The sequence below is a fragment of the Mastacembelus armatus genome, chromosome 5, assembly GCF_900324485.2.
Source record: "Mastacembelus armatus chromosome 5, fMasArm1.2, whole genome shotgun sequence".
Taxonomy (NCBI): Eukaryota; Metazoa; Chordata; class Actinopteri; order Synbranchiformes; family Mastacembelidae; genus Mastacembelus; species Mastacembelus armatus.
In genome coordinates, this window is record NC_046637.1 from 5633108 (window position 1) to 5869718 (window position 236611).

Consider the following 236611-nt stretch of genomic DNA (forward strand, 5'->3'; position numbering starts at 1 on the left):
CATACATTTTGTAAAACCAGTACTAATATATGCTTAGGAAATTATCATCTAATTTTAAAAAAAGCCATATTCCAAATACATAAACTTTAAACACAATTTTAAGAATTTTGCATTCATTTTCATTTTGTAAATAAATCACTTGATACCAAAGCTGAGTTATTCATGTTGTTCCATCTTATCTGTTTTCTTCTCCGTCCATCTAGACTGCCATCCAACACAGAACAACAGATGGAGGTGCACAACAGGATATCAACACTAAGAGGATTCCTCTTTCTCTGCCTGTCCCTCTGGGCTCTTTTTGAGGAGACAGACTCTTTCATCATGACCCAGCTCGACTGACTTTCTGGAACTGGTGTAGAATTGTTGGTTAAGCCCATTGAAACCTGGCTCTACGCATGTTCTGCTGTTTGGCAAACAGAGATCCCTGATCAAGTCTGCTGTGAGTAACGTTAAAATGAGGCTGGATTAGAAAGTCCTCGAAATGTCTTGAATCTCTGAACTCTGACCTTTCACTCAGGTATGTGCCAACTCTCTGTATGTGAATGGCCTGGTGTCAAATATACCTGTCTAGTATATTAGTTACTAATATACGAGATGACAGTAGTGTAGTGTAAGGGCTTCCATTTTTATGCCAAAAGGGTCCTCAGTTCTTGGAAATATGAGTTTGCACAAAAAGCAAAAACAGGTTGAGAGCAGCACCTTAATTCCTTCTGTAAACTGTACACTGTATTGAGCCAACACTTTTCAGAGAACTGCCTTGTTCCTCAGGGCAGACAAATGATGCTGACATGGAATCAAGGTGCCGTGTTTAATGTGTTTAACTGTAACTACTATTGGAAGCTTTGACTGGATTTGTGGTGGTAGTCTGTTAATCTCTTATGGCGATTTCTACCCTGGCACGATTCTGAAAAATATATTTTAATGTTTTTTAAGCTATTGTAGAATTTTACTGACATGTATATTTAATGAAGAGATATCCATCATAACCAGCTGTTGCTAGTTTTGAATTCCTGTGTTCACTTTATAAATCATACAGTTTGAGTAGTGTGGTAATTCAGATTATTACAGGAGTTACAGTGATTTCCTATTTAGTTCTGGAATTTTAAGAGAATTTGTTTTGATTTAATGGTGCCGCAGCATTAGTTTGTTTACTGTTAGTGTTTCTCCAATCATATTGTGTGAGGGATTTTAAAAGATATAAAGGTATTTCACATGAGCACAGAGACCCAATAAAAATCCTGCAGACGTGTAATAACTTCCAGCAGATTAGACATATGTGCTTTCACTGTTGGAAAGCACAAAAATGGTTAATTTAACTTGGTTGCCGCTCTGAGGGATAATACCTCTTTATTGTATTTCCTTTGTATTTAACCTCAACCTTGAACGGAAGAATGGAGAGAAACTGGGAATCTCCAGGGGGATCCAGTTATATTTTCTCTGGTGTTTGCTGAAATATAACGACTTTGCAACAAGATCTCTTTCTGCTTCCTGGATGTTTTTTCAGATTTTATCTCAGTAGGCTTAAGAAAAGACATTTATTTATCTTAAGGATGTTTGATCTGACCTCTATATTTTTTATCCTGTGACCATCTCACAGTTTAACCTAGTTTAACCTAATGAGTAATATAATAGGCTAAGAAGTACCTCGCTCAGTGCTTAAGGCAAGTCATCTCTTTTACGAAAAAGCCACTATACAGTCTACCCCACAGTTAATACAATGGGCAGTTGTCTTTTGAGATTTGCCTAGCAGAACTTAAAATCCAGAGGTGAACATTTGTGCAGCAGATCACAAATCATGTTCAATTCAGCCGTGACGTTTTTGCATAAACAAATATGGTAACTTTCCATGTCCAGTAGCTTGTGGCTAGAATTTTTCTCTGCAGGTTAGCGAAAATGTGTCACCACTACCCAGAGTCTGTCTGGAAGCTTAAGAATCCCCAGGTGACCTTCAGCTGAGATGAATTGACAAGATAAGAAAAGAATGCTATATTAGGGTAAATGCTAGTATAGTATAGCTTTTAACATAGAGCAAAAAGATAAAGGTAACATATGAAATAAATAGTAGCTGGAAAATATAATATAAGAAATTGAACATTTGTATGATTTAACACATCATTATATAGATATGTTCATTTACTGAGTGTATGTATAGCCTGTAAGGTTGTGTTTGATAGGGTTGGGTTTTTGTCCTGAGTACTGGCGTACATTTACACACATGCATGTGTCAGTATTCATGTAAGAGTCCAAGTGCCACTGCATGTGAACGTCTGTGTGTGGAGAGGAAACAGAGGGAACTTAAAACTGCAGAGCAGAGTGAGGAAATAGAGCAGAAGAATATGGGCCTGACATAAAGAAATCCTGGATAATTCTGCCTAAAGATATGTGAGGACTGAAAAGAGCAGAGCTTCAAGAGGTCGTTCCCATGGCAACCTCTGCCCAGGGAGATCGCTGACCCTCCCGCCCTGCAATACAAGCAAAGCACAGATTGTAGGTCACATATGGCACCAGAGATCCAATCAGGTCTAATCTGGCTTGACTTGTGGGTCATAAATTATACTCAAAATCTGGTTTACACTGTAGCTTATCTCATCAGTAGACTCAACTGTATGATAACTGACCTATTAAATGTAATTGTCAACAAAAGTATCTATAGTTCAGGACCAACTGATACTTTAAAAAAATGGAAAGGTTCAAATGAACCATATATATGGTCAAATTGTAACATTTCCCTTATCATAACTGTTTATTACACAATATATGTACAGAAATATACAGTGTGTGTTATATAATATAGTTTGTGCTGTATTTTACAGTACAATATATGTATAAATGTACCATTAACAATTTTACCCTAAATCTTTGAGTTTTTCAATAAATAAATGTGTGAAATCTTGAACTATAGCATGAAAATGGTTTTCATTTTCATTTGAGTTTTGATTTTCTCTTATTTTTGTTTTTAACACATTTGCTACTAATTTGCAACTGACTTTACTTCCTCACTGTTTGGAAACCTGCTACCTGGACTCATCATCATATTAAGAATCATCCAGTCATTTTTTCCATAATCTATTTTTGTTATTCTGACATTCTAAAAACCCAATATGTAGAAACGTAGTGACCAAATAAAGACAAGGACATGATTACATCACACATTAAGGTTTATAGATGCCCAAATTTCATATGTTTATTATTAAGATCTCTTATAAATTGCTAGTTAATGAAAAATAAATGTAATGAAAAGGGAAATGTCACTGCTGAAAATCTTAAAAATTCACTGCACACAGATGTGACTTAATACACAGCCATGAGTGAGAGAAGCACTGGGGGAAGCACTCTATTCAGGATGTCAGATTCAGAAGCCGGCAGTCATGCAGCAGAAACACAGATATGATTTGAATGATTTATATGCCATGTTTCTGGAGTATTGCAATAGTGCGGCTAGCCAACCTCTGAGGGGTCTTATACTTATATGTGCCTTTTATAAAGCGCTCCCTTTTTGAGATTCAGAGAGCTGTTAAATCCTATTTTAGGTCAAGTGAGCTTCATGGTCCAGATCATCTAAATTCTTAACCCTTACCTATGCATTAATAAAATCCTCATTTATGCATGGGACATCATTAATTTTTTGCACAAGGTTTTTTCGCTAACATGCGATTCCCATAAACACTCAGCTTTGTATGCACTATAAAATGCAGCACACTGATAAAAAACAAACAGAATCTAATCTGGATGTAATAAACACAATGCTGGAGGAAATGGAAGTCTCTGGAAAAGCTTCACTGTGGAATATAAATATTTAATGGGTTGTGAATTTAAAGTAACAGTGAGTGAATTTAAAGTAACACAGTATTAGTTGTAAAAGACAGGAGTGACTTTGCTGTCTAACATTTGCATGCATGTTTTAAAATAGTAGAAAGAAATATACAGTAAATATTTACTGCTGTTTGTCAGAATGTGAAGAAAAACAAGTTCAACCTCAATGTAGAAAACAGTTCCTGATCTCTGACTGTCCCTACTTGCTCCATCACTACCCCACCATTAGTGATTTCATGAGTGAACTAGTAATAATCACGGGTGGCTGCATTCTCACCTTTTTGCTGAGCTCTATAAGTGAAGGTGCAGCTTCACTGGTGAGGCCTTCGGTGACCATAAGGGTATTCTTGATGTCTGAATCTTTACTGTGCTTCACATTGCTTTATTAGCTTCTTATAGGAAGCATATAGGAATTACTACACTTATTTAAAATGCTAATATGACTTATTATTGCAGTACAAAATTATTGTTCTGATGTTTGTTGGATCTCCTAGAAACATACTGGAAGGGAATAAGCAATTCAATTTTGAGACCACAGATGGAAATATAATATGACACATCTTGAAATATTTGAGGAAACACACAGATGATAAAATTATTCAAATGTCTGCAGTTTGGAATAAATTATAACTTCACTTGCATATTGTTAACCGAAAATATATTGCATTTTGTCTCAGTGATATAATTAATCAGTTTTGCTATTTTTGGGTTCAATTCAACATAAAGTTGACAAAATGTGCACTCCATTGATAGAAATGAACTCATCTGTACCCAAAGTGGTCACTGGACCAAAACTATACACAGCAGTAGTCTTAATGCTAGGTCTCCTTAAACTCATCCTCAGTCTTTCATTTATTTAAGCTACTATTCTAACCACATCTGCATACATATGAATAACTCATGCCCAGTTAACAAAACAACTGGATAGTGTTTTTTTTTCCTTTAAAGTCTTGTAATGTTCTTTTATACAGTAGACATTTTAATTTGTCCAATATCCTTAAATATTTGATTGAATGACTTGTAAATATTAAAAACAGATGCATTTAAACATTTAAAAATTTCCAAATCAAATCATAACCGGTCATCATCCTCAAGATTTTGGTATTTGATCACCTGTAGTGTGAAAACTATTGAATCATTTTCAAAGCAGAAAATGTAAAATGTAAAATATATGTAAAAAACTTTCTGCAGAGCTTACTATAAATGCTATGACATGTAAATTAGACTATGAATTGTTTAGTTTCAAAATGAATTCTACTTTAAATGAAAGTCAAATATCTTAAAAAATGATGTGGCAGAACTTTTTGACCACTAGCCATCAGGTTAAGTCAGAACAAATCAGTCTAGACAGTCTCACATCAGCCCTCTGAACTTTGCAGCTGTATCTTTAAAATGTCTTCAGGGTTCACCAAGCTTGATGGAACTTTCTGGTACAGTCAAATGCACACACAGCATCAGTGATCAGGCCTTCTCTTGTTACTGAATCATGCAATGTTCAACCTCTCAGACTGCTTGTTTTAGGAAAGGAGCCTCTGAAGAGAAGTACACCATGAACGAGGAAGAAAAGGTGACAAGAGCAGAACTCTGACACTAATTCAATCTGAAATGGCCTGTAATGTCCTCTTTCTAAATTGGAAAAATTGACCTTGCTCAAAGAGGTGACACAGGCCTGCACTCCGAGACGTTTCAGGGGCTAAGTGGAGGTTTCGGCGCAAGCTGCAGCAGAGCCTGGAGGCCAAGCAAATATTTCATGAGTAATTTAATATCTGGAACATGAGAGCGCGCTGTGCTCAGGATGCTGGCCCGGATATAGACAGTGATCTGGAAAGAAGAAGGGAGAGGAAGGCAAAAGGGTAGACCAATGAGTATTTAATGCTCTACATCAACTTTCCACCGAGGCTGCTCAAGGGAAAATGTACTACCACCACTTTTGGTAGCTATCCTTCACCTGGGCACTTCAAGGAGCCCCTTTCTGAATGGGACATTCTACAGTTTGTTTGTATATGAAGAAAGAAGAAGTTTTAAAGAACTACTGTGGATCTCAGAATTAACAGCAGTGAAAACAAAATTCTTATTCTTATTAAAGAAATACCAGAATAGTACAGAGACATTTAAAGGATTCATAAAATGATTTGAACATTTTCCACACCCAAAATATATTTATTACAACAACAAAAAGCACCAAGGACACTGAAACAAGTCAAAAAAGTTTTCATTATGAAAAAAAAAATTCTTGTCTATGAATCATACTTCGCCTTCAACGCGTGGATGTATGTGCCGGGTGAGCAACTTTATTGCATTCACTGGGCGCCAGATTTTATGAACTGGATCCAGTATCCAGTTCATAAAATACCACACATCCATGTTTCCAGCAGGCATCAGTGCTAGCTAGTTGTGCACTGCAGCTGAGTGGGGTATAGCACTTTTTTTTTTTATTTAGCTTTTGATAAATGCTGTTTTTCACTGAAAACCATGGTGAACAAAAACATGTCTTGAAGCAGGTTTTAGAGGAGGTTTTTCAGAGCAAAACCTACAGATCAAGTGCCAGAGGCAGTGATGCAGGGAGGAGTGACTCAATAGACCTTTAGACAGTTTGATTTGTCATCGCAGGAAAAGCACAGGTGCTGCTAATAACTTTAATGATGCAGTCGCTCTGTTCCATTTCTGGAGCTGGATAATCTAAATGGAATGCAGCCCTGCTTGCACGTAGCTACTCATGTTTATAATACATTTAGACACTTTTAAAGCTGTGTTTTGGTTTTTGTTGGATCTCTGTTGAAAAGAAGCATCAAGTACTAATTATGCTACAGTACCAGCTTTATCACGTAATTGTTGTCTAACAAACTCTAGTGTATTTTTGTAGCATTAGCAGTGGTAGTAAAACTGACTGTAACATCATAACAGAGCCTGTCTTAGTTAGCTGTTAACAGAGTGCAGCCAGAAGATCAACTGCTCAGTGACCTTGGTGGCAAAAAAGTAAGTCAGGCAAATGTAAAATAACAAAAGCTCCAAAAGAGATTGACTGACTCCTATAAAGGTTAAAAAAAAAAACTAAACTAAACCATATGCAAAGCACAAAGCTCCTACTTCTTAACTTCTCCTCCTAAATAAATAAATTTCCCTCATGAGGGAGAAATAAACCATAAAGTAGCTGGGAAGTAGATAAAAGAAAAACTATGTGGCTGTGTCTAATCTCACCTCACACACATTCAGTATATCCTTTTTCTTCTTAAGTTGTTCTGGGGTCTATTGTAGCTATACTGAATATTTAAGCTTCACTAGGCAATACCATCATGAAAAAAAATACCCCACTAAACGCTGGTTTTAACAAGATTAACTTCAGGTACTAGATGCAAAGAGTTGTTTACAGTTTATGGACATCAGAGTAAATGATTTCCGCACAATAAAGTGTAAATAGTTTTCATTCTTGTAACAGCATTAAATGAGTAACAGCATTAAATGTTCAAAGGTTTTTGGAAACTGTAAAGGCTCCTATGCTTCTCACAGAGTTTAGTTTTTATCAAATAGGAGTTAGGGGTCTTGGTAAGTCTATACATAAACATCGTACTTGATCGATAGATTAGCCGTCTGGATCTGATGTAGTTGGGTGCTGTTTTAAAGAGAAACACACTGATGGGAGGATTTACTAACAGCATAAACACAAAAAAAGTTTAGGAGGTTCACACCACAGTGATGACAGTCAAAACCTGGAGCAGGTTGTGTTGCTGATAGCAGACACACAGAGTCAAACTCATGTATTATTAAGAGTAACAGAAATCCCAGGATACTCTGGGGAACAGCTTGGTGTCTTGTTGAGAATATAAACAAGTGTAACTGGACAGACTGGTTGATTTGCTGTGGGTAACACAGCATCAACATGTCGTAAGGATAGCAATCTCTTTGTTCTGTTGTCTGTGAAGATTCTCAGTCGTCCAGGGGAAGTTACCTAAAGGTTGAGTCATGCAATGATCTTTGTTCTGTTGTTTTGACATTTTGTCCTATATCATGATTTTTTTAAAAATCAGTTTTCTCTATTGTTTTTATGTGTACTCTTACACTACTGTACTGTGTTTACACACTATTAGAGTATGTTATGGAAAGACAGTTTGCGTGTAAAGCTAATATTTTTCTGCCATGTATCACTAATACAACACAAAACCAATGACTATGCCCTTTAATTGGCACATGATGTAAACTTAACTGGCCATTCCTTAAACATAGCAGAGTAAATACCCAATAATTTATTATTTATTATCTCCCTATGTGTTATACTAAGAGCAGTAAATAGTACAGTTTCTTAGTAATTTGGAGGGTGGTGTCTTTTCAAAACCAAAATGAAAGGAATAGTCAACTGTAAACATTAGCATGGTTCAGAATTATTAATCCTCAAATCCTAATTAAGTACAATGATCGAGAATAAAAACATTAAGGCATTTTAAGTGTAATGTCAAAGTATGGTTTTTCAATTGTCATTCAAATTAGATTTAGGAAATTTTAAGGAAATTAAAAATTTGAATAGAGTACACTAATACCAGAATTAACTAACTCTACTGTGCAGTGCTGCTATTTATCAGTAACCTGTGAGAATGCTAACTCTATCACTTGCACATTTAAGAGCCTTTTACAGGCTGGTTGATTTTAAAAGCTGAAAAAAGTGTTTTACTGTTCACAAAGTTTTAAAATTAAGTTCAGAGTTTGGCTTCACAAACAGCTGTATGTCCATTTATTATCACTACTGTTTTTTCAAGAGACTGAGCAAGAAGTGGGATACACCATAGACATATCACCAGTCTATCATATAGAGAGAAGACACCCAGTCAAACTCAGACTAGTCACCGACCCAGAACTCTAGCTGTGAGGCAACAGCTGACCACTGCTCCACCATGCTGCTGCATCCATCCAAATTCTATACCGATCAAGGAGGAGCTATAGAAAACGCCAGCCCCCTCTGGTCCTTATATAATAATAATTATATAATCAGGTTTCCAAAAAATGTGCGATTACTAAGGAATAAATTTTGTTGCCATTGTTTTACAACAGTAGCTGTAAAATGTTATTATATGAATGGTTAATTAAGCACTTATTACTGGTTTGCTTGCTCACTGAGAGTTTTATGTGTACATCTTCACAGACTGTTGAACAAGCCCTGTGCCTCTCTCTTCAGTCAGTGACTCTCTATGAATGACGTGTTTTTCTTCCTCGGGAGGATACTGTGAAGCTGCTAACATTAAAATCGATCGCTGTCAACACGCTGCCATTCCTGATACCACAAAAGACACTGACAACTGTGGCTGGTGCAAAGACCTGCAGACGAGGACACATGTCTCTGGTGTGCTGAGGAGACGGGAGGTGAAGATCGTGTAAAAGAATCTGCGAGTCTTCATGTGTTTACTGTCATTTTTCAGTCTCACATGTTTCCTGATGCGATTTTATGGAATCACTTGGTTTACAGGTTCATTTTCAAGACTGGGTAGATATAATTACAGCTACAGTATATTTCTGTGTAACTTTGCCTTATAAAGCTTGTGTCAAAGTAGAAGGTTTACCATCTTTAAAACTGCAGTCTGATTAAAAGGTGCTACAACCGTATAAGCAATTATCTTATATTTACAATTTAAATTAGGCATTTTCATACAGAGTAAAAAAAATCAGGGATGAACTTGGGGCTTTTATCTTTTCTTTTCTTTTCATTTCTTTTTCTTTCCTACACTAATCTGCACACAATTCATTAGATTTTTTGCAAATGATTGAGCATAGACTTTGGTTTTGGCTTTTTATTTGTGTTAACAAAACTTCAGGTGTACTTTAAATTTAATAAAGTGATAACATCTTTATAAACCATCTGTAATATAGTGTTATGTGAGGGGGAAATAATGTTGAGATGAAGAATTTCAATGAAGATGTGAAGAGATGTGTTGACAGCCAACAGTGGGTGTTAGCTCATTATTCCCCAGTGTCGAGCCTCACCATAAGCTATGGCTGGCTGGATCAGAAGTGTCACACAGGGGTCATGAAGAGTTTGCTCCTCCATACGCTCTGGTGTTAACTGAACCATGGAAGCATCAATGTTCCCACCCCTTGAAGCATTGTTTCTCACTAAATCTGTGTCAAACTACATGAACCTGATAAATTTAATCTGCAGTGCAAAATCATATGAGCCATCAGTTGTTCGCCTGTGCTGGTAGAGGTTGATCAATGGGCCACCCACAGATTCTGTGTAAACTGTGTAAATGACAATCAACAGAGTCCAGTTCAAGTTTAATATTTGGTTGAACCACGAGACAATGCTACACGAGAGGTGGCTAGTAACTGGAACTTCTTTTTTTAAGGGTGCAGCACACAAGGTGGGTTTACACTTCAGTACCTAAATAGTGTGAAGTCACCAAAATATTTTTCTCAGGAGATTTTCAGGATTAAACCTGAACTAAACCAAATGATTACTGGTTATGAAGGAACTCAGTGGGAAGCCCAGGATACACAGTTTCTGTGTCTTATTACACACAAACTATTAGTAACCTATGTCAAAATTTGTTGTGTGGAGTCTTGTTGGATTCTCTCTGACTCCCAGTGGTCAGTAATGTATTGCTGTAGGTTTCATCTATTAATGTTTTGCCTCAATGAACATTTCCATATTTAAGGAAGGAATATTCAATGCATGTGTGAAACAAATACAATACAAATGGCTGAACACGCATGAAGCATGAAGGAGCACTGGCAACAGATGGAATTTTCCCCTAGATGCAGTGACATCCTATTAAATACACATCAACCCTGCAATTAGTTGTACACATACACACACACGCAAACACCCTCACTCACTCTGACGCATTCTCGATCTGTTTATCGTTTGCAAGTGGCACTGAGGGCTATTTGCTGACCTACATAGATGGCTGCGTTTGGGTAGCTCCTAGTGGGAACACTGCGTCCTGATGCCCTTCTTTCAGCGGGAGTGAAAATAGGTCGTAGGTCAGGACAAAAAATAAAAAACAATGAAAGAGGACTCACACAATCAGCAACAGGCTCTGTGGAGAAGAACAAAAAGCCTGGGCTGTTTTTTATGCCACGTTCGCAGCAGCCAGAACCTTGAGATGCATACACAGGAGATGAGTGATGGGTGAGAGGGCAGTAAAGAGTGGGACACTGGCTCAGTCACAGGGGCTTTAAGACTGTAAGAGATGTTCATTAGTATGTAATTCAAAGGCCTGACACTGAGTGGTGTATAAAGGTAATGTAATGGACCAGTGTTCCCCATTATGCAGTACTGCTGCAGCGAGATAAAACATTATTACAAGATGGCACAGATATGGTCAGGGCCACCTTTCATATACGAGTCAAGTCAAGGATGGTTGAGCACAAGACTAACAATGTGCACAAGATTCACACTACATACTGATCAGGTTTTATGCTCACATTTGAAAAGGGACATAATTAAATGCACTCTAAGACGACAGTATGCATATTAAATGTACATATCTGATTTATCACTGTCCACAGTGTAGTACACCAAAGGAATTGCTTCTTACAGCTACACATTGCTATGCGACTGAGTTGGAAGAACTGTAGACTTCAGCTTCTCAATTGTAATTCTGTGTAGGAGAAATTGTGAATTTCTGACAGCTATGATATATCCCACTAGGTGAAAATAATTTCAGAACTAGCAAAATGGCTACATCTAAAATCCTGCATTCACATTAATACATAAAATTAATCACATTTAGCAAGAACTACATTTTGATTGCTTGGCTCATGTTAACCTTCTGCTTCACATATGCAGCACAGCAAAAGTGTTGTGGTAGTAGTCTAGGCTGGGATAATACATTTCTGCCAAAATTGCATGAATACAGCATTGGACATCTCTCATAAACTAAAATATAATTTTGCTTTTCCTTTGATTTAATTAACTGGGAAGATTATTTTAGACCCCCAGTTTTATTGACATGTATAGACATATGTAATGTTTTTCTGTTTGCTGTTATATTCATTAGGAAAACAAAAGAAATCTGTAGAACATTCTTTGGCACAGGCTAAGGCTGCGACCAGAGTAAATCAAAACCATAAGAGGCAAAGATAACTTAAGAGCTTAAAGCGATTCTCAGAGAGGAGGAGAGACAGTGATCGAGCAGCAGGTGCTTTGTTCCTGGACATCTAACCATTTAGTGCAGACACAATGAATAGCTCTACTCATCTGTTTGAGCAGTGTGCACATCGAATCCATAGGCAAAAAAAAAAAAAAACTTTTGATATTCCATATTTATAAAAAGGCCAATCAGCATAGAATTGAAGTATCTTGGAAAACCCCAAAGCTCTGTGTGAAGGAAGGAGGCTCAAATATCATGAAATATATCAGCTATTGGTGATTTTTAATCAGTAACCCATCATAAACACTGATTAAGAGGTGTGTTGTGAAATATAGTAATACTCCTGGATTTTTTCCTCAGTAGATTAATAGTATACAGCTGTTGGTTTCATATGTCTCCTGGATTCAGTCCTTTTTGGGGGTTTGGTTGCATTTCATTTGTTCTGTCTTTTTTTTTTTTCTTTTACAGAGATAAAATAAAGACACTAATTTACAAGTTTAATGTAGTCACCCCTCTGGTCCCTAAACTTGTTTTTGAGAACTCATGGAAAATATTATACCAAAAGAGACAGTAAATAAGGAGTGAGGTAACACAGAGCTGCATTGCATTTTTCTCTATTGAGGCTGCTGCTGTTTGGAAAATTGGTTATCTCTGGTTCCTCTGTAGTGAATTTCTCTCTGTCTGATTGCTGATCATTTTTCCAAAAATCTTGTTTAGAAAGAAATGCTTTGCTTTTTTTTAAAACAAAATTTTCAAATGCTTTCGGGACGACCTCAACAACAGCCCTGAAACTCACTCTAATTGTTATATCACATCTGACCTTCATTGTGCTGAGTGCATATTTATATGCTTATATGCTGTAGATTATGGGGGTTTACAAAAGTAAAGAAGCAAAACATTGAGGATCAGTGTGATACTGCGAGTGTCACGTGTCAGTACATTTGCTGGAATGCTGTTCTCACCATTGCACCCATGTTTTGCAGTCACATGAGTGTTCTGGCAATTGGTACCAGTTAATTTTCCATTTTTTCATCTTAAAAATGCCGAGGTCAAATGCTGGCAGGCAGCACAACAGTTATTTGCCATCCACAGAAGATCTCAAACCAAGGCGCTGTACCCCAACTTTCCCTCGGGGACAGGACTTGATTGTAATATTGTATCAAGGACGGAAAGTCCTGTGGGTTTGGTATTGGTGGCAAGTGTTGGCAAGACTGCACACAAATATAAAAAAAGAAATGAAGAAGTGTGGGAAGCCAAGATGCAACACAAGCCACCAATACTATTTACTTAAACAGCATTTTCCTCGCTGCTGAAAAACAGATTATGCACCAAACACTGAGAAATGATCAGCATCCTTAGGGTAGGTTTTTTTTTGTCACACAATACTGTATCTTGTTTTCTCTCTATACCAAAAGCATGCTGATGTAAGCCAGTCTCCAGTTGGTAAGCATTCAGTCAGTCTGAGCTCACACTTCACCTGAGGGCTGCTGCACACTGCTGGCTTTGAGAGGACCACTGAATCAGAGACTTAGAAGGGTAATAACCTGAGTGGAGTGCCTATGCCATCTAGTGGAAAAAACTTTTCAACAGTTCAGGATTTCATTGATAAACTGCTTTTAGAAATAATTAAGGATGAATGTATAATTTTACACCAGTGGTCGACTCAGCAATAGAAGCTTGTACAAAACTGTCAGGCATTTTCTTTCCACTGTGGACATTTAGACTCCCTGTGGGAGGAAAGGCACAGGTGTTACTTATAACATTAATGATGACTCCCATCTATTGAAGTGTCCCGGCAGGCCAGCTTGCAGAACAACAGGACCACAGCAGCTAGGCAGTCTTCACCATTTGATTATTTACACCTGTTCTTTCCCTGAGGTGACATGAAAAATGTCTGTTGAAAGAGTATTTGTAGATTTTACATCAACAATGTTTAGTGAAATGTGCCATGAGAGTTTCTGCAGCTCCTCTCTCTGTACAGTACTGCACATTCTTCTCTTATGGGGCTTTCAAATGAGAACTAAAAGGGCAGAAACAAGGTGAGGTGGTCATTCAGCTCTTTGACATTAAGAAATGAATATTTCAGGCATTCACTATTTAAATTAGATTAGATTCAATATAAAGATGTTTTTAATTGAGTCTTAGAAATCACATTTTGACTTTACCAGTTCAAGGTGAGAATGAAAATTTTACTTTATTCAGTTCATGTATGATGCATGAATCTGTTCATTGAGTTCACAGAGATGAGACATTGACAGCCAAGCACAAAGAGAAGCCAAATCATTCAGTTTGTGCAAAGCATCAGCAGTTTTAAAGAGATTAATCTTCACTAGTTCTGACATTAACTTTGAAGTTCATCAAAGTAACTGCTGGGCCTGGCTCATTAAACCTTCATCACTTCAAATTTCTTTAATTTCTTTTCAAACCTTTCAGGACAGAGAATTAATATCAGACCATCCTGTCATCCCCATCCTGTTTAAAGTAAAAAACACTGTATTACTGAAGCTGGTCTACCCCAGAGGGTGGACATTTTATTACCATCACACATTAGGATTTCAGATTTTAGGACACAGAAAAAATTGTAGTATGTATATTGTCCACTAGAGACCAGTACAACCTGTTCAACACAGTTTATCAACCCAGATGCGGTGAGCAAAGCTGTCTCTTAAGTGTTAACTGGATAAAAGAGAGAGAAAAGATGAGATACCAAAATAATTACTACGTACCCCATCCTAAAGCACCTAAAGATAATGTTTTGGGATATTCAAAGTGAGGAAGCTAGGTTAGTACTGTCAAATTATTGCAGAAAAGTTATTTAAAATAAAATGCTGAAATTTAACAGCCATACCTGGAATTGGCAGAACTGGGCCAACGAGGGCATTTTGAGATTGGATAAAAGGTTATTAGTATCTGTCTGGTCATAGATTTGACAAAATGGTGGATAAACTGCTACTGTGCAGTCAGTGCTATGTAGGGATTGCTGCAGAATATAGTACATGTTTCATGTCACGTATAGATTTTGTAATTGTGAAGAGTGTCTATGATCCCTATAATATAGGCTGTGTATTATCTCTGCAGTGTAGAGGAGCTTGCAATGAAGATGAAAGAGAAGATGAAGTAATGTGAGCATTTTTGTGACACTTTTGAAAAGGTAAATAAACATAAATAATATCATCGATGTTGCAAAGATAGGAATCTACATACATGTAAATAGCATTTTATCAGCCTTATAGTGATTCCTGCTTTGTGCCCTTTAATTCAGCAGTGCACACGGTATATTTGTGCATTGTGTAAATTGAAATAATTAAAATGCACTCTACCAAAAACATTCTGCATCTACTCTTTAGAACAAGTATTAGTGTAAAGTGAGGACTGTGTGACACACTAACATTTACAACAGCCTCTCATATCACCAGTGAGCTTGTGTGTAATCAAAGCAGCAGTGAGTGCAGCAGCTTGCAAAAAGACCACTAAACAGAGCTGCCTCTTATTCATTCCCTTGCCATTTCTGCTGTAAGTGCCCTGAGCCTGTTTCATTAATATTATTAATGTAGTTGTGTTGGGCTCCATCATGCTTGTAGGCTTGAAGAGACTAACCATACAGCAGCGCTTTAGCATGTTAACAATCTGCTTTTTGCATTACTGTTGTCATGGACAACAGGACAGTCTTATCTGTGTTCATCACTTCATATTAAAATGCATTTGATGTTCAAGTAGATGTTTTCCATGTTCCTATTCAACATTGGGAACACTGCAGATAATCAGGACAGACGTCTTCTATAAATCCAAAACAGAGTGGGAGTCAGGTTAAAGAGGTCTAGACCTTGGGGTCTCAGCTTCAGCCAGATTGTTTTGTGTACTCCAGGAACAGAACTATATGAGACCACTTCTTAAATGTATTTGTCAGAAAGGTAGTAGTAAAGATACTACAATAACAAAGAGCTCTCAGTGTGTACTTGTTGAACTAGTGTGATCAGTCTGCAAAGCAGTATTAACGTGACTGAGCCACAAAAGGTTTTGTAGGCATGTGAGGTATTTTTAGACATTCCTCTTAAATTAGAGGATCTACTTTTATATAAAACCTACAGTCTCATGACCCATAACCTCATTAATGGACTGTGTAATCTTGCCCTGTCATTAAAGACTATTTTCAGCTCAGCGAGTAACACCAGTTGGCTTTATGGTTTGTTTACTGGACTCATCCTCCAAAAACCACATACCATGCAAATGCAGTTAAAAAAACCACAAATGCACACAAAACACACACGGCACATACCGAAATTAAGGGCACACATTTTTGTGCCGTGGCAGATGTGGTCACTGGCTGTGGGTAATCCGACATGCTGGGTTTGATACAAGCAGGATTTAGCCATAACCATGATACTAACATCTGTCAGAATCCCGCACTGAGCTCCCAAACCCAGATGGAACAAAAGTGGAATATTTTTGTCTTATCATTTCAGGTTTTGAAAAGGGAAACAACAGTTAATTGATTCAGAACCTGAGGTAAGTGTGCAAGAATCAGTGTAGGATATTTTATGACCTAGAAAGAAAGAAGTGCTTATTTCATATACAGCTTATGTAACTGTACCAGCCTGTACTCTAGATGCTTTGTGAATGCTGTATATCAATTTACTGTTGTGTATTTATTATAAGCTTAGAGACATGGGAAGTTCTATTCTGTAAAGGCCAATGGCATCTTTAAAAGTTAAATTGATATAAACTGACTGACTGAATACAGCTGATCAACAAATATGTATTTATACTACAAGAATTTACACAGAAAGTGCATTCAACTTAATTTTTTTATTATTATTTTAAATTACAAAGCTTATTTGAAGTAACATGCTTTGTTGCAATCTCATATCTGCAGGACAGAATCATAATCTCAATCATTAAAGAATCATAATTTGACTGCCTGCACACAATTTTATACATTTCATACACATATTGTCAAAACATATCAAGCTGCTCTGTGAATAATTTAAATATCACAAAGGAAATGACATTATGATTTTAGATTGATCAAATCAAATTTTGATGATGTTTGGAAAAAAGTGGGTCACCAGAGCAGAAGGCAGCAGAAAAAGCAAATCAAGAACTGGGCAAATGAAGAACACAAAAGCAGGAGTCATTTTATTTATTTATTGTTAAGTCAACATTTGGCACTCAGAATATATGATTTGCTATAATGATCAGTAAGTTGTATTAATCATAGAAACAATGCAATCAGCTCGTTAAATTCATTCATCACTGATCTGGTGATTCTTACTGCAATTTCCATCTAATATCAACACTTTAATTTGCCCAATACTTTGGTTTATGACCAAATATTTGCTCATTAAGTTCAACTGTATATTTCAGTATTATTTAACAATTGTAGCATTTGAGCAAGCTAGCTCAAATAAATTGTGCAGAGGGCTCTACTCATCAGCATGTTAGCATTATCATATTATTCAGCTCAAAGCACAGCCCTCACAGGGCTGGCCTCCAAACAGAGACTGACATAACATAAAAAGTTATTGCCCATTTGAAAAGACCATTTTCAAGACCATCATTTTCTACAGCCAACTAAATACAAAGGCTGACATAATGCAGCCTGGTCAATCTAGTCAGCACATTTAGAAGCTGCTCTGCAAGCAGCAATTGATTTCAGCTCATTACTCCCTTAAAACTGAACAAGGACTGAAATGCCCATGATGTAGAAACGCCATGTCAGGTTTTAGTTTAGTGCTGAATATCAGATGGAATTTTGATTAGTTTAAAGGCCATGAAATGTAAGGCGCATTACAGCCTTTTTTCTTTAATGTCTTTGCAAAAGGATTAAAAAAGGATTAAACATGCATAAACCACTTCTTCTCGTAGTTACTGTGTTTTTGTAGAAATCATTTCAGCAAGAACATCCAGTGAATAAACATTGTGCAATTCAAGTTATGCAGCAGGTGCACCTGCCTCGCACAGTGGGTCACCAGCAAACGGTGCCTGTGAAGCAAATAACTTTGCTTTATGTTTAGTCACATGATTTAATGTGTAGTCTTTGTCATCAATAGGTCATCATGATTTGAGGTTATTGTCATCTGAACATGCTGAACAAAGGCAGGTAGTGTTTGACTGAAAAAAAATCAAATGCCTATTAAATTATATTCAATCATGAACTAGTTTACTCTTAAATTCAATCAATTTGACAATAGACTCCAACTTCTCAGTCCAGCTTCATAAGCCCTCCCTATTAACACTCTTTGTACTTCTGCTTTGGCCCTTTCTTTAACATTAAGTGTTTGACTCAACATTTTAGTTTGACCATTCTGTACACGCATAAACACTTTCACCTTTAGCACCTTTGGCACTCACTCTTCATTTCAACCATATCTGACCTTTGGGCAAAGTGTGAGGGATGACACCTCGTCTGTTATATACTTTGCATTAGTGTCTGAGTTATCTGACACTTACAATAATTATGAACACATATTAAATGTAATATTAGTTTATAGTTTTCATAAACCCTTACCAAATTGTCCAAGTTTTATTTCCTTGCAAGGAAAGGAACAACACAGAACACATAAGCACGTAGTTGCATCTCCAGCTGCACAGCTCCTACTGGGCTGAGGCCCCTACTTGTACACAAATGCAAATAACTTCTCACACCCAGTCTCCCATAGTTTTTCAATTATAAAAGTAAGAACACACATTGAGCTAATGGCTAATTAAACTAATGTCAGTCTTGGTTTTAATATATGTCAGTTGTTTTATACCAGATTGAATATAGATTAAAATATCACTAAGATAAGTCTTGTGCCTCTCAAAGTCTGTAGCCTGCATCTCTATCAGCTGACTGCTGGTTTTGAATAAGGCTCTGTTTTTTTTTTTCCTTATCATTTGCACCATTTGCACTATGTTGCTGTCTCTAATGCTGCATCCTGACCTTCTCCCTCTCCTCGTTCTTTCAGTCAAGCCCTTAAATTATAAAAAGCCTACTTATTAATGTGTTAGTAAGTAGAATCTAAAACCAAATGGTTAAAAAAAAGATAAATGAGGTTTACAACTGTATCATCATTCATCTCTGTGCCCTTTTGGACACAATCAGCAGCTGTACATCATCCCATCTCACATTATCTTTACAAACTGCACATAACAGAGCTCAGTATCCTGACAACCACTACCATGTTTAATTTTAGCTGTCAACCACCACCCTAAATCTACCCTGTGCAACAGCTCAGTGTTGCACAGGGTAGATGTTTTTCAGTGTGTTTTGTCGCCTAAAATAAATCAAAGCAATGCAAGCTGCTCCACCAATACCAAAAATCTGCCACAAAAAGATATTGGCTGCTGCTGCTGCTGCTGCTGCTGCTGCTGCTGCTGCTGCTCTCGCCTCCTCCTCCTCCTCTATTTCAATACCTGGGGCTCTTATGTATGGAGGGCAGCGTCACAGAAAGCATGGTTAACATGATTAGAAACCTGAAATCTTCTTTGCTTAAAAACAGAAAAGACAGATAATGTTCATAAACAATAACTGCATGTTTGTGTTTTTTGTATAACAGCTGATGCAGTAAAGCCATGGGCAAGACAGAGAGTAAAGTCCTTAGAGAGACCTCAGTGGACGGGGTTCAAGCACAGGTAGCAACTGCACACACGTTTATCCTCCTGTCTGCACACACAGTACATTCAGACAGTTTTCAGACCCCCTTCACTTTTTTCAATTTTCTTATGTTGCAGCCTGATACTGCTACCCCATAATGACAAAGTCAAAACTGAATTTTAGAAATGTTTATGTTAAAAGCTGAAATATCACATCTGCATAAGCATTCAGACCCTTTGCAACATGTGAAAATTAGGTCAGGTGCCTCCCATTTCTACTGACTGTTGCTGAGATGTTTCTACACCCTGGAGTCCACCTGTTATAAGTTAAATTGATTGGATATGATTTGGAAAGACACACACCTCTCTATAGAAAGCCTCGTAGCTGGGAATGGGTATCAGAGCAAAACCCAAGCCATGAGGTCAAAGAACCTGCTTGCAGAGCTCAGAGACAGGATTGTTGATAGGGACAACTCTGTGAATGTCCTACAGTGGCCCAGCCAGAGCCCTGACTTGAATCTCTAGAGAGACCTGAAAACGGCAGTCCACTGACAGTTCCCATCCAACCTGACTGAGCTTGAGAGGATTTGCAAAGAAGAATAGCAATCCAGATGTGAAAGTTTGTTGTTTGTTGTGTCATACCCAAAAAGAATTGAGGCTGTAATTGCTGCAAAAGATGCTTCAACTAAGTGCTGAGTAAAGGGTCTGAATACTTATGGAAATGTCATATTTCAGTTTTTTCTTTCTAATAAATTTACAGACATTCCTAAAATTCTGTTCTTAGTTTGTCAGTATGTGGCACTGAGTGTAGATTGATGAGAAAAAAAAAAGAATTTAAAACAAGCATAGTATCAGACTGCAACATAACAAAATTGAAAACAGTGAAGGGGTCTGAATACTTTCTGAATGTACTGTACCAACTCAAAGACACTCTGACACACAATAACATGCTGGAGCTGAGTTGACAAATACACCAAGATGTCTGTTAAACTAAAAATGTTTTGAAGTTATGTCTCCATGTGTTTGTGTGCTCCTGGAATATCTAACACTGTGAGGACCAAAACCTGAACTGGATCCAGATGCTGGTCCCACTGTGAAAAATCATTAGAGTTCAGGGTACCAGCTTAGTTTAGTTTAGTGGGTGTGTGTCCTGGTTCTGGTGAAATAGGCCAGTTGCTGTGCTCTCCAGCTATCACAGGTTATGCAACCAGCTTTCACACTTCATTTTCCCACTTTCATCATACATTCAGTAATAAAAAAAAAATCACAAAATAATCTGTGCTGAGCTTTGGACAAACCATTAATATCTTGTGTTTAAGCTGACTGAAAGACACTGGATGTACCCAATAACGGATAAATTCTGTTTATTACTGAGATTTCTTTTATTTATATAAGCTGCCAGTGAAATCAAATATTTTATGAGGTGAAACCTAATTTCATTGAGATACTGATAGATATTGTGAACTTTTTTTTTTAAATCAGTTGAGAAGCATTTATGATAAAATAACCAGGTTTGCATCAGCCCTGTTTTCAGAGTCCTGAAATACATTTTTTTTAATCTTATGTACATAAGATTAAAAAAAAAAAGTCATCTTCAGCACTTTGAAATTAAACACCTGTAACACAAGCACTTTATCACATTGATTTGAAAATCCTGTAAATCCAGTGGTACTTTCTTGCTTGTGGATTCAGCACATTCAGAAGCTTTTTTACTTTCTATGTTCATTTTAAATCTGAACTAGTTTTGAGACCAATCATGGACCAGTATGCATTATGATGGGGCTTACTCTGAGTGTGGGAAGACAGACACTTTGCAACAAGCTGTTAAACTCTTGTAATAAACAGCATTTACTTATTCATGGATTCCAGGTTTCTAAGTAAGGTTAAAGGTGCAGATATATATTTTAGGTTTTAGGTTTAAGTACATAATTAACAGTTTTTGATGTCAGACAAAAATGATTATTCCAAAAAGGACATTTTTTTAGATCTTAAAACATGTTTGGAGAGGATCTCAGATAATTGCCTGCAATAGTCGTACAAATTTATTTTTCAACTCTAAAATGCCACTTTAATCACAATTTAAAGGTTTATTGTATTATATTTAGAGCATATGTGCATATAGTATGTATATATATGTTGTCATTAGTGTGTAATCACAAGAAATACCAACTGTTGCATTTTCTTGATCTTAGAATGAGCCTTTCACATAAACATAGGGAGAAGGTCTTCTTTCACCAACATATTTCAATGGAGACCCAGAACAGACAAACCAAACACTGGCTCTAGACAGTGAATGGTGTTTTGTTTTAAAGGTGATGACCTTTAAAACACCCTCCCTCATACCCGGACACAGGGTGCTCAGACGGTTGTATTCTGCAATCCCGCCACTAGATGCTACTAAATCTTTCATTTGTTTTTTTTTAGGGATCCCTATCAGAGACAGGTTTGATGATGTGATGTGTTTATGTTAAACAACCAAATAATAGACTGATATGTCATTATTTGAAAAATTGGCTGCCAGTGATTAGAGTGAATGAGCTGGAGTACAATATTATATTTGATCATTATTTCAAATCCCTACAGCAATCCCAGTTTGTCTGCCATTCCTTCATCCAGTTCATCCAAATGTGCTGCGTCCAAATGACAGTGTTTTTCCGCTCATGCTCTGGCCAAAAGGCACACCGTATCACCCTGGCTGAGTGGGTGCCATCTTTGTCAACTCAGTGTTGGGTTCCACAAGCTGAAGCTGACCTGAAGTGATTTGATTCATGGGGATTAGGGATTAAGATTTCCCTGGCCTCTTTGGTGGAGTAAATCTGGGGATTATGATGTCAACGGCCCGTAGCTGCCAGAGAGGAAATTGAATTGTGAGGGACGGGAGAGCGATGCCCCAGGATTACAGCCAGTGAGTGAGAAATCAGAGATGGGAGTCTGTGCCTGTGCTTTTCTCCTGCTTAGGGAAACCCTCACGGGACACCATTTACTGCCTTTGAGGTGTAGGAATCGCTTACAAAATAAACCTAACTCTGAGTTTAGGATGTTGATTGAGTGATAAGAGGATTTCTGTCTCACTGGTAATCCATCCTGTGAAGGATCAGGTGGTGAGTACTGTTAAGTACAGCCACTATATAGTCATTTGTATAATGAACAAGTCTGATATAATTTCTTACAACTGAAATCAACAGTTCAACAGGTGGCATGGAGGAGAATGTCTGGTCAGATGCTGTAAATGTGAGAAACTTTCAGAAGTCTATAACCTTTGGATTGTAGACACTAGTTCAAATCATCTATACTGTGTTTTTCTCTTTTGTATGTGTATTTAAGACAACTCCTGCTGTGGCTGCTCCCGCTGCCACTGTCAAATTTGAAGGACCCACAAAAACCAACAGGATGAAGGTGAAATGGAGCCAGCTGGGTTTGGTGTTCTTCCTCGCTCTATCACTGGTGATGACAGGATGCTTCTTCTGGCAATATCAGCTGCCAAAGGCTCTTCCAGGTCAGGCCAGCACTGTTACTACTACACTGTAACTACACTACATAAGTTTATTTTTCCTCTGGAATATTGTTACTGACTGTTGAATAATATTTTAAAGCGAAACAACCTTTATCATATAGTATCTTGACACTACTATTTGAGATTAGTCAAGGGCTGAGGTATAACTAATAGTCAGTCTTTAGGTGTCTAAATGTATCAAAACTATTTAAGTAGGACATGCAGCATTTGTTATGAATTCTGGGTAAAATAAGACCTTTTTCTTCAAACTAAAAAACACGGTTGAGTAAACAACTGCATCAAATCTCTCAGCTCTGTTCACTCCAGCAGGAAACTTACACCTCGATAGACAAATGTAAAAACACAGCAAAAAACACTTTACCTTTTTACTGTTCACTCCTTCAAATCATCAGCAAATCCCAAGTTATGAGCCATGTTTTCCCTCCTTTTTAGTCAGCTGCTGCTACCAGTTGTGAAGCCTAGGCCTTAGCTTCTTGGGTGGGGGTGGGGTTAAGGCTTAAAGTGAGCCACACTTCATTTTTTTGTAAAACTGTCTAACTTGCATTTGACATACAGATCTTGCAATTAAAACACAAACACTCTCTTATGAGATAAAACAATATCTTGCTAAATATCAGCCCACAGTTGCTGTGCTTGATGGCAGTGTGTATGATTGGCAGTGTTATAATGAGTCAAAGATTTCAAAAGGCAGTGTTAATTAAAAGCAACTGGAACTTTATTTTCTTACACAATACAAGCTGTACTTAAAAATCAAAGAATACAGACAAGATTGACTGGATGTCGAATTAATGAAATATGCAAAATGGCTTCCATTGTGGTGCCTTCAGTCCTGGAAGCTTAGTGTTGATGTCACACCCCATAATATGCCAGAATATGTCCAATTGTACCAGTAGAGCTTTAGATATAAGTTGGCATTGGACATAAGTTTGGTTTCAAAATGTGTAACATCTCGTCAGATTCTTTATACACAGCACAGAAAGATGATTTATTCTGCTCTGGTTTGTAATATCTGGATGGTTCTGTGTTACTAAAGGAACACCAGATGATCTTTGGTGCCTTTTTATATTCCACAGTGAAGTGAATTTTTCATCTGTTGTAGTTCTTAAGAATGAAAAGGCAAATAATGGCCTGAAGCTGCAATGAAATAACTCTGTTCATCCAGAGTTCACAGTGGGACCTGGCTGTGGGACCTGGCTGTATTTCATTTGATCTGCAACTTGTATATCATGTATGTTGTCAAATTAGATCCCATAAGATCAGGATCAGGGTTCATTGGGAAGCAGAGAGAACTAATGAAGCCCCAGGCTAGTCAATTATAACACAGTGCCAGCCTTTGTGCCATCAATACATAATTCTATTAAATATCAAGTGGGACTTACAACAGCCTGCCCTCCTCTGCTTCCTCTCTTTTTCGGTTTTCTATCCACTGTCCAGATGAAGGAATTACTCACAATGTCAAATCAGAGATGATGTGCCCCCGCTTCCCAGAGCCTCTCCCACTGGAGCATCCTATCCCCAGTCTGAAAGATGCTCTGGAAAAGGTGAGAGGAGTCATTCACTTGCAAACTGATTTAGATCAGCAGTCAGATTTCCATCATGCCCAATCAAGTCTGAGAAAATTTACAGGCTGACCGTGGTAATCCTTCACACCAAATGCCATTGCTTCTGTTGACAGAAGGAGATTAAAGATATGATGGCTAGAAAACTGAGTGTCTGCCTGAGGAAAAGGTTCAGTTTCTGTATGCAGGAAGCAGCAGTGTTCCCATTGATGAACTACTTAACAGACATAGGAGAGAGTATATAGAGCAGGGGGTGTAATTAGTAATGAAGACATGCTGTTAATCGCATTTAATTAAAAAACCATCACATTCATTATGTCAAGCAGGAGTTCCAGTTAGCTTTCAGTCTGTAGTTACTGAGAAAAGCACCTGAACACTTAAAGCTGTACTGCAAATGCATTGGCAGCTGTTTTAGAGTTAGTCTTCAGATGAAAACATCATCTTAGTCACATTTTAGTCATTTTCATCCTTTTGTTTCCTTTTGTTTGATTTTCTGTCATGCGATATATAGGGTTTTGCCCGTTAGCATCTAGTCATTGTGATTGAGAAAAAAGGTTAATGAACATTTTTTGTCATTGTCTTTGTTAACAAATTTAACACTATTCTAGTGAAATGCTGTCTTGTTTGTCTTGACTCTTGTATCTTTGGCAAAGAGGGAAAACTAATTAATGCTCCAGGGTTTCATATAACAGCTAACAAGGGATTCCAAAATAAAAGCACACAAAACAAAAGAAAATAAAAATCCTTTGGGGGAATCCCATTTGAGCTCTGATGTGATTTGACAACTTAATACCTGAAGGTTTAAAGCGGAGAGCATGAGTGTTGGTATTGATTGTGTTACTTCATGCAGTACATACTGTGTCTCTACTGTTTCATCCTTTATTTCTCCCTGGATGCTGTTGCACAGTAAAGTCCTCGTTTCATGTTGTGTTTCTTCCAGGTGGATGTTTTACTCCGACAGAGCATCAACGCCATCAGCCTTCCCGCCCTGTCAGCCATTGTGATTTTAAATGACACTGTTCTGTGGACTGGCAACTTTGGAAAGAGAAATGGCAGTGACCCTCTCTCGGGACCACCGAACGAGTACACAATCTACAGGTGGATACTGCACTTGGGTAAAATGGTGACTTGCAAGACCCTTGTCAAAAAGTGACAAACAAAACAGATAAAATATATTAGAACTACAAAGTACAACAAATGGCTAATAATAATAAAAACTTTGCTCAGAGCAGGATTTAAATCTTTTTAAATCTTCTGTGCTGTTGGTAACGGTGCTAATCACCATGCCACCCTCCCATCTAAGATGGGTCCTGATGACATAAGTAAAGCTTAGTTTCTCAGTCTTGAGAAGGGTAATCCAGAGCTAGAGAGCCATTATACAACCATGGTTATAGACTGAGTACTGCTCCTCAGCCTATTTGGTTTATGTGTAAAATTGGTGGAATGTATCTTTAAAATAACTTTCACAGAGCAATACTTAGTTTAGCAGTCCCACAAAAATAAATTACATATTTTCTAAATGTGCTCAATTGTCCTCTGTGTTGAACAGTTTGTTGTAAACTACTATTTGACCAGAACACACATCTACACACACACACACATCCAAACAGAACTTTATATCATGACAAACACTCCTAAAACTGTGTGTTTTTTAGCACATTCAATTCTTGTAAGATGTGGCATTTAAAAGTTGGGACATGAAGATTATATCGAGTTCTTTCAGGTGCACTGTATGTATTCTGACACATTCACAGGCTGCTCCTGAAAGGGCCCACGTTCCACTTAAGTCTTTTTTCCACAATAAAACATTTTTGCTGCAGTTCACAATTTTCAATGCAGGCAGTCACAGTTGACATTTTGCTTCTGAGCTTTCAAAATGGACACCCATCTTTGAAATCTGTGAGGATTCAATTACCAAATAAAAAAATGCGATTGAGTGTGTGATTGAAAAACATTGTGGCCTATTACCACAAACTTTACACTGTTTTTCAGCCATGATTTTGCCAGTGGAGCATACAAACGGTTTAAAATGTAATTAGCATGGTGTTTTCTTGTCAGACTATATCCATCCATGTGTTTCATATATGGTCTGTTTGACACATACAGAGGGGTTTTTTAAATAATTCCCTACTGTATGAATATTGTTTTGAAAGTGTTGTGGGACAGTGGTTATTCACAGATAGTTTCAAGGAGTAGGAATGAACTGTTATTTACAGTAGGTCAACAACTTTGTAGTAGATATTTCCATTATTAGGTACCAAAACAAAAAATGTTGCATATAAAAGAGCAGTATATTCAAATACATTGAAAGTGGATTCTGCATATAATCAGTAACCTCTACAATACACTCTACAGTCATGCTCCTTTTTAATTAATTCATTTGAAAATAAGTTCATAGAAAGTTACAAGTCAAGCTGAGAAAACACACAATCTTTGTAAAATCTTGGCAAAGCATTTAGCTTGGACACGCCCAGGCTAGTCACTGTTTCCAGTCTTTATGTTGAGCTAAGAGAAGTGACTGTAGCGCCTTATTTACCTGGAATGACTACATGATATTTATGATAGTGGTGTCAACTTTCTCATGACTCACAGCAGTAAAACAAATGAGCATATATGACTAAAATGTGAAACTAATTCTTAAAATGTCTTAAAAACATATACAGTAAATCCCATATCAGTATGAGACTAATTTATCCAGGCAGAAGGAGATGTGTCAATATGGAAATGATGGAAATAAAAAAATATATAGACGAAGCGATGAGGGGCAGTCAAGAGGGCTCAGAGTTTGCAGTAAACAAACACTGTGCATCAATGTGCCAACGGTCAAGAAGTATTTTCAGATTAAGAAAACATTTGCATTGCTCTGCCCTTTGTCTTTCAGAATTGCAAGCCTATCCAAAATCTTCCCAACGCTGATGCTGTACAGACTCTGGGAGGATGGTAAAATTAGCTCCCTAGATGACCCTCTGGAGAAATATGTGGAGAACTTTACCATCAAAAATCCTTTGGGGAAAACAAGAGACTCGGAGCTGAAATATGTGACAGACGGCCTGATATTTCTGGACAGTGGAGAGGTTCAGATCCGTTCTTCCTCAGTCACCCTGCGCAGGATGGCCAGCCAGCTCTCAGGTACAGCACATACAATAGATAGAAGAGATTAAAATAAATGAGCTTAAAATTAAACTGAACACCTGAGGTTTATATGAGCGTTTTTTTATGTCATCATATAATTGCTATGAAAGTGCATTTATTTTTTATTAATTCATTTGTGCTTTGAAATCATAAGGGTAAGTGGATCTTGCTGAAATGCCTAAGCTGATGACTGACGATCATAAGGTTTCAGTCAGGAAAGAGTTGGAAGGTGTGGATTTGTTGGAAGGAGGGGAACAGACGGGAAATAAGAGTGTGTCTGACAGTGCTTTGTTAAATGCTTCATGAGTTGATGCAATATATTGCTGTTTCTGTGACTCAGAAAGGCTATATTATTAAATTAATTACAAAGCATGTGGTGGATGATGTAAGTGAGGAGTTTCTCCCACATTTACCTTATCAGAAACCCACTTACTGTGATGTTACAAGGCTTTGAGATCTAACTATACACAGTATCTCTTAATCTACAGTACAGTTCCATCCATCCATCCATTATCTTTACCCGCTTAATCCTTGACCAGGGTCACGGGGATCTGCTGGAGCCTACAGTACAAAACTAGACCCAAATGAACAGACCTATTGAAACTTAAATGGTGGAATAAAAACAAACATGACAAATTTTGACATACTTGGTGAATGTAAACATGCTGGGTCCAATTTACTGTCATGAGGCTTTCATTTTATTTGATCATTTTCAACAAATGATCCAACAATGACTCAATGAACATAAAATGAATAATCATTTTGATAAGCAGTTTGAGTTGTTTTTTAAGGAGCAGTGTCAAATGTGTTTTTTAAACCTTCTCAAATGTCAGAGTTTGCTGCTTTTCGCCATTTTAGACATTTGGTCTCACAGAAAAGCTGTGAAAATACATCTGGCAGAAGAGCAGTCAAATCTAAAAATTACAGCAATAGTTTATTTGATTTTCCTTGTTAACCAGAAGTAACAACGTTTGAAGAACTGAAGGTTCCAAAAAATGAAAAAAAAATGTTGTAGTTTGAATATGCAGTAAAGATACAGCAGTGATAGTATCAGCAGTAATAGCAGGATGTGAGCTGTTTAGAATGATATTAACAGGTAACAATTACTGATGTTCTGGATGTTTTCAGCACTTACATCCACAGGTACCCACACAGCACAACAGCTGCTGTCATGCATAAACATTTGCAATCTGCGACACAGCACTCTGTGCAATGAATTAGAATAAAAGATTAGAGAAACCACTGAGAGAAGAAAAATCATAACACTAAAGATCCTTCTCTGTCTCTGTTTATCACCGATGTATCAGGGCTGAACATAATAATCACTTTGGGAGTAGTGTAGATGTATTGTGTATCAATAAAGCAACATAAAAAACAGAAATAAAAAGTGAAGATATATTTTTGGAGGAGGATAGAGAAAGAATAAAAAAGAAAAGTCTAATACAATGTTTATATTTACAATTTTTACTGTGTGCTGGATCAGGCCTCCCCAGGAGACTCCGGGCCACAAATCTGCTTTGGAAAGGAAAAACTCAATCTGCAATCAATCTGCTACAAGATGATGTCCTTGTGGCAGACCCAGGGACCAAGTAAGATTTGTTTTGCTGCTTTGATTTCTTTTGTCAGTATGCACATTCTTATTGTGCCAACTGGAACAGTAAAGTACAGGAAAATGCATTTTCTCTCACTTTATTGTGCAAGATTAAATACAACAAAGTTTACAGTTGGAAGCTGTCTATTCAAATATATTTGAAATCATAGATTTGAAGGAAATTGTATGCAGTATATCAATATGCATATTCTTATTATGAAACTGAAAAAGTAGATTATACACATACCAAATACAACTAGCTTTATAGCTGGAAACTGTCTATTCAAACATATTTTAGGTAACATCTGAAATTTACCTGTTTGACTTTGACAAAACCTGACTGGATCTGAAGAATTTCAATTTTATTTCTGATCGCTGAAGTCCATGATGAGAAGTGCATTAATACCTAGAGTACAGAACACCAGGTGAGATTGACATAAAACATGCTGTACTTCCCGCAAAGTGTCTCAAAAGTTTAAAGATTAGTTCAGTTTTACCTGAGGAAGCTGTATAATTAAATGTCAGGTCTAATTGACACGACTCCGACTGCACACTCTGGATCTGTGTGTACCAATTACACTAAGTAAAGAAGCATGCTCGAATAAAAGTTTAAGCTCGGATATCAAATCTTATTTGTTATTACACAAGCAGGCAATTGCCTTTTGCCAGTTAAATTGTTCTGGAAATCTGTCTTTGCATTTTCCTGCTGAGAGTTAATTGATCCTCTGTCTGTGCAGTAAATATACAGCTAGTTTAGACTGTGGGGAGCTCAGGTAACCAAAGTTGAGAAAATCATCACCTTTAGAAATCAAACTTGTGAGAAATAACAAGTTGTGCTTTGTTCTAAACTAAAGTGACTGTGTGGTTGTCAGATATCCTCACTCAGACCAATACTGCAAGTCAAAAGTAAATGCTAACATTTCTTTTTAATAATGTGTGTGGTCACCTAAACATCAGTGAACGTTTGAGGTGGGTTTTTTTGTTATTTTTGGACCCAGCAGCTAGTCCACGTTTGTTCATCCTGCTACCTGTTTTTCTGCTAAGATAAACTAACTAGATGACGTCTGTAGCTTCATATTCATCACAGATACAGTAAAAGTCTGAAGCTACATATCCTCATCACGGCATCAATCCTCTCATCTGTTGGCAGTAAAATGTCAGACTGGTAAAAGAGGTTATGATTTTCAACTAGGAAAATACTTTCTGCATAACCCACTTTGCTTTTAAGATGGTCATCAAACTGAATGTTTAATTTGCTTCTATCCAGATGTCACTACAGTAACCTCGCCTTCTCTTTACTTGCCCATGTGATGGCCGAGCGAGTGGCAGGCGTTGACTACCAGAGGTGGATCACAGACAACATCCTGGATCGGCTAGGGATGGAAGACACTGGCTTCGACGTCACCCCAGGGCTGCAGAGTCAGATGGCTGTAGGGGTGTACTCCAATGGAAAACCAGCCCCGCTCTATGATCTGGGCTGGTACCGGCCTTCGGGACAGATGTTCTCCACAGCAGCAGACTTGGCTAAGCTTGCCATGATGCTGCTGGGAGCTTATCACCGGAAGCTGCTGGAGCCAGACTCATTAAAGATTATGCTGACCCCACTCTTTAGATGCAATAAGGACTACTTTGCCAACCGTACTGGGACGCCATGGGAGGTGAATGACCTCATGGGCTATGAGATAGTGCGTAAAGATGGCGATCTGGATGGCTACTCAGCCACCTTCTCCCTGGTACCTAGACTTAAGCTCGGCCTGGTGGTGCTCATGGCTGGCAGCCGGTCTCAGAACCAGGATGTGGTCACCAAGTCCTATAACCACATCATCCCAGCCATAGAAAAGGCCTTCAGGGAGGCAAAGAAGGTTCTCTTTGCTCCCCCCAACCCAGATCCTTACATAGGCTTTTTCACTTACAGCAACATCACCTTCTATGAGATCAAAGTTGGGTCAGATGGAGTTCTGATCATGCAGCAGTTTGGGCCTCAGATAGAAGATCTGATCCCACAGAAGTACAGAACAATAAAGCTCAACTACCTGGTCGACCGGGTGTTTAGAGTAGTGTTTGAAAAAGAATACCCTTGTGTCTTACGAGTTGGCACAGCCACAGTGTCCCTGGAAGCCCAAGATGGTCAATTATTTAACTTCTACATGTTTAACAAGCAGGGCTTGTCCCCTGGTTTTGATGCACCTGGACTGAATACATATAATGTGGTCAGAATAGCCCGCAGGCCATCTTTCTCAAGCTGAATATGAGCAATGCTCTGGCCTGAAGACAAATGTGTCTTCTTGGGAGCTATGAGAGACTATAAACAAAAGGAAGCTTTAAATGCTGAGAAACTAAATGGAAAAGTTGGAAGTTTTGTTGGAGGTCACAGATTGATGGGACAGTGTTACATTCACCCAGCTATATAATTTCTTGTACAAAAAATGTTTTTTTTTTTCTGATGTATATAATGTATTCCACATTCTGGTCCTCCTAATTGAATATTCACATTGTAGTGATCCTTGTATTTTTCCTGCCTTTATTCTAACCACTCTAATGCAGTATTGGTCTGGTCTCGTCTGTCCTTGCCTTTTTATGAGCTACAAGAGCAGAACTTTGGCTCACAATAACCTCATTTTCAGTTCTTAACTCATACATATTTATCTTCCATTCAAAGAAAAAAAATATTTAATTAATTTGACTTAATGTATATTGGTCCCCCTGGAAGAGTTGCAGGAAGTGTCCAGGGAAAAGGAAATCTACTGCGCCCATGACCCAGCCCTGGATAAGATGACGGGGTTGGATGGATGGATGGATGGATGGATGAATATCCTTTAGTTTTATTTAAATAACGCCTTTACAGTAATGGCAACAATCATATGACTATGATGCAAAATATTTTGATAATGAATAAGAGATGATTAAGGACAGAGAGGCTTTTCATTGCCTATGTGGGTGCTGTGTTATCCCTAAAAATGGATTCCAGTTCATCTCAACCTCCAACACCCCTATTAATAATACACTACCCTGGCTGCTGCAGGAAGTGAGCTACAAAAATAACCCTCAAAAGGCAAAGGAGGATGTTTTAGCTTTTATACTAGATTGACTGTCTGGGAATCTGATGGAAATGTAATAAATTGAAGATGTTGCTTTAGAATTGATAAATGTGAATGCAATGCTGCCTTAAAAAATAAATCCACTGTATCCATTTTATCCAGTTTAAAAAACAACAAAAAAGAAAACAAAAGAAGATATTGGAACTGGCAACTATACAAACGAATGTCAGAACCCACAGATTAAAGCTCATTCTGATGAATGGTAGGAACAAAAATGTACCAATATACAAATTATACTATGTGGTAATTCACTGCTATTGTTGAGGCATGTCATTTTTTGGGTATGATGTCACGTGAGGATTATGCAGCCTTCAGAAAATCAACAGTCTCACAATGCAATCATGTTGATGACTGAAACTCTTCAGCATTAGGCCACAATCATATTTCAGTCATCAAAGTAATGCATCATCAGACGTAGCCAAGCATTAACATGGGTCAAAAAATAAGAGCTACAGTATATTTGGACACCTTCGTACATATTTATTTGTGGCTTTTAAATTAGGTACTGCACAACTGCCATAATCACTTTTTAACTTTGCAATTACAGTAAACAAGAGCTCACCAACCAATCAAGTCAGGTACATGATGACTGGCCATGCAAAAAGACACAAAACAAGATTAGGTAAGGTTCACAGTAAAAGATTACATTCTTTGTTGACAAGTTCCACTGAAACACAACAAAATAATTTATTTGGTTTTTGTGAACCAGAAGCACAAAAACAAAACATGAAAAATCGTGTACAACATCAGATCTGATTTGATTGTTCCACTGGATTCACCCTATAGACCCATACAGCAGGTACAGTATAAGACATTAGGTGGAATACATAGGCACTGTTGACCAATATTATCCACTGTAATAAACAGACTAAATCAAAGTGCACATACAACCTCTTTAGTGACATGTACTGTAATTTTTAAGAAACAGGGAATATGCTTATTACTTTCTTGGGAGGAGTTAAATGAGACATATTAAACCACTCATATGCCTTTACAGCTAACATGAAGCTACATACAGTCAATACGAGCTTGCAGGTAGCTTAGCATAAAGACTGGAAGTAGGGGAAACACCTGTCGTAATACAGTAATTTGACAATGAGTGTTGCGATGGTGTAATGCTGCCTTCTAGTGTATGTTTGTAGTATATGTGTTGTTCCGAATAATGACGCATGAAACTTCAATAACACTTAGCCTGGCTCAGTCCAAAGGTTTAAAAAAATCCACCTAACAGCACCTTTAAAGTTCACTTAAAAACTACTTCTATCTCATTTCTTTAACCTGTACAAAAGTCTGAAGAGTAAAAACATCAGATTGTTTGTTTCTGGCAGCTTATGTACTTATTTTGCCCCAAAAATCTCCCTGGGGGCTTTATAGGGTTCACCCTAAAGGATTTAGTTGTTCTGTCGGAGCCAGGCTAGGTTTTCATTGTAATTCCCATCCTTATAGCAATATAAGCTTCTAGCTGCAGCATCATTCTCAGAAGGTTGCATTCTGCAATCTCACCACTAGATGCCATTAAATCTTTAAAATTTTACACATTGCACCTTTAATGTAATATCTAGCTAAAGGAATTCACTCACTAAGACATTTTACCTGGTTTGTTCAATCCATATAAACCAAAGTGTGAAAATGCCAGATTGCTGGAATTCAGATTATGTTTTGACATAGTCAAGCTAAATGTTTCCCCTGTTCCCAGTGTTTAAGCCAAGCCAACCTGCTCCTGGTAATAGCTGCATTTTTACCTCACAGACAAAGAGTGGTACTGATTTTCTATCTCTTGACAAGAAAGCTAATAAGTATATGTTCCAAAATGTAAAACTGCTCCTTCAGGTTGTCCTGCTGCTTTTTAGAACATTCACATCAAATCTCAGAACACAGACGTCTTACAGGTTGTTTTTTTACACGCACAAGTGAGGATTGCAGTTTCTGCACTCAGTGTCATGTTACGAGACAACAAAGTGATGAAAACACTGGAGTCCTTACCCTCGGCCTGAGCTCTGGAACGTGAGACAGAGGGATCCTCCAGTAAAACGTTAGGGATTGGCGGTGAGTCTCTGACAGAGCTGTTGTCCTCCACCTGTGAGCACATGAGTTCTCGGAAACACTCCCTAAACCGCGTGGAGAGCAGGCTGTAGATGATAGGGTTGACTGCAGAGCTGAGGTAGAAGAGAACACCCGACAGGATGTGGACATATTGATAAATGCTGTGCATTAAATCGGTCCACTGGCTGATAGAACTCCACAGGAGCCGCTCGATGTGGAAGGGCGCCCAGCAGAATCCAAACACTGCCACCACGATCGCTAGAGGGTCAGGCCAGAGAGACAGAAAGGCTTTAAAAAGTTTTTTATTACTTTTATGTATTTGTGATGATATTTTAACTTTTACTAGGAAGATCAAATGCAACAGAGACAGGAAAAAAGTGCATTTACTCACATAAATTAAATATCATTTTGAGTTTAGTCTTTTTTTTTTACTATATTAGTTTTTGTCTTGTGGACCCTTATAAAAAGCAATGTCTTTCTGGGACTCCTTCCAGCCATAAGTTGCTTACAGTTCCACCAATGGAGGTTTTTAAATCTAATTTTAATAATAGTGATAATGTTATAAGCTATAAGAGGTTAAATTAGCTTCTTCATAATCAAGTAAAATGAAAAACAATGTACACAGAGCAGTATGCTGTAGAAGAGCTTTTATTCTGTAGATTTTCCTTACCAAGCCTTTAAAATCTCACAACTCAGCAGATTTATCTTGTCACAGAGGGTTTTGCCCCCCCCCCCCAGGTTGGAAACCACTAAAATAAAGTACCTCACTGTATATAAAGCAGTACTCAGTCAGATAGTACAGTAATGATGTCTTCAAAAGAATCCTAGAAAATGGAAATTCAGTGTGCCATTACAGCCACAACCACCCACTCACAGCCAGTAAACCCATAATACATTTCCCCAAATGTCAGATTTCCAATTTGCTATGAATTTCATATATAAAATATATAAAATATGTGGATGGTTGGATCAAGCACACATGCTTAAGCATGATAAAATGTAGATGACCTGTTTTTACCTAAAACAGAAAGCTGGATACAAAGTGCCTAAAAACTTCAGGACTTTATGGTGATTTCACTCCTGTCTGTTGTAAAATGTCAACACGCAGCAGAAGAGGATGCTCCACAGCATGTGCTGATGGACCACTCTTACATTCCTCTCTAAATAATTCACGTATAATGAGTTGCACATCCAGACTGTTTATAATGGTAGACAAACGGCCAGCTACCTAACTAATTTGGTTGGACAGACAATATATTTTTAAAGTTGTAAAGTTGCATTTGACAGTTTCTCTCTTTTCCCAGCAACAGAGATAGTGAGCTTTGTCTCTTTAACCCCTAGGTTAAAGATACTTAAGGAAAAAATCAGCCTATTCCACACAGTTTGACAGAATTACATTTCTATGTATCATTGTATCTTTCCCAGAGTGTTACAGGGTCTGTGTTTCTTTTGACTGCACCTTCAGAGACTTAACACCCAACTCTTTGTATTTCACTACCTTTCAGCTCATTGACAGGTTTTAGAGCCCACCCACTGCTCTGCTTCACTTTAAAAACCATCTGCTGAATCTGCCGATTTAGAAAATAGACTTCCAGGGCCAATCGGCTATTTTCTTTGATGTGGTGATAGATATCACTTTAGAATACACCACCACATACCTAAACTTACAAAAAGTCTTGGTAGGTTATACTTTATACTGAACTGTACTACTAACTTTGTACAAGAAATCTCATCAAGCTCTACAGCTTAGAGGACGCTCTTCAGAATACAAATAATCTTTACAACGAATTGAAAACCTCATTATTTGCTCTGTGTTTTCTTTGTGGGAACGACTTGGTGTTGTAAACACTGATTAGAAATTATGCCAGCTTGTCAGAGCAATAATAGTTTCTGAAGAAAAAAAAACTCACAGAGCATCTTGATGACCTGTCTCCGGCGCCCGTTCTCCATGCTGATCTTCCTTTGAGTGTTGCTGCTGCAGTTCTTCCCCAGGGATCCACTGGGGTGTCGCTTTTCTCTGCCCAAATGAAGGCCCATCACCAGGTACAGCACGCTAATCACCATCATGGGTACAAAATAGAAGCACACAGTGGTGATCTGCATGACCATGTTGTAGATCCACAGGGGCTGCAGCACAGTGCATATGGCTGATTCTTCCATTCTCTCTGGCAGGTAGAAGATGCCGTGCAGTGACGTGTTAGGGATGGCACAGATCATCGACACCACCCACACGATGCTGATGACCCGCTTGGCGTGCTGGTTAGTTGACAGGTATCGTGTTTTGAGCGGATGCACCACAGCTATGTACCTCTCCACACTCAGAGCTGTAACATTGAGGATAGAGGCAAAGCAGACTGTCTCAAAGAGGAAGGTCTTGAAGTAGCAGCCACCCTCACCAAAGGGGAATGGGTAGTTCTGCCACAGGTCGTAAATCTCCAAAGGCATCCCGAACAAAAGCACAAGGAGATCTGACACAGCCAGGCTCACCAGGTAAAGGTTGGTAGGGTTATGCATCTTCTTGTGCTTTGCTATAACGACACATGTAAGCAGATTTCCAGATAAGCCAGTGACAAAGATGAGAAGGTAAACACTGGTCACAGGGAGGAAGAAGGGAGACCGTTTTGGGCCCAGGACCTCAAAGAGGTTGACTTCAGTGAACTGGTCATTGGTGTTATTTCCAGTGGCATTCACAGGTATGCTTGCATTGAGGAGCAGTTTGGATATGTTTGAGGAGCCCTGCAGAGAGAGCTCCATTTCAGAGAGGAGAGCCGGTGGAACAACTGGAGATGTCAGCACATGTTGTGCTGATTTCAGGAGTCATTCAGTACTTGGCAGCTGCTGTAAAGAGTAAAACAGAATAATACAACAAAATACAACAGTTGGTAGTGATTACACACTAATGACAACATATTTATGAATACTATTTTCCATGTCTGCTAGTAGGTCACTCTGAACATTACACATTGACTGTAATTGCACTGACATTGTATAATGGCAGGCTGACACTACAGTGCAGTCTAAGTTTAACAAAAAATAAAGATTACTATCATTAATAATTAACCTTATAGTTTGTATCATCTATTGATTAACAGTCTTTCCATAAAATATATAAAAAATGTCACAGAACCCAAAGTGGCATCTTCAAATTCCTTGTTATATCCAAACATCCATCCTAACGCCCAGGTGTTCAGTCTAAAATCACAAACTTCACTTAGAAAACCAGCAAAATTTGGAGGGGTGCTTCAGAATTAGAGGTTATTTGAAATTTTTGTTTGAAAAATGACTCAACAATGCCTTGATTATTAAAGTTATTGTTTAAAGTCCATGTCCATCTGACAATATTTTAATCCTGCAATCATCTCAGCTCCATACAGCTTGTTAGCACCTGGATGACATGTGGAATTTAACAGCCTAAAGGTCTAAACCAGCAACAGATGCTTCATTTTTCAGGTGGATAAGCACCATTAGGCAGCATGGGCCAAACACATGCAGAGCCAAAAGCTTATTAACCTGATAATGTCAGGACCACCTGATGAAGAAATTCATGGTACAGAAAAATCAAAACACGTTTTGAAAGTGTACATTTTATGATTATTCATTAAAAAAAATACTCACTTTCACTTTCACTGGACACTTCACAAAAGGCAGAGGCCATTTTCTGTGACCTTATACAAACCTCACAGCAGGAAAGAAGACTCCAGCTCCACAGACCGCAGCAACAAAGAAATAAAAACCTGATTTTCACCAAATTATTTTGACATCAGAATGTCTCTGTCTCGTGATGTGAAAATAAATGGATGATATGGGAACAATTCAGTGAGAAGTCATTCACACTCTGGCCACACTAATATTGTTCAGATCAGTTCAATCAGCTGGTGACTGTGGCGGGTAATTGGCACGACTCACACCGCACTGATAAACGCTAATGACTTATTCTGGAAGGTTAATTGCCAGATCTCCAGCACCATCCTGCAAGGTTATGTCACTAACACGGCATCAGCTGCGTTGTAGAAAAGGTTCTATATAGTCATGACCTACTTTGAGAGTTAATGGCAATTTAACTGGTAGCTTTAGAAATAATATTTAAATATCATCTCTTTATGTTGAGGCATTGATTAAATGTGAACTGTGCATGTTGAAACACTAAAGCATCTGGCAACGAGCAAATAAAAAGGTAAACACAACGACACTGTGCAGATTATTTCAATTTACTAACACATTAGCAGCACAGAAGTTTTGGTTCAAATGTTTATAGTAGAAATAAATTCTCACCTCGACGCTGCTGGTCCGCAGGCTGCTGCTTCTGACGCGCTCTGTCTGCGCTCTGTCTGCGCTCATGGCTGGAAATGAGGAAAGAGACAAATTAGACGAAGCGAGTGAAAAAAGTTGGTGGACGTGTTTCTGGACGGCGCAGAGACACCGGAGGATGTAACAGCGCTGCAGGCACCGAAATGAGAGTGGTGAGATGTAAAGAAGAGAGGAAAGAGAGGCAGAGAGGGGAAGAGAGAGAGAGAGAGATGTGAGATCATGAGTTCATGCATTGGCCTCATTTATTTATTAAAGCTATACAGGTAAAGGAACACGACAGTGGGGTTTTTATAAAAGTCTCTGTAAAAAAAAAAATCATTAAAAACTACAAATAATCTGCTGTTTGTGTTTGAGGCTACACAAATAAAACTGAGTGGACTTCATGTTCATGCACAGACGAGCCAGCTGCTGCTGTGATGAACTGCTGGGCCACTAAACCCTGCTCTTGCCTCTCCCTTTGAACACTGTGTACAGCTTTATGTGCTCTAACGCTGTGCCACCTGTCCCCCACGTTTGATGCGTGGCATTTTAATCAGACGCTCATTCACTGAGGACTATGTAAGTAATCATCATAAAACTGACACAATGCAGGTTCTGAAAAAAAAATATTGACCCTTAGTGCATAAAGAGACCGTTTGTTAAAGTGCTTCTAATTTAAAGTGCCTGCAGCCTTGTTTTATATGTAGCTCATGGAAGGACTATTATACCTTTTGTCTTCAATCCCATCAGCAATATAGAAAACAAACCTGATTCAGTATACACAGGGCCAAATGACTATGCTGATTTTATAGACAGACTTGTTGTATTGTAAACATTTCCATTCAATTCTAAAACAAGCCCGATAACAGGCACTAAGTCTGGAGCTTCCCTGGAGTTTCAGTGTGTCAGGTTGTTGATAACTTTATAATCCAGCCAAATGCCTGCTGTTATAGCGACATTATATATGCCCTGCAATGTGTCAGATCAGGCCATGACTAAATAACTGAAGGATTTAGACCAAATCTGGAAACCCCAGAATGTTTCATGAAGGCTGCTCAAAAGACCTTTGTTGAAAATGCTTCACTGGAGGCTGAGCTTTTTGTTCTCTGGTAGAGTTTATTGGAACTGAAGCTGGATGCAGATGGCTAAAAGCATCAAAAGCAGAACATTTGGTTACTGTTGGTAATATCAAGCATGTTTCGCAGCACAGAACCACAAAGCAAATGAACACTGCATGCCTTAGAGCATCTAGAAAACAGGATTCTGCTGCAATTAAACCAAACAAATCAGTATAATTAAAGCTGTTATCGGCAATGCTTGATGAATGATAAATACAGTTTCACGCACAAATAAAGATTTCTTCCTTGTATAATGTTGAGTCTAAAGGAGTCTACTGTCACGTCAGCAGGATCAATAGATCGAAAAACAGGCCTGTTAAGAACATAGAACCTCAAAGAGAACATATAAAGGATCCACTAACAACTCTCTGATCTGACTAATTTTAGCTTATAGCTCAGATTTGAAAAGAATGCTGGATTACCTAAATGAAACAACAATTTAGTCAAATAGCTATTATTAGCTATTATTATGTCAAATAATAAAGTTAGTATTGTTTACAAATTTCTGGGTGTGAGTTTTCTTATACTTTATAGAGACACATCTATGAATCTATCTATACAATAGGCTATTGATTAAGAAAATGTAGTTTGATTCATATAATAACAATAACCTAAAAGTTGTATTTGTTAGATAATATGTGATATGGAAAATTACCAGTTGGTTTTGAATGCATCAAATTCAAAATGACTAACTCACACCTACTGTAATAAAAAGTACATCTGAGAGCAAAAAGCTTAGTTTTAATCTGGAAAACAACCAGCACATCTTTTATTTTATTTATTATTTATTTTGACATGTGTGTGACTTCAACATGTCTGTGTTAAACTTAAATAAAAAGATTCAAATACGTCCTTGTTGAACAAGAAATTTCAACTGTGAATTATAACTGCAGCAAAATAACTGAGAGTCACTCCTTAGTTTTGAACCATAACATCCGAAAAGCAACATCTCCTGTCACTCCCACGCAGTATTCAGAGTATTAATGAAAGGAGGAGTAATTAAGCTTTTATGTGTATAAAAAGCTGTGGGAGTGACAACAATTACAAATGCTTTTTTGTTTTCGTCAGAAAACTACAACTAAGATTAAGATCAGAAAAGACAAATGTGGACAACAGTTTTTTTATTATAGTTTGTGGAAATAATACATGTGATACCAAACCAAAGTCCAACATCAGTAGGATACAAGTACATTTCAGTTAGTTCTTTGGAGAAATTCAAGCCATGGCATGCTGGTACTCTCCTGCAGTACTGAACATGTTCCACCCAAACCTTCTGCACACAGGAGGCTGCTGTGATAGTTCCTGCCAAGCAGTGATGTTTGACTACCTGCTTTTTGAAAAACCATGAGAGGTTCAATTTGCAGTTTTATTTTCAGTTTGCTAACAGCAAAAACAAACAGTGCAGTTTGCTGTAACACCTATCATTTGTTTCATTTTGTTTAATGTAAAGATGCAGTTTTATGACACCTCACCTGTGTGCACAACATAAATATGAAATCAGTGACAAACCACTACAGCCCACAGTCGTCTACTGAACATTCTGCTGGTATTTTATTGGAACTGAGCCCTCAGATGTTACAGTCTTGGATCGTTTGTGCTTTTTTTTAAAACTAAAGGCTACAGGCACATGCACTATCAATTCTGAAGCACCCATTCATGCATAATGCATGAAGCACCATGTACCATTCTGTTCTCAGTTTGGAATAAAATTTGACCACCATCACTCCTAAACCAAAGTGGACAGCTAATCTGCTCTATTAACATTTGTCATCCATTGTAAACAGACTAACTGCTGCATTTCTGTGCGTATAATTATTCAGGCTGCGTCATTAAACTCTGAAGAGCAAATGACCTATTTACTACAAATCCATTCTCTCCTCAAAGACTGCTGCTTTTTAAGTGATATGCAGAAAGTTGTGATGCTTATTAGAATTCAGGGCTAGTGTGGCTTTCCCCATTCTGTGTGTTGAATACATATCACCTTTATCTTTGAGTCTGTTTTCTCAAAGTACACTCCATAAAATCACGTGTCTATGCCTTTTTTAGTTAAATACCACTTAAAGTTGTTGTTGCTAATTGACATTAGTTATTATTAGAAACCTCCCTCAAATATTTATTTGGTGTTAATAAAATTAGTAATAATAATAAAAATAAAATTAATAAAATAATAAATAAATGACGAGTTTTGGAAACTTACATAGCGTGGAAATTTCTGCAACCTGAATTTCTGCCATTTGTTGTGTAAACCCATATAATCCCAACTGTAAATAAATTTGGGACTTGGAAGGAAAACACCAAAATATATTTAGCATATTTGGCAGAGATGCTTTTCTCCACATACAAACGGCCTGCTCAGAATTTCTGATGAAGTTGACACTAAATAAATGAATAGCAATAAATAAATGACCCAAATTATTAGCTGCCTTTATACGCAATGCATACTGCAGGGATTCACTTTGTGTGCTGAAATAAAGCATTTCAAAACACTGTCTAGAGCAGACTCCTATTTTCAATTTAATTAGTACACAAGAGCCTGGCGAACAATATTTTCCTTTCCTTTAACATACAAGAGGAAGGCTAAATGCAAGTTAGTGTAGAATACAGGGGCTTTGTATACTGCAACAAGCAAAAAATTACAATGGGAATGGTGTCTCTTTATCCTAATGCTATGGACTACAGGAAGCTGCAGAGAGAGAAGTAACATGAGTGTTTGAGCAGGTGTGTGCTGTATAATGAGGCCAGTGGAACAAGCTGAGAATACCAACAATTCAAAGTGTGCAGCAGCCCTTTGGCCACAGAGACAGCTTGATTATATCTTTTAAACTGTAGCACAATATCAAGTGACGTAACCTTAAGAGGCCTTAAACTGGCAATAAAAAAAAAATTACAAATCACTCTTTCTTTCTGCTGTTTGGTGCTTAGCAGGTAAGGCCCAATGAGTTTTAGAGATTTCACACTGAAAACATCTGCCTGCTAAAGCTAAAGCAGCATTACAAGAACAAATCCTGCAGAGGTAAGGGATGTAAGACCAAAACAATAGGCTGGATTAAGATATAAAGCCTCATATACCAACTGCAGAATTGGATGATAATTCTTTGTGGGTTCATGACTTTGAGCCAGATCTTTCACAGGAGTCATGTTTCATCTCTAATACAAACTACAAATCTGTTGTCACATTCAATTTCCTGTTGTTTTCATATTATTTCCTGTTTAGAAACTTATATATATATATTGTCACACTTCCCATCTAGCCCCTGTTTCTTTCCAGCTTCAGCTCTGATTGTGCTATTTAATTTCACCTGTGTTCAATTACTTGCATCCATGACCCTGCCTATGCCTTTTGTTTCAGCTGCCTGGTTCTGGTATCTGGCCCATACTCACCTGTTCTCCATCTGTAATCATTCAGTTTGTATTTAGACCAGCTTCATCCATTGTCAGGTTTGTTGTTAAACTTGTTAGTTGCTTGTGTTCTTGGTTTCTGTGTTCCTTGTTACTGGTGTTTACATGTTTTGGTAACAAATCCTCAAGCATGTTTCACTCCTGATCCTGTCTGGTTCCTGCATCTGAGTCCATCACCTGCTCTGTTACAGTTGTTGATCAGGTCCATTTTAAGTTGTGTCCTTCTTTACTACTTCACAGTTCTGTGAATGTGTTTCATGTTCCTGCTTAGCAAACCTGTTGCCACTGAATATTTCTGCTCTAAGAAAAATGCGTATTATAATGAAATTATGAGGCCAAAAGTGACCAGGCAGCTAGTGTTTGCCACAGGGCTCCCAGCCATACACCTGAGCATTGCCATAGACTGAGATGATTGGTACCCGCGTCTTAGCCAAACTTGTTGTGGAAATTTTGAGAAGCTTCAATATTCTGTGGAGAATCTCAAATGAACTGAGACTTAAATGTGCACGAAGCAGTTTGCCAGAGTGACAGAGAAACAAAGGGCACAATGAGTTTTATACGGTATTATCAGAATGGCTACAGAAACGATCTCCAATAGTTCTATGTCAGGTGTTTAAATCACAAGAGCAAATGATGATAACATATATTTGTGTCAAGCTCAACTCAAAATACAAAAATAAGAACAGACAAAAAAAAGGAAAACTGCAGCTAAACTGTACATGAATGATCCTCAGTATTCTAAACTCAAACTAACGTCAATGTTCTACACTGTCATGGCAAACCATGAATCACTGCTATTGTGTTTAGCTGAACAATAGTGCTCTAAAAATATCAATATAAAATAATTAACAAATGGACACAGCATTTAGTTTCTATTACTTACTGAATGGATCAGTGTCTTCAGTGTCGTGAAAAAAATATGGAGATAAAAATGTTCTAGACCATTGTTCTTCAATATTTCATGTTTCCATTGTGTCAGAGTTCCAGCTGTCATACACAGTGGCAGCAGTCCAGGCAGCAGGTCCTGTTCCATCTATAAAAATACAGTTGTCGCTCTTGAAACCTGAGGCTACCAACAGAGGGCACAGTAAGTTCAGGTTGTGATGCTGATACGTCTCCCTGCACAACACGTTATGTGTATGCACACATGATGTCTCTGCTGTGTGATATTTATTTCAATACAGTCACTCTGGTAGTTGCAGTTTCCAGCAGTTGATTAGAATACAGATTTGTGTCTAACACAGTTGACATAATGATGGGATTATTAACTTTGCAGGTGGTTGGTCTGGATCAGTAACATTTTGGTTTGGTGGTAGTGAGAAATGAAAATTTAAGACATTACAGCTCATTATGTTCTTTTAAGTTGCAATTCATCATTTGGTAAATTTATCAGTAACTCATTTAATAACATTATGTTCATTTTGCAGACACTTGGCCAAAGCACCTTGCATTTCTCTGAACGCACTGGGTGGAGGCTTCAAGGCATGGACAGGAGCAGTTTAACCGCGATTAATGGCTGACCTACTACAAACTGAGGTACAGCCAGGGCTCTTAAAGTAAATCTAAAATCATATTATTTCACACACTGATTCGTCTACTCACCCTCAGTTTATTTAATGCACCTGTTGTAGGCTGAGGTTTTTGTGGAGCTTAATCAAGTTGATATTCTCAATAATTTAACATGCTGGCAGAAGTGGCTACAGTATACATCATATTGTTATTGTTTTGTTTTACAACTTGTTTGGGTCCCTCACATAAATCAGTGATGGAGCAATTAGATCAACTTTGTACTCACTGATAATTAGAAGCAATAAATTCCTGAAGATAACTGAATGACCATCTGCTCCTCCGTTGTGCGAGTGGTTTCTGTGCTCGGCTGACTTCACACCCCATCAGAGAAACATTTGAATACAGTATTTAAAAAATCACATAAATGAATGAATGGCTATGACTAGTAGCTTATGTTTTTTATTTTACAAAAACTGTAAAATGACAGCATGTTTAAGGTGTGAAGGGCTTCTGTATTGTGAAAAATTGACTGAGGACGCAGAAGTGCACAACCTGTACTTGATTATCATATTATCTTATATCAGATCCAAATTGCTCCGGCATGTAGGTCAGTCTCCACTAATATATAAACAAACAAAAACACACTACAGTCTGGGATCGGTCACACCATGATGCACGTGTAGCTGCAGTCGAGCTGGATGCTTAATCAAAGCAGCTAGATTACTCATGTCACTTGATCAGATAAACATGGCTTGGATTGTTTTGTGATAGGCAAGTAGTGGTACGGCTCTTTATTTATATTCCCATAACAGATAACATCAACACCCACATAAAATGGATGTTGTAAGATTTGTCATGCTCATTATCCTTATTAGCTTGTTAATAGTATTTTCAACAGCTGGCCTGGTGAAAAAAGTAATGTGATTCTGTCTACTGTGCTTGAAATAGACTTCAGCAATCTGAATCTTTTGGCTAAACATCCCTTAAGCCACCTTAGATCCCTGTCACCCTTGGGATTTATCCCTGTGGGAGTCATCAATCCAAATCATTTTTATTTCAACTTTAAGGCAGCAAACAATCTTAGTTATAGTATTATATCACATTCAGTATTACATTACACTGACTTTTAGAATTAATGGGTGTCACAGATCAGCAACACTGATTTATTATAAATCTTTAAAATGAACATCTATGATGATGCTTTCAAAAAAAAAAGTACAATATGCAGACCTCAGCCTCTTTCTGCCGTACTGTTTCTAGTTTGTAAAGAGATATCAGGAGACAACAAAATGATGGGAACAGTGACAGATACAGCACTAACCAGAATGACGTTCATCCTGCAGGTGGAATAAACAATGCTAATTTATAGCTGAGGATTGAACTAGCCAGGCATAAATCTGACACTCTCAGTAAATCTCCGCAACTTCCGTCTGCAGTAACTGGGCATTGTGTCAATTTACAGCTTTGTAGTAAAGCTGCCACGTCTGACCCAAGTCTAATAAAAGGTGTAAGCAAAAGCACTCCAAGCATAAGACTTAGGATTAGCAATGAGATTCTCTATAACACAATCAATTTTTTATAATGTGATCTTACAGTACTGCTGTGTGTTGTGAGCAGTATCCATGAATGTTTTTTTTTTCTTTTTTGAACAGCGTCTATAGACTAATAAATGTTACATTTTTTTGTATAACAAATTCTTTGTTTTATAAATAAAAAAACTTATAACCCTTTATCCCAAAGTTTACACTATATATTCATTAAGCTTTATGTGCAAGTCATATTCCTTGTAATGTTGTTGCACATGGAGTTGACCAAGAACAGAATACAATAAACATAAGAATCAGATTTATTTTACATTGGACACACAAGGAATATAATTACGATACAGTGGTTCTCAAAGTGCTTGTCTCAACAAGTCACACAATATATACATAAGTGATTGAATAAAAAATAAATACAAGTAGAAATGGAATAAAGTTAATAGTTAGTTAATAGTAGAAGAGCTTCCAGGTGATTAGTGTGTGTGTGTGTGTGTGTGTGTGTGTGTGTGTGTGTGTGTGTGTGTGTGTGTGTGTGTATGTGTGTGTGTGTGTGTGTCTTTAACATTATAAAATGTTCTACCCATTTAGGCTTAGTGGGGCTTTTAAGACTAATCATAAAAATAGTTTATATTCCATTGGTATTTTTATGTCCAGTTCTTTTGTTAAAGCAAAACATAAACTATGTTTCATTTGTTTTTACAAGTGTTTTGGCATTTTGGGGTATAATTGTTGTTTGCGAACTGTTCATTATGTCTTTATTGGCTGTGCTGTGACATTTGACAGGGGTGATTTGTCTAGTTTACAGCTTCAGTTGTGGCTGTTAAGAGTCTGCTTTACAAACTGAAAAGTGCAGATAAGAAGAGGTCACTTATGCCAAAACCATGACACCTGGTTAATTTCATGTATGTCAGTTTTATGTGCCTGGCATTCAGTGAATTTATACATCAAGCCCACAGTTTCAAAAATCATATAATAACTCCTAGCTGTATCTCATAAAAGTCAGTTTCCCCAGACAATATGTTTTTTTTTTTTGGTTGTTTTTTGTTTTTGTTTTCTTTTTTATATGTTTGATCTTTCTTTCTTGTCAGATGGGACGTTTAACACCACTCTCACATCTGTATGATAAATACAGTGAAAATGTAGTCAGCAGCAGGTTAGCTTACCTTAGGGGGAAATGGCTAACTTGGTGAAAACTCTGATTAGCAACAGTTTTAAACTTTGCTTGAGCTTTGTTTAATCATTTAAAATTGTAAACATTATGAAAAACATTTTTGCACTTCCACATTTCTAGACTTTATGCTAAGCCGTCTGCAAATTGGTTGAAAATCTTAACTTCATGTTTACCTGACAGAAATTATGTAACAGCAAAAAGTGTTTGCCAAAATGTTGAACGAGTCCAACAACTATCACTCAACTTTAATAGCAGTTTGCGAATGTGCACTCTTCACTGGATAATAACGTGGTTTGAATGTGTGACACAAGACAGAAAACCCTGAATTACCTGGGGAAATATCACACGGAGAATTATAAAACAGCTGTTCACTTTTCCTCGGCTCGATATGGAGGTTTAGCAGTTTTGTTTCTTTCCAGCCACAGGTCTTTTTGAAAAGACTCATGCTATTGTACGGTATACCCCCTGCCCAACACTGAACAGCACACTCAACTTAATGGAGCACAAAGGAGCCAAAAACAGTTGTTTTACTTGTTTTGCTGCCCTCAGTTAGCTCTAATTAGTTCATGCAAGTTTAGGGAATTTAGAAAAGCTTGTACTCAAAAGGTCAGAAGATACACATAGTGCACATAGTGAGAAAAGCAGTAGTGTAAGATGTCTATGGTAAGAGTGTGTGCAGTAAATACTAATTTACCATACACACTCGTTAATGATGTAGCCCACCTCCCTCCAGCTTAACTATAAATATCTGAATAATTGCCTTCTCTCATGACTTGGAGACAGTTCATTTCTGGGCTCAGTAGAGAAGTAGCTCCACAGTAAATTTTGACGAGCATAGACATATTGTGACACTTGATATCGATACCTCGGCTGAATTATGAAACCGATTAGCTTTAAATTTTTGATCTCCCAGACATAAGCAGAAATAAGACCAGTCCACCATTTAGCTGAGGTGAGCAGAGGATATCAATACAAGGAAATGAGCCAAATCACTGTCATCTTCAGCCCAACTCCTTCTCACACAAAGTGATGAGTTTGGAATATTTTAACAAAGTTAATCACCTTAGCCTATTTTTCCCCTCTCTGCTGTATGTCAAAGTCTACCACTCACACAGGCAATGTTCCTGCTATTGTGGCAGCCTGATTTCATAACACCGGATATGGACAACTTTTGCCTATCTGAAGTGAACATTATTGATTAAGAACACAATCTCAGCCTCATATACTACTCCCACCTGTCGGCATGTATACAGTGCAAGTAATGATGACTAATACAGGCCTTAAATGATAACACTGCCTTTTTTTAATCATTTCTATAACTGCTTATTCTGTACAGGGTCACCGGGACTAGGTGCCTTATCCCATCATCGTGAATGGACAAGTTGCCAGGTTGTCACAATGTGACTCATAGAGACAGGCAACCACTGACACACCTAACACGCTTGAGCCAGATAACACCCACATGGCTAGACTTGCATCAGGCCGCAAGGAGGGAAAATGAGATTTGGGCCCCATTTAATCCACCTCTGTATATGTCAGTTTGTGCTTACTTTAATAAATACTGAATCAATAAGAAGCTGAAACCTGTTTTGTTTTTGTTTTTTTTTACTTTGGGACCCTCTATATAGGGGTCTGGGCTTTTTTTTTGTTTCTGGAAACTTACAGAAATGGCCCAACCTAGACTCCCCCAGTCTAATATCTGAAAGCTGTGGAGGGGATGGGCTGGATGAGCTTTTTAATTTTGCATATTGCTTTTTAAATGCTCTATACTGAAAAGCTGTAAGGAAAAATTAACAGAATCCACTGAGAAGACCTACAAGAAATGTTATCAAGTGCTGTCATCTAAAAGTATTTTTTTATAAAAAAGCACCATGAACTAGCATGAATGATGTCAAAAAGCAGTGCAGTGCACAACAGTAACATAAACACATCCCATAAAATTTGACACCTACTGTCTTGAGGACTGGAAGCAACTGTAAAACTGTGAAAACAGTATTGGATAAAACACCAAAACCAAAATTTAGGATTATCAACATAAAAATTTGATGCCATAAACAAGAGTTAGACCAAAGGTGTTTAATCACCTTAGCCTATTTTTGCTAGCTTAGGTTTTATTAACAAGAAAACATGTCTCACAAAACAGAGATAGGCTGTCAAAGAAACAAGTAAGGAAGAAAGAATCATCTGTAAATGATTGCCCCATAGGAAGTAGGGCACTTCCTTCTGTTTCTAGAAAAGATATACATACAATAGACAACAGTGAAAGGAAAAATAGTGAAGTTTGTCACAGTTACGTAAAATATATCACAAACAGATAAACTGATGGTGAGCCTCATTAGTATTAACCCCATTTGTCTCAACATACAGACTTCTCAGCACGAACTTTAGTGTAGAAACACAAACGTTAAAACTGTTTTCTGTCTGTCCAGGATGGAAACATTTGTGCCTGGGACAAAACAGAGGTTTAAATCCAGTATTTGCACAGGCTACCCAGCTTTTCAGTTAGAGCTCAACCAACGTCACCCCACTGTTTTTTTTTTTTTTTTCTCAGCTGTACAGTATGAGCTAGAGTTTCACCCCAGCAGAGAAAAATCATCTTTTAGATCTCAAAATATCTTTTAAAATGCTAATAACTACTGGATGGTGTTTATTTAAACGCAAATCATATTAATTAGAGTAAATTCATTGCTAGCTTAGGTTTTATTAGTGGAGCAGCTGATCATTAAAAACAGATGTTTATAATAGGTGCTTTATTCTTTGACTAAAATTAGCTCATGAATCACAACTTCAGACACTGCTAATTAAATAGCCAGAGAGAATCTGAGTTGGCCATTTCAACTGTGCCACCCGGCCTCTGTTAGGTAGAAAGATAGATCCTTCATGGTGTGCATAAAGAATTGTGTTTTAATGAGCTCATTAAAAACTCCACATTTGCGTCACTGGTCTGCCACACCCTTGCACTGCTTTGTGTCTGGGTGCACGGCTGGTGTGACAAGCGAAATCAATTGATTATTTCACAGCCTGCTGTTGTTGAAGTGTAGCGGTGGTCAGATAGCTGTTCTAATACAGGACAATGTCAATGAATGTCAATGTCTGCTAACAGGGCAGCTCTTCTGCCTGAAGGGAAATGCATCTATAGAGATTCATGTTTGCAGCAAGTGAGTGAACAAACTCCTATTATCACCCAACACACACCCACTTCCTGAAAGCTTTTACAACTGTTGTCCTAGTTGGCCTTAAAACAATTTAGGAACTACACCCTTGTCTTATACCTGTTACCAAAAATTAATTCAGATTTGGATGAGCTCAAGACTTAAGTGAAGCAAAGTAATAATATTATATATGGTAGAATTAATGGTTTGTTTTATCTTGTTAGGGTTAGTTGGGTATGTTTTCTTCATAAGATAAGAATTATGCATTTAATTATATATATATATATATATATATATATATATGTGTGTGTGTGTGTGTGTGTGTGTGTGTGTGTGTGTGTGTGTGTGTATAAAAGGACATCTGCTAAATATAATTTGATCAAGGTCTTTTGGGCACAATGTACAAACATAAATATATATAAAGCAAAGTTCAGTCATTTGCATAGGTGTGAGTAACAGCACATCAGTTGAGTTCATGGTAACTGTTTAACCCACCAAAGGGGCGATCAATTCTGCAAGACACGGCAGCTAAATGCGTCACTGATCCATAAAAAATAATCGCCTTGTGATGAGGTCAAAGTAAGATTTATGTATTCTTCTTTATAACTCTGTAAAAAACCCAGTATTACTCATTAACCTGTGAGAAAAACTTTGCTCTTATTTGTAGCAGCTCTGGTCATGTGACCACTGCAGTGCAGGGCCGAAATGTTTAAAAGGAGGTTAGTGAACGGAAGGAAAGTAGACACTGAGCTGAGCACCTGCTAAGCACATCCACAGAAAGAGGTAAAAACACTGCAAGACAACCTGCTGTCAACTCTCACCATGAAGGCCACGCTGGCTGCCATCACTCTCCTAGTCCTTGCCCTGGGTTTGATTTCTGACGCTGTTCAAGTCAAAGTAAGTGGATCACTATGAATTTTTGTGTGACTGAAAGCTTCTTGATGACACTGGCAGTTTCTAGAAGGAGGAGTGACTATATTTATTCATACATGGTGTATTTCATGCAGAAATGGTGCAGATACAGACCTGTATTCTGTCATCTTGTGGATTACAAACTATTGCCTTATATCTTAGTATTGTCTGTTGCCTTATATCTTACTATTGTCTATTGCCTTATATCTTACTATTGTCACATTATTTGAACTAATGGAGCAAACTGGACCTTTAGTTGAATTGCGGTTCTATAATCCCAACCAATGTCTCTTCTTTCAGGAGAATGGATTGTTTTTCTCCCTGGAAGCTGTGAAGAGGCTTCAGGAGCTGACAGAGAGCGGCAGTGCAAGAGGACAACCAAGCCCACGACTCGCCGCGAGCACTGTGCCCCTCTGTGCCGACCCCATGCTCCCACAAGAGTTCGTGCCTCTCTGTAAGAAGAGAGGAGCAGCTGCGTCTCTGACTAGACTAGGTGGGACCATTATAAACTAATCAACCCATCTGTGATGGATTTTCAAGTGAACTTGTCAGGTCATGAATGTTAAAGTTGAGATGGTTCAACAGTGTGTCTAATCTGTCTTTTTGGTTTTTGTCTTTATTTCAGCTGCGGTTCCCATCGATGTCTGTGAGATCTGTGCCTTTGCTGCCTGCACTGGCTGCTAAACAAACCCAGCAACCCACAAACATTTTTCCCTGCTTAAAACATGATTCTTTTTTTTTCTCCATCTCAGAAATCTTTCAGGCAATTTCTAAAGACATTTTTCCTGAATGAAGAGATTCTGACTGTCCCACTGGGCACTTTATACAATTCAATACAACACAAGTCGCTATTAAACAATACGGCCCCAAAAATAAAATAGCAAACTGAGTTATGTTTTCATAAACTGTTACTGTAATACATTTTACCACTTCATTTTTCTTTTGACAGTTCTTTGTCATATGTTTTATTTTGGAAATTTCATTGTTACATTTCTATCTTACTAAGCTTTGTATACATATTTAAAAGAAATGCTTTTTCATTTTTCTTTTTTATTTACATTGTTTTGAATAAAAAGCCTTCACTGATAGATCATGTGTACATTGTGCTCTTTCCAACAGATGCAAAAACTATTACTCCTATATTCCTTACAAGCTGCAGATTATTCTAAATTGTTGAAAGGTGTTTTTTTAAAATAAACAGCACTGAATCTTTCTTTAAATGTAATGGTCATGTGTTTTAAAAAAATTAAAGCAGCATCTGTTCAGTTTTGGCCCCCCCAAGGGCAGAAAAAGCACAAAACAAACAAAAAATAAATACATATAGAAATCACCATAAGAATTCATGTGTATTTATGTCTGTGCTACCTGTCAGTATATAACACCCTTTTAACTCTGTTTTGGGCTTCTCTATTGAATGTGTCTCTTCAGCAACTATACGTTCGTTTTTCTTCATGAGTTTGTCTCTTAGATGCTGTTTATCAGAGCTTGGATGGCCACAGGGCTGGACAAGAATAGTAGATACAGATGCATGAACTTAAAAGAGTCAGATCTATGTTATGTAATGGACACTACTGAAAATCAATAGAAGTTTTTGACAGTATTTATTGATTTTCCAAATGCTACTTGTCAGGTAGTTTTTCATTAACAGCTGTTCTGTGTGTGCATGTGAGTGAGTGTGTGTGTGTGTGTGTGTGTGTGTGTGTGTGTGTGCGTGCGTGCGTGCGTGCGTGCGTGTGTGTGAGGGTGCGTGTGTGTGTGTGTGTGTGTGTGTGTGTGTGTGTGTGTGTGTGTGTGTGTGTGTGTTTTGTATATTCTTCTCAGTATGTAGTACATAGTCTTGCAAGGTCCATACACAAAATAGATTTTAATTTTGTTTATTGTGTGGTCTGTCCTGCTCTAAATACCTGACATACTAACTTGATTTACTAATTTCAATCAGCAGACTAGGGGCCAGAGTACTTGAATGAGTACTTGAATGAGTTACAGGTCACAAATATGTGCACTTTTTTTGGGGATCATATTTACAACAACCTAAAAAAGATGATCTGCAATGTTGAGCAGTAAGGCAGTAAATATCTGTAATTAAGATATCATGACTGGCATGTCATATCATGTATGGACATTAACTAAATAGAAAATTGCAAAATAAACTGTACTGTTGTATATAGTTCAAAAATCATGAATTTTGCACTGCTAATTAGTTGTCTGTTAGTTATTTACACTCTGCTGCAGATGCTATTGGCTAAATGTTAACACAGCTTCCTTTCCTTCCTTCCTTCCTTCTTTACGGCCTCAAAAATATGTTCATGTGCAAAATAGTGAATAATTCATGTAATGCAACTTTTCTGACTCAGCTAAACCACCTCATTATACAAATATATACTGTCAGAAAGTGGCACAGCATACCAGCTCCAATATCTGCAATGTATTTAATGTCTTTATTTCTGAAGGTTCATCATTTTTGTAATGAGCATGTGTATTTCAGTTCGTTATTATTCAGAATTCTTCCATCGTGTAAAAGGGGTTGCAACAATTAAATTCTCGCATTCCAAATTTACTTGGGGTTTATTACAAGCCACATGTATTCTTGATGTATTGGGCATTGGCTGCTCCCTTGTCTGTCAATTACATGATGTCATGCTGAACCTGTACTGATCTCATTCTCTTTTTTAACATCCCTCATGTTAAGTTTTTTTTTTTTTTCTATTTTTCAGTATTTCTGAGAGACCTAGAACAGCCATTCCTTTCAGGCCATGGGTCTTCTTCATAATGATTTTCAGTCATTTACACTGTATACGCTTCTTTTGTATATTATGTAATCTATGTTGCTTATTTTCACAATATTAAGAAAAACACACACACACACTCATAATTTATATCAGCCAACTAGGTAGTGGAGTGTATCAGCCAACAGTCCAATAAATGATGCAGTTAGAGGTTCCTATTTATATTTGGCAGGTCTACTAGTAAATGTTACTTTGGTTTATTACTTTTACACTGTCCATTGCTGCAGTAAGGAATCTAAAGTTTAACTCAGCAGGAGCAAAACTGTCCAAGTTGGTTGTTTATGTGTCTGGTGTCACGTCTGAAAAACATTTTTGATTTCATAGAGTCAGGCTACAGATCATTGTTGATGAAGCACCTGAACAGCCTGGTTCATAATGACCATACAGATTTCACCCTAATATATATTATAACGTCAGACCATAGACAACCTACATGTGCAGTTTGGAAACTTTTTTGCTTTTATGTTTTGGAGTAAAGGGAGTGACGTGTTTCAGGTTTCTGAGAAACTTACTTTTCTCTATTTTATGAGTGCTTTTCTGAATGTGTGAAAAAGTTGCTATATACATCTGGAAAACGTCATTTGCAAACAAACAGCTTTTCAAACAGGTGACCTGCATGGATCAGCTCTGTAGGTGTGTGTTTGCTTCCTTGTTAGCCAGTTCTGTGATATATATCTGTGGAAGAGAGACAAGGGATGAGATTTATTAGGCAACACTGAAGCATCAGGTGCGTTAGTATAAAGCCCAAAGTCAATAATGAAATATCGTGCTGACGGAGGCTAGAGGTTATAAACAAATCCACAGGACAGTGGTTATAAATTAAAAAAGCGGAACCCAAGCACTTACAGTATTCCAGCCTTTGTTTATCTTTGAATAGTCAGTGTCTCCCTCACAGTTACTTTCCTCAACCTGACTGCTATTCATTGTTTGTTAATAAATAACTCACACATTCATATATATATACCTTATAAGAAGTGACAGTGCAGACATACTGAGTCCACAGAAGAAAGCCTCCTCTAAACTGAAGCTTGCATCTTCTGAAAATGAGACAGCTGAGTGTTGTCCTTGTTTTGGTGCTATGTGTGTGTAGGGGAACTCTAGGTGTGCAGGTTCAGGTGAGTATCACTTGTTTTTGGAAGTGTTTTTGAAATTGATCTTGTCATCCAATTTGTTCTGTTTCTTTCACGTCACTGCCTTTTTTCCCCTAAATGCATTGTAGCAATAGTCGTAATTGACACCAAGGGCTTGTTTTGCTTTGGAGAACTTAGATATTTTTAGACCTGTCAAAGATAAAGCTTTCCTCCTCTTGTGGAGTCAGACATGCATTTAAGTAACACTAGTTACTCGGTTTAGCCATTATTACCAGTTAGTTTAGTTATCATCGTTGTTATTATTTATCCTGCAAAGCCCCAAAATGAAGTGGCCATTCATTCCTCTCTTTCAATTCAAGTTCAATGCTACAACTAATGCAGCTTTATTTCACCTGCACTTATGTTCACCTGAACATTTAACTTGTGCCAGATTTTCTCCAGGTCAAAGTTCTTCCCATTCCTTTTCCTTTAGGTTGGAGACAGGAGCTTCCCATTGGAGGCAGTGAAACAGCTGAAGGTGCTGATGGATTTAGACAACAAAGTTAGTCCTCACCTCACACAGACAAGTATCGTAGCTGTGTGCACCCACCCTCTCCTGCCTCAGGTTTTCCGTCCAGTGTGCCAAGAGAGAGGAGCAGGGATTGTTTTCTTCAGACTTGGTAAGACTACACCAAGGAGAAATAAACCAATAGCAAATATGGAAATGTGATTGGACATCAAATTTATTTTGGCACAGACATATTATGGTATTAGATTACAATGTGTTTCTCTCTGGTTGGCTTCTAATGTGTTCTCTGATCTACATATAAATGTGAAAATATATCTCTAAATAGCACACTACAGAAAGTATTGAATGTATTAGAAATCATGCTACTGAGCTAAACCAACAAAACTGCAGAACTGAAGCAAGATGTAAAAAAGAGAAACAGGGCAGGTTTTATGATTTATTATAGCATCAAAGACAAATATTCAACAATCAACATTGAAGGACAAGTATGCCAATATCCTATATCCTGGTTTGTTATTGTCAATAAATGCCTCTCGATACTTTTTTTCTTATATCTATGGCACCTTGGCCAAAACCTACACAAACCTTCAGCTACTAAACTACCTGTTAGTAGGATCATTATAAACGTTCTTCTCAGGTTCATGCAGGAAACAATCACACAGGCTCTTAGAGATGTTGTTTAATCTACAGTTTTATCACTTAGGCACATGCTCTCTCATGAGATTTGTGACTGCTGCACCATAATGTGGCTCTGAAACAACAATGCCAGACAATAGGCCTATTAAAAGCTGTGCAAATAGTCCTTGGGGACCTTTAAAGCTCATTTGACACAGACAGCATCCTTGTTGCTGTATTAAGACAGATTTGGATGCTCTCACCAGTATTAGTAGCATTTCAGACAACTGAAAAAAAACCTTTGTGTGGTACAAAAATATATTTTATGTTTAATTTTCTCCTGCTCATTTCAGTGTATATCACCACACCTTTGGATCCTTGTGAAATATGTGCCAATCCCTCCTGCTTTGGGTGTCTGAACTGAGGCTGCCATCTGCCAGACACACAAACACATTGAGAGCCTCTGGGGCCTTCGTCCTCGATAGTTCTTCCATGTTTCTACGTATAAGGCATCCCTAGACATCGGATAAACACATCTTGTCTGAGCAACTAAGCCCAACAGCTCTAACAGCTTAGTGATCAACATACTGGGTTTTAAATGTTACATAAAAACCACTGCGTTTTTCACTGTTTTATGTTTTGGTAGGTAGGTTCACAAACAGCTGTTTTGTTTGAATATATCTTTATTGTCTGATTAATATTGAACTTCTAATGAAATGAGTGTGATTCTTTATAATAAAAATATGTATTCTTTGCAATCCTGAAAGTCGTTTTTTGTAGTTTAAAATAACAACACACAAAAGGGGAGTATGTTGTGTCAAAGCTACTGAATGCAATAATAATGTCACATGGCTCCCATATGGAGAGAAATCATTTTACCTGGAAGCCCAGCCAACTAAGAGCTGCTAATTTATCTCAGAGTGTTTAGGAATGTAGAATATGCCTAGAGACATTAGACCCAGATGACATCATCCTGCATGAGAAGTGACTCATTTTTAAGTCTTATCCTGTTTTTGATCATATTTAGGATATGCTGTTTATATGATGCCAGGTTGATTGGTGATTCTAAATTGCCCATAGGAGTGAGTGTGAGTGTGTTTGTATGTGGCCCTGTGATGGACTGGCGACCCGTGCAGTGTGTGAGCTGGGACAGGCTCCAGCAGATCCACGAGACCCTAATTAGGAATAAGCGGCTATAGATACTGGATGGATGAGTATAGATAATAGATTGAAGTCTCAGGGAGTGAGACAGAGTGAGCCCCCATCGCCATGTTTGGATCCTCTGACTCCTCCCTTGACGTCATTTTGCGAACGTATGTCGCCCTCTGGCGGTTAACGAGTGACGTAACGATCCTATTTCAAAGTTCGAGTACGTTATTTCCCGCCGATAAATTAACAAATAATAAATATAAAATAAATATAAAAATAAAAATCTATTACTGTAGCTAATGTTTGTTTTTTTTTTTCCTTCGCTGGAACACCACCTGAATCTTCTCCTCCCAATCAACTTCCCACGTCTTCTACCTGCGCTGTTGATACCTGCGCAGGTTGCCAGGTTGAGCTTACAAATACGTTGAAGTTTCACTGACGTTTCGATTAAGTGAGTAAGATGCGTTTCATAAAAAAATCTTGCAACTGGACAGCCTCGATGTGATTACTCATATTACAAAGTTTGGCCCTTACAAATCACAGGATTGAAATACGGGAATTTTGACATGTAAAATGTAAAATTTAAAGAGAAACATGATGTTAGTATGGTGACCTTCAGCTGTGTATTTGTCTTTATAGGGAAAACAAGCGTTGACAACAACCATCATGTGAGTGACCCTAACGTCAGGTAAGGTGATGCAGATGTAGCAGAGTGCTGCAGATGCAGTATTGTCCTCAATAATAAGTCATAGTATTTGTTTTAAGACATGTAATGTTATTCAATGAGGTATTTGCAGTTCGTCTATTTCCTACTGTTGAATCCGCTTTTCCCATTTAATTTGACTTAGTTGGCAACTCAAAGGCTCATGGTTGGTGATATTGGGAATTAAATTATATATTATGGTAAATAACAGTTACAGCTCAACTTCCACAGGGACCTGTTAGTTTGAAGTGTGGCTCGTTGGTCTAGGGGTATGATTCTCGCTTAGGGTGCGAAAGGTTCCGCGTTCAAATCCCGGACGAGCCCAGACTTCTTTTTATTTTATTTTTATTTATTACATTTTCTCCAAAACAAAAAGATTCTCTTTAAGTTTAATAGCGGGCAAATATTTCTGAACTTCTCACTTATTTCTTTCTTTCTCTTATGTTTTACATTGTGGATTAGTACTGAAAATGTCAAATTAGACTTTTAGTAACCAAAAAAATGTAAACAAGGCAATTCATGTCTGATTATACTAAGCAACCACCTTTTGTTTTCAGAACAACAACACTCTTGGCATTTTCACCCATCTTCGTGAGTTAGTCACCCAGAATCCCTTTCTAACAGTCTGGGGCGTTCCCACATGTTGCTGCTGGCTGCTTTCCTTCACTCTGCGGTCCAGCTTATCCCAAACCAGATGGGTTGAAGTTGTGTGATTGTAATCAGTGTCACCAGCAAGGCACCCTCACACTTTCATGTCTTCCTGCATGCTTCATCGTGGGAAATACCCATGTAGATACCATCCGTTTACATTCTCTGCATCTCAGCAGCTGAACAGTTTCTTCAGGCAGTTTTCTGATTTCACTGGTCTAGTGCTATTCCTTGTGTTTCTGAACCAATGAACTAGGTAACACTAATGAGCTAGAAAACAGTTTGGTCAAGGTATACACACTTTATATAAACTGTTCAGAGTTCCTCAGAGAGAGCAACTAAATGAAAAGTGCAAGAATTTTGCAACATTTAATGCTTAGATTATTTGCTGAGAAGTTTTGGTATAGCTACATTATTATAGGAGCCAGTCAATTAGTGTCTCGCTCTTTTTTTGCTCTTTTCACTGTCCAGTGTGATCATTCCTATCAATTTCCACCAGAGGGCACAGTTCACTAAACTATTTTACTACATACTGCAAACTTCACATTTTGGCATCACATGAATATACTCTTCTATCTTATCTTATATACTCATATATATATATATACATATATATATATATATTCTTCTTGTCTCTCATCCATTATCTATACTCACTTATTCCTAATTAGGGTCACAGGGTCCTGCTTGAGCCTATCCTAGCTCTCTTTGGGTAAAAGGCAGGGGTACACCCTGAACAGGTCACCAGTCTATCGCAATCTCTTCATTCCTTTTTTGTCATTTTATTTTTTTACCTCAAAAGAGGAAACAAGTGCTGAATTGTTTGCTGCCACTAGAATAATGAATTTATATAACTGAGGCACAAGAGTTGTCCTTTTATAGAGTTAGTGAAAAATCATGTGCTGAGATTTCCTGGAAAGGTTAAACTCCTTCACTGGAAGAAAAGTGTTTGTTTTTATTGGCAAACACATCTGATAAGGAATTCCTGCTTCAGCCTAATGTGCATGTCCAGACATTGCATAAACTGATCATAAAATGTGTTTTGATCTTCATCTAAGTCACAACAATAGAAAAATACAGCCTGCTTGAACTAATACTGCACAAACATTATAGGTTTTCATGTTTTTATCAAACACAACATGTAAACATTCACAGTGCAGTGTGGAAATATGTGAACCCTAGGCTAATGAAACATGAAAACATATAATGTTTGTGCAGTATTAGTTTAAGCAGACTGTATTTTTCTATTGTTGTGACTTAGATGAAGATCAGAACACATTTTATGATCAATTTATGCAGAAATCCAAGTAATCCCAAAGGGTTCACATACTTTTTCTTGCAACTGTAGCATATCTGGAGTGGGTGTGTCTGTTTTTTCACTCCCAATAATTACATAAACGACTGTATACTGTTGTTTGATGATCTTCTCTATGTGCTCGCTAGCAAGGCTTTTGGTATGGTCTTTTTAGCTTGCTTTTCTAAAATCCATGCCTGTCGTGTCCATTATAGACTATTTCTATACATTTTCTAATGGATAAAATAAATGTTTTATTTTTCACCTAGTTTAATTTGAATCTACTCCAAGTGGGGATTACAAATATTAAATTTTGTACATTGTACATATTAAGATTTAAATATGTACAACTTGATTGGTGACTCTAAATTGCCCATAGGAGTGAGTGTGAGTGTGTGTGGTTGTTTGTCTTTGTGTGTCTCTATGTGGCCCTGTGATGGACTGGTGACCTGTCCAGGGTGTACCCCTGCCTTTCACCCAAAGAGAGCTGGGATCGGCTCCAGCAGATCCCTCGGACCCTGGTTAAGGAATAAACGGGTATAGAAAATGGATGAATGAATTAATACGTGCAACTTTGGTGCCAGAACTTAGTCATGACTTAAGTGTTTGAAAAAAAAATAAAACAGAAAAATATAAATTTAAAGAAACTTTTTATAATCTTTGGGCAGGTGTTATAAGTTGCTTGTTAATAATAGGTTTTCTTGTTGATGTCACCATTCCTCTGTTAGCCTGGCAAAAACATGACAAGTAGAGAAAGCACACTGGCTGTTTGTGTAAATGTTAATGATCTTATCATCGAGTTTGCAAGTTTGCATTTGGTATAAAAACATCAGTCAGGTCAGATTGTGCAGATGTAGATGTTTCATTCAGCTGCAACTGTCATGTGGTCTGGACAAGGAATTATTACACTTCTACTGATTGAAATGATGGTCTAATTCCCGCTATAGATTCAGGCCTCAGTGGGTACTAATGTTGATATAGCTCGTACAAGCTTTTAGATGCTACTGCATTCCTTCTATCAGCCTCTTTGTACTGAGATTCAGCATGAAAAACATAGTCTTTCACTTCGGTCAGAGAGCAGGTTTTGTACCTGATGAGCTGCTTCTTGACATATGTGAAGTAAGGAGGGAACACGCCAGAGAGAAAAGCATTTTTCAGCTGCTGAGCATAGGGGCCATATTCGGCCAATATAAAATTTACCGAAAATTGTATGTTGGCTTTCAATGATGGATCTAGTCATGTGAAGGGAGCAATACATATGTACTGATTAATCTGCAAGGTTTGTTTGGGAGTATATGGATCCTAACAATCACTTTAGTACATATGAAAGAATTCACTGTTACAGCAGAATTTCAAGCAGCCATTCATATGCTGCCATCTTGAGTAGGAGCTACCGCTATAACTCAGAGTAACTGGACCTTCTGTTAATTGTAATGTAACAAGGTAAAGGCCCCAAATAATGTGTTTTAATTGGGGACATTATCAACAATAGTAGCCTGTGGGAAAAGGGGTTAGGGTTCACCAATCAGGTTAATTGGATATTAACTGTACATGGCAAGAAAATCTGTGATCATCAGATGAATACGACAGTTTTGGGACATAAGCTAGAGAACGATGCACAGCTGGAGCTGCTTCATCTAAATACTGACATGTGATTTACTTGTGGAAAACAGAAGAAATGAGGGAGCACTGGATGTTTGGCTTTCTAGCCCTGCAGGTCTCTCTGGAATTGCTGTCTTTTATCAGTTCATATAACAGATCAGTGCTGAGTTATGATAAAAAAACTTAATTCTGTAACTTCATTGTAGCTTTGGTTAAAGCCAGATCCTAAGGTCCCATCTCACAAACGCACATTAAAGGCTATGCGTAAGATTAAAAAGATGTTTTTTGTTTTTTTTTGTTTTGCTGTAGTTGATCCACTCCAGAAACCCTTTAAATGACTGTTCCATTAAAGCAACATGAGACCAAACTGTCATTTCATTTATACTGGATAAAATCACAGTCACACCCTATATGATATTCAAGTTTTTTTTTTAATTCTAAAAGAACTGGAGCAGAAATGTGGGTGTTTAGCTAGAAGGCACTGACTTAAACACTACCTGTCCTGTCTTGTACTGTAGTATAGGTGTACTGGAAAAATCACATCAGTCCACCTTTTTAATTTAGGCTGTACTTTTATATTTTTAATATCTAGCATTTCCAGCAAACCTGGGGTGTGTGTGTTGCTGGTAAATGTGTTGTTTGAGTTTCCTTAGGGTGCTGTTTTGCACTCCGCCTCGGGATATTGTTTGTTTTTTGCTGTTGGTGTTTGGTTCTGTTGTGCTGTTGTATGGAGCAGAACTGTAATAATCTGTTGAGTGCTGAGTGAGTTGAATGAATTTAGTGGAACTTAGGAATTTAGTTCCCCAGTGAACTCTTCTTGAGGACATCCTTCCCCCTATATCTATGATAATAAATGCCCCCTGACCTCAGGTAAAGACCCTTTGTATAAAAATCTAATGAGACTCTTAAGTCTCATTAGATTTCTTTCTGTCCAGGGTAATCTATTGCAGTCACTGCTTTATGGCTTAAAAAGCTCATTAAAGGTTAATGTAGCGTCCTCTCGCTGGCTGGGTGTTTCAAAGTAATGGGAGGAGGATGCCACTACATTCACTATGTGGATCAGTTTAGACATGCAGCTGTGGAGGAGACTCATACCACTGGATGGGAGGGGAGAAGAAGGACAAAAATGGGAGGACAGAGAGCCAGGAGACTGACTACCAAAAAATTCAGCTCTCCTTCATTTCAACGCTCCATTCTCAGGAAACTGTAAGACAAAAAGCAGAAGTAGAGACAACACATAAAACCTGAATAATTCAGTTATAATGATCACGATCTTAAATTGGCTTTTAATAGTGTCAGTCTGTAGAAATGGTGTTATTCTAAGAATCACAGTGTTCAAGCGTAATTGCAAAACTGCTCATAAAGAAAACCTGTTTCATTATGAAGACTAATCAAAACCTTTAATGGTCAGCATTTTCATATGAAAATATTTAAATATCAGAAGAATAGAGGCAGGAGGAAATGACCTACTGTGGTTCTAAGCTTTGATATGGATGGACTTCATTAAGACTAGCGGTGCTGTTATTGGTTTGGTAGTCACACACATCTCATTTATATGTGTAAACTGCTCTTTGGGGAAAGTGTGGATGTTACAGATCTAAAAACGTGTTTCATATTGGCTTCAAGGAAACTGCCCTGTCAAACTGTTAGGTGAACCAGGCATGGTAGGAAGGGCTTGGCTCAGGCTGTCAGCAGGAAACAATTAGCTTTGAAAGACGATATTGACAAGAAGTGGAAACAAAAACTTTGAGAAACCCTTAATCTTAGCAAACACAGTTTCTGTAAAGGAGTTTGAAAACTCAGAGGAAGCCTCACCTTCTTATCCATGTCAGACGGCTCCAAAGCAGTTAAGACACTCCTTAGCCGAGAGGTGGTGGGTGTGGAAGATATTCACCCTGAGATTCTGAAAAGTAAACTGGAGATTGACAGCTGGATTGGTGCAGTGTTAGTAGGTTTGTGAATGTTATACAAGACTGTTGTAGCTTACCTGTGGTCATAAGCTTTGGTTAATGGCTGATTGAATGAGACCATAAATAGAAGTGGCTGCAGGGTAGCTCAGAGTACATTTGCTGTTCCTTTGGGTTAAAAGAATCTGTTTGAGGTTGTCTGTGTATCTGAGCAGGATCCCTCCTGAGTGCTTTCCATTAGAGGTTTTGTGGGTTTGTTCAACCCCAGGCCAGACCCCACTGTAGAGATTATATATCTCATCTGGCCTCAGAACACCTCAGGACCCCCCAGGAGGAGCTGGGAAAGGAATATCTAGACTTGGTTAGACTGCTGCAGCTGCAACATGACTCAGGGGCAGCATAGATAGTGAAGATTTACTATATTCTAATTAAAATGCCAGAGTTATCCTCTCTCTGTCTGTTTTTCTGTCTCTTAGTCACTCTCCCTTCTGTGCAGTCTCATCTGCCTGTCTGTGTCACTCCAGGATGTTGTGGTTGTCTAAACAACACTGCTGTAACTAAAATCTCCCTAAGAAAATAGTATTGTGTAAAAAAAAAAAAGCATGTAAGTTTATGTTTTAGCTGTAGTCATTTTTAATGTATTTTCTTTCTTGCACTGATCTTGATAAGGTTATATACTCTTGTATTATCAGATTTTTTGCATCCAATGTTTAGAGCAAACAAAAAATTCAAACATCAGTAGGAACAGGTATCTGGCTTGTGCTTGGAAACAGCTTTGGCTAAGACACATTTTCTCAGTTTTGGGTTTTTGTATGTAGGACCAAATTGTATCACTTTTTTCATTTTTACTGGAATTCCCAGAGAAACTTCCCAAAAAAAAATAACAGCTGCTACACTGAAACCGAGCCTGCAAGTTTTCAAAGTTCAATAATAAAGTGACAGGATGCTGGAGACACCATTAGGTTTTCACCCACTGGCACTATACAAAATAGCAATTTGTGTCGTACTGCTTTACAAATTGAACCAAATGTCACGACCTATCCAGAAACTCCATCTGGCAAACTGTGGTCTATATAATAAACATCTGAAAGAGTTGACTACACAAGGAGATCAAAATCCAGCACACTTGTATCTGAAATCTAAAGCTGTTGTTGTGGGTCACACAAAATGTAAAAACTCTTTATTCATGGTGTTTATGTACATGCAGGAGTCTGTCCCAGAGCTGAAACCATTTTCAGACAGCCTTCGATCTGTGATGGCACATATCGAAGTCTCTTTGAAACTGCTCTGTTGTCAGTGAATGGGCGGCTGACTTTGGGCATCCTGTCACAGTACGATAAGAGACAGAAGTGCTATCTTGTCATTGGCAAACAGCTGGTGAACACAGCTGGTAAAATGTGTTTGGCTGACACACAGACAACACAAAGGAGGAATCACAGGCACAAGTCACTCTTAACATTTAAAGAGAAAATCCACTGCATAATTTCTCACTTGGATGGTTTCTTCATTTATTCATTTCCCAGCATGCCAACAAGCCAAAAAATTCTGGCTTTTTTCACAAAGTAGTGTAGGAACAAAACCACCAACCTAAAACACAAATTAGCTTCTCAAATTTGTATTGTATTGATGTCACTGCTTTGAAAACGGTCCAGACTGTGTTTTTATTGTGCGATGAGGTATTTGTGGAAAATGTAGCAGTCTATATGTAAAACTAAAGGCTTTCATTCACTTCTAATTAGTATGTAAATTTTCTGGGCACATCCCTAACTTTATTGCAGATTTTTTCTTCCATAAAATGGACCACCACCATGGCTGGTCTCACTTTCAAGTTCATTCATTTCCTGCAGCCTTCAGTCCCTTCTCAATTTAGGGCTATTTTAGGTCATTATATTCATGACTGTGAGGCTGTGCGCTGGAGCACTGGAGAAACTAAATGGAAATATGTGCAGAAGTCAGGGCCCAGACCTCATTCTTTCTGCCCTCATTAGCTGCAAAGGGATTAGCCCTCATGCTGGGTGCCCTCAGAGGGTGATGGGAGCTGTGGGGGTGGGGTACAGAAAGGCGAATAGGACATGTCCACCTCATCCCAGATGGAAATGGTAAGAGATTATGAACATGATTGAACATGAGGGAATGACAAAAGTGCTCAGCATAGTCTGATTGGCAAACGTAGTTAACAGGAATCTTGGCAAAAATCCTTATAAATACCAAACATTTCACCAATACAAGATGTATTTGTTAAATAACAATTGTTCTTGAATTTTATTACTAAGTATTTTGCATTGTTGAGGATCATTATTGGTTTTATTAAATGCATTCAGCTGAACTAGATCACCCAGGGGAAGGGGGTCATTGACTCCATTTTTGTTCTGCTTTGAAAAGGGGAGAATTAGCATCTTCTTGCAGCCTCACTGCTCCTTTTATGCAGCAGCTCCATAGCTGTCAGCCTTGCCTTGCTTTCTTAGTTTGATCTGTGTGAGGCTCTGAATCCCAACACACTTCACACTCCAATGCTTTTTTTTCCAATCATGCTCACAGCAATTCAAAGGAGTGGAGATCATGACACAGATTGAAGAGAATGTCTCTGATACAGAGACGGAAAGATTGATTGATATAAAACATCATCGCTCAGTGTAAAAGTGGCCAAATTAGAGGGGAACGAGAGAGCTAGAGAACGGAGGGGGTGAAATAGAAAGCATTGAGCTGTCACAGCATGCTGCTGGGAGAGAGTGAAGTCATGTGTGTTATGAGCATCTTGAAGTCAGTGGTGTCAGGGCAAGTGACGCTTTGATGAACCAGAACAGAACTTTTCAGGGTCAATCCCGATCAATATGTACAGCAGAAGAGTTTTCCATTAGACCTGCAGTGAAGGTTCCAACAGAATGAGGAATGAGAGACCAGGGAGAACTTGTACAAAGAGAAATATATGTATATCATATATGCAAGCATATTTTACATCTTGACTAAAAAGGTTAGCAAGAACATAAACACATTTCTTGGATTTAAAGAAAAACACAGCTGTAGCAGCTTTAACGTTGGAAAAATTCAACCATTGATGATTTCATATTAATCTTCATCACTGAAATGCCCCTTGATGATTTCATCATCTTCCTCCAGCCTTTCAAACTCAATTTAAAATGCTCCCAGTAGCATCTCCAGCCACAGCCAGCACAATGGTGACTTTTACTTTCATATACTGTCAATGACCTTGGTTGACTCGTCTTCTGTCCAATCACAAGTGAGTATTTTTGTTTTTCGAACTATTTTTAGGTTTTGTGTTTTGTTTTGTGGAATGTGGTTGTGACGTTCCTTTTGCCTTTCATTAAATGTTTATGGCTATTGTGACATGTATTTGTGCTTTGTGAAATGTAAACCACTGTAAGCAATCATGTGTATACTGACTGGATTAAAAGCAAGATCCCATATGTGCAGATGATTGACAAAGAAGATTACAATGTATGCGTATACACACCGAGACCACTTTAGAGTACCATACACACAAGACCCTGCCAAGGCCTTTTCTTGGGTCCATCACCATTCCTTTAGAAAATAAAAGGTTTTATTATCTTGGAAATCTAGCACTTACTGTGACTCGTACAAATATAATTGAGAGCAAGTGGAAGTTGGGGGTTGAAAGCCCACTTTTCATGCAATACAGTCAGATACCCATGGCTATCTGTGCCTAAATATAGAATGCAAATGATTAAACAGGATTTCAGGACAGTGATCTGTAGCTACAGTGTGCAGAGGCATTGAAGAAATCTCCTCATCAGCAAAGCAAGTTTACATAAAATCTTGAAATTGTCTCTGAGGCCCTCGCTAGACTGCAAACAGCCAATCTGTTATCGAGATCGTACTAGTGATAGCATGGGGATTTCATTTCATACACGTTTAACCCAAACCTTCTCTTTTCATGCCTCAGACAGTTTTCCCAGTGACCCCATGATGCCCAGACTGAGTGGCTTCAGTCCTTTCACATTCCACTCAGGCTGCAACAGAGCAGATGGAAAAGTACTGCATAGGACATATTCTATATGACAACATAAAAAACAAGTTTGATCCCTGTTTTTCTGGGCAGACATATTTGATGATATTATGTGACTTTTTACACAGAGAAGAACCTTTTAGTTGTAGTCTCAGCAGCAGCTGAATTTGCATGTGATAAAAATGGAATGACTTTTCAGCTTTTAGCCTTTAATTGGTTTCATATTTCAAAAAACATTTTCTTTTGTTTATTTTCCTCTGTGGATACTGAATACATTAGCATATATGACTTTATGATTGTTCTTACAGAAATGTTAACACACTTTATGATAATAATGATGAAGAAAATGTATTTGGCAATTCAAAATACAATCTGAAGTTTAAATCATTAATTTTGACAAACACAAATTTTGTTATTTGACACAAAAATGATAGGGTGGTCTTTTATTCTGTGCTTTCTGCAAGTATGCACAAGGTTTATGAAAATAAATCCACAATGTATTTTATTCATTTGTCAATTATACATTCAGCTGGTTTATCAGTTGTACTTTCAGATGTGTTATGCTGAGAGATCTTTAAAAGCTTATGAGGTAGGTTTTGTTAGCTACATGTTTAAAATATAAAGCCAATCTATCATTTCCTAACAAGTATTTAATAAAAATTTGACAAAATAGACAAATCACAACTGAGATCTCTGATTTTGTGATGATCTGTGCAAAACCATTTTTCTTTCAGTTTATCAGGGGTTACTGATTATTGATTATGTTTTACCTGAATAGACTAAAACTAGACTTTTGTCCATCATCATGACAATATAGTGCCATAACATGATTAAAACAATGTACAGTAAAAAAAGAAAAACTAAAAATATGAAAGAAACTGAAATCTTAAAATGTATGACAGGATACATTAAGATGGGGACTGCAGGAAAAGGTCAGCACAGAAGTTTTGTTACTGTGAGAAGGGCTACAATGCCAGAGACAACGGGATGCAAACCAACAGTCCCACTGTTTGTCGTACAGTGTTTCCTGTTCTGGCCAATACAGGCTGCATATGCCATAACATGGGGGATGTAGTTCTGCTCGTGGACCCCATGTAGCAGATGGGCCAGGGGACCTTTGGCAAACACAGCCACATCCTCTCCTCCATGTGTCTCCATGCTCAGAGGGACAGCTGACTGGGCCTGGTAGTTGTTTTCCTCTAAAACACAGAAACATTATTATATAAAATTCCTGAGAAATAAATTCAATTCAATTCAGTTTTATTTGTATAGCGCCAAATCACAATACAAATCATCTCAAGGCAAAAAACCCAACAAATCCCTTATGAGCAAGCACTTGGCGACAGTGGAGAGGAAAAACTCCCTTTAACGGAAGAAAAAACCTCCAGCAGAACCGGGCTCAGTTTGGGCGGCCATCTGCCTCGACTGGTTGGGGTGAGTGGATAGAGCAGAAAGAAAAGAACAGCAACAATAAAGAACAAATAGACACTGGAGGTTGGTGCGACCAGTAACTGCCCATCAACAATATACAGCTCCAGGACCAGGGACACCTGCAGAAGGTACAGAGAGAGAACAGAGAGAGAGAGGGAGAGAGAGCACAAACTAGGGGAGAGAAAGAGAGCACAAGTGACATTCAATGGTGGAATATACATGTGAAGGGGGAGGAGAGGAAGAGACGGGAAGGGAAGGGAGGGGAGGGGTAGAGGAGCTCAGTGTACCGATGGTCCTCGGGCAGTCTAGGCCTATAGCAGCATAACTAAGGGATGGTTCAGGGTTACCTGAAGCCAGCCCTAACTATACGCTTTGTCGAAGAGGAAGGTTTTAGGTCTAGCCTTAAAAGTACAGAGAGTGTCTGCCTCCTGAACCCAGACTGGGAGCTGGTTCCACAGGAGAGGAGCTTGATAGCTAAAGGCTCTGCCTCCCATTCTACTTTTGGAAACTCTGGGAACCACAAGTAGACCTGCACTCTGAGAGCGAAGTGGTCTATTGGGATAATATGATACTATGAGGTCTTTAAGGTATGAAGGAGCTTGATCATGAAGGGATTTGTTTGTAAGAAGAAGGATTTTAAATTCTATTGTGTATTTTACAGGGAGCCAATGAAGAGAAGCTAATATAGGAGAAATATGATCTCTCTTGTTAGTTCCTGTCAGGACTCTGGCTGCAGCATTCTGGATTAACTGGAGGCTTTTTGGAGATACTGGGACATCCAGATAGTAATGAGGTACAGTAATCTAGCCTTGAGGTAACAAATGCATGGACTAGTTTTTCTGAGTCATTTTGGGACAGAATGTCCAAGACTTTAAAGGATCTGTATGGAGTCTGTGACCTCCAGTAGTGCTATAGAGCTGATTGCTATAGAGCTGTTTTCTATGAAGGACTCCCATTTTGTTTATCTGATAAAACAGCACTAACCTGATGGTTAAATAATTCTACTTACGGTAGTTAATAGTGGAGACATTCTCCCTCGCACCATTGACAAGTTTGTAACCTGGTCCGTTCCCATATAAGATGGAAGTGAAGGGCTTCTGATCAACATCACTCAGCATGGGGGCCAGACCTGTAGGTGGAGTGTCATTATCACACCAGAGTTTCAGTTACAGCAATAAAAGTCATCTGGTACAACAAAGATAAAGCATACAGTACTAAATGTGCACCATAATCAGTACATACCAAAAATTGTGTTTCCTCTTGTTGTGTAGCCTCCAAAGCTGAACACATGCGAATGGTCAGCAGTAACTACAGTTAGTGTATCAAAGACACTGGTCAAGAGATCTGCCCGACCGATTGCCCGATCCATTTCCACAGCCTCATGCAGAGCCTGCTTGGCTTTACCCTCATGGTGTCCATGGTCAATGCGTCCACCTTAAAGAAGGGAAATATTTCCAGTTGTATGATGTGTCATTTCGGTTGATGCTGTTTGGTGCAATAACAACTCAAATGGATGTAAATGATGGGTTTTATAGTTTTTCTTCAAAGGAAGTAATAGTGTGGCATTGACACAAATGCAAAACAGCAAAATAAAAAAATAGCTCAACAAACATGTCAGATACTGGCTCAAAATATGCCCAACTCTTACAGTCATGTCTCCTGAATAGTTCGTCTGTGCCTTCACATCAAGATTTACTAGCGTAGATGACACTGTCTCCACGGTTCAACATGGGCTCACTATTCTTCAGACAAAGAATTTGTTTAAGACAAAAGTCATGTAAGGAGACAACATAAATCTAGCAAACTAGTGCTAATAATGAACTGTAATGAACTAACTCAGTAGACCTGACAGATCTTTATAAAATCAAACCCAAAACAAAAGATGATTTACCACAAACTACAAACTAACCTTCTACAAGTAGGTAAAATCCACTGGGGTTTTTCCTCAGGATCTTGATGGCCACCTCCACCATCTCTGTCAGGGAAGGATCAGTCTCGCTGTTCCTCTCCAAGTCATACGGCAGATCACTAGGTTCAAAGAGACCTGGTGTAACAGAAGACTCAGTTCAAGGACAAAAGATATTACACCCAGAAAAGAATCCTACAGCAAATGCGTACACATACGATTCCTCATTTGCACTTCAATGAGATGTTCATAATGACACCAAGACGGAAACTCACCCAATAAGTAATCCACGTTGTTAGGGTTCAGGGATAAGAGCTGCTTCTTGTTCCAGACATAATGGCCTCTCTGTACAGTTAAAAAGAGACGTAAATGTACAGCACCTTGTGACTGGTAAGACTGCAGTCACTTTGGGCTACTAAATATGTACATTTTGGAAATTGGGAAGAAAAAAGAGAAAGGAGCAAGTAAAAGCAGAGAGAGGGAAGAAGAGGAGGAATTTACTTTATCTTTCATTCTGTCAATCCACTCCTGCACAAGGTTTCTACTGTCTTTCCGTGTGCCGCTGTGCTTTGCCACGTCGGGGTACTCCACATCTGTTTTGTTTTTGGGGAACATAAACTTCCGTCCTCCGCCCATAATCACCTCAAAAGCCACAGCACAGCAAACAACATTTCAGTATCACTCACGACCATTTTACAACCAAAAGAAAGAGCAACAATCAAAGTTAAAAAGTACAGCAGTTGTTCAACAAGGCATGTATTGTGTATCTCAAACATGTGAAAGTCATCTGAAACTCTAGTGTTGCAAACAATTATTTCCAAGAGCAATTCATCTACCAAATATTCTACCAATTCGACAGTTTGTTTTGTTTGACAAACTCTCAACAAGGCTAAGAGCCAGCAGCCATGCTAGTGGCTCTGTGAGACTCCACTTACATTAGGCATGGTGATGCTTTGAACCAAATGCTAACACCAACATGTTATGTTTTGATAACAATATTTAAGTACAACTAAAGAATGGATTGGGACTGTTGTTCATTTTGTAGGAACAACTTAAGGCTTTGACCTGATGATGTCACTGGAGGAAGGTCAGAGAATGATCAGGTTTTAATTTTCCTGCAAAATGAATGACCAAATTTGACGACAGTCTTTCCACCCACATCTATGTTGGGAATGTTTTCGAAGAGCTGTCTTGCGATATCCTTGCAGCCGCCCTGCAGCGCCTCATCTGGCATCTCGTTATCAGAGTACCAGTCTCTGTCCACACAGTGGGCGTAAGCAGCACTGGGAGTGGCATGGTTGACACGTGTCGTAGTAACGATTCCCACTGACTTTCCTAAAATGAACACACACACACAGAGAACAGCTGAGATTAGGGCTGAGTAATTTTCTGCTTAATGGAGAAGCTCACACTTCCCTGGACAATGATTCATGCTGAGGTGCGGTGGGAGGGAAACACAGAGGGACTGTTGTATTAAGATGATGATATATTAGCTTTGCCTGAAACTGGGATGCATTGTTGCGTGAAATGAGGTGGGTGGGTTATGAGAAGAGGAGATTGCAGCAATTACACAATGATACCAATAACTCATTTAATGGACTTACAGACATGGGAAGGTTGAGAAAATCAGAACTTAACTTGTATAAGACTTGTAAATTATGTGAAAAACATTATAGGGTCCTAGAGCTCTGAGGAAAGACCAAATTGCACATTGCCACAGCAAAATGTGCAATTTCAGCAAAAAAAAACAAACAAACAAAAAAAAACACACATTCAGAAAGACAGATGTTATTCACTGGGACACTCAGCAAAGGTGATAGAAGGCTTCATTGCCTGTATGAGATGTTTGTGTGTGGCCCTGTGTTGCATTGTTCTGTTGATACAGCACTGAATCTGATTATTTCAGTTTAAGACAATGCATAACAGCTGGAGCAACTGTTTTTTATATGTACTAACACTACAAACCACTTTAAATCAGTTGATACAAGTACACAGACAAAAAAAAAGCCACAAACCCGATGAGACTTCATAGCAAAGATGATCAGACAGATCATTCTGACAAATAAGTCATTAACAATATATAACAATATATAATACATCAAAAATAACCTCTTGAGTCAAGCAAATGTCACTTACTGTCATGGTTCCCCTATGGGACTTCCTGCCGGGGGGACCCTTACACTGAAAAGACTTCCTCTTTCCCCTGCACTGGTCCCCGGCAGCTTCACACAAATTAACTGAATTAGTTTCACCTGTTGCCAATTACTTTTGGTTTTTTCCCTATAAGTACTTCCCTGCTTCCTTTGTGTTGGTGGAAGCATTATTGTAAATGTATTGTATATTGCCTAGTTTGTATGCTACTGTTTCATTCGGCATATTTCTGTTTCCCGTTACATTCATTATATTTTTTCACTATATTTTTGTGTTTTTGCTTGCCCTGGTGATCCCAGGGGGAACAAAGCTCTTTTTGGTTCTGCATTTGGCTCCTATTTCCTCTTCTTCTCTCCAGCACCACCTCCAACACATAACACTTACAAACCGCTCTAAGACTAACTTTGGTTCAAAGGATGAACAGCTGAAAAAGGAGAATGAGCAGAGTAAAAAGAAACTGCATAACTTTTAAGGAAACTTCAAAGTCAAAGGCTTTGATCAAGTCTCCCGATGAGTGTTTCCACTTCACATTAACACACCATTAACTATAGACACAATTAGTTTCCTCATACCTGAAACACACAAAGAAAAAAATGTCTGTGAAAATGTCCTGTATTATGTTTATTATTTTGTTATTTAATGTTACTCTACCTGCATCCTTAGCCCATTTGAGGATGGAGGTGACCTCATTGCCCTCTGTAGTGTTACACTTGGATCGGACAGCAGCCGCACTCACACCCACCGTGCCCTCGTTGGCCTTGACCCCGCAGAGGTAAGCTGTGGCTGTGCCAGCACTGTCTGGGACCTGTGCGTTAGTGTTGTATGTCTGCAGAGACACAGGCCATTGACCATTTGTTTATTATGTTGGTATGCTTGTCTGATATTTTGACATAACATAACTGGTACTAATGTTTTATTCGCTTTCAACAAATTCCTTGAAATAAGCGAAACCAAAAATGCCTCTCTCTCTCTCGCTGTACTCTGACTTCCCTTCCCTTTCTGTGGTGCACTGCCCTGAGAGCACTGCAGATGAACTGGTAATGAAAATGACCATTACATCACTACTTATAGGCGGACAGTTGTATTCTTAATAATTATCAGCAAATTGCATTTATGTCAGTTCAGCTCACCAAGCAAGCAATTCTCCTGACTTGTTGACTGATGTTTAGATGTTAAAAGATAATTCATATCATTTTATTAGCTTTTCTGTAAAATGTCTTGAAAACCTTTATGCATTTATGCATCAGCAGCAGGATATGTGCAGTGCATTTGTAGTCTCTAGTTTTCTTTTTGTTTTTTATTTCACGTATGGTTTGAACATCGGATACCTTCATGGGAGAAAAATGTATGTATATGTCAGTATAGTTGGGACAGTCTGGGACAGTCAGAATCACCACATTTATAGGAAATGTTCCAGGTTGAAATATGTCCAAACTTTCCTTTGACTGAGGCTGTTTTAATCTTTAAACATGTTGCTTTAGTACAAGCTATTTAATATAGACTTCAAGTTTATACAATTAGATAATTTATATAGTATCTGACTCTTATACTTCAAGCAAATCTCCAAATCTTGGCTTTGGGAGTTTCTTGGGACTAAGAAAAATGCAGAATATTGCTACCCTTACCTTTTAGCTGATAGTTTTAGTTGCTAATATTTTTACTATCTCAGAAATAAAAAAAAATAAACTCTTCTGTTCTGGTGATCTTTTATCTTTTTATCAAGTAAAATCAATACATTGTCTCATATCGTATGCCATTATAACATTTCAAACCTTGGCCAAAGATACAAAAGGGAACTTGTCCATCTCTAGCTGCGTCTCTTCTCCACTCTCTCCCTTCATCTGACCCTTCAGTATTCGAGCAGCTGTCACTGTTGGAACGCCCATCCCTAAACACCAGAAACAGGTCAAAGGTTAGGATTGTATTCTCCTTCCCTACCACAGGAAAGGATGAGACCATACCTAAGAAAAATACATTTATTTCATTGTCTGCTGTGAAACAAATGAAAGACTTTTGCTTTCTTTGGTGTTGTATGACTCCTCTGAAAACATTTTCTTAGACACAAACTGTTTCAAAAACACACACCAGAGGGAAAACTTGAGAAAAACAACAATAGATGTTACAAAAATATAAGCATGGGTCACAGGAAGAAAGAATCTGTAATTGTAACTGAATGTGTAACCTGACTCTTTGTTGATTGGTTTTCTAAAGTCAAGTGCCTGAAATTAAACATAATCATGAGATAATATGAGAAACAATTCAATAAGCTTGGACGTGTGATTGTGATTTAAATCTCAGACTTTTATTGTGCACAGGCAGATCAAGGTGGTGCAGATGCCCAAGCATGTTCTATAAAATCAGAGTCAAACAGGTATGCAGAGATTATTGTGCAGCTGAGAGCTATTTTTCAAAGAACACTGATTTTCCCAGTGTAGAGTTGATAACATTTGTCAAACATTTTCCAGTTAGACAATCATTCGCAGTTGTGTCAACTTTAAGTCATAAGATGCTGCCTTTTAGTGCAGTGTGCAAGAATGTTATGTTGTGCCTATAGTCCAAACAGAGGGGTCAGAGGCTTGATGGAGGATTAACATTACTGTCCAACCAGTGAGTGACCCAACACAAACAGAGGCTCAGTGATCCGGAGCCAGCACAGTTGTTTTGTTTGCTGCTATTCTTTTACCTTGCATATTATAGATAAGCTGAAAGAACTTTAATTTCAGTTTCAGGGTCGTGTGGAATTTCATAATTTCTAGCCATAAATTAAGATGTAAAATGAATAACTTTGTGGCTTACCATCTCCAAGGAAGAGGATGAGATTATTTGCTTTGTTCATATTGAGTTTTTGCAGCATCAGAGCGTTATTCAATGTCTGCTGAGCCCATGCATTCCAAAACTTTGGATCCTTCTCTTGTTCTGCATGGAAATAAAATAAGTCTTCTGAGATTTGGACAATTACAAGAAGTAACAACGACAGGTAGTGTAGTGAGTTAGGATCACAGGCATACCTCACACTGACATAGTGAACTAATTACTGTACTGGAGAAATAATATGCCATAACATGCAGATTAATTCATAATAAAAACAGGCCTACTCATTAGTTGCAACCCTAACTACAACCATGCTGTATTCAGATCAGATTGAGTTAAAAGAGAAAAAACCCTTCACAAAAACATGTCTGCCTTCTAAACAATGGCCATTTTAAATAAATATATTCAACATAAATATATTCCAGTTAGCTGTTCCTGTAGTGTCCCCACAGGGAGTGTGGCTGCGAAAATATCTCCTGTTTTTTTTAAAAAAGTCTTTTTGATAAGGTAAACTTCCTTTGAAGGGTTCCAAATATTCTCCTACAACCTTGAAAACCTCCAGTGTGTGCATCTCCTGTTATGTCCTGTTGCGTCAGGACAGTTGTTTCTTGGTGGTGACTGACTAATAACACTGTAACTTACCAGGGAATTGTGGTTTCCCCAAAGTCCCCAACATCAAACAAGAGCAAAGAATGAGCAGGGCTGTCATCTTCATGTTGTCGTCTCTGTGTGACTGACTCATTACTCTGGACAGCCACAACATGCCTTTTTGAGAAGCAGGGGATGACTGCAGTTGCCTCACAGCTAGGAGAGAAAAAAGAAAAAGACTAGTAGTTAATTCTGTGTCGTCTTGTGACACACTGACTCTGACATATGGTTAAATATTTATTTATTCTGTGATTATTTGACTAAGGTGCACCTGTTACAGGCAAATAATAGAATTCTTGCTCATGCTGTAGTTCTGCAAATATCCAGTTTCTGGAGGGTGACGAATACAGCCACAGACTTGTGTCATGAAATAGGTTATACTACATGCTCCCTTCTCTCACACAGGTGACATAAGGATGTGTGGGGTGGCAAAAAGCTAAAGGAGACTACAATCAGCAGTCTGTTTTCATATCATCAAAACAATGTAGAGAAAAGAAATTTCTTCTCATTCTTGGGCTCATTTGTTAAAAGTAAATCTTTCAGCCGCCATCAGGCTTTGCAGCAGAAACAAAAGCAAAGCTTGGTAAAGTTAGGCTTAAGGCCCCACTGTGAATGCAAGTAGTCACAACAGGGGCCCTTATGGACCCTGGCCAGCTGGGCTTTCGTCTGTAATTATCCACACCCTCCTCTTTTTTTTTTTTTTTGCCTGTGCTTATAGTCAAGGTCATTTTAATAGGATTGTGCTCCATAGCACTGAGAGGTTTAAAGACCGTAACAAATCCGATTACTGCCAAATGATTGACTGGACACATCCACTGCTGAGGGAAAAAAAACTCAAGATGCTGATACTTTAATCAGAAAAGCAAAACTTTAGCAATTCTGAGAAGAGGTGTCTTCTTCTGTTGAGTATGGGCATGAGTTTCATGCAGAAAACTATAATATCATAAAACCCAACTTCAGCTACAATACAATACATGCACCAAACCTTTAACCTGCACATTTCCAAACTGATAATGCTAAAATTCCAACCAGCTTACAAAGATCTCCAGAAAACTCCAGCACCAACCAGGCCCATGGGGCCTCAGACCCTGCCAGGTCCACCCAGCGGTAGGGAACCAGTCAGTCTGCAGGTAAAAAAGCAGAGCAGTGCCACCACAGCCACCAGCAGGAGCCAAGACAGTGCAGTAGTCAGTATCACATGGAATCCCTCTTCACCCATGGTGTCACCAAACATGAAGCTACTCCAGTCTATCTGAAACCCAGCTGCACCAAATGGAGTAAATTTTCCCAGCACCAAATTGTGTCTTTCCTCAGCTCTGTTCTCAGCTTCTGTTGAAGCCCTGAAGCAAGTTACACAGGTTCTTAATTCTGCCACGCCAGCCTGGAGCAGCTCCAACCATGGATTAACTTATTAATTATGCTCAGAGATAGTGGTTGTAAAAGACAGAGTCAGATCTCCAACAGTTTTTATTATTTATCAACGTTTGACATTACTTCACTTACAGAATAACAAAAAAAGATTTGTGTGGTTTTCAGACATGATCCTGCCTTTGTCTGTTGCCTCTTACTGGCAAAGACACTAACTGCAGTTTGTAAACAAGCAACTTGAATTGTTTCTCACGCCAGGATGCCTGGGAAAGTGACATTGAATTTCACAGTCACGGGTGACAACTTACTTATGTTTTCACCATCCAAGATAGAATCAAATGTTACACTGTTCACAATATGAACGGGGAGAAAAGTGATTTTTATTGCAGCCTGATATATTAAAGGGGGTACAGAATAGGAGTGTGTGCAGGGAAACCCTTAAACTCACTGCAAGCACTGCTGCGCAAAGACTATTAAATGAATTCAGACTATACAACTAAAAGACCTTTGGCACCAGCGCATAGACCTAGTCTAAAACGAGACCAGAACAAAGCTGGTCTCGGTGCAACAGATGATCAAAAAAAACCTCATGTTTTTCTGAATCCAGAGTGGATCACAGCGATGTTCAGAGCGGGTGAAGAGGAAAGCTGCACAAATTAGTCCGAGTAAACAACCTTTCCATCCAGAATAGAGCACGTTCTCACCAAAACAACCAACAACCTATTATCCGTTTAAAACAAGCTAAAAAAAAAAAGTTGATTGTAGTTTTACTTACTGCAAGCTGCGGAGCAGGAGTCTTCACCCAATTGTGTGCGCTGTTCATTCAGTCCTTGAATGCGCGTCCTTGACGTTGCTTTCACGGGTGTTTTTCTTTTTTCTTTTTTTCTTTTAGTAAGGCCACAGTTGCTCGACTCTGGCTCCCTGGGTCTGAGAATAGCGGTCTGTATCCCACGAGGTAAAAAAACAAAAACCCTTCGAAATAAGGATGCCATGCTGCTGGACCGAGAGCTCCCTCTGTCGGACTACCTCTGCATTGCTTCAAGGACAGAGTACCATAGTTATTCAGATGGCATTGTACAATAAAATACCATCATGCAAAAACACTGCACTGCAGGGATAAGTCCTACGTACGGAACTAAAACATAAGAATCTATATATTCCAATTTATTTTTTTTATATCAGACTGTTTACATTTCTGAAGTTGCTGACCACCCTGTTATATCTTCCTAATACATCCCCTCCCTGTATGGCACCCATTTCAACAGTGGTGAGATATTACTGACTATTGTTGCTGTTGCAATATGTAATCTCACTATGTTTTTCTTTATAAGATCCTTGAAACTTACACTGCTGCAGTAAATCTAATCTGCAAAGGATTTTAAAAGTATCCTTGCTGTTTACACTGACCTCCTCTAGATGTCGCTATAAGACCTGATTCTGCCCCTCATAGTTGTGAACGATGGAAGCTGAACAGGTCTGGTGACATTTTCTCACTCGTTACCGAACAGGCCTGCTTACAGTATGAAGTTAACTGTAAATATTTGTTATTTGAAAGCCTCAGACTTCAGTTACTAGTCACAAAACGACCAGAAGGAGACACAAAATGACCACAAAAGGATAATGAGGCAAAAAGACACAAGTGGGGACTGGGTGGACACTATTGGTGCCCGGGGACCCATTGTCTCATAATCCATCTACAACTATTGCCTTATTTTCTTTATTTATTTGAATTATAAATGTTACTTAATTGATTTTCATGATAGGGCCTGTTTCGTCTTCATTAGTACTTTATTCTGACATTCAGCATGATTGATTTTTATGCTGCCTGTAGACACTGGGGGTTGACTTTACTTTGTAGGAGTTATAAAGCTTCCAGTTGCTGATAATACTATGAGATGTGGACCGTGTTAAAGTCTGTACACATAAACATTTAATAAATGATGAAAGTAACTGTGCCTATAGTTTTTAGCCATAAATTCATGAATCAGTGGGTAAATGTTAGAAATCTAAATGGTTGACGAGCGTTAGCAGCCACCTTAAATGTAGGCTAGTTAATGTTAGATACAATTAACACTTAAAATTATTTGGAAAAAAAGAAGTCATACAATGGAAATACTCAGGTGTCAGTACCCTAAAGTGGTAACAACCTATTAATCACCTGTGTAACTTTAAAACTGGCCACCAAATGTGCTGTAAATAGGACTGGGTGTGCTGTTAGGTTGTCAAAAGGCTGAAGAGGCTGTTTATTTATTTATTTATTTATTTAGAAATGTTTACTTGGTAGCCTGTGAGATGTTTTCCGGGGTAGCGACGCAGCAGAGATCGTTTCAGTGGGAGGTGAACTATCTTGACAGCGGTGACTCTTTGGTTGTTTTAGCTGAGGCTCACTCTCTGCCCCGCACAGAAAGCTCCCCGCAGTCACGCACTGACCATCTGACAGCAGGGTAAGAACATGTCTTCTGTTTGTAAACAGTGCTCTTTTATGACGGATTCGCTAAACCATTCAATGCTATAATTCGTGTAAATGCTCATTTTGAAGGCTGACACAATCACAACTGGGATCATTACTCTTACAGGCGTGTGTGCTGTTGTTGACATGGAAGTAAATGTTTTCCTAGCGAAGTTTTGCGTGATTATAATGATTTTATAAAGCTTGCATGAAGGCGAGTGACCTTATCGTCTATTAAATCAATGCAGTATCCAGATTGACGCTTGAGGTTTTGTCGCCTTATAAAACTTAATTAAATCTAGTTTTATTTTTTAATTTTGTAAAGTCTTTATTCTATTTGTGAAAACTCACAAGGTGATTTTATTGTTGTTGTTTTTTTCCCTAGACCAAAACAGATCAGATGCAAAGCCACTGCCAAATCTGGTCTAGAGCATCAAGCAGAGTATAAAGACTCTTTATCAGTTTAATAATACTCAAAAATGTTTTTCCCCTCACTGTCTAGACCTCCTTAAGGTTCAACAAACCTGAAACTCGCTTTGAGAATCCAGTCCAGGTTTGACAAGTCTGTATAGCCTACCATGGTTATGAAGCTAGTCCTGATTGGCACAAAATAGTAAAATTGACCATTTTGAGTATTCACATGTAGATTCAACTTTCAAAAATCTGAAACTGAGTATTAAAAAGTCTTTTTACACTTCTTGAAAATCTTGACCAGGCTTGAGTGTAATGGTTTGGGATCTGGCCGTGCTCTGATCTGTTCTCTGTGTGGAAACTGACAGAAATTGCCCTGTATCGCTATTACAATGAAAAGAACTAATATCTAATATCCATTTAGAGAAGTAATAGGTGAAGGAAACAGGGAAAATGTGGCTCTGCACTGTAACTTAACTGTCTCTTAACCCTCCCCTGACCTGATGAATCTGTAGCTGTGAATCAGATGCCAATGCCAGTGTCCTTCACAAACATCCCTTCTAAGTCAGCAGGGATTTTTACAGCGATGAGGTTTCCCCTGCAGAGCTTCACATTAACTCAGAGTACTTTCAGTGAGTCATATCAAAAACCCTGTTCCACCTCACAGATTAACATTTCAGAATTTTTTATGACCTGCATTTTAGCCTCTATGCTATATAAATCCACCAACGTTACTGACAAAATATGGATTGCATTGACTTTTAATCACTTTCAAACTAGATATGCCGTTAAAATGCCCCAAACTGGTGCCACTAATACAAGCCACTGTTAAAGTGGTTTGCAGGCACAGAGCACACAGATCCCTAATTGTACAAGCTGATATTTGAGCGACTGATTGGTTTATTAGCATTACACAGCGAAGGGTTGGGATCCAGGGAGCTTGGTTTACTCTGCAGTTATTCATTACCTAGGCATGATCACAAGTGTGCTGCAGGCTGCCGTAACAACAGCAGGAATCTGTCCTTTATTCCTCACTTCTTTAAATGATATATAAATATGTAATGTAAATATACACCCTTGTCATGTGCTGTGCTGAATAAACATACAACTGACCTGCAGTAGATATACTCCAAGACTGTGGCACAAGACCTGACTGGGTGATATTTGATCATTCACAGAATGACATAGAGTCTGAAGAATTTCAGAACTGTACCCTGCATATTATTAACCACATGAGAGAAAATGGAAGCTCTCTGTGTATTTGTTTTCAAAGCAAGACTGTACATGCATGACTTAAAATATGCCAGAAGTGTTATGATTATGGAAAAACTCTCTTGGGTTACTTTAACATCCTACGCCAGAGCAGGGAAAAGCTAGTTGCCTGGGAAAGAAGCTTTCTTTTAGTTACCACTTCATTATCAGGGTGTTTTTTCCAAAGGAAACATCTTTGCACTTTGAAAAGAAAGAAAATTCCAGTGGTTTCTTGACGTCAGAGGTCAGGGGCTTAAGCCTGAGACAACTTTGTCTTTATCTGTGGCCTTCAGGCAGAAACACAAGGGACTGAACACAGGAGATAAAGTGTAAGAGCTGCTGTGGCTGTTGTCTGGCTATTGTCTGCATTTGTGGATATCTGCAGGTTGAGTCATCATCTGAATCTGTTGGCGTCATTTGACATGTGAACATACAGTCAACTTACACACATAGGTACATACCTATGGCACAGGCTCAAGACCTCATGTGCAGGTGAAGGGTAACAATACTTGGCAGCTTGTGTCACTCCCGTAAACACCCTTATACATAATGGAGTTGCTGTGTGTGCAACTGCATTGCTTTCAGAGATAACGTTGAATCAGATGAAACACTTCGTTCTGTTATCGTTTCATCTTAAGTAGGGTGTTCATGTTTATATTGCGCATCATGGTATTTCTGTAATGTTTTCCCAACCTCCTGTTCTCAATGGAGAAGTGATAGATTTAAGCCATGAAGTGGAAATATGTTTTGCTGTAGTTGCAGTCTGTGGGTCATCTCTGTGACGTTACAAGCACACCATTGGCCAAATAGTCTTCAATAGTCAAATAGTCATGAGGCTTACATTGTAACTGTGTTTTTTTTTGGTGTTGTCTCCAGTGATCTTTTGTGGTTTGAAAACCACATCCTCGACTTGGTTTCTGATTTCCTCACCAAAGTGGTTTACTGAGTAGCCTTCCGTAAAAGCAGTGTGTTCATGCCTGTAAATCACCTCTTCCTCTTTCTGCTAATGTCTGGCTCAGCATCATGTTTTACAGCGTTTCTCTTCTTTTTCTTCTTTAAACTTTTGTCCTGTTCTTGTTGTCATGTTGTCAAACACTGTGTGCTACAGTACGTGCAGCACCCAATCTCAGACACAAACATACTTAGTTATTCTTGGAGGAATGACTCTGTGCTACAAATAATCATCTGGTTCGAAGGATCAGTGACAAATTACAGAACTATGTTAGTGGTTTACAGCCTCACTCAAAGAACATGGCCTTATGTCATTTCCAAGAATCATGGGATACTGACCCTTCAACTTTTCTATAGGGGGACGTCTTCAAGTCTTCTGGGACACAACAGGAGATTTACTACAGATGTCAAGAACTTTACCATAAGACCTTCATCATTCCATATTTTCTAATGGCTCCCAATTGTCGCTTAGCTTAGACTTTGATTAAGTTATAACATCAACTGGAACTCCTCATTAGGTGATACTTTTCATTGGTGCTATTTGACAACGGTTTCACTCTCCCGTCATTGCAGCAGGTTAGACATTTATATTTTGTTCCAGTATACAAAATTATACAGATCAGGAAACATTGGTGGAAACTGTGACGCCTTGCTTCACAGGCATATTTCCTAAGAAATGGCTGATATTAGGCAGTAAATATCATTAACCAGAAAGGGAAGGCAGTGTTGACACTGAGCACTCATTCGACCCAGGCGAGGTCAATGTGTGTGGCAACATGTTCAAGCACATCTGTGCAGACCCAAGTGCCAGGAACGTGTTCAGAAACAGTGAATATGTGATGAGGAATGTGGCACATGTTTTGTTCCAGTGAATAAAACTATTGGTTGCTCGGCATTGTGAGCCAAAGAAGACATGGGATAAACTCAGAGCTTTTTGTTTTACATGTTGTTTTACATATAACACTTTTGTGAGGTAACATTCAGTTTGTGTAATTCAGGCTGCACCTCTTGCCTTGTTAAATGGAACATCTGTAATCCTTTCATGAAATGTAGATCAATGTTAATGGAATAAATGCAGTGTGTGTGTATATGTGTGTGTGTGTGTCTAGAGAGAGAGGGAAAAGTCAAACATCAGTGTACCCATTAGGCCTTGTGCTTCTGGCTATAGGTCATTTGAAACCATTCCCTCCCTGTCTGTCTGTCTGCAGCTCTCATCACATTAGTCCTTGTTTTGTCCCAACAGTCCTTTTATAAGCTGCTAATGTGACCTGGCTGATTGTGTGCCCAGTTTAACTGAGTTTAAAAACACACAGCTCAGGAAAGGTTTGGACATTTGTATGATATTATTTGGTGTAATTGTTGGAGGATTAAGTGAAGGTTAAGAACAGTTCCCTTGTTACTGGGGCTGATAATTGGTGATTTGGCTGATAGAAAACAAGATTTAACAGGAATCTGTGCGCTTGGGTGCCTCTGATTTTTTTGGCATATTTGTGGTTAGAACAAGACTTTTTCCCCTGCGGCAAAAAAACAAGTGAGAAATACAAAATGTGATCTGTGACTGGACTGCCTTCTGGCTATGACTGGAATCCGTCTCATTAAGTAAACATTTATATTTGGACAGTTGTTTCTGTTTATTGGTTTGTTTTGAGTGGATATTAACATGGGAAGATGACATGCCAGAGCACAGTATGCTCAGAAAGAGAGAGAGAATGAGATAGCCCTGAGAGAACAGTCAGTCTTCATGTGGTGGATAAGGTAAAAATAAATGTATGCCTGCATTGTTTTGTGTTGTGTTGAGCAACTAGTCTGCTGTGAATTGTCAGGGTGGCAGACAGCTGAGGTTAATCATTGCCCCCCTGTCACTGCTGGCACTGTAGTGTAAGAATCAGACAGCAAGCTTATGCAATGCCTCATTTTCAGTTACTGGGCCATTGGTAAAACTGCCTCGTGGAGTTTTCTTGTAAACAAAGATATAGTTACAATAAAATCTGTAGAGTGAATCTAGGTCTGCAACAGTTATTTTTTACTTGTCGATGAATTTGCCAGGTATTTTCTCAATTAAATGGTTCTTTGTTTAGTCTATAAACATGTCAAAGCCAAGTACTTAAAAGCAACTATTCAAATGTCCTTCCACATCTTAAAATTGTTGGTTTTTCTATCAGCCCCGAACTCACAGATATTTTATGAAGTATCACACGTGACAAAGAAAAGCAACAAATTCTCACATTTGAGAAACTGATGCAGAAAATATTGGAGACTGCACTGTGTACCTTTACCTGGTTTGAAATGGGGATTTGCTATAATCCAAAACAATAAATAATAATTAATGAACATTTCTGAAACTTTCAGTAACATAAGAAAACATTGGCTCAATGTACTATAGAAGAGAACTATTTAGCTAGCTAGCTAGCTTCTTGTATTTTCGTGGAATAAGAAAATGCCACAGTTGGTATTTTCCAGCGATTACACACTAATGAGAACATATTTATGAAGACTATATTCCACTTATGCTAATAAATCACTCTAAATATTACACATTGAACCTTTAACATTAAACTTGTGGTTTCAGTAATAATTTTTTTCAAATGTGCTTTGACCAAATTTGGCAATACAGTCAAGTACATGATCAGCCCTGCGTTCTTAATTTGGCTACTGCAAAGTGGAAGTTATATTACTGTATTTTGAAGAGCACTAATGTAAATTGTGCTTTTTTTTTCTACTTAAACATACAGTTTTTTAATTACGCAAAATTTAACTACCTTTCAGCACATTTGCTTTTTTTATTTAATGAGGCAATAACTATTTAAATTACAGTTTGTACCATGTGCTTGTGGCTGTGCAGGTAAAGGGTTAAATAGGAGAAGAACTATCAGATAACGGTTACCATGGGCAGCAGCTACAAGCATGTAATGGGAGGAGATGTTTTTTCTGGACTCCTCCCTTCAAGTGTATCGTGTCCTATGGGTGTGAACTACAACTGTAAGGTTCCCTCCCCAAATCTAAGTGAAATTACATTAGGAAATGTGCTCTCACATACAATCACTTCCACATACTCAGTCTCAGTCATGTTAGTCGGTCTAGTCACTGCTTCTTCCTGTTTTTCAGTAGTTCCGTCTTATGTGGTGTTTGCATAGACTAGGCTGAGAAGGAAGTCCAGAAAAAAAGTTGTCCCGGGAAGAGCCACAGAATTGTTCCATCCACAGACGATCCACAGAGATTTTTCAAGGACTTTCGTGAGGAGGTTTTTGTTGGTGTTGTGTTTGGCCTGGGGGTATCTGCCAGGCACTGTGGGGGCTGTGAGAAATGTTATTGGGGTTAAAGGGAGCAGAAAAGTGCTTTTAAAAGCGGAGCACCAACACAGTCTTTGAAATTCAATGCAGTATGAGTGGAAGAGCTCCAACCAGACAAACCAGATTCATACTAGTGGATTTTAGAGGGAAACCCTGCCCTGAAGCCTCAGAGCCTGCTGAAGAATAGACGTCACGCTCAGATATTCTCGCACATACCATTGGGAGACAAGAGGGGCAAGAAGGAGCATGGAAGCACTGAGAGAGTCTTTTCTGCATTTAACTTTTCAGATGCCATCGTATAAAAGAGCAACACTGTATGAGGAATATCTGGTGGACTCAGTCAGTGATGATGTCTACCCATCGTCACCCATGCAGGTAAAGATGCAAACACCCTGTCCTAAAAATAAACAAACAGGTTACTGTCTGTACTGCATTATTATATAGTACACAGGAAAAATGTATTGACCTTTGGATGCTGCTGTCATGTAAGAATCTTACTGTTTCTGTGTTTACCTGCTTTAAACACCAACAGGTGTCAATTCTGTGTTTTCATGGGTGGTGTTTTGACATGTTTTAACTAGGATCCTGAGTCCAGTAACACTCAAGAGGAAGATGTTCAAGTAAAATGTGTAAAAGTAAAAATGTGTTTCCCCAATTTGACAAAGATTTCTTTTGAAAAAAATGGGCTGCTGTCATAACCTACTTGATTAAAGTTTGTCCATAACTTGTAAAGGTCGGGCTGTGATGTTCTGACCCACTTCTGTCTATGCAACATAATTTAGAGGCAGGCATCTATACAATGTTTCAGCAGCCAAAAGTCTCAACAGATGTTTCCAGCTGCACTGAGATTCACCCTGCAGAAAGAAGCTTAGTGATTGTTTTATACAGTATTAATAAACCGTATTTACAGCAAAACAGGGTAAACAGCTAGATATAAAAATCAAGGTATGGGGGGACTACAAGCGTTGTTTGATGTAAGCAAATTATTTCATACTTTTCTATTTTCTATACACTTTTCTATTCATATAATTAACTTTTATTGTTTTGTCGCCCATATAGTATATCTATCTGTGTCTTTCTCTGCACAATCCCAGAAACTATAAGTCCAGTTCTTATTTCAGCAGATCTGTAGCCAATGTACTTTATTACTCATTACTCTTGGCTACTTAACTAAATGCTACATTCCTAACTGTTGGTCTTACTGTAAGACCTTAATAATCTTAACAAGTTCAGTGTTATTTATTCCCAGTTTGGATCAAGAGCGTTTCAACAACAAGGGCCTGGCAAGAAATGACATTTATATGGCATCATAAGAAGATAGTTCAGTCACAGTCACAGACATGCTAATTACATAGGGTAAATCTTCTTTATGTGAATATCATATTAAATGTTTTCTGATAAGCCGGAGACTGGACTTTTTTCTAAAATGGATAAAAAGCACTTTGGCCTGGATTGCTTTGTTGAATCACATCTTGTGTGTATATAGACAATATCGGAAGCTCTTGGTTCACTACAAGAAATATGATCTGAGAGTTTTTATTCATTCTTTAGATACTTTATTTGTCCAGAAATATACCTGAGCCCAGAGTGCTTAAATTCAAGACAATTTTACTGTGGTTTTGAGGGCTCCAGAGACTGAAATAAACTACAGCACAGACTTGGCAATAGGGTTCTCTCAATTATATTCCAGGTCCAAACCAACCAAATGTGCAGAGCCCTTCAGATTAAGAATCCACTGTGGCTTTGGCATTTCATTTAGTCACATTTAGTCTGACTGTTGAACTCTCATCTAAGCTAATAGCAATAAATCGGGTTCTTATTATATATACTTCAAGGGTAATTGACTTCCACAGGATATAGGTGAGGTCCAAGAGCTAGCATTTATTTACAGCGGGGACACTCAAAGACTTGCTAGAGTGCCAAATGTGCCTTTTAAATGTTTTGTGAATGGCTCTTGGAATCATTTCTGCAGGAAATAATTTCCTTGGCTGTCTTAACTAAAGCAACATGAGGTAGAAAAAGTGCAGGAGCAGGGTGTTCTGCTCTAAAATCCACTGCACTGTACTGATTTTCCTCCAACTCATAAATTCTTGTATGTTGATCATAGAAATTTTGCACCATACAATATAATATGTGGTTATTTCTGTTTTGTTTCTTTTCCTTGGCTGCCTCTTTTGTTGACTTCCTTATCATTTAAATCATCAGATATGGTTCAACATGATTATTGTGTGTTTTGTGTGTCCTAACATGGAGAAGCATGAAAATATCCTTTATTAGGAAACAATGGAAGAATGCTTAACCTTTTCTGGGCAGAACAGTTGAATAGGCCACGATAGAGAAGCCATTGTGTTTTGAAAACAAGTCTGTCATCAAATCCCTGAGAAACGGTAGTATTTTATATATATATATATATATATATATATATATATATATATATATATATATATATATCCAAGCTATATAAGGTCAACACAATAACCTTAGTAAGTGTAAGTGCATTCAGGAGCAATTTGAAATAATTCTACATCTATTATTTTTCTATCAGAAAGCATTACATTTGACATATTTGGCTGATTAAATTAAAAGCCTAAAGGTTTTTTTCTGTGTTGGTACTTGCAGGTGACTCTTCTGCATGGCCGTGGGGCCACATGTTGGCCAGACAGGACGCAAAGAGAGTGGAGGCTTTTGTGTTTAGTGTGTGTCGTGTCTGTGGGGCTCTTGATATCTCTCATCACAGCTGGGGCCCTCTACAAACAGGGTGAGTTTGGTTCTCTTTAAACTGAATGCCACAGTGACATACATTGAAAAGAAACACCTGAGCTTGTTTTGCATCAAAACAACATTTCCAAAAAGACAAATAATCTAAAATGAAAGCACATACGTAAATTAGAAAGGCTTAGAGGGTGCTCTGGTTTCCTCTGACATGCAGATTGGTGGAAGGCTGATAGAAGACTCGAAATTGTATTGTATAAATGTGAGTGTTTGTCTCTGTGTGTCAGCCCTGTAATAGACTGATGTATCCACGGGTGGACCCAGCCTCAAGCCCAGTGTCAGCTGGGATTGACTCTAGCCACCCATGACCTGAATCGACTAAGCGGTATAGAGAATGGATGGATAGATTGAAGAGTGGTTTTAATCTCACCTAACACTTGGTGAATCAACCAAGGTTTTAAGATATTGCAGAAGAGGTGTACAGTTGTGTTCACATAGAAAATAACATTTTAAAATATCAGAAAAGATTTTTTTAAGGGTGTCACAGGAATCAATTCTCAAAACAAATTGTTGTTTCCTGGACTGTGTAATCAGTTTTTTTTGACTAGTACTATTCTGATCATCAAAGCTGGTTGTGCCTGAAAGGGAAATGATAAAATGTTGTGAGGCTCTCTATGAGGAACTACAGTGGTTTAACATATGCTGGGAAACAGGTCAAAGATATCACCCTTTATCACAATTTAGTAAAATTCATTCATGACTAAACTGTAGTTTAGTGGAAAGACACGTCTAGAAATGATCTGTAAGTCTGAGAGGCTGTAACTCTGGCTGTGGTAAGAAATGTTTTCTTTAAATTTTCAAGACAGAATGTGCCTATGCTGTGTCCTGTCTTACCCATTTCCTTTCAAACTATAAAAGAGAACAGTGGCATGTAAAACTCTATATGTGTGTTATATTTTTAAAACAAAGCCACACCTTCATCTGAGCTCCATAAAAGCAACTTTAAATTTCTCCCTTGAGCTTGTTCTTGATGGTAAAAAAAGGTTTTCAGGTTTACCATCACATCCAGGCAGTATATCCTCTATGTTAGTTTCCTCAAATGTACCATGGGAAACTTAAAGCCACATCCTCCCATTCAGAACCACATCTCAGATCTCACTTTGAAATAATAAAAGGAACACGGATAAATCCTCCTTGGGGTAGTAACTTCATCACTGCTCGTAACTGTGTCTCCATCTCTGTCTCATACCCTTATATGGACACATGGTGAAACTCTTTACAGTTGGACTGGTATTAGAGGTGAGTTGTCTCCTGGAATTTTACTCTGTGCCCTACAAGCACTTAGCACTTCTCTCAACACTGAAATTTGTCTAAACCTCTTCTTGTTAAACAGCTGCCACTCAACTCACTTCCTCTTAAAATTATTCTGGAGAACACAACACACAGGCTATCCATTTATGTGGAAAACAGTATTTTTGGAAGTCACATTTAGGTGCTAACACAAGCCAGGGAGCAATGACATTTATCTACTAGTCGGTGAAGTACCCTTTGAAAACAAGTAATTGATCTAAACTCTAGTCCTGAAACATGACGAATATAACCAGACTCCTCCACCATCATCTGTTAATCTTTTGTCTACTTATTATTAAACAGTTGGCAATAGTTAACATGTGGCATTTCCTTGTGCAGTCATCAACCTTCACTTTTCAGCAAATTGTGCACAAAAGTTTTTTCCATGAAGAAATATTCCCTCCAGGTTGTGTACCTTGGCAGTTACTACTTATAATTTAATAGTTTCCAGATGATCTGAAAATCCTCATGCACACTCGGATGTCCATCCATCCATCCACTATCTATACCCGCTTATTCCTATTTGAGGTTACTGTGGTCTGCCTATCCCAGCTCTCTTTGGGTGAAAGGCAGGGCTACACCCTGGACAGGTCATTAGTCCATCGCAGGTACTTGGATGTCTTTCCATGAAATATTTTCAGATTATCCATTAGGTGTTTTCAAAAATGTTTCCCAAAGTAGAGGGCTGATAAAGCCAAGGGTCTGAACATCTATAAATGTAATGCATTTTCTAAATCTTTCAGCTCACCCTGGTTTGTGCCTATCAGAACCATGTATTACTGTGGCTAGTGCAGTCATGGGTGCCCTGGATCGATCTGTGGACCCCTGCCAGGACTTTTACAACTTTGCCTGTGGGGGCTGGTTGAAAAACAACCCCCTTCCTGAAGGCAAGTCCCGCTGGGGACCTTTCAGCAACCTCTGGGAGCACAACATGCTTGTAATGAAGCATATATTAGGTAAGAGTCTTTGTTTGACCTCTGCCTTTAGCCTAGGAAGTGATATGGTTTGTTGTTTTCCAGAGGTAGGGAAGTCTGCTTGTTTTTCATTCACTTTTATTCTGTTTATCTTTTGTCTTTGTTTGGGCAGAAAATACAACAATGAAAGGTCTGAGTAAGGCTGAGGGAAAAGCCCAGCGATATTATCAGGCCTGTATGAATGAGGCCAAGATTGAGGAATTAGGAGCTAAGCCGCTACAGGAGCTAATCAGTCAGGTATGCTTATTTCCTGAAGCAGTCAAACATCAAACAGATTCATCTTCTTAGTTCTTCATTCCTGTTAGAAGAACTCATTTCCTTGTAGCCAGCTGTTTTTTAGTGTCTCCTTAAACCCTTAGATAGGCGGATGGGCCTTGACCGGACCCTGGGACAAGGACAACTTTCAGGAAGTTTTGCGTACAGCGTCAGCCAACTATCGCACCTCACCTTTCTTTACTGTGTTTGTCAGCACTGACTCCAAAAACTCCAACAGTAACATCATCCAGGTGAGAGAGTCAGATGTTTTCATATGATCTCCTTTAACAGGCTTGAGTTATTTGAACAGTTTTCTAGAATCAGATTAAATCTGAACCTCAGAAAGTGACTTATTTGTTCACCTCCAAACAGACTTACATACTCATTTGAATTCTTACACCTAATTCCTTTGTAAGCAACTGCTATAGTTAGTGATAGCTGTAGTTAAGGGGACAGATTTGATCTTTTCTGGTATTCTGAAAGCAATCTACTCATCATCCCAGTGATCTTACTGACAGTTTGATATGAGAGTTCATTCCTTTGTAGACCTTAACAAAAAGTGAAAATCTGATCTTTGGCATGCCTCTGATTTTAGTCTACATGGAGGCAACATAGGAATGAAAACAAAAGACTGAGTGTTGAAATGGAGGTTGGGAAATCATAGGATGTTTCTCTTGACTCAAGGTGGATCAGTCCAGCCTGGGATTACCTTCACGAGATTACTACCTCAACAAAACAGCAAATGAAAAGGTACTGGGGGTATATGATTTACATTATACTGGTTTTACACAGGTTAAACTGGAAACGTGCACAAGTTGGACAGTAAAAGTCATGATGTTGAAGTTTGATTAGTGAATCCAGATACCAACCAAAACTCTATTCAGTTACAATCTACCCATAGTCTCATTGTTTGCTTGCAAATAATGAAATATTAAAAGAGAGATAGTTTTACTACACAGAAAAAAGTATTGCTTTCCTAACTGAATTTCATTACACACCCCTTGTCTTACCACCCTCCATCTCTTTCTCCTGACTCTGCTGCCTACTTGTACTTTGCAGTATCTGACTGCATACCTCAACTTCTTGATGGAGTTAGGGGTTCTCTTGGGAGGGTCCGAGGAGACATCTCGGAGGTTGATGCAAGAGATTGTGGACTTTGAAACCACCCTGGCTAACATCACTATCCCTCAGGAAGAGAGAAGGGATGAAGAAGTCATCTACCATAAGATGGAGGCCAAGGACCTGACAGTGAGTGTCTTCTTATTTGATACGATCAGCTAAAGAAAATAACACAGATAAAAAGCAGTGTCTGAAGAAGTAATGACTTAAATAAACGTATAAACACCACACTGTAATAAGTACAAGGACTAAGTAAAAGTCTGCATTGAAAATTTTCTTTAAGTAAAAGCAAAAAAAATATTAGCAGCCGTAATTAAATGTAATCAATAACATGTCTCATTAATGTATTTTGTATTACTGGATATTATTAACTGATGTATAATAGTGTTAATCAGATTTATGCTGCAGCTGGTAAAGGTGGAGCTATTGTTAACTAACATATACTGTAATTTGAGTAACTTGTGAATTTCCTACTTAGGATCACAACAGTTTTATGTTGTTTTACTGTATTTTGTTTTATATATCTGACTCCAACTGTTAAATAAAATAAATATAGTGGAGTAAAAGTCTGATATTTTTTTCCTTAAATGTATTGAAGTCAGCGTATTAAATAGCAGAAAACTGAAATTGTACTGAAGTAAATAAACTTAGTTACTTTCCACCATTAGTAATATGTACTTCAGAAAACACAATATTGAATGAGGTGAAAAAGTCCAAATATGCAAAAATGACAGGATTTGTGAACATACATGTACAATTTCAAGATGTTGTGCTGCAGTGAAACATGTTTTCCTTGAGGCTCAACGTGTCTCTGTGTTTGCCCTTGCAGGCTCTTGCTCCTGCAGTGGACTGGATGCCATACCTCACAGAAGTGTTTGCTCCTGTGACACTCAATGAATCAGAGCCAGTGGTTGTGTATGCCAAAGAATACCTCCAGAAAGTTTCTGACCTAATCATTAAAACAAATAAAAGGTTAGATAGAACACACACACACACTCAAATACAAATGTTTCTATGTTTGTATTCTTGTAATGAAATGTACAAAAAAGACATTTCACAGTTTAATGGCAAGAGCGTATCACAGTATTGGAGATCAGCATAACAATGAATTCTTATTTTCTTTCCAGTCTACTCAACAACTACATGATAATGAAGGTGGTGAGGAAGATGGTTTCTGTTTTGGACCAGAGGTTTCAGGATGCTGAGCAGCACTTCCTTGAAGTCATGTATGGAACCAAAAAGGTAAGAGATGAAGATTTAGGCCTTCAAAAATCACTTTAATTATACCAACATGACGCAGATAGATTCAAACACAGATGTGGGATTAAGCAGATAAAAATGGACCATGATTGACCTGCTGGCAGATTCTCTTCCAGATACTGTATTTTTAGTGTAAGTTGTGAACCGAATCCAAGTATCCAAGTAAGTTGCCGTGATTTTTGACTTAAACAAAGTTGTTATATGTTTATTGTTTCATTGCTGCTGTATCTGTATGCCCCTGTGTGAAAAATAGTTAAATCACTAACTGAACTAAAACTGAAATAATTGAAATGAAATAAACTCTGTTTTTCCTTTTAAAATTTCTCTCATTAACTTGTTTTTCATGTAAATGTGTCAGATGGCATTAATGGTTCACCCAAGTTACAAGAAGCATTCACTCACTTAATTCTGCTGTTATCTTGCCCTGCACATTGTTTAGAGATTGGCCTTTGATATAATTTTGGCCATAACCCCAGTACAATAGAGGTGAATATAATATAATTTGTGTTGGTCAAAACAATAAAAAATGACATTTAAAAAAACTCAATATCAGCTTGTTTTTCCAGGAACAGTGACCTGGTTACTCAAGATAATCCTCCTACCTTCCTGTGAACAGTTTTTATTGGAACTAGTCCTAATAGACTAGGGTATTGTCATTGGACATATACACTGCTGTTGAATATCTTAAATGTGGTTTTCCAGTGCTGTGAATGGAATTTTGTTTGTGATAAACAAAATTCCAGTCATCCTCATAGTACTGGGCTAGAGAGGGATATCTTAAATCCAGAGTTAATCAAACCAAACAGCCTGTGTTGTTAGATAATAATACAGTACGGATAAATGACAAAACATATTTCTTTGTGAACTGGGTGAAACAAGCCTTTAACTAGACACACAGATGAAGGCGCTCAGACATGAAATTCTGTTGTTTTCATGTGTGCATTGAATTGTGCAGCACATTGTACTTCCTTCTCAGAAATTAACTTTAACTGTAAAGGTTCCAGTGATCCCATTGGTCTTAAGACTTGAAGCTTTAAGGCTTGAAGCAGTGTCAAAGAATAGTTCAGTACTCAGATGAACAGGAGGAGCTGGCTGTTGCTAATTTTCCCACTAAAATCTCTTTGTCTGCTTTGTTGCTGTTGTGGTGATCAGCTTTCTTGGATAGCTCTGGTTTTGGTTGTAAATTGAGAGTTGTTGCCGTTGTGTCTACAGAGAAGCAACACTCGCTTCTTCAGAGCGAACACTGTCCTTGTGCTCACAGAGATAACAGCTAAGCTTTGCCTCACAAACACTCAGAATTTCCAGATCATTTTCTGTATGTGTGAATTCTACTGTATTTAGGTCTATTAGAACGTTTTTTTTAACAGTGGTAGTTAGAGTTTATGTTTTGTATATGAACATGAATATATGCATGTAGGTTGATGCTTTCACACGTGTTTATAGTCCCTGGGTTGGGTGTGTATCTGTTTCACTATCACCACAGTTCTCTCCACCTACACATACCTATGGCTAAATGCAATACATTCTCTCACATTCATCAGGGTTACTCATGTCGATTCTGAGAAGTATATGAGGTGACTAATTAAAGCAGACAAAATATGCTGAACAAAATGTGACACACTGGCAATCATATTCAATACAGACTAATGATGTTTAATAGTGTAAGAGAATGGGAGGATGCATTGTTTTTCTTCAACATGTCTTGATGTGTTCATTTTTGGTACTGCAGAGCTGCACTCCTCGCTGGAAGCTGTGTGTCAGTGACACTGACAGTGCCCTGGGGTTTGCACTTGGAGCCATGTTTGTCAAATCAACCTTTTCCGAGGACAGCAAGGCCATTGTAAGTGCTTCAGAATCCATCCCTCACTTTAGCTGTTCCTGCTGTGTGAAATGATGTGCTTAAATTATGTTTCCTTTGCATCTTCTGTGCTTCAGGCTGAAGATATGGTCGCCGAAATTAAATGGGCGTTTAAGGACAATCTGAAGTATGTGAGCTGGATGGACTCGGAAACAAAAAGAGCAGCAGAAGAGAAGGTGGGTGAGAGATGGTGTTGTTAATAATAATGGGTTTTTTTAGGAAGTTTTCCTTCATCTTTAGGGACACATTAAGATTTGGAATGAGTTCTATTGAACTGTTTTTGTGCTGAAGTGGTTGAGATACAGTATACAGCACTGCCACCTGGTGTGAAAATGTGTGTTTTACAATTTTTTAAATCTCATTTTTCACAGGCAGATGCAATATACAACATGGTTGGGTATCCAGAGTTCATCATGAACGCTACAAAGCTTGACAAAGTGTTTAATGATGTAGGTAAATGTGGAACTATGTCATATGTCTTAACCAACCCGCGACTTTTGTTTATCACATAAAATCTCATTTTGCCTCACTGAAATGCTACACTTAATTTTTCTTATCTCTTATAGTTTGAGGTGGTGTCAGAACTCTACTTTCAAAATGTCATGCAGTACTACAGCTTTTCAGCCAGAGTAACAGCGGATCAGCTGAGGAAAACTCCCAATAGAAACCAGTGAGTTGCTCCCTTCTACCCCTCGTCCCCACCGCTCCTGTTGCCAGAGAGGAGGTTGCACACTCTGATGGGAACACATTCCCATTATACTGACTCAGCGGAATACTGCTGCCATCCACAAATGTTCCCAGGCAACCAACTTCTCTCCGCTGAACTGATCCTTGTCTCTAATTAGGTGGCGGGGGAGGGGACAGATCAGGGTTCCCATGCCTTACAAACAGATCTGTAGTGAGCCTGGCAGAGAAGACCAGGCAGAATCAATATTCTGAATTTGCTGTGACCTTGATGTCAGCCTCATGTGGTTGGTCTGTGTTGCTTGTTTTTTGCAGGTGGAGCATGACCCCTCCAACTGTGAATGCATATTACAACCCAACCAAAAATGAGATGGTTCTGCCTGCAGGAATCCTTCAGGCTCCATTCTATAGCCGTTCCTGGCCGAAGTAGGTCTCCTCCATTACACTTCATGTTTACTAAATCATGTTGAATGGTTTTCACTATTATATAATCACGTTAGGTTCCCAGTTTTGCCCATCTGAACATTTAAATAGATATTACTTGCCCTAATCAATTGTTCTGTTCATATTTGTCATTAAAACATCTGTTCATAATATGCTTGTCCTTGTTCTGTGCAAACATGCATTCTAAAGTTTATCAGAAGTGGATATTAAATTTCAGCAATCTGACATAGACACATACAAGTCATTAATTTTGTTAATATGTGCCCACAAACACCGTCCAGTGAAACCAAGGGAATGCATCAAAAAAAAAAAAACACTGGTAAATAGACTAACTTTGGGAAATACCAATCTTATATGACTTAGGCAGACTGCTGAAGAGTCACATTAATTTCAAATAAACTTTTAAATATATTATGGCTCAAAACAAGGTTTTTTTTTACTGCTTGTATTAGAAGTACAGTACTGTGCAAAGGTTTTAGGCACTTTAGATGTTTTAGATTCTTACCACATAACACCATCAGGTGTCTGATTGATCCCAGGTTTATTGTTCAACTAAGTGTGCAGGCAATCTGGGATGACATGAAGACAACAATGGGACAGCCTGAATATACAGAAACACTGCAGCAGCTTCTTCTATAGAAAATGTAATTTAGCAGCTGGTATCAATTGTCTCATATCACTCTAGGCTATATGCAAGGAAGGGTTTTTCCCAACTATTGCTTTAACCAAATTGCAGTCTATACACACAAATGGCTAAAAGTTATCTGTGATGGAAGGGTGTGCCATGTGAACATTTTCAAATGTCCTTTTTCAATGTTCTCCAGAGCTCTTAACTTTGGTGGAATTGGAGTAGTCATGGGACATGAACTGACTCATGCTTTTGATGACCAAGGTTTGTAAAAAGTTTTCTTTATAAACAATTTACATTTCAGGGCATGACAATTAATATGACCCTTCTAATACTATTTCTACCTTCAATAATGTTTAATAAAAAATGTAAACGTAACAGAAATATTTAACATTTTTATTCAAAGGGAGAGAATATGACAAGGATGGAAACCTGCGTTCCTGGTGGAAGAACTCTTCTGTGGAGGCCTTCAAGGAGCAAACTCAGTGCATGGTGGAGCAGTATGGAAATTACAGCATCAACCAGGAGCCTCTGAATGGAAGACAGACTCTGGGAGAGAACATTGCTGACAATGGTGGACTTAAGGCTGCTTACAAGGTTTGTATTTGAGGAGTATCTTTAAACATGAGAGATATACATTTTTCTGTCTTTTATGTAGACAAACAGTTAAATCCTGGTGCAAGAGAGAATCCAGATCATTGTGGAAAGTTCAGATATCACACAAATCTCAGATTAATCCCCTGCATTAGTTTATTTGTCAGGACTGTTTTGGGTGATGTCCATTAATCTGTATTGGAAAAAGAAGGTTGTCTGATATACAGTGAAGCCTGGAAATGCAACAGGTGGTTATGGGTGCCCTTGTCAGCCTCTGGTTAGTTCTTCACATGCACACATTCTTTCCATGTATTGAAAGGTCATAGGCTATGAACCAGATGAATGAATCATATGGAAGCAAACCACCTTGTGCCCTTCATATGATGTTTAGAAAAAATGAGGACCTAAAGTAAATCTTGTCTTTATTGCTATATACTTTTTCATACAGTGGAAAACTGTGAATGCATAGGTGTAACATGATCATTTGTTGCTTTGAAGGCTTATGTAAACTGGATCAAAAAGAATGGCGAGGAGGACACACTGCCTGCCCTGGGAATGACGAACCATCAGCTGTTTTATGTAGGATTTGCCCAGGTTTGTATCAGTCAGCATGTACTTTGACCTCATCATACTGCTATTAGACCTTCCTCCAAGTATGTTTTGAGACAACAACAACAACAATAATAATAATATGCATTTCTTCCCAGAAATTTGACTACCTTTACTACTGACTTTAAAAATTAAAATAACATTTACTCTTTCTCCCTTCCTGAAAAATTTAGAATACACAAAAATTTAAATATCGTTCACTTCCAGTTTAAATGCTAAATAAAACTTAACTGAAAAGTCCATTCTCAGTGTTCTCATTACACCTGGCAGTTGTGTAAGTATCATATTGGACTGTGTCTGGAATGGCTCTAAACTAGTCATAATGTTACAAAATCTTGCTTATATATACACATCTTAAACTTGGATTTAAGGGGGACACAAACTTTCCTCCATCCTTCAGTGTCAAACTCTGCACATATATTATTCTGCACATTGAAGCTCAAACATCAGTCAAGAAAAAATAATTCCTTATTTTGTGTCTCTTTGTCCTTTATAATTTTTAGGTATGGTGCTCTGTCAGGACACCTGAGAGTTCACATGAGGGTGTAATCACAGATCCTCACAGTCCATCAAGATTTAGAGTCATCGGCACAATCTCCAATTCACGAGAATTTTCGAAGCACTTTGGCTGCAAAGCAGATTCTCCCATGAACCCTGAACATAAGTGTGAGCTGTGGTGATGCCTCATTTGTCAATGCTGTTATCAGCAAGGAGTAATATGGATTTTGGGGGAAATAGCTTGAGATACTGACAAAGATTCTCTGGCTGGGAAATGCCACTGAAACTCCTGGTGCATAGCCACTTAATACTTAACAGCTTTCCCTGAACTTTGGATTTAGATGTAGCTATAAATTTGTCTTTTGAACACTGGAAACCCAACAAATGGGTACAAAAAAAAAAAGAAAAATATGAGGGAGCAACTCTAAAACATGTCACATAAAATTATAAAAAATGATGTTTCTTGTAACTTTTCATATTTCCCATGGTTGGATCTGGTTTATTTTTATAGTATTTTTTATATGACAGTGAACCAGGGACCTGCAATATTTTGAAACTAAGTGAAAATCTGGTTCACATATGGACCTTTTTAAAGCCATGAATTGTTATAAATATGTTTAATATTCCAGCAAATGTTTGTCTTTGAACCATTGAAATTCTTTGTACAATGTCACTTTTGTTTGAAAAGTGATGTGATATTTGTGTGATTTTGGACGTGGTGGCACATTGTTGGCTTTTTATTTCTATAATAGAACACAATATAAATCAGAACCCGACTGAATGTATTGAGAAATTCAGAATAATAAACTAATACATCATGTAATTTATCATTCAAATACTGGTCGTGTAGGTTATGCAATGGTGTGCCATACCTCATTTTAGCAAGAGTTTGTCACAAAGTTATTTTGTATAGTAAATCCAGTCTTAAAACATCTTTGTCTCACGTCTGCAGTTTATTCAATTGTTTGAAATCTGACTTTCTAATACACACAAACAGCTTTCTATTAGTCTGAGCAGTGTTGATTAGGTTAATATAGTAACTAGTATCTCAGATTACAACATATAACCAATTACAGTAAATGTAATGAGAAAAGTCTTGCTAAATGGCAGCTGCAACGACGCCAGATTACTGGTAGATGGCGTAGGCGACACGCATGTCCATATTCTGCAGCTGGTGCAGAGTTCAATCTATGAACCATTGTATGTAAAAACAGATGAATAGATAATGTAGACCTTTTGGTCACGCATGCACCCAAATTATTAGAAAAATGTTAATGTTAAATGTTAAACTAACTTAAAAAATATATATATATTATATATATATATATATAGTTAGTCATTGTCAGTGAACTTTGAACTTAACTAAGTTTAAGGGTTGAAAACAGTAGAATTTTTAAAAGTCAGTGTCAGTAATGAGTATAAAAGATGATATTATGAACGGGAACCACCTTTTGCATATATTTGGTTGTGTGTAAATTGATTAACCGAGCGATTCCGTAAGTGGCCGAGAATTGCCGAATCATCTGTCCTACCCGGACTGCTGGAAGCGGCCGCAACGCCATGTTGGCGAAGTCTCTCATCTCTGTGAGAAAAAAATGATAGAAAACATACTTGTCGAGAAGAAATGGTAGATCGGTGAGGGAACCTGAAGATTGTGGTGATTATTTCTTTTGAAAGAAACGAACCGAGCCGGATCCGCTTTGGTTCCGGACGGACGAGGGAGGCTAAACCTCCCACCGTCCCCATGAATAGCACCGCTGATCCGAACAGCGACTTTCCATGAAAAAAAGACGTTTGTGTTGCTGTTCGAGCTTCGGTGTCCCAGTTCGTTAAAGGGATTTGGGGCCTGCTTCAAGAATCCACTCCGCTTGCTCTATGTATGCAAGCTAGGCGTTGTTTGTATCAGTATTTATTAAGGTATTGTTTTTTTTTCATTTGTCGATTTTTTTGCGATGAGTTTGCCACCGAAAGTGGTCCCCAAACCCGCCGCTGTCGCAGTTAGCGGACCTGGAAGTGGCCCCTCTCCGTCGAGCCAGCTGCGGGCTCCCCTGACCTCCGGGTCTCTGCCGCCGGGAGCCTCAACAGCTCCACAGCCCGGCGCCGTACCACCACCTCAGTATCCTTTGACTCGGAACATGGAAATGGCTTGTGATTTTGTGCATTTCACTAACCCGTCATGACAGTAAGGCACACGGTTGTTTTTATTAGCCGCGGATATAGAGGTTGGATGCGGGGATGATGGTTTCGGTTGGAGGGAGCTGGGAGGGGAGGGGACAATTAGCTAGCTAATGCTAACGTTAGCTTACCCAGCCGGTTGTCATATCCAACGGAAATGTCAGTTAGGTTTTTTAAGCTAACACTATATTACCACCTTCAGTTACTTTTCTGGGCAAATACAGCCGACACATCGATAAAGGATGTTAAATATTAGTGCAAAGCAAGCTGACATGATTTGGTACAGGAAAGCTCCATGACCGGGAAGCTATCAGGCTTTTCACGCCGGTTACCGGCTTTGTTCAGTTACCGTTGCTGGCTAACAAGGCGCATTAGCTTGGTTGCCGTACCCGCCAGCTAAAGTAAAGGTGGGCCCTGTGGCGAGCAAGTGCACAAGTCGGCGATTGCATCGTCGCAGAGCAATAAATAAAGCTTCGTCCATTTCAGGGTGATGACATGCGATGACTTCATGTTAGCTTATACAGGGCCCTGCTTGTGGCTGTTGCACCTCCCATTAGCTTATGAAGCGGGGCTGCTGTGCACCTTGACAGGCCTGTTAGTACCCGGACCACTGGGCTCTCTAAATAACAGGCTTTGGGAAATTAGCAGTGGAAAGTAGCTGCAATGTTAAGACTAGTTAAACCTCCGTAAACTCATAGACTGTGTCAGGAATATAGCTAACTACTGCCATAACTCCCAGAAATGTGTCTCCAAATGTTTAACATGCGGTGTAGGGTGCTGTCATCATTTCTTGTCATGGCTTCATGTTGTCACTGCCTACAAAATATTAATTTATCAGTGAGTTTACACAGAGCCAGGCCAGTATTACCATACCCTACTTTTGGTAGGGTGAAATCACTGTGGTTATGCCACCTCCTGTTTTATTTACAGCATGGTGGCAGTAGTGTGAGAGAGATCAGATTATGTTGTCTTCTGACGATCAGTGGCAGAGATGTGTCTTTTGTGATCTGACTGCTTTTGTTGTGGCTTAGCTTAGGGGTGTGATGTCTCAACCTGATTTCCTGCCACCCTCGATCACAGCCGCCCCACGGTTCTGACATCTGTGAAGGGCAGTAAGTACTGTAGCTGGTTTTGGCAGGTGGCAGTATGAAACCCGCTCATGCTTACTGTATGGTTTTTTTTTTTTTTCAGTTGTCTGTGAGTTAGATGAGGAAATCAAGAACAACCCAGAAAATAATGGCCTCTTTGCTGTGATATGTACAGTTTAGTTCTGCTCAGGCTTTTTAAGACGAATGCTTAATTTGCTTAACCTGCTTTTTAGTTGCACGACAGGAAGTGTCTTCCTTTCCCTTTCAAATCGCTCACTAAATATCTTGTTTAAGCTACTGGTAATCATTTCATAGCTATGTCCCTGTTCGGTTTACAGAAACAAACCTGAAGACAGCCATCAGATTGTCATATAGCTTAATAGCTGGTTAATTCAAAAGAGACATTCTTGTTTCTGTGGCTTTTTAAATATATTGACGAGGTTAGAATTAGTCCAGTTGCTTATCTGTAATTTGACAGAATTTAGGATTTGGAGATAATTTCATGAACGGCTTTTTAATTAAACTCATTACAGGGTCCAGTTACAACATCCAAATATCTGCAAGGTTTACATGACATTATATTACCACAGGTATAACCATTGGAGTTGGGGAGTGGTGTGCCATGACAGTGTATTAGGTACACCTACAGTGCTATAAAAAAAATAAAGGAAGTGGGCAAATACTTTTTCACAGCACTGCATGTAGGATCATACTTTTATAAAATTAATCACATTAGGTATTGCTTCAGTTCTCAGGTCAAGTTGTAGGCTGTGGTGTGGTTGGATTGTATTGGATTATATTGATTTTGGAGTTCTTTCACTGTAATACAAGTATGATTTATTCTTACATTACATAACCATCTGTGCAGTAGGTGGGGAGTTATCAGCAGGAATAAACTGTACCAACATAAAATAAGTGAAATTATAAGAAAATTAAAGTAGTATGCTTTGTTCTGGGACCTGGACCCCATATAAAATACACAGCACTGCACACACGCTGCTTGTCATGTCTTTATGAAAACTGACCCTCTGAGTGTTGCCACTTGTCTGATCTTTCACTCTTCCCAGACCTTGTTGGTCAGGAGTCTGGGACCATACTTGGTTATGTGTGGCCTTGGCTGCTGTTGTATGGGAATTCCCACTAGGAAGGTTGTAGAGTCCTAACATGCACAGGGTTCCGAAGCAGGAGCACTGGTCTGTATGTGTGCAGCAGTACATGTGGAAGGGGGGCAAATTGTTTCTGTTACTGGTTGCCAGAGAAACACCCAGCGCATGTGTCTGCTCCTGCCCCTGCCAGACAATGGCACTGCTGCTTAGCATTCAGAGTGAGAGGCCAAGGTGGCGCTTCCCACCATCTGCCAACAAAGGCCCAGGTCACCCAGCCTGCCTTAGCCCTCCCTTATTTCCTTCTATTCCCCACTGCTCAACTAACCCCAGCTCAGAAAACTGAAGCAGTCTCCCTATTTTCCCCTGGTCCTGTCCCAGGGAACCCCATCATCTTTCATGGTACAATATTTTCGTCACTCTTTGTAGAGGCTTCCTCCATGTTCTCTCTCATAACTTTACAAGCTTTTTGTCATGAAGTGTGTTTCTGTTTGGCAGCATTTGTCCAGTAAGGAGCAGCGAACTTGAATGTGAACAAGCCAAACACACAGTCATTGTCATTGTTACTTATGAGGTGCAGCAACTTAATATATGTACAGCACAGTAGTCCTGAATGTCGGGGAAGGTGTGTGCAGCCGGCATGAGCAGATATTATCAGAGCATATTCACTATGGGATATTATAAATAAACTGCTGAGTTCTTATGAGCCAGCATGCAAGACTGTTCTTTCCAGAGAGGGAGTGGCCTGTTAAAGAAGACATTCTGCCTAGTGTCTGCTTTGAGTGTTTTTTTTTTTTTTCTCAAGTTACATTTACATATTGTTGTGGCTATATTTTTCTCAATCCACAATAAACACATCTAATTATTCTGACCAAAAACCTTTTAAATATAACCAGCAATTGGCAACAAATATGGCCTTTTCTGATGCTGGTCACATTGCTTTCAACTGTTCTTAAACTGTTTGGTATTTAAAGTGAACGCTGTGCTTTGAGATTTAACCCACCCACACAATGATGTTAGAGGATTTTTGGTGGAGTTGTGAATGTTCATATTCACTTGTCATCAAATTGTGCTACAGCTTTTTCCAATAATATGTGGGGATTTGTGACAGCTGTAAGTAAATATGTAATGCTGTGCTTTACAAATGTACAAATGCAGTATTGCATGCACAGTGAGAATATACTCACAGGGTACATTTGTGAACAGTTCAAATATGCAAGTAAGTGCAGTAGCTCTGGAAATTTGTTACTGTTAACAGCTAGCTAGTCAAGTCTTTTTTTTTTTTTCCTTTTCTTTTTTTTTTTATTTTTTTTTTTATAAAGCTAGCTAATCATGTCTAACAGGCTCTAATCACCGCCCCTGTTCCAGTTGGTTATCTGCTGTTAGATATTTTAGACTTTCTTTATGGAAAACACAATCTGAAAAATTAATGTTTCATGGTGAATAACTGGGTACTAGTAGCACTGTTGGCTTCTGTGCTCTATAAATGTGTTTTGTCAGCTGAGGCAGTTTTCATTGTTCAGGTCAGTAGTACTGCTGGCTAAGTTCAGTGGTGCTGCTGTTTTAAACATAAACCACTAACCAGGTGATAATGTATTTCTGGCTGCTGTTTCTGACTTCTGGTCTGTGTTCCAGCTTTCTCTGCTGCGGTTTCCATGAATGTAATTTGGCTCATATAAAAAGGAGACTCAGCATACCTATGCAGGTTAAAAAGTTCTATTTGTTTTGACTCTCTGTAAATTGTGGCTAATTGGCTCAGGTATTTGTTGTCATCATCAATATCTCATCACTGAAATCCATAAGTGATCATTTAAAGGCTGGAATTACCCAGTAAGCAGTGGGAAGAGTGTGCTGTGGTTATATTATTACATTTTTTCTGCATTCACCTTCTTCAGAGTGCAGACTAACTGGCTTCAACTTAATTTAATGCCTAAAGCAAGCAATTCACCAACCAACCACCTATTGTACATACAGTAGTGAAAGAGCAGCCTCAGCAACAGCAGGCAGCTTTGTGAGCTCTGGTTTTATTTATCAGTGTGTGTGTGAGTGGCCAGTGGGCCAGCAGGGAGAAGGAGGGTTTTTGTCTGCACCATCTGGGCTATTTCCCCTCACTTTGTGTCATCACACTCCACTCTACTGAGATTCCCAGGTAGCCTGCGTCATTCATGACACATGACATGTTTCTTTAGGTTTCTGTAGTTTGAAATTGTCATAGTTCACACAAGACTTTTTTATGTGCCATAAAAGCTTTGTACGTAATTATACTGCAGTGCAAACATTACTATTTGATTTAAAGGAAATTTGTCTACTAAGCAACAAGGTAAGCAAAACAAAGCTCACCTCTTACTTAGACCCTGTCTTGCATTTCTTTTCTGGGATATTTCTAATCTTGTAGCAGATTACAGTTTATTGAGCTGTGTCAGCTTCCTGACTGCACCCTTGCTGTTTGTAATGTTGTATCTCCTGCTGTCCCTTTCTCTCCCTCTCTCACACTCAGCGATTAAGTGGCTTTACAGTAAGCTAATGAAGAAACAGGCACTGCAGCAGCTTTTTCCCTCCTAGATGAGGCTTACAGGTGTATGAGGTGAAATTAGGGTCATAATTTCTGACAAAGAAAAAATGAATTGAAGGTTTGAATGTACAGTGTTCATTTTTTTGTTAACGTGGTTCAAAACTTTAATGGCACAGATTTCTAACACTGAAAAGAATAAAGCAAGAATGTCACACATTCAAATCATATTTTTTAAATATTTAAAAGTTTTCAAACCATATTTTAAATGAATACTTCTTTTTAAGTTTCAGATCATTTTTTTCTGTAAAGACAGGGTCAGAAAGAGCAGATCTGAAAAAAGTGTTGAATGTCTGAAAAAATGTAGTTGAATCTTTGAAAGGACAGCTGAATCTCAAGTTTCAAAACTTTGAGACAGATTTGTAACACTCAAAGTGATGAAGTGATTTTACAGATATTCAAATCTCATTTTTGAATGTTTGATACATATTTTCAGTTTTGAAAAACATTCGAATCATAGTTTCAGTGTTGGAAATTGATACCCTAATTTCATCTCATATCACTGTGGCATCAGTGGACAAAGAGTGGCTGAAGTTACTTTATGGTTTCCTCAGGGAAGAAGGGTTAGCAGGGCACATTTTAGGCTAGGGTCCAGGTTGGCCTAAACCTTTATCTTAAGTATAAGCTATAACACAGTCTGTGCTCCTTTATGAGCTAGAAACCCCTTTTTGAAATGTGACTTGTAGTTTTTTAAAGTGTGTCCATGTGAGAACAAAGGTGCAGTTGTCATAAGAAATCTGTGGTTGCTATCTTTGCATTTTCAGGGAAACTACAAGTCAGGTCTCTGAACTTTGAGTTCTATGGGACAGGGGTGTCCAATCCTGGTCCTCGAGGGCCACTGTCCTGCTTGTTTTTGAACTATACCTTCTCTACTCACTGCTCTTTACCTGGATAAGGTGTGTTCAGTCCATTAGAATCTGGAAGACACCATCTCAGATGAGGGTGGAAGTGGAAGCGGAAGCATTTCCTCTGAGGGTTACCCACTGGAGTAATTTTGTCCAGTTGTTGTGGTCAATTTCAGGCACACACTCACACACTTTCTAAAGCACAAAGTCTTAACGTTGTATATAACCTCTTTCCAAGCTGAAAATTAATGGAGATCAAACTAATCACTAATGTCTAATTAGTATGGTCAGCCACTTTCATGGTTGTGCCTGATACATGCAGTAGAGCTTGACTGCAAAGTGTCTACATCCATCTGGTAACCTTGCCACCCAGATGGAAGACATGATAGAACATTATGTTTTCTCAGCGTGATCACCTGCATATGACTGGTGGAAAATGTTTAGCTGAGGTCAAATTGAAAACTTTAAAAATTGAGAAATTTTTAAAACAGAAATTAATGCCATGTATTCTATCAGTGTTTCATGTCTATTTATGCTAGCTAATGGTTGTGGACATGCAAAATGCTTTTAATTTGAAAACTGTATTACAAAAATGGCTGAAATAATATACCAGAATAAGGGGAAAAATGAATCCATTCTGAGTTTAATTAAGATAGATTTGTGGATCTTATCTCATTTCTGCATATACTTTTCTTGCCCTTGGGTTTGTTGACAACAACTCCTGACCTGAACGATTTGCAAATAATTATGTTTTTTTCACCTTTTTTATGCTTTGTGTCTTGGAAGTATCACATTCTGACTTTCTGTAGAAAGTCAGAGTGGGTAAAGTGGGTAATCTGTGACTTTATGCAGGTTTTTCTAATATTCTTTATGATGTAAGGAATGGCTTCTGTTATATTCTCCAAGCATGACAAAACTAAAGTAAAAATTGTAAATATTGTATTACCCATAGCTTTATTGTGCTTCTGCTTACTTAGAATGTCATGTGAGTTTGAGGAGACTGGGCCTCTAATTACTCTCAATTTCTGTTTGCATATCGCGTGTGTGTGTGGTGGGGGGGGGTGTTGTTTTTCCAGATTCCCTGACAAGGAAGCAGATAATGCGCCCTGCTGTGCTGCTTCTTCTTGAATAGCAGTCCTCTTTTTAAATGATTGGTTTCTCTCTTTATCTCTCTCTTTCCCTTTTGTGTTGTTGGTTAAGAGCAGAGATGTTGGCGGAGGTCCAGGAGAGATGACTGTCCCTGCAGGCAAGAGTAGAGTTAAGGAAGACAGCTTAGGAGAGAGGGAGGTGTGATTGGGTGAAAGGAAGAGAGCCAGACGTTTGGTTTCCCTTTAACCATGTGATCTGCAGTGTGCGCGTCTGCCTGTCACAGACAACTGCCTGAGCAGTTTACTAACCACAGGGCTTCCCTCTCCCATGTGGCTATTGCACATTCCCTCCTTTGTCTCCTCTAGCATCTGAATGATCTCTCCCAAGTACATCTCATTATTACGTTTCTGAAAGGCTTAAAGAAAAGTTATCCTCTGTTCTGGTTTCTATTCAGATGATTCCCTAAGCCTTGATAATGCCTGGTGTGCCATATGATTTTACAAGTATAGTAACGGGAAGCTTTTTTTCCCCACTTAGAATTTATTTATTTATTAGAACCTTAGCAGAATAGAAATTGAATGAAATTAAGTTGCTGTTCCCATTTAGGACCGAACAGTTGTCTAATCCTCTGCACTGTTGTCAAGCTGAAGTGGTCCGTAAATCCAGTTCAGATTTTCCGTTTAACTCTTGCAAAATGGTGAAGGTACATAGTGTACTCTGTGATGGGGTATTTGGGCAGGGTGTGGGGGATCCTTAAAATAAAACCAGCTAAGTTGTAGTGGAGAGGAAAACCCATTGGATCTGAATCAGCTTAAATGTTTTGCATAAAAATGTAAAACAGTAGAATAAAATAATTTTAATATTTATGTCTAAATAGAAAACTGTCAGATGTGAATATCCTCAGTGTCATTACTATCAGTAGTGTTTTGACTCATAAATACTTGAAATATGTTGGGAATCTTACTTGTTGAGCCATCCAAGTGTAATCTAGCATAAAACCTGTTTTAGGTCTTCAGTGGCCTTTAGAGTTTTCCTTTAACACACCTTTTCCAGAATCCCACGGGTTCAGGCATCACTGGACGACCGAATCTTCCCCACACAGCCTGGAGTCGCTGCAGTCTACAGCGTGAGTCTTTGCACACAGCCAAATTCATGAACACATTCACCTCCTTATCCACCTGTATGGATGCTGCAATGCATACACATTCCGTGTGTTGTACGCTTAATAACTTACATCTGTAGTATGGACTCTAAAGTTGCATTCACCAATGATTGTAACAAAAACAGGCTCAATTACCAAATTATATCTTGATCCAGCTGTATAGTCAGTTTGGATGCAGTTATTTATTTTGGTGCCATTGAACACGAGTGCACTGAGAGATTTATCCTACCCTCACAGTCCATTATAATCATACTTTGATGGTTTCTCTAAAAACACACAAGCTGATTCTTACACTACCTCAGACATTGATTTTTTTTTTAAGGTGGAGAATCCAGCTGAATGTCATGCCAGATTCCTTTTAAAAACACGGTAACCTTTAGGTGGGATTTATTGCATTCATTTTAGCAAGTGTGCCTAATCACAGAGTGTATATTCAGTTCACATGTATCATAGTGGTGTGGTACCGTGCAAAATTACTGTGCTTGTAAAACTGCGTACCCCTATGGAAAAAAATTTCAGATTTTTTCAATAATGCATCAGTGTAACTGATACAGTGTGTGATTTCCTGATACTGAACAAATAGAAAGACAGATGTTAATAGTATTTGTCAGCATTGTAAACATGCATTTGTGTTTTTTTGTTTTTGTTTTTTTTTTTTTTATAATTATCAAAGGTGGTTTACTTTTTAAGACAGTGCTTTGATCTGGCTGCAGGAGGTCTGCTGTGGAAATTTGTCACCTCAGGGGACTTCTAGCATTCACCAACCCCTTCAGTACTTTAGCATTTCCCATATCAAATAATTTTCCTAATAATAGTCACATAATTCTTGTTTTTTCTCTTAACCTTCCCCAGGCATCATCATGCGAGTTAAGACTTCAGGTAGACAATTAGATATAGTCACAGCGAGAAGAAGAAGAAAAAAAAAAAAAAGATCCTAATGTAATTTTCAATGGTATCCTTGGCCGAACCGAATAGCCGTTTATTGTCAGATCCTCAGTGACCAGCTGCACCTAGTGTATCTCCCTAAAGACAAAACAAACCTCACATTGCATCCTTCCTTTCTCTGAGGATGTTGGACGGTCACTTTTTTTAACTCTTCATTATGCTGTACAACCATCCCCCAATAAGCAGTGTTGTTTACAAACCCTCAGTGCACTGCAGCAATGTTCTGGGCTTTTCCTCTAATAAGTACATTTGCATTTACCTGGAAACTGAGGGACTACTAGCCTTTGCAGACTTTACGATATAATCCTCAGATTGAAGGCACTGTCATTTTGCCTGTAAGTGTTTACTATAAAAGTTAGAAGATAAGAATATTGATTTCCTATTTCACTTCACTAGTTTTACACAAAATTTGCTGAACTAATTTGAACATTGTGGTGGCTTTTCTAAGTGTAGCTGTACACTATCAAATTGCCACTTTGATAGTTTGACACCACAAAGATGTTTCCAGTGATGACATTTCTGAAATGTGGGAGGTAACAGTACGTAGCTGCACAATGCACAAGGGAAGTCGCTGTTTGCTTAAACACAGGCTATTCAGCTCTGAGCTTATTTATCCACTGTAACCCAACAGTACTGGAAATATCAGAGGGTTTTATGAGATTTTCTAACTCTGAAAGTTCCCTTCAGGGGGTGAGGCTGCAACAATGACGACACTGGTAGAAATAAACCCTTCCATGGAATGAAACGGTTGTTCTTTACTGTGGATGCTGGGTTTACTTTTATTTTTTCCCTATCCCCTCCTCTATATAGCCAGTTGTGCCCCCTCCCCCATCCAGTCACTCTGTACGTCCTCAGAATCAGTCACTCGCCCGAAGCAGAGCAGGCTCCTCCCCTGGCTACAGCAGCTAGATTAGTTGGTTTATCCTGGGTCATCTGAGGGAAATGGGCCACACAGAAAAGATGGAGGAATGTATAAGGGATTGGTACTATAGAAGCTGTGTACCATGTATTGCATGTGGTAGTTGGTAGAGTTAAATATAAATTTGGAGATCTTAGTCTTAAATGCTAGTGGTGGTAGCTGCCTTAAGGAGCTTTGTAAGATGTAATGGCCCTGGAGAGAAGAGTTGGATTGCTAAGCTTTCCAGGCTGTCTCAGTGACTGCCTCCTGCTTTCTTCCTGCAGTATCATGACTTATTCCCTGGTGTGCCAGGCCTACTGCAACAACAAGCAGTACCTGCAGTGGTGCCAGGACACAGCTGCCGCAGCCAAGGCCCATCCTGCCACCTCACAGACAAAGAGCTGAGTCAAATCTCATCTTTGCCCAGTATTGCTCTCCCGGCTAGTCCCTACCCTGAACCCTCCTTTGGTGCTATTGACGAGGATCGTTTAGAATGACCCAGTTGTATCTAATGTGCAATATACACTCTATTACAGATGAGTGGACTGTAATATGATTACTTGACCCAGTTTTGCCATATGAGGCCCAGACATCCTTGCACAGCATAGTTTGGCAACACCAGCTGTAGGCTGCAGGATCCATCTGCAGCAGGCTCCAACGCTCGTGCACAGATCAGGTCTCTACCTCTGTACACACACAGTGGGTAATCCTGGAGCTTGAGTGCATAATTTACATTCCTCAACAGGAGCAAGGACTAATGACCTGTGGAATCTCACTGCTGGTGTTTCATCTATACATTTAGTGTGCCTGTGTGTACATCAGTCTGACATAATATCTAATTTTGTGTATCTGTCTAACCTTGCTGTTTGCGTGATGCACTGTAGGTACCCAGGCATGCTGGCCCTCCTTACACTGCTCATGACATCACAAAGGGACACCCTAACTTGGCGGGAACCCCGCCCAGTCATGCCCACTCCCCAGCGCTCTCTCAGGTATCAGTACCCACAGCTTCCCCATATCGCTACCCTAAGGGCTGGGAGGCAGGCGGAGGGGTGAGTTTGTCACTGTGTCCGCCGTCATCCTCTCTGCGTATTCATGTTTGGTCTGCCCATTTGTTTGCTGACTTTTTATGATCTCTTATTACTTATTACTTACTACTAAAATTTCTAAACATAATTAGATTGACAGCATTTAATATAAGGATATTTTAGTTGACATGTAAGTGAATAGGTTTTATTTTTGTAGAATTTATCACATGTATGATTCAACACAATTTTTTAAAATTATACAAATTTATTCTAGAAAAATATGTCTTAAACAAATGTAAGTAAAAATTTGTGTAGAATTGGTAGAATATTGTTTTTTTGCATACACCACCTACCCATAACCTGCTATTTGTCTTTTCTTATTTCAGCTTTTTGCATGTTTTATTGTTCTGTGTGTTTTGCTCTGTTGTAATATATTTCCCAATACAGCAGTTTCCATTTCCAATTTATGCAGGATTGTATTGTTTAATGACATTCACAGGGTCAGGGACAGCTTATAAGGAAACATGCATCTACTTCACTGTAAAGACTCAAGCATGAATGTGCTTAAATGGAAACAAACAATGTAGTTTGGTTAGGTTTCCAGTCTAGTGCAGAGCTAGTGCATATATGGTCAAACACATACACATTTATGTAAGCTGTATGTCTTGATGATAAGGAAAGGGTGGTCACCTGTAATCAACCTACATGAACAATACAGTATTGACTGTTTTAAGTTTTGACTTTTAATCAATCACAATTATAAAATGACAGATAATGTGAGAGGTACTTTTTTTTTTATCCATATGTATTTTTGAAGTTAATGACTATCCTTTAATTCTATGCACAAGCCAACTCACAGAATGTTGTCTGGTTTATTTGCTGCTTTGCACAGCTGGGCAGTATCATTGTGTGGTTCTCAAGGAAGGGTAGAGAGATATTATGTCAGTGGGATTGGTAAAACAATCTAGCTGACAGTCATGTGTGTGATGTCATGTGCCTTAGCCATTTCATCATGAGCTCATGACATATGACCATTTGCTCAATTGAAATTCAGATGGATTTTGTCATATGGATTTTGGCTATACATGGTAGAGCATTATGGGGATATTCACTCACACGTCACTCTTCTTTGTTTAAGGCAACATTACATCCTCTGGTTGCACTTTTTATTGGCAAAACCCCCCAAATAAATAAATAAATAGCCCTTGCATAACCGTCTATCCATCATCTGTAACCGCTTATTCCTATTTAGTGTCACGGGATCTGCTGGAGCCTATAACAGCTTTTTTGGGGCAAAAGGCAGGGGTACACCCTAGATAGGTCAACCCACTTGTATAATCATAAAAATAGTCAATGATGCTGCTGTGATGCAAGCTGCTGATCTCTGACCACTGTTTTGCTTTTGTTTATAAGCATGTGACTCAGTCTCTCTGGAAGTATGTGTGCTTGTGAGGAATCTAGTTGTTCCTCTTTATGGTTATAACCTAATGACCCACTGCCTCACCCCAAAACAGATCCAGTCTCTCGCCAGCCTTCTATAAATAGTCTTGTCAGGGAGCACAAACTTAAATTATCACATCTATACCAGCAGCATCTAGAAGAAGAGTACGCAGATCTACTTAAACCCACCTGTCTAGCTCCACTGCACATGAGATGAAGAATAAAAGAACACAAGATTTACAGTCCTTGAGAGTACCAATTACTCTGCAGTACATAAACCCCAATCGAAAACAGTTTATTCTAGATACATCCAAAGTAATTTATATTATGATGTTTGAAGTGCTGTTAATATTACATTTGGTCTGGGAAATGTCTTAATGAAATGAAAAATGAGTGATGCCTGTATATAACAAGCCTTCTTGCTTGTCTCTCTTCCTCTGCTCATCTTTTTTTTTTTTCTTTTTTTTTCTTTTTTTTTTTTTAAACAGTCTCCATACAACCCTGGGCAAAATGCTGGCTCTGCCCCTTTAGTGTATTCTCCCCAGACACAGCCAATGAATGCACAGCCACAGAGTCGCCCGGTAAGTGTCTTAGTGTTTTAGCACACCTGCCTCAGAGAACCCAAACAGGTTGTATTTTACTGTGACTTGGATTGAACATTCCAGTTTTTGAGAGTGATGAGGGATGTGGCGTTTAGAAGTGACTCAGAACTGCTGAAGTGGAGTCAATGAGGCGCTTTAACATGGGCTGTATTTTTTTTTTAATGAATTCTCCTTCATTGTTTATTTAACTTCTGACTAACTGGGTAATTATATGCCCTGACCCTGTTAGTTGTGAGCAATCAATTTGGCCTTAAAATTGGCCTGTAGTATAAAAGGAAAGGGAAGTGCACCAGTGTGGTAGTTCAGATTCAGCAAATGATGACTGACTGGACTGTTATTACATGGTTTAAAATATTTTTAATGGCATTATCGTTTGTTCAGTGTAGCCCATGGAAAGCCATTAGAACATAGATAACACCTTTTTAGAAACATTTCCCACCATGATGTGCATAATAAGAAATGTTAAAAGATTATATTGACAACATTCTCTGTGTACAGCTAGTTAACATTTATTAATCTAGCCTGGCTCCTGCCTGACCTCTATCTGGAGAGCCAGACTTTGGTTAAATCATGTGCACATACAGTGAATGCTGTTTTAACCTATGTGTTTACAATAGCGTGTCACATAGGACATTATAAATAATTTTAATTCACCCACAGTATGCTTATTGTGTTCTTGGCATAAAATGCATAGTATTTTCTATATTTGACAATTTGAGCATTTATTTGCATGTTCACTCTTTGATCTGGGTCTGTGTGCTGCATCACATGCCATGTGTCCTTAAACCTTTGTTGCTGGTTTTGTACTGTACTGTATTTTCCAGCATCTGCCTCCATCACTCATCTTATCTCTGTGTCTCTCTTATGCTCTTTCTTCTTCCCACTTTGCCATCACTGCTTCAATCTTCTTGCTGGACCTCTTCTCCCTCCCCCACCAGTTTGCTACGGGCCCTCGACCAACCCACCATCAGGTAATTTACCCCTGCTGAATGCCCCTGCTGCTCCCTCTCTCACGTCATCATCATCAAAGCAGTTTGCTGGTACCTGCTGGCAAGTGGCTGTTTGTCGGGCATCTGCTGTTCCTTAAAGTCACAGATTTGAAAGTATCATGGATACAGAGGTTTTAATTTTCATGGGATTTGAGTGTGTTTCTATCCAGCCCAGTTTCTGACTATTCATGTCTATTTTTATGGGAAGTTGATCTTAGTTAATTCTAAAAATTCAATTAGTATCTACAAGTCTTTGTCAGTTTTAAATATAATGCAGCTTGTGAGTGTCCTGAGCCTGGGCTTTGAGTGATACAAGTATCTGCTTTTACACAAGATGTGTCCTGATGATTGTGATTCTCCCTGTCTTGATTAAAGATTACACACTTTTATGAGTAATTATTGGGTATTTCGTATGATAAAGCCTTGTCCTTGATTGGATTTAACTCTGTGCTGCTTCATGCCATCTCAGGTTTTTACTGCCTGGCACAAGCTGACCAAAGTAGTACATTCTGTGCTTGAGTCAGTCTGTATTTGCAAACAAAACACTGCAAAACACTGTGTCTGTTTATTATACTTTATGTTTTGAATATAAATGATGGACATGTCTGAATGCACCAGACTGGTGAGCCCATGGTAATTGGATTATTTTGGCAGTCTTTGGGCTCTCTCGTATCTGCATCTAGCCACAACTAAACTAACTCAATCAACTAAATGGCTGTCAGTAAAGCCTGACTAGTGGCAGTGGTGCAGGACACATCGAAGGTGCAGTTAAATATTGAGGCTCAGTTCTTGCTCTCCCCACCTCAAAAGTAAAGGGAATTTTCTCCACACCCCAGAGTAGAGAAGGGGCAATATATACATACAGCACTGGTCGTCCAGGATATTTTGCTGTATTGGTTTCTGGCTGAAAACAGAAATGTGAACATTATTAATTTGATTGTTTAGTTAAGTCTGTCAGACTTTACAGTCAACACCTTCATGAGACCATAGTTTCATTTGTTTCCAGGAATTAAGTTGGAACCAGTTCTTGCATACACTGTAATCAAGTAAAGAGTTGGGAACAGTTATTTGGATCTGCCCCAGTATTTGTCTTGTCATGACTAACATTTGTACAAATTCCACTCAGGCTCCTTTTAGACAGCTGACACTTTATACACCTATGTCATTAGATGAAGCGCATGTTCATATGTCCATATTTGGTAGTGCAGTATTTATAATCTTGTTTGTGCATTACCGTGTGGATGCAAAGTTATAAACCCCTTTTCGACGTGCACTGCTTTTGATTAATATGACACCATCCTAACGCGTTTGTTTCACATCTGAATGAGCACCCTGATCTCTTTTCTGTAAGGGTCGCAACAGGAATCCTATGTTCGACCTGGTAACAATTGCATATCGTTTTCCAACACATCACACGTCACATTGCTTACAGTTGTGTTAATGGATGGGCATGTGAAAAATTACAATGCACTGATGTAGAAAGTTGTGATGTATAGTGGGCCTACCAATCCCAACAGTCTAGGAAGTGATGCTTTAAAAGCTGTGATATTACTCAGAAGCTGGAAAGTGTCTCCTGGAACATAATCATGTTCTTCTGCCATGTTGTAGTAGGAAAACTCTGTAGCAAACGTACTGTGGCTCTCTTGGTCACAGTTGTGGGTATGTCTGAATGAGATGAGGACCATTAATGTAAATGTGTCTGAATTATACAAAGCCATTGCTTAACAGACTGATGAAGCCAGCACTGTTAAGTATCCCATGTCTGAAAAGGGCTTTTGACGTGTCAGCATGGTGACATTCAGTCCATGTGACTGCTTATCTTCTTTGTGTTTCTTGGTCCATGATGCAGTGATTCATGCGCCTCCCCACATCACTGAGATTGATATGTTGTTCACACCCTGTGTGGCTCGTGTAACTGGTTGTCTAACATCCTCACCTTCTGGATGCTTCTGTGTGTCGGGTGTGTTTTCTGGCACTGATGTGTGTACACACACACAGAAGTGCGTGCTCTGGCTGTCACAAACTGGCGCTGGGATGTCTTGTGCCACTGCGGAAGTGGAGTCAGAAAGCAGATGAAGCCGAACAGTGGCCTTTTGTACCAATGGAGAAAACAGCCATTGTCTCCCTGAAACACAGTAAATGGGCAGTAAACGGTGCATAGAGGTCAGACAATTTATTAATTTGGCCAAATATAAGTCTGTCTTCAAACAAAAATCATTTTTTGATTTTATTCCTACACTTATCATAACTGACCTCTTTTGGATTTCAGACAAAGCTTTTGTGTGTCACAGGCAGTAGAAATTACACTTACTACCAAAAAGACAAACTGTTATCTACAGAGAGCCCTTCAGATTTCTTTAGTTTTGTGAATGTTCCCCATGAGTGTGTCCTCTTTGTTAGCCTTAAACACTAATAATGGTAAAGTAAGACCTTAGTATATATTTTATTATTAGCATTTTCATCTTAACGTGTACTATACAGGGTCATGGATCACAGGGGTTATTGACTCAGTTTGGCAGCAGCGTCGCTCTGAGTTCACTGTATTTAATTTCACTTCCATACAGTAAAACTTCAATACACAAATGGAGTCAAAGGTTTCACTTAACCCTGTGGTTTTCCATAAACACCATGCTCTATTCAACATACCAGGCTACCAGGGCAGTGAAATGATGACTACCTTCATTAGATAGAAAGGTATCTGTAACTCTCCCTGTCTTGTTGCCCTTACGTCATGTCTCCTAAGTCTGCATCACAGATGACAGCCAGGTCCCAATGCGGCTGTGAAACGCCAGGTTGGCAAAGCAAGAGGTAGACTGGTATAGAGGCCCAGACTGCACAGTTTGAGAAAGGAGACACCCGTTCAAGTAAAATGTGTATTTAGATGAGAAAGGCCTATCTATTCATGTTACATCAGGGTGGCACATGACCACTTGTCAAATGCTAACATTTTCACTGTAACTTTTAATTTTAATTTTTTTTTTTCCCCACCCACTCAACAACCAACTAACCTCATTCTGGGGTGATTTTTTTTCTTTAATTTATTTTTTATGGTATGAGTTATTTTTGCTGATCAAAGTGGCTTAGGACCAGTCACTGTGTCAGGTAGATGGAAATAATTGGGTAGATTCCTGCCTTTGATGTGTATGTGGGTGAATGATTGCTTGTTGTATTGAGGCTTCAGTCTCACCAGTGCAGACTCCAATTGGCTTTTCTCTTTTTCCTGCTTTCAATACTCAAGGGAGGATTCAGGCCCATTCAGGTAACATTTACATATATATCCAAAGTCTGAAGACCTGCATGGCATGGTGAGGATCATGCTTAAATGATCCTATCCCACCTAACCTTTAACCCCGTACACCCCCATCATCTTCACTACAGTGTATGTTCAATAGAGGGATCCTTTAATCTTCATTTTATGCCTATGTCCCATCTTTTATCTTGTAGATGATCATTACAGGAATTTTAAGTTCATAATTTTGCAGTTTTTGCTCCATTCATTAATCATCTTCAGTGACCTTGCACAACTGAATAAACAGCATGCAGAATGAAAGAGATACTATATTATTCCCTAAGACAAGTGTTTTTAGTTCTTTATGTTTGTGTGTGTATGCTACCTGTTGGAAAAATGTATTGTTTGCTTTTTTTTTTTTTTTTTTTTTTAATAGATGCCTAACGGACTTATGTATGGTTTCGGTGTTGTACTGAGTACTTTTATTGTTTCGGTGATTGTTTGTTAGCAAGTACGTTTTTTGATGACAGTGTTGAAAAGTTGTTTTGCCTGTTGACTTTTATTTTTTGCCATGCCAGCATTTTATAATGAGGCTGTCTTTGGTAAGCTGGTGATCGTCATTTCCCGGGTTTCCAAAGGGCTGTTTACAAAAAAGCCATTGAATCTGATTTATTATGTTAACGGTGATTTCCCACCTGGGTATTTTTAGATGCTTTAGAGCATTGTTTATTCTGCTCTCCTTCACTGGAGCACACTGTGACTGTGGTTGGGTTTTCCCAGCTTGAGCCCTAGTTGTTAGGATGTTGGTCGCAGCTGTAGGTAGTGGTCTTTCTTTAGGCCCAGCATGCATTACATTTTTGGTGCTGTCCAAATACAAAGCCTGTCATATATTATACTTTGAACTGTTCTATATAGAAGTTGTTGTAGCTGCAGTTACTACAATGTGTTTTGTACATTTTCTGTGGTTTGTGATGAGCAAAAAAGACCATAATGCTGCCTAATGAACAGCCATATTATGTGCCACACATTCAGTACAGCTGCAAGGTTGACCGAACAGCTCAGGCACAAAAAAGAGGTATTTGAATCCATTTAGCAGTCCAAGACTTTTTTTTGGAGCCTGGTGCAGCTTAGTTACAGTTAAGACAGACTGATCAAAATAAAAAATAAAGAGCTAATATAAAAACAAGGACTAATGAAATTTGCACTTTGGCTTTCAAGGCCTTCAACAGGAAATGGTAATTGGGCCTGTCTTTGCCAATAAGTTCTGGTCTGCTCTGCTTTGAAAAGCAATCCAAAGTCCTTTGTTGCTTATTCCACCAGATGTATCCCTGTATCTTTTCAGTATGTGTCCTTTCAGGGATTGTCCATCTCTATAAATGCTTAAATATCAAATATTGAATCACAGAAGATCAAAAGACATTTTAAAAAACCTTAAAATGTGTGTGTATACTGGTGGTATCAAACTTTAGTTATTTCATTCCAAGTTTTTCTTTTTTTTTTTTTTTTTTTTCCATCTTGGCAGCAAGTGGGTCAGGTTTCATTAGGATATGGAGGTAATGAGTCTGGTTAGAAGATGTGCCATGGCATTATCTTACTACATTTTCCCTACAAAATGATTTACATAATCATGCTTTTAAGGCTTCTGTTTAGTTGATTAGATGATTGTTGGATGAAATATTTAGAACCACAGTGTCTGAAAAGGGAGGGGAGCTCCCTGTTTTGTACTTGCCATTCATCTGATTCACAATATTGCTATCCAGTTACAATATTACATCTAGTTTTGGAGCAATAATAAATGAAGACTGGGTTGTTTGTTGCAGTATAAAAGTGTGCAAGTCTGTCTGAAAATTATTTTGCAGTTCATCTTCAGGATTTTTTGAAATGTGATGCTCTGAATGGTCTACAGCAGTGATGGGAATTCAGAGAAAGTTGTTGTGCTGGGCCTTTTTTCTGGTTGCTGATAGAAACCAGGTCTGTCTCTCTGTGAGAAGTGGTATTGCTTGCAACTTAGATAAAGAATGGCAGCATGCTAAAATGAGACTGCTACCTCTGGAATAGTACTTAATGTTTTCTTCTTTCTCACTCTTTTTCTCATGTGTTTCTCTCACATGTTGCTTTCAGTTTTTCCAGAGGACTCAGATGCAGACTGCTAGGCCTACCATCCCGACAAACACGCCCTCCATACGGCCTGGCTCACAGACTCCCACAGCGACTGTCTACCCCACTAATCAACCAATCATGATGACTATGGCACCCATGCCTTTCCCCTCCCCACAGGCTGCACAGTACTACATCCCACAGGTACAACACACATCGAACTGGGTCTTAAAATTACACTTAACTGTGTTCGCTCTTGTTCACTCTCTTCAAGCCATAACTAAGTGTACAAAGTTTTTTTTAAGAGCAAAATTTATTGTTTTAGATTAATTTAAATTTTGAATTTAACCTTGCTGCAGTAGAGATCCATCCATCCATTATCTATACCCGCTTATTCCTTAACCAGGGTCACAGGGATCTGCTGGAGCCTTTCCCAGCTCTCTTTTGGGTGAAAGGCAGGGGTACACCCTGGACAGGTCACCAGTCCATCACAGGGCCACATAGAGACAAACAACCTCACACACTCACACTCACTCCTATGGGCAATTTAGAGTCACCAATCAACCTGACATACATGTTTTTGGACTGTGGGAGGAAACTGGAGTACTTGGAGAAAACCCACACAAGCACAGGGAGAACATGCAAACTCCACACAGAAAGGCCAGGTTGCGAACCCGGGACCTTCTTGCTGTGAGAACTTAGTCACCGTGCTGCCCCTCCAGTAGAGATATTAAGCAAAAAATATTTGTTTAACATTTTCTGCTGTAGAGCATCTGCAGTTATTTTGCTGTTGTGCTGAATGACTCCAGAGAAAAGACACCTGATGGTGATTATATTTAAGTGAATTTTAGAAACACAGTTTATTATACTGCTCCAGGCAAAATTTCATCTGGTGCTTATCTAAATTCACAACAAACAATAATTAAAATCCCTCACAAAAAATTGTGGTGTTTAAGAAAAGAACCTCAATGATTGTAAGGTTTGCGGGTTTTAATACGAAATTCTTCATTATCTATCTTGTCCTCCCTGTTAATGTGTCTCTCACTGTCCTCCTTGCTCACAGTATCGGCACAGTACGCCCTACGTGGGACCTCCTCAGCAGTATTCTGTACAGCCACCAGGGTCTGGCACCTTCTATCCTGGTCCAGGGCCAGGGGAGTACCCTGCCCCATATCGTGAGTTATTAATTCAAGACAGATAACACACAGTACTATTTCCACACCCATATCACATTTCAAGTCTGAATTCTCAATACAGTAGCACAAATTCACACTAACATATCAGCTTTGTGTGCCCCCAGAGCACAAGCCATTCAGGGTGTTTTCTAAAATGTCTTTTCTTCTGTTTTGTTTTTTCTTTTTTTGTGAACTCATTCAGATCCCCTCAGGTATCACCCACCTGTCTCACCCTCTGTCCCTGCTCCCGTTCCCACAGCTGGTCCCCCCTACTATCCAGGACAAACTGTGTACCCCCCGTCACCCCCTATCATAGTGCCTACACCACAGCAACCTCCACCAGCTAAGCGTGAGAAGAAAACAGTGAGTATCTTAGTAGTTCTTTGTCCTGTTTTTTTGTAGAGGCATAAAAGACTATATAGTACAGGGATTTTTGATTGTGGGTGGGACACAAAACTTCCAGTAAAAGTGCTTTTGAAATTTTGAATGGCTGGCCTTAATGAAAGCTTGCAATAAACAATTTCACCTGAAAACAAAGTCACTGACCTGTTTTGGAGCTTTGACTCTTACAAGATCTCATCAGGTTCACATCAGTTCTACACTGTGTGTAATGCATGTGATCATTTTTGATCAACAAGGAACATTTGAGCAATTAAAAATAACTTTTCATTTGTACAAGTCCTGTCAGTGTATGTGCAAGTATTCTGCTGTTGGTGTGATCTCTGGGGATGTTCTTGATATTTAAGAAATGCATTAAGAGTCAGATACCTATGTTCCTTTCCTTTGGTAAAATATTAAAGACTGGCTGATTATATTTTAGATTAAATTGAATTTCGCTCCTTTTCTCTAATAAATATAATCATTGCAGTTCAACATTCATGAAAAAGGTGGCAGATATGTGGGCAAAGAGGCTGTGTATACAGTGTACATTTTGTTAACCTTTACACTGACCCTTCTTTTGACAGATGCAATGTGTTCACTTTGCTTGAGATAAAACAGCACTTCTTTTATTTGTGTATGGCAGTCACTTTAAGATGCTCCCCTCTATCATATGAGATTGTTTTATTCCTGTTATTCACTGGATCAGTTTGTAGCAGTCTTCTCAGATTAATGCTCAAAAACATGTATATAATTTGGCTCAGGTAGGGTTGCATTAAGACTCAGGTGCTTTAGTGAGTTCTGTTTTTTGTGCCATTGTTCTCCCAGATCCGTATCCGTGACCCCAATCAGGGTGGCAGGGACATCACAGAGGAGATCATGGCAGGGGGTTCAGGGAGCCGGAATTCAACGCCTCCTGTCGGCCCTCCATCCTCTACCCCCACCCCACCACAGGTAAGGCTCCATCACACTCACCCACCTAAGCTACAGTAGTTACTGTTGAGGTAGTGTAGCGTGAAGAGAAACTGACTCGACTGGAGCTTTAGCTGAGGAGAGTAGAGATGTCTCATGTTGCTTGGTAGCAGTGTGAGCTCTCCGCTTGAATCCTTTGTAGTCTCCACCATGTGTGTGACAGACACAGACAGGACATGGCCTCTGTGTCTTTGGTAATTTATTCGCCCATCTTACCCTCTCATAAGAAATTCATGGTGACTTTCAGTGTGGAATGTTACATCCTTGTTTTTTATTGCACAGGACACAATTACATCATCTAATTAGTACTTTTGTTAGGAGTCTTATAAATGTTGTTGTCCATTTTTATCCTTTGGGACAAACTTCCTACCTACTGAATAGTAATAAAAGAAAGTCATTCCATCCACATCATCATATACCACATATGTTTCACAATGCAGGTGGGGCCATGACTTGACATATGACACTTTCTAAATTCATTATAATAAGTTCACTGTATTCTCCTGAGCAGCTCTTTTAATCTTACACCTGCTTCTTTCCTATCACTTTCTCTTCACTCACTATTTTTTACAGTAGACTGCATTATGTGCTGTCTGTATACTCCTGCTCCTTCTACAGAATCCACTCAAATACGCTGACTCTCTGTTCTTATAAAAATTTCACCTGTTCTATTTACAAGCGCAATGCCTACAAATAAATCTGGAAAGCTGGTGGTTCTATGTCCTGGACCTTTGTACCTAAAAGACAGCAGGTATAAAATAAAATGGGTCCTGTTTAGATTGATAGATTGGAAACCAGCAGTACTCAGCATCTTGCAATTGAAGCTCAAACCACCTTATAATGCCATTGACACAATTTGGGGGAAAAAATTAAATAACATAAGGAAAATTCTGGATTCTGAAGAGGGCTGTTGTGACTTCTTCCTCCCTTTGTCCTTTTGTGGATGTTAACAGTGTCTTTCCTCTCTTTTTCTGTCTTTTTGTACCCCTTTTGATTTCATTTCTTTTGTATATGCCTCATTCTCTGTCCTTTACTCTGCATTGCTCTGAGTCATTCCCCTCCTCCTGCCATTTCTCCTGCATTGATAATCATTTTCCATCATGTTCCTCCTGTTGTCCATTGCCATTCTCTTAATCTCACCATGCCCCATTGGGCTCCTTATTTCTGCTTAATCCTGCATTTGGGCTTGTTTGTTTATGTTTGTATGCATGTTTGCCTACATCTCTGTGCCTGTCTTTCTGGTTTTCTGTGTTGCTAGTTTTTATGGCCGCACCCTCATTATCCTCACATTTTCTACCTCAAACCACAGCAGCAGCTGAACAGCAGCCAGACTCCAGAGCAGCAGCAACAGGCGCAGCCGCAGCCGCAGCCGCAGCCGCAGCCGCAGCCGCAGCAGCCTCAGCCTCCTCAGCCTCCTCAGCCTCCTCAGCCTCCTCAGCCTCCTCAGCCTCCTCAGCCTCCTCAGCCTCCTCAGCAGCCTCAGCCTCCTCAGCCTCCTCAGCCTCCTCAGCCTCCTCAGCCACAGCAGGCCCATCCTGGAGGCTACACATTGGAGCCTCCTCAGCCACAGCAGCCATTGACAGCAGGGGCTTCAGACACCAAACCAGGGCAAGGTCTGCCCCAAAACCCTTTTCATTCTTTGAAAATACATGTACAGCTCCTATCAAGGAGTCTGTACACTGTAACAATCAAACAAGTTTTCAGTTTTTTTTAACTTTTCAACAACATTTGCCAATACTGTGGCTTCCCCTCTTATTTTAGGTAATGGCATCTTTGGTTTTATTATACCCCATCATAGAGAAGCATCTGCAGAAACACTCTATCAAGCCATTCTGCACTCAAACACTGATTTCCAAATACATTTTATGTATTGTGTTTCTTTTTCCCAGAACACACAAAATGCTTTCACTTTCATTTTGCTTGAATATCATAATGTAGTGTCATCAGGGCGTCTTCTGTTTCCTGTTCTTAGGAGGAATATTTTACCATCATTTCTTAGAATAGGTTTTGGAAACTATTTTCTCCCTTTTGTCCCACTTTATGTGTATGCTTCAGACTGCAATTTGAGAATTGAAATTGTGAGAAGTTTATTCTCACAGTTTCAATTCAAGATAATTGCAATATGTGAACTTAATAGTTTGACTTTTTTCACAGATTTAATTTTAAATAATTGTGTAGTCTTAATCACCAGCAAAAGCTTTAATAGCTTTATTATATGCTGAGAAACATCAAGACGTTTTTCCATTCAGGTATATTTTTACATTTTCGATTTAATGAAATGTACAGTGTATGATAGCCATGTGTTTTCTGTGCTGGTCCTCCTTACAGATGATACGCCAAAACTGGAGCCAGTTGTCCAGAAGTCTTCCTCACCTGGGCTCGTGCAGCCTGAAGCCCCTGTGGAGAGACTGGAGGCCAGCACTCCTGTGACTGAGCCCTCTTCTACTGCTGAACCAGAGCCTCCCTTCCCGGCCTCTCTGACTGCTCCTGTCACTGTCTCACTTACAGTGGCCAACACTAGTGAACGCCCCTCCTCCAGGGAGTCCACTGCTTCAGCGTCTTCTCCCTCTTCCTCGGTTGGGGAGCAGAAACCTTCTTTAGCGCCACCTCAGCTACCCAACACAGACGAGCCTCTTTCAGATGCCCCACGAACTATGACTGCATCCCCCGCCCAGGCTCCCAAGACTTTGAATGGCCTTGCAGACTCTGGGACTGAGTTAGACACTGCAGCTCCTGAGCCTTCTCTTATGCCCTCTGCTGCACTCCAGACCCAGCCTCTTTCATACAGAGAGGCCTCCTCTGAACCTTTGCCCTCTGACATGAGACCAGAGGTACCCATTGCTGCTGCGCTCACCCCTATGGCACCTGTGGCTGTGGTGCCAGTCACCCTGACCTCAAGCCCAGCCCCAGCTACGCCAGTTATGCTCCCCCCTGGCCTTCCGCCTCTAGTGCAGGCCACAACAGAGGCCGATGAGCTAAGCAAATCCTTAGACACTAAAGACCTCGTCTCCAGAGTAGGAACAGAAGCACATGATGGTGTTATTGACAGCAAAACAGAGTCCCAGCAACAAGCACTCATCAGAAAGAGTCCCACTACAGGTAGTCAAAGTGTTGTATTTCAGTAGCTGTAAAATTTGTTTCTGTAACTGAGTTTCATCATTACATAAATTATCCTGTCACTTCTGAAGTTCTAAAGACAGAATGAACTCCATGTGTACAGAAATTATGAGAAACATTTTAAAATTATTTTTGTGTTTGCTCTTGCCAGAAACATAGGTTATGTTATTATAATGAAATAATGGTTAACTAGTAGGGTACTTTGCGTAAAATTTGTGTTGTAAAGTGCTCCACAAAGTTAGTGACTGAATGTAACTGGGACAATATCAAGAAGTGTGTTAGCTCAGTGTCCTACAGAAAAACAACACCTAACAAAGAGGCAGAACTGAATTTATCAGTCTGTATGTTTCTGTCTGTAGAACTGCACCCATTACTGTAAGTAAGAGGATGCATCAGTAGTGATCTAAAGAATATTTAAACTTTATTAAGCTAGTTCTTCATCTCCATGTAGTGGTGGAATCAGCACACTTCAAAATCAGCTGAAGTTGTGATCTCTCATCAAGACAAATGTCACCTACTGTAGTTTAAAAAACTAATTGTTTACTATTTTAATCATGTATTTGCCTTGCATAAATTGTTGCAAGATCAAATAGGAAAATAACTACCTGCAACTATTATTTGTTAGATCTAGATTTAATAGCTTTACTTATCAAAACAAAATTGATTATTGTCCTCATTGATTTCAAGTGTCACTTCTATAACCGCTGTGGTGTGGCTGTTTGCTGACCAGCTGTGGCTAGAAGCGTGTTTCTGAATATTTGTGCTTCCCTGCAGTAAATCAGACAGCTTCTGCTATACCAAAGACCTGGATCAAACCAAATGAAGGGATCTCTGCTGGAGATGTACCTCAAAAGGAGGACGAGGTAAGAAAAGAGGCCCATACTTATCATAATGCAGGACAAGGAGAGGGAAAGAAAACCACACACTGAACCTATAAATGTGATATTTTTATACTCTGCATTGATCACTTCACCTCCAAAATGTCACGATAGAAGTAGCCTACAGTCCTTTAACAAACAGATATGAAAATTTCTTCTAAAATCTTTGAGATTGAGATTTTGTCCAATTTTTCAGATTGCCGGTATTTAATTTTGTAACAAAACTTTTTCATATCACTACAGAGTATCAAGGTAGTGGGATAGAGAGACTAAGAGGGAGAGAGAAGAGGAAACAAACATTATGGGCAATAGTTTCCACATGTGTGGTGGGGGAAGTGGACATAAATGACGTAGTGGTTTAGTTGCCGTACGAGAACCACAGCAAAGAGTTATCCATCATCTTCATGGTTCACCCTGCCCTCAGTATGTAAAGTCAGCTCTGTCCAACTCTTGTTTCCTCTCCTTTATTGTTTTGTTCTGGGTTTGTAGCTGTGGAAGAATTTTCACACCACCCAAATCCTGGTGTTACAGATTATTAAATGGCTTTGTCTTTGCTGCATTGAAACAAAGACTATGAGCCTATATGGTGTTTAAAGAGCTACACAACAGCTGTATAGCTGATAGGACTTTATTATCCTGCTAAATGATAATAAAACAGTGCATGATGCAAACTGAGTCTTACCTCCTCACAGGACGAGCTAAGGCCAGTAGATCAGCCGGTGGGAGAGCAGGCCCTGCAGTCTGCCCCTCTGAGCAGTAGCCCTGTGTCCCTACCATCAGTCTTCACCTCCTCCATCGAACCAGTTCCTGCCAGCAGCCCTGAGGCTGACCAAAAACCTACTACCCCTGAGGAGAACGGTGAGGCAGAGTTGGAGCCTTTGCGGAATGGGGCAGGGCACACCTCAGAGACGGAGAGCAGCGACAGTGGAGCGACTCCTGGAGACAAGGACAACTCAACAGGGGCTTCACAGGACATAGAAGGTACGACATACTTTGTTCTTGGACCAGAACAGTAGGCAAAACGAATGTATGCCCACAGAGGTTTCTTTGTCTTGATATCCACATTTTGAGTGTACCTGTTTCTGCCTTTTACAGCTGCCAGTGTTTGAAGTGGCTGGCTTCACGTCAGTTAATCTTATTTTATATGAATTTACTCTTTTTTTCCCTCTCTTTTTCCCTTATAATCCCTGGCCTAGACTTGGCTGAGCCAGGTGGCAAACGTCAGTATGATAGGGACTTCCTGTTGGGCTTCCAGTTCATGCCTGCCTGCATACAGAAGCCTGAGGGGCTCCCACCAATCAGTGATGTGGTGCTTGACAAAGTAAGTCGCAGATAGTCCTGCAAGCCTTTTAGACAAAAGGGTTTTACTGGGATAAAGCCTCTAAAAGCCAAATATTGATAAGTTGATGGTTAGAGACCTCATCTATACAGTCAGCTTTCTTAGGAGATAAGCAACTACGTCAGGAGTATTTTTATCTGACCATCTGTTCAAAAACCAAATGATATACTCTATCTGCTATCATAGAAGAGCTAAAGAAAAGAGCAACTCCTCATATTTGAGTCAGTAGAACTACTTATCTTTTAGTAGATTAGTTGAGCCATATTGATAAGTTTCTTATGTGCTGGTTATTAAGAAAAAAAAAAGCCAATATCTGATTACAGCCTCTCAGGTGTTTTATATTATTGTAAATTCCTTTTTATTATTTTTTTATTCTGTTTGTTATTGTTTTTATGAGGTTTTAATGAAGTAATTGTGCTCTTAAAATCATAAATACCAGTAACATTACTCAGTAAAAAAAAAAATTATCAGCTGCAGTCCTACTTTTGAAATAAGCTTCTGTGAAACAGGGTTTTTCATGAGTGTCTTATAGGAACAGGCTGTGTTTGCTTCACTTTCTTAGATTGTGTGCACTGGTTCAAAAATACACCACAGAGAGTTTGGTTCATTCTTCCACACATATGTATGGGTGGAGCATATGCCCCACTGAAATGCTGTTTTGATTAAAATCACATAGCTATTATGTCACATTTGGCACTGTTAAGCGTACTTGCCCCTCCCCCACATCCCCAAAAAGAACAACCAGACCGGCAATCGGCTGATTGGTACAGTCCTGAAGTTTCATATTCACAGAGGGGAAAGTGAAATCTCACTGGAAAAGAGTTGAGAGGAAGTCAAGGACAGCTGAAAGACAAAGAGCTGGATTTGTTCATTTTCCTCCCCCACAACTATCTTGCTCTCCCCTTCCTCTGCTTCACATCTGGTTCTGACTGAACCTGACATGTATTATTTATTCCTGGTACACTAAAATCACATAAAACCAAAAGCTGGTAAGGTGGTATATTTGTCATTTACAGTGGGTCACTTTTAAGGCACTGCTGTGTTAGAAATTTTCACACACTCACTCTCAGCAAGACTGACCCCTTTTGCCCTGTTGCTGAGCAGGAGATCACTGCGCCCCCTGCTGTTCAGCTCCTTTCGAGTGCGTGTTTGTGTCTGATGATGTACATTGTTGTGCATTTTATGTATCATACAGATGAACCAAAACAAGCTCCCGTCTCGAATGGTGGATACCAGGGTGATTTCCAGAGGACCTGATTTCACACCTGCCTTTGCAGATTTTGGCAGGCAGATGACCGGAGGACGAGGCGCTGCAGTGAGTCACACACACACACACACACACACTCTCTCAGTCGCTCCAAACCTGCCACAATCATTCATAAAATTACACAGACAGTTTTCCCTACCCTCAGCTGTCTAGCAAAATAGTTGTAGATACTATACAACTATACAACTAGATACTGTACTACTATTACTACAACTACAGTTGTAGTAATAGTAGTAGGTGACCAACATGTTAGTACAATCCAACTTTTACTCTTTTCCTTAATGATTTCTAATTCTATTAAAGATCAGTCATCTGATGCCATTAGAGAAACTTGATTTCAGCTGAAATGTGTTGGAACATATCAGAGTGATGGGGGACTTCTAGACAACCTATTAGATCAGTGAAGTTTCTCTAAGTTCTATGTGCCTTCAGGGCATTCAGCTCAGTCATAATAATCAGTCTCATGGATGATTAACACATTTTGGAATTTGAATTCTTCATTAGAATAATGAAACTAAAAATCAGGTAAAATGGTTAGCCTTTAAAATTTTGTTATATCCAATTTTAAAACACCAATGCAATGTAATGAAGGCAATTGCAATATTTTGTTGACAGAGAATGACCTCAGCTTATATATCTTCAAAAACAACAAATAAAACTTTTCAGTATACTATGACTGTGCTTTTATACATAAAAGTATCAGCAATACAAACAATGCTGTTCAGCTGTAACAATCATAAGGCACAAACCATAAATTCTACATTGGTGAGACTATAACAGAGAGACAAGTGTGCATATTAGAGAAAAAATGGAGAGAAGCAGCGATGCAGGAAGGAAATGTGTGTCAGTCAGCAGTCAAAAGTTGAGCCTCTAAAATCTTTTTACACTAACTCAGTTTAACACTGAGATCCTGAGGTTGATGTGTGTGACATTTAGCAGAGAAAAGAGGGAATGTTTACAAGATCTGTCCAACTTTACAGTGAGCAATGAGTCAGTCAAAGACTAGAATAAAAGATTAAATATATGCTTTTATTCAACATCATGCAGCAGACGTACCTGATGTTGCCAAGATATCACTCTTACTGCATAATTGCTTTTAAAAGTGACCTGATCTGCTTTGTCTTTTCATTTACACCCAGTAGCATTGAGCACATCTTTTGACATGCTGTTTTCTTCATTACATATGAAGCTTATGAACATTGGGACACGGCGACCTCCACCCAGGAAGATCATCATGAACGTGTCAGTGAATGATGACATTCAGCTGAAAAAGTCAGAGAATGCCTGGAAACCTGGAATGAAGAGGGAGGACCTTTCAGAGGACCCAGAGATGCAAAAGACACAGGTACACACATACAGACAGAGATATAGAGAAGTGGATAGACACACCAAAAAAACATTGGTTTTGGTTGAAAATTTCAAAATAAGAGCAATGACTACATTGCTTGGTTTTATTTTTTTTATTTATATTGAAAATATAAATAATGTTTTATTTTTATTTTGGAACACTAACCTTGTCCAAACAGAACTAGTTTTTGATAGACAACCTGTGATTCACTGCCTATGTGACCCTTTCCTCAGGAGCTCTTCAGGAAGGTCCGCAGCATCCTGAACAAGCTGACACCTCAGAAGTTCAACCAACTGATGAAGCAGGTGACAGACCTGACCATTGACACAGAGGAGAGGCTCAAAGGTGTCATTGACCTGGTCTTTGAGAAGGCCATTGACGAGCCCAGCTTCTCTGTGGCTTATGGACACATGTGCCGCTGCCTCGCTACGGTAAGCAGAATAGATCAGGATGGATAAAGGGTGACAATGAAGTAGGACCTGTGTTTGTAAAGTTAAGGGTATAAATCAATCAATTAATCTGGACAGTCATGTTGAAGTCTGATTGTTGCTCCTACCTGAAATATGGACAATTTACCATGCAAAAAAAGATGATTTGGGATTTTTTATACAATAGTTCATCCAGCCATTATCTGTATCACTTATCCTGTAGTTGTTTTGAATTCTGACGTGATAAAATCCTGTTCAGCACAGTGTTATATATTGTGGACATTTTCATTTTTACTACTACTACTAACTTCAGCAGTAAAAGAGTAAGCAAAAGCAGTTGTCATTGTGTTTGGAATCAGACTTGTAAAACCTGAATATGAATCCAAAATACTCCTTTCAAGGAGGTCACACTTTATTACATATGTATATTCTCAATTAGTTACTGTTAAAAAAAAAAAAAAAAAATTTCTTCATAGTGTTGTGCACAGAAAATCCTTGCAGTGTAATCTGCAGAAAACTAAACATTGTTTTTAAACTTCTGTCTGCTGTGTCTTTTGTTGAATGTACAGCTCAAAGTGCCCATGACAGACAAACCCAACAGCACAGTGAACTTTCGTAAGCTGTTGCTAAACCGCTGCCAGAAGGAGTTTGAGAAAGACAAGGTCGATGATGTGGTGTTTGAGAGGAAGCAGAAAGAGCTGGACTCTGCTGCAACGGTATGTGTGACACCAAATTTGACATGGTACCTAAACATTTTTAGTATGGAAGAGAATTAAACTCCTAGGTCTGTCACAACTGTGACGGAGGTTTTGTGAGTAATGTCCAGGATTAGTATTTGTCTATATATCTTTCCCTTGGTCCCATCAGGCCACAGAGCGTGAGCGTCTTCAGGAAGAGCTGGAGGAAGCCAAGGACAACGCCCGGCGGCGGTCCATCGGCAACATCAAGTTTATCGGTGAGCTCTTTAAGCTCAAGATGTTAACAGAGGCCATCATGCATGACTGTGTGGTCAAGCTGCTGAAGAACCATGACGAGGAGTCTTTGGAGTGTCTGTGCAGACTGCTCACCACCATTGGCAAGGACCTCGACTTTGAGAAGGCCAAGGTGAGCTGAAGAAGACAGTTGATATATTAAATTAGCAGGAGTAGGTGACTACCCAGATTTCTTCTCTATGGTTCTGCTTAAAGAAATAATTCAGGATTTTACTATTGTGTATGCTTGTTTACTTTCTTGCAGAAGGTGAGCCATTTTCTAGTCTTAATGCTAAAACAAGCTAATTGATCCCTAACCCTTTAAGCTTCATTTTTACTATACATACCTCATCTATGTCATAGCAAGAAAACTATTCTTTTAATTTTGCAGAAAGGAGTGTTATTGTGGAAAGCGTTGCACAGTTAAAGAATAATGTGACCAGAATGGGCAACACTGGTTTTCATTCACAAATAGCTTAGTGGCTAAGACAGCCTCCTAAACAAGATGTCTGCATGTGCAGCATCCCATGTATGTAAATAATTTTGCATGTTTTTTTAATACATGTGCTCCAGACAAAAAAGGCACAGCATGTTTTCACAGGCCATTGATGAGAAATAAGGTGTGGTTGGTGATTTAGCAGATTTGTTTTCCATTTGAAAATGAAATATTTATAATAATCATTAATAATTCAAAGTAATACTTGGCAAGGATGCTGCTGGTCTTCACAGGGCTGTTCATATCACATTTACAGACTCACTGGAACTGGGCTGAGACCCTGGACAAGCACGATGTTTTGTCAAAGCAAGTTTTTATCACACTGAGATGTTAAAGTGTAGATGTTCACATGTTCTTAGGGATAAGGCCATAACTTTGTCAACAGCCCTTTGACAAAAGTGCAGTATGTCAGTATTCTTCTGAATGTCATCCCACCAAGATAAACTATTATGGACTGGTCTGCAGCAGCACAGTTTTCTAAGTGATAAAAGAGAAGGGTCTTGTGGGATTTGATCCCACGCCAGCTGGGCTACATTCAGTTCTAGAGGTAGAGCAGAAACTTTTTATGTAGGTTATGAGGAAACAGGGATATCCCCACAGTGTCCCCTACTCTGTGCTTTGTTCTGTCTGACTGGCATTCCTTTAGAAATGAGTGACTCCCAGCTGGACACAGCTAGAGTCCAACGATGCTAGGAGACACGAAACTGACCGGAGGGCCTTTCTGCTTTCTCCCTCTCTCTCTCTCTCTGCTGTGTTTGATTACATCATCTACCAGTCACCCTGCAGGGAAACTGCAATGCACGCAACTTACTGACTTAATTCTCCTTTTTCTCTTTCTACTGAAGGATATTTATACTATCAAAAAAGTGCGGCTGTTGTACTGTAGATCTGACAGAATGTGATCATAGATCATCTGTCCTGTCCTTCAGATGAGCTTCATTCTGTTTCATGTGGTAATTTCCTGAACATGGCCATTTTAATATCAGGCCATTTAAGTGAACTGTGTCAGTTCTTTTTGTGTTATCACAGTTTTTGTTCTGCTTCATCACAAAATGTTCCCAATTTTATCTCGGACCGTTCCTCCTCTAAACTGAAGAGTCGGTTGATTGAATCAAATAATGTGGAACTCCTGAAACCTGGTGTCTGGTGGATTGAATAGAGATATACGAGAATATAACCTTGTCTCAAATTAACCTCCTCCCTCTCTCTCTCGCTTACCAGCCTCGGATGGATCAGTATTTCAATCAGATGGAAAAAATCGTCAAGGAGAGGAAGACGTCATCTCGGATACGGTTTATGTTACAGGACGTTATAGACCTAAGATTGGTAAGTGCCTGGGTGTAATATTTGTTTTGTCTGCGCAGCTGTAGAAAAGCCAAACTCCACATTGTTCAGGCTAACTCTGGTTCACAATGTATTTTCCCACAGAGGTTTATTTCATTGATCTCTTGACCTCCTGAAACGTGATACTAGGTATTCAGGTCCTGTTCTATTAAAAGGGTGTCCACTTGAATTTTAGCACCTATGTGGAAAGGGTGATTGGAGAAACCACTGTGTGCACAAGGGCAAATCTAAACCTGGAGCACATACAGTACTCTGTGTATATGTTTAATGATATACTGCTTATATATATAAGGTGATGAGAAGGCATAACCTTTTCATGCTATTACAGTTAAATATTGGTAAACACATGCCCTCATGCTACATTGAACATTAGTATACTCTATAAATTGTCATGTTGTTTTTAAAGTACTGAATGAACACAGTGGGAGAAAAAAAGAGATCCACGTTTTTTTTTTTTTAAAAACAGCCAGCATGTTCAGCATTGAGGAATGGCACAAATATCAATAAGTGAGGCAATTTGAAATTGACAACTCACTCACTTAAATTGAGTGTGTTATCATTTGATTTAGTTTAGATAAAGAGCAAAGAAATCAGGTGGAATCTGACACCCTTGATAGATTTGGGTTTCCAGTCATTGTGGTTCTCATTTTTCTTCCAGCACAACTGGGTGTCCAGGAGAGCAGACCAGGGCCCGAAAACCATTGAGCAGATTCACAAGGAGGCAAAGATTGAAGAGCAGGAAGAGCAGAGAAAAGTGCACCAGCAACTGCTCTCCAAGGACAGCAAGAGACGGCCAGGTCAGGCCTGCAGTCGAAATCCTCTTTAAAGCTTAGAGTCACATCGGCACAGCTACAGTGACTCAGGAAGCTGCAAGCATACGGCAGACTTCCTGTCTCTATAGACTGTGAAGGCACTATTGTGCCCAGCAGCAGACAGGAAGCCCCCTACCCCTCCCATCTGTTAGCTGATTTATATTATTTCTCCATGTATAGCACTGTGCTACATAAACTGTCAACATGTCACACTGTTTGGACATTTTCACAGTTGTATGACTCCACTGAATTTCCATTGTACTGTTTAAACTTTGCATGTGTCTGCGTCTCTGTAGATCAGAGAGATCAGCGTGCGCAGAGAGATGAGACCTGGAACACTGTGCCCATGACAAAGAACAGCAGGACCATTGACCCCGCCAAGATCCCAAAAATCTCTAAGGTGTGTCATGCTGGCTTGCTTTTTTTTTTTTCTTCAGACAACCAATATGCATCACTCAGATCTATAGAACCAAAACCGTACTATGTGCTGAATATACACTGTACAGTGGAGTTGAGCTGAGTATACCAGTGCAGGTCAAACTAAATAAATTAATTAAATATTCATAAACCAGCTAAATAGTCATATTATTTTTTGAATTAACACATAAAATCAGCACAAGTTGAATTCAGTGTTCATCATCATTTGAGAAGTTGCACTACAGAGGATTTTCTCTGCCTGAGTCAGGGTTGAATGTGCAGGCTGTTTTGACACTTGGCCTGGGTAGAACAATGTAATTTAGATAAATTGGCGAGGTTGGTCTTCATGTTGTGACAAGTTTGTCTTCTGTTCATTATGTGTTTTTACATGTTTGTCACAAGCTCACTCACTGGGGAAACTCACTCACCACAGAAAACTGCTTACACAGCAACAGGATGATTCCTGTCACTGGGCTGGTTACACAAACTGCCCCTTCTCTGATCTCATTTACATTATTGTGGCATTACAGGTTTAGTAGCACATAGTCTCCCTGCTGTATCCATGAGGCACTGCAGTGTAAAAGATTGCAAGCTTCTTTTTTTTTTTACTCAGAGCTCCCCCTGCTGGATGCACTCATGCCAGTATTAGTTGAACAGAACTAGACTTTTAACATGTTTTGTATAAAAACTTTATATATGTGTAGGGCAGTAGAAAGTTACCGCCAGTAGAGGGTGCTACCACGCCTTTGTTTTGGGTCAGTTAGACGTATTGTCCATCCTGGGATGCCGTAGCTCCGGACTGACTCTCGTTCTGAGCGCCATTTTGGTCTCAGAACAGTTTTTGTTGCTCTTTTGGAAGGTAAGAGCTCTCGTGGTGCTACACATTACTACACATTGCGAATTGTGTGCTAAAAAAAACCCGTTAAAATGTGAAAGAGTTTGAGTGTTCAGTGAAGTGTTTGAATGATGTTTGATAAATTTCTTAGGCTTTAGGCTACACCAGGTACTGTTTTATACCGAGTTGTGATTTGTTCTGTTAGTCATTTAGCTGTGCAGTTTATGCTCTTATAAATATTTTGGTCTCAGAACAGTTTTTGTTGCTCTTTTGGAAGGTAATGCACAGCGGCGGTTGTAGGCATCGAGAGTGTGTGTGTGTGTGTGTGTGTGTGTGTGTGTGTGTGTGTGTGTATGTGTGTGTGTGTGTGTGAACCACCTGGAGACGGAATAAAAAGTCCGCCTTGTTTCATCTGCAACCGGTCAATTCCTGAACCAACCAATGTGTCTGGTGCTTTCGCTCTCTGCACCACACCCCCATGTATTATAACATCAAAACACCACGCAGAGCATCGGGACGTCCAGAGAGGTGTCAGCACCTTAGGGTTACTTATGTATAAAATGTAACCCTAATGCTACAAAATCCTACAAAAACAAAACTAGGTTCCAATAGTAAGAAAACAAAATTAAGCTAATCTTGGCAAAGTAAATTCCAGAACTTAGACCACCTGAAACAAACGAAATAGGGTAGGTCTGGACTACAGGCTCTATCCCACACTGTGGCTAACAGCTCAGCTACCAGTGTCACTCATTCCGGTCAATCAATAAACTGGTTTCTGGATGACAATGACCAAATGGGCCCTGTGTTTTATTGTTTAACATGCAGCTGATTATTATTACCAATAATCAAATGTATATTACCTCCAATAATTTACCTTTTCCTGGTGCTGTCAGATTATTGTTAAGCAGAAATCGTTCTTAAATGATTCTCTCTTTGCAGCCTCAAATGGATGAGAAGATCCAGTTAGGCCCACGGGCTCAAGTCACTTGGGTGAAGGGCAGCAGTGGAGGAGCCAAGGCCAGTGACTCAGGTGAGGTGACAGTGAACTGAGTTGGGGTATTTTTCATCAATGACTTGTAATTTAACACGTGAACATCATTAAAATAATAGGATGGCAAGAAATGACAATACTAAACAATACATCGTCTGTGACCGGTCTAAACAACATGTTGACAACACAGTTCAGAGGACAGTATGCAGCAAAAATAATCTAGTTCATAAAATGTTGTCTTGAATATATCTGAAGACAAAAGGCTTGTGGTTGGTCCAAAGAGCCACACTAAGATGTGCCTGGAAACAAACCCACCTAAGGAAGGGGCAGGATATGAAGAAACTGGCTCAATTGTCTGCTAAGCATACCAAGACCTTCATTTTGTGACTTTTTAGTGACTCAGGCGAATCAGCCCTTGGACCACTGAATGACTGGACCTTGATTTTAATGATCCATGATCATTTCCCTGCATTTGTGGGTCATTTTTGTCATTTCTTTTCTTAGAACATTTTCTCTCCCCAACAGAACTATCACGGACAGCTGGCCTCAACCGTTATTCTGCACTGCAGTCCACTCCTTCACCCCAGCCCTCTACCACACCTCCACAGAGTCAGGATTTTGAATCCAGGAGAACTCTTGGAAGGTACTACATTGTGTTTTAGAGCTCCTGTTAGATTGCTGTCTTTCTCCCTTTGTGCTTCTGATAGTTCAGTTCTCAGATTAAGTTATCTTTTCCCCCTTGGAGCAGTCGTAGCAGTACAGGCAGAGAGCGCAGTGAGAAGCCACTAATCTCTGCTCCTCCATCATCTCGGCCTGGACCATTCATCAGGGGAAGCAGCTCAAAGGAGCTTCTGGAGAGTCAATCTCCTGAGGAGCCGAGAAGAGATCGGGAGCGAGAGGGAGCTGAGGCCCGGAGATCGAGTGTCACAGATGACAAAACAGAGTCGGAGCGCAGCAGAATCAGGGAGCCTGGTGAGCCACACACATGGAAATAATACAGAAACATACACAGTCCTTACTGGAACCACACTGATATTTGGTGTCTATCGTTTTATCAAGCTTTGTTTTTGGTATCAGATATTTTAAAAAGAGAGGAAGACAATTCACATTTCATCTAATTTATGGTTTCTAATGTTACTTTCTTATTTGATCGTAATTAATCATCATGGTTAGTTTGGTATTTCTGTGAGCATGCAGACATCTGAATGTGGCTGTGTGTGTGTGTGTGTGGATTTTTAAAAAAAAATTTTTTTTTTGGACAGTGAAACCTGAGCCCTTAGTCCAGATCCCGGACAGACCTGCCTTGTCTGAGGAGGAGTTGGAGAGGAAGGCCAAGGCCATCATCGATGAGTTCCTGCACATAAACGATTATAAGGTACTAAGATACTAATCAACTAAATCAGCAGTAGATACAAGGCTTTTTGTTTAGTGATTGTAGCTGCAAGTGCTGGCTTGGTTTTTATATTGTTTGAGTCATGTATTTTCTTTCAATAAGGGATTTCTTAGATCAAAATCATAGCTTTTATCTTCCCACTTTTCACTGGGCCTGCAGCTGTAACTGACTTCAACACGTCTTTGTCGTTTCAAGGTCACTCAGTCATGATAATGTTTCTTTGATTTCTGCAGGAGGCTGTCCAGTGTGTGGATGAGCTCGATCAGGGCTCTCAGCTCCACATCTTCGTGCGTGTTGGGGTGGAGTCGACCCTGGAACGCAGTCAAATAACACGGGACCACATGGGCCAGCTCTTCTTCCAGCTGGTGCAGCAGGCAGTTTTACCCAAACACCAGTTCTACAAAGGGTCAGTTAAGCTGTTTTCTCTGCTGGTACCTGCATTACAAACAATCAAGGAGTTTCTGTTCACAAGAATTTGTCAGCTTTGACAGTGACATTTGAAAATTTTAGGTGACACTGGGAATCCACTTTTCTGCGTGGTGATTTTCCAAAAAGAATACATTAATACTGTAATTTGACCATGAAGGCTTTTTCATTAGATTTTATTTTTAAATCTTATTGTTGAAAAGAATCAGAGTTGGTCCCTTTGGCAGTGCAGGTTTTAAAAGAAAACCTAGTTCAATTTTGGCCTTCTTTGTTTCCTGGGAATTAAAAACTGTCAGTATAAAAACAATACTTTGTTCAAAAATTAGATGCCTGCCTGTGTTTTTGAGCAGCTCTCTTTGTGTCTTTGTGTTTTCTCAGGTTTGCAGACACGTTGGAGCAAGCAGATGACATGGCCATCGATATTCCCCATATTTGGCTGTACCTGGCTGAGCTGCTCAGCCCCGTGCTGAAGGAAGGGGGCTTCTCTATGAGAGAGCTCTATAGGTACAGAGGACACACCTGTACCATCTACATTCACTGTCACTTTGTTTGCCGTTTATTTCCCATGTTCGTTGCAGAATACTATGCACATTTTCGTGGCTAATTAATCTCAGAACACATTTACAGGAATTATAACCAGATCTGAAGTATTTAGAGTAATTTGTATTCTCCTTACTGTGCCTCACTTTTATGCTTTAAAAAAAAAAACAAACAATGTCATTTAATTGTTCTTTGTTTTTTGATTATAGTGAATTAAGCAAACCTTTGCTTCCTGTGGGAAGAGCTGGGATCTTAATTTCTGAAATATTGCACATACTATGCAAACAAATGGTAAGCATTGTGTTCTTGTCTTCTTCAAATACATTTGTTACTTTTGTGTAGTGACAGAAAAAATTAATGGATGATCAGTTCTTTCATTTATATTGTATACTAATAAAAGTCTAAACGTCTAAATTTGACAAAAGTAAGAAGAGAGGTGTCATGTTGTCTGGTCTGGTGTTCACAGAGCCATAGGACTGTAGGTTCCTTGTGGAGGGAATCTGGCCTCAACTGGTCTGACTTTCTACCAGAGGGAGAAGATGTCCAGGCTTTCATCTCACAACAGGTTGGTGATGAATCCGTCCATTCAATACAGGATCAACACTGAAGTAAATCTCACTGAACTGTGTCAATGCTTGTTTTTTACCTAATGTGCTGAAAATCAGCACTTCCTAACCTCCTTTCATTGTTCATTTCTTTTTTTTTTCATTTCATCCCTCATTTGACACTTCCTCACCTTATCAATGTCTTCTTGTTTTGACACAGAAACTCCAGTTTGTTCAGTTGGACGGCTCCAGCCCAGAGGCAGCTCTGTCTAAAAGGATCTTGTCTCCTGAGGAGATGAGCCGACAGCTGGAGAAACTCCTCCTGGAGGACATGGCCAGTGACGAGCAGATCTTTGACTGGGTAGAGGTAAGATGAGTGACAAACACTGGCACACATTTCTCAAAGACAAACCTTCTCACATAGTGTGCTCCTTCAGAGGGTCGCTATTATCATCTATAGATCTTTGGCGCAGCTCACATTCATATGCTACATGTCAGCAGAAATATTAAAGTCATAATGTGACAAAGTAACGGCTTACTTAAATAAGCAGTGGTTTGATGCAATTATCTGAGGTCCTTTCAGATGAGCAGTAATATAGTTGCAAATGTATGTTTGATTCTTAGCTGGTAAACCTGAGCAGATGAAGAATGTGATTAAGTCTAATTTTAAATGTTCTATTAGTCTGACAGTGTGTGTGTGTGTGTATCTTATTACTGTATTCACTAAGTCACACTGACCCACATTCTACATCTTACAGTAAACATTGTTTATTGTCCCAGACGCCCTCTGTTCTTGCTGCTGCTATGTTTCCACTGGGAAAAATGGAGGTGGTGTTTAGAGTTCAAAGACAAAGACAAAACTTTGCATGTGCTGTCAGTGCACGGTGCATAAAGTGTCAGTGGACCATGGCTGTATCTGGGTTGTCCAGAGCACAGTGACATGCTCTCTTGTAATAAACCTGCAGTCCAGCGGTCTTTTTGAGTTTGACCTGCTGTTATACCAAATGACTGAAGTGACTCTACCCAGACACAAACCCGACAGGTCATCCTGGTAAAGCAGGGCTGGCAGTTGTAGTCTAGCTCCACCTGTCCACGCGTTAAAGTGTCCTTCAGCCAGACACTGAACTCAGGATCACTGACGATGGTCAGACCAGCACCACGCCAGGCAGCTCACTACCATCACTGTGTGTGATTGACATAATAAAGCACTTTGGATTTATTACTGTACAACTGCAATGGCTATCAAACATGTCCGGTGGTGACTCTCAAACAATGTGCCATATTGGCTGATAGTACCAGAACAAGTAGATGGGTAAGTAGTGCTGAGAATCTTTGGCAAACTCCTGATTAGATTTAATTCTTTGTGTCACAGTTCAGTTCACCATCAATTCTTGATTCAAGACTATTCCTGAGGAAAAAGCAGAGTGCTTGGCTGTTACTGGCTGCTGGTTCTGCAGCCTCTCTGCTGCAGCATTAGTACCAGACATAGCCAGTGGTATTAAAACACTGCTGTACCACAGATCTGTAGGTTTTTTTCTCCCACAGAAGTGACTGATGTTCTGTGAAGTGCTGCAGTGTGTGTTTCTGAGCTGCTCTCTGCTGTATCATGCCATCATAGTTGAGTTCTGACATTAGTACAAAAATCAGTTTTCAGCATTATGAATCAATTCAGAATCATAGTTACGAATTGCAGTTCTAAAGTGAATTGATTATCTTTTTTTCCACCCACTGTTAAATGATAGGGTGAATAACAGGAAAATAAAAGCCTTATCTCAAAAGTTGTACACGGTGCAACAATTTTTGGGAACAGCTGTTCTATTGCATGCACAGCTGTCTGAGCATTGGGTCTGTTTTTGCAGCTCCACAGTTCAGCACAATCGTGCCTCAATGTTTCACTCTCACTCATAAACCCCGACATAAACATGCTGCGTTTTCCAGGACTTTGTAATATGTTGTGCTGGTTTATTCTTATTCAGTGTTGCCTGCTCTTCACTAGCACTGCTACTAAGATGAGCCATGTCAAAGTGTGTGTTTTGTCTTCTGCTCCATTTCCAAGGCAAACCTAGATGAATCTCAGATGAGCTCGTCTCCCTTCCTGAGGGCTTTGATGACAGCTGTGTGTAAGGCAGCAGTGAAAGGTAAGCACTCGACCACCTGGAGGAGACTCTGTTCCGCTAAGATCACACCGCTGATTGCAATATTTACACCCTGCCAAACCCAGAGCCGAGTGCCTCAGCATGCCCTCACTCTCCCTCCTGCTTCACTGCACAGATGATAACACCAACTGTCGAGTGGACACGGCCATCATCCAGAGGAGATTGCCTGTATTACTCAAGTACCTTAACTCAGACACTGAGCGACAGCTGCAAGCACTTTATGCACTTCAGGCGCTGATCGTCGCCCTGGATCAGCCTCCAAGTAAGTTCTATGTCGAGGTTTACACCTCATGAAACTAGAGATTTCTTTTTCTTTACATTTTCCTGTTCGGGGTAATGATAAAGACACAGAAGTGGGTGATTGTCTTGATAAGTCAGCAATTTTTCAGGCTCAGTAAACCGGGCATAACAAACTGTTCAAGTCCAAATTGCAGTCTTGATGTGTCCCTGCTCTCTCTCTCTGTCTTCAGACCTTCTCCGGATGTTCTTTGACTGTCTGTATGATGAGGACGTAATCTCCGAGGACGCTTTCTACAAGTGGGAGACGAGCAAAGACCCTGCAGAGCAGCAGGGCAAAGGTGTGGCCCTCAAGTCTGTTACAGCCTTCTTCACTTGGCTGCGGGAGGCGGAGGAGGAGTCGGAAGATAATTGACGAGGGAGACACCCGGGGACATGGCGTGATGGACCTGCATCCTTACAGCAGAACAAACCACACATTCAAAATGAGTGTGTGGGCAGGACGATACGTTTACGGCTGGAATTTTCTTCTGCGGTACGGTTGTGAAACATGCCACCATTTTGAGTTTGGATTCCAACGGCGGAAGCACTAAATACCTGTATTATACATAGAAAATATTTTTGTTTTAAATTTTAACTTACTTTTCTTTTGTTACTTTTTAAGAAGAGACTTAAAAGATACATAGGTTCTGGACTCTTTAATTTATTATTTTTTTAAGGACTGCAAATATGAAAGTTATTTAACATTTGCAGATGCTCACAACGGCAGAACAGAAATAACAATTATAATTAATTATAATAACAAAATAATAATTGTGAAATAAATAGCCTCCCTGGATTCCATACTGTTTGGTTTAAAACAGGGTAAAACAAAATTATTTTGGAATGAAGCAGAGATGCAAAGGAGAGGGTGCACAGGAGCTGTTAATGTTGCTTGTGTAGAATGTCTGAGGTCAAAGATTAGCTCTTCAGCTGTGGCTCACTCTTCCTTGAGATGTACATAGACCTCATGAGAGGCAGTGATATGCATTCTAAAAGCGATGCAAGTCAGTCCACAGAACTGTCAAACAAACGCAGGCGATGGATACGTTCACATGAAATGGGCGAAAATGCAACTCTAAAAAAAAAAAAAAAAAACAAACGGCCAGGGTCACTGAACATCAAATGCTTGTAATACTTCAGACCTATAGAACAGGTTAAATGCTTGTAAATACATTAAAGACAAAAAAGGTATTTAAAAAACACTGATGCTTACGATTTGATCTTTTAATGGGTGGTGTTGCGATGGTTGTGTATGTGTGTGTGTGTGTGCGCATGCAGAGATGCATGCACACACATGATGCACATGCTTCTGTAATGAACTGAGGAAGTATTTCAGTTCTCCTGTTTTTGGACAACACCTTGGCGTCCTCGAGGATCCGTTCCAGCCTGACCAGGACAGGAGATGGACCTGAGGGACCAATTTGGGTACTGCTCATCTGGTCTGCTCAGTCACTGAAGCATCAGTGGTCTGCTCATCATGAAGCATATACTTGGCTGTCTATGTCTGGACTGGTATACTTTCATATGTCTGTGTGGTTGCATGCTGATCAGATCACCCTACAAAGCATTTGCAGCACCTACTGTGCTGTAGCAGTTAATTGGCAGAAAATGTATTTATAAATATTTTAATAATTTGATAGATAGTATTTTTCCTAAGAACAACAATAATAGGTTCCAGCTTTTTAATTGTGAGGCTTTTGCTGTTTTTCTGGTCAGTATCATTGCATGTTTTGACTTTCAGAACAGAAAAGTTGTTTTCCTCGCCGTATTAATCACAAGAAAATGATTTGATGAATATTAGACAACCACAGCTGCCTCTGTAGCGTCACTTTGTTCCACCAGCTTTCACTTCTCAATTTCATTTTCTGTGAAGGATTTCATTCATCAGTTCTGACCTTTTCTGTATGTTTTAAGCTGATTAGTTTGAATAAGCAGGTCTACTCCATCTATTTTTTTTTTTTTTAGTTAATTTCAAAACCTGTTAGAAATTTACACCCCTGAAATGGAACAGTGTGTGTGTGTGATGGCTCCAAGACCTTCTTTGTTGAGTGCATTAGTTGTAAAAGTGTTGGATGAATGCAACTCACAATTATTTTTCATTTTCAGCAGGTCTCAATTTTTTGTTGGATGTGTCTGAGGTCTATGGCTTTAACTTAGCGCCTCTCTGTTGTATTTTTACATTCAGCAACTACTGATCTCCAATGAGGCTTAGCCAGAGACTCCTAGCCCTCGTCAGATGTGCAGTAATAATTGGTGTGTAACAGGCTTCGATGATGATGTTTTCATAATACACTGACCAGTAGGACAGTAGACACGTGTAACACAGAAAAGTAGTTTATTATCTGTGGTTGAGCTGGTCTCTGCTGCACCACACAGGTAACGCCGCTGATGTTTGTTTTGCTGCTAATGAAAATGAACAGAGACGATAAAGTGGTTTGTGGTCGCGGCGGCCATGACACTGGGAATCCTTCGACGTGCATTGTGACGCTGCGACGTGACGGACGGTGCTAATGGGCGGGGCTGGAAATCAGAAATCTAAATAAAGGATCGTGCAGAAATTTACTCCAAACTATCTCACTTTTTCCTCTACAACTGGAAGGTAAGTTTCATTCGCGGCGGGATATGTTTTTAGCTAAAGGTTTAGTTGCACGGATGCGTTGCTGGAAAAAAATGTGCTACAAGCAGCTGAAATGAATTTTATCTGCCTTGCACGACGCCATCATTGTATAAACGAACGGACAAAATGGCGAAATTGCAGGAAATCGCAAGGGGTCGCGTGAAGGCTTGTGTGGACATGATCGATATTATTTGGCAAAGGTGGGCGGATAAGCCACATCAGGGCCGCCTCGAAGGTGATCTGCGTTTTTGCAAAATCCAAGCGCACCTTTTCTGCTCGAGGGCGATGGGCCTCAATGAATGAAGTGTCACCGTTTTTCACAAGGCACGGGACGGGCCTCGGACCCGTGAGGTCCTAGTGTGCTATCCTGGCGTTCTCATGCGTGCTATTTTCTCCACCCAGGTCAATCTGTGTGATGCCGATACGCCGAGCAGCAGCAGCAGCAGCGGCGGCAGCAGCAGCAGCGACTCCCAGCCAGGACAAGGCCCCCTCCGCTGCAGCAGAGAAAGGTGAGGCCGGGGTCGGCACCATCGCCACTGACACAGACTTCATTGTGGACTCAGTATCAGTCACAACCCCCACAGACAAACACTGCAGTCCTGCACCCAGCCCGGACACTTGGGTGCCCCCCCGTGGGTCCCTTGTCAGAGTCGGTGTATTATTGTAGGTGCTCACACACTGACGTTCAGTTCTGACGTCATCCCAATGAGGAAAAGCAAAATAATAATCAAACCTAAAACACAGTGATGTCAAATAAAGTCCCAGCCTACAGGTCTAAATACAGCAGGTGAAAAAGTGCAACAATAAGGAAACACGGCCTCAGCACCATTAACCCCTGCACTCTGAAGAAAGTCCAAGTGTCTTTGGCCTGTGGGCAGCCTGCTGGTTTTTACATGCGTGACTGGTTCGAGATGTCTGTTAGACACTGTAGCTTAGTGTTTCCTAAACTGAGTCCTGACCCAAAATGGGTATGAACCCTCCATTACCTGACGTGCATCTCTACAGTGAGTAGTATTTGGTTATGCAGGTCAGAATGCCTGCACAGTGGCTCCGTCCTGTTGAATCAGATTGTGTCTGGAGCAGAAAACTAATCAGCTGCTGTTCTGTCCAGCAGACTTTCTAATGATAGCAGCAGAGCACAGCGTATTTTCTTTGTCTTCGCTTTGAACTATAAATCAAAGTAAAAGTGACAAAATGGTTCCAGAAAGAAGAAATAAGAAGAAGAAATAATCAGCAGTCTGCAACGCGTGTGTGTTTTGACCCTTTTTAAAAACGAGCACCACTCGTTCTTTCTACATTAATGCTAATGGTTTGCTTCTCAGAGCCTGAGGCCTCTTCAGAGGAGTCGCCCTCTGCTGATGAAGAGCAGGCCGCATCTTCAGCTGCTCCAACCGAGGCCGCGACCGATAAGGAGCCCAGAGAGAATGGAGAGAAGGGCGAAGACTCGGCCGCTGCGGAGAAGGAGGGCGAGGGGGCAGAGAAGAAAGAGTGAGTGTTACCAGAGACCTAGTGTGTAACCCTGAACACTGCGATATTTCACTTTGATAGCACTTTTATCTGTTTATATGATCCTTACCTCTGCTGGATGACAGCAGGCTGCACCTCTTACGGCTGCAGTGTTGCATTTCCAAAAGCTGTGACTCGTCACCCTTTACGTAGTCGTCAGACAGTTGTACCAGTCCCTTTGTCCGCAGTCTTGGAGGAGTGCACGAGGAGAGGACACTGGCATCCTGAGTCTGTCAATTTGTCGCTATCTCGGTCTCTATTTGCAAATCCAAAGAAAGAGCTGCATCAGCTACTGTGCTACATACACCTCAGAGTTAACGTCCAAATAAAATTTAGCGTTTTCCCACAAAAAATACAACAGCTCTCTCCTGAATTCTAAAATTCCCCTTTACTTTAGCTGTAGGTGATTCGATTATTTGGGCCGTTCACAAACCGCAGGGCCTTGTTGTCATATAAACGTAAAGAGCATCGTTTAGAGCAGTATGTATGGGAACCCAGGGAGTATTAGGAAACACATTAAAAAAAAAAAAAAAAAGCTTTCTGTTGAAGGACATCACGTTTAGCTCAACAGCTCGTCATTTTGTTAATTTCTCCTCCTTTTCTTCTCCCAGACCTTGACAAAGCAAACGTTCACCTTTATGTACACAGTTCACTAACACAGCAAATTACTGTGGTGGTCATAAACACACATGTTCTCAAACTTCATTTTGTGTTTCCCGTCGGTGACAAATGGACAAAGTGACAAATGCAAGGACTGCGCGGCTGGACAGTGCGCAACACACTGCTATGTTCTCCTACTAAGGTGAGGATGTGATAAAGATAAGGGTGGTAACGATCACAGTGAAATATCGCTTGTAAAGACATGAGCCACTTCACTGAACATTTGTCTTGCTCCTTTTGGCAACAGGTTGAAAGATGGCTACAAGTATGAGAAATCCAAAGTGAAGAAGGTGAAAAGGACGATTCCTGCGTGGGCTAGTGTCACTTCCAGCAAAAAGCTTCCCGTTACCAACTTTGCAGGCACTCAGAACAAAGTGGATAATATCCTCATTGAAGCTATTACGGTGTGTACAAACTTTACAACTTCACCTCTCAGCACAGCCGCTTGTACTTGTTTAGTTTTTCCTTAAGGGAACCTCTGTGAATTCTTGTCTGTTTTCAATGCAGTCCTGTAACGACAAGTCTGGGGTATCGTACCAGTCTGTCATGAAATATATTGTGAAGAAATACCCAGGGATGGAGCTCGACAAGAAGAAGTTTCTTATCAAGAAAGCAATGAAAAAACATCTGGAGAAGGGCACCATCAAACAGGTGAAGAACATTCATTTTTACTGAAATAAAGCATCGTCTCTGATCTGGTAGGAGCAGATTACGTTGTCAACATAAATGCTGTTAAATGTGAATGCTTTGTTTCATGGAACATTTCTAACAATTTAATTCCACTGGTATTAATTAAAATATGGACGGGCTGTTTTTGCTTTCTGCCTGGCACAGCTCAAGGGTAAAGGTCTTTCAGGAACCTTCACCATTGGGAAGCTGTCGCCCTCCACTAAGGTACGGTACATCAGGGGTAGGAAGTGATGCACAATAGTTAAATACAGTTTCATACTGTGTGTGCCAGCTTTGATGTGCTTCATTCTGTTTAAGGACGAGGCCAGTCACTTTCTTTTGTTTTCCACTCGTAGTGAATACAGAAAAAATATCACGCACACGTACCGCTGACTCTCTGTTACTGCAGAGCCTGGAGGAAAACTGATGGCCATTTTTAGCCTCTTTGGAAAATAAGATCAACAGTATTAAGATGTATAAGACATATATTAAGATGGGCCTCACATTCTTAGTGAGGAAGAAATGTGGCAGCCAGTGTAGCAGTGTGGCTACCTGGTTGGTTTTAGAAAATCACTGGCCTTACCCTTTAAAGAAAATTTGTCAACAATCTCCTGCTCACATTTTCCCCTCTGAGGCTGGGATGTGTGGTTGTAATCGTCATGTCTGTAAATGGATGGTGTTTTAGAAATCAGCTCAGAAGCAGGAGTCTCTGGGAGATGCTCTTCCTCTCATCATCACTCGGCTCTGTGAGCCCAAAGAGGCCTCCTACAATCTGATCAAGAAATACCTTGAGCAGCACTTCCCCAGCCTCAACATCGAGAACAGGTACAGAGCATTGTGTCAAATGTTTCCAAAAATACAGCCCTTTTATCAAAACTGGAATTGATCAAGTCAAATAGATCATTTTAAGTTTTTCCGATTAATATGTCCAGGCATCAGTGTAGAACTGACAAAATTTGAAAGTTCAAAAATGTTTTAGGGTCAGATTTCTACTGTAGAAGATTAATTTTAAAGATGACACAGCTCGGTTTTAGCAGAGGCTTAGTAATTTGGAAAAATGGGTGTGCAGAGTTGAGTTACTGTGTGGTTATTCAATAGACCCACGATAAACTGACTGCTCTTTGTCCTCAGGCCTGAGGTCCTAAAGACAGCTTTGGTGAAGGCAGTAGAGAAAGGACATCTGGAGCAAATCACTGGGAAAGGAGCCAGAGGGACTTTCCAGGTAAAACTCCTAGTTAGACCATTTTCTAAATGTTTGTTCCAGTATAATGGCTAAAAATGACTGAAAGCACGCAGACTGAAAGAAGAGCATTTGATCATTTGAAGGCATCCTCCCTGCACTGATGAAACCAGAGGGAAATATGTTTTTAGGTGCTAGAAAAACTGATGCTCAGTCTCTTTCTTATACTGGTGGCATAGATGTAGTGCAGCTAGAAGATACAGATTAGGTATCTGAATTAAGACTATGACTAACAGTCATTTTTAGTATTAATTTATCTGTTATTTATTTGCTCAATCAATCCATTAGTCATTTGGTAAATAAGATGCCTGTGCCAGTTGCCGATGTTTTCCCATTGCTCAGTAATCCAGTAATCAACTAGTTACTGCAGCTCTAGTCTCAAAGTAAAGCAGAGCAAACCACGTGCCCTAAAAATGCTTGTATTCCACTGTCACAGCTGAAGCGTACTGGGAACCAGGTCCTGCTGAAGGGCGGCACCTTAGAGGACGCCATCACAGCTGCCATCACAGCCATGAACGAACCTAAAACCTGCAGCACCACAACTCTACGCAAATTCCTAGTAGATGCCAACAAGGACATGAAAGAGCACCAGTTAGGTGAGACTTCCTCTCTCGTGCTAAGTCTCAGCTGGAGTTTTGCCGACTGTTTTACAAATTAGGCGACACAGAGGAACAAGTGTTTTCAGACGTAGAGTTCATAGCTAGTAAAGCACTTTCTTGTCATTGGCTGCATGAAACCAAAACACTGTCTGGTGCGCTGTGGGAATTATTTGGCATCCAAATGGTATTATTAAAATCTCTCCTCTTCTTTAGTGGCAAATCTGAGGAGGACCCTGACAAAGTGTAAAGTACTCGGATGGATGGAGCAGATCACAGGTCATGGTTTCACTGGGACCTACCAGCTCTCGTTCCCGTTCTACCCAAGGTACTGCAACTACATTAGGAAAACATGCTTTTGTCATTTATTTATTCAGTGCTAAGAAAACTCCTTTTTTTTCACATTTTTGCCTCAATGTTTCAAAAATCTCACTAGTTCTGTTTCCGGTGCTTCAGTGTCAAATAAGGCACTGTGGTGGTAAGTGACACATGCTGAAGCACACACAAACTATTTGGACCATTCTCCTAATTAGGAAAACATTATCTACTAATTGGGAGACTTTTAAGTGTATAATAATGTCTGCCTACATGCAACAAAATCTGCCAGTAATGGAAACAACATCAGCAAATAATCAAACACCTGTTGGAACAGGTAAAACACAAGCTTCAGAAATGTGACATCTTTGCTGCTTTACACACAGTTAGCTGATGATCAGCCAGTAGCCTGAGTTGTAGACAGTTATGTGTTTAAAAAAAAAAAAAAAAAACCCTCACATTTAGTCAAATCTGGCCCCTGTTTTGAGATATTTGACCTGAAAGTTGTGTGATAGAACAGAGGACCTAGCAGAGATGGTTATACAGCTTGTACACTTACCTTTAAGTGTGTTGTCAGACCTGTTCTTTTTTCTTTTCAGTCCTACCATCCTGTACCCAGACAAGTTCAAGGAGCTTCAAAAGAAAAACGGTGCACCTCCACTTAAGCGGAGGCGGACGGTTGAATCTTCTGATGAGGAAGAGGAAGAATCAGAAGAAGAGGAAGAGTCTGAGGATGAAGCTCCCCCCCGTAAGAGGTGGGTGTAAACATTCTTGCATTAGTCAGTACTTCTTTGGTAGTGTGTGTAGTTTTCCAGGAGGGGAAAAAACAACTTTCAGCAGAACCAAAGGGTGGGATTTCTTTGGTTGTCTAATACTAAAATCAAGCTTTTTTTCCCAGGTTCACCTCCACAATTTTAAAGTTACGAGATTAAATAGAATTTTACAAGAAACAGTATTTTCTTATTTTACTTTATATTGGCAAATTTGAGGGGTTAAGAAGTAAAGCCTCTTTGGAGAAGAAGGGAAATAACCATTTCTTAAAGAAGTGGTGTGGGTGTTAACTGTTTTTTTTTTTTGTTTGTTTTTTTTCATCTGTGTTGTATTTCAGTAGCCTTGCACTTCCATATTGTATAATGCATGTATATAATTACACTCCTAGTTGAGTCATTTCTGCCTATTCATCACTTGTAGGAAATCTCAGAAGAGGCCTCCACCGAAGGCTCGCCATCCCCCACCAACCAAGAAATCCCAGAGTGCTAGTCAGTCAAAAGCCAAAAGCAAGGGACGACCCCTCATAAAGAAGTCTCCAGCCAAGAAAGCTGTGTCTTCAGCCAAGAAGTTGGGAAGGAAACAGTCAGCTTCTAAGAAGGAAACCTCCACGCCACCTAAAGCCACGCCTGTCAAGAGAGGAGCCCCTGCAAAAAAGCCCAAAACACCAGCTGTTAAAAAGCTGACCAAAAGGGGATCCAAACGACCGGTGTCCAGAGAGTCATCCGCTGAGGAGGCTGCAGTCTCAAAGGAGACGACAAAGAGCGGGTCCAAGCGATCTAAGCCTGAAGAGTCGTCTCCTGAGGAGCCTGGGGTTAAAAAGTTGGTGACCAAAAGTGGGTCCAGGCGATCTGAGCCTGAAGAGTTGTCCCTCAAGGAGCCCATAGTCAAAAGAGCAGTGAAGAGCAGCAAGCAGTCCACTCGTAAATCAAAGAGAGGGAAGTAGTGAGCCCAGGATCACCTTCCATGAACTGGGCTGCTCTGAATACTCAGCAGTTTGCCGCTTTGTTTCAGTGCTCTCTCTCTCTCTTTATCATTTTTTCCCTTTTTAATGGGGCAGTAGTTTTTTTTTTTAATTTTTATTATTTGTATTGTAGTATAACAACAGTATCCTACCAGTTAAGTTCACTGTACATTGAGAATTTCTGAATTTCCTTTTTAACCACCATATGTAGAAAAGCTTCACTCTGCTCTTAAAACAGACGTGTGACCAGCTGCCAGCGTGGGACAACATAGCAAGATCCACTGTAACTAGAGCCATGTAGTGACTTCTGTTTTTCTAACTCTTCCTCATCCACTCTGTAGGCTGTTGGCAGCACACGATCCTAAAATCGAAGTGAAACATCAGTGTTGTTGGAGGTTTGAAAAGAGAGGCTGGTTTAAGTTTTAAAAAGCTTTACTGTTGCCAATTATAAAACACAGGTTTTAAGGCTGTTGTCCAATATCTTGGGATAAAATTACTATATTCTGGTCAAGCACTGGCTCAGAACCTCTACTGGTCATTTAGCCTTTTTTCTTTAATTTATTATTTAGGACAAACTGAAAATCCCCCTAGAAAAGATGAGGCCTGCACGGCACCATGTTGATGATTTCTTGAAGACAGAACCGTATTGATTTCAGAACAAGCCACACTGGGAGGGAAACACTTGTTGGTATATGTACACATGGCACATACATAAATTGATTTTATTGCTTCACAGCTGTGATTCAGTCCCAAACTCTTAATGTGTGTTGTGAATAAGGAAAAGGGGGATAATAGCTCATACATACCCTGCATGCATGTATTCCTTGTGTTGTTAAGCTTTTTTCCAAGTCATTAATAAAATGGCTATATTTGTAAATTTGCTGTTTTATAATTACACGCTGCAGTTGTTTAGAAATTAGATGTACAGGGGGAAAGTGAAATATTTTAAACGTGATTCCTCAGGGTGCTGGGACTAGCAGGTGTCTGTTTCTAAATAACCGATGAAGCAACAATAACAGTTTGTATCAGCACATGTACAGAATGTTTTTAGTGTTTTAAAATGGATGAGCTGACAATAGTCCTGGAGCCTTGTGGAAGTAGATTTTAAAGACTTGTAGACCTCCACTGGGCGTGTGACGTCACCGGGGTCAATTGCGCAATAACCAGAAACATGGAGCTGGAAAAACGTCCGGATAGACAGCAGCTGGGGGAGGGGGAGGTGAGTCAACGCGTTTCATGTGTCGGTGAGGAGAACTCTTTAAATACACACTTTCTTCCTCTTCCTCTCCGGGCTCCTTTCCCATCAGCAGCACACCTGGACCACGGAGCGTCGGCAGCAGGTAAAGACCAGGAGCCGCTCGGCGTCAACGTGGAAAGGAGCCAGACTGGGCGGACAAGTTGGCGGTTGCGGTGGAGACTCAGAGTGAAAAGTAAGTTTCTGTGACATCCAGACGTGAGCGGGACCTTCAGTCTGGTCCCAGGTGGAGCTAGAGACCTGTCCACGCTTGGCGGAAACGGTTCGGCAGTTTTGTCATTTCGTATTTGTCCCGGTCTTTGGAGCAGGGTCAGGCCCGACCAGCTAAACACACGGCAACACTTTCCCGTGTATCAGCAACGACCTGGACAGGAAAACATATATGACCTGCATGTAACGTTACACTGTCAGTAAAGGCCTTTACCAACCACAGCGCGAAACACTGATTTAGTTCTGGGTCTGGGTGGTTTTAATCCCCGGTGGCGCTGCTGGTGTGTATGAAGTTTGGAGTGAACTGGTTTGTCTGTCTGTCCTGACAGGTCTTAATGTCTCTTGCTGTCTGCTTTTACAGAGAGAAACAGGCAGCATGGGTGAAGCAGCAGTCAGAGCAGATGATACAGTGACGCGATCAGCAGAGGTAACTCCAAATGTTTTCTCTTTGCATTTGAGCTTCATGTTTGCTCATGACTTCTGTCTTCATTGTAAAGTACGTGGGCTCATTTCCTGTGGACGACTGCTGTTTGGATGAGCAGATGGAGCAGCTGCACACTCAAATGAAACTCATTAAAGTAAGTTCTAGAAAAGAGCAGTATCTGGAAAAGCAACAAGTACCTCTTTAATGAAAGATGCAGAACCCACTATGTTCTTATCGTTTTCAATCAGACATGCAGGAAGAGACGGCCTGTGTCCTTGAAGTTCTCCATCAAAGGGGTGAAAATGTATGATGAGGATGAAACGGTGAGGATGCTGATTGGTCAGTGCCCATCCAGACAACCTGGTCTGGAGGCATTAAACATTAAAGTTGAAGATGGCAGTGCAATTACACAGCATCTGGTTCTCACCCTCCTCGTCCTCAGACCCTCCTGATGGCCCACGCCCTGCGCAGAGTGTCCCTGTCCACCGCTAGGCCTGTCGATGCCCAGTTTGCCTTCGTCTCCCACAACCCAGGCAGCACAGACACCCAACTGTACTGTCATGTCTTCCAAGCTAGACATGCCAGAGCGGTAAGGAAACAGGTCTACTCACCTTTACAGAGAGCATTACAATTACCATAAGATTACTTGGATAAATTACATCTGTGGTTTTGAACACACAGACCTTTGTTATCACATGTGTACATGTGACAGAGCATTTGTCTTATGTATTTTAAAGCGACCAGGGAGGTGGTGTATGAGAAGTACATCATATTTACATGTGCTTGAGCTTCTCTATGCAGATAATTCTCAGAGACAATGAGACTTGTGCACAGGGCTTTCACAGACTGATGTAGCACCACAGCTGGGACAGTGCAGCTAAAATTAGGTTAATATTGCACATAACCATTTACCTTGATTTAAAAAAAAAAAAAAAAAAAAAATGTAGTGCATAATTTTACTTTTTAATCAACCCTCCATTCTTCTAGTAATTGAGTGTAACTTTTAGATTTTTGTGTTCAATTTTTCTTCTGTAGGCACAGTTCCTGAACCTGCTGCTGTGCCGCTGTTTCCAGCTGTCTTACTTAGAGAAGCACCCAGAGGAGGCCCAGGAAAAATCTGCTGGCTCAGCTCCTCATCGTAGCCCGTCTCTGCTCAATCATGGCTTCCCTCTCAGTGTCAGTGCCCTGGTGTCCTTCAGGAGAGCCCCTTTTCAAGGGTTGTTACAAGGCCTAAAGGTTTGGACCTTAACATCTGTCTGTTAATTCCTATAAGTTATCATGTGTCCTCCTTGAACTGTAGTGTTTCCCTTTTTAGTTTGTAAGACAAGATGAAACGAGAGACAAAAATAATTGTAGTATTTTAGTATCAGTTGTTAAAGTATTTTAACAACTGATTAATGGTTTGATTTGACATCTTTTTTACATTCTTGGCTTTTAAAACCTTGATTCTCATAATAAAGAGGTTTTAAATGTAAACTGTCCTTACCCAAGGGTCCACTGGGTTAAATGGCTTAACAAATCAGGACATCAGCTGCTGAACGATGCAAATAAAAGAAAATGTCAGAAGACAAATAGATTCCACATATGATTCTAAGATTCCACATGTTTTCACTCATCTACAGAAAAATCAGACGTTTTCCCACAACCCACACAACAGCCATGATGACGTTTTACCAACCTCCTCCCCGTCACTGGTGCGCAAGAAAGTCATCCGCACCAAAGCACTGCGCTCTGGGGCTTACCGCTCTTTCACTTTCACGCCGCTCAAACAGCGCAGCGTTCAAGAGCGGCTGACTGCATCACAAGGTGGGCCGAGTGTTCAGAGAGCGATTTCAAGATTCAAAGAATTGATTAGGTAAAGCAAACACTCTGTGTTAGGTGATGGGCAGCCACTCACAGTGTGTTGGTGTCAGAGGTAACAGCCTTGTCTCACGTGGGTCACACTATACATATATTTTGTAAGTTTCTCGCTGTTGAGTTTGCCTCACTAATGGTGAAGATTTACCTTTAGCTTTAACATGTTCAAACACAAGCTTTGGTTTTAAGAGTTGTTTAATCAATTCTTCCTTTATCTCAGTCCTGCTATGTTGACACCAAATATTCCTTTCACCAAGACCAGATTACATTGCATTCTTTTCCCACACAAACACAGCAGTGTCTCCACTTCTGGAGCTCTTGCAATCCGAATTCACAATTTATCCTCTTGTATGCAAAACAGAAAAGGAGCAAGACAAAAAGCTAGTGAGGAGATCCAGTGCTTCAAGCCTGGCGGAAACAGAAGAAGCACTGGCTCAAGCAGTGTGGTGGTGGGCTGGCATCGCAACGTGAGTGTCTCATGCATTTGGCATATCTCACTGAAAATAGATCCCTTCTAGAGCCTTTTTTTCTTGAATATGTCTGTGTTTTGTTTTTTTTTTGTAAGACAAATCTTCTGTATTTCAGTGACAGCAGCTATTCCCTGCTCGCAGATGATGTTCTTGGCTCATACCTACTGTGTCCCCATCCTAAAAAACCGAAATGTGGCTCTCTCATCATTCGATGCCCATGTGGCCTGATCACCCACCTCATAGAAAACACTCGTAAAGGGAAATTCCTGCTAGAGGTAACTTGTTTTGTCAGGACAGGTTGAAACATATCCATTCTTATTAGCAAACATCAAGTCTGCCAAGCTAATATTTGCTTAGATTTGCAGTGGAAACAAAAATACAAGCTGTCGACAGAACTGCAGAGGAAGCAATAAAATCCGAAATGTTTTGACTTTGGACTCAAAACATTGTTTACAATGATATTGTTTTTAATATTAAATCATGGTATCAACATAGGACTGAAGGGGTTTGTATGAAGGTACCCAGAGTTCATTTTATATATCATGTATGTATTTCAGAAGTTTCCATGCTTGAAAACTTCTTCCCCTAGTTATATAATTTATCAAGCTTATATCACGTGACGCTATAAAACTAATGCAGTTTTGGTAGATCGTTAGATACATGCTGCAATTTTCTGTAATTCAGTGGTAAATTTAGTTGTTGTTAGAGCTGGCCTTTTAAAATACACATTAGTAGATGTCAACAAAGTTTTGCTCGAAAGCAGCCCAGTATGGTGTTTGTGGATCTGTCCATGTTGTAAAGGAAAATTAATATTCAATTCATCGCTATGGATTTTTATGCCAAGATACTGAAAGTACTTTGATTTGATGTGTAAAATTTCTATATGGTGACTAAGACAACTGTAATTCTAAAAGTACAGTAAAACAAACTGTAAAAGGTTTTGTTGTTTCCATTCAATATTACCTGTAATTCAAGTTAACCCTAGTCGTGACGTTTAACGTTTTCTCTTCCTTTGGTTTTTCTTTGTGGTAGAAATGCAAGGCTGAGTTCAGTTCCATCACAGAACTGATTGAATATTACACAGAGACGCAGGATGAGCTGCCATGTCTGCTGAGCTGTGCTCGGGTAAATCACTGTTATGAGTGGGAGGAAAATACCAGCAAACAGACTGAAAAGCTGTGCAAGAGACTGGCTGAAGCCAAAATTAAAAGTACCACTAAAAAGGAATGGGTTTAAACTTCGGACACTAACCTCCAAGGATCCAAATAAAGTGACACTTTTTCTTTCTTTTGCACATAGACTATTACTTTACAATCGCACGTGGTGTTGTAGGGAATCTTCACAATTGGTAACACAATGCACATATGAACAACATTGGCACTTAATGTATATAGTATGTATGTATATAGTATACAAGCCATTTCCTCAAATAGTGTTTTGTGTTTGCTGTTTTTTGTTTTTCAATCTCAATTTTAAAAAATATTTTTATATGTGCCTGTAAGGCCTCAGACGAGTTTTAGTGATTTTAGGATGTGATACTAAACATCCCAGAGTTCTGGAGTGGAGTAATCCCTCAGATTGCTGTGTTTGATGGTGAAGCTGTGATTGTTTTTTTGTTTTTTGTTTTTGTTTTTTTTTTTCTCCTTGCATTGTAAAAGTGTTACACATATATTTGTTCAAATTTTATTGCTCCATTGAATTTTAATCTAGCTTACACGATATATTGTGTGTATGTTTAGATACTAGACCTGCGGACATTTAAGCAGGAAAGATGTGTCAATGGTATAACGAATGAAATGTGATTATGACATAATTTTATTTCTAAGGCTTATTACCTCAGGGTGTTAGTGCCACTATATTAGGTTATAATTATTTTGGTTATGTTTAGTTTTATTGAAGCAATTTTAAATAACTTAGGTGTTGATTGAACTGTATAAACAGATCATTTTTTTAAAAATGTCATATGTAATTCGTTTGAACTGTGTTACATTTAGATGTTTTGGTTATTTTAGCCGACCATCACTGATTATAATCACCATACACTCAGCTGATTATTTTTATAATCAAGATTAATCAATCAATTAAAAGATTAAGATATTTCATATATTTTTTAAAATAGCATTTAACGTTAGCCAACTAAAATCCTAGGCAAGATTTGGATAAAATGACTCATGTCAGGTTTGGGACTCATGGATGGAGGATACACACTTTATTAAGAAGGAACTGTACTTTAGTTCTTGCTTAAAAAAAAAACTTAAAAACCTAACATGTGGTAATATGTAAAGTTAGAGCGAAGTACTTTTATATTATTACGTTTAGTTTTTATTTTTATCCTCATTCCCTCCTCACCTAAATGTCCGCCGTCCTGGGACCGTTGGACCTGTTAGATCTCTAAACTTGTGAGTAGGCAGAGGAAACTGGTTGGTGTTAGGGTTATGTTCGGCGTCATAAGACACGACTGGTTATGGACAAAGTTATGTTTAGATTAGGCTCAGGAGGAAACTTGTCTTCTGAGGAAACTCGTGTCTTCCGGGGTAACGGTCTTCCCTTCACCCAGAGTTTACTCCTGAGTTTTGGAATCTAACGCTTACCGTTTCAACCTTAACGGCCGTTTACTGTTGCTAGGCAACTTGAAAATAGCACTGACAGAGCAGCAGAATAACGTGGGACTTGTAGACTTTTTGATAAGGACAGACAATATCTGGAAATATTTCTCCCTCCTTTGCTTATTTATTTTATTTTATTTTTTATTCCTTTTTTTCCCCTCATGTTTTCTTGTCAGCAGCTTTCGCCAGTGGACTTTAAACGGGATATGAGGTTTTAGTACGAAGAGCTTGTCGTCTCAAGTGCGGATCCTGCTCCGGCTCAGTATTTAGTGTATGTCGACATGTATTTAAAGCAAAAGTGAACATTTTCCTCGCGTGTATGTGTTATCCACTGCACAGGCTAACTTACTTGTTGAAGAGTGAATGGTGAGATATGGGGTCAGAGTGTGTGAAGGTGGTGGTCAGGTGCAGGCCCCTGAATGACAGGGAGAAGGCTCTCGGTTCTAAAATGGTGCTGTCCATGGACCTGCACCTCTGCCAGTGCTTCATAGAGAAGCCCGGGGTAGCTGATGAGCCGCCCAAACAGTTCACCTTTGATGGGACATATTTCATTGAGCAAAGCACTGAGGACATGTACAATGAAATTGCCTATCCTCTCGTTGAGGTAAGCAACTGGACAGTTATGCTACACTTGTTTTTTTTTTTTTTTTTTTTTGTTTTTTTTTTTTGCTTTAGGCCTGGACACTTAGGCTTTAGTTTAGTAGTACACTGGTTACTGAACACCCTGTTCCACATCAGCAGCCTGTATCTTATTGCTAATGACTGCAGACTTCATTATTTACTTAAGAGTGTGCTGCCAGTCACTTACTTGCAGGTTTAGCAGGGTTCTTTAAAGAAGCATCAAGCAAAACGTCACAATCACATTTTTCATTTTGACAGGGCGTCACCGAGGGTTACAATGGAACCATTTTTGCCTATGGACAGACTGGAAGTGGCAAGTCTTTCACAATGCAGGGGGTTTCTGAGCCTGCAACCCAGAGAGGAGTCATCCCACGGGCCTTTGAGCACGTCTTTGAGAGTATCCAGGTAAGTTGTGCAATTGTTAATTGCGCCACACATTCCAGTATGTATCTATAACAGTGTAACTCTAACACCATTGGTTGTTTCAGTCTGATGGTTCAAACCTCTGTCCAGGCTTGTTTAAGCCTTCTGGGAGTTATTTTGTGTATGTTTATGTTCAAACTAGTGTGCTGAAAACACTAAATTCCTGGTGAGAGCCTCGTACTTAGAGATTTACAATGAGGAAATCAGAGACCTTTTGGGAAATGACACCAAACAGAGATTGGAAGTAAGTCTCTTGACGCACTGTTGTTTTAATAAATACATCAGGCTACACTGTGTAACATTAGAAGTCAAAAGAATTATTGTTCTTTGCTGAATAATTATGAAACCTGTTTCTCAGACTATTCTCCCACAGTAAACGGTGCATAGGTTTGTGCACAGTACTGTACACATTGCCATGGTAACTTAAAAGCACAATAGTCACATGATTGCTTGAAGGTCAAAGTGTTTGAACAAGGTGACTGATTTTGACTGTGTTTTTGTGTGGCTGATGAATGCAAAGCTGAAAGAGCACCCAGAGCGTGGGGTGTATGTGCGGGATCTTTCCATGCACACTGTGCACACTGTGGGAGAGTGTGAGAGAATCATAGAGCAGGGCTGGAGGAACCGGGCAGTGGGCTATACCTTGATGAACAAAGACTCCTCCCGCTCACATTCCATCTTCACCATCCACTTGGAGATATGCAATACTGGTAAATGCACACACACAATTATACAAAAGCTAAATTATGTCTCCATTATGTTTAATCTTTGAGAAAAACATTTATTTTTAATAAATCTGTGATTGTGGAGGCATTCTCCGCCTTCTGACCAAGTGTGTTTCAAAAGGACTGCTAAACAATATAAGTCAGCTCAGTTTATTTCTAGAGCACATGTAATAAAAACAAATATTAACCTAAGGGCTTTACAGAAAGGTGATAATCTAAACCCAGAAACAAACACAACCATAAAAACACAGTATGTATATTCCATAGAAAACTAATGAATATCAAGGAACTAAAAATAAATAATAGACCCTGAAATGCATGGTATAAGCGTTTGTTTTGCAGTGTTTTTTTTTTTTTTTTTTGCCTAATAAAACATACAGTTACTTTGTCTTTCTATGATCTTAGATGCAGGTGGCCAGGTCCATCTACGAGCAGGTAAACTCAACCTTGTTGACCTGGCAGGAAGCGAACGTCAATCTAAAACTGGTGCAAGTGGCGAGCGACTGCGCGAGGCAACCAAAATCAACCTCTCCCTCTCAGCCCTGGGAAACGTCATTTCTGCCCTGGTGGATGGACGCTCCAAATACATCCCCTACCGAGACTCCAAACTGACCAGGCTGCTGCAGGACTCTTTAGGAGGAAGCACACGCACCTTGATGATCGCTTGTCTCTCCCCTGCAGACAATAACTATGAGGAAAGTTTGAGCACGCTACGCTATGCAAACCGTGCAAAAAGCATCCAGAACAGACCTCGTATCAATGAGGACCCTAAGGATGCTCTGCTTCGAGAGTATCAAGAAGAAATCAAGAAGCTGCGAGCCCTGATCTCAGGCCAGCTGGGTACTCCTAACATTTCAAGTAAAGGACACATCTTGTGACTAGATATTTGATATTAGGGAAACAATATAGTTATGTTCAAATATTGCCAAAAGACTTTACTGTAAATATTGAAAGATGTGACATTTGCATGTGTATGGACTCTTACTTGGTTTTTTAAAAAAAGTCCTGTATTTTGTCCTTTTTTTTTTTTTTTTTTTTTTTTTTTTTTTAATCATGCAGCTCTGTTAGCTGGTCAGTTGTCTGAGGCATCCTGCAGTGTTCCTTCAAGGTCACGGTCCAGCACCACAGAAGCAGAGAAGGAGAAGATTAAAGAGGCAGCTTTAGGCCTTTCCCACACCAATATATCACTTCAGATGTCTACATGCCTTGTGTAAGGATCATGCAATTTATTGGTGTGTATTTTGCTCTCTCCACAGGAGTATGAGGAAAAGTTGGCAAACTTGCAGGCTGAGTACAATGCAGAGCAGGAATCCAAAGCAAAGCTGCAGGAGGACATAGCTGCCCTGCGTTCCTCCTATGAATTCAAGTTGGCTAATCTGGAAAAGGCTCATGCCAGCAGGGGGAGCTCTGTCTCAACGAATGGTAAAGCAATCAGCTCCCAGCAAAAATAAAAATCAAAACATGCAACTTGTTTATAAATTGATTTAAATCCTTATTGTCTCAATAGCACCAGGGAATCACCATACCTGACAAAGCCTGAAGTTTTCGTTACTTTTCCATGCCCAGTTTTCTGACACTGCTTTACAATTTGTTTCCCCAGTATCAGTTTGTTCCAGCTCAGTGACACAGGCCTCTGAAGAACAGCACTGTTTCAGTGCTGACCCAGTGCACCATGGCGCAACTGGGGAAACTTTGTCAACCAAGGTACTTTCCACCATTACCACTAAATCCAAAATGTTGCACTTCCAAAATGAGGGATTTAAACCTACAGAGAAGTTACATGAAATGATTGCTAACATGAAAATAAAACTAATGAAATATCAGCTTATTGTTTGTTTTTCCTCACACTGATGAGCCAGCCTGCAGTAGCTCATACAGCAGATGGTGTCCAAAACTGTGCAAACAGAGATAGGCTCATAGATTCATCTGACGCCGCCACAGCAGGGCCTCTGGACCAGAAACATGTACTGGAAAGGTTTGTGGGCTTCTATGGTAAAACTGTACACACATGGTCCTTACCATCAGCACCTACTTCACAGAAAATGTCTTAATCTCATCTTTTTCACATGTACAGTGTGCGGAACATAATATGCTGGTATCTGACATGTTAGTATTTCTAATGATGAGCATGTATGCACATACATACAGTTTGTTACACTTTGTTGTGATTATTCTTAACTTCCCATCTGCCCAATGCATCATTTTTATTCATCTATGATGTCCACAGGCTGCAACAGTTAGAACAGGAAGTGGTAGGAGGAGAGCAGGCCAGAAACAAAGAGTTGCAGCAAAGACACAGGCAGAGGAAGAACCTAGCTGACCAGAGAAAAGTCCAGCTAATCCGGGCTCTGTCAGATAACAGTGAAGAGACTGAGAATGTGCTGTTGGATGTCTACAATTCCATCCAGGAGGAGGTCCATGCCAAAAGCCAAATGCTGGTTAAGGTTCAGGGCAAGGTGGGTCACAGGAGCTCCTGAATATTTCTTGCAGTGTTCCAAAATTGATCTGTTCATTGACACAGTAATACAATGTTTATGTTGGGTCCTTTGTAAGCTAATAGTTGCTATAATTGTTCCACTGTAAATCCACTTTTTTCCAATAGGGATTTTGCCGTGCCTTGTGGTCAGTGCAGTGATAACTGCAACTTTCTGCAGTTGATGGAAGCTTTTTTTTTTTTTTTTTTTTTTTTTTTTTTTTTTTTTTTTATAATTCACCTAGGCTCATGTGCAGAGTAGAAAATCAGTACTAGCTGGTCTAAAATTGTCACAGTGGTGAATATTTACTCAATTATTAAATTTGAGAGTAAAAACAATTTTAACATTCAACTCTGTTCTTAGTGTGCAGAATTAAAGATCACAGAAATTAGAGTGGGTTTAAGAGGTTTGCGCTGATAATGGATAAAGTTTCAAATCAAAAATTTAATTCTTTAATCTATCAGAGCTGAATTATTAGTGCTGCCATTCAGTCATAAAATTACATAAATGATTTGGGTACAGCTCAAAGCGGCCAAACTGGAGATTCGTGACCTACAGGCAGAGTTTGAGGTGGAGAGGAACGACTACCTGGCAACAATCCGGCGGCTGGAAAAGGAGGGCCAGCTACTGCACAGTCTGCTGGAGCGTATGGTGCCTCTGGTACGTCGCGACTGCAACTACAGCAATCTAGACCGCCTGAAGAAAGAAGCTGTCTGGGATGAGGACAGTGCCACCTGGAGGCTGCCAGATGTGATGGTGCAGAAAACAACACTGCCTTCAGGTGCAATTTGTGAGGAGGGCACAAAGATAATAGTCAAAAAAAGTTTTAAAGTTCTTAGTAAAGATACAGCTGTGAGACTGAATTATGTGTGTTTGCAGATTTGTTTCCTTACATATTATCTTGCTTTGTTTCTCTGTCAGCAATGCCTCCAAAACCTTCAGCGCAGAGAGGCTCATCTGCTGATAGTGGAGAGCCATTTGTGGTGCGTTATGTTTCATGCATTTTTGTTTTACTCAAACACTAAAAGACCACCTCACAGTCTTACCCTGTGTGTTTTAGCAGGTGGAAGAGGACAGGTATAAGGAAATGCTGGACCGTAGTGACAGTGAGAACATTGTCAACAACTACTTCAAACCAAAGAGAGCCAGCCAGCTGCTGGGAGTTAATGCTACCAAGGCTTATTGTAAGACCTGCAGACATTTCCATTGACAACTACATCAGCATTCCAGGATGATACAACAAAAATAAGATATAAAAAAAATTTATATCACTTCTTTCTCATTGTGGTAAAAATGACAACCTGTGTAAGGTTGTTATTTTGTCATGCTTCTATCGCTTTTTTTGTTCTTTAGATTGTAAAGTCAGTTCTGTGAGAGGGAGCGAATTAATGAAACCAGTCATAAAAAGGCTAACAAGGTTTCAAAAGTAATCATCTTTAAACCAGAGAACGTTGAGAAAAACCTAAAACTGTTTAAAAAAGACACTTAGGCACAAAATAATAATAGTTTAAATTTTTAAAAAAACAATGCAGCTGTAAATTTGAAATATCTTTTTTCCTATGTTGTTCTTGCACATCTGATGAAACTCTTTTCCTATAGCCATCCACTCTGCTCCCCTGGTTAATGGGGTGACCAGTCTAACTGTAAGCAGTTCCACCATGAACCCACCTGTTGGATCAGACTCCATCCTGCCACGCCCTTTCCGCCTGGAGTCGTTGAGTGTTCCTGTGTCTAATGGTAAGGTGAAGCGCAAAAAAAGTAAATCTCACATCCATAATGAGGGGATATGAAAGGACTGCAATCCCACTCTGCATACTGAAACACATTTCAAACAAAATGCTACCTACAGTATGACACTACCCTTGAATTTTTGTACCATACTTAAAAAACAAACAAACAAAAAAAAAAAATTATGCACGTTGATACTCAAAAGCCATCTACTGTAACTTCACCGATGCTGTTGCTGGTTGTAAGCCACAATTGAAACTGTTCTTTATCTAACATTTACATATCTGCTGCTGCTGCTGAACAGACAAAATAAATGATTTTTTTCCACTTCATGACTAAATTCATTTACTTTAAGAAAAACCACTTATACTTGGCCTGTATAAAGTTACAAACTGTTAGAAGAAAATATCTCTTCCAAAGGCATGTTACACCAGTTTACAATGTAAAATCCAATGAATGACTTCTCTCTCACACAAGGTGGGTCAGTGCCATTGTCATGGATGCAGTGTCAACAGTAGACAGTTATCTCATGTTACATGTGACTTTTGCAGTCACCATTGCTAAGCCAAGCAAAATACAGACTGTGTATTAGGAAAATAGATTGCTATGGTAGTTTGAAAATGTGTCAAGAGATTGATTTTAGGTCGGTTACTGAAAATATTCACATAATGGAGCCTATATCTCTAGTATAACAGTTACATCAAATGCACTAAATCCTGTCTTTTAGTTTTCAGCACAGCAACATCTCAAACACTGTAATTGCTTTCATATCTCTAGGGATAAACTCAATCCTTTCTGCAGCTCCCTTTTCTGTATGAGTATCATATTTCTAATTTTCACTAAAGCCTGATTTCTTTCTTAGTTGACCAATAGACTGTCGATTTCAAAATTTGACACCCTTTATTTGCTGATCTGCAGACATTCTACACACAGGTACTGGCCCATTAGTTTAGCCCTTTGCTTTACTCGGAGATAACAATACAGAAGGCAGCTCCAGTTGTCGCTTAAAATAATCAACCAGAGACTAATTCAATTCAGGTTTCAAGACTGTTATATAACAAACCACTAGCCATTCAGATAAGGCTGTAGGAGGAATTAGACGTCTTGCATGTAAGAGAAAGAGAAAAGAAAGCAGTAGTCTGCTGAATTCACAGGGCGGTTGAGCCAAAGATAATTGGATAATGGAGGAGCAGCTGAGCAGGCTTTGTCACCACCCGAGTGGCTTGTAAGATGAGTAGTATGGCTGTTAGTCCTTCTGTAAGTGGAGTATTGGATGGAACAGAGAGTCATTGTGCAGGTTTACAGATGAAGCTTTGACAGAATTAAAAAAAAATTTCCTCATCAGCACAGTCTGACAAGATAAACATAAATCAGTCTACACCAGCCAGTAACAGTTTTAGGAAATAATCTGCATAATTAAAAAATGGTGGCTGTTTTTCTTACTTGCACAAAACTAAATAGACTTGATACCTTTCGTGAAGATAAAGATTTCAACACAGAGTATATTGTATGCAGTATACACTTTTATTTTCATTTAAATTTGTAAAATTGATAGTCAAAACAATCATGTAGGTAGAGACTCATTCTGTGTGAACATTCTAGATGAACACAGACATTTTTGACACCATCTAAGCCACCAGCACAAAATCGTAGTAGAAACAAATCAATGAGCTGCTGAAAAATCCACCTACAGGCACATCTGTGAAATAGGAAACAATAGGTGTTGAATTATATTGTTGAATTATTGCAAATAATAATATAGCTGCATTTTAAACATTCAGCAACCCAATTTGACATCTAGTTTGGAGATGTAGGTGTGAAGAAACAGTTTTTTTTACTGCTTACTTTTTCTATATGCATAGGCTAATTTGTTGTCCTGTTGTGCCTAACTTAAGAGATTTTAATTATATGTCATTACACTACATACCATTTGATTAAATGTAAAGCCTCAAGGGTTTAAAATGTTTTTGGAGCATTTTCAGATAATCTTGAGCCTTCAGAAGAAAAAAGATGCTGGAAGTCTGTAAGGCTATAAATTATTCCTCTTCTTCATCCTCCTTTCCTTTAGTTTGCCAGGGTGCCATCACAGCTTAACTCTAAGCTGTGATGGTACTCCAGAACTCTGCCACACTGCATTTAGGCAGGCAGACCTATGCTGTTTACCTGTTTTAATTTTTGAGCAGTCCCAGCTTTCTGAGTGCTTCTTTTCGATCTGCTCCCATGCCAGGCACCACCATCGCGGTATATCCAATTATGTTAGACGGGCTACAGGATATAGACTGAGGTGTAGTGCAGGTTTTCACTTGTTCGACTGCTTTTATGCATCGTGGTTCAGGAAAATTGCCGGCAATTCTGTGGTTGTCCAGGGTAGAAGAGCGTTGCAGACCTGCTGCTGTCAGTCCTTTGGTTTGAGCAGGATGTGATACAGATGCTGGCTGCTGGTTATGTTTGGAGTAGTGGTGGAAACTAACACTTCTCGTTGGATTACCATTAGATAGACCTCTGTTAGGTGTTGGGTCTAAGGAAGAGTGAGATTTAGGGAGGGACAACTGGTTTATCATTTCATTTTCAGGTTCTTGGTCCTTCAAGAGGCCAAGCTTCTGCAAAGCTTCCAGTCTCACCACTTTGGGATCTGTTGCATGTTTGACACTGTATGATGAGTCTGATGTTATCGGTGTTTCATTATGTGTTTTCATACATATGTTGGCAGGAATGTTTTGGGGTTTAGGTGCCACAACTGGAGGACCTGTCTTAGACCTGGAAGCCTCCGAGTGTGATCTGTTAGATCTTGGCAGATGGCTGAGGTTTGGGCCTTCCATTATGGCAGGAAAGTGCTTGTCCAAGTTTATCGTATGATCAACTGTGGGACACAAAGGAGTCTTCTTGGTGGAAGCACTCCTCCTCAGATGAACAAGTCCATCATAGGACAGAGGTCCTCTAGGTAAAGGAAATTCAGCTGCCCTAACTGAGTAACCTCTGGGTTTGATACAAGAACTTTTCACTACATTAACCTCTAAAGGTTCTAGGGGTGCAACAGGATTCTTGCTGTGTTTTTGATCAAGTTTGTTGTCTGAAGGAATGGACTGAATTTTAGAGCAGGGGTTACTCTCTCGAGGAATTCCTGGCTCCTTGCTACTGGATACACAACATGGAGGACTGCTTGCCACAACTAGAGGTGTGGGGACCAAGTAGCTCTGCAGTGGTTTGGTGTCACCATTTTTCTTAATGGGTTCTTTGAGGGCAGGTTTCTGTGAAACTGACAAAATAGGCACATGTTCATCACTAAGAGTACAATGTATCACTCATTCATGGTCTGTTGTACAGCTAATTCTACATCCATTCCCAGATATCAACATACCATTGAACGTGCTTTTGCTCATGGAGGCTGACAGGTTAGCCAGCTTGGTAGCGAGGTTGCCAGGGCTAGGTAGTTGATCAGCTTCATCATTGGACAGTCCACTGTCGTCCTCAGTATCCAAAGACTCAATAGTCTCCTCCAAAAACATAAGACAGGCCTTCTCTTCAGCAGACAGATGTTCCAGACTATCATCACTCTGTAATAGACAAGAAAGGCTTCTCGGTTTCAGTTCTTCCCAGAAGTGACAAATTCTAACATGAAATCTTTATTGAGAAAGATTTATGCCCATGAAACCTTTGATTTTAAATAAATGCAAGGTTTGAAACCAGAATTACCCTTTAGCATTTATATTTCAACTTATATTTTCAACTTTTACCTGCAGTTTTGGATAATGAGTTGACGTAGAGCACATTCTCAAATCAGTGAGGGCAAGGTCAGTCACTTACAAAGCCAGAATTGGTGCTGATAACGCTGTCACAGCTGCCAGCACTATCCATGCCAGTCATTGTCTCCAATCCAATGCCACCTGGCCAGGTATCACTTCTGGGCACCACAGTGCTCTATTTATACATTGTTAGTGGTGCAGATTGTTGTTTCATTCTGTGAAAAGGAAATATATAATTTACAGTTAGACTTTATAATTACTGTTTAAATTATTACTCTACAAGTTTAGCAGAGCAAAAAGTTTCCATTTGATCAACCATAAAAGTTGCTAATCTCCTCGCTTATACTTTAAATCTTTATGGACCATTTTTCACAAGTTTTTAAATGGGCCACTCTTTTACACAGCGACTGGTTTGTACTCATTGTTGTATACTGCAGAATATATAGTCCCTAATTTCTGCGTTGGTAGTTATCTTACCAGTACTGTCCTATAGGTGTCTCCGAGTCCCTCATAATATTTTTGCATATTCTCCCTAAACATTTTTATTCAACCCCCCCAATACACTTTACATGGTATTAGCAGTTTTACCCACCTAGCCTTTCCATGTAAGTGTAATTTAACTTTTGAGAATAAATTAAAGACCACTTAATGTCAACTAAAAAGGAAAAATCTTAAGTCTTAAGACTGCAAGTTCATATTCATACTTTACAAGCAAAAGCTATTACCAGTGGCTGCCTTAAAGAGTATGGTTAATGGAAAACAGTAATGTAAAGTATTGGTTGTTAACTGCCTAAAACCACTGCAATGATCCTTAAAATGGATCATGGACATTGGTGATTTACTAGGCTTTTTTTCTAGATTTCTAAGTTGCCTAGTCTCTCACACAGAGCTGTGAGAGAGACAGGTAACAGGTATCCATATCTTAGTTTGTTCCTGACAGATATCAGACTAGTCCTCTTACTGCAAGTGACTCAGATTACAGCACACATGCCACTCATAATCTTCGTCAACCGGATCATTTTCTCAGGGAGTGGAGGGTTGCAGCAGTGACCTCCACAAAGCTGTATCATATCCAGTTTGGACATATTGTGCTACTGCAACATTCTGGTATTAAGATATCTTAAATTTGGTGATTTGATTTCATCCTGACAATGATAAAATGTATGTTCCATTCTGGCACTATGAGGGACTTTGGATAACAGCTTCTTCCTAATGATGCAATTACTGTATAGGAAATTAGTTTAACCGATCACTCAGACCAAACACGTTTTGCAAAATAAATACATGATATCTTCACTGTTGTTGTAGAAGGAGAGCGATGAGATTAGTATAAAAGAATCCCTGTCTGAGCCTGGTGAAAAGAAATTTACTTTTGGAGACATTTCAGCAGCTGAGAGGGAAGGGCTGTAGATAGGCCAAGACGGGCACAAAAGCACTCCTGTACACTGTTCATGGTGTGCCATGTCAGCCCAGCCCTGTAAAATCTTTAAGCCCCCATCAGTAGGCTAATAAGTACATTTGTCTTTGTTGATTGCAGGTCAGGATACTAATCTAAACAGAGAAAACTTTAAGATAACATTTAGTGTGTTTTAACATGGCACAATCTGATCATATGCATATATAAGTGCAGTTATAGGAGCCTGGAGATAGTTAAAACACTGGAAAATTTTTACACTTAAAATTGTTGGACCTGTTGTGATCACATAGTTTTTTTTATGAGAGAATTTAAGTAGCTGTGTTAATTGTATAGCCCGATTTGGGTTTTCTCCCTGGTCAAACTAACTCAAAGTAATAACACTGCAGTTAGTCATTAACCCTTACAGGCCATTTCCAATGAAGGACTTAAACACAGGAAAATATATTGTAATGTTATCTTCGTATTGGTCAACACAGTAGCGTCTGCCACAAAATCAGGACAAGCTTCACTCATAAAACCAAGTGGTGCAAAGACTGAAGCAGTAAATTTAACTGCCATGTCAAAATACGTCTGACCCAGTAATACAGCTGCCATTCTGATCTGATTGTAGCTATAAACGGGCAACGGGTCAGTTTTTTATTATTGAAGAGGATTATGCAACTAGGTGGCATTATCAGTTAATTTTCCCCAGTTTATTTTAGCTCTGTCACTCTGGCTTTCAGATTTATGGCCTTTATTTTCCTGGCGGTCCAAGAACAGTTACAGACCTTTTGGGGAAAACAAACAAAAAACAACTTTTCCCCAAAATACAGTCGCTACAAAATACAAAGATGTATTGATCACAATTCGGTATAAGAATTATGTAACTGCAAAGAGGAGACCTATTCAAATGAAATTTTGTCAATAGAAAAAAAATGTAGATTAACTAAAGAAGGAAAACATGATTTAGAATTATCTCTAATATACAGCAGTGCTCCGGCTAAATTTGACGGTTTGTAAGTGACCACAACGTCAGTTTTTCGGTGTAAATAGAAAATGAGCCGATATACCTGTTTGAATGTCTGCAATAGTCCGTGATCTTCTTCCGCCTCTTGTGTAAATTAATACGCCGTGCGTGAGTGGCTCTGACTTTACCTGCACTAAGGACTTCGTGTCCCAAGCTTTTAGCCAATCAGAGAGCCGCATTCTCCTTAAGACGCGTCGTCATAGTAACCTACCTACAGTTGCCGTAATCTGCTAATCTCTGCTCCAAAGTGTCTGCTCAGTGTAGGCCGTAGACCAACGTTACGTGCTCAGGGTCGTTACTAGAAACTGGTAAATTGTGTGAAGGCAAACGGGAACGAATGAATTATTTCTCTCCAGGAGACAGTTACGTATTTTCCTTAAATAAACGTTACCCTAAATTAATTACCATGGCAACATGTGGCTGGTTGAGCCTTGTTTAGAAAACTGCACGTGGTTGACGGCGCATTTTAAAGTAGGTTCATAATTCTGTAAATCTGGCGATTTGGAAAATCCAGCACTGGGAGGTATCCACTTTGACTGATTTACAATGTTGAAGCCTCAGTTTAAAATAAATATTGTACTCATATGTAATATTGTAATATTGCACAAAACGAGGACTTTGCAATTTGTCTCTGTCACCTTGTATTGAAACAGCCCGCGGTGAAGACAGTTTGACGTTCGTTCCAACCTCTCCATAGGAAGCAGCTCCTGTAACTTCAGATTTTACCCTGTCGGAGGATCTTGAGATAGGACAGTTTATTTTGTCAGTCGGGAGCCGTTTTAGGGACCGTCAATCAATAATTGACAGAGAAGGGGAAAAAAAATTCTCCATTCATGTGTTCATGTTGTAAGAAAAATTATTAAAAGTTCCGGTGCTCCGCAGTCATTGAAATTATTAATAAGGCATAAATAGTTTTAAATTTTGAATTTTATTCCATAGTTTCTAGGTCATGTAATATTGTTTTAATTTAATAATTGTTATTGTTCAATAGCTTCCAGGTCATGTGACCTGATGACTCAAAATTATGCAGAATTTATAGGCCTGGTGTGGCAAGGTGTGGCAACACGAGAAACTCCTCATACAATTCAAATATATAACTTCATTAACTTTATATGATTGTTTTTTGTCAATTTTGAAGATTTTTGCTTAATAGCTTCCAAGAAAAAAAAAATCTTCACATTAGCATATTGTGTTATTCCTAAGAAGACACGTTTTAATGTTTAAGATGTTAAGTTCACGATCTTACCAGTTATTTCGCTTCCAGGTCTGTAGGGCTTTGAGTGTACACTGTATTCGTGCTGAGATAGACGGATTGGTCGATACAGACGGCTAGCTACACGGATAGACAGACAAATAGACATATCATTAGCTCTTAAATGTCTTTACACTAGTATGTGCCCACACTTATGTTTTTTAATGTTTTAAAAGTGTGGCACTTTTAAATTTAGAATAGCTGACAACACTGAAGTCCCAGCCAATTCTGTCCCAGATTCTCAGCCGTTGTCCCCATTTACGACAAAGCTTATCTGTGTGCTCCGACAGGGGAGTGGTTAGGATGCGTAGCCCATGTGCAAGTGCACAAATCCTGTCGGCTTCGGTTCGACTCTGCATCGGAACAACCCGTTGTAGTATCCTCACAGTGAGACTGTCAGAGACATAACACTCACATAGTTATTAATACAGGTGTTAGAGAAACAAGCTGTGGGTCTTTTGGTAAAAACGTTTAACAAAACCTTGTGTATATCTGTTGAACAGATATATATATATATGTATGTATACACACAGATATATATACAATCCTTTCAGGACAACAGTCCTTTCTGACATTAACTCTCGGGGAGTCGTGGTAACCTGTTGGGAGGCAGAGTCGAACCTCTGCCAGCAGAATTTGTACTCTTGCACGTGGGCTGGGCAGCCTACCCACTCCCCTATCGCAGCACGCACATAATATTTGACGTTAATGGGGACAACGGTTGAGAATCTTGGATAGAATTTGCTGGGACTTAATTTTTGTCCGCTATTCTAAATTTAAGAGTGCCACACTTTTTAAAACAAACTACTGTGGGCACAAACTAGTGTAAAGATATCTAAAAGCTAACTCTTACCTGAAAGCCCTGTTTAGTAGCAGCAATAGGTGTTACAGTCACACAGTGCATGAACAAATCTTACATCCTATTAAAAGTAGATGTTCCTTAAACTAACAGGTGGTGTAATCCCTCTACAAAAGAACAGGGTCTTTGTTTTCTCAATTAAGGTTGGCAACATATGTTGTCATGTGTGATATGGGCACAGTCAATGTCAAAATAAAGTTCAACAGAAAAGTAACAGTCAATATAGACAAAAAATTAGTAAACTGGGGGAAAAAAATTAAATAGCTGATATAAAAACAACTTACACAGAGCGTTGTGGACTATAACCTTTAATTGTGACACAACACTGAAAAAAATCAAGTAAATCCAGTTATCCTGTAGTGCTTTGTGTGCAACATTCATCGTTGTTGTCCTTGAAGAGTCACAAGAACCTGGTTAATATAAAACAAAGCCATTTCATAGTTTAACTCTTATGCAAGCTGATTAATCCACAATTACTATTAAAATATTTTAAGTACCTAATGTAACAAATGGAAGGAAAAGTAGTACTTCACATTCAAACCAAAAAAATTGACATTTCTTCTTTGCCCTTTGTACAGTCCCAAACACACCTTGAAGTCCGAACCAAGAAAAATTCTCAAAAAGTCGCATTTAAGTTCTCCACAATACTTTTGGCAACAGTTCAGTACCAATATTGTCATCACAGATATGAGGAAAAGAATGAACTCTTTTGTATAGTAAACTGGTCTTCAAATCAAAAACTAATCCCAGAATCGAACCCCTCCAATTATTCATTGACCTGAAATAGGTGAATGCTTGATCCATCTAGGCAGTAAGTATCAAACATAAGAGCAACAGTTATGCCTGTGTTTAGCTGAAAATGTGAGAACATACTCCAGTTGTGCAAAATAATACAGTGGAACAGAGTGTCAGTGTTTGGACAAACACTACATAGTAAACTAAACTGGGCCTTAACTCAGTTCTCAGCACCCTGTCTACAGTTGCTCTTGGACTGCAAAGGTATGACGAAAATTTTTAATTGGACATGACACATAGTTAAATAGTTAATGTTGATTAGCAAAGCACATAATGCATGGACTGCAGCAGAACAGTAAGTGTGTTAAGGCTATGTTCACAGTACATGCTTTGGTGGCTCAATTTGGTTATATTCCCTCCAATTAACTCGTGATCTGTCATGGCTCACATTTCAGTTAAATTTATGCACGTGTGGCAGTCTAACACATTATCGGTGCAGTATGCATGTCAGTCACAAACATGAACATGAACACAAACACTTGCACTGAAAAAAAAAAAAAAAGTAATTGTGCATTAGATTTTGTAATGTGACCATAGTCCTAGTGAACATAATGTCTTCAACAGTGTCTTACAACACTCATAAATTTCTAGTCAATATGCACTCACCAAGGTTAAGTGTTCTGTAATACATGCTTTAAACACCTTGTAATCCTTTGTTTTTTTTTTTAAATATGCAGCAATACAAAAACAAATCAAAAAGATTAGTTCACACAGCATGATGATGTGGAAATTGCCCACCAAATTAAAATTCACACTCCAGAGAACCTGTCATACTAATGCAGAAAAACAAAATGCTATAGATCTTGTGAAATGTGTTTTCAGCATAATTTTTTGTCAAATTTTAAACAGAATTAGGATAATTTTGGACCATGATTTGCAGTATGATATTGAATTTCAAAATGTGTAACCACAGCAACTATTGCTGCTACTGCATTAGGCAGTGAGAATAGCATTCTCACTGGCTACTGCTCACTAAATTTGATGTGACAAATACTACAGTTTTGGATAGATGGATCCATCTTAGCATTAACACATCCCAACTATGCTGAACAACAGACATCTGAACTGAAATTCTCAGTTTTAACTGTTGGAAGAGTGTCTGACAAATAACAGTCCACAACAGCAATAAAAAAAACAAAAAAAAAAACAAAAACATGCTACATAACCAACAGAATGAATAACAGTCAGACTTAGTGTGCTGTGTTTAAGACAACAGTGAACAGGATAACATTGGAGTGCTAATAAGTCTTGGTAGTTGTTTTAAACTATTTGCAGAACCAGGTAACCAGCCCAATATTTGCTCTGATTCTATACAACCCAACCATTAAGACAGATTTAAAACATGCTCCAAGAATCATCTGCACCTTTTACTTGACCTAGTTAAACAGATCTGAAATCATCCCAGCAGACTACTAACATATGGTTTACTGGCATCAGCACACTGCAGTAGCATTTCTGACTTTGTGAACTGACAGCAGATAAAAGTAATACTGAGCAGGTTGAACTGTGTCTGCACAGTCTCCATAGATGTTGCTGGACAATGTGAGGTAGAGGTACACACAAGCAGACAGGCAAACCGACAAAGTTGCCAGACATGGGGCACAGGGTTGGTGGTGTTTGTATTTGTGTGGAGAAGACAAATCATTGTTCACACTTCGCCAAAATTGGTGTGGCCTGTCTCCTTGGCATGCTCACGAGCTTCCTTTTGTCCCACCAGGCCCGTCTGGCACACCATGCAGCGCAGTGCAAACCGGTTAACGTCTGTGAACTGCCGCTTGCGGCGAGCCTCGTCTGCCAACTCCAGGGCCTGGGCCAGTATTATGTCGTCTGTGGTGGAGAAGATAGTCTGGGGTGGGGCGTCAGAGCCGGGGGTCTCTCTCTGTAGTGGGTCATAGTGGATACCGTCATAGATGAGCAGCACCCGTTTGTGGTAGCCTGCATCCTCCCCAAATCGATCCACTCGGACTGTCTGAGTGTCCACCACACAGATCTCACACTGGTAAAACTTGGACAGGATGGACACCTCAATGGCACCACCCCAGGTGTCGTCACGTTTTATCCAGGAGCAGTACTCTTCGTTAGTCTTTCCCAGGACCGCTTCAGAATAAGCCGCAGGGTCACTTGACACAATTTGGGCAATGAGGCCTCGCATCTCAGGGACACAAGCAGGGTCATATACACCACCTTCCACCACATAATACACACTGGTGAAGAGGCAAGAGTTGTCAGCTGGCACCACTCGACGTGCCAACACAGGTGAGGCTTCTAGACATGGTGTTTTTATCACAGTGGGATGATCCTGAGGCTTTGGCTTGTTTTTTTCTTCCTCAACAATGAGTGTGTCTCCTGTATAAGATGACACCATCAAGCCTCATCACATTAGCAAATGCACTACATGGAAAAACATCTACATCGTCAAAATAATTTATTCAGACGTGCAAATCAAATAAGTCACTGCCCACAGTTGTTGTTAAAACCATTTTTTTGTAAAACCTACTTCAACATCAATTCAATCATTATACTTATGTCTGTGTGTGAATTTGGACAGCATACCTGATTTGATGGGGTAGTCCTTGAGATGAGCATCTCCATTTCGAAGATCAAGGCTAGAGGGTGGGTAGCCAACCATAATTTTTTGCACATCACAGGGGATGCCAGTTAGTTCCTCAACCTTATTCTTCAGTTCGTGGACACAGGACTGATGAGTCAAACCTTGCATTATGTGGCTCCCATTTTTGGTCTTACAGCGAAGCCGCAACATCCTGCCTGCAAAAACATGCAACAACAAATCTTAATAATACAGTATTACAAATCTTGTAATACTGTAAGTATTTGGTCTAAACTTTACTGATCCACCAGGGCATTGAGGGCAAGACACGGTAGTAGCTAGCCAGGGGACACTTCTTCTACCTTTTAAATTTATAAACAATATTCCAATCAATTTTTAACCAGGTCCGTTTTGTTAAATCCTGAATGAAACAGTATATCAAATTCATACCTAGTCACAATCCTGTTTTTGCTGCTATCATTCTCATGTTTTATGGCTTGTCATTTATTTTAGTAACCTACAGTCTAAAATACTACATTAAGTCCGCAATGCTAAAGTTTAAACTGTAGAAACTGATAGTGTAGCAGGACTAGAAGCCATAACGTATCTTTGTACATGAAGATACACAAGAACAAGAAGTAACGTTACAAACCTAACTCCATAACCACACAGCTAGAAGATGTCAGATTGAGCTGGCCCTTAGCTGTAACTCAGCTAATCGCTGAGGGGGTTTAACGATGATTGAGAAAACTAGCGTGTACTTCATAATACTCTTTGTTCAAGCTGAGTTACATGACTTCATTCAGCTCGGATTTAACGTTAGCTAGGAGTTAGCTGGGATCTTTTGCTGCTGCTTCGTCATGTAACGCTAGTGATGAGCTATATTAGCCTGCATCGGCTAGCAGCAGCTAAGTTAAAACTGCTTTCTAACTGTCACCTGCCCTGACAATCAAAGTGCTGATGAACAGCGTGGACAGAGCAAAACACCTGATGGCGACTAAGCTGTTTGTTTTCCGTCCTTTGTTCTGGCAGGGAACGTTGACGAGTCGACTCAACAGCAAATCAAACAGATCGCACGTTAAGACAGGAAAACTACAGCATCGTGTGACGCCAGTAGTGAGTTTACTCGACCAACAGTCGAAACGTTAGAAACATTTATGTGGAGAAGTTGCGAGAAGAACACACTCGTCCATCCTGGGACAGAAATTAACGGGAGTTAACGGTAGCTAGTTACAATCGGCTAATGTTAGCATGATAACTCGTCTATTAACTTGACGCTAACTCGATCGCTTTTCTAAGGCGTCCCGCTAAAACACGGCACATACTGTTTACTGACAAATCAATGAACGGCAGGATACGCGGACTGACATAAAAAAAACAAACACAACTATTATATTTCTTACCTGCCGTCGACTGCTGCCTGCCTCGAACAATACAGCGAGAGACTGATGTGTAGAACGTCCTGTTACGCCATGATGTCATCACGCCGACAGTCTAATGCCGTATATTCCCTAAAAGACAACCCCGTGCTGGAGCTAGAATAAGAACGAGATGGGCAATGACTGACGGCGACATATCGATGCGTGGCTACAAGATACTGTGAGCTCATTCTTGTCACAGGATGTTTGTTTTTTTGCCAACACTTATTTTTATTCATTGTGTTTTTCGACTTTTTGTCCTTTGTTATGAAAATTTTAGATAATTACAGTAAAATTAGACCAAACCATGTGAGAGGTTTAGAGAGGACGCCACTGGAACCAGCTCAGGCGACTATAGGCACCATTTTATGTTACTGGTCACATGCCAACATGACTGGAACCCTCTGATGCGATGTTTAGCAATGCATTGTGTTTTATTGTCAAGAAATAGCGAGCATACTTTCAACATGCTGTTATGTTGTGTTGCACAAAATCCCTTTCTAGAATACAGAGATACACAGAACAATAGATTAACTGAACATTTATGATTTAGTTTTTACCGTGACAGATAATAGCAGCTCAGTGCATTTGTTTTGCAAATGGATTGTGACATTTACTGCTGATATGCAGCATCTCCAGCAATCTAGTGCATTTTTAACACATAAAACACACAATGCTTCCAAAACAGAAGGAAGAAACCCAATCCACCATTTGAATTTTCTTGAAACACACTAAATACATTCTTTCAAATCTACACCAAATGTATATGATGTAACAGCTTAATGTCTTAGGGATGTTTGATAACAATCACAAACACAGATTGATCATAAATGGTAAAAGAGTGGTTTTTGTAATACAAAAATATTTGTGCAGCATATATTTTATAACATTGTATATGCAATACTAAAAACTGATTTTCATAATAATGCATAACCCTGTTCTCGTTACATTCAGTGACATACAGAGGAGCTAATCCTGTCAATGTATTTAGAGCACTGTAAGGCATTGTATTATTTACATTGGGGATTAATTGACCTGTAATACAGAATGCTCTGTTGGTTCCTTGACCTCTTTTGCAGCACATGCTGAATTGTTTGATGTTAATGATAAGGGTTCAATTTCAAAGCCTCGGCATGCAGAGTAAAGACAAAGAGGCTGACAGATAAAATGACTTTACACCTGGGTGACCTCCTTTCCAAAAGAAACTGTTCTTTAAACCTATCCAGACCATTATTTCCAAAAATGTAGTTTTAAAATAACAATAATAATAAAAACCAATTAATTCCATCTTTTGATATGAACCTAGAACTTCTTCCCAGATTGTGCTTTGAAGAAAAACTCTCGTCTTCACTCAGAAGCGGACACTGCCAATATTTTCTTCGGGACTGTCAAAGTCGATTCCTTCGCACAGGGACTCCTTCAAGAAAAAGACTCTGTCACCAACATTCAAAAAGTAATGCCCTATAGCAGCAAATTCTAATAATAGCTCTTTGGATGATCTAGACTTCATAAATTCCTACTTGAAGAAGTAGGTCATTCCAGTATGTAGATTGTGGTAAAATGGCCATTGCATTTTGACCCTGTGTCTCCAAATCATAATCTAATACCCTTAGAGTTACATCATTTAAAGTATGTATAGTATATACACTAGCCACATTATTTTCCTGTGTTAAAATATACCTAGGTGTATAACAAAATACTACATAAAAGTTTTATTGAAGTAACTTTCCAATGCTACAGCTGATTAATCCATTTTTGACAGTGTTCTTGATAAAGGCTACTGCAACAAAGTCAATAGCAGCTTTAACTCTGCAATGTTGATGAGAGGTTAGAGAAATCAAAATTCTAACCGTAAAAATACACCACTGTGACAACACATATATTCATGTGTTACAATGAAATGAACTGAATTATGGAGGAGAAAATGAGGGTTTGGCTACAGATAGCAAGTCTTCAAAAATACTCACAGACAGCTGCTTCCTATCTGGGGCTGTAAGACAGTTGGAGAAAGTGGAGAAAGAGAGACATAGAGATATGGAGAAGGACTGCAGCACTACACACAAAGCAAGGCCAACAAGTACACAACATGGACAAATATGAGTATGCATTTAAAAATTTGAACACTTTGAAATGGTTAATAATACTTTTCACAACCTTTACTATGACTGTTACTGTATTATGTTATTCTGAGACAAATTTTCTAATCTTATTAAATTAAATGTTATGTGCATATTATGATGTGTGCTACAAAACAGACATCTTTGATGCCTGTGTGGGTAACTCATAAAGATCTTTCCTCAACAAAGGGTAGACATGCTGTTCTGCATATTCAAGCTTGAGACAGCTCAGTGGTAAAGCAGAGGTCATGCAAGACAAATATCTGACAGCCACAATATTAGAAGAAGAGCACAACCTGTTGAAGATGTAAAACATGCCCTGAGAGAGACAGATAGAAAGATGGGTTCCATGTACGACAGCTTCAACACAGACACTAAATAATCAAAAGGATCCAAAACTGAGGTGAGGGAATGCCAAACACAGGGTTACAACTGGGGTGGGAGGTGACTGATTACAGCTGACGGTGACTGATTTATAGGGGGGAGCCTGTAACTATGGCACTAACTTGGCTTTGCCGTCCCTCTGGCATCAGAGCAGATGGAGTGGGGGCGAGCGGTAGCCAAGGCTGGTTGCCCGCACTGTAGAGCCTGGGGCGCTTGACCTGGTCATGACTGGACAAGGGAGTGTAACTATTCCGCCGATGTATGAGAGCAGAGTCCTTCGGGATTTTATCCTGGTAGGAGATCAAACACCGCAGGTGTTAAGGGAGGAGATCTGGGGAACACACAACACCAGGGGATACCTAACCAGTCTCAGCCAAGCAAAGTAGCTGTCCTCTCCACATGGATCCACAGGTAAGACAACTGAAGCCAGTTTATGTGACAGAAAAATTCATCCATGTTAATCCACGACAGGGCAAAAAAAACAGCCATGAAGAGTAACAGTACAACTCCGACGACACAGACTCACACCTTCTTCCATTAGGGGAATTAATCTTCTAAAATAAAAATTCAAAGTAGGATCAAAAGCTCAAACACAGCCGATTTTATACTTAATCCCTGAGCATAAAATAATAATGCAACCAGAGAGCAATGCAAGCAAGGTAGCACGATCAGCCATTGCTTCAACCATGGTGACATATTACCAAATGAACAGGGGATTTACCATTCTTTAGCTCACAGTTCAAGCCAAGCTGATTCATTTAGGTTAAAGATAAAAGGGGCATGATAAAATAGAGCTATAAGGGGGATCAGGCAAGCCAGGCCTCACATGGAGAGGATGAAGTGTGACTACATCACAACTGCACTGAACTAGCACACACACAAGAAAACAAGCTACTCAGAGTCTTGCACTGACATTTGCTGATTCATTCTGAGTAAACAATACATAGGCATTTTGCACATACCATCACATTTGTGGCTTTAATTAAACAATGCTGAAATGCACATTTATGATTCAGTGTGTCTTTTTCAGCTTCAATCAGAGCGACTTACAAGAGGCCGGTCTCGATGTGTGTTTACTGCCTCCACGTGAAGATAAAACATGTCCACCTTGCATCCTAGAAGAGAGAATATGGAATTTATATTAATGAAAATATGAGTAACAATTTGTCAACCGCATCTAAGATAAGGACCTACCATATGCAACAGGGCTGAGCTTGAGCACTGTGTGAAGTGGACATTTCATATATGGTAGATCTTCTGTGGGAAGAAGAAAGAGCCACAAAGCGTATGTGAACACTTGCATCTGTGAGCATGCACTAGTCACAACCTTGTGCTCTGTGTGTCCTGAAATGCAGATCTCATGTTTTTCTACCTGCGCCTTTGTCCAGGAAGTAAGCTAGTAGACATCGCATCACCGCCTGGTGGCAGATGACCAACACATTGCCCTGTCTCTCTAATTCCATAATAACAGGCTCCAAACGCTGCACAAGATCCTGGTAGGACTATTGAGTCAGGAAAGATAAGTTTAGTCTAAATGTAGACAAAGAGATGAACAACTAATAGGAACAGGTAAGAACAGCAAGGTAAGTTAGAGTTTCTGTTGGAAACTGAAAGTTGATAGAACAAAACTGATCCATTATTTTAGCCTGATTAGTCCCCTGATTAAGACAGAAGTGTGCCATATTACTTCTCCTCCTGGGTATCGATAGTGGTACTTGTCTTGGTCTCTCAAAGCAAACTCTTCTGGGAATGTCTTCTGAATCATCTCATAGGTCATCTCCTCACATACACCCTGGGAACATAAAACATGTTCTCATGTCAAAGGCTCAGCTAAGGTGAATAGAAGACCTTCCACTGCAAATAAGACACAAAATGCTTTCATCCCAAACATGAAGGCGGTATTTGCATATCGCCTACATAGAGACTATATAAAGACACAGATTAGAAGTATCCTATGAAGATTGCTGATAGTAAGTACCCAGTCAGTTTCACAGCTTACCATGTGTTTAAGCTTATGTTCTGTGTTAGTTTATGTTCAACTAAATAACAGCTTTTCATTTAATCTCCTTGTTCTACCAAAACATGACTGAAGATTTTTTTTCTATTTGTGGTAAAAGTGTGTTTTGTGGTTTTGCAGTTCCTTTAGTTTGACACATTTCCTACTTGAGTTCTATCAGAAGGCCTTTCCTTTTAATCTATATAAATTCTCCCCTTCTACACTAGACTGTCACAAAACCATAATGATTCTAATAACTCTGAAACATAGGAGGTTAAATGACAGCGTACTGACAGCATCAATCTCATTGAGAATCTTCCACTGTTCATAAGGCACCCTCAGCTCCTCCGCTGTCTGGATGGTCCGTCTCAGTTGGCTTGTCCACACCTTTAAATCTGACAGTTTGTGCTCCTCAATGAAATCTCGCAGCGCATGGGCGAACTGGGGTGTGAGAAAGAGATTTCCAATAAGCTATCAATTTTAAAATATTATTATATATGGTATTTCAGCAGATTCATGTTCAGTGCATAGACAGGAAAATGGGAAATATAGCTAATATTGTGAAGATCAGCTCCCAGGTATTCATAATATTGAAGGGAAGTACTTCTTATCCAATGGATTTATCTCCCTGAGAGAGGACTGTCATTGGGTTTTGAGAAGACACAGGCTTTGCAGTTCATAAAGTGAGGATTATAAAAGAGAATCTCAGCAACGTACCTGTTTCCCACGAGGAGAAAGTTCTGAGTCACCTCCAATGCGGCCTTCAAGGTTGTGGTTGCTTTCTCCATGCCGACACAGGTAGATGGAGTGAGAGTGGACGCGGATGTTCATGAGGTAGTAAACAATCTTACTCTGGATGTAGTCTTGCACCCGGTTCACAAGAAAACGCTGGCCCACGTTCATCACCTTGATGAAAGACAGGTCCCTGCAGATGCCAATAAATCATATAGTTGAAACAAATGTTTAATGTCTCCATCTAGTGTGTATTTTTTGAACTGCATGGTGCAGTAACCCAAAATTACATAATTTAAAGGTTTCACAAAAATGATCCAGTAGTACTTTAAATATGCATTTTCAAAATGGTAATGACCTTTTCACATGAAGAAAAGCAGTAAGATTTGATCAGTTCTTACTTGTCATAATCATCAGGATCCAGGGGCTGGTAAGTAACCTTGTAGCACTCAATACGTTTGAGAAAATCATCCATTACTCTCTCTCTGTGTCTTTCAGGATAGTCTGGACTGGACACTTTCACTTCCTGTTACAGGTTTACACAACATTGTGACAATGTGAGAAACCAGAGCAGTTCTTACATAACAGTATGTAGAGTGAATATTAATAGATCTCAGGTTTGACCTAGATGAAAAGTTACAGTCAAACCTTGAAATCCTGTAGGTGACATAATTTCATACCAGAATATTGGCAGCAATGACCTCTGGGTCGTCACACACTGACTCCACAAAGAACACCTGTTGGAAAGCGGTTAGCTCAGAGGTCAGCATAGGCAACATCATTGCGACATCACTCTGTCATTCAGTTATCAGGTCAGAAATGAAAGTTCTCTTGTAAACTATCAAAAGTAAGGTTATATTAGTATTTCTTACAAAAACACATTGTGTGCATAGTTGCCACCAAGCAAAACATGTTTTTGTTTGTTTGTCGTTTTTGTCGCTACAGTCGTGTTTGGTATGAGCAGTAGATTATGGGGCCATAGCTGACTATATGACTTTTTCTCATTGTGCTCCTGTTATACTACCATTTAGCAGATCACAGATACACAAGATCTCTAAACTATTTGACTCAACATAATCTTGAAGGACAATTTAAAGTGCTGTTTTTGTAACTAACTAGCTCATTCAGTCAGGACTAGGCTCCAAGTGTTTAGGGTACTTCTCCTTGCACAGTGTGCGTTTAAAAATCAAAATCTAATCTCCTCCACAGATCAAAATGGAACCGGTAAAATAACTCCATAATGTTGGCACACTTACCTTGAATGCATTCTCTTTCACAAAGGCCTGAATAAGGTCTCGCCGTTCTCTTGTTGTGTTTGTCGCATCAAAAACCTGATAAAGTAACAGAAAGGAAAAGAAAGCATTTCTATCTCTATGTAGATATTCTTTGGTAAATGTTTTTAGGGCAGTTGAGGATTAAGACTGTCCTAATGGCAGATGTGCTTCTATTCTGTTGTGTATTTTAAGACTTTTGGATATGAGTCAACAGTGAGACACAGATGGACAGAAAGGCAGAGGGAACGCACCGCAATCTGACCCCCCTCCTCCGTCAGGTACGCCTTCACATCCTGCAGAGCTACCAGAGCACACTGCCTGCAGGACATAACATGGTAAGAACCTGAGTATGAAACTGTCACTCATTGAAAATGACTTGTCCATGGCTCAAATAAACACAATATAATGTATTACATAGTACGTTAACTAATGTGCTGCAGAGGTGCAGCAAAAAAAAAAAAAAAAAAGCCAAACATTCAGAATTATTTACAGCAGCTGTCTGACACTGGCTTGTGTCAGTGTCAGAGTGACAGCAGCAGCAGCAGCTCGTTGAATATCTAGGTCAGGCTTCAGCACTGGGATGCTGTCACATATGCATGATAGCCAGGCACCACAAATCCCATTTCAATTACTAGAACTGGGTAAAACCAGGAGGGAAAGGGACTTTTTTTATACTTCATTCATTTATTGACTACATCAGCAGTGACTTGCAGTTTCTCTGAATATGAAGAAATAAACAGAAGGATCTGGTGGTCATACCTGTAGTTATTGGTGTGTGCACTGTGTATGTACATGTGAGCACTGTACTGACTCCAGCTGAATATTCACTGTTGGCCTAAAAAACAGCTTAGTCACTGATGCAGCAGTGGAGGCTGCAGAACACCAAACACACTCAGACACAGACAGCAGAAGCTACAGCTACAGATGACGTGAAAATCCTGTTTATTGACTGAGCGACATCACACACAGTGAGCATGTTTATAAGCTGGAACTTACTTCCTTATTTTCATGGCTTCCTCATTGTCATGACGAAAGAAATCATACGACTTATAAGCTCTGACAGCCTCTCTGCGGTACACGCCCAAGTTAAACACTGCAAAATAAAGAAACTACATTAGCACTCTGACACTGCTGTGCTTTGTCTGAAGTCACCTCTGGCGTAGGTTTCTAAGGAAACATGCCTGTTACCACTGAACTGATTATACTGTTAGTCTAATCTGGCATAAAGTGACATACATTTAAATGTTCATGTGAGAGAGTCATACTGAACAATCATCAGAACATCAAGACCTATGGTGGAGAGAATTTTAAAGTAAAAAAATAAATAATTTAAGTTATCTGAGTAGCTGTAATACTATAGTTTCATGACACTCGACCTTGGGCTGGTGTGTGTGCGTGTGTGTGTGTGTGTGTGTATATATATTTACCAGAGTCAAATTCCTTGTGTGTCCAAAATGTTTGCCAATAAATCAGATTCAGATTTTATTGGCAGATCAATAAGGCTGTCTGAATGTTCACATGATGAACTATATTACACCACAGAATACAGCAGTTTTGGGGAAAAAAAAAAAGATGGAAAGATAATGAAGAGGAAAAACAGGTTTGTAATACATTTAGAAGTCGTGTCCTACCTTTAGTCGGGACTCCTATCCAGTTGAGGTAGCGTGTGAGTTTCTTTGACATGTAGGTCTTTCCTCTTGCAGGCAGACCGATCATTACAATGACTGTTGGAGAATTTGTCATATAGGAAGCCCATGCTGCACAGGACACAGATGCACTTTTAGAGACAAGTTCTGCACCATTTTATATAAAGAAAATGTGAAGGTCTAATGTTTTCACCTGTACTAAGAGATAACAAAAAAAAAATGCTGTAACAGAGATGTATTTCAATTCAATAAGTTCATGAAGAATTAAGATCAAATATATCTCTTACAGATAAATATGATCTGTAGACTGGATTAAAGCAGCAACATAAAAAATAAATAGAAGAAGAAACATCCTGAGACATGTCACACTGTATTATTATTATTTTTTAATCTCAGTGGTGATCATTTCTATTCTGAAGACTGTGTTTTCTTGGTTGATGACTAAGTGAAGCAGCTGTAGTGTCACAGAGGTGATTTAGAAAAAAATCAGTGAATGTAGTACAGAGTGAACCAAACAGACGTTTTGGATTTCAGGTGCTCCTGCAGGCTCCGCCATGCATGAGAAATCTAATTGTGGGAAACTCGAACTTTACTTACAGCATTTCTTCTCGTTCATCCTCACGTCCGTTTTCTTGGCTTCTGCTGAGTTCGCAGATCCATTGTCTCTCTGAGCGCTGGACATGTTCAGGTCTTGTTTGAGCCCAGTTTGAGATCAGCTCCGTGTCACAGGTGCATCGTCCAGGTTTGTCTGCAACACAGGGATCGCGCATACATGGAATATGCCTTACCTCCGTGACAAAACGGACTCGAGCACAAAAATCTATTGCTTTTCTAACAACGTGTTATGGATATGACTGAGCGTAACCCTGGCAACGTCGAGCGCACAGCCAGACCCAGAGGAGAAAAGACTCCGCCACATCATCTCTTGAAAGAGAAACTCAAACATATTTCAAGTGATCACGCCGAGCCGTGATTTCCTGCTTAGCCGGGGTGACTGAGTTCAGGCACCACCATTAAAACACACCTCAAGCGATATAAACACATCATATAAGACATTTAAATTACCTCGTCGATAAGCAAATATGATGAGTCCTGGCGGCCAGAAGCGTCTCTGCAGATGCCGTTTTACACCGTCGGTAAAGGAATCCGGATCTGTCGGACCGACAGTTTGCGTCTATCGCTGCGACCGAAGGAGCCAGTCTGGTCGGCCTGTCCTTGGTTCTAAGGTGCCTCCTCGCCCTGTTGGTGCCCTTCCAAGCTGGAGGTGTGCCTGTATGTCGTTTCCCCCTACCGTAACACTAATAATAGCTCAACAGCAGCATGCGTCAATGCACAGCCCAGTATTGAATCAGTAATTCAAAAGCCCTGGGAAGAAAACCACGAGGACTATAAGGTGCGAACAGCGCGAGGACAAGACGATGGCGCACAAGCTGCAAAAACGATGGCAACATTCACAGATGACAAACATTTTATTCACCTATAGCAAACATGAAGCATAACCTTACCCTTTTTACACAGTTCATTTATGTTTATTTATTATTTATTCAGCAATGATCTCAATACAAAAGGCAGACAGGGGTCATGATTTAAGAGGTACCATTACAAGTTTAACCACTGAAACACAACCCAAATAAATAACACCCACATATTATTACATTGTTTCCTCAAATGGTACAAAAGCTACGATCAAAGCTGAGTCCTATTAAAACTGATTTAATACAGCGGGCTGGCCAGTTTTGATTTTTGGCTTTTGAGAGCATGTTTCCTGTTTAACTGTATTAATATACTGAGGAGAAACATCAGTGAATAAGATCATGTACATAATTATCTGCATTTAAATTTCACTTTGTGTCCACACATCTGTACAGGACACATTTGGAAATCTGGATGCCACAGATGCCTGACATTACCTCAGACCTGAAATTATCGCTATATTTAACCATGTATTGAGGAACATTCAAGGGTCACAAGTTAGGCACTGGGTTAGTGGCGTGGCTCATGGAAAGTGTGGGTTGCCACATGAGCTGTGTAGCCAGTAATTATGTGTGAGCAACTGTCAGAGCATCTCAGGATTGTGAATGACCCAGAAGTTTGAGCTGGAAGGCACAGATGATCAACATACTGTCAGTAGGTTTGCACATTTTTTTTGCAGCAGAGTTTGTGGTCTACAGTGTCTGACTCTTAGTGGTTTGCTGTTTTCACATTAAGGCTTGATCTTCCACAGCTGGAAATTAAACAGAAGAGAAAAAACAAATTAGAGAAATGAACATCACTCCTAATTCATAGACATTTTACAGAACAACACAAACACATATTCACACACTGGAATACAACATTGCCCACAGTGGAGCATATCTGGAATGTTTCTGGGATTATGCTTATTGACTTTCATGAGTGAGTTCACATTTTCACGCACTTTAGACAGAAAAGGACAAGCTGTTATCCCCCTGACTCCAGTCTTTATACTTAGATAGCAGGCTCTTTACTTCAGCTCAGAGACGCAAGTGATGAAGATCTTTTATCCAAGTGTGCAAGAAAGTGAACAAACATGTTTTCAAAAAGTCAAATCTTTAAGAGTTTCCTGTGTTTATTGGCTTGGCTGTGTAGAGTACAATGTAATTTAAGGTGCTGGCTGCAAATCACTTTAAAGCAGTTTTGAGTTCATTTTCCTCACTCAGCAGTCACATCTTCAACTTCTCAATATGCATGCCAGCTTCTCTGCCAGATGGCTACGACTTAAGCAAGACGTTTCTAAGATATTCCACTATGCTAATAAAAAACCCAACACAGTGTGATATGCAACTATCCACCCATTGATTATCTATACCCGCTTATTCCTAATTAGGCTCACAGGGATCTGCTGGAGCCTATCCCAGCTCCCTTTGGGTGAAAGGCAGGGGTACACCCTGGACAGGTCACCAGTCCATCACAGAGCATATACCACTATAAATTAACAAATTCAAAATTTGCATTGAAGGGCCTCTCATATAATTTATTATACAGTAGCATTCCCATAAAGGTAAGATTAAGAGTTAGTGAGACTAACTCTGATGTTGAAGCCGAGAAGGTCGCTGACCACAGCAGACACAGCGGACAGGATGACCACTCTGGTGATGTTATAGATCAGAGGGTTTACGGTCAGACCCAGCAGTCTGAATGGAGTATCCAGCTCCTGGTGGAGGTGAGAGAGTATAACTTTATTTGAAGTTGACAACCTAGACACTTATACAAAGAAAGGATCAAGGCCAGAATTCATTAAGGATGTAGAACCACTGGCATTTTAGCTCAGTTGTGGAGAAATCTCCAAAAGCAATTAGACAGTGGCAACAACAACTATATGGTCTGGTATATACTTAGAAGAAACATCTGGAAAGGCAGATAGAACAGCTAAGGTCATGCTTACCTTCATCAGTTTGGTGGCTAGTTTCAAGACATTGTTGACTATAGTGAGTTCTTCTTTCTTATTGGGCTTTTTCTTCATCTTGAGATACAAATTGATCTACAACCAAGAACAGTTGTAAACTGTACAGTACAGTATACTGTACATAGTATAATAAAGACTTGACAATTTTATTTTAATGCACATTCAACTTAACAGAATGAACCAGCTAGTGGTGTTACACACAGGGAACAACACACTGCGAAATAACTTGCAACCCCAGAGGTTTTGCAGTTACTGGTCCATACCTGCTCAGTGAGCAGCACTGAGGAGTTGCTGTATTTGCAGTTGGTCTCTGAACCCAGTGTTGCCAGCCGTAACAGAAAGAAGATGAGGGAAGAGCACCACACTACTAACTCCCAGTTTGTCAGAGACTCTAGGAGTGTCTTATGGCTGTGCAGGAGCTGAGGATGAGCAAAAGCAACAGTGTTTATATTAGTCATCCGAAGCACACTGACGTAGTGAAATTTTCTTGGCATTATACAACATTTAAAATACTTTTAATCTACAAGTTATGGCTGAACATCAGTCAGGTAATATTATTACACCGCCTGATCCAACTATTCCTGCCCTACTCACTGTTGATGGCCTGAATCAGGTGGGTTCAGCAGAAGCTGGAAGGGCAGGGCCAATTAGATGTTTGCATATTTTTGTCTCCCTGTTATTTCAACTCTATGTACAATTTAAAACTATGAGCATAATAATAATAATAATTATTATTATTATTAAATAAATGTGCTCTTAACAGGTCGGGTTTGTTCTTGCGAATGCAACTGACCTGGGCACAAATGATGAATGAAATGGAAAGTGCTAAAAGGAAGATGGTGGAGACAATCACATCAACAGAGCGCTGTGGACCTCGTCTCTGCAATGAACAGGCAAATTATTGACAGTATTTCAAACAACCATGGCAAACTGGCAAAACACCATACACTAACAAAGAAACAGGAAACTGTAAAAACAGGAGAATACAAACCCTGAGAAAAGAACGTAGTGACAACCACATCTTTATGTTCTGAACTTTCTTTAGCCTGAAATGGGGGATCTCAGATTTCTTGGCCTTGCGTGCTGAAGTGAGGTGGCTGAAGTACTTAGCAAATAACAGTCTCTGTTGGGGAAAATTGACATACAAAACACTTAAACAAATCTGGTTGTCTGTACATACCACCAAGTGCCACTAGGTGGAGGACAACATGAGGGAATAAAAATATTTGTTGTGAATAGTTGTGAATACTCTGGATTAATTTAAATAAAATACATTTAAACACCGAACTCCCTTTATTTACATGATTTTAGAGGGATTACATATCTTGAACATGATGCAATATATTATTTTCATATCAAAGAGTTTTTTGGGGTTTTTTTTAGAATAGGGCAAATATTTGTATATGAATTGAAAGTTAGGAAAACGATTTAGGTACACAGTGACCATGTCGATAGGACATTCTCATTTATAATATTGTGAAAACAATATCTATAGGTAATGCAAAGCAAATTATATGCATGTATTAATAGCTTTTATTACTCCTGTTTCTTTCATTTATCTGGGATAAGCATGTCCATGTCTGTGGGCTACTGCTTTTATTACATTTGCTAAATTGAACCATGGAAATTCATGCAAAATAGATGGAAATCTACACAATGGATATTCCTGGACACTGTAACAAAAGCTTAATGTAACAGTATGCATCATGTCTATTTGTTCAGAGTTATGATGGAGTGTATTTTTAACACAAAACATCAGTCAAGTTCAAAGGGTTAAAAGTGAAGCTGTAGAGAAGCATAATAATGAGAAGTAAAAACTAGGAAAAAGAGCAGGAGAATGCCTCAAACCATATAATGTGACCACTCACCTGTTTGTACGTTCTCTCCGCCACACACATCATGAAAAAGAACAGTCCAGTGAGGCAGACTCTTTGCACTGTTGTGATTACGTAAAAGGTGTAGGCCAAGACATCAGGCGGCCCAAGTGCTATTTCGACCAGCTCTGTCAGGGACAGGGAGCTAAGGCTCGACACATCCAGACGCTGAGCCAAGCGGAAGGCAAAGGGAAGCAGCGCTAATGTGGCAGTCATAAGGCCACTAAGCATGAGGTAACCAATACCCTGCTCCACCAGCTTCACCTGTTAACATGAGTCAAAAAACAAGAGTGAGACATGTTACATTCATGTTGATGAAACTCGGCAACTCAGTTTTCTTGAATCTACTCAGTCAGACAACATCCATTTGTATCATGTTGCATTCATTTAATGTATAATTGTACAATTTGTGATTATGTAGTCTGACTCCTAAATGTTTCACAAATTGAGGATATCACATCTTTGTATCTGCGTTATAATGTAGAGTGGGACTTGAACTTCCAAACAGCTTTTGCTCAAGAGAATTTAAACCAACAAGAGAAGTAAAATAAGTACCCTTGTGAGGATGATCCCACTGATCTCCAATACTGACATGTCTGCTTTCTTACACTCGCCCTGCTCCCATATTATGGCACTGACACGGTCATTGGATGGGTGACATGCCTGAAGCCAAGACAGCTGGCTCTAAATTGAAATTGATTGAAATTGATTAGTAACTTAACAGAAAACTATTTTGGCACCTAGCTTGAAAACAGAGTATCACTTACTCCATAGATTCCCTGCTGTATGGTCTCGTCATCACTGCTTGGAGTAGTGGTTTGTGGCAGCGTCATGCCACCACTGTACCTCCCATTCCCCTCACTGTCACTGCTGCCTGAGGAACCAGAGTCAGGCCCCTGGAGAAGCTCCTCCCACATGGTGTCGTCAGTGTCAGAAGGTGGATGAGAGCCCAGTTTCAGCTTGATGTGCTTCAGCTTGATCGAAGCTCCACTTGCTTCCTGCTCTCAAATCAAACAGTATATAAAGAGGTGTCTGACTTGAACTTTACTCGGTCTTAGATGTTTGGCCTATATTTGAAATAAACAGGTTCTAATTATATATGGAAATGCAGATTTATGACTGCACTAGATTCTAGTTTCATTAGCACACTGTAAAACAAGAATGTTTACCTCAGGTCTTAGTGCAGGTTTAGGGTTACACTTCAGATTCCTCTTCCTAACAGACGACACTGGTGCAAATGTTGGACATGTTGTAGTAGGGCGCCTCTCTTGATGAGGTGATGGGTGAATCATTTCCACTTGTACCCTCTCCTCTTCATCACTGGAGAGCTCATCAGATTCCCCAAACCCTGACTTTATCTTGTTCTGCAAAAGAACAGGTAGACTTTCCAAAGGCCAAATGGCATTTTATAGTGTTTATGAAAAAAAGCATATTTTCCAATAAAATGTGTACTGTTGAGAAAGTGAATCCTTCATCCACCACAGATCAATAACATGAGTTTACTAACTAAATATTTTATTGAGATGAGTGACTGTACCCTCCTCTCCTCGTTTCTGTATAATCCCTGGCTTTCTTCAAACTGCCCAGGCCCTTGCTGCTCTGTGTGCCTACTGTCATTCTTTTCTTCTGATTTTTTCAACACTTTGCCCTTCCTTGGCCTGAAAGAAACAGAATAAAGATAATAGCTAAAGACAAGAGAAGGCAGATACAGAGGAACTGTCTAAAACCGCAGGAAGAGCATCTGGATCCACCTGTGTACATGTTTAAGTTTAGGCATGCACCAAAAGCTGGGAGTGTGCTAGTATGAAAAAATAAGTGTGCAGTGCCTAACAATGCGAATACAACCTCCTTCTGCGCACAGGGCTGCTGGCAGCTGGACTGCCTGAGGGCCACCGGCTGGACTCAGTTGACACAATCTGGCAGTGCACAGTACCCAGCAGCAGCATCAGACACATGGGCCCAAACACCTCGCTGGCACTCGCCCTAGGGACCTCTGAATACAGCACCACTGCTGCCACTGAGAAGAGCAAAACATTTGGCAACAGCAAACAAAACAGTCTCTTAGGGGAGAAATTATAACTGAAATTATGCTTACTAATGAAGTCTTTCTGTGTCACTCAGGTGTGATGCGTAATACATTTATTGTTGCAAATAATCAAGTGTAAAAATTGGCAAGTAGAAAAACTGAATTAATTAAAATTCAGGTAAAACTGTAAAACAATGAATTGGTAATAGTACATTTTAATGCCTGACCACCGAACATATCAGGAAGCTTGTACTGTATTTACTTCCTTAAATAACTGAATCAGTCATTGGGAAAAGACAAAATATAAAATTAAGAAAATAAAAAAAACAACACATATCCAAAATGGCACGAACAACACTTTAAAGTTGGAGATTCTTTCTCTGAGTTAGTGTTTTCCAAGCAACATTTTTATAAGTTCTTCAGTCAGAATCGAGTTCTGACTTTACATTGATTTAACCAGATTTAATTAGATTAAAAATGGTGAGCTCACCTTGCATGAAGTAGAGCACAAGGATACATGAGGAGATGGACTTTGAGGTCACCTGGGTCCACCAGTGGAAGAAGAAAGGGAACAGCAGCACTCTGACCAGACCTTTTCGAGTCAGAGCTGTCCATGGACTCTCTGGTTTAGCTTTGCTGAATGTGGATCCTGGGAGTACAAATGAGCCCCGCTCATCTTCACAAAAACTATTTCAAATATGGCCATAAATTTGATATCTCTGATTTCACAGCACTAAACATCATAGAACATACAACTACCACTGTCTCATATCAACATCCTAAAAATCTCACAAAAATAGGTGAATAACTTCTCTTCATTCATACTAACCTCTTACTAAGTCAACATCGATGAGGTCTGGTTTGATGTGACCTGTCTTCTTTGGTTTGCTGTCCAAATCCTGGATGAAAGGCAAACAGCACATTAATTTCACGGTAAGTGACAAACTAAATATACAAACAGAAATTTGTAGGTGTCTTACATTTAGATCTGCCGTCTCCAAAGATTTCTCCCAGACTTGTTGATCATAGGCTCCAATCTGTAGCAACAACAGAGCTTTTACAAGAATATTCCTTCAAATTAATCACTGACAGGGAACCTACGTATTTGCTGCTCTTACAAAACAATCAAACTGAGTTTCCATATTTACTGAAGGACCACATGTTTTGCCCACTTAAAGTGTAATAAAGGTTTTACAAGCATGTGTGGGCTCATGCTTATGGTAAATTAAAACAGTCACAGGCTGAATGTGTTTTTACATCTTTCTGCAGAGACAAAGGGAACAGAGGTTCAAAGTTGATCATTGTCTTAAAAAATAAATTTCTTCAAAGAAACTGGTTAATTAAAATTAACGTGAAACAGTGGAATGTAAAGGCAGCAAATGAAGAGCCACACATGAATTGGTACACTTTAAACAACTTTTAGAGGGAAAAAAGGAGCCTTAGAAGAATAATATTAGAAGCACAAAACTCTTAAAATGAACTGAAGTATTACGGTGATGCACAATTTTGCATCCCCTTTTGCCCTGACAGTCAGTTAATAACAGACAGACTTTGGTGTAGATGTCTCAGCCTCACATTTACCAAGAGTGGTCACCCTGATGAATTAAAAGCTAAAAAGACGAGCAAATGTCACGCTGGAAGAGGCTTTTTTTGATCTGGCAATCCAAAAGTTCTCTCTAATGGCTTGTAACTGATCTTTAAAGCAGCTAAAAAGCCATCTATCAACAGTGACTTCTCAGCAATATTCGGGAAATATCATGCCTATATTTTGTTTAGAAACTGGTTTAATATACAGCGCTATATATATACATATATATATATATTTAATGTAGGTTTAAAAACATGGTATAATGGTGGCCTTACCTTCTCTTGATACCAGGCTATTCTGGCCATTGTCAAGTTGGAACCAGTGAACCCGAGTCAGGTCATTTCTCAGAGAAGAATCCAGGTTTGTTCATTAAACAAAAAAGGGGAACAACCACACTGAATCTGGCATAAAAGCAAAACCAATAGAGAACAACAGTCAACAAAGGGAGCTTCATGTAAAGGGAAAATTAGCTTCTCACAGCGCAGGTTAGTTTGGTTATGAAACACCTGTTAAACTAACATTAGCCAAATGTAAGTAACTGTTTGCTAACAGTAGCCACCCACCAGTAACTATCCAAAGTAACTCACCTGAATCAAAACCCCAAGGCAGACTTAACCTAACTTGGAAGAGTAGTTATCATCACAAACTGGTCTTTAAACCCTTTTTTGTTCGCAGCGGTCACGGGATTTGCAGCGTGTCGTTGTCAAACGGGGCTAGCATGAACTAATAGCTGTACCTGGGCTGCGGCTCGTCGACGTCCATACACGAATAGTTCGTAAATACCGCATTTCTAAATTATGCCCTTGGCACACATCCAGCCACCCAGCGATACTTTTATTCCAGATATTCACTACTTCTCGCACTTCACTTCTGTGTAACGTTTGCCTCGTTTTCCTGCTTTTCTTTTCCGGGGTTTGTTTTGTTTGTGCTGGGATTGTTAGTCCCTGCGTTTCATCTTGCAGGCGAAATTTGCTTGTCTTTAAACCTGAGTCCAAAATCTGTCCACTCAGATAAAACCAACGGTAAACTGCTAGCAATGTCTGAAACCTTGAATAAACAAGTGTGATTTAGAAAACATTTTACCGATAAAGCTTCGGGTCATATTTCCAGAGGTTAAATGCTGCCTAAAAGGCCAAAATCCGGGCAAAAATTAACAAAGAGAATGCAAAAAGAGTGCGAGTATTTAACAACAATAAAAAATCGTTTTGATATATAAAAAGTAAAAACAAAAAAGTCTGTTATTCATTATTTCAATATGTTTCTGAAACTAATCAGTTTAAATTAAGGGAATACAAGAACTTTACTTGTTACATTTATATGATACTGCATAATATAAACACAGGACATTACAACTCATGCATTGAAACAACAGATGGAGTCTATAACCAGCATTTGAAATCCCAGAGATAATCAGTCTATAACAAAAGAAAAACAAACAAACAAACAAAAACAGACCACAACTGAAGCTGAAACCAGAGTATGTTTGTTTAAAAAATACTTTGACAAAAAAATAATGCAGGTAAGTTTGTTAATTGTTTTTCTGTTACTGTGCTAATCCTGATAATGCAGATTAAGTATTGTTTTGGGGGGCATTCAAAATGATCTCAAGTCACACTGCAGGAGCAGATACCTATAGTATGTACAATTTGGGTGAATGTAAATTGGAGAAAAACCTGAAAGGACAAGACACTACATTACAGGTACTACTTTCTAAAGGGCCCCGTGTTTGGCTAAATGACAGTCATCTTTGCACAAATGCTTATAATGATAAGGTCTGGGAGTACTACTCTGCTGTCTAAAGCCTGTCAAGATAGAGACAGAGTCATTTGTCATTTGACTCCTGAGTGTCCGCTGACGGTTGGTCTTGTTCAGCTGCACACACAATCTTTGCCTTGACCTTCTTGTTGGATGAAATGATAAAATACGGGCTGAGAGAGGCATAGCAGGAGGAGAAGAACACCCTCATATCAGCCACCACTGGTGACACCTTAGGCACTGTCAGCATGTAGATCCAGATCACATTATCAATCCCAAAGAAGACCACATATAGAATCACCAGGGTGATCACTGTTTTGGCAGCCTTTGTTTCTGCTCCACCTCCCTGAGAACGACGGAGCTGTCTCATCTGGCGGCTGTGGCGATGAAGAAGCAGAAGGATGTAACCACTGGAGCCCACCATTAAGGCGACAAAGGCAAAATCCCTAACAGAGACAGCCACCCCGTTAATCACATAGGACAGGTTGTCTCTGAAGTCCACATGACAGAAGCCCAGGTTGAGAGTGAAAGCAGGGACTGTGCCATTACGTGGAGCCATAGAGAAGAAAGGGGCTGCAATGCATATGGCCATGTTGAGGACCCACAGTCCTGCAAAGGTTGGCAGAACCAGGGAGGGAAGTACAGGCTTCAGCTTGGACAAATGGGGCCCAGCAGGGGCAATAGTCACTGCCTGAAACACACTGAGCATGCAGGTGATGCAGACTGACAAAGCCCGGCTAATGCGGTAGGCATAGATAACTACCTTACAGCCTGGATCATTCAGCAGGTCCCTCAGCCCAAACACAGTCATAGTCTGGGGGACACAGCGGGTCAGTACCAGCAACAGGTTGGCAAAGGCCAGGTGGCATAGGATCATGTCCACAGGAAGAAGCTTGGGCTCAGTAAAAATTATGCTCACATATGCCAGCAGCACCACGGTGTTCCCCAAGATACCCATGCCTGTTTGCAAGAGGAAGGAGACTCCTTTGATGGTCACACAAAGATCCATGACACCAAAGCCTGATTTGAAACGCAGACAGGGCATCAAATATATTATAAATATATAACAATTATCCTCCATGTTTGACACATATATAAAAAAAAACATATATAATATAATCATCATCTATCACTATCACTACTACTACTAATGCTTACCTGAAACTGCAAACGATAAATAAAGCCTGTTGCACATTATCTGTTAAATGGCCCATGTAATTACAATTTATAGTGTTCTATTCCCCTTGAGATCATTGACCAAGATAGAAGTGTTCAGCCCACAGTCTGCCAGACTGAAGCAACAAACTAAATCCTAGATGGTCTCAGAGAGCAAGCACTACAAGGAACTACATCATGGAAGGATCCACTTTTTCATATCTGTCCTAAACAACAGATTAAGTGATGATATCACCATTTAAACAGTCTCTAACATAGAGGCAATTTGTACTCCAACTTTGGAAGCCTTCCACCTGAAAGAGAGCTGGGATAGGTTCCAGCAGATTCCCTTGACCCTGATTAAGGAAAAAAGTGGGTATAGAAAATGGATGGATGGACGGATGTACAGTACATTTAGGATGGGGAATAGTAAAGACCTCTCCTATAAGTTTCAGACATCCTAATTGCATTTAAAACAAAGAAATGGATAACTAAGTAAAAATAAGTCTTGGAAGTACAAGTGCAATATCAAACTTCAAATAAATGTGGCATGAGACCATCTTCATATCTAATATGTATAAAGATGCTCCAGGTTGTGCATCAACACAACATTTCGAATTGGGTTTCTGCTTCAGTGATGGACGGTTGTTCACTATCATAAAAAGTAACTGAGGGCCATAGGCCATGTGTTTGTTTAGCATATGTGAACGCTAAACTTGCATTCAGTTGTTAGATTCTGCAAATATCACATCAGTTTTTATGAATAAAAGAACCGAGTGTCAATCTTCTGATCAATTCTAATGGCATTTCCCTGTGGTGTTAAAAACCACAGGGTTAACCAACCCCTTTGGAGACTGCGGAGACAACAGAGTAGTTATTGTTGATGCAAAGGCAGCCTGATGATGCCTTGAATGAGCCATCAAGAGGCTTTTACATGCACAGCTGGTGCTTCAGTGTGTGCGTCTTTCTACCTTCATGTCCTGGGAGCATGTTAAAAGACACAGAGGAACAAGACAATTAGCAATATAACAATGCGTGTCTGTACTAATTGGGGGCATAGGGACAGCCAGCCTTTATTCATTTATGTTCTTAACTCTAAGTGCTGACATACGCTACACAGAATTTGCAATATGCACCCAGGTGTTCTGGCTTTTCTACTGTATATAAACTGTAAATGGAAGTTCTCTAACCCATCGCTGAAAATTTATGTTATTGTTTTCTCAGTTGCAAAATTCAGATTGTGTGCAGAAACACTGCTGTTTGAGTAGCTTGTTTCCCCTGGGTTTGGATTTGGAATAAAGCATCATAAGATGTGTTATTTCCCTGGGTGTTTTTAACATGTTTACATGTTCAAAGCGCTAATTAAAATGGCAAGTTCAAGCCTGTCTTTCTCAAGGGATCAGAGTGCCAGTTTTTAAAAGCAGGCTTCCTTTTCTTGTCTGTTTATGGCTGATGTAAATTGTTTTTCCCCCCAATACACTAATTCAATTTATGATTTTACAATAACTGATTGTATTAAAATAATACCCTTTGAGTTGATATTTACATTCAGTACAGGTCATGCCAGAAACTATCATGTTGGACGTTGTCCTGTCCAGTTTTCTGGACATACAATAATGTATCGTCATCGTGGTTTAAATTAAATTTGCTGTTTTGTCATTGAGGTCATAGTGATGTGTTGTAGTGGACTGCATTATATTTCTAATATTCTGCTGCCCTTCATATCATATTTGTAAATGGTAAAGTTTGTCAGCAGGGCAGTGTAGCACCACCTTTAACTGTGACCTCACTACAGATAATGTTTCCTTAAGGTAGTTGTTTACATTAAACTGAGGTTTAGTTTGGAGCAATGCCACTTTTTAACCTTTTACACCTTTACGTATTCAGGGCAACATCTGTGGCTGGTGAGGAGGGAATAATCAGTGCACTTCCTCACTGTGCCTGTTAATCTGTCCCACAGCAAAAATGTGGTTTAAGAAGCTTTCAGCTTAGCAGCCTCTCCCCCTGATACTGATAGGCCTCAGACTCTTTATTTGCATTTAAAGAAGTGATCTCCCATGACTTCAGATTTTATTTATCTTCATAGTGTATCTACAATATGCTCAGCCTAAACAAGAAGCTTCTGATATTGTTCAAACATACAAGCAAAATAGCTAATCGAGGCATAATGCTGAGTGGAAAACAAACATCATGTTTAAAAATATATTTCCATTACTTTGCCATCGTCATTTCTACAGCAGCAATAATTAATTAGGTGCTTGTCTGAAATTGTCTTTCTTCCACAAGCTGCAGAGAAACCCCTCTCCTGCATTAAATATTATAGAGTACACCCAAATTAGCCAGAACAAAGGCAAAAATTTGGGGACAAAGAATAACAAGAAGGGGCAAATATTGGGCAAAAAATAGAAATAATATTGATCAGAAAAGAAGAGCAGCAGGGAGGACCTGGATCAAGGACTTGGTTGGGTGTCTTGGAGCCAGAAGTTAAATTTAAAAAGTATTTAAAGTTGAAGTTACATTTTCAACACATTAACATGCTAATTACTGTAAACCAACATCATTATCAGTACCTTCTGTACATAGTACTTAAAATATATAATAATCAAAATCTACATTTGATTGTAACATGTAACTAACCTCATGAATGGTCATATTGTATCATGATGAGAGTAGTCTCTCTTAATTTAAGAGTAGGACATGTCTCATCATGTTCCTATGACAAATGGGCCTAATACCCATTACTGGTTCTTGCTGTGGGACATGTTGGAGTTAAATCATGCAGCTCGCTCACACCACGTTGCCCTTACAGCATCCTCATTGTTTAGTTTAATTCAATTTTTAGAACTTTTATTGCTTTGGATGAACTAGACCGTCATAAATTGGATGCTAGCTCACACACTATAAATGAAACTGTGGGTAATCTATCAAGCAGACTGAGTGAAACGTCTTCTAGCTTTTACGTTGTTTCATCTTTTTCCACTGGAGGACACTGTGGTGCTGGTATCTGACTAACCAACACAAGAAACATCTCTTCAATAGGCTGTGGCCTTAAATTGAGTGCAGAGATAAAAACAAAAAGTAGTGTGGAAGGTCTAATAGGAAAATCTAAATATAGGGACAGTGAGAAACAATTACAATCTTTTTGTGTACAAACATGAAGCTAATCAATATTATTTTTTAATTAAGATCAATTTTCTGTCCACTGTTAGCTCTTCATTGTCTGAAAATGATTCCATATGCAGCTTTTTCTGTTATTGTGGCTGTCTGAAGGAACAGAAGCAGTCATCTGAATTGATCTCAAGTAACTGGAGGCTGAGGCAACAGAAGTAAGTGGACCATGCAAAACAGATCCAACAACTGTTACCTGTTTGCCAGCTTAAGAACTCGACCACTTTAGGAAAGACTGATAACGGACAAGATCCACTTCAGACCTTATTAGCATTGATCATTCTCAGGTAAGGGTGAAACCTTGTACAATTATTTTTCTTATATCATTCATGAATTGTAAGTATTACTTAAGATTCAGGCCACTACCTGCTAATTTAGGTAATTCATTTACACTCCTTTCTCTCCCTACAGGAAGGCCATTTGAGACATTTGTGTTTTGGTCTAAATGCTCTTTAGTGTTTTTAAAGGCCCAGGCAGTGCTGCTATCACACTGGCATTCATCCTCATATGGAGAAATGAGTCCTCCCACCTGATATCATTCTATTGCATTTGTTTTTCACCAGCTTGCTGCTGGTGGGTGTTTGCTGTCTGGAGAAGACCTTGGTCTCCTTCTATCTGACCAACATCTTCACCAACATAGGCTCTAAAGCTGTGATTTTTATCTACAGGACCTCCCACTCCTGTAGGTCATCTTTGTCCTGAGTGCCTACCTATGCCTGAGCTGGGCCTCCATCCACATTTTGGTAGCTTATAGTTTGGGCTATGTGTTTCTCTTTGTTTGCTCACCACCTGCCTGAGCACAGCATCCCTGCTCTTCTCTTTCAGCAGCCAGAATAGCTCCAAACCAAAAAATGATGGAATCAATATAGAATTTTGCTGTATGTGCTATCCATCAAAGCTGTCCAAACATGCCAATGGGGATGTCCAACTGCTCAGAGATTTTTGCCCATATCCCTCCTGACCCTAGCCAGTCTGATTATGGTGCTTTTCCGTCACAAGAACAACCAGCAGGTGAAGGCAATCCACAGCCGTAGTGGTGGTTGTGGTGGGGCAAATTGACAAGCTGCTAAAAGTGTGGTAGTGCTTGTGACCTTGTATGTGGTTCTTTATGGGACATACACTCTCACTGTCTCACATTATTTTTTGCTTTTTTTGTTTTATAATATTTTATTTCTGAAACTTTTCAGACATGTTGTTAAATCACTTCTGCAGGTTTAGCACCTCTAGATTTGGATGAGACAGCATACAGGTACCTGTGGGCAGAAAGAAACTAAGGTCTCACCGTCTAATCATCATAACCATCCTGTTATTTGGTATTAGTCTGTATGAATCTCTACTTCTCTGGCATTATGTTGCTTTGTTTATTTATTCATTATGTTGCCTCCATTTTAATTGTGTAGAGGAATTATAGCTGGGTGACACAGGACTCAATGTAACTGTCAAATGACTTCCAACCACCCATTATGCTATAATTAAGGCTTTGAATAGAATCTGAGATAGAATCTATCCAGTGTTAATGAGACAGGTTAATTGTTCCACACAGAACTGGTTAAAAGCCTTTTGGGAAAACTGTATTCTTTATAGAGAAGAGATGTAAAAAATGTTCATTATTCAATACTGAATTATTCAACACAATGCTGACAATGTATGTGTGTGACTTCTATGGGGTGCAGTTATAAGATGAAACTTTGGGTACATAAAGCTATGTCTTGGCACAAGCCCTGAATAGTTTGCCGTGGATGTGGCAACGTGGGAATTTAGAAGTCATTATGTAATTATCATGTCTTGAGGAAGCAAGGGCAGAGAGACAGGGTGGGGACATAACAACCTCTGTGAGTGACGGGCTAAAAGACATAAAGTGGGGCTGCCAGCACTCTGTGATCCTGCAATAACTCTAAAGTGTAATTCAACTGCTGTCGCAATGCAGGTAAGGAGAAAGAGGAGAAGCCCTCTCTCTGTGCTTGTGTAGAACTGTTGCATTAAATACCAGGTTGACAAAGACTATTCAATGCCACATCCTTTGTCATGGAGCAACATTTACCTTCATTGTAAAAGTTGCAAACCTTCTATAATTATATTTTTGGAAATCTCTCTCCAGATGACATATTCCATGCGTTTTACTCTCCAAACCACTGAAATCTGATTGGCACTTTACACAGACTCCGGTGGAATGAAGGATAGAATACATGGATGTAAACTTGCTGCTGTCTCTGGTGAGGAATCACTAAAATAGCCGCTGACTCCCTTCAACCATTTCAGTGATGTCATTCTTTCTGTTTCTGTCGGGAAAGAAATGGCAGATTAGTTAAAAGGAGCAAATACATGAAAAACAGGTTCCATTGGTGTGTAGACCCTGCCTGTCCCTTTCTATGTGTGAATATGAGTGTACGTGTGAAGGGCGTGCCAGAAGGCCTCTCCCTGCACAAGACAGGACCTGTCTTCACTGTTCCAACCTTCTGGAGTCTTTTGAGCCCATTGAATGCAGGGTGCTGTTAAACATGTAGAGACCAAACAAACAGAAATGTAACCCTCTTCTCAAATCCCCAACCTCCCCTCATCTTCAACCTACACATTTCCCTTGCAAGACTAAATTCTGCATATGAAACAGAAATTGCAGTTGTTGATAAATCTGTTCATCCTGTTTGACAAGTCCTGAATCATTAAATGCTAAAGCTATCTAGAAATCAATGCAAATATTTTTGCAAACAATGCAAAAATAGCTGTCATTTACCAAAGAAATAAAACTTCAAGTACTAACATTCCTGTTTTGTCTGTAGTTAGATAAAGTACACACCACAAACCTTTATAAAAGCCACACACAAAAAAGCTGTCAGGTTGTCCAGATTGGTTGGTTAAAAGAAGCTGAATGGTTCCAGTAAATGCTGCCAGCCAATCCACCTCTGCTGTGCCTGATGTCAGTCTCTTTACCTGCAGCAGGTACAGGCATTTTTGTCCTCCGTGTCCACCAATGGCAAAGCAGCAGTGGGATTAAACCTTGCCCCCTTTCTTCTTTGGAGCCCGTCCACACCCTAATATAGGCCTTTCTACTCAGGAACTGAATGTTAAATCAAACCCTCTCCTCCCCTGCAGAAAACGTTTCAAATTACACAAATATTTGTTGTATTGGTGCAGAGCCAAAATGAACTACTAATATGGTAATACATGGAAATAGTAGCAACAAGAATGACTCAACAATGCATCCATCTCCTAAAATGAATTCAAAAATAAAATGGTAATTATAGGTAAAAGCATTTTGAAAGTACCACCATCCTGTTTAATTTTTCAGTTAAACCCAGTAACCTTGAATGTTATTTTCTGGACAAAATTACAACTTAGCTGTTAAGCCCATAAAAATCTTCTGATGTTTTCTCTAGTTAAGAAAAGCTCTGACTAAGTATAGTAACTGGAAACTTTGGGGCTTATTACTGTGATGAAAATGTATCAGTAATAAACACATCCTGCGGTACTTTGAAAACCTAAATTTTATGGAAATGACAGACATAATAAGCCCTTTTTAAGGTTGCTGATACTGTCTTTGCCTTTCCTTCAAAGGGATGTTTCTTCAGGCGTGTCTTTTAGAGGATTTATTCCCGTTAGAGTGAAAACTACTGAAGCAGAATGCTATCGAAAAACTGTACCTTTATTCATTTAGTATTTTAGTATGGCTGATTGTAAAAAAAAAAAAAAAAACAAAAAAAAAAAAACACACCTCAAAGACACTTTTACTTCAACCCAGAGCCCACATAGTATTTTCTTCTGGACACAACTACAGAAAACATTTAAATTATGTGTAAGCTCTACTTCATAATACCTGCCAAGACGTGAGGTGACCTGAGTTTAGGGCGATTTTGATTTTATTTTTGGAAGTTTTAAGTTACAGAATTGTATGTGTGTGACCCATTTCCTTACATCCACCCAGTTTGACTGTGTACTCCATCAGACAGGGAACATACAGTCGTGTTTCAACTTGTCTGGAATGCTGCACTGCATGTAAGCAAGGAGCAGGATGGTGAGAAGAAAATTTACACGGCTGAGGTGAAAGTTAGGCCTGTTCTGCCTCAAAGAACACAGCAATGCTTCTTGATTCATGCTGATTATCACCAATCTTGTAGAAAAGGCTGAAATGCTGGATTTAATATCCACATAAATCTGTGGGGTCAGCGGATTAATGGTTGATTTTACACTTTTGACAGCCTCATTTTACTAGAGAATATAGTGGCAATGTATTAAAGAAATAATTTTACATTTAGGAGCATGTGCTTCTTACAGAGAGTTAGCTGAGAAGATTGACACTGTTCACATGTCAGCAGCTGGTTAATCTATCTTAGCACCAAGACTAGAAACAGGAGGAAAGTGCAAGGCTGTCTCTATCTATAGATGACAAAATCTGCCTATTGTAGCAGGACATCTGGAGCTCACTAATTAACATGTTATATCTTGTTTGTTTCATCATTACAAAAACCAAAGTGTCAAAACAACACATTGCTGTTTCACAAGTAGCTGATGTGGACAGATCCGATCTAGCTCTTTCCTCATTTTCAGTCTTTGTGCAAAGCTAACCAGCTGCTGGCTGTAGCTTCATATTGATTGTCCGCACATAAAAGTGGTATCGATCTTCTCATCTAACTCTTGGCAAGAAAGCAAATAAGCATATTTCCCAAAATGTCAAACCATTTCTTTAAATCCAATCTGTAATCAGTGTAGGGTTTTTGAAAAATTACAAGACTGAGGAGCTCATTCAGCTTCAAGTGAAAATCAAATCAACACAAAGAAAGTATTATATAGAGGTGGAGATTAGAGCTGACTGTTCATGACAGACAAAAAACTGTGATCCAGATGACTGAGAAAAGTGAAACTATCACACTACCACTGATATTTCTGTAGAATTTAAAACAGAGAGATTGTATAACAGATTAGAACTGTTTCCAATGTATCAGTGAGGGCACAGACCACGCCGAAGAGGAGGTGGGAGTGGGGATCAGGCTTGGAGGCCCCGGGGCAGCAGCCTGCTGCAACTTCAGGTAAGATATGCACTGCTGTGCTGAGACTTGAAAGACATTAAAGATCTACTGCTCCCTATCCAGCACTATATCACACTGTAAGGGAAAAAAAGACAAACAAGAATTATGAGTGGAAGAGGCTGGGTTGCTGGAGCAAAAAAAAAACAACAACACATCGACAGTTAAGGAAATGCTGTCAAACTTCTGAAAAGAAACTTAATATTTATAATCTTTCACCAGAAAGATGGGGGTTACAGCTTGAATGTGCTGAACTGAAAGCTGAGACGTGCCCTGACGTGAACCAAGTATCAGCCTGTGTTATGTCAGCATTCTCTTAACATGTAGCTCATTTAATGCTTAAGGATGAATTATCTTTGTTTTATCTTCATTCACATAGTCCTATTGAGATCAGGATCTTGTTTTTCAAGTGAGAGATACATTCTGAGAAAGAAATAAATGCATATTAGAGAGGAAAGGGCTTCACTGGCATGTCAGTTTCCAGAGATATATCCTTTGATGAGCCAATCCAATGTCCCTCAGGGACCCTGATTCATGCTGAATGCTGTGTGAATGCATAAGCCCTGTGCACAGATTTTAATCTCTTTAAATGATTGCAGTTAAAATGCAGCACAGCTCAAACTGGGTGTTTGAACATTGAATTAAACTTCAGGAATAATAGTGAAGCTGCCCATGTTGTTAGTTTTTTTAAATTGGAAAAACAAAATGTGTGAAAATTGAACCAAATGCAAAACTAAGCACTCCTAGTTCACTCAGAAACACATGTGACATTCACAGTCTAATTTAACACTCACAACAACACAATCTGACACCAAACCAGGTCTTTGCATACACGTTTCTCACCCAGTTCAGGCACAGGATATTTACAGATGTATATAAATAAGCAAGGTCGCAACGGCTGGATGTATACGTAAATGAATATATCTGTGCAGTTCTGAGATTAATACAGTATGTGTCAGTGTTGCAGATGCAGGAAGCAGATTAATTATACCAGGTTGTGCTTTTACAGGGCGTATGTCCTGGACTATTTTTTGTGGACAGTGACTTTCTGGGGCCTTGTCAAAATGGTTGTGGTTGTATAATCATTTTTATAAATTTAGTTTTGCTACAGATTAAACAAACCAGATATAATGTGTTAATCAGTGATCTTAAGCGTGCTGAGAGTTGGATATTGTTTCAGCTAACTGGTTACTGGCCGTGTCTTCAAATTTACCCAACAGACATGAGAGACTGATATCAGCCTTCTTATTCTCCTTCTTGGCGATGTTAAGTCCCGAAACACTGAACTATTTCTTTATCGGTGCATATTGAAAGTATCCCTCATTATTGACTGTAATTTCAGTAACCTTTAATTAAAAAGTAACATAACTTGTGTTAAACTGACACTGTTGCATTAAGTACAATCCTGTCCTGTATCTTTCCCATCTCCTCTTCTAAATGGCATAAAGGTGGAATTTTCCACTTCCCTGAGTTTGCTGTGGAATGCAGACAAGATGGAGCAAGCCTGCAGAGCACTGCTTCTCAACAGCAACAGTGTTGAGGTGCCTTAGCTTGTGCACATCATGCCCACCTCCTTAACTCTCCCTTCAGGGGTTTTGTTAAGACTTTACTCTTAGCGTAGTTCTGTCCTGTACTGATGGCAGATGTTGCTGTTGATAGTCCTGAGGATCCTGCAAAGGACTCAATTCAGTACCAGTAATCTCGGCAGTCTACATTATCTGTCCAGTAACCTGTTTAGAAAGGTTTTCTCATTTATTTTGCTTAAGTAGTTTGATACATTAAGTAATCCCACTGTCGATATGTTTGTCTGAGTAACCCTCACAAAAGCCATAAAAGCAGAAGGATGTTTTAACATGACTCTAAGTTCAAAGCTGTTGGCGATATTTATGACTGTTCTATGAAATAGCCGTAGATTCCTATCTGGTGCTGAGAGCAACAGACCTTGTAAAGTTATACAACATGGGCATGTGCTGACAGAACAGCCACACATATCTCATCCTGCTACTACCACCCTTTTCATGGGTGAAGGAAGTGCAGAGTAATGTATGGAGAAAATGACTAGAACACTGTTACTGTCTGCAGGGAAACATCGAAATACATTTCTCTATGTACTGTACATACATTTACACAGTACTTAAATGTACTCACGGAACACTACAGTATTAATAAGATGCATGAAAAATTACTAGACTGGGGTGTTAGTATGTGATAATAAGGGAAAATACTCGTAAACGCAGGCCAGCTATCAAAAAAACTGAGTGTCCTTGTGCCTATTCAGAACAAGTGGTGTCATTAAACCCACTTAAAGCTGAAAAACAAATCTCCATGAGTCCATTTTGAAAGTTTGGGTTGTTGTTGGGTCCTACAACAAAATTAGGGCAGTACACGTTTAAGTATTTGGAAATGGGGGAGGAGAGCCTACCACCTGTTGATTCTTTAGGGTACTACAATAAACAGGTAATTTGAATCATTCCAGTGAAACGCTGAAAAAGGTCGATATCCAAAGACCTCTGAGCAATATGGTAAAATCAATAATATCAATACATTTTATGGTATGTTGAACGTATGAAAAGTCACTGGACTCTACACTCAAAATAAAATCCATAAATAATTTTGAGTTTTAATTGTAAGTTACTTGTAATTTACTGAGTTTTACCTCGTCCCAGGTTTTCTGTTCTGTCTGTTACTTTGTGATAATTTGACCAAGCACAATTTTATTTAGGACAATCTACCTTGTGGCAAAAGAATAGTAGACTCAGGCAGCCCAAAAAACACGGCCACAAGATTGCACATGTAGAACACAGTTGCTGCTTGTGCTGTACAGTTCGCTGTATGCATGCAAACAAATTATTAAAAAAACACCTGACACATAGGGAACCTGCAGCTTTGTAAGGGTCTTTTTGTTTGCTTAGGTAATCAAGCCTTGCTTAATTACACAATTAAGCATTTTCCATCCTTAAGTCCTACATTTTTATAAAACCATTTAAAAAATAATGAGGACACCAACACAAATAATAAGACAGCTGAAGTTTAAGTTTGGGGCACAGTCATGGTAATGAAGATATTTTAGGTAAGTAAGGCTACTAGCTTCCCTTAGTATCACAAGTCTCAATGCACTGAATAATGTATTGACTCATTTGTCTGAAGGAGCACCACACTAAGCCAGACAATCAATGCCACAGCAGCAGTGCCAGATTAGCTTTTATAGAGCTGCCAGGGTTTTTGTTTCTTGTCTTGTTTGTTCTAGCATTAGAAAACGATTCAGAAGATACTTTTCAGATTCAAGAAGAGCACTGAAAGACAGACAAGTGCTGGACACAGATGGTGTCTACACTCTGGAATACAGTACTACTAAATAAACAATGCATTAATCAGGACAGGTTATTAAGATTTGTAAGGACAGTACACAGAGGTTCCCATTCTTCACTAAGGCAATATATCTGAAAAGCTACATGTAGCTTGCTGCTACTTTCTTCATCGAGTCGGCTACACAAAACATCTGTAGTAACAGTGAAAATAAAAGTTTACTATTACAAACAAAAAAATAAATGTAATTTCTGTTTTTCTCAAATAATTATATGCTAGTTACTCTGTAGACCTACTTAGTCACAGCAGTGCTTTGAGCTAAATATTAATATAAGCATACAATAACAATGCCAACATGCTGATGTTTAGCAGATAACATGCTTTCCATGACCACTTTTGTAGTATAATATGCTGCAATAATAGCCAATTAGCACTAACCACATAGTGCAGCTGAGGCACAGCCGAGGTGTAAACCCTTACTGAACATAGTCGAATTTTAACATGGTGATAGTGATACAGTATAAGCCATGTTGAGATATTTTAGACTTGGGTAAGCTGTATGGGTTTGCGTTTTTAAATTGAAGAAACAACTTCATAAAACAGAGAAAAATACATATGGAAAAACTATTAAATAATATTTCTAATTTTGTTGGTTATGTGCTTTTTATATGATTTTATATATTCTAACACTGTTCAGTGCAATGCAAAATCGCTCTGACCCCTAGGCTGCTCAGCCTTTTTGGCTTTCTGTTGGCCATCTTGCTTTTGAGAAATTTTTGTTGCACATTTTTTGTTGGTTGACCAGTAGGTTACGAGATGACATACTAGCATCCACTATAGTGGGTGATATGCAACTGCACAATCAGAACCCATGCACATACAAGAAAATAGCTTTTAAAGAACCATCCACTGTAGTGACCACTATGGGCTGATGTCCATGCATCATCAGAAGTGTGTAACTCGCACCACCTTACAAAATGGGACTGTCCTTTTATTACTGTTTAACCAGAAGAGAAGAAAGCCTAACCATGTTGATCCATTTAAACCAATAGACTTAGAAATAACTGCCTGCAGGTTTGCCTTCAGATACTTACACAGAAGTAGTCTTTGCCTTTATTTTTTATTTCAACCGAAGATATTGCAGTTGTATGACAGAATGGAGAGAAAAACCCCTCTTCGTCTGTACATCCCTTCCACAACCCCCCAGCTTTAAACACACATGCACACACACACAAACACACAAATCTGGCCCATTTAGATGAATGCTGTGAGACCCTTTCACCTCCAGCTTTCTGCCTTACCTCTGCCCCCCTGTGGTCCTTCAAGATATACTCATTAACAGTAAAGGGCATTGGACACATCACCTCATCACCTCCCCACAGGACCCAGGCCCTCCACATGACCTTGGAAAACAGCCAAGCCGGCAGCACATCAGGCCTCGGGAGGGGAGAGAAGTTGGGGTTATGGGATGAAGGTCATCATACGGCAGTCTAACTGCATGCTGAAGAGCTCTGATGCTTTCAAGACAAGAAAAACTTTCATGGTTTCTCTTTTTCTATCATTGATGAAAAACGTGATCTCTAAGGGTAAATCCCTTTGACAGGTCAAACTGTTTGAATTGAAACCTTCAGGCTGGGGTGTCAGCCCAATGTCACTTTTGAACCTCTACCCAGCAGCTAAAATACCTCTGAGCAACAATAAGATCAAAACGCAGGACCATCATTCAGCTCACATTTCCATCTGACAAAACGACCCAGTTTTTGTGAAACACAGAGTAGGTGGAAGAAAAAAAAAAAAAAAAGTCCACTAAAGAAAATAGAGCCTAATGTGCAATCGACCAGAGGGTCTTGTAATGATCACTGATCAAGCGCTCCATGAGAGAGGAACAAAGAACAATGTGATGAGGATGAATCCCATTGTCTTGCCTCCATTTTTGAAATCAGTAATCAAACCTCTGACACTCAGATGACTTCCATTGTTTTAAAAAAAGAGAAAGAATCAAGGTCTCATATATAAATCTTATTATCACTACTGAAAAACTGCAAAAGTTTACTTCACCATCATTACATACATACATGCATGCATACATGCATACATACATGCATACATCCATCCATCCATCCATCCATCCATCCATCCATACATGAACTTAGATCTGCATTTAATTGTTTATATCTTGTCTTTGGAAATCCATTTATTTTGTTATTTATTCTATTTTAAAGATTTTTAGCCATGCAAGTGCATATTGGTCAGTTGAGTCACCACTTTGGTCCAGACTAAATATCTCAGCAACTGTAGGATGGATTGTCAGGAAATTTAGCAAACACGGTCATGCTCCTCAGAGAATGAATTCAAATGAGTTTGCTGATTTCCATCATTAGACTGAAATTTCTGTCTGGTCATTGGTTTAGTTTATGATCAAAAGTACTGTAGTACAGTCAGCTGTGCTTTGAATTTAATTTAATGTTAATTAGCACATTAGCATGATAATGCATTAAACCAAGATCGTTAACCTTAGTCAAATGAATTTTCCTTAGTGTTTCCCTTTATGCTGCTCTAAACAATATTTTTACATTAACAATAAATGAACTGTGTAATGGGATGTCTTAATGTCAGTGGTATCGCTGGTAGTGGCAAACCCATAGAGAATTACGGGCTGACTCTGCAGTTCCTCTCTGATCTACAGAGCATTTTCAGATCTTTCACTTCATTGTTTAGTTTTATTGCCTGTGACTTTAATGTTTTGATTGAGTCCCACTGCTCTCTGCAGCATAGTTTCCAGCTGCAGCAGCAATTTATAAACGGAACCTGTGCTACAGTACGTGTCCAGAACCAGATGGCAGAAGAACGTTAGCAACAAACCTTTTGGAGTTAAAAAGCCAAATATGGCCCCCCTGGGTTGGAAAAAAAAAAAAAAAAAAGCTCAAAGGAGACTGAATATTGAACTTACATCAAACTGTCAGAAATATGACTCCAAATCAGTGCAAATGTTATTCCAGGTCTGCTGGATGTGTAAATAAGCATCAATTTGCCTACAACGCCACTATGTCAACGTGGTAACATAACTGTGCTAATATGTCAGAGTTTTGTTTATGGTTTTCTGAAAAGTCCCAAGGGGCCCTGAGAAATATTCATTTGGGTTTTAATTGGTGTTTTAGTTATCCATCAACATTAAGATAAGAGTGTGTATCGCTAAAAAAAAAAAAATCATCTTTGGTATCACAGGTTAATTATTGAGTAGGTCACAGCACTAAGGAAAATCTACATGTTGACCACACTGTTAGTCACAAAAACCTATTCATGCAGAATGCAGCACAGAAACAACAGAACATTTTGAACATATGAGTCTCCTGGATTCCTCCTGGAACATTTTAGTGGATACAGACAATGGTTTGTTCTTACTGATATTTTTTGCACAGATTTGAAGAGATTTTAGGAGACCTGTCTACATCATTATTTAATTCATATTGATGACAGTATGGAGGAATAAAGGTGTGTGTACTTTCCTAACCACCAAACCAAGCTCTTATTTCATAATGCTACTGTTTATGCATCAACATCCACACACTGAGGATAAAAATCTGCTAGGAAAGCATAATAGATTGCAGAACAGTGCAAAAGTGACACCTGCCAAATTTTAATGCACATTTTCTGTATGCAATATGTCACATTTGGAACGCATCATATTGCTCAGTGTTGGGCCTCCCTGAGAAAAACATGCTGTTTTTTGCTACAGTACATTAAGAAAGGAGGCAAATGGGCTAATTTGCAGTTTTGACAGCTCCAGCCTCAGCAAAGGCGGGTAGTAATAGGTTTTGAGGTGCCGCTTCAGCGACTGCTGTGATGGGAACACTATGGCTGAAAGTAGGCATAGGTCAGGCTTCTCTAGAAACTCTGACAAATTAAAAACAGAAAACCTTTGACATTTATCATGCTAGGAGCCTGCAAAGGTCATTGCCTGTACTTGCTGCTTTCATTTTCCTTCTCTATCCCCTCTGGACATGTTTTGCTGTGATTGCTTATAGCCTGCTGGAGCTGTAGGAGTGGGGTGGGGGGATCAGGAGCTGTGAGTTTAGAGAAATACTCACTTGATGACAAGATTTCTCATATGAGAAGCAGATATATGGAGTAAACAGATATGTAGACCTATGGAGTATCTCTGCTACTGCTCTGCTCTTTCCTCCTATCTATATACTGCACCATACAATTGTTAACGGGCCTATCATCATGATTAGTTACCACATCAATTTCATCAAGATGCTATTTAGAAGTAAACTGCTGTTGTGTAAAGAACAACCACAGGCATGTAATAACACACTAAAATTAATTTCTGATTTCTTCGTGATACATCATTCCACACCATAAACACTGAAAACTTGTAATCCCACTGGACCATGACTGTCTCATTTAAATGTTAATATAATTTCCATCATTCATAATTTAATGTGCTCCCTGGCATTTTCCGTTCATCTCACTAATTCTATCTTATGTGACAAGCTAATTTACTGCTGGAGTTGACCAGACTGCTTTAGCATTGTAATGCTAACACAGGAATAAAGCCTTTGCATACTCTTGCTCCTCAGGTAGTCTAAAAAAAAACAGTTTAAAGATGTTCACTATTTTAAACACGCCACAAGCATGTGCATTTAAGTCAGACAGCGTGCTGCGAGAGAAACATTACATCTGAGGAATGTGACAGAGATTGCCCTTTTTGCCCTATTGTTGTCAGAGGTGGCTTTAGAAAGCAGTGTGAGAGATGACACAAGCAATGTTTGGAAGACAAAGAGCAGGGCGAGATTTAAAGCTGGTAGATGTCATTTTATGTGACCTTTCTGGGAATTACCACTGTGCATGACCCAGAGCATGTCTGCTTGTCACTGAGACAGTCTGTGGGCTTCTGCTGCTGTTGCCCTGTCTTCCACTCATCCTGTCTCCAGCAGCCATCAGTCTCCAACTCAGATGCTAAACTACCTTCCATGGCCAATAACTCTGATAATCCCTGGGTTCTCATTAGCTCCCTCACACTTCTTGAACTGAAATTTGAATTCTTCTTCAGCTCCCTCTGTCTCTGCGAGGTAGCTTAACCTTTGATAATATGTCGGCACGTCTTAGCAGAAAAAACCCAGGATTAGTCGACTTGTGGAAGCTATTGTGGGAGAAAAGCAGCATCAGAAGCTGATCATTGTTTAGCTGAAGGAATATGAATGTGGACTCACTCAAGATACAGGCACTTGAAGCTTGAAATCCTGTGATTAAGACATGTAATCTTCTGTTAATTGTAGAGTTGCAGCATATGTTAAAACAGTGAGGACTCACAGGGACAAATGCAGTCTTTCAGAAAAGACACTGAAATTAACTTTAAAGTATACACCTAATGTTATTTTTTACCTTTCTTTTTTGCCTTTCTGTTTGTCAAAACATGTACTGTGTAACTGTGTAAATAAAAAAAAAACCCATAACATCCCATTAGCCCTATTGAATGGATATCTTCACAAATAAATTGTTAATTTAAAAAAAAAGGCTGGGCACTAGTTTTAAGCAAATGCTTCTCAAACTGGAGTAAATGATTCATTTTTGGGGACTATTTTCAGCTCTAATAATATGTCTAATAATATGTCCCACTTAGCACTGTTATGACAAAAACAGCTTGAGCTGCAGCCAAACACTAACAACGTGCTCACAGGCAGCCACTGTGACAGGCAGAAATGAAATCACTCTGCTTGCAAGGAATGAGCTGCAATTACAGCAAGCTCCTAATTAAAATAAACTCAGTGAAAAGTGAGAGAGAGACAAAGGGAGAACAGTGTTATAATGTTAAATTGCCATTTTACTTGAAATAAAATCTGTAGGTTTGCATCAATCCCGCTCTCTGAAGACATCAAACTTATATCCAGTTTTCTTTCCCTCAACCTGTTTCTCCCTGAAGAGTTTTTTTTTTTCCTATATTCATGACAGGCCTGAGTCTATGTATTCCCCTCCACATCTGCCTCTGTATTTGATGTCCTCCACAATCCAGCCTTTGGACACAAGGTGTTTTGAGAGACAGATGAGAGGAAATGATTCATTCATCAGGAAAGGCCCAGGATACAAATCCCTGCTGACCTGCTGATCAGATGGTTGATATTGCAGATCTTCCACAGCGCTGGCGCCGGGCTATGCTTATTAGGGCTTTCAGTGGAGCATGATGTGCAGGGCATCATCTTGTCTGTAGTGACTTTGTATGACAGCAAACACAAGCTGGCCTCACCTCTGAAAATGTGCACATCACACCACCTAATTCAAACGTCAAACCAGATAAGGAACCGCAGGGATGATAGTGTGATATGAGGGTCACACAGACCTGTCAGAATGGTAATTATTTTCGACCAAGAGGAAATATGGTTTTGGCCTCAGGTGTGTGTTTCCTTGTTTCTGTGAGTAAATGTGTCACATCAGAACTTTGCTGAGGCAGATATATATACTCATCAAAACTTTTGTGATTGCTTTGGACCAGCAATTTCAAAGCGCAGTGCAGAGGAAGATGACTACGTCCAGCTGTCCGTGGTGCTGACATCTAAAGACTGCGTGTGTTTGTTTTCCCTGTCTATAGGTTTGACGCTGACAGACATTACATTATTTTAAATAAATTAATTATCTACAGTGGGGTGCTTTTAAATAATAAAATCCTGATAAAGTGTCGATCAGAGGGATTTTATCTTTGAAGTGCATTTATGGCAAAGTGCCCAATAAATAGATTAGACAGCTGTAAAATAATAAATTCATACACAACCGTAGGCAGATGAAAAACCATCTGGCATGATGTTTGTATTTTTATTACTTTTATGATTTAAAACACTTTCATTTGAAGTTTTGAGAATCATTTTCACCTCGAGATTTCTCTTACTTTTCTCTCTGGTCTACTTTGATACCTGCTCTACCTGCAGTAGATAGCAGCTTCATGATCGGGGGATTTGGATCCATTTAATGATAAAGCTAATTAAAACTTGATGCTTTCCTCATATCAGATCTATTTATTATTATGATTAATCAGTGAGGGGGTATCATTCTCATTCCATGTCACTTTATCTCAAGAGTGAAAACTATTCACTGTATGTATGAATTTCATGTATGAACCAGTAGATGAGTTACACTTTGTTTCTAATTGAAATGGAAAACCATCACTACAGCATATAACAACACACATGCCAATTTCAAATTGACAGCAACGTTATCTGTTAAACTAAAATAAATGTCTACAGTGTGGCTCTAACTAATTTGAAGTTTACAGACGTCACAAGCCTCCTGAAAACTTTCCCCATTTTTATTTTAGATAATAATTCAAAGGATGAAACTAACATGTTCCACAAATCCTTTCCAAAGACCTGGGATGGATGCAGCACACTCCTCCTCTGTCTCCCTTCCTTTTATTTGCTCAGCTACTGTGCAATGATTTCTTGTGCCAAGGTGGAGGTACCACACTCTAACTGTATTCTGAGCACAGGATTCATCCACCCTGTGTATTGTGAAAGAATCCAATAATGACTCTGAAAGTGAGAGGAACCCTGCAGAGATCTAATCAGCACCACACATTGTACTGAGCCAGTGTCCAATGTACGCCTGAGCCGGGCTCATCAGCCACCATTTTCAGAAGCCAATTTAAGAATTATTATCACTCAAAGTCTGTGATACATTTCTAACAGCACAAATTAAACCAAAATCTCCTCTGACATTTTGTGCTGAAGCTTCAATAGGCGACCCCTGGAACATCTGCAGAGGGCCAATTCAGAAATGTTGCTGAGCTGTTGGTTAAATGGCGGTGATAGACATTTTCTTCACTTCATTTTCTCTTTCAACTTTGCTACAGTGCCAATCTGCCCCTTTTTGACCACAGTGACTGACTCCATCTTACATCCATTTTTATATTTCAGGACATTCATTTTTAGCCCCAGAGAAGGTTTCAGCCTGTTCCTGTTGAATATTTACATATGCAGTGTCTTCCTCTGACAAGAAAATGCCAATTTATGTGGCATGCAAAATTACTTTCATCCTGTAAGTCAGATGCAAATGAATTCTACTAAAGAAGGTCAAACATATTCAGGATTTTCAAAGCCCTCTTTATTAAAAAGGGATTGATGTTCTAAACATGGAAGTGCTCTTAAATATCACTGCTCCGAGTACTGGCTTGTAACACATTCCTAATAGCCTTTGGCCTGCCCACTTGATAACAAAATGTGGGATCTCTTAAGTTCATTATAGATGAATAAAAATAAGATTCATTTGCTTTAGAAAAAAAAAAAAAAAACAGCTTGACATTTTTTGAGCATCCCATGTTCACGCAGGGCTCAAATGTGTGCACTGGGCAGGTTACCAGAGCGATTTGGCTTAAAAATTGCATCCTGTGCCACAGGACACAAGGAAATGCTGAGTGGGTTGATCAAGTTCTGTCCACCTGTTCGCAGAGAGAATGACCTCCAGGAACAGGTAGATATCCCAGCAGGATAAGTTCACACTCAAGCCAAGCATGCAGTTAAGTGATGGAGTCATAAACTTGGTACAGATAAGAGGAATGAACTGCGCTCAAACCCCAAATTTTAATGAAATATATGTCAGAAAGTGAGAAGTATGAAAAATACCTCAAAATCATGAGAAGTATGAAAAATACCTCAAAATCATGAGAAATATGAAAATACAAACACTATATGGTGTGTTTTTCTATGAGGCACCCAAACCATGGATGTGCATAGGAACAAATAAGACCTGAATTAAATATTTAAATCTATCAGGGCCAATTAGTCTGCTCCTCATTAACATTTCATAGGGTTTTAGCTTTAGCCTCAGTTTTTACTATGGCATCACATAGCCATATATTTAAGACAAGGTCAGTTGGAAACATTAAAAAGTTAGATGGAGATTTTTCAACCACTTCATGCAGCTGTAGTATTAGCACCTGACAAAATCTGCTTTTGACAGTTCAGCCGACTAAATCCAGCCTTTGAACGACTTTACCTCTGTCTATAATCAAAAAACCACTGTGAATGGTAAATCAACCTGTCATTATTGTGCACTGCATATGTGGTGTGCTAAAAAGGAAAGCTTGACAGATGTAGCAATAGTAACTTAAGGAAATGGAACTTGGTCTACCTCTGTCAGTCAGTGTCCTTCAGACTATCAACAACTCTGGTCCTCATTGTTATGGTGTCCATGAAACATGCGTCTATCAAAATATCTGCCTTAATCATAAAGGTTAGTTATTTTACATAGTTTGACTTGAGAAGTAAAGCTGTAAACGTGTCTTTGACTACATAGTTATGTTGCAAATTTGTCGTTCTGAAGCTATTAAGGCCACAGTCGTGGTATGGGCACAGTAGCAAGAAAAAGCAAGTGAACCCTTTGGAGATTTCACATTTAAATATATATTAAAATATGGTCAGACACTCCTGCTTGACACTCCACAACTTTACTTTTCCACCAGCTGAAAAGAACTTGGTCAGTGCAGCAGGACTATGATGCAAAACATTAATCTACTGCAGAATGACTTCACACCAGACAACCCAGAATATGGCTGCACTGAAAAAGTTCTGAGTTCAAAATTCCTCCTGAACATTGTATTGATCCACAGCTATAGGAAGTGCTTGTTTGAGGTTCCTGCTGCCAGAAGAGGTTTGACCAGTTCCAATGTTTCACTTATTTTACCCATAAGTCATTTTTGTGCGCAGTGTGAGTTCACATACTTTCTCTTGCCATTGTATTAGGGGCTCAAGCATGAATAGTCCCTACCTCAAAACAACTCTGAATGTGGCTGTAATTCCACATGAATGAACTGAAAGTTTATATTAGATTAATACCAACTCAGTATAATTACTAGAAGACTATTCTGGTCTTCCACATCTGGTTTGTTTTCTCAGTATTTACACAATTAATTTACTGCATTATAAGCACTGGAATAAATGGGAGCCCACAAAATGCCAGCAAATGTCAGTTGATGAAAATGCATGACTGATGGGTGAACTGTGTGTTTTCATATCACATTCACACACAATTGACTCTCACCGTCTGCCTCTCCCTCCCTCCCCGTGCTACAGGATACAGCAGCCTGCAAAATAGCTTCAGAGTCAATGAAGGTAATAAACTGATGATAAACACTGTGCCCAAATAAACAGATAGAGAACTTCATTTATACTCCGCTGTAACCAAGGAAAGAATCAATTTACTTGCAATTCAATCAGCAGAGGAGGTGGGATGCTAATAAAATCTTGTCTGTCACGCTGTGTATCCACTAAAACTTCATATGTCCTTTCTTGCAACTACTCCTTAAATAAAGCTGTCTTTTTATTTTTTCGTTTCACCATCAAAACACAGCTCTTATTCACTGCACTACAGCTTGTACATTTACTGTTCTAAAGTCCTTGGTGGTTCTTTCAACGTTAAATACATACAGAAAGTGAAGCGTGTCACATATCTAAGAATATCAGTTTATATAAGATGAAATTATAAAACCCTTTTATTCATATTTTGATATCATGACTTTTCTTTGTATTTGTTGGTCATCTCCTTGTTTAAGTGAATAATGTGCTTATGGAATAATATGCTGTGGTGGTACAACACAGGCTACTACACATTACAGGTGTTACAATTTTAGCTGTCCTGGCGGTTCACACAGGGACAACACATTTACTGGGACAATACAAAGGAAGAAGACACAAGCTTAGAGCATATGCTGGTGAATTAATGAATTATATTTTTAGTATTTAGTATTAGTAACAACCAATTTAGTTGAACAAGGACATTGATTAGTGTAATGTGAGGAACAGAATGCGTATTCTCATGAAAACTATGCCAAGGTAAATAATAAAAGATTAGTCAAAGTTTTTCATCAGACAAATCTTTACTGTAAGAGAAAAGGTTTTCAGGAGGAGGAGGTATCTAGGTGCTATCTAGGTAACCTTAGATTAGTGTCCTGGAGTGTAAGCCTCCCCAATCCCCTTTTAAAAAAAAAAATTATTCTCCTAATTTTACTTCATACCTTTCACTATTGGGGCTTTGCTTGCATTCTCTTACTAAGGATGAAAAATGCCAATATTGTAATATACAAGTACAGTATATGTCACAAAAAGTATGAACTTTTCATAAGATAAACATGAAACATAAATGCAAAGACCCAAAATACAAGACTCATTCACACAACCTAAACTCTGAATTTCTGACAGCATGCAGGACCGGCTTCCACACACACTATAAAATGTACTATCTGTGCCCAACATGCACCCAGCAACCCAACAAACTACTGGTTACTGCTAGTTAGCCCAACTGCAGCCTTACATTACAGCAGATAAAACCACTGTAAAAGACATTACTCTGCACTCATCCAGGTCTAAAGAGCCAAATATCACTCTCATAGCAAGTAAAGAAATGAAAACCTTGCCAGCCATATAATACCTGTGAACTGTTAAGTCATAATTGTTTTTCATGAGAGTTTAATGTACAGTTAATTGCTCATGGTTAAGATCCCTTTCCTTTTACACAATAAAGCTAGAAATAACAGCTCACAGAAGACTATTTTTGGTGAAGATCAGGTTTTGAAGTGTTACATCCAAGTGTGAGAGTCTGAGACTGCACCTTTGGGGTCCTTAGCAGCTATCAGAGTCTCTCACAGGCTGCTCGTGATCATTGGATTTTGACTGCTGTTCTTGCTTGCAGTTTAGTCTGTGTTTAGTCAATATATTACAATTTCCCTTGATGCAACATATAACACAGCTAACACAGCAGGATTTGTGGCTGATACACCTGCATTTCAGGCAGAAACCATATTTCTCAGCCTAGAGCCTCTGTTAGTTTTCTAATAGTGCTTTGAAACACAGTACAGATATTGAACAGGCTCCAGCTTAATGAAGTTATTTGTCTTACTGTTATTACTCTAGCTAACTTTGTGTGTGTTTAAAATATCTGAATATGACCTAATCTCCTTGGACTATTTTCTGTTTTATGTCTCAAGCGTACTGTAGTTCTGTCCGTGATCTCAGGCTGTCTAGTACATTTTCAAATTGTGTCAAAAGAAAAGAAAACAAAAGCTTTATCTTTTATGCTGTTTTGCCTCCACACATACTGCACCATAAAAGGACTATTTCCAGACATCCTTTGAACCCTCATCTTTCCAGGGTTTTGTTACTTAAAGAATAACAGTGGTCAAATGTTATAATTTTGCTAGTGTCATCAAAGACCAGACCCAACAATGTACTGGTCTGTATTCTGATGCATTCTGACTTCTGCCTCCAGCCCATTTGGTCAAACTGAATATGGAAATCTTTAAAAATGGATCACAAAAACATAGATTCATAAAAATCACTTCCTTCAGCAACCATCACTCAAAGTGGAGTAAGCACTGCTGGAGTGACATAAAACACAGTGCCCATATTTGGGCTTATAAAGGAGCATGTCACTGTGACTCGATTTGTACAAAAACTGAGCATTAGGATACAGAGGAATATATCATGTTTTAGCTACTTAGGCCATATTTTATTTTACAAATTTACAATTACAAATACTGGATAAAGTTAAAATCTATAATCAAAGAGCTAAAAGCATTACATTTTCATTTTGCACGTCAAGATTTCCTCAGTTGCACTGGGGGTTTCAAACAGCCACACAAACACGTCATTGACCCAAATGCGAACCACCCGTCTAAGCCAAGAATGCAGCTGTTTTTACTTTTCTTTCAGATGGAAAACATGTTGGAAAATGGTAATATGGATAACACAACAGAAAAGAACATTTCTGAGAAGTCCAAGCAAGAACAAGTGAAAGGGGGATAGATAATTGTTTTCCAGCACAGGAGTCCCTTTGATGAATGTCTCATAATAATCTGGAGATGATGGATGTGAGCTGGATAAAGCCTGGTGTGTATATGTGACTGTTTAAACAAAATAAGGGATATGAGGGCCTCTCAACCCCATTCTTTGCACAGTGAAGTGTAACAGTTCAGAGTGAAAGGTTTTAATGGCCTTCAGTTGTTATTATTCCATGTGTTATGACAGCTTGATTGGCCCTGCAGTCTTCTTTTATTGCTGTTCCATTTGCATGCATCTCCCTATGCCTCCTTCCACAGCTTTGTGTTGTTATGATAATTTTCTGAAGTACACTGGGCTGCTCCACTTGGGCCCTGTCTGTGTGAACAGCCTGAAGCAAAAGCATAATAATCTTAATGAATACATCAGAACAATGCCAGAGCAAAATACCAAATACACCAGAGAACCTAGAGCTGTTTCAGTGACCAGTGTGGTTACCTCAGTAACTAATCACACACCAGAAAGCTGTAGTGCTCTGTTTGCCCTCAGGTGCTGTGTTTTCATCACTTTGTACTTTGACTCATTTCACTCGCACCCAATAGCGTGAAAAAAACACAGCATCTGTATCAGGTACAAGGTGACTGTTAAGAGCTATATTTAGGGTCAGGGTTCATTTTAGAGTGTGCTTGAGCTGACAATCGAGGCTTTTCATCCAGATCCAGTGCCCTCTGGCTGAGCAGCAGCTCAGGTGCCTCCCTGGTGTGACATTAAGGTAAAAATGCAGGAAGTGTGTGATTTTTAAAAAAAAAAAATTGTGTAAGTGAGATTGTGTAATTTTAGTGTGGAGCATGGTTTTTCTACCCATGCCTCATAGCCAGGTTTACTATTATGGCTTCTGTTTACTCTGTACGTACAGGCTCTATGACATCTAATGCATGTTTGTCCTTGAAGAATGATCCATCCTCTCTTGCTTTTCTAGAGGTTTCTGCTCATTTTTCTTGCTAAAGGGCATGTCAGAGAAAATTTCCTATATCCAAAATGAGTATCTAAGGACAGTAAGTGTATGTCACACAGCTTGCAAATCAATTTGAGTAAATTTCTGATTTTGGGTAATACTAAATCTTATTTGACTTGAGGAGGATTGAAGTATCCAACATGCTGTATCTACAAAGCAGAGCTGTTTACTGTTGAAAATAATCCTTTTGAAGTCGTAGCTCAGTATTCTCGGAAATGCATTCATATTGGCCGATTATCCACTTTATGATTTTGGTCCAGCACCAAAGTTTGAGTAAGGGTATGGAGTCTGTTTAGGCAGGAGACCCAAGCTTGTGTCTAATCATAAACTTGCAATTAATGTTTACCAGTTTATTAAACCTACTCGTAATTTGTTTTTGTTGCCAAACACAGGGGAGACTTTCACCATAACTCCAGAGGCTCCAACAAACAACTGCAGCTTTTGAAGGGAGGAGAAAACTAATTCACAAGTGCAACTGGCCTGGAATTACACCCAGGGAGTGCCTATAACAGTCTTCTACAAATCAGTTAACTCCCAGTTTATATCAGTTTTGACTAATATTGAGAAACAGTACAACTACTATGCATCAAAAACATGAATCATCATGCTCAGCTCACAATTGACAACTGTAGCTCATTCAAATTCAGCCCTTTCCAGCACAACAAACAACTTCCCTTTTCTAACAGAACACATTCAAATTTGAAGGTAAGTATTTCAATATATACAAGGATGGATTCTAACAATTATAATTAAATTGTTACAAGCAAAATCCCATCTTATGTCTTTGAAATTCTATTGAACGTGTCTCCAAAAGCTATCATTATTCTCAGCTTTTCTATTTTTACTTCTCCCCTTGCCTGAAACTGCAGCTTCCCTCCAGCCCTGTGTGCATCTGCATACCTATTTTCAGTGCTGTTAATGTGCATGTACACTGCCTCGAGTCTATGTTTACATATCTGAGTTTGTTTGCACATCTATAGCTTTGTGTTTTTGCAATACAGCAGTGCATATAGTGTTTGTGTGTTCACACAACAGGGGTTCATGACTGCAGTAGCTGATGTGGAGCCAGCGAAGAGTAGTTGCCATATGGCCAGCCCTGAGGGAGTCTGCCAGCCACCCAGAGCTGCTCGGCTCTAACAGGTAGACCGACTGACATCTCCAACTCACCAAATGACAGATAACGAAGGGCAAACAGCTGGCTGATGGACCCGGTGCCCCCCCCCCCCTCACACCACAGCGCCCAGAAAACCATCAGAAGTGTCATTTTCAGCCATGTATTCAGTTCTGTTGTATTGGTGAGTTTCATCAGGACAAATTGTTAGCTGGCTTTGTGTGTCTGTGTGTGTGTGTGTGCGTGCGTGCGTGTGTGTGCGTGCTTATTCTTCAGACCCAGGGATGTCCATGCATCATAAAACACCCCTCCACTGAGACAACTGTGTTTTGAACCTTTAACTGAGGTAACTAAATAACAAGACTTCCTGTGTAAAACAAGGACTCTGCCTTGTGATGGTTACATTATCCAGCCTACAGATGGCAGTATTTCAAAGGAAACGCGCTCAGATAACGTTCTGTTCATTAATCTGGACTTCTGAATGAAAATAAAACACATGAACTCACTAATGATTAAATTACTTACTAGTCTTAAATAGGCCTAACCGACTAACTGACTGGGCCTCATAGCTGTAATATAATTTTCCTTTACCTACCTCAAAACCAGATTTGACCGTGTTTTAGCCTATATCTACTTATAGCTACTGTAGATGTGTGGTTACACATTTCACAATGTATTAAAAATACAACCCATTTGTGCATACACAGGGGCATTTATAAACTCATAAAGATAGCAATCGAGTTGACAAATAGGCCTATTTTAGACACTGACATTATCGTCAACCTGCGTGCTGCTGATAACACTGCGGGTCCAATTTTTTAATATATTTTGAATTCTAAATGTAGGCTCTTTCTGTTGAGTCTCTCTTACATGCATTAAACATATTTATTATTACCCAACAATGACTGATAATCACCTGTGTTGATGGATAAATCTACAAACACTATGAAGAGTCTGATTACTGCCTAAAATATACACAAATGTTTTGCATTGCGCTCAAAATGTGCCAAAGGATGACGCGACAGAGGTTGGATGTAAAAGCGCTCATCGTACGTGAGGTGCAAGTGAACTGATGGGTGACTTCATGTAACACCGGCACTGGGAGGGAGGGAGAGAGAGAGAGAGAGAGAGAGAGAGAGAGAGAGAGAGGGAGAGAGAGAGAGAGAGAGGTTATGTGGCAGCCTGTTACAGAAAACGATAAATCCCTGACAGAGGCGGGAGGGTCACTTTATACCGTCTCCCTCTCTGTGGCTGACGGGGAGATGCTCACTGCTGTCCAGATGACTTTACTGGCAGCACGTAGAATAAATTAACAGGCAGTTTATCTCGCAGTATTTGGCGTCAACACACAGTCACTCATTGACGGACAGAGACGCGTAACGCTCTCCACAAATCTCTGCGAAATAACCGGATCTGCGCTACTCATGAATGAGTCTCTTCTTATTTCAAGGTGAGTGGTCCATCTATTACTGTTGTAGCTGAGCAGCAGCCTGTAGTGCAGCCCAGCAGTGTGCAGAAGGGTAAAGTTAGGTAGACTTTACGCGCATCGGACGCAGTGGCAGACGTCCAGGAACACTGTCCAGGCTGAATCAATGCACTGCACAAAAGGAGTCAATTGTCGAACCATTTTTCCACGTCACCTGCAACAACAAACCGATGTGACCTGATGCTCTGAGCACAGTGTGACAGTATATGCCTCAGCTTCAGTACCAATCAGACACACAGACAGGAGTCAGAGGAGCGCTGTACAGGTTTGGTGTAATTCATTTGATTATGAGTGGGAGAAATTTCACTCTTTAGACAAAGCCTGCTCCAGCATCCAGTCTTGTATAACATGTGGGTTATTCTGGGCAGTCATCAGATTACTGGGCACCAGGAGAATACCAGAGTGAAGTATTTAGCCTGGAGATAGTCTCCTCCACTGCTGCCCTGCCTCCTGCAGCCGGAGCTCGTGCAGCCTTGGCAACCCGGGCAGAGCAGAAGCCACTGGGACGCTGATAAGGCTGAGCAGGAGTGGAGATATAGTCTCAGCCTCAAAGAATTAACACATACACAGCTGTAGCAGTGCCAGCCTTAATAATGCTGTTGACCAAGTGCATCTTTGTTGGAGCCTTCATCTGTTTGTATGGTAGTACAGAGAGGGTGATGAAGGTTTTGGAGGGCTGGTTACTGCACTCACAGCTCTTTGACTCTCACACCTCATGTAAACCAGATGAACCCCTCTTCTCTCTGTATGCTCTTTCTGCTCCGGCTTATCAGTCTGGCCAGTTGGACCAGCTTTTATTCTCCTGGCCCCTCCAGAGTGGGTAAAGCCTCTCACCACGAGAGAACGATTGGCTTCTCTTTTGCTGTGTTCATGCCAGTCCTGTGCTCCAGTACTTTATCAGTTGCCTGCTAATTTTAGAATTTAAATGAATCCTCACATTTGTCCTGTCTCTGTCTGCAATTGACAGTAATAAATGAAACAGATGTTTGGGTTGAACTGATTTCAGTTCATCTAAGGCATCCTAAAATGTGGTTAAGCAAACTGGTTTTAAAGGGTCACATTCTACAAAATACATAAAGATACATTTTCCCTTCACACCTTGTGACTTTTAGTCATGCAGATGCTTTCAGTTGGACAGTAAACACTTTAAGATGTATGTCTGATAATTGTGCTCCCATGGCAATACACTTAAATATGTTTGAATGACAATTTTTGTTTAAATAATATTTGAAAAACTCTACAGGCCTCACTCTAATCAGTTTCCACTAATATCTGACAGAAATTAAGAACTAACTAAAAAAGAAAAAATTAGCTTAATGAGGTTTGAGATCTGTTGATTGTCCTGTGTTAGCCGTATGTAATTTCTGGAAGGACAAATTGCTGATGAGGTTTTCAGATGTTACTTTTTTACACTCAAAGAAAGAAACTGACCTTTCATATGCAGGCACCTAAAACCTTTGTACTAGAGCTTTGTCTAATTAAGGCAAAACCACCTTTTAAAGTGGGATATCGCTACTGTTTCCACAAAGTATAATAGAGTATAATAGAGTGCAGTAGTAGATTAATCCAGTTGATGAGATTAACAACTGGTATGTCGAAGCTATGTTTTATTTTTACCAGTTTTTGTAATGATCATTTTGACTATAGAGGAATTGTATTATGTTAGAGCCTGTTGACCCTGGGGAATACCAGAACAGTGTAGGTGAGATAACTTAGAACATCTGTCTCTGTCATTTTCACCCACCAGCCAGGAGTTACATGATATCTCAGACTTGTAGAGATGAATGAGCTAGAATGCAAGTGTGATAAGACAGAAAAAAAGAGAGAAGTCAGTAGTACGATATTTCTGTGAAAAACAGCTTTTGATTTAAATGACCACCAGGTCACTCCGTGACATCGATTTTGGAGCCATTTGAATATCAGCGATGTGGGTCAGGGGCAAATGTGATGCACAGTTGCTGCAATAGTACATCAGGGGAATTAGTGTATGTAACACAATTACACAGTGTGTGTGTGCACAGCAACTCACTCCTACATCCCATAGATGGAGACCCCCCCAACTGCTACCCCGGTTGCCCACAGAGACACTGATTAAACACGACTGTTCAGATGCTACAGCCTGAGGATGGAGAAGAACCCCATGTGTGGATATGTTAGTGTTTGTATGCATGTGCCTGTACTGTGTGTGTATGTGTGTGTGTTTATATACATGCGTATGCTAATGTGCCGTTAACACAGGAGTGCATACATTAGAGAGCAGAGAGAAAGCAACAATAAAAGAAACAAACAGTGATATTAGTGACGGGAGAGAGAACAAAACTCTGCAGATCATCAAGCGCTGATGTGTTGCTGTCCTTACTCTTTCCTCTCTTCCACCCCCCCCTTCAGTTGTCACACTTCTGCTTGTTTCACTGTGTGATCCAGGCCTGGAGGCAAGTGGGTGCACAGGTAGATGGAGGTGGAGAATAGGGACGATGCAGAGGCAGACAGGATAGTAAAAGGTGGAAATAGATTGGCAACGGAGTGAGAAAGACTAATAAAGATAGGGGGAAAGAGAAAGGGGGCGAGGGAGAGAGGTGATGACAAATGGCAGAGTAGAGATGTGAGAGGCAAGAGAGGTACAAATGGAAAGCATGCAGCTCACCTGCCAGATGGCAGCTTTGGCAGCACTCAGCATGCAGTGATGGCGGTCTTGCAATATGGTGCATCGCCTCCAGATTGTCACACCGTTGTTGATACAAGCAGTGCAACTTTGCTGATGTGTGTGCTTTGCATAGTTTTCTTTGGCACCAGGGTGAGCAGTCAGCATATGGTCTTAAAGAAAAGCTGTCAAATTTGAGGGAGAGCACTTACTTTTTTTCATAGAAAAGTACTGACATGTTATTTTTGGGTTTGAAGAATTTGCAGTCACTTTTTTCTCAAGTGCCACTCCACTGGTTTTATACATGAAGATCAGGTTACTCATCGTGATACTACTCAGGTTAGGAAAACATATATGTCTTTGGTTGATCTGATACATAGATATGGGCATCAGTACTTGGAGAAAATGCTTTGTAAATGCAACTCACAGAGTTTGAAAGACAATGTGTTTATATTGGGCAGGAAGGGTCCTCCAAGAGTATTGCTATTAAGTTTTATAAGGGAAGTATATGATTCAATGATTTTGGAGCCTGGCTCATATTAAGGCAGGCTATCTGGGCCTTTTCTTTTTTACTTCTTACAACTTTATAGAACTGCAATACTAAATTACCGGAGTGGCTACCCCTTTAAATGGTTGTTTATGTCAGATTTGGATGGTAAAGCAATTAAAGAAAAAAGTCATTTTATACATCTGAGGAAACTGAACAAATAGGAGTTTTGAGACACTTAAATTAGTTATAACTGAAATGTGACAATTTCATATAAACATAAACTTGCAAGAGCTGGTCATGGAAAATGTGTTATGTGACATGGTACTGTATGGAAATTAGCCATAATGTGGTAGAGCTGTGGAAAATCTCTGTCACTTCACTTAAAACCTTCTCTCTCCCTTCAGTTGAGCAAGTGCTTTCAATTCAAACAATTTTTCTTTTCTAGAAAATTACACCTTTGTACTAGTTTCCTCATGGCATATCACTTGGGGTAGGCAAAAATCCCAATAAAAAATAACATCAGTAACTTTCGAACCATTTACTAGTCTCTTCGCATAAAACTGTGAAGAGAAAAAATTCTGAAATGTAATAGTTTTAAACAAGTTGATAGTTATGCATTAAATAATCTTACCCTTGCTCCAAACCAAAATAACTTGAATTACAGAAGGGATTCAAATTGCTTTCCCCTTGTGACTTGGAATGACAGACTCTTTTGGGAAATGTTAAAGCCACAGTTTGGCAAACGAACCGCTGAATGAATTAGTTAGGCTGATTTAACAAAAAAGTACTTGTAAATCATCAGTTGCTTCATAAACTCCCAGTGTGGTTGTTTAGTGAGAGCATCTGCAAAAAGGTCCCAGTCAAGTCACTATACAATTAATCCCAGAAGCACATAGTACCTGGTCTACATCCAAGACTGCTGTAGTGATCAGCCCTTGGCAGCCACAAACCAGGTGGGACTGGTCCCACTTAATAGACTTGTAAAATTCAATTTTAATTTTAGGATCAATTTTTACCAAGCAGGACAGAATGTAAGCAAAGGGAAATGTTCTCTGCTATGTATTTGTTTCCTTTGTGTCTTAGAAGGAGGTTTGGTAAAAAATGATTAAAAAAACCTCTGTCCCTTTGCCTTCCAGTGAATTTCCATTTGTGGAAAATTTACCTGTTTGCCATCCTCTGGGGTGCTGTTTTTTTTAATTAGGCTATTTCTGTTTCTTGACATTGAGGTTATTTCTATGTATCTGCCCACATTTACAGTCAAAGACTTAGAGTAGGAAATAGACTTTCAGAGTTAGGGAAAAGCTGAGCTGGGCTGACCATGGAGACAGACTGAGATAATCTGGGCAGATGCTCGTATTTGTACAGCTTTTGAGTGAATGGCCACCAAAGGCCTTATTTGCACTGCAGATTAAATGTTAAATTGGAGCAGCAGATACTTAGAAGGAAAGTTGTTGAATAGTAGTACATGCTCTGTCTCTCCTCCTCTTTCCTGTTTCATCCTCCCTCACTCGCTGTCTTTTATTGCTCACAGTGATTTGTCAGCAGTGGAGGTAGCAGCTGTTCCTTTTGCATTGTAATTTCTTTGATCGTAATTATTCGTGCCAGCTACCTCAAACCTTGGCATCCTCCCCCCCAAGAAGCCATATGGGCAAATAGGGAGGAACCCTGAGGAAAGACACAGGCTTCTTTGGAATAACTTTGATTTCTGTGTGCAGTGGTGTGGGGATTATGGACATATGTGCTTCACAGCTTCACATGGATACTCTGCTTCACTGTATATTATCATTCTCATTCATACACTCGCAGGCGTATGGTCTCTGTCAAATATAATGTATCTTCCCTGTCAGGTCTCTGTGATTTATGCAAGCAAAAGCAATATAGTGCTGCACATCTGTAATAGCTTTGTTCTATAGAAACAAGAATGTCAACTCAGACAAAAAAGACAGAAACTCATAAGATGGGAGCAAAAAATAAAATTACAGTCATACTAGAGGTTGAATATCAGGCTGGTAGTTATTGCGCCAAACACAAATGGCTTAAAACAGAGTGCTCTTACAGTACGAAAATCACAACTGGAGAGCTATTCTGTACTCGTCTCAGGGTTTGAGAGCAGAGCTTACATTTCACCACCTTCATTCTCTATTCTCTTCAGCTGCACTGCCCATATCACACCGAGGCCCAGTCAGACTACTCTGTTTATCCCTTGTTCCTCTTTTTGTACTTAAGTGACATTCAGAACGAAGGGTGCTGGGCAGCTGCTGCAGCATGGCTCACACACATATGCTGTGTGGTTCCAAAGAAAATGCAACTCACTCTGTCTTCTTCTGTGATCACTGAATTATAGAACACCCTCTATTGCACTCAAGCTGCATGGGTTTTCATCACAGCACTGGAGGTCACTTTGACTTTTCCCTTTTTGCTCATCATATATGCAACACCAGAGCTTCAGCAGTGGAGAGGAGTCTGCTTGAGGTCACCATTAACCAGGGAAGACCGACAATGAGATTTATGGAAGAGGAGACAGAGCTGAGAAGAGGGAAGGGAGGAGAAAAGCATGCATGGTTAAATCTATCTGTGACAGCAGTGCCCTTCATCTGGTCCCTGCTCTTAACAGCAATTTCAGATATAGTGCTGCATCTGCATGTATAATGCATATGCCCTAAGATAATGGCATGCATTGCAAACGAGGCTGCAGACTATGTTGTGGCAATGTGTTGGAATTGGTCCCCTATGTCACATTTGCCTTTGCCCAGGTCCCTCACAGCATCCTGCAGTTATTAGGAGCAGAGCATGTTGCAGTGACATAGTGCTGTTTTACTGTTCCCCACAGACATCCTTCGCTACTCTAGCATCAAGATTTGTGGCAGGCTAGAGAGTCCTAAAACGTGCAATATCTGCATTGACCAATAAACTAAACAAGTATGAAAAAAGTCAAGCAAGGTTCGTTTTTGTAAATATATCAGCACACCTCGCCCATAACAGAAGAGTTTCCAAAAAAGCTAAATGAATTTACAGTAATTCACATGGTTTACTGAAAATACTTCAATCAGAAATCACAAATTGCAAGTGGTTTTTCTATTAATACTGTTTTACTGTATGTCAGAGAGGAATGTTTCAATTGTAGAAAATAATGATGGAAATTACCAACACGCCAACTGTCACCAAATCTCACTATGTGAGGATCAAAGTAAAGATATCTTATGGGTATCTACAGTGTGAGCATTCATGCTACACTTTATGTCCTCTGATACCGAATTTGTGTTTCTGTGAAGAGGCCTTATGAAGCGGCGCCCAACGCTCTGGGCTGCTCCTTCACAACACAACTACAGATAAACCACGGTGGAGTGATCACAGAAGATAGCTTTTTCTAATAAACCCCACTGGTCCCTTGTGATTCAATATGACATTCATTTAAAAGTCATTGTTAATAAAGACGGCATTTTCATGTCCTAATTCCCCGACTTATCACTGTAGGTACCAGTGACAGCCCCTGGCTCTGGCTTGCTGGCTGCCTCCTCCCTCCTGTCTGTGCCATGTTTGACCTACTTCTGTCTCCACAACACTGTAAACAGATCTACTAATTGCCTTCATTTATTCATTTGGAAGTCAAGTCCTGTTGCGGCTGGCGTCCTCCCAGTTCATTCATGTGTGATGTGTACAATGCTGGCCCTCCCCCAATGTCTCCCTGTCCCTATAAATTTGTAGAAAACCCCTGACAAAATTATTCCATCAGGCCATGAGAGTTTAGATATATGTACACAAACACTGTACAATACAGTAACAAAAAGCCTGCAGTCAAAACCTCTTCCTCACTCTAAAATCATCTCAAAGAAGTAAGTTCATAAACTCACTTTTAACTTCCATCAGCAGCCTCATCTTAGAAAACCTACTGGCACAAAAGAAAACATCCTTCTGCCCAGCCAGCTTATAATCATAAGGACAGAAGCCATTATGACTATTGCTGTTTAGACACTTTTCCACCCCTGTGGTCTTACACTGTTATTGCTTTTGTGCAGCCTTATAAATCTAGGCCACAAAAAACAGCAAAAATGTTTTTATCACCTCTGATGCGAGTGACAATGACTCCTATTGTTGACTAAGTGTGAGAACACAGAGGTATCTTCTGACCTTTAGAAAGATCATTGTGCAGTCTGTCGACAGTTTTCCTGATCTCACACAAACTATAATCCAAAATGTCAACAAGAAAAACTTGAATACCATGCTTTTTGTGCCAAATCTGCCTTTCTATTAACAGAAAAGATCATGTATCTTTTTTGTTGGCATTTAAAAATAAAATCTTTAAAATGTGAAAACAGAAAACAGATAGCTTAAAGATGGTGTTTTTTGGCATTATCCACTGGATTTTGTGGTTCCCACAAAGGTGCAATACTCACTACAACAGAAAACATGCAAATCACCAAAAGTAAAAAAAGTACTGAGGTTTTTCATCAGTGATATAATTTATAGCAGATCATTTGTATTAATACCAAACCTCCTAAAAGATGTAAATTTTGGTGTCCAAAATGTTTGCCAACCTGTTTGGCAGTCACTAATGGAGCTTCACAGCTTTGTGCGATCAAATTTGAATGAGCAGTAAAAATGATGTACACAGACAGCCTAACAAAGAAATATTCCCTATAAACATTTTAGCTCATCTCCGAAAGCAGATGTATCAAACAAACAAGAGGTAAAAAAAAAAAGCTAACTATCCCTTCTGTCCCATGAATCATTCCTAACAAGATGCAACAGAAGCTATGACAGCATTTCACCCCAGTGAAAGCTGAACCCAAAGGATGGATTTGGTTCCACTGATCTCAATCCAGGTCAAAGGGTCATGTTTATGGAGTGCAAAAGGCCAGCTTCTCCCTCTTCTGCATTGTGATTGGTGCCTGCTGAGAGCTCACGTCCCCAGAGGCCCCAGCAAACCATGTTCCTGTGTGTGAGTGTGAATGAGTCACGTCTGGGCTGGAGCGTGTCTGAGTGGCGAGGCGGAGAATTCAGCAGGGAGGACTGTGCAGGGCGAAGAGCTGTCTCTATAATCCAGGGTAAACACTGAGCAGCATGACTGCACGCCTTAGACGTGACCAAAGCCGGCAGAATAGAAATGGATGAAACGATGAGACTGCGGCTTCCCTGCATGCCTGCCCAACTCCGTTTGCCACCAGCACTTCCTAATTTCTCCTCTTGTTTTTCTCCCGTTTTGTAGGGTTTGACTAGGGGCTCTCCAACGCTGAATTAACCTCTGGGTGGCACTGCTGTTATTTAAGGTCATGCCAGACTCAAAACCTGCATTCCCCAGAAATTTGGTCCGCTATTTTCTGTCACACCTCAGAAGCACTATCTTAATTTTCCTATGTATTTTTTCTGGCTGTGAAAAGGAGAGTGCTTGAGGTTCTGATATGATTACCATGTAAATTACCCCCCAAGGTCTTCACCTGGAAGTTTGAAGTGTGATTTGACCAAGAGAAATATAAAGTAATGGGACTTTATTGAATGCCACAAAGTAGAGACAACCATAGTTAATTTGGTGTAAACCATTTTTTTTTGCTTCTTTTGTGGCAGCTCAAGAATATGCACAAAGGATTGAGTCAGATTTCTGAGTTCTAACACGCCCACTTTCACAGCTCTTTAGTGAATTACAGCCCATTTAGGCATCGCCTTTCACACTAAAACAGCCTACAGTGTACGTCAAAAAGCAGAAGAATGATTTCAAAAAGGAGTAAAGGTTTCCAGTGACCAATGGTTTAGGCAATTTTCTTCAGCAAAAACAAGCACATGAATGTTGTAACAAGCTTACATTTTAGTTTACCCAGAGGCCACCAAAGAATTGAAATGTCACTGCTTTCTCTGAAAACATTTCAAAATGCCTCAGTACCCTTTTCATGTGGTTTTCACATAAAAAGGACAAATGAATGAGAATCATGCACCAACACAAAAACTGGTTCAGGGACTCATCAGCTTGCAAAGCAGATGATTTGAGGGATTTTCGGAAGGAATTTACTGGACACCATTTTACCCAAAAATAAAGAAGCTGTAAACATTGCAGCCAATGTGTTCTGCCAAATCTCTGCTTTGTGAGAATAAATAAAACACTGTTTTTGTGTCTGGTCTGGAAAAATAGTCAATATAAAAAAAGAAGAGGCAACTTCTGTCATCCAACATTTACTGTAAGGCAATAAAAAGTGACTAAGATTGATTCGCATAGGTCTCTGTAAATGTCAAAATGTATTATATATAAAGAAATACAAACATTGAACTTCAGATTGAAATGCAGCAATACACTGTGTGACAGTGATATTACTCTTTGGTGGCCAATTACTGGTAGAGCTGCTCACACTGAGCCTGCCAAATTGAGCAGAGCAGGTCGAGACACTTGAGTGACTTCCACCCTGGTGTGAGCTTGGTGGGGACAGATGGACAGGAGACGCTGAAGTGGAGCTGGAGTTGGCCCAGCCAGCTCAGTGTCAGTTCATCCGCTCCATCCATGGCTAAGGCTCAACTCAGCTGGACGTCCTGTTAGTCAGCCAACAAAGAGCACCCACCGCATCATGACCCCTGCATTAGGATCTGACATGGCTGTCTTCATTTAACCTTTACTTATACCAGGAAGTCTCACTGAGAAAACACACTGTTTATGTTTACTCCAGCCAAAAATGACAGTTGCCTTTTGAGCTAAAGGCTTCTAGCATTTGGCAGGATATCTTTAGAAGACATTTAGGGGGTTGGATGATTTTTAGGAGCATTATTAGAAGAGTGTGAGGGGGTTCTTGGCATAATAATGGAGAGGACAAAGGGGGAGATAGAAACAACCTTTGGGAGCTAGATTTGAGAAGCTTCTAGTGGCACACCGATAGGATGATGTAGTTGTCTTAATTTATGGTCCGTCCCACTGTGGAGGCAGATTTATTACTCCATTAATGGACTTCAGTGAAGCAACAGTGTATGTGAAGCCACTTTATCTACAATGGTTGTGTTGTGTTCACTAAACATCTGTCTTTATTTTGCGATAAAAAACAGTTTTTTTACTCTAAATTAGCTTATTGTGTCTGCATGAAAAGCTCCTTGCATCACACTAAAACATACATCACACAAAAGCTACAACAAGAGAAACAAAATCTGTAAATATATCACATGTTCTTTGTCATGTGTCTATTTCATCCATCATCAAGTCCATCATGTGTTTGTGGGATGTTGAAATATCTACATAAAATATGCTAATGAAATTAAACAAGGAAGTGTGAGATTTGATGCTGCCTGGCTCTGAATCTCTAATGACTCCCTGCCATCCCTGGAAAAAACCTGATTAATTTAGGAATGTCGGCTGCAGTGGAGAGTGATTAATTCCTCCTGGATTCAACCATTTAAATGAACAAGGCGGAGGGGAGAAAGGAAAACAGGGAGCCCAAAATATGGACGCATAATTAATACATTTGAATAATTTAATTAGCCGCCCAAATCGAGGGAAGGCACAGCTACAGTGTGTCATTGCTTTGTTCAAGTAATAGGGCACAGTTAGTTCTCTCTTACCAAGAGGCAAATATAATGAGCCCCCCTGTTGATAGGGGGGATGTTGGACCATCTCTCAAGCTAGTAAATATGGGGAGACAGTTTGAACAAATGATTACTTGTTCCTTTGATGTCTCATGTCTGACTAAGCAGAGATAGAAGGGAAAACATGCA

The 236611-nt window shown here is 39.4% G+C and overlaps 15 protein-coding genes, 1 non-coding gene and 1 pseudogene across 29 annotated transcripts; 10 read left to right on the top strand and 7 right to left on the bottom strand.

Annotated features, from left to right (window-relative positions):
* Positions 1 to 19445: 19445 nt before the first annotated feature.
* lactbl1b (lactamase, beta-like 1b) lies at positions 19446 to 31508 on the top strand. The gene is made up of 7 exons (XM_026307618.1): positions 19446 to 19505; positions 22791 to 22962; positions 24415 to 24521; positions 25480 to 25637; positions 27421 to 27668; positions 29155 to 29260; positions 30530 to 31508. Exons 1-7 carry the CDS (start codon positions 19446 to 19448, stop codon positions 31506 to 31508), a joined length of 1830 nt encoding a protein of 609 aa, XP_026163403.1.
* Positions 31509 to 34179: 2671 nt separating this feature from the next.
* Positions 34180 to 37172, bottom strand: nmur3 (neuromedin U receptor 3). Its single transcript, XM_026307468.1, has 2 exons — positions 36314 to 37172; positions 34180 to 34661 (listed from the first exon to the last, which is right to left on the bottom strand). The coding sequence occupies exons 1-2, from the start codon at positions 37155 to 37157 to the stop codon at positions 34228 to 34230; spliced, it is 1278 nt and encodes a 425-aa protein (XP_026163253.1). The 5' UTR covers positions 37158 to 37172; the 3' UTR covers positions 34180 to 34227.
* Positions 37173 to 51293: 14121 nt separating this feature from the next.
* LOC113130682 (guanylin-like) lies at positions 51294 to 52757 on the top strand. The gene is made up of 3 exons (XM_026307490.2): positions 51294 to 51477; positions 51793 to 51985; positions 52118 to 52757. The coding sequence occupies exons 1-3, from the start codon at positions 51403 to 51405 to the stop codon at positions 52174 to 52176; spliced, it is 327 nt and encodes a 108-aa protein (XP_026163275.1). The 5' UTR covers positions 51294 to 51402; the 3' UTR covers positions 52177 to 52757.
* Positions 52758 to 55278: 2521 nt separating this feature from the next.
* Positions 55279 to 57026, top strand: LOC113130797 (guanylin-like). The gene is made up of 3 exons (XM_026307659.1): positions 55279 to 55393; positions 55842 to 56028; positions 56846 to 57026. Exons 1-3 carry the CDS (start codon positions 55322 to 55324, stop codon positions 56914 to 56916), a joined length of 330 nt encoding a protein of 109 aa, XP_026163444.1. The 5' UTR covers positions 55279 to 55321; the 3' UTR covers positions 56917 to 57026.
* A 1570-nt stretch (positions 57027 to 58596) lies between these two features.
* On the top strand, positions 58597 to 58668 carry trnap-agg (transfer RNA proline (anticodon AGG)). Its single transcript has one exon. It is a non-coding gene; the product is annotated as a tRNA-Pro (tRNA).
* A 9300-nt stretch (positions 58669 to 67968) lies between these two features.
* On the bottom strand, positions 67969 to 79028 carry alpl (alkaline phosphatase, biomineralization associated). 2 transcript variants are annotated; one of them, XM_026307109.1, is made up of 12 exons: positions 78871 to 79028; positions 76722 to 76883; positions 76065 to 76184; positions 75041 to 75156; positions 73920 to 74094; positions 72277 to 72452; positions 71619 to 71759; positions 71393 to 71462; positions 71121 to 71255; positions 70454 to 70645; positions 70221 to 70340; positions 67969 to 68979 (listed from the first exon to the last, which is right to left on the bottom strand). In XM_026307109.1, exons 2-12 carry the CDS (start codon positions 76840 to 76842, stop codon positions 68714 to 68716), a joined length of 1632 nt encoding a protein of 543 aa, XP_026162894.1. In that variant the 5' UTR covers positions 76843 to 76883; positions 78871 to 79028; the 3' UTR covers positions 67969 to 68713. The 2 variants fall into 2 exon arrangements, with proteins under 2 accessions (XP_026162894.1, XP_026162895.1); XM_026307110.2 differs by lacking the exon at positions 78871 to 79028 and adding an exon at positions 77765 to 77966.
* Positions 79029 to 80465: 1437 nt separating this feature from the next.
* On the top strand, positions 80466 to 100364 carry ece1 (endothelin converting enzyme 1). 2 transcript variants are annotated; one of them, XM_026307112.1, is made up of 19 exons: positions 80466 to 80539; positions 86736 to 86822; positions 89067 to 89205; positions 91253 to 91465; positions 91596 to 91720; positions 91843 to 91989; positions 92423 to 92488; positions 92798 to 92986; positions 93687 to 93829; positions 93985 to 94099; positions 95847 to 95957; positions 96053 to 96151; positions 96347 to 96424; positions 96542 to 96645; positions 96975 to 97085; positions 97928 to 97995; positions 98138 to 98328; positions 98824 to 98919; positions 99438 to 100364. In XM_026307112.1, the coding sequence occupies exons 2-19, from the start codon at positions 86736 to 86738 to the stop codon at positions 99612 to 99614; spliced, it is 2259 nt and encodes a 752-aa protein (XP_026162897.1). In that variant the 5' UTR covers positions 80466 to 80539; the 3' UTR covers positions 99615 to 100364. The 2 variants fall into 2 exon arrangements, with proteins under 2 accessions (XP_026162897.1, XP_026162896.1); XM_026307111.2 differs by lacking the exon at positions 80466 to 80539 and having other exon boundaries at positions 86197 to 86822.
* Positions 100365 to 100961: 597 nt separating this feature from the next.
* Positions 100962 to 144000, top strand: eif4g3a (eukaryotic translation initiation factor 4 gamma, 3a). Its single transcript, XM_026306204.1, has 35 exons — positions 100962 to 101548; positions 109355 to 109427; positions 112191 to 112358; positions 114263 to 114355; positions 115315 to 115347; positions 120716 to 120895; positions 121755 to 121866; positions 122069 to 122229; positions 123073 to 123198; positions 124475 to 124567; positions 124664 to 124829; positions 125545 to 126315; positions 127108 to 127196; positions 127904 to 128192; positions 128408 to 128532; positions 129746 to 129865; positions 131007 to 131162; positions 131399 to 131596; positions 132163 to 132309; positions 132461 to 132697; positions 134282 to 134386; positions 135063 to 135201; positions 135513 to 135616; positions 137408 to 137498; positions 137985 to 138102; positions 138208 to 138431; positions 138722 to 138834; positions 139086 to 139258; positions 139657 to 139782; positions 140028 to 140109; positions 140285 to 140383; positions 140584 to 140730; positions 142420 to 142501; positions 142635 to 142781; positions 142990 to 144000. The coding sequence occupies exons 1-35, from the start codon at positions 101385 to 101387 to the stop codon at positions 143169 to 143171; spliced, it is 5433 nt and encodes a 1810-aa protein (XP_026161989.1). The 5' UTR covers positions 100962 to 101384; the 3' UTR covers positions 143172 to 144000.
* Positions 144001 to 145266: 1266 nt separating this feature from the next.
* Positions 145267 to 153010, top strand: hp1bp3 (heterochromatin protein 1, binding protein 3). 3 transcript variants are annotated; one of them, XM_026307500.1, is made up of 13 exons: positions 145267 to 145397; positions 145818 to 145924; positions 146738 to 146903; positions 147661 to 147723; positions 147829 to 147985; positions 148089 to 148232; positions 148416 to 148475; positions 148936 to 149075; positions 149382 to 149472; positions 149927 to 150086; positions 150303 to 150414; positions 151001 to 151156; positions 151593 to 153010. In XM_026307500.1, the coding sequence occupies exons 2-13, from the start codon at positions 145831 to 145833 to the stop codon at positions 152113 to 152115; spliced, it is 1866 nt and encodes a 621-aa protein (XP_026163285.1). In that variant the 5' UTR covers positions 145267 to 145397; positions 145818 to 145830; the 3' UTR covers positions 152116 to 153010. The 3 variants fall into 3 exon arrangements, with proteins under 3 accessions (XP_026163285.1, XP_026163287.1, XP_026163286.1); XM_026307501.1 differs by lacking the exon at positions 145267 to 145397 and adding an exon at positions 145532 to 145650; XM_026307502.1 differs by lacking the exon at positions 147661 to 147723.
* A 99-nt stretch (positions 153011 to 153109) lies between these two features.
* On the top strand, positions 153110 to 158376 carry sh2d5 (SH2 domain containing 5). 3 transcript variants are annotated; one of them, XM_026307503.1, is made up of 10 exons: positions 153110 to 153563; positions 153960 to 154025; positions 154096 to 154176; positions 154271 to 154345; positions 154465 to 154611; positions 155058 to 155258; positions 155645 to 155828; positions 156241 to 156346; positions 156465 to 156624; positions 157382 to 158376. In XM_026307503.1, exons 2-10 carry the CDS (start codon positions 153975 to 153977, stop codon positions 157583 to 157585), a joined length of 1209 nt encoding a protein of 402 aa, XP_026163288.1. In that variant the 5' UTR covers positions 153110 to 153563; positions 153960 to 153974; the 3' UTR covers positions 157586 to 158376. The 3 variants fall into 3 exon arrangements, with proteins under 3 accessions (XP_026163288.1, XP_026163289.1, XP_026163290.1); XM_026307504.1 differs by lacking the exon at positions 153110 to 153563 and adding an exon at positions 153578 to 153879; XM_026307505.1 differs by lacking the exon at positions 153110 to 153563 and adding an exon at positions 153578 to 153794.
* Positions 158377 to 158991: 615 nt separating this feature from the next.
* Positions 158992 to 165166, top strand: kif17 (kinesin family member 17). Of its 2 annotated transcripts, none has more exons than XM_026307050.1 (14): positions 158992 to 159559; positions 159835 to 159981; positions 160142 to 160243; positions 160520 to 160709; positions 161130 to 161582; positions 161784 to 161878; positions 161981 to 162146; positions 162325 to 162428; positions 162584 to 162699; positions 162952 to 163180; positions 163721 to 163979; positions 164120 to 164181; positions 164259 to 164382; positions 164798 to 165166. In XM_026307050.1, the coding sequence occupies exons 1-14, from the start codon at positions 159329 to 159331 to the stop codon at positions 164986 to 164988; spliced, it is 2469 nt and encodes an 822-aa protein (XP_026162835.1). In that variant the 5' UTR covers positions 158992 to 159328; the 3' UTR covers positions 164989 to 165166. The 2 variants fall into 2 exon arrangements, with proteins under 2 accessions (XP_026162835.1, XP_026162837.1); XM_026307052.1 differs by having other exon boundaries at positions 164262 to 164382.
* A 1308-nt stretch (positions 165167 to 166474) lies between these two features.
* LOC113130871 (specifically androgen-regulated gene protein) lies at positions 166475 to 172497 on the bottom strand. 3 transcript variants are annotated; one of them, XM_026307832.1, is made up of 4 exons: positions 172339 to 172497; positions 168661 to 168884; positions 168285 to 168480; positions 166475 to 168182 (listed from the first exon to the last, which is right to left on the bottom strand). In XM_026307832.1, the coding sequence occupies exons 2-4, from the start codon at positions 168694 to 168696 to the stop codon at positions 167095 to 167097; spliced, it is 1320 nt and encodes a 439-aa protein (XP_026163617.1). In that variant the 5' UTR covers positions 168697 to 168884; positions 172339 to 172497; the 3' UTR covers positions 166475 to 167094. The 3 variants fall into 3 exon arrangements, with proteins under 3 accessions (XP_026163617.1, XP_026163616.1, XP_026163615.1); XM_026307831.1 differs by having other exon boundaries at positions 168731 to 168884; positions 172339 to 172495; XM_026307830.1 differs by lacking the exon at positions 172339 to 172497 and adding an exon at positions 171136 to 171173 and having other exon boundaries at positions 168731 to 168884.
* A 1006-nt stretch (positions 172498 to 173503) lies between these two features.
* Positions 173504 to 178028, bottom strand: yod1 (YOD1 deubiquitinase). The gene is made up of 3 exons (XM_026307833.1): positions 177950 to 178028; positions 176552 to 176764; positions 173504 to 176344 (listed from the first exon to the last, which is right to left on the bottom strand). Exons 1-3 carry the CDS (start codon positions 178026 to 178028, stop codon positions 175647 to 175649), a joined length of 990 nt encoding a protein of 329 aa, XP_026163618.1. The 3' UTR covers positions 173504 to 175646.
* Positions 178029 to 178824: 796 nt separating this feature from the next.
* pfkfb2b (6-phosphofructo-2-kinase/fructose-2,6-biphosphatase 2b) lies at positions 178825 to 187390 on the bottom strand. Of its 5 annotated transcripts, XM_026307825.2 has the most exons (17): positions 187179 to 187390; positions 186711 to 186861; positions 186099 to 186224; positions 185464 to 185560; positions 184719 to 184785; positions 184450 to 184524; positions 183874 to 183930; positions 183595 to 183719; positions 183179 to 183386; positions 182756 to 182902; positions 182153 to 182257; positions 181838 to 181967; positions 181660 to 181722; positions 181516 to 181580; positions 180588 to 180755; positions 179932 to 179954; positions 178825 to 179381 (listed from the first exon to the last, which is right to left on the bottom strand). In XM_026307825.2, exons 2-17 carry the CDS (start codon positions 186793 to 186795, stop codon positions 179312 to 179314), a joined length of 1611 nt encoding a protein of 536 aa, XP_026163610.1. In that variant the 5' UTR covers positions 186796 to 186861; positions 187179 to 187390; the 3' UTR covers positions 178825 to 179311. The 5 variants fall into 5 exon arrangements, with proteins under 5 accessions (XP_026163610.1, XP_026163611.1, XP_026163612.1 ...); XM_026307826.2 differs by lacking the exon at positions 179932 to 179954; XM_026307827.2 differs by lacking the exon at positions 180588 to 180755 and having other exon boundaries at positions 187179 to 187389.
* Positions 187391 to 187620: 230 nt separating this feature from the next.
* phtf1 (putative homeodomain transcription factor 1) lies at positions 187621 to 195958 on the bottom strand. Its single transcript, XM_026307823.2, has 17 exons — positions 195613 to 195958; positions 195301 to 195426; positions 194418 to 194474; positions 194267 to 194336; positions 193928 to 194086; positions 193257 to 193428; positions 192949 to 193069; positions 192581 to 192775; positions 192179 to 192409; positions 191967 to 192095; positions 191406 to 191675; positions 190529 to 190660; positions 190331 to 190417; positions 189801 to 189956; positions 189517 to 189612; positions 189160 to 189285; positions 187621 to 188337 (listed from the first exon to the last, which is right to left on the bottom strand). The coding sequence occupies exons 2-17, from the start codon at positions 195328 to 195330 to the stop codon at positions 188317 to 188319; spliced, it is 2052 nt and encodes a 683-aa protein (XP_026163608.1). The 5' UTR covers positions 195331 to 195426; positions 195613 to 195958; the 3' UTR covers positions 187621 to 188316.
* An 889-nt stretch (positions 195959 to 196847) lies between these two features.
* ora1 (olfactory receptor class A related 1) lies at positions 196848 to 197789 on the bottom strand. The gene has a single exon (XM_026307535.1). The coding sequence runs from the start codon at positions 197787 to 197789 to the stop codon at positions 196848 to 196850; it is 942 nt and encodes a 313-aa protein (XP_026163320.1).
* A 3759-nt stretch (positions 197790 to 201548) lies between these two features.
* Positions 201549 to 202321, top strand: LOC113130000 (uncharacterized; annotated as a pseudogene).
* Positions 202322 to 236611: the final 34290 nt, after the last annotated feature.

Excerpts from the sequence above, each read along its gene's own strand:
- ora1 (XM_026307535.1), bottom strand. The coding sequence starts at position 197,789 with ATGGATCTTTGTGTGACCATCAAAGGAGTCTCCTTCCTCTTGCAAACA.
- sh2d5 (XM_026307503.1), top strand. The coding sequence starts at position 153,975 with ATGGGTGAAGCAGCAGTCAGAGCAGATGATACAGTGACGCGATCAGCA. Across the intron at positions 154,612-155,057 it reads AAGCTAGACATGCCAGAGCG|GCACAGTTCCTGAACCTGCT; the intron begins GTAAGGAAACAG and ends TTTCTTCTGTAG. Across the intron at positions 156,625-157,381 it reads AAGGGAAATTCCTGCTAGAG|AAATGCAAGGCTGAGTTCAG; the intron begins GTAACTTGTTTT and ends TCTTTGTGGTAG.
- kif17 (XM_026307050.1), top strand. The coding sequence starts at position 159,329 with ATGGGGTCAGAGTGTGTGAAGGTGGTGGTCAGGTGCAGGCCCCTGAAT. Across the intron at positions 162,147-162,324 it reads GAGCTCTGTCTCAACGAATG|TATCAGTTTGTTCCAGCTCA; the intron begins GTAAAGCAATCA and ends TTGTTTCCCCAG. Across the intron at positions 163,181-163,720 it reads TGGTTAAGGTTCAGGGCAAG|CTCAAAGCGGCCAAACTGGA; the intron begins GTGGGTCACAGG and ends ATTTGGGTACAG.
- lactbl1b (XM_026307618.1), top strand. The coding sequence starts at position 19,446 with ATGGGCAAGACAGAGAGTAAAGTCCTTAGAGAGACCTCAGTGGACGGG. Across the intron at positions 19,506-22,790 it reads TGGACGGGGTTCAAGCACAG|ACAACTCCTGCTGTGGCTGC; the intron begins GTAGCAACTGCA and ends TGTGTATTTAAG. Across the intron at positions 24,522-25,479 it reads TGAAAGATGCTCTGGAAAAG|GTGGATGTTTTACTCCGACA; the intron begins GTGAGAGGAGTC and ends TGTTTCTTCCAG.
- phtf1 (XM_026307823.2), bottom strand. The coding sequence starts at position 195,330 with ATGGCCAGAATAGCCTGGTATCAAGAGAAG. Across the intron at positions 194,475-195,300 it reads TAGCCTGGTATCAAGAGAAG|ATTGGAGCCTATGATCAACA; the intron begins GTAAGGCCACCA and ends TTGTTGCTACAG. Across the intron at positions 193,070-193,256 it reads AGCCCTGTGCGCAGAAGGAG|GCCAAGGAAGGGCAAAGTGT; the intron begins GTTGTATTCGCA and ends TGTTTCTTTCAG.
- LOC113130682 (XM_026307490.2), top strand. The coding sequence starts at position 51,403 with ATGAAGGCCACGCTGGCTGCCATCACTCTCCTAGTCCTTGCCCTGGGT. Across the intron at positions 51,478-51,792 it reads CTGACGCTGTTCAAGTCAAA|GAGAATGGATTGTTTTTCTC; the intron begins GTAAGTGGATCA and ends CTCTTCTTTCAG. Across the intron at positions 51,986-52,117 it reads TGCGTCTCTGACTAGACTAG|CTGCGGTTCCCATCGATGTC; the intron begins GTGGGACCATTA and ends TCTTTATTTCAG.
- pfkfb2b (XM_026307825.2), bottom strand. The coding sequence starts at position 186,795 with ATGTCCAGCGCTCAGAGAGACAATGGATCTGCGAACTCAGCAGAAGCC. Across the intron at positions 184,525-184,718 it reads AGGAGGGGGGTCAGATTGCG|GTTTTTGATGCGACAAACAC; the intron begins GTGCGTTCCCTC and ends TTACTTTATCAG. Across the intron at positions 183,387-183,594 it reads GATCCTGATGATTATGACAA|GGACCTGTCTTTCATCAAGG; the intron begins GTAAGAACTGAT and ends TGGCATCTGCAG.
- yod1 (XM_026307833.1), bottom strand. The coding sequence starts at position 178,028 with ATGACATCATGGCGTAACAGGACGTTCTACACATCAGTCTCTCGCTGT. Across the intron at positions 176,765-177,949 it reads CAGGCAGCAGTCGACGGCAG|GCAGGATGTTGCGGCTTCGC; the intron begins GTAAGAAATATA and ends ATGTTTTTGCAG. Across the intron at positions 176,345-176,551 it reads GGACTACCCCATCAAATCAG|GAGACACACTCATTGTTGAG; the intron begins GTATGCTGTCCA and ends CATCTTATACAG.
- ece1 (XM_026307111.2), top strand. The coding sequence starts at position 86,694 with ATGGAAGCACTGAGAGAGTCTTTTCTGCATTTAACTTTTCAGATGCCA. Across the intron at positions 96,152-96,346 it reads AAAGAGCAGCAGAAGAGAAG|GCAGATGCAATATACAACAT; the intron begins GTGGGTGAGAGA and ends CATTTTTCACAG. Across the intron at positions 96,646-96,974 it reads AAAACTCCCAATAGAAACCA|GTGGAGCATGACCCCTCCAA; the intron begins GTGAGTTGCTCC and ends TGTTTTTTGCAG.
- eif4g3a (XM_026306204.1), top strand. The coding sequence starts at position 101,385 with ATGAGTTTGCCACCGAAAGTGGTCCCCAAACCCGCCGCTGTCGCAGTT. Across the intron at positions 114,356-115,314 it reads CACAGCCACAGAGTCGCCCG|TTTGCTACGGGCCCTCGACC; the intron begins GTAAGTGTCTTA and ends CTCCCCCACCAG. Across the intron at positions 122,230-123,072 it reads CTAAGCGTGAGAAGAAAACA|ATCCGTATCCGTGACCCCAA; the intron begins GTGAGTATCTTA and ends TTGTTCTCCCAG.
- nmur3 (XM_026307468.1), bottom strand. The coding sequence starts at position 37,157 with ATGGAGCTCTCTCTGCAGGGCTCCTCAAACATATCCAAACTGCTCCTC. Across the intron at positions 34,662-36,313 it reads ACAGGTCATCAAGATGCTCT|CGATCGTGGTGGCAGTGTTT; the intron begins GTGAGTTTTTTT and ends CTGACCCTCTAG.
- LOC113130871 (XM_026307831.1), bottom strand. The coding sequence starts at position 168,790 with ATGACTGGCATGGATAGTGCTGGCAGCTGTGACAGCGTTATCAGCACC. Across the intron at positions 168,481-168,730 it reads TCAGCACCAATTCTGGCTTT|AGTGATGATAGTCTGGAACA; the intron begins GTAAGTGACTGA and ends TGTCTATTACAG. Across the intron at positions 168,183-168,284 it reads GAGCAAAAGCACGTTCAATG|TTTCACAGAAACCTGCCCTC; the intron begins GTATGTTGATAT and ends CTATTTTGTCAG.
- alpl (XM_026307109.1), bottom strand. The coding sequence starts at position 76,842 with ATGTTGTGGCTGTCCAGAGTAATGAGTCAGTCACACAGAGACGACAAC. Across the intron at positions 74,095-75,040 it reads CTTTTGTATCTTTGGCCAAG|ACATACAACACTAACGCACA; the intron begins GTTTGAAATGTT and ends GTGTCTCTGCAG. Across the intron at positions 71,256-71,392 it reads CAACGTGGATTACTTATTGG|GTCTCTTTGAACCTAGTGAT; the intron begins GTGAGTTTCCGT and ends CTGTTACACCAG.
- hp1bp3 (XM_026307500.1), top strand. The coding sequence starts at position 145,831 with ATGCCGATACGCCGAGCAGCAGCAGCAGCAGCGGCGGCAGCAGCAGCA. Across the intron at positions 147,724-147,828 it reads TGCTATGTTCTCCTACTAAG|GTTGAAAGATGGCTACAAGT; the intron begins GTGAGGATGTGA and ends TTTTGGCAACAG. Across the intron at positions 151,157-151,592 it reads GAAGCTCCCCCCCGTAAGAG|GAAATCTCAGAAGAGGCCTC; the intron begins GTGGGTGTAAAC and ends CATCACTTGTAG.
- LOC113130797 (XM_026307659.1), top strand. The coding sequence starts at position 55,322 with ATGAGACAGCTGAGTGTTGTCCTTGTTTTGGTGCTATGTGTGTGTAGG. Across the intron at positions 55,394-55,841 it reads CTCTAGGTGTGCAGGTTCAG|GTTGGAGACAGGAGCTTCCC; the intron begins GTGAGTATCACT and ends CTTTTCCTTTAG. Across the intron at positions 56,029-56,845 it reads GATTGTTTTCTTCAGACTTG|TGTATATCACCACACCTTTG; the intron begins GTAAGACTACAC and ends TGCTCATTTCAG.